At 39.0% G+C, this 269,981-nt stretch overlaps 2 protein-coding genes, 2 long non-coding RNA genes and 1 pseudogene across 15 annotated transcripts; 2 read left to right on the top strand and 3 right to left on the bottom strand.

Moving 5' to 3' along the window:
• Nucleotides 1-30,818: 30,818 nt before the first annotated feature.
• On the bottom strand, nt 30,819-83,285 carry Cdkl4 (cyclin dependent kinase like 4). 6 transcript variants are annotated; one of them, XM_090337089.1, is made up of 10 exons: nt 83,204-83,285; nt 72,728-72,947; nt 68,249-68,370; nt 61,442-61,514; nt 50,785-50,875; nt 47,000-47,197; nt 44,237-44,319; nt 40,723-40,779; nt 38,379-38,513; nt 30,819-34,747 (listed from the first exon to the last, which is right to left on the bottom strand). In XM_090337089.1, the coding sequence occupies exons 2-10, from the start codon at nt 72,893-72,895 to the stop codon at nt 34,646-34,648; spliced, it is 1,029 nt and encodes a 342-aa protein (XP_090193215.1). In that variant the 5' UTR covers nt 72,896-72,947; nt 83,204-83,285; the 3' UTR covers nt 30,819-34,645. The 6 variants fall into 6 exon arrangements, with proteins under 6 accessions (XP_090193215.1, XP_090193213.1, XP_090193216.1 ...); XM_090337087.1 differs by lacking the exon at nt 83,204-83,285 and adding an exon at nt 82,338-82,439; XM_090337090.1 differs by lacking the exon at nt 83,204-83,285 and adding an exon at nt 82,338-82,439 and having other exon boundaries at nt 38,379-38,432.
• LOC150060842 (uncharacterized) lies at nt 82,606-110,560 on the top strand. 2 transcript variants are annotated; one of them, XR_016536269.1, is made up of 4 exons: nt 82,606-82,671; nt 91,417-91,524; nt 94,860-94,938; nt 110,490-110,560. It is a non-coding gene; the product is annotated as an uncharacterized LOC150060842 (long non-coding RNA). The 2 variants fall into 2 exon arrangements; XR_016536270.1 differs by lacking the exon at nt 82,606-82,671 and adding an exon at nt 82,851-82,961.
• Map4k3 (mitogen-activated protein kinase kinase kinase kinase 3) lies at nt 84,540-217,087 on the bottom strand. Of its 6 annotated transcripts, none has more exons than XM_090337081.1 (35): nt 216,673-217,087; nt 183,628-183,685; nt 180,492-180,582; nt 165,644-165,708; nt 162,634-162,689; nt 161,454-161,501; nt 160,088-160,130; nt 158,054-158,126; nt 151,207-151,338; nt 150,949-151,011; nt 150,783-150,864; nt 150,586-150,696; nt 143,547-143,625; nt 139,884-139,942; nt 138,086-138,148; nt 129,651-129,709; nt 128,013-128,045; nt 123,476-123,514; nt 122,709-122,762; nt 118,836-118,878; nt 116,597-116,756; nt 114,805-114,917; nt 113,064-113,105; nt 110,583-110,667; nt 108,337-108,416; nt 106,214-106,274; nt 106,014-106,131; nt 102,871-102,929; nt 100,589-100,692; nt 95,906-96,077; nt 93,359-93,427; nt 93,189-93,281; nt 90,403-90,473; nt 86,756-86,811; nt 84,540-86,194 (listed from the first exon to the last, which is right to left on the bottom strand). In XM_090337081.1, exons 1-35 carry the CDS (start codon nt 216,766-216,768, stop codon nt 86,107-86,109), a joined length of 2,718 nt encoding a protein of 905 aa, XP_090193207.1. In that variant the 5' UTR covers nt 216,769-217,087; the 3' UTR covers nt 84,540-86,106. The 6 variants fall into 6 exon arrangements, 5 of the variants coding, with proteins under 5 accessions (XP_090193207.1, XP_090193212.1, XP_090193209.1 ...); XM_090337086.1 differs by lacking the exon at nt 216,673-217,087 and adding an exon at nt 200,344-200,822; XR_016536268.1 differs by having other exon boundaries at nt 86,163-86,194; nt 90,403-90,498.
• On the top strand, nt 168,324-172,285 carry LOC150060841 (mitochondrial import inner membrane translocase subunit Tim10 B pseudogene; annotated as a pseudogene).
• Nucleotides 217,088-249,855: 32,768 nt separating the features above from the next.
• LOC150060839 (uncharacterized) lies at nt 249,856-259,590 on the bottom strand. The gene is made up of 3 exons (XR_016536167.1): nt 259,316-259,590; nt 255,701-255,781; nt 249,856-254,637 (listed from the first exon to the last, which is right to left on the bottom strand). It is a non-coding gene; the product is annotated as an uncharacterized LOC150060839 (long non-coding RNA).
• Nucleotides 259,591-269,981: the final 10,391 nt, after the last annotated feature.

The following is a 269,981-nucleotide window of genomic DNA, read 5'->3' as shown; positions in this document are numbered from 1 at the left end:
TACTTTTCTTTCTAAATCTGGCACACCTCGTTTTTGCTTTTTGTTCAAAGGCGACATCCTGACAGTGCCAGGGACCACCTGGGGAATTCCCGGGCCTTGGGAAGTAAGAGTGAGGGAGCTGGATCCCGCAGGGAGAGAAGTGGCTCACTGCCTTTAGGGCTTTGCTTTTCCTTCACTTCCTGGCTTTACAACCATAGCCATGATGCAGAATGAAAAAGGTATTTTGCTGGGAAAGAAGGGAAAGTCTGGGAAGTGATTGGCGAGGCAATACTGAGACGTGGAATACAAATAAAAGAATGTTGAGCACTTCATAAATTGTCTTTATCAGCTTTGCTGAGAGTGATATTGTTCACTTGCAACATAAGGAAAATGAAAATAAGCTCTGTTTCTCTGGGTCATTATGTCTTTCCTCACCTGCCAGATATCTAGACCTTTCAGACTGTTCTGGCTCCCAGGAAGATTTATCTCCTGACTTCTGACTCCTCGCCCTCCAGTCCTGTTTCCCAAGTTCCCTCATCTCCCTTATTCATTTCCTTATATGGGTGCTGGGACTGGGACTTGAACTTAGGACCACTAGCTTGACTTTTCCATTTAAGGTTGGTGCTCTACCACTTAAGCCACATCTTCTCTCCTGGCTTTTTGCTAGTTAACTGAAGATTAAAAAAAAAAAAGTCTCATGAATTTGACTTCAGGGGTTGGCTTCAAACCCCAATTCACAGGTGTGAGCCACATAGGCCTGGCTTCTTCAAATATTTTTATGTCACTGAAGCAAACATCAGAATGTTACTTGTATTCTTGGCTGGACCATTTCCTTCGCCTTTCTTCCAGGGTGAACTTTCATTTGAGAGTTACCCATATTTGTCCATCAGGATGATCTGCTTTTCCCTGTTCACTGGGGGTGGGAATCGGGGAGGGGATCTTTCATAATGAGATTATAGAAAAGCTGCCAGTCTAGAGATTGAGTCTTTGAGGCACCCTTCAAATTGTGCCAGTGGAAAGTCCAATTCTACTTCCCAGAATGGCTTCTTGCAAAGGAGATTCCGAGAGCTGTCTGAACTATACTGAGTGAAAAATTAGATGCTTTTTACAGATAATATATAGAAATATTTTCTGATTCACCTCATCTTGAATCTACAAAGACTTATGCTGGGGGGATTTGTGGTTTTGCATCTAGCAAGAAAATAATACTCAATTTAAAACAAGTGAGTTAATTTATTTCTGCAAGGTATTCTAGACCTTCAGAAAGCAGAGTGGCTGCATCATCATCGATTTCTTTAAGTTGTCTTAAAACATTTATCTTTCACGTTATTTTAGAATCTATATTGCTAAGACAAGCATCTTTCTTAGAAAAAGAAATATCTGATGCAACACTATAAAAATAATTCTCACTAGAGATCATGTCTCCACATCACTATTTTGCTGACTTCAAAGCTGTAGGATGTAATCATTTCCAGCCTAATGTCTTCAGGTTTTGTAATCCTCTGCCATTAAGCCCAGGGAAAAATCTTAATTCAAGACTTTTATGTTTCATAAATAAAGGAATAAGCCTAAAGAAAGGCCAGGTTCTTGCCGAAGGTCAAACAAATCTGTTAGTGGTAAAAGCAAAACTAGAAGCCTTGGCTCTAAAGTATTCTTACAGTTTAGAGATGTTGTCTTGCCTGTCATTTTGGGGAAAGTTTGCCTACTTCAGATCATCTGATTGTAGAACCTGACAGCAATAAGGGCAATGTATCAACTTTAATAAGTGTGGTATGCTGGTTTCCAGTATCTCAGGCCATGGTTCTAGCTTACACCTGAGAATCATGGGTTATTTGTGCGTGTGCGTGTGCGTGCGTGTGTGTGTGTGTGTGTGTGCGCGTGCGTGCGTGTATGTATTCACCAGTCTTGGGGCTTGAAAACCTGAGCACTGTCCCTGAGCTTCTTTTGCTCAAAGCTAGCACTCTACCACTTGAGCCACGGTACCACTTGTACTTGTTGCTTTATTCTGTTTGTGTGATACTAAGGAATCGAATCCACCTCTAGCCATTTTTGCAGCCCTCTGAGAATCACTGTTTAAAGCCAGCCTGGACAAACAAATCCAAGAGACTTATATTGTTAATTAAGCAGCAAAAAAGCTGGAACTAGAAGTGAAGCTTAAGTGGTGAAAAAAACGGGCTAAGAGCAAATAAACTTATCAAAAAAGGTGAGCAAGAACTAAAGCCTCTGAGTTCAAGCCCCAGTATCACTCCCCCCCACACAGATGTGTAGTCATTTCTTTTTATTTTGAAAATCTCTTGCTGTGCAAAATCTTGTTCCTTAACCAGCCATCACCTGTGTGTTTAGGTCAGCACTTCTCCAAGTCATCTGGGAACTAGAATCTTTTGGGAACTTGATGGGAAGCAAATGCTCAGACCCTACCTAGATCTACTGGATTACAAACTGCAAAGATAGCATCCAGGAATCTGCGTTTGAACAGGCTTCCTGGTGATTCTGATTCTGGAGAGCCTCAGGTTTAGATAATCCCTGCTTGAATTACAGTAGGATTGCAGAATGGCATGTTCCCATCTCGCTGCAACGGTCCTTAAGGGCATTTGTCTATGTTGGAAAGCTCAGCCTTCCTTTTTATCTGCTCTCTCTCCCATGGATTCATAGACCGGAAATTCAGTGTACTGATTTTGGTGTGCTGGTACTTTTTGATGCTTAACTAGTTCTTCATGTGCTCTCTACGTCCTCAGCAAACTGTTTCTGTGTTCTTTCTGCCTGACTCTAGGAAGAGCTAAAGTAATATGACCCTTGCTATATAATACAAGAACAGGGTCATGTGGGACATCCTAAATTTTTTTTTTTTTGGTGCCAGTCGTGGGGCTTGAACTCAGGGCCTGGGCACTGTCAGGGGACATTTTCTGCTCAAAGCTAGTGCCCTGCCATTTGAGCCACAGCACCACTTCTGACTTTTTCTGTGTATGTGGTACCAAGGGCTTCATGCACTCAATCACTAGGCCAAACTCCGGGCCCTTCTAAAACTTTTGACTATGTATTTGCTTTTTGATTTATACTGAATCTGTGTGTGCGTGCGTGCGTGCGTGTGTGTGTGTGTGTGGCTTTTTGGTAGTTAATTGGAGATGAGAATCTCCAGGTTGAGTTGCCCAGGCTTTGAACTGTAGTCCTCAGATCTCAGCCTGCCAAGTGCTAGTATTACAGGCATGAGCTATCAGCACAGGGCTTTAAACTGAATTTTGAGGACAAGAAGGAAGCCTGGCTCTTCAGTATTTCTTTTAGGGGGAACTGGTATCTGTTTGTTCATGTTCAGACCAAATGTATTTGAGTGAGTGAGGTGTTTAACCACTATTTTGAAAAGGTTAAAAGGTGATTCGAAATGATTTTGAGGTCATTGTGATTCTTAAACTATGATGATTTAGTGTTGGTATAAGATACAGTGTTGGGGTTAGGAGTTTGGCCTAGTGGTAGAGTGCTTGCCTAGCATGCACAAAGACCTGGGTTCGATTCCTCGGTACCACATACATAGAAAAAGCCGGAAGTGGTGTTGTGGCCCAAGTGGTAGAGCTTTAGCCTTGAGAAAGCCCAAGGACAGTAGTCAGGCCCTGAGTTCAAGCCAGGACTGGCAAAAAAAAATAAAAAAAGAAAAGAAAAAAAGAGATACGATACAGTTTTGGATTATAACTTTAGGGCAATTAATCTGACTTTGAAATTGGATCCTTCATCAGATAAGAGTCATAATTGTCAAGAACAACTAGAGATGGTGAAACCAGTTTCAGTCATTAATTTTTATTGCTTTTGGTTTTATGTAATACAACAGATGTATAGGTACTTGAATATCTTAGACAGTCTTAAACATAGTATCTTAAATGTCAGTATCTTTAGAATAACTGTAACAAATAAATTATTCACAAAGATGACACCTTTTACCTTAAATAACTGGGAGCTACATACAGCACTAAACATTTATCATGTATTACTAATTCTTTTCATTTTCTAAATTATCTTCTTTTTTTTTTTTATTTGTCTGTCATGGGGCTTGAACTCTGCCTGGGCGCTGTCCATGAGCTCTTCAGCTCAAGGGTATCCCTTGAGCCACAACACCGCTTCCAGTTTTCTAGTGGTTAATTGGAGATAAAAGTCTCTTGATCTGGGACTGGGAGTTTGGCCTACTGGTAGAGTGCTTGCCTAGCATGCACGAAGACCCAGGTTCGATTCCTCAGTCCCACATACATAGAAAAAAGCCAGAAGTGGTGCTGTGGCTCAAGTGGTATAGCTCTGACTTTGAGAAAGCCCAAGGACAATGCACATGCCCTGAGCTGAAGCCCAGGACTGGCAAAAAAAAAAAAAGTCTCCTAATCTTTAGTGCCTTGACTGGCTTTGAACGTAGATTCTCAGATCTCAACCTCCTAAGTAGCTAGGATTATAGGTGTGAGCCACCTCGCCCAGCTCATTTTGTAAATTATATTAGTTACATAGATGGGGATTTTATTGTGACTTTTCCACATATTTCAATATATTTGGATCAATGTTAATCCCCTTATCACACTCCTTGTCCCTATTAATTCATTTAAGACTTTCAAAACCCCTAAATGCTTTTAGTATTCCTGCCTTCCATATAGGTAAACTGATGCACAGCCATGTTTTGCAGTTTAGTCAATGTCCCACCAAACTCCAATACCTTTCAAAAGCTGTACTAGTAAATACAATTAGCTAGGGAGTTGACACGATCGTTAGCTTGTTTAGTTTCATTATCTTTTCAGGAAGAGAACACAAGCAATGGGAATCCATAGAGAGAGCTCAAGAGTGTTGCTTGTCTGTTTGGACCAAAAGGTTTATTCAGAGGCCCAGCATTGGATACTTTACCATTTGAGTCACATCTCTAGTTCCTTTATCTCATTTTTTTTGTTATCACATCTTAATTGTACAACGGAATTTCTTTGTGATATTTCCACACAGGCATATAGGCGGTTTTGGTCATATTCACCCCCTGAGCCCAGGAATTTTGCACATGAAGACCTGCATGTGGATTTCAACTGAAGCTCAGGTATGACCCTAGGGTAAATGGTTCTAAGCTTCAGTTTCTTCATTTGTAAGTAAGGTCTAATAATAGCTGTGTTCATGGATCCACCCTAGGTGTCAGGGTAATAGGTATGACCAACATATAATAGTATATAATGTGGACTCGGGAGTTTGGCCTAGTGGTTAAAGTGCTTGCCTAGCATGCATGAAGACCCGGGTTCAATTCCTCGGTACCACATACATAGAAAAAAGCCGCAAATGGTGCTGAGGCTCAAGTGGTAGAGTTCTAGCCTTGAGAAAGTCCAAGGACAGTGCTCAGGCCCTGAGCTCAAGCCCAGGACTGGCAAATAAATAAATAAATAAATAAATAAATAAATAAATAAATAAAAATAATATATAATCTGCACAAACTTTAGGTCTTTCTATTTATAAAACAATGAGTTCACATCCAGCATTAAATGTTCTAAATTATTCCATTATTATAGTTTATTACTGTATCTTTCAAATTGGAAATTTTCCTTCCCCCCATAACAGTTTGATTTCCCATCCTGAATTTATTTATATCATTATGTAAATATACAAGTTTTGTCCCATGGGCAAATTTTAACTTGTCATATTTCAGTTTTATCTACAATATTCAGCCAGCAGAACCTGCCACTCGGATGACTTGTGTATTTGTTTTGCATATTTCATACTAGAAAATAGAGAAAAAAGAGAAGTCAGCCAGATGAAATTCTCTTTCCAGGCAGAGAATAGCTAGAAAAATTTGCATGGCCATGACCTCTTTTGCAGACAAAGGATTCTTGTCTTCGGTTTATTGGCAATTGGTCAGACAGCAACCCATCCTCACGTTTCTGAGGTAGTCCTAAGTTTCAACGAGGCCCCAAGATGTTACTCTTGTCAAATTTCATCAAACCTTAGAAAATAGCTAAAATGAAAAGAATCCTATGACACACCAGGCCCTTTGTCCACATGTAAACATGTTCTTTTACTGACTGTTTAGTTTGCCAAGTCTTGCAAAAGCTCAGCCACCTGTTGGGACAGCGAGGTGGAAAGGTGCTAGGGTTTCCAGGCGCTGACTTCTGGGCGGCCACCTCCACCCAGTCCTTCCTGGAATCTGGCCTCGTCAGTTCTGCTAAGATAGGGTAAAGGCAGGCAAGGAATTTTTGAACCTGGCTTCAAATCCCTTCTCTAAAGCCTGCTTGTAGTCTTCACGTGATAGAATCGCAGCGAAGTTCCTAAAACAGTACACGCTACTCTGAAGAGTACCACTGTCGGGAAGCTCCCCACAGCATCCCCCAACCCCCTACCTGCAGCCACCCCGCAGGCCAGAGTTCCACAGGCCCCGCCCCCGGGCCCCGCCCAGGCCACGCCCCCGGGCCACGCCCCCGGACCCGGGAAGTCGGCTGTGCTTCTCAGAAGAGATTTACATTTTCGTTTGCATTGTTGACCTCATTCATTGCCTGGGCCTTTTTTTTTTTTTTTTTTTTAACTAGAAAAACCAAGTGAGAGATATTTGGGTGACCAAAGGTTCTCAAAATTAGAACTTTCACGGAACCAAGTGGCAGAGAAAGAAGCGTTTTCTGAAACCAGGAAATTCTCCAGACTACACGGAGTGCAAAAGCAATGGTTTATGGGAGCCGAGGTTAAAGTTCTTTTCTGAGTCAGTTTCTTTTCCTGATGAATGTTAACTGGGAAAACAACAGACAGAACAATGGGGATTTTTTTTTCCTTTTTGTAACAGTACTGGCACAGAACTTCAATCTAGCAATCTACCATGCCTTCCTCCAGTTCTGGCATTTTGATTTTGTTAATTGGAGATAACTGGTCTGCCTTGCCTGATTTTGAACTTTCATCTTCAGATCTAACTCAGCCTCCTGAGTACCTAAGATTATATCTTGCGCCATCAGTGCCTGATTTGGTCTTTTTATATGTATATCATTTTTAAACATTTTATTTCATGTATTTATTGTCAGTTGAGACACAGCTCCACTTCGTTTTGATTGGTTAGAGATAAGTCTAAGGAGGACTTTTCTGCCCAGTTTGGATTCAAACGGTGAGCCTCAGATCTGGGCCTCCTGAGTAGCTAGAGCATTGCAGGTGTGCAACCAGCTCCGGCTTGAACTCCGGGCCTGGGCACTGTCCCTGAGCTGCTTCTTTTTTTTTTTTTTTTTTTGCCAGTCCTTGGCTTGAGCTCAGGGCCTGAGCGATGTCCTTGGACTTTCTCAACGTTAGAGCTCTACCACTTGAGCCTCAGCACCACTTCCTGCTTTTTTTTTTTTTTCTATGTAGGTGGTACCAAGGAATCGAACCCGGGTCTTCATGCATGCTAGGCAAGCACTTTAACCACTAGGCCAAACTCCCAGCCCTCCCTGAGCTTCTTTTGCTCAAGGCTAGGGTTCTACCACCTGAGACAGCATCACTTCTGACTTTTTTTATGTGGTACTGAGTAATTGAACCCCAGGGCTTCCTGCATCCTAGGCACACGCTCTACCACTAAGCCACATTCTTAGCCCTTTCTCTTTCTCTCTCTTTTTCTGTACTTAGGGATAGAACCAGAGCCTTCTACATGCTAAGCAGGAAGTTATACTGTAGGTCTCTTATCCCATTCTGAAAACATATTTTCAAGTTTTTGAGAGGACTTGTGTTTTTTTTTTTTTTTTTTTTCCTGAGCCTGGTTGCGGTCCCTGAGCTCTTCAGCTCAAGGCTACCACCCTATTCCTTGAGCCACAACTCCATTTCTGGTTTTCTAGTGGTTAATTGGAAATAAGAGTCTCATGGTCTTTAGTTCTGGGGCTGGTTTTGAACCACAGTCCTCAGATCTTAGCCTTTGAGTAGCTAGGATTACAGGTGTGAGCCGCCATGCCTGGCTTGTGGATTTTGTGTGTGTGTGTGTTATCATCCACTCACAGGAAGTGGAGATTTTGAATTATTTTTATGTGATAATGTAGCTTTTTTCTTTCTTTGCTTTTTTTTTTTTTTTAATATGCTGGCATGGGGCAGTGAGGCGGTGGGGGCTCCCTTGAGCTCAGGCCTTGGCACCTTCAGCATCGAGGCTGATGCTCTGTCACCTGAGCCACAGCTCTGCTTCTGTCTTTCTGGCGGTTAATTGGAGATCAGTCTTACATACTTCCTCTCTTAGTCTGGTTTTGAAACCATCTTCAGATCTTAGCCTTTTGTGTAGCTAGGATTACAGGCAGGCGACTTTGGCACTTGGCCATATGTGGTAATGTTTTCAGCATTGTTTAACACTTTTCAATAAAAATCACTTTTATGGAGAAAATAAGGTGGGCATACATTTCCATGAGGTTTGACTGTTGTATATCACAGTGTTTGTAATCACTACTCCAGTTGAGATGCAGAACATTTTCTTCACTTGAGAAACATTATGCTCACTTCCACTTAATCTGACCCCTATCACAACTCCAGGAAACTATCCTTCTGATTTCCACCAGGATAGGTTAGATAGTGTCAAAAGAAAACAGTTACAACTAATTTGAATGATTAAATAGCTTTTAGGTATGAGCCATGAATGGAGATTGGTGTTTCTTTGAAAAATTTAGAAAAGATGTTCTAGTGAGTTGAACAGAGAAGTTGTTAGAAGCAGCAAAGGGCTGAAGAAAATAGAAACAACAAAGAACAAACTTGTCATTTCAAAGTTAATTTCCACATAGGACCAAAACACTAGGGACTTCCTTATCAGGCTAAGACTGGCCTGATTGAGGATTTGGTGATTCGTTTTTCTCTCTGATTTCTGGGAAGTAAAATAAGGTGGTTTTTTTGTTTTGTTTTGTTTTTTTGTCAGTCATGGGGCTTGAACTATGGATCTGGGCACTGTCCTTGAGTTCTTCAGATCAAGGCTACTGCCCTACCCTTCAGCCACAGCACCACTTCTGGTTTTCTAGTGGTTAATTGGAGATAAGAGTTTCATGGTCTTTAGTGCCTGGGCTAGCTTTGAACTGTGATCCTCAGATCTCAGACTCCTGATCAATTTGGGTTTTGTAAGGGACTTTATATTTAACAACAGAATGGTCTATTTTGAATTTATGGATATGAAATTGTGTGTGTGTATTTGTGTGTATGTTTATATTCAACCTAAGTTTTTGTTTTTATTTTTAACCAGTCCTGGGGCTTGAACTCAGGGCCTGGACCCTGTCCTTGAGCTTTCTCAAGGCTAGTGCTCTACCAACTTGAGCCACCAGCACCATTTCTGGCTTTTTCTGTGTGTGTGGTATCCAAGAAATCAAACCCAGGGCTTTGTGCATGCTAAGCAAGCACTCTACCACTAGGCCACACTCCTGGCCCATCAACCTAATTTCTTATTTTTTTTTTTGTCAGTCCTGGGGCTTGAACTCAAGTCCTGGGCATTGTCCTTGGACAATTTGTACTTAAAGCTAGTGCTCTGCCACCACTTCCGGCTTTTTCTGTGTATAGTAGCAAGGAATTGAACCCAGGGCTTTGTGCATATTAGGTGAGCCCTCTACCACTTCTGGGCTATGCTCCTAGCCCTTAAAAATATTATAAAGGTGATGTACTGAGGGGTTATAGTTACATAAGTCAGGTAAAGAGTGCTTTTTTAATTTTCTGGTCCTGGGGCTTGAACATAGGACTTGAGCCTTGTCCCTGAGCAAGTAGACATACATTATTTGTCCTTTGCATCTGTCTTTCATTTAGCATGTTTTCAAAAGCTCATCCATGTTGTGGCATGTCAGACTACCCTTCCTGCTTAGTAATAGTCCATCACATTCTTTGGATAACCATTTGGGTTCTTGATTGAATAATGCTGCAATAAACATTAGTGAGCAATATGTTTGAAACCCTCTCCTGAGGTAGGTACATACCTACGAGTAAAGCTGCTAGATCCAATGACAGTTGTGTTTCACTTTTTGAAGAACCACCAGACTTGTCCATAGGGGTTCCATCATTTACATTCCTACCAGCAATGCCAGAGGGTTCCAATTGCTTCATATCCTAATTGACACTTCCTTCCTTTCTATCTTCCCCTCTAGGCAAGAGCTCTGCCACTGAGCAATTCTGAGTAGTATCCATTTTTTAAATAGTCATCCTTAAGTTGTTAAGTGACATCTCATTGCACTTTTTACTTGCATTTCCCTAATGGCTGGTGATGTTGAATATTTTTCCACACTATATTTTTCCTCCCTCCCTCCCTCCCTCCCTCCCTCTCTCCCTTCCTTCCTTCCTTCCTTCCTTCCTTCCTTCCTTCCTTCCTTCCTTCCTTCCTTCCCTCCTTCCCTCCTTCCTTCCTTCCTTCCTTCCCTCCTTCCCTCCTTCCTTCCTTCCTTCCTTGGGGTCTATGAACCCCAGTCAAGCTTTGACCTCAGAATCTTCTTGCCTCAGCCTCCCACATGCTGGGATTACAGGCATGCATAACTCTCCTTGGCATGGTAGAATATTTGCATATAGAGCTACCAGTAGTTCTAAAGAGATGGGGTGTGTGGGGACTGTCTTCTCCTTCAGGACTACCCAAACTCTTTAGAACACTAGCTCAACATTTTGAAAGTTGAGTAGGCTGGGATGTAGCTCATTGGCAAAGCACTTGCCTAGCAAGTGTCCTGGGTTTGATCCTTAGTATCCCAAACAAACAAATAAACACTATTTTGATAGTTTAACTGTAAATCCTATTTCTTAATAAAAAATACAGATTGAGTACATTTTCCAGCTTCTTCTGAGCCAGGAAAGACTTGATACTTATGAGTGAGGCTCACCTGGATTTGGGCCTGAGCGATATTGAGAAGTGGGGAGTGAGGTCCCCAAGTTGCTGTCACAGATTGTGGCAGAAGAATCTTGGTCCCAGACCCAGCAAAGTGAGGGGCAGCTCCCTGGAAGAGCTCAGGAAGAGCTCATTCTGGATCTTCTAGAAATCAACTCAACAATCTGTTTCTGTAGCCTTTCTCGTTACTTCTATCTTTTCCTCCCAAACTCGTTTGAATGGCATCTGCTGTTTTATTCCTAAGGAATCTGGCCAAGTTTAGACAGCTTACTAATTTAAGCCATTTGGAAGGCCTCAGTTGGGGTAATTTATAAATAACAGAAATTGGTTTCTGATGATTCTAGAGACTGCAAGTTTAAGGTCAGGGTGCCCACAGATTCAATGTTTGGTGAAGACTCAACCCTGTTCACTCACGGAGTCTTCCGCTGTCATCTTCACCAATGCCCCTCACAAAGGGGACCCAAGGGAGACCCCCATCACCTGATTCAGGCTAACACTACACCATTGGTTTTCCCATAGGATTATCCTGGGGGAAGGATGAAGGAGACATTCAGATGATAATATCACCCTGAAGACAAAGGTTTCCTGGTTATCTTGGAATAAAGTCCTTTAAGGAATTATCAAACTTAGTGAAGTTTACCAAGAGACAAATATTCTGAATATGCTGACCTTCAAGAGATGATGAGGCTTTTATTTTATTTATTTATTTATTTATTTTTCCAGTCCTGGGCTTGAGCTCAGGGCCTGAGCACTGTCCTTGGACTTTCTCAAGGCTAGAGCTCTACCACTTGAGCCTCAGCACCACTTCGGGCGTTTTTCTATGTATGTGGTGCATACTAGGCAAGCACTCTACCACTAGGCCAAACTCCCAGACTTAATGATGAGGCTTTTAAAGCCAGCTATCAGATATTTTTGTTTGGAAAACAAATCAAGACTCGTACGTTTTCAAGACACAAATGAAATTCTAACAATAGATGATACTGCTTTTTAATAGAAACCTGTACTTTGAGGAATTTTTGAAAAAAATATGCTCAGGAAGTATTTTCTTTATCATTATGTGATCTTTTACAAAACCCCAAACTGTATAATCATCTCTTAAAAATAAAAACAGCCAGGCATTGGTGGTTGTAGGACGTCAGAAGGCTAAGATCTGGAGGGTTTTAGTTGGAGGCTAGCGAAGGCAGAAAAGGTTGGGAGACTCCCTTTCCAAAATAACCAGCAAAACTCCAGGCTGTGGTTCAAGTAGAGCATTCACCCTGAAACTGCCCCCCAATTCAAAAATAAAAAAGTAAACTATTATGTTTTGCTGAGCACTGACACGTCCTGAGTAAGGAGTGCTTTAGTTCCTTTCTTGGGGCTGGGGTTTCATAAAGGTAAAGAGAAAAGACCTTAGGTTCCTGGTGCTGAGGCGTACGTGTGTGTGTGTGTGTGTGTGTGTGTGTGTGTGTGTGTGTGTGTGTGTGTAAAAGTCAAGGAAACAAACAAATGGCCTCTCTCACAGTTTTACTGATGATGAACTGGGATCATAATTGGAGTCTGTCTTGAGATGTTAGCATCACTTGAAGATAAACATCAGGAAAAAAAAAAACCAACAGAATCCATACAAGCCAGCACCTCATACATGCGAGGCAAGCACTCTGTCATTCGACTACTCCTTGAGCCTAAAAATTTTTTTTTTAATGATGTCAGAGTGTGACATTGTCACAGTGCTTGAGGGAGGTCTGGCTCACACAAATGCTTGAACAGCCACTCATCAGGATTGTAAACCAAAAGATCTTTTTCTTTTCTTCTTCTTCATAGGTTATCTGGGGGACATTCCTTCTGTCATTTGAATTGAATTTATAGACGGGTCCTGTTCCTTAAAGATGTATCTTGTTATGGTTTCAATGTCCCCATTAAAACATGGCCTATGCCATGTGGGAACACCTTGAAGGCTCGTTACAGCTCCAGACCCTCACCAGGTGCACTGGCTCCTCCCAACCTCCAGAATGAGCTGTGAATACATCTATCTTCTTTAAAAAAAAACACTAAGTCTATGGGACTTGGTGACAGTCAGAGCAAATGAAGACCCAGGTGCTGGTGGCTCACACCTGTAATTCCAACTATAAGGAAGCTGATATATGAGGATCATAGTTCAAAACCAGCCCTGTGCAGTAAAGTCTGTGAGACTTATGTCTTATTAACCACCAGAAAACTGGCAGTAGAGTTGTGGGTCAAAGTGGTAGAGCTTCATCCTTAGGCAAAAGAGTTCAGCCACAGTGGGGGTGGGGAGGGAGAGAGAGACAGAAAGATAGAGAGAGAGAGAGAGAGAGAGAGAGAGAGAGAGAGAGAGAGAGAGAGAGAGAGAGAGAGTGAGAGAGAGAGAGAGAGAGAGAGAGAGAGAGAGGAAGAGGGAGAGAGGGAGGGCACTAGCTAGGTGGCTCACACCTAGCTACTCAGGAGGCTCAGATCTAAGGATCGAAGTTCAAAGCTAGCCCAGGCAGGAAAGTCTGTGAAATTCTTATCTCCAATCAACCACCAGAAAACAAGTGGTAGAGCACTATAATTGAGCTAAAGAGCTCAGGGACAGTACCCAGGCCCAGATTTCATGCCCCACGACCTACCAAAAGAAAAAAAAGAGAAGACAACACTGGAGGTAAATGTTAGGTAGTCACTTCTAGAGCCCCCTCTTTACATATATGTAAACCAACAGGTTCTATTTTGCTTGTTTTCCTTTACTTTTGTGTCAGTACTAGAACTCAGAGTGTGGGTGCCATCCTTTTACCTTTTCACTCAAGGCTAGCACTCTACTACTTGAGTCACAGCTTCACTTCTGGCCTTTTGGTGGTTAATGGGAGATAAGAATCTCATGGATTTTCCTGCCCAATCTGCTTTGAACTGTAATCCTCACACTGGCTTACAGGAGTGAGCTACTAAAGCCAAGGCAGGCTCTTAGGGGTAAGCTGATGCTGGTAAATGTTGGTACCTTCTGTCCAATATCCAAGCAGACGAACATAGAAAGCAATGCAGCTCCTATCTCACTTCTTGCAGATTGACAATCCTTGCAGAATGCATTTATAAAAATTGTATCTCATTTCAAGATGGACCTGATGTAGCATGAGCTAAGTACTAGTTTAACCCAGGACTCACAGTGCAATGGAAGCACTGCCAAAGAGCCAGGGGTTTTTGTGCTTATGGTCTGCATTGTGTTATTTCAGAGTAAGTAAATCAACCACACTGTTACTAGTATGAGCAACTTCATAATTACATATTTTAACATTATAAAGATGAACTTTCATTATATTCCCCCCCCCCTTTTTTTTCCAAGGAAGGGCAAGTATCTTATTAGTTTACAGATGAGGGAACTGAAAATGAAAGCCCGCTTGGGTGTGTGTGTGTGTGTGTGTGTGTGTGTGTGTGTGTGTGTGTGTGTGTGTGTGTGTGTGCTGGTACTGGGGCTTGAATTCAGAGCCTGAGCACTGTCCCACCCTAGCATTCTACTATTTGAGCCACAGCTCTACTTCTTGGCTTTATTTTTTTGCTGGTTAATTGTCCAGTGCAGCTAGACATTACTTTCTCTTTCATTTCTTCTCTTTCTCCATCTGCAGGTCCTGCGGTTTGGGCGTGTGCTCCACTTACTTGCTGAGGTAGTGCTCTATTACTTGAGCCACTCCAGCTCTGCTTTTTGCTGGTCATTTTGGGGATGGAGTCTCATAAAGTTATGATTCTCTTACATCAACCTTCTGATGAACTAGGATTATAAGCATGAGCCACTGACACCCATCCCGTCAGTCCGTTTTGTTAGTTCTTAGGGTCTCATTTTTGGTCCAGGGCCAGCCTTGCACTATGATCCTCTAATTTAGGCCTTCTTAGTAGGTGTGATCACAGGTGCATGCAATCATTCCAAGCTTAGTTGCTGGGATGGGGTATTGACATGTTTTTGCCTAGGTTGGTTTTGTAACTGAGATTACATAGTTATATTCACATGTTTTGATTATCTGCTTTATTTTTATTCTTAGCACTTGCATTTGTTCACTTTTAGATTGTTCTTTTTCTTTTTTTTCCATCAGTGGTGAGGCTTGACTGGGCCTAGGCGCTATCCTTGAGCTCTTCAGCTCAAGGCTACCGCCCTACCCACTGAGTCACAGTACCACATACCACTTCCTGTTTTCTAGTAATTGATTGGAGATAAGAGTCTCAGGTCCTTTTGTGCCAGGCTGGCTTTGAACCTTGATCCTCAGATCTCAGCCTCCTGAGTAGCTAGGATTACAGGTGTGAGCCACTGCCCCCAATTAGATTGTCCTTTCTTCCACTGTACACTTTATAAAGGTGGAGTAGGGGAGTGCTTTGTTACAGCTGTAATACCCAGACTATATGTATCTCATTGTACATCCACAACAACATTGTTTAGATGAAAGTGATAATGCTCTAATTACTTTTGAACTTTAAAGGTGGATCTATACAGAAGCAAGAAGGATTAATCCAACTACAGAGCAACAGAAATGTTATAGCCTTTATGATATAAATTATAGCGGAAAAAGTAGGGAGGAAGAGGAGTCATGGGACAGTTAGATCAAGAGTATCTGTCTTGTGAACTAAAGCTGATTGGTTAAAAAAGTATAAGTGTAAAGGCATGCCACATAGAAACTAAACATGCATATTTGGGAGGGACCAAAGTTAGGATTGAGACACTTCAAAGTTTTTGGTTAACAAAATGGTAACAAGATTTAGTTTAAGATGGGAACTGGTAGCTCATGCCTGGCTACTGAGGAGCCTGAGATCTGAGGATCATTGTTTGAAGTAAGTCAAGGCAGACAAATATGACTCATATCCAATTAATCAACAAAATGCCAGAAGTGAAGCTGTTAAATACCAGCCTTGCTAGCACCTAGCCCCATGAGTTAAAGCCTCAGTACTAGGACATTAAAAAATTAGTAAGGGCTGGGAGCATGGCCTATAGTGGTAATGTGCTCATCTAGCATGCACAAAGTTCTGGGTTCAATTCCCTGGGACCACATACACAGTAAAAGCTGGAAGTTGCGCTGTGGCTCAAGTGGCAGAGTGCTAGTCTTGAGCCAAAGTGTCCAAGGTATAGACATAAAAACCTATGACTCTATAGACATAATGTTTTATTTCATAAATTAATATGTTTCTATGACATACAAATCCTTAGCCTAATTTTGATTAAGTTCTAAATACTATGTCCCAGTGATTGTAAATAGAGATTCCCTCCTTGAACACTTGTTTGTTAAACTTGTCATTGAAAATACGATGTAAAAATCAATGTTAATAAATTCTTTAATAAAAAAAGTGTCCAAGGACAGTGCCTAAGCCCTGAGTTCAAGCTTCAGGAATGGCAAAAAGAAATAAATAAAAATAAAAATAAAAAGTAGCTGGGTGCGGTGGCTCACGCCTGTAATCCTAGCTACTCAGGAGGCTGGGATCTGAGGATCAAGGTTCAAAGCCAGCCTGGGCACAAAAAAGACCTAAGACTCATTTCCAATTAACCTCTAGAAAATGGGAAGTGGAGCTTGGCTCAAGGATAGGGTGGTAGCCTTGAGCTAAAGAGCTTGGGGACAACACCCAGGTCCAGGGGTAGCATGGTAGCTTTGAGCTGAAGAGCTCAGAGACAGTTCCCAAGCCGAGTTCAAGCCCCATGACTCACACACACACAAAAAAAAGTAAATAGTAAATGAATTGTGAGAGATAAATAACATGGCTGTTGTTTTTAGCCACTAAGTTTTGGGGTGGCCTGTTATGTAGTCACAGATAACGGAAATAGGCACCTTTAATCTTCTTCTGTCAGATCACCCACTTCCTGCTCAAGTTCTGGAATATTGATCCCCAAATTCCAAGAACTAGAGAGTGAGGGGATGAGGAGAGAAGTGGGGGCAGGAAGGGGGGTGGAAAGGAAAGAAAAGATCAGAGTGACAGATAGATGATTATTACATGGGACCAAGTGAAAGTGGAAAGGACCCTCTGAGCTTGGGGAATCAAAGAAAATTATATTTAGAAATTCAAATTTGAAGTGTGTGTGTGTGTGTTTGCATGCATGCACATGCCCACTCCCTGCTATAAATACCCTGCCTCCTTTTTTTTTTTTTTTTTGCCAGTCCTGAGCTTGAGCTCAGGGCCTGAGCACTGTCCTTGGACTTTCTCAAGGCTAGAGCTCTACTACTTGAGCCTCAGCACCACTTCCGGCTTTTTTCTATGTATGTAGTACCAAGGAATTGAACCCTGGTCTTTATGCATGCTAGGCAAGCACTTTAACCACTAGGCCAAACTCCCGGCCCTGACCCTGCCTCCTTTTTAAAGACCTTAGTAAAGTTTACTGTCCATGATTGCTTTATGTAATTTTGGTAAAAAGAAACAATTCAGGGTTGGAGTCTTTGGGAAAAATGCAGAACTCAGCAGATGCCTGTGACTCACTTGTTACCCTGTCTACTCTGGAAGCTGAGATCTGAGGATCAGTGTTTGAAGCCAGCCTGGGCTGACGTATTTGAGAGACTCAATTCCAATTAATCAGGAAAAAAGCTGGGACAAGGATGTGGTTCAAGTAGTAAAGTGCTGCCTAGCAAGTGTGAAACCCTGCGTTTGAACCCTAGTATCAAAAAAAAAAAAGGGGGCCAGGAGTTTGGTCTAGTGGTAGAATGCTTGCCTAGCATGCATGGAGACTCAGGTTCAATTCCTCGGTACCACATATGTAGCAAAAAAGCCCGAAGTAGTGCTGTGGCTCATGTAGTAGAGTTCTAGCCTTGAAAAAGCCCAAGGAGAGTGCTCAGGCCCTGAGTTCTTGACTGGCAAGAAGAAAAAAAAAAAGCCTGGCTTGGTAATTCATGCAACTAATCCTAACTACTCCAGCAGTGGAAATTGAGAAGACCACAGTTCAAAGCCAGCCCTTGTAAAATAAGTTTGTGAAACCCCATCTCAACCAATAAAAGCTGGAGGCCATGGCATGTGCTTGTCATCCCAGCGATGCAAGAAGGGATCCAGGCCAGTGTGGGCGGAAAATGAGACCCTATTCAAAAAATAACCAAAGGAGAAGGAGCTGGAGCGTGGCTCCAGGAGTAGCTCACCTGCCTAGCAAGAACAAATAGGCCATCTACACCCCAGCTCTGCCAAAACAATAACAAGAGCAAAACCCTAAACCCCAAAACGTCTTTACTGTCAGGGATAGGATTAGGAAATTGATGGTGAAGGTGTAAGTTTATATATTTCTGGAGAATTTAGCAAAACATGTTATAAAAATCTTCCAAGTGTTCCTATCTTTTTTGCTGTTGTTGTTGGTTGTCCTGTCCCTGAGGGTTTTTTTGTTCAAGGCTACCACTTTTTTTCCATATATTTTTATTGTAATTAATAGAAAGGTTACATTATATTCACCAGATAGAAGGTGCATTACTTCACATACATTGATATCCTTTCTCATGTCATGGTCCCCATTTCCCTCCTCCCCTCAAGGCCAGTGTTCTACCACTTTGAGCCACAGCTCCACTTCAGTTTTCTGGTGGTTAATTGGAGATAAGACTCTTATGGGGCTAGGAGCATGGCCTGGTGGTAGAGTGCTTGTCTAGCATGTATAAAGCCCTGGCTTCAATTCCTTGGTACCACATACACAGAAAAAAACAGAAGTGGTGCTGTGGTTCAAGTGGTAGTGCCATAGCCTTGAGAAAGCTCAAGGACAGGCTCTGAGCTCAAGCCCCAGCACTGGCAAAAAAAAAAAAAAATCCTCAAATCCTCAGCCTCCTGAATAGCCAGGAGTACAGGAGTGAACTACAAGTGACCTGCTTGTTCCTATCATTTGATCTAACAATTCTATCTGCAGTAGTTCACTGGAAGGAAATTAGTATTGTAGTAGAAATTTAGCAACTAAGATGTATGAAATGGTGATAACTGGAAAGAATGTAAAGTACATAGTAGTATACATTGGTATATAAATAAAAAGTTATCCCATTAAAATAACTCATGGATATCTTACAAAATTAAAAAAAAAAAGACTAGTCTTTATAGTAGTATCAGAGGACAGCAGATCCCTGCTTGTCCTTCCAGAGACTTAAAAAAATCTACCCTTGGCCGGGAGTTTGGCCTAGTGGTTAAAGTGCTTGCCTAGGATGCATGAAGACCCGGGTTCGATTTCTCGATACCACATACATAGAAAAAAGCCAGAAGTGGTGCTGAGGCTCAAGTGGTAGAGCTCTAGCCTTGAGAAAGTCCAAGGACAGTGCTCAGGCCCTGAGCTCAAGCCCAGGACTGGCAAAAAAAAAAAAAAAAAAATCTACCCTTGTATGTGTAGCCTGTCCATGTCATTGTTTGTCTATATAATGTTTCTTTCCTATATGCGGCGCCCGGCACCCCTGACCAGCAGGGAAGAACGGACACCACCCGAGGATCCTTCTCGTATCACGGCTTTATTGAAGAGCAACTTGATTGAAGGGAGAGCTGAAGCAGAGGGGCTCTGGGAGGGGAACTACAACCGCTTATATAAGCCCAAGGAACACGGGGCTTCTTACCATTGGCTGCTCTGTTGCCAGGGTCATTTTAGAACTCTGGATTGGTCAGGCCTATAGCGTCATACGCGCAGACGCAGCGGGAGCGAGCAAAGGCCCCGCACTCACATACCAAATAAGGAGAACTAAGAGGTTGTTTACAAGGAGTGAGGCAGGAAACAGGCGCCATCTTGTAATGGCGGCCGCTCCGGCTCCCCACACCTATAATAGTATAATATTGCACACACTGCTCTGCCAACCCCCTTTTTGGTGCCAGTTCTGGGGCTTGAACTCAAGAGCCTGGGCTGTCCCTGAACTATTTTTTTTCCCCTCAGGGCTAGCACTCTACCACTTGAACCACAGTGTCACTTCTAGCTTTTGGGGTATTTAGTTGGAGATAAGAATCTCATGGACTTTCCTGTCTGGGCTGGCATTGAACTATGATCATCAGACCTCAAGCCTTCTAAGTAGCCAGGATTATAGGCGTGAACCACTGGTCTGGTTTGTTCTGCCCTTTTCCTGGTACTGGGGTTTGAACCCTGTGTTTGCCTGGCAAATACTCTACCATTTGGGCCACACTTAAGCCTGCACTTGCCTGCCTTTTTTTTTTTTTGCTGGTCCTGGGGCTTGAACTCAGAGCATTCATTTGACATATCCCTTATCCTCTCACCATCTGGAGAAGACCTTTCACATTTGTGGAAGATTTTCAGAGCATTTAGTAGCATAGCTAGATGTTCATGTTTAAGTGAAGAAAATAATGCAGTGGATTGACGAGTGTGTAAGCATATAGCACTTTCTGGCAAAAGTGCACCATGAATACACACAGTCAAAGGAAAGCCTGCCATATGCAGTGACAATTTCCTGGAATGACGCAACCATTGTGCTCTTTGTCCTAGTGACTTGGCCTTTGAAACCAGGGAAGCAGCCCTGGCTTATTCGCTAAGCAGATGTTGGGGAGATAGATCAGTGGCAGATAGCACACAGGGTTGAACTGTCCTCTAGGTACTTGGTGATCCTAGCACACCTTTTCCCCTCATGCTGGGGTCAAGCCAGGCATGGACCACATCACTTTTTCATTTGCTTGCCAGGAACTAGAAACCCATGAAAGGCATTGTTTAATCAAAACCACATGTCCTTTGAATCCTGCACAAAATGTAAAATCAGCTCTAGATGCATTGTACTAACTTACAGAATTAAAACCCTCTGTACATCTACATCATATAATCATCATCATCATCATCACCATCGTCATCACCATACCAGGTGGCTCATCCTGTACCCCTAGCTACTCAGATCCTCAGAATGAGATCTGAGGATCAAGGTTTGAAACCAACCTGGACAGAAAAGTATCTGAGACTTTTATCTCCAATTAACTCCCAAAAAAGCCAGAAGTGGAGCTGTGGTTCAAGTGGTAGACTGCTAGCTTTGAACAACAACAACAACAACAACAACAACAAAACTCAGGAACAGCAGCTAGGCCCTGAGTTCAAGCCCCAGGATAGATAGATACACACACACACACACACACACACACACACACACACACACACACACATACACACACACAGAGTCATAGTTTACCCATACTCAAAGGGAAGGGGGACTGAGCGCCCCCTCCTGGAAGTGGAAGAATATCTATAAAGTATCTGCAGTTCTCTAAGAAGGGTTTGTCCTCTCATCCAGTTTATTTATCTCATCACTTATGTACACAAGTGCCCTTTTCACTAAGTGTAATGAATGTTCTTGTTTCAGTATGAGGGGTGAGAACATTGCCTTTGAGTTTAGTAACGTTGCTCATTCCTGTGAGGAGGGCTTCTAATGTACATGGGGACAGGACTAAGAGTAGACAGGTTAACTCATCTCTGCCATGGATCTGCTATATTACCTAGGACAAGGTTCTCAATTTCTCTTCTTAAAAAAACCCTACAACAACAGAACATGGAGTTATGCTGAGCATGAGTAGCTCATGACTGCAGTCTCAGCTGCTCAGGAGGATGAGGTGTGAGGTGGTTTGGAACTGGCCAAAGCAAACAAATCTGAGAAATTCTTATTTTCAATTAATCAGCTATCAACACCTGGAAGTGAAGGTGTGGCTAATGTAGTAGAGTGCCAGCTTTGGGCAAAAGAGAAAAGCAAGAGCTAAGAAGCATTGAGTTCATATTTAAGTATAAGCGCAAAACTAAACAAAGGCCAAATTAATACTAAAAACTCTATTACACAGAATACAAAGACTCAAGAAAATAATTCACTTTAGGGCCGGGAGTTTGGCCTAGTGGTAGAGTGCTTGCCTAGCATGCACGAAGACCTGGGTTCGATTCATCTGTAACCACATACATAGAAAAAAAAAAAGCTGGAAGTGGTGCTGAGGCTCAAGTGGCAGAGCTCTAGCCTTGAGAAAGTCCAAGGACAGTGCTCAGGCCCTGAGCTCAAACTCAGAACTGGCCAAAAAAAAAAGAAAAGAAAAAAAGAAAAGAATTCACTTTAGCCAGGTGTGATGGTTCACGCCTGTAATCCTAGCTACTCAGGAGACTGAGATCTGAGGATCACAGTTTAAAGCCAGCCCAGGCACTAAAGACCTTGAGACTCTTATCTCTGATTAACCACTAGAAAACTGGAAGTTGCACACTGTGGTTCAAGGGATAGGGCAGTAGCCTTGAGCTAAAGAGCTCAGGGATAATGCCCAGGTTAGGGCAGTAACCTTGAGCTGAAGAGCTCAAGGACAGCACCCAGGCCCAGAGTCCAAGCCCCAGGACCAAAAAAAAAAAATCACTTTAAACTAATATTATAAGGTCTAGTAAAATAGTATTATTGTATAATATTAGGTGTTAATGGCCATACATTTAAAAATTTGGGTGAGTTAAAAAATATATGCAGGGGCCAGGAGTTTGGCCTAGTGGTAGAGCGTTTGCCTAGCATGCATGAAGACCCAGGTTCAATTCCTTGGTACCACATACATAGAAAAAAGCCAGAAGTGTTGCTGAGGCTCAAGTGGTAGAGCTCTAGCCTTGAGAACGTCCAAGGATAGAGTTCAGGCCCTGAGTTCAAGCCCAGGACTGGCAAAAAAACCAAAACAACAACATATATATATACACAAATATACATTCATATATATGTTACATATGTATATATATGCAGATATGAATATGACCATACGAGAGAAGGAAAGAGAAAATTAGCAGCTGATAATATCATTAGTGACTTCTCTTTTTTTCTACTTATACACTCTAAGTTTACTATAATAAAGCTTCATCTTTTCTTAAGAAATGACAGTTCCCGGATTAATACCATTTAGCCCTGCTGAAAGTGGAAAATGACTGGTCCCTCATACCACTGCTGGGAAGAAAACTTGCTAAGCCCTGCTGAATGGTGCCTTGGCAGTGAGTAGCACAGCAGTTAATATTTTGCAGGGCTTAGCAATTCCATTTTTAGCTATTTATCCAGATGTAAATCTTCTATAGTCCATATGCACAAGGATTTCTCCACACAAACGTTCAGTGCCTCAATTTTAAAAGTAAAAGCTGCTAACAATTGAATGGCTATGTTTGAATTGTGGACCTACAGAGCCAAAAGATCATCTTTTGAGGGAGTATTGAACAATTAAAAAGTATGTGCAGCGGGGCTGGGAGTTTGGCCTCGTAAGACCCGGGTTCGATTCCTTGGTACCACATACATAGGAAAAAGCCGGAAGTGGTGCTGAGGCTCAAGTGGTAGAGCTCTAGCCTTGAGAAAACCCAAGGACAGAGATCAGTCCCTGAGCTCAAGCCCAGGACTGGCAAAAAAAAAAAAAATATATATATATATATATGCACATTTTAGAGACCAAGGGTAGTTATAAAATGACAGCATTATTATATTTCTGTAAAATGCACACAGGTGTACATTCAGAAAAAATGTTAAGAAATATGCATGCAAAAATAATTTTAAAAAGAGAAATACCCATGCATCTAATCTAAACAGCAACTGTTACTGTCTTTAACATTGAGTTTGTACAAGCCTTCCTCTTTTCTTATTTGGAGTTATCTCTATTTTCCAGATTGCCTACAAAACAAGCCTACATTATTTTTGGAAGTAGAAAAGCCAATACTATTTTTAAAATGGTCATCATAGAGAATCTGGGAAACACAAAAGCATACTGCAAAGTACTATTATAGGATGATTATAGAAAATATTCATCAAGCACTTAATTTTGGTTATCTTGAGAGGCAGGAGACTGTGTGGGAAATTCATTTTTTAAACAATGTCATTATTATCTCTGTAATCTGAAAAAAATAATAAAAAGCTCTAAAAATAAAAGCCCTAGTTTTTAGAAGACTATCCAATATTTCATTATATTCACAAATGTTATTGTGGACACAGGTTTTTTTTCCATCTTTTCATTATAATGGAAAATGAGTATGTTCACAACCTTTTATTGTTTAAATTTTATTATTTTTAGTTCATTATAGTCTAGGATAAATTTGAGGAAGGAGAATTCCTGGATTAATTCATTAATAACTATCTCAAGGCATTTAGTTAGCAAGGTATGCTTGCATGCATAATGAACAACAGATTTCCCTTTCTGTTTAGTAGAAAGCAACATGACCTTTTCGTTTATGGTTTCCAATACAGTGGGGAAATTTTGTTCCAGTAGACCAGTTAGCTCATCAAGAACTTAAAGGTCATCAGAAAAGATCTACTGTTGGGGAGATGGTCATGGGATACACACAGGAGTCAGTCAAAAAATTTTTCCACACAACATGGTGACTACAGCAAATAACAATGTATCAAACTTAAAAAAAAAAATGCCAGTGGCGGTTTGAACTCATGACTGGCAGTGTCCCTGTGCTTTTTTTTGCTCAAAGCTAGTGCCTAAACACTTGAGTCACAGCTCCACTTTCTCCCTTTCTGGAGGTCAACTGGAGATAAAAAATCTAGACAAGCTAGGTCCGGTGGCTCACACCTGTAATCTTAGCTACTCAGGAGGTCTGAGGGTTGGGGTTCAAAGCCAGCCCTGGCACTAAAGACCGAGAGACTCTTATTTCCAATTAACCACAGAAAACAGAGACTTATCTCCAATTAACCACTAGAAACCAGGAAGTGGGGTTGTGGCTTGAGGTAGGACCGTAGCCTTGAGCTGAAGAGCTTGGGGACAGTGCCCAGGCACAGAGTTCAAGCCCAGTGACCCCACCCCCACACACAAAAAAAGAGTCTCATTGACAAGGCCCGGCAAATATATAATTCTTGCAAGATGAAATTCTTCAACTGGTGAAATGAAAATGAATTGAAAAGGCCATAATTTGCCTTCTAATATATTAGTGATTTGTATTTCAACATGTCAGCAGTTTTATATTTATAATATTTATTTATTTATTTTGGTCAGTCATGGGGCTTGGACTCTGGGCCTGAGCAGTGCCCCTGTTCTCTTCAGCTCAAGCCTACGCCCTACCCCAGGGCCTGGGCATTGCCCCTGAGCTCTTCAGCTCAAGGCTCCCTCCCTACCCTTGAGCCACAATGCCACTTCCGATTTTCTAGAGGTTAACTGGAGATAAGAGTCTGGTAGCCATGTCATGAGAAAGGGTATCAATGTTTGTTAAGTAAGCACCTTCTATCTGGTGAATATAATGTAACCCTTCTATTAATCACAATAAAAAAAAAAGAGTCTGGTAGAAGTTAGTGCCCAGGCTGCCCTGGCTGGCTTTGAACTACGATACTCAGATCTCCCCTTCTAAGCAGCAAAAATTATAGGCGTAATCCACCACACCTGGCTCTAGAATATTGATTTAAACTATTACTTTATAGTCAAGTATGATGGCACACCTATAATCCTGGCACTCAAGAGGCTGAGGTAGGACGATCTCACGTTCAAGGCCAGCTGGGGTTACACAATGAGACACCTCAAGAAATCAAGGGCTAGAGATTTCTTTTAATAGTCCAAGCTTGCCTAACACACACAAAACTCTGGGTTTGATTTCTAACACCACAAAGCAACCCTCACATTCACATTCTCCCTTTCTTTCTTTCTTTCTTTCTTTCTTTTTTTTTTTTGCCAGTCCTAGGGCTTGAATTCTGGGCCTGGGCACTGTTCTTGGGCTTTTTCAAGAATAGTGCTCTATCACTTGAGCCACAGCACCACTTCCTGCTGTGGTACTAAGGAATAGAACCCAGGGCTTCCATGCATGCTAGACAGGCACTCAATCACTAGGCCACAGCCCTGGTCCCTCTCACCCCCCTTCCCCATTTTTTTTTTTTTTTTACTGCCTAAGGCTTAAGATGTTTACAATTGTTTAATGCTTTCTCCTAGCCTCGATTCTGTCAGAATCTCTAAAATACTATACTTAATTGATCATTGCTGTTTCCGGATGGGTTGAGAAATGATGGGAAAAAAAAACCAGTATGTAAATTCATTGGTACCGTGTGGTCAGCAAGTTGAAATACAATCTTACATACTGTAAATAGTATTCTAGGATTTTCATACACCCAGAGAGTTCTGGAAAATCTCCTGGCAGTGTTGTTAGGTGATGACTTCTTGGGATCCTGCTCAAGGGTTTACTTTTATCCTAAGGAACTGTGCAATTTGAAAATTGAAGTTTCAATTTTGCTTGCATTTAAAAGCTACTTTCTCCACCGTCAATTTTATTGATCAGAGGGCCCTATTGTGCACTTATTAGGCAAGAATGGTATCCTTCCTCTCCAGAACACATCAGCTGGCCTGGATGCTGTTATCTGTGATAAAAAGGAGTTAAGAGTGCTTACTAAGGTAAAACAAAATATCATCATCACCATCATCACCATCATCATCATCACCATCATCAACCACAAAATGCAGTCCTGTACTGAATAACATCACCCTCCTTGTTGCAGAGCCCCCCCAGGCCCAGGATTCTGCAGCCTGAGGCTAGCTCTCTGGAGCAGACAGGAAGAAGAATGGGGATTTCAGAGCAGATGAGGATGGTGGAAGATGCAGGGCTAGATTCTTCCTTGTCACATAGACAAGCAGAGCCAGGGCCTCTCCCAGGCCTTTCCTCTCCATTCAATCTGCAACAGATCTGGTCCAAGGAAGGTGGAAAAAAACCCCACAGGTACAGGATAAGAGGGATGCCAGCTCTTCAGGTCACGCCATAAATCATCTCAGCTGTGAGGAAATTAAACTCATTTTGTTGGACTACTCCTTCTCATAGGCCGAGAACTGGCCCTCTGAAGTTGGTACCAAAGCTGCCTTTAGAATCTAGCCAAGGTCTCCCACTTCCCCACATGGCTTTGTTGGATTTCCCTGGTAATGTTTCAGAGGACAAACTTTCACTTGAGGCATATTTCCACCTTCCTTGTGCTGGCATCTTCTATTCCCTACATCAGGAACTTGAACTTAGGGCCTGGATTGTACCGGAGATTTTTTTGCTCAAGGCTAGTGTTCTACCACTTGAACTACAGCTCCATTTTTTGGTGGTTAATTGGAGATGAGTTTCATAAGCTAGGCACTGGTGGCTCATGCATTTGAGCTGAGACTGAGGACATGGTTCAAAGCTAGCCCAGGCAGGAAACACCATGAGATTTGGTTTTATTTATTTATTTTGGCTGGTCCCAGGGCATGAACTTAGGGCCTGAGCACTGTCCCTGAATCTCTCTAGGCTAGCACTCTATCATGAGCTCAGTGTGCCTTCTGGTTTTTCTGTTAATGTGGTACTAAGGAATTGAACCCAGAGCTTCATGCATGCTAGGCAACCAAAACCTCCCCCCCCAAAACCAAATAAAACACCCGCCAAAAAAGTCTCATAGACTTTTCCTGCCCAGGCTGGCTTTGAACTATTATCAGCAGATTTCAGTCTCTTGAGTGGTTAGGATTACAAACTTAAACCACTGGTGCCTAGATGATTGGATCTCTTTTGTTTGTTTTCTTTTCTTTGTCAGTTGTGGGGCTTGAGCTCTTGGCCTGGGCGCTGTCCCTGAGCTCTTCAGCTCAAGGCTACCACCTTACCCCTTGAGTCACAGCACCACTTCCAGTTTTCTGGTGGTTAATTGGAGATGCATCTCACATACTTTAGTGCCATGCCTTACAGGCACAAGGCCTTGGGTTCAATTCCTCAGGAGGCTCACACCTGTAATCCTAGCTACTCAGGAGGTTGAGATCTAAGGATTGCGGTTCAAAGCCATCCCAGGCACGAAAGTCTGTGAGACTCTTATCTCCAATTAACCACCAGAAAACCGAAAGTGGCACTCTGGCTCAAGTGATAGAGCAGTAGCCTTGAACTGAAGAGCCCAGGGACAGTGCCCAGGCCCAGAGTTCAAGCCCCATGACCGACAAAAAAAAAAAAAAAGTAGTATGAAAGTCATGGGGGAAAAACATGTCTTTGGAAGGGCCTTCGAGCCTCAGCCTAGTTCCTTCTACCTTCTGGCTATGAAAATTAGCAGTTCCTCTCCTCTTTGGCTTCCCTCACCATGCTTGACCTCACTTGCCACAGGCTCAGAGTAACAGGGTCTATCAATAACAGACTGAAATTTCCAAAGTCTGAGGGGTAAAATAAGCCTATTTATAACTTACCTTAGGTAACTGTCATAATGATGGAAAGCTCACCAATATACAATTTACCTCAAAATCTAGTGGGGTGACTGGAGTGGGCCAGCCATTTTCTATTCAGCTTGATGTTGACTTGGGGCACTTACTTGGCTGTCTTCTGCTGGCGGTTGCAGTGTGTTGGAAGGTTCACCCCTGCCCCTTGTGGTCTCCTCCCTATCACAAAGGTTCAGCCTAGGCTCTTCTGTAGCATGATGGCAGGCTCTCCAGGGACAGGACCCACATGCTGCCAGGCCTCTTAAGGGCTCAGTTCAGAAATGGCTCAGCATCACCTCTGCAGCTCTCTCACGCCCCAGTAAGTCATAATGTCAGCCTGGACACCTGGTGTGGGAGAAGATAGCCTCTTCTCCCTCCCCTTCTGTTGCAGGAGGAGGCATGGGGAGGGCACTGAAACTAGGCTATTAGTTCTTTCCAACACAGACACCATTACAAATAATGAAAGCAGAAAGAGGAGATAGATTAGCAGGAATATATTTAACTGGCACCCATCATTTTTTTTCCTCCTGTTTTTCTCTCTTTTAAATCACTATGCTGAGTTGGGCCTTGAGTCTTTTCATTTTTTTTAAAGGCTACAACAGATTCTAAGCAAGCTTGGGATTGAGGTACAAGAAAAAAAAAATCTACTCAGGAGATCTGAGGATCAGGGTTCAAAGCCAGCCCAGGTGAGACTATTATCCCTAATTTAGCACCAGAAAACAGGGAGTGGTGCTGTGGCTCAAGGGATAGGGTGGTAGCCTTGAACATAGGAACAACGCCCAGGCCCAGAGTTCAAGTACAACAACTGATAAAAAAAAATTCTTGTAGCTTAAACATTACAATGGATCAGAGGTTTTTCTGAAATCAGGGCCTCTCAATCTCATCTGGCTTTTTCTGCAGTTCCAGCCTAAAAAAAGATTACAATTTTGTTATTGTTAAAGGGTTGAGCATGGAGGGGGAGGAAGGGAAAATGGGAGAAAAACATACAATGCTCAAGGAGTAATGTACCCACTACCTGATGAATGTAACTATAACCCCTCTATATATTTCTCTCTTGGATAATTAAGAAAAAAAAGGGCAGGTAACGAGTGTACGTGCCCATCCCTACCTTCCCTTTTGTCCACTTTCTCCCTCCGGTCTCTGCCCAAAGTTGCAAAGTTCATTTTACACATAAGAGTTGAGTTCCAGGATTGGGTTTGTTATTTGTTCATCCTTTTGCCCTCCATTTTTGCACTCCCTTGCTACTTCCCCCCACAAGACAGCAAAACCACCACCACTATCACCACCAACAAACATCCATGTTTCTATTTCCTGGAATCCACTTCAATAAATAGTATTTTAAATGTTCGGAGATGTTAATGTCTTTGGGTTCAGTTCCAACTTCTTGCTGGTTAACTGGAGATAAGACTCTCTCGAACTTTTCTGCCCAGGATGGCTTTGAATTGGGATCCTCAGATCTCAGCTTCCTGAGTAGCTAGGCTTACAGGTGTGAGCCACTGGTGCCTGGCTTCAGAGAAATAGTTTGACAAATTCAAATAATAAGGAATATTTCAGGGCTAGGAGTTTGGCCTCATGGTAGAGTGCTTGCCTAGCATGCATTGGGACCCAGGTTCAATTCCTTGGTACCACATACATAGAAAAAGCCTGAAGTGGTGCTGTGGCTCATGTGGTAGAGCTCTAGCCCTGAGTTAAGACCCAGGACTGGGGGGGAAAAAAAAAAGAATAGTTACAGCCTCACGATAAATCTGGAGAAATTTTCTTAGAGGTAAACATGTGGCTGTGGCTATTCTGCCTGGAAGAATGCATTAGTTTTCCCATTTGTAAAAATTCTCAATCCAAGGAAAGCTATTACTAATAGTTTGCTATGATCATTACTCCGATACTCAACTTTTGGCTTTTTTTTTTTTCCCCTATGTATGTGGCACCGAGGAATTGAACCTGGGTCTTCGTGCATGCTAGGCAAGGACTCTGCCACTAGGCCAAACTCCCGGCTCCGATACTCCAATTAGAAAGAAATTGTCATATGAAGATGACAGTTTTCGTGCCAGTACAAAATAGAAGACAATAGATTCATAGATGGGCTGAAAAGAACTTAGGAGACAGAAATATTTTTGATTTTTATTAAAATGAGCTAATGAACATTCAGGTTATATTATATATCCAAATATTAAGTCACCAAAACTTTGATTCTATATGTGGATTTTTGAAATATCTAAGACTAATTTTTTTAAAGAGATCAATCTCGTATGTATATTTAACATAATTAAATTAAAACTGCTTTGAAGCAGTTTGAGGCAAGTTGTTTCTAATAGTTTAAATTAGCATTATGCTAGTTATCAAATGTTAGTTAACAAACAGCTATAATTGCAAGGGATTTGAAATAGATCTAAAATCTTAAGTAGATACACAGCATCTTCAATGTGATAATATTTAGAGACACTGTAAGTAGTGTTTATAATAAAAAACTTTTTGTTTATTGCTTTTTTGAGATAGGGTCTTAAAATGTATCACAGGCTTGCATTTAACTCCATATGTACCCCAGCTGGCCTTGAACCTGGGATCCTCCTGCTTTCTTCCTGAGTGTTGTGATTATTGCCATGTGCCACCACTCTGAACAGAAAACTTGAGATAGGGGAATGGGGACTGGGATAGATGGGAGGGTTGGGGAAAATGATGGAAGGGTGACATTGATCAAGATACCTGTGTACAAGACCAGATATGTTAAACTGAATTTCCTTTGGATAACTATTTGAAGATAGTAAAAAAAATACAAGCCCTCCCAGACCCCCCCACCCTCACTCACCCTAAACAAAGAAACAACAACCCCCCCCCAAACAACACCCCCTCTTCGGACACAAAACCAACCTCCTCACAAAAACAAAGCACAGCTGACAGCTGGGTGTGGTAGTTCATACCTATAATCCCATAATTGGGAAGCTGAGGCAGGAGGACAGCAAATTTAAATGCAGCTGAGGTGACATAGCAAGATATTACCTCTAAAAACAAAAACCAAGCAAAACAAAACAAGGACTAGGAGTTTGGCCTAGTGGTAGAGTGCTTGCTAAGCATGCACCAAGATCCGAGTTTGATTCCTCAGTATATATATATATAGAAAAAAGTTGGAAGTGGTGCTGTGGCAAGTGGTAGAGCTCTAGCTTTGAGAAAGCCCAAGGCCTGTGCTCAGGTCCTGAGTTCAAGCCAGGACTGGCAAAATAAAACAAAGCCCAAATTACTTGTATGTCTATTGGGTAGGAATACTAATTCTCATCTCTATTAGCTTATGGGTACAAATTAGAAGTTGACTAAGTCCACATCCCTCCTGCTGAAATATAAAATGTGTATAACTGAGATATATTTATAGAATTTGATTAAGTTGTCCTTTATTGAAATCTTTTGCTGAAAGTAGAAAGTTATTAAATGTTCTTTGCTTAAATGAATGTTAATATTTCACAGTCCATGTGTCATTTCTAAATAAACATCAAAGAATGATTCAACTAAAATGTCAAAGGTGATTACATATTAAAAGCATGTCTATTTCATTAACATTAAAACTGTGAAAATTAGCTTCAAAATCTATTTCATTTATAAAATTTACCCTGTTTTATGGATATCTATAAACAGCTGCTGACTAGATGGAACCAGTAGGGTGTAGTTGTGTGTGTGTGTGTGCGTTGACAGAAAGTGGTGTGGTAGGAACAGAGGGAGAGACAGAAAGGAAGACAAGACATAAGGAGAAAGAAAATGACAAAAAGACACAAAGTGATGAGGGGTGAGAGAGGGACAGAGACAAAGACATGAGGAAGAGAAAGAGAAACACAAGAGAGACAAATAGAGAAGGGTAAGATAGAGGGAGAAAAAGAGACAAAGACAAGACAGACAAGAATAGATAGACTTGGATCTATCTTCTGGCTCATGGCTAGATCATATACACAAAACTTTTATTTTGTAATTTATTAATGAAAACTCCCCTTAGAAAGCACTCTACCACTCTTTCCGCCGCCTCATGTTCACTTTTTTGTTGTTGTTTTTTTTTGGCTGGTCGTGGGGCTTGAACTCTGGGTCTGGGCACTGTCCCTCAGTGCTTTATCACTTGAGCCACAGTGCCACTTCCCATGTTCACAATTTCTAAATAAAATAACCTTCAAAAAGTGACTTGACTAAGAGGATTTGGTGGTTGGAGAAGTTGAACCAATTACAATCAAATCTTCCCTGGATTGAAACAAAGACTAAAGGCAGGCCAAACACCAGGCTTCCAAGGCTAAGAGAAGTCGAATTAAATGTCTTTCTCAGTGGAGCTCTAGTAACAAGTAATGTGCATTTGAATGGTCTGTAAGGTAAAACACAGTCAAGAACTTGAGTGGCCGGTGGATTCGCATGTTCTGGAAGGTTGGAAAACAGCAGAGCAGCAGAGGTGTGCAGAGGTGGGGTACACAGGAGTTTCAGGTGGCATTATTCTCCATGACAGCACAGTATTTAGACAGCAATTAATTAGAAGACTTAAAGTTGGCAGGATCAGATGAGACCCTAAAGGATATATGTAGTCCCCACACTGAATGGATTTCTATGATAAACCTGGAGATTAGAGTCATAAAAGCCTCACTGAGTCTAGTTATTAGATATGGAGGTGTGATACTTCCATGCCAGGAGATCTGTGTAGCCCTAAGGTGAGATTCACACTTGAACCAGGAAAAAGCTACAGCCTGAAGGCCTCCCCCATCTTATTAGACCCCCCCCACCATGATACAGGTGGCAGAACTGCTAGGTGATGAAGATCATTTTTCTTCATAGTAAAATGAAAACATGGCTGGTGTGTGTGAATAGTTGTCTAGGGCTACATGAATTTTTTCCTCTCACCAGTGAGATATAGGGTGGTAGTAGTGGTGGGGGTGAAAGAGAAATGATAGTTTGAATTAATTCTTTATTTTTACAGAAAAAAGAACACACACAGACACTTTGTTGCAGGCCTCATGCATGGAAATATTAGACACCGATTAATTATTATGAAAGTAAAAATAAGACACCAGTATACTCTAACTAATCAAGACTCTATGGTTGTTAGAAGCACAATTGCAAGCAAAATGGGTATTGGGGCCATGTGCTTGCCTTCTTACTTTCTGTATGTGTGTCTGATTAGATTATATAGTAGCATTCATGTGTAATATGTACATGTACATAGAATATATATATTTATGAGAGCTGAGACAGTTTGAGCAGTTTGGTAAAAAAAGAAGGCTTAAATAATGACCATGAATGCTAAAAATACATCTATCAGTAAGGCTGCCTTTCCTTTTCTTTCTTTCCCTTGCGCCTGTGGTGCTATCCTATTAAGCATGCAGGAGACATGTGTACCTGAAGAAGCATACTTGACAACAAGATGAAAATCTGACCCTCGCAGCTTGTACTTACACTAAGAATGTTAAGTGGCCAAATAAACCCACTTTTTAAAAGATCCTTGTATGAACAAAGAATTATTGCTTAGCTCCCCCAATTCACTAGTAAATAGATTCTCCAAATAACAGAATGAGATCCTCTGGAAGTTTACATAGCCATGTTTATAAATGTAATAGACTTTTAGAGACAGACATTGGGCGTTACTACATTGTTAATAACACTAGGTGGTTATAATGCCAAAGACTTTCTGGAATGTGGTTTTGCAAAATGTGGTAGCAGACAGGTGAGTATGCCAATCAGGGAGCAGAGAAGAGTTAACAAAACCCTCTTCACTGAGTAGACAGCTCTGAGCTGTTATTTTACATGGGTTCTTTGTTACATTGCAAGTATTTCAACCATTTTTATTCATTTTTAGATGCTCAAGATAAATAGCATCTATTATGATGTGCTAAAATTTACAAGTGTGTGTGTGTGTGTGTGTGTGTGTGTGTGTGTGTGTGTTAAACCTGACATCAGACAAATATTCCCACATAATTCCAAGTCCCCTATTGAAGCACTGGCCACATTCTTTCTGGTAATAGACATAAAATTAAGTGAAAGGTCATCTTAGTGCTCTTGTAAGCATTTACAAACTCAACCTGATTAGGATACACTGAATAGTTCAGGGCTACCCAGATTCTATCCTTAGACCCCATAGATCCTACACTGCACCTGCAGAGGTTACAGATGTCAGTGTTGGGGAGGAATTATTTGAAATGAACTATTCAGACAGCTCTTCTAGTAGGACCAGGTAAGGTATGGAGGTGATTTAGCTAGGAGAAAGAAGAAAGGAATCATGGACCAAGAACAATTAGAGCAGGCAGTCAATTATTCAAGGGTAATGCTGTTTCTTTTACTATTTGCTATACATGGATTTTGTATGGAATTTTCTCTAGCTGTCTTTAAAAACAGAATCACTAATGTCTCAGGAGACAGAAAGTAGAGTTTTGCTTTGGAATTAAGGGACAAACCTAGATGACCTTTAAGTTTCTCTTCCTCCATCATCCTAGCAACATGGAATACAATGCCAGCCATGCTCAACAGTCCAGGTACAATGAGAATGAGTTAACAATGTGGGAACATAATGTCATACCTTACACAAACAGCAGTTAGAGAGATTCAATACTGCTTTCAGGTATTATGTGGTCAGCTGAGGTAAGATATCCATGTAAATCTTTTTTTGAAGTCAAAGAAAGTATAAGCCCACCAATTCTTAATATAAATTGCCTAAGGGGGGCTGCTCTGATGAAATTGAAAATGTCTCCTCCATATGTGCAGTTTCAGGCCTGATAACATTTAAAGAAAATGTTCTAAAAGATAAAGTTGGCATGTAAAAAGCACAGGGAAAGGACTCAGCAATCATCAGAGCAAAACAATTCTAGAAGGCATCTTAATTTTCATATGGCTCATTTGCATTTGAAACACTGAGAATTCCTATCTCTCTTGTACAAAAATATGTACATATTAAATGACTTTGCACTTGAAAGAATGTTTTTTTTCCTAAATGTTTGGAAGATGATCAAATTTTATCGGGAGGACTTGTTTTCTTCCATCAGGTGTGGGGGAGATGTGGCTTCCTGGTATGAGAGGCAACAGTTGATTCTAATAGCAGAAGACAAAAATAAGAAAGTAAATTGAAGACAATTCCTATAGATACAGTTTGGGTTAAAGGGGGTAAAGCAAAAAGATACATATGATACAAAGATGTCAAAAGACATCAATTTTACAATTATGCTTTGTTACCTTTCAAAAAACTGTGATCCTCTGCTACTTGAAAACTTGGTTCTGTTGGTTATTCTAGGATTCTTGATATACTCAGCAAAATTCCTGAATATATAGTTAGCTAATGTTTAAAAGACAGACCTCTATCAGCTTTGAACAATACTTCTAGAAGGCAACATTATACCCTTATTCTCCTTACATTTTTTGGTACCAGTACTGGGTCTTGAACTTACAGTCTCACACTCTTGTTTAGCTTTTTGGTTCAAGGATAGCATTCTACCTTTTAAGCCACATCTCCACTTCCAGATTTTTTTTTTAGGGGGGGGTCGGTCATGGGACTTGAACCTTGGGCCTTGGTGCTGTTCCTGAGCTCTTTAGCTCAAGGCTACCCCTTGAGCCACAGCACCACTTCCAGTTTTCTAGAGGTTAACTGGAGATAAGAGTCTCTAGGTCTTTAGTGCCCAGGCTGGCTTTGAAGCATGACCCTCAGATCTCAGCCTCCTGAATAGCTAGAATTACAGGCATAAGCCACTGTGCCTAGCTCCACTTCCAGATTTTTGGTGGCTAATTGGACATAAAAATCTCACAAACTTTTTTTTTTTTTTTGTGGGTCATGGGGTGCTGTCCCTGAGCTCTTCAGCTCAAGGCTACCACCCTATCCCTGGGCGTTGTTTCAGAGCTCATTGGCTCAAGGCTACTGCCCTGCCCTTGAGCCAAGTCCCACTTTCCATTTTTCTAGAGGTTAATTGGAGATAAAGAGTCTCAGATCTCAGTCTCAGTCCTCAGATCTCAGTCCCAAGTCCTCAGATCTCAGCCTCCCAAGTAGCTAGGATTACAGGCATATGCTTGGCAAGAATCTCACAAACTTCTGCCTGCACTGACTCAATCTTCTGATCTCAGTTTCCTGAGTAACTAGGATTACAGGCATGATCCCCTAGCATCTAGCTTCCAACTTTTAAAAGCTAGTATACTGGCAGAACAGTAAAGGCTTCATAAATCTCCTATCACTGTAGATACGGGTTCTACATTGGTAGCCATCACTGGGAGACCTAGAAGTGGGACCTAGGAAGAAATCCTGAGTTACAAAGTGAGACCAGCCCGAGTAAGGTCTTTCTGTGATTTTCAGTTTCTTTTCTCATATGATGCAATTTCTAGGAATGTCCTCAGAAGATCGGGATTTGAAAGGCATCAATTGTCTTCCTCTTGGCTTTGTTCTTTGGGGATCTCATTGAGGGAGAGCTGGCTGAATGTGGTTTCATGGTGGTAGCTCTATGTGGCTCACGAAGTGCAGGTGAGAAGGATGCAGTTTACTAAGAACATGACCTAGTCATGATGTAATCTTGGTAAATGGGATTTCCAAGTTCTGCACACTGGGCTGTGGTACTGTTCCTTTCACTGTCACTGGGTCTATGTAAGGCATTCTGGGAAAATCCTTGATTGGTCCTCATGTGGGATGGGGTGCATTGGTGGGGTAGAGTGGTTCAGGCTATGGAGACAGTAGCACCACCACTGCCTTACCAAGTGAACAGCGCCCCAGCCTCCTCGAGGCCAGTGAGAGGACAGGTGTGATCCTGAGTATAAAGTAAATCAGGAGGACCTGGGAGCAGGACAGGGACACCATTGCCTCTTCTAGGCTATAGCAGGGCAGTGACTTTTTACAGCACCTCACACTAGGTTTCAGGTGCTATCTCAGTTTATATAAATAACCCTAATCTTTTGGTTACTTAAGTGTAACTTCACCGGGTTTGGTTTGAAAGAGATTAAAAGTGGAAGGTAATCAAAAGTTGGAAACTAAAATTGTAACATTTCATTTTGCTGATTAGTTTGATCTTTCCCTCTCAGCAAACTTCTATTTTAACTAACAGGTAAGAAAAAAGTCTTTGTTATGGAGAGCATGCTAATGATCTAATTTTTGGTTAGATAAGTGGTCAAAAAACTAGATTAAAAGTGGAGGATTAATCAAGCATAAGAAGTGAAAACTCAGCCTTTTGAGGAATTGAAAATAATCGTTTTTATTAATAATTAATATTCATCTTTTATTATTTGAGTAAAATTTGTTAAGTACTTTTTCTATGTCAGACATTTGTCTTAGGTGCTGGGTTTACAAGTGAGAAAAGAAAACAAAAATAAAATAAATCCAAATAAACCTACTTTCATGGAGTTTATATTTTAACCTCAAAGTAAACTAAGTAAAAGGACTGTCTTTAATATTATTATGATAGTCATTGTTTTGTTCTGCAATATTGGCTCATTTTAAGACAGAATTTGGTTTCCAGATGTCTGGCTTCATTTCTTTCTACATGGTAGAACTTGTTGGTTTCTAGGAAAAAACTAAATAAAGAAGCTTAGTTTCCCACATGGGTGAAAAAAATGGAAGAGCCGAGTTTCCTAGCATTCTTTTGCAATGGTAGCAAAACTCAGTCCTGTTGTAATTAGGGTTTTTTCTTTTTGTACAACATTACTGTATCTTAGGTCTATAATCTAGAGGGTTGTACACAGTCTGTGTATTTAAGGGCTGTACAACCATTTGATTCAAACACAAAGTAGGTGTGTGGTAAACTCCTTTAGTCTTAGTTGCAATGGAGGCTGAGGTAGGAGCATCAGTAGAGTCCAGGAGACCAGCCTGGGCTACACAGAGAAATCCCAATTCAAAAAAAAAAGTAGAACAGAGAGAGAACTGGTGCTGCATGCCTGTAATCTGAGCTAATTAGAGGACTGAGGTTCAAAACTAGGTGGGGCAGAAAAGCTTATAAGACTATCTCCAGCAAAATGCCAGACTGAAGACATGGCTCAAATAGTAGAGCACCAACCATGAGCACAGTGTGAGACCCTGAGTTCAAGCCTTGGTATCAACACCACAAAAAAAGAAAGTAAAATTGAGGGCTAGGAGTGTGGCCTAGTGGTAGAGTGCTCACCTAGCATGTATGAAGCCCTGGGTTTGATTCCTCGGAACTACAAAAATAGAAAAAGCTGCAGGGCGTGGTGGCTCACCCCTGTAATCCTACTCAGGAGGCTGAGATTTGAGGATCAAGGTTCAAAGCCAGCCCAGCCTAGTACAAAAGACCACGAGACTTATCTCCAATTAACCACAGAAAACCACAAATGGCTCTTTGGCTCAAATGGTAGGATGGTAGCCTTTAGCTGAAGAGCTCAGATACAGTGTCTAGGCCCAGAGTTCAAGGCCCATGACTGATCAAAAAAAAAATGGTATTGTGGCTCTGTGGCTCAAGTGGTAGGGCTCTAGCCTTGAGAAAGCTCAAGGACAGTGCCCAGGCTCTGAAATCAAGTCCCAGGACTGACTGGAAAAAAAAAAGTACAATTGAATAAGATTGTGCATCAATCTGGATATTTTCATAGTTCTAGGTTTTATTAAATCAATCATGAATATTTATTAAGATAAATACAACTCAACGAGGGAAAAAAGTGTTGGTGTCCACCTTATTTCACTTAGAAAGGTAGTAAAAGAAAAAAAATTGTTTTATATAGCACTTTAACTTTTGAACAGTGGTACCTGCTGACGCCTTCTGTTCCTTCCCTCATTACGTGCTTTTCTTTTCATTTGATCCTGTTGGAAGGAATCAAAGTAATTGCTTTCCAGGAGCTGCGCACAGGTCAGTCTATCATTTGGATTCATCTTCAGACATCCCTTCAGAATAGAAAGGAAGCAAAATAGACAGTAGTGTCTCTGGAATGACCTTTTAGTCATTGGCCGAAGTTAACCATTTCTGATTCTTCCACGTGGTAGACTGGGCTACAGACACCAGAATCACCCAGGAACTGGTTAGAAATGCACACTTCTCATTTTACCCCAAATCTACCCAAAGGGAAGCACTGGAAGGAGAGCCCAGACATTTGTGGTTCCCAAGCCCTCTGGGTGGTTCTGATGGTCACATGCTCAAGTCTAGGAACTACTGGTGTGTGGAGAAATGAGTTATTTTTTCATGTAAGAGTCACTAGAAGCTGAAAGGAAAAAGTGGCATTCTGACCCTTTGTCCTAGTCTGCCTCTGAGAGGAGGAGAACACTTTGTTAGCAGAGGGGGCACTGACTTGTCCTCCCACACAGGTTTTCTTCTTTCTGTACTCTCACTGTATGTAGAGTAAGGCTTTTCCTATCAGTAAAGACAGCTTATAAGCTATAAAGAACTGGAGCAGCTTTGCAGTAACTGGCACAGATGACTTGAAATTTCTTGTCTTTGTCCATAGGAGAGAACCAGGGCTCTGATCATGACCCACTTTTAAGGAGTCCACATGCCCAGATTGCCCTGCCCAGTGGCACCTGCTCTTACCTCCAGTGGAGTCCAGATCTGAGATGTGAAGATGCTGCCTGTTCCTAAGCAGCATCCTGCCCTGAGGGGGAGGGCGGGAACTGCTTAGTACTGTTCTGCCAGAAACAACCCAGCTAGCATCATCAGACTTATTTGCCCTTTGCAAACTCCAAGTTCACCCCTTAATTAATGATCCATGCCATCTATTAATTGCAGCTGCTACAGAGAGGCAGTGTCTTCAAATTCCAGCACTATCAGATTTCTCACTAGGACAGCAGGAGGGTTTTGAATACAAACTGTGGTGGACTCTCTCTCTCTCTCTTTTCGAGGAAAGGGGATATTATTATTATTTTTAATTTTTTTTTTGAGACAGGGTTTTGCCATGTAGTCAGAGCTGGCTTTGAACTCACTATGTAACCCAGGCTATCTCAAAATCTTGGTTCTCCTGTTTTAGTTTCCTGAGTGCTGGAATACAGGCATGCATCACACCGTGCCAGGTTGTCATGATCAGAACCTGGGTTCTCATGCCATCACTCCACTTAGATGGCTCTTGTTATTAACACTGGTGATTTCTACTTCTATTTATTTTTTGTTGTTGCTATTATTACTATCTTCTGGTACTAAGGCTTCAGCCTGGAACTTCATATGTTAGAATGGCATTAAGTACTGCTGAGTTATTCTTTTGTACTGGAAACCCAGTAGGTATTTTGAGTTCTTTCAATAAAACTAAGACAACTTGCTAGGTTCTCCTTGAAATTCTTTGCTTTCTTTGTGGCCTGACTTTCCTTCTTCCATTTCTGACCACCTTTATATTACACCAGCCTCTGATAGCTTACTTTCTCTATAATGGCTCAGTTCTCTTTTTCTGATCTGCTCTTAAGTTTCTATTGAGCTCACTGATGTCTAGTGAGCAAGGCTCACTAGAATTTTCAACATGTGTATGTCTGTTTCAGATCTTTCTACTTAAGAGATCCATTGTCTGGATCAGATTTGAAGATGGTCTCAAACTGACTTGTTTATTATCAATCATTAAGAGGATGTTTAAAGACATCAAGTCCAAGTTCATGCTCACAGGGGTTCTTCATTGTGATCCAACATGAGATACTGGGATATATACTTTTGAAAAGCTCCTAGGTCATTCTGATGATCTGGCCACTCTGGGAAACCACTGCTATCAAGAGGACTTACTTAGTTGTTAGTCACAGACATTGTCTCTGGTATCCTCATTCCTATACCCAAAGGGCTTTCTGTACCCATAATGGAGAGATTGTACCTTCTAGTCTGGCCTCTGTTGGTCAAGCATGAATGGCATACTAAAAATTTTCCTTTTGTGTGCTTCTGCCTTAATCCTCATGTATAGAATATGCCTGGTATCTACATGGCTCAGATTGTGTCTGGTCTTCTACTAATTATAGTGGATATGTTAAAATGGTTTCTTCTTAAACCACTGCTGTTCCTTAGCTACAGTTCTTTTATAGTTTATCATTTTTAATGATAACATCTGTTTTGGGCATTATTTGTCTCACTGTCCATATAGAACTACTACATTCAATCATTACTTTGTTGTCTACAGTTATATTTAAATCTTACCTTCATAAAATCCAAAACCACAGGACAAATATTTGAGAACTTTTCCTCAAGTGTTTCCTGAAAAATAGAATAAAGACTTTCGATGTTATAGCATACACCAAGTAATATATGTTGTGCACATACTGACACTCAGAACATTTTGGAGAAATATCCTTTAGTATGTTAGATAACTCCTTTTAAAGTTTAAAAAAAATCATGCCTTAACATAATTTATACTATAATGTAAAGGCTAGAAAGACATAAAATTGGAGTCTTTTTAAAAAAATTATCACAATGTAGATAATACTAGGAGGGAAGGGGATAAAGAAACTTCTAGTCTAACGCTGAAAAATATCTCCATCTGAAATTCTGTCACAGTGCCTGTTTAGAGATGTTTTGAGCATTATTTAAGCATATAAAATTAATTGAATTACATGAATAAGAGAACTACAGAAATCAATAGCATAACACATAAAATTTAGAATAGTGAACAAAGAGGGAGATGAGAAAACTTCAAGGATTAGTAGGCATATTCTAGACTGCACATTCACATGAGTTTGCTCATCATGACCTTTATTTTATTTTATTTTATTTTATTTTTGTGGGTCATGGGGCTTGAACTTGGCCAGGGCAATGTCCCTAAGCTCTTTAGCTCAAGGCAAACACCCTACCCTTGAGCAAGCTCCATTTCCCATTTTCTAGAGGTTAATTGGAGATAAGAGTCTCAGGTCCTTTTGTGCCTGGGCAGGCTTTGAACCTTGATCCTCAAATCTTAGATTACAGGCATGAGCTACTGTGCCCAGCTCACTTTATTTTTCTTAACATTATTATTATTATTTTTGTGGCCAGTCCTAGGGCTTGAACTCAGGGCCTGAGCACTGTTCCTGAGCTTTATTTGCTCAAGGCCAGTGCTCTATCACGCTGAGCCACAGCTCCATTTCTGGCTTTCTGGTAGCTAATTGGGCCTAAGAGTCTCATGGGTTTTCAAAGCCTGGTTGGCTCTGAACTCCAGATCTCAGCTTCCTGAGTGTGTACGCCACTGGTGCCTGGCTTATCTTGTTCTTTAAGTTAAGCATATTATATGAGTATTCTTTTGAAATATTCAGTTTTTCAGTTCAATCAAATGATATTTGCAAGAGGTTTAAAAAATAATTTAAAAAAATTCCTCAATTAAGCCAGGTGCGGTGGCTCACACTTGTAATCCTAGCTACTCAGGTTCAAAGCCAGCCAGGGCACAAAAGGACCTGAGATTGTTATCTCCAATTAACCTCTAGAAAACGGGAAGTGGGGCTTGGCTCTACAGTAGGGTGGTAGCCTTGAGCTGAAGAGCTCAGGATAAGCAACCAGGTCGAGTTTAAGCCCCATGAACCACAAAAAAAAAAAAAAAAATCCCTCAATTATGTAAGTCAAGGTATCATATGAAATAACTGACTTAAAATGAACAGGGTATCAAGAGATAGTTAGAACCTCTGATCTGAGACTGGACCCACAGACTGCTGATTCTTTTTTTTTTATCTTTATTTTTTTATTGTAATTAATAAAAGGGTTACATGCTATTTGCCATATAGAAGGGGCATTAATTCACATACATTAATACCCTTTCACATGTCTTGGTACCACAGACTACTGATTCTGAGTCCTATGCTGCTGTGGTTTCAACACAGCCTGAATGAGAAGACATGGATATGTGCTTCTCCTGACAGTCCTATCCTTCCTTCCCTCACAGATCTGAGACCATATGAAGTTGCAAAGGTCTTTCCCTGAGCTTAGGTTACTCATACGGGAAAATAATGTCTACAGAGGATTAGAGTCATGTGGCCTTTGATGCATTCCAGATAAAAGCAAAGACCACAGGAAGTGCTCAGATGGTCCCTGATTTGGAATCTCTAGAGTATACTGAGTGACCTTTTATGGTATGACCTTGATAGGGAAATAGAAGTTATGGAAAAAGAGGTTTTATTGATTTGAGCTTTGTTTCATGAACTGAAAAAAATTAGGAGAATGTAATCTTCCAAATAAAGGAAGAAATAATGATTTCAGGGTGAGTTAACTTTACTGCCTTGACTAAAAAAATCATCAAGGTATTATGTAAGGCATTAAACATACTTTTGAAGTTTAACATTATTCTTTGAATAGACAGAACAGGCAAAAAATTTTTTTTTTCTTTTTGGTCAGCTGTGGGCTTGACCTCAGGGCTGGAGCACTGTCGCAGAGTCTCTCTGTACTCAATGCTAATGCTCTATCACTTTACCTACAGTGCCACTTCCAGGTCCCGCCCCCCTCACGGTCATGGGGCTTGAACTCTGGGGTCTGGGTGCTGCTCCTGGACTCTTCAGCTCAAGGCTACCATCCAACCCCTTGAGCCACAGTGCCACTTCCAGTTTTCTGGTGATTAACTGGAGATAAGTGGCTCACGGACTTTCCTGCCTTGACTGGCTTTGAACCACCATCTTCAGCCTCCTGAGTAGTTAGGATTACAGGTGTGAGCCACAGTGCAGTGCACGTGTACGCTCACTAACAGTTTTTGAGTGGTTAATTGGAGTATCAAGGCAACTTTTCTACCTGGTCTGGCTTTAAACCTTGACCCTAAGATCTCAGCCTTCTGAGTAGCTAGGATTACAAGTGTGAGCCACCAGTGCCTGACAGAGCAGGCACTGTTTGTTTTTGTGGGTCATGGGGTTTGAACTTGCCTGGGCACTGTCCCTGAGCTCTTCAGCTCAAGGCTACCGTCCTACCCCTGGGCTTGGGGGTTGTCACTGAGCTCTTCAGCTCAAGGCTACCACCCTACCACTCTTGAGCCAAGCCCCACTTCCCATTTTCTAGAGGTTAACTTTAGATAAGATTCTTAGGTCCTTTTGTGCCCTGGCTGGCTTTGAACCTTGATCCTCAGATCTCAGCCTCCTGAGTAGCTAGGATTATAGGCATGAGCCAATGCCCGAACAGAATACGTAAACTTTTAAAACAACTTCTTGCTGGGTGCTGGTGGCTTATGCCGGAAATCCTAGCTACTCAAGAGGCTAAAATTTGAGAATCACATGGTTCAAAGCCAGCCCATGCAAGAAAATCCATGAGACTCTTTATCTCCAATAAAACGACAACAAAAAAAGCAAGGGGTGGAGCTGTGGTTGAAGTAGGGGGGGGGCACTAGCTGTGAGTACAAAAACTCATGGACAGCACTCAGGCCCAGAGTTCAAGCCTCAGGACCAGCAAACACACAAACAAACTCCCCCCAAATACCAAAAAAAACCCTAACACCCCTCTGCCCAATTTTCTGGGACAGGTTGTTTTTTTTTTTTTGAGGGCTTCTTTATGTTGCCCAAGCTAGCCTAGAATGCCTCAGTTTGTGTTCTTCCCAGTCTTCTGAGGAGATGGGACTACAAGCATGCCCCACTGCAACTGGCTGGTTTTCACTTTGAATATTTCTTTGATCTCTGTCAGTATTTCATGTTGAAAACATAGGGTAAGTACAAATATTGAAAAAGAAACAACTACCTCTAAAGAAAATAGCAAGGCAATAATCTCAAATAGAGTTTACCATGTCTTCTGGTTCAGGTATACTGATGCCATGGAAAAACTGGTTACTTTTAAAGATTGATTGATGCCGTGGGATTAGTTTTCCTACAAAACACAAACAACATAGCTTATGATAAATTTGGTTTAAAAAAATTACAATGTAAGCTGGGTACAGTGGCTCAGGGTGCAGTGGCTCACATCTGTAATCCTAGCTAATTGGGAGTCTGAGATCTGAGAATCAAGGTTCAAAGCCAGTCTGGGCACAAAAGGACCTGAGACTCTTATTTCCAATTAACTTCTAGAAAAGGGAAGTGGGGCTGGACTCAAGGGTAGGGTGGTAGCATTGGACTGAAGAGCTCAGGGACTCTGCCTAGGCAGAGTTCAAGCCCCATGACCCACAAAAAAACCAAACCAAACAAAAACCAAACAAACAAAAAAACCAATGCAGCAGGTTCGGTGGCTCACGCCTGTAATCCTAGCTACTCAAGAGGTGAAGATCTGAGGATCGCAGTTCAAAGCTTCAAAGCCAGCCCGGGCACTAAAGAACAATGAGAAACTCTTATCTCCAATTAATCACTAGAAAATGGGAAGTGCGGTTGTGGCTCAAGGGGGTAGCCTTGAACTTAAGAGCTCAGGGAAAATGCCCAGGCCCAGGGATAGGGCAATAGCCTTGAATTGAAGATCTCAGGGACAGAGCCCAGGCCCCAGCATTCAAGCCCCATGACCCCCTCCCTCCCCCCACAAATATCAATGTATATAAATGATTAGCTTCTACAACACAGGTATAAAGAAAACATGGTACTTGTTCCTTTGGGTAAGATAAAGACTAGCAATGGAGAGGCCTGTCTATTCAGGTAAGGCAATTCTCTTAGCTCTCTGTTATATATGTGGTTTGGTTTGCCATTCAATCTCAGTCCAAAGACAAAGTAAATCAATCTCACAATTGTATTGCCCTTTTTTTTTTTTTTTTTGCTGGTCCTGGGTTCTTGAACTCTGGGTGTGGGCTCTGTCTGTGCGCTTTTGTGCTCAAGGCTGGCATTCTACCACTTGAGCCACAGTTCCATTTCCAGCTTTTTTTGTGGTTAACTGCAGATAAGAATCTCATGAACTTTCCTGCCTGGGCTGGCGTTGAAATGGGATCCTCATATCTCTGCCTCCTGAGTAGCTAGGATTATAGATGTGAGCTAGCAGCACCTGGCTTATATGGCTATTTTTAATCTTCACTGGATCATTAAAGAGCATGAGGCTGGGAGAGATCTAATAGTCTGCCTGAGGCCACAGGTAAGATCCTTTTAGAAAATCAATAAAATAAGCAACAGACACAAGTACAGCCTGTAGTTGTACTCTAGCCCTTGATGTTGTCCTGAATTCCCCAGATGTTAGAGGCCCATAGAGAGCTGGCCCGCAGCCAGGTGGCCAGGAAAGTTTGTGGGGAGGAATTCAGATATGAGGTCACCTTTGCACCCAAGCTCCTAGAATGAAGCAGGGTTAACATTTGGGGTCTACACTCTTCAGATCAGGGAGATCACTGTGAGAGCTCACAAAACACATCTGCAAGTCATGATTTTAAGTCAGTCACGGAGGCTCTCTGAGTCTGTTTCCTCCTGTGGTATAAACTAGATACTACTAAACATAATATAATTTTTTACTTCCCTAACAAGGTTTTCATCAAACTTAAAGAGATCATGTGTGTACAAGTTATTTAGGAATTTTTTTTTTTTTTTTTGCCAGTCCTGGGCTTGAGCTTAGGGCCTGAGCACTGTCCTTGGACTTTCTCAAGGCTAGAGCTCTACCACTTGAGCCTCAGCACCACTTCTGGCTTTTATCTATGTATGTGGTACCGAGGAATTGAACCCAGGTCTTTGTGCATGCTAGGCAAGCACTTAACCACTAGGCCAAACTTCCGGCCCTTTTTTTTTTTGCCAGTCTTGAGGCTTGAACGCAGTGCCTGGGCACTGTCCTTGGGCTTTCTCAAGGCTAGTGCTCTACCACTTGAGTCACAGCACCACTTCTGGCTTTTTCTGTGTTGTGTGGTACTGAGGAATGGAACCCACGCCGCAGACAAGCATTCTACCACTAGGCCAAACTCCCAGGCCTAGGATTTTTTTTTTTTTTTTTTTTTTGCACTGAAGTTTGAACTCTGGGCCTTACATTTGCTAGGTAGGCACTTTACCACTTGATCCATGTTATTAGTAGTACTATATGAATGAAGAATGTTAATATTTTTAACGTTAATATTTTAAAAGTCTTCATTCTACATATTTTAACATTCTCAAGCTTAGAGCAGGAGTCTGAAAACTAAGGCCCCCAGGCCAAGTCTAGCTCAAGCCTACCACCCTACCCCCCAGGGCTTGGACACTGGCCTTGAGCTCTTCAGCTCAAGGCTACCACCCTACCTTCAAGCCTTGTTTTCTAGACGCAAACTAGAGATAAGAGTCTCAAGTCCTTTTGTGCCCGGACTGGCTTTGAACTTTGATACTCAGATCTTAGCCTCCTGAGTAGCTAGGATTACAAGTGTGAGCCAATGCACCTTTCTACCATATTTTTTTTTTTTGTAGAATAATATTAGTGATGTTTGCTCTATAGTAAAGTGGGGCCATCTTTTTTACAGAGAGCAGTAAGAAGCATGAGATCAAATGTTACCTAGACTAAATCCCAGGCATCTGACTCTGATCTATCTCTATTTTATCCCACTGTGGAAGCAAGCATAGCCTCTTGGAGAAGCATTGGTACTAATATTATTATTAAACTTTAGAGTGTGTCAGTCACAAATCATAACTCATACCCAATGTTCTGATTATCAGATAAAGTTGGTCCACATCTGATTTTCCAGGCCAGAGTGGTTGGCCTGTCAGGAGCTCTGCAAAAACACAACCGATAGCCCAGATGTCGACTGAGGAGCCATACTTCGTATCTCCCACGAGGAGCTCAGGGGCACGGTACCACCTGGTGGCAACGTAATCAGTGTAGGCATCTCCTGGAACTGTAAAGGGATACCCAGCATATTAGATGAGTCATATCTTCCTTCCACCTATTTCCCAGAGCAGGCCAGACATTTAGGTAGGTTTCTGAGGCTCGCAGAGGCCATGCTGTGCTAATTGGGTTAATTGTGTGAGGCACAAATTGAATGAGCAGTTACCCTGTGCACTGGACAGTAAATTCGACTCTCATAAACACTAGGGTTAGGTTTTTGCTGTGAATGTTTATACTGGAATTGCAAATTTAAACCAATTGCTGTATGTTTCCATATTTTTATCAGCATGGTGCTTCTTTGTTGTGTCCTCCACAGAAAGACAGGTTTGAAGTCCCAACTCAGGACACTATGAATGTGGCCTTGTCTAGAAACAGGGTCTTTGCAGATATCAATGAGTTATAATAAGGTTACACTAGATTAATGGACTCTAAATTCAATAAATTAAAAAAAAATTTGCAGTATTGGTATTTGAACTCAGAGTCTGCATTTGTTAGGCAAATGATTTATCTCACTTGAGCCACAACCCCCAACCCTTGAATGAATTTTTTAGGGTAAAGATCCAACTTCATTTTCTGATTTTTTTGGGGGGGGGGGTTGTTTTGTTTTGTTTTTTGGCCAGTCCTGGGGCTTGAACTCAGGGCCTGAGCACTGTTTTGGGGCTTTCTCAAGGCTAGAGCTCTACCACTTGAGCCACCACACCATTTCCGGCTTTTTCTATGTATGTGGTACCAAGGAATCCAACTCCTGCATGCTAGGCAAGCACTCTCAACTGGGCCAAACTTCTGCCCCCCTTTTTTTCCCCATTTTTTTGCCACTACTAGGGCTTGAACTGGGACCTGGGCACTGTCCTTGTGCTTTTTCAAGGCCAGGGCTCTATCCCTCGAGCCACTGCACCACTTCTAGCTTTCTCTGTATATGTGGTACCAAGGAATTGAACCCAAGGCTTCATGCATGCTAGGCAAGCACTCTACCCCTAAGCCATACTCGCAGCCCTCAACTTCATTTTCATGGGAATATAAGAAGTTTTCCTCCTCAGTACTAGAGTTTTCTTTCTTTTTTTTTCCCCCTGCCAGTCCTGGGGCTTGAACTCATGGCCTGCGTCCTATCCTTGAGCACTTTTCCTTAAGGCCAGTGCTCCGCCATCTGAGCCACAGCACCACTCCTGGCCTTTTCTGTATATATGGTACCAAGGAGTCAAACCTAGTCTTTGTGCACCCTAGGTAAGTACTCTACCACAATGCTACACTCCTGGCTCAGTACTAGAGTTTGAACTCAGGCCCTTGTGCCAACTTGGCTGGCTTGCCCAGCTAGTACTCTTATCATTGGAGCCATGCCTCTAGCCCTGCATTTTGCTTCTTATTTTGAAGAGAGAATCTTGAGGACTTTTCTGCCTAGGCTAGTTTCAAACCCTGATTCTGGGGAATTTCCTGAATAGCTAGATTACAGGTGTAAGCCTCTAGCATTCATCAAGAATTTAATTTATTTCTGCAGTTACATGCAGATAGAGTCAATGTTAGTATTTTTTAGCACATTGTATTAGACACAATTTGCTTTTCATCTTATAAATGATGAACAGTGATCCTGGCAATATCCCAAATCAGTAATTTTAATAGCTCAAGTTGAAACCAGTGACTGAGCTCACATCCTGTGGAGAGTTTGGCCAATGAGAATGAGTTGATTGTACTACTGCTTTGTGTATAACATATCAGAAGCTTATTAAAATATTGAATTTGCCACAGTGAGTTCATCTGTCAAAGACTTGGGGATGTATTCATGCTATCAGAATTTCTGTGAGGAGTGACCCTAAATTTGAACTAAGACTCTTTATTCAGAGAAGGACTAAGCTTTCCACAGGAAGGCTCAGCAGGCAGACATGCGCACTTATGAGCCCACAAAGGAAAATCCTCAGAAGGACTATTTATGAGACAACTTCCATGAAATTCTCTATATTCTTAATGTCTGCAATGACATCTTGGTGTTTTTTAAAAAAAATTGTTTCTGGGAACAAACTGGGTATTTTTATGGTTAAAAGTGGTCTTCCAGGGAAATCCCTTAAACCTGATCTTGCATTATAGGAAATATCAAATGACTATTATGAATTTAGTTTCCTAAGTTAAGGATCATATGAATTGCTGTCCTTTTTTTCTATGCATTTCTTGTAGAGCTCCGATCATACTATATGTATCAGTTTTGCTTTCTTGTTTAGTTATCAGGTCTTAAAAATGTTCTAGTGCCACTAGAATGCAGACATCATTTCTAATGGCATAGTAATATTCTAAGACAGTGATGTACAAGCACAAAATTCACAGCTCCATAGTTTTTCAGTTTGCCATTTCTCTTTTTCAGCCACACGAACAGGGACCAATTATCATTTAGGTCCTACTATTTTTACAGAACAAAGTATAGCAGCTTCTACAATGCATTGTCAGGTCCCCTGTAGTTGGGTCCTGTCCAGATTCAAATTATGTGCATGTTTGTATTACAAAATTTATATTGCTAACATGTTCTTGCTGCAAAATTGTAGATTCCAATATAAATAACTATTTGTTCTCCTTAGATATTTGTCCTCCTTTTTCTTTGTCTCCTCCCTGCCTGGGTTGATTTTCTTTTTCTTTTCTTGTTGTGCTGGTAAGAGGGCTGGAACTCAAGCTTCAAGCTCTTTTTTCTTTCTTTCCTTCTTTTTTTTTTTGTCAGTCCTGGGCTTGAACTTGGACATGGTGCTGTCCCTGAGTTCTTTTGCTCAAGACTAGAGTTCTACTACTTTAAGCCACAGCAACCACTTGACAGTTTTCTGTTGATTAATTGTAAATAAGAGTCTTATGGACTTTACTGCCTGGAGTGGCTTTGAACCACAATCCTCAGATCTCAGCATCCTGAGTAGTTAGGATTATGGGACTGAGCCAATAGTTCCTGGTTTGGCTTAAGCTCTTGCTTAGCATTTTGCTCTATCATTTGAGCCATATCTCTACTTCAGCTTTTTTGCTGGGAAATTGGCAATAAGAGTCTCATGGACTTTCCTGCTTTAGCTGGCTCTAAACCTTGGTTTTTCAGATTTCAGCTTTCTGAGTATCTACGATTACAGGCATGGCCTCAGTGTTCAGATTTACTTTTTCAGCATTGATTAACATTTTCTTAGCACTATTTCTAAATCCTTTCTCCTTTATTTTCAGTTGAGCCTGCTAGTCTTACCAGTTCCAAGAAGTTTGTTTTCAATCATTGTAGCCTACATTAATGTCTCCCTCCAGGGAGCCATCTGTACCTTCATTTCAGTACTTGATTGCCAACAATTTTGTGATTCTTTTATTTTGTTTGCTTTAGATTATAAGTGCACTAAGAGCAGAAGTGCATCTTATAATTCTTTCCCACTCCTGTGCTGCAGCACATGAAGATGTCATCCAATAAATTCTAGATGAATGGAGTAGAGACAAAGTGCCAGCTAATGTACTCACTAAAAGGCTAATGTGAAATTTTTCTTTTGTAATAACAACAATAAAACACTTGGCACATATTCAGTTTCTCAAGTAAGCATATAAACTGTAGCCATATAGTTTATAGTCATCTGAATCGGATAAAGTATGTAGGAAATGGTTACTTACTCAGAATCCGTGCAAACCCAAAGTCACAGATCTTGATTATTCCTTGCTTAGTTATTAGAATGTTTTCAGGTTTGACATCTCTGTGAATACACTGTAAGATAATATTTGATTATTTTTCTGAGCTATCAAAATAGCAAAGAGTAAGCATTAGCAATTAAAGAATGGGGTATATCATCTATATAGATGTTTACATCTATCTATATATGATAGAAAAATATAGATGCTTTTCATTTGCATAATAAGAACTTAAATGTGTCATGTTTCATGTATAAATTTTGTCATACAAAGGAAAAAATATCTAAATACATCTAAATTATACATTATTGAAGAAATTATAAGCTGGGCTTTGTGGCTCATGCCTGTAATCATTCCTGTAATCTCGGGAAGCTGAGATCTGATGATTGAAATTCAAGGTCGGCCAGGGCACAAAAGAACCAGAGACTCATCTCAATGAACCACTAGAAAATGGGAAGTGGGGCTGTGGCTTGTGGGTAGGGCGGTAGCCCGGGAGCTGACGAACTCAGCAACAACACCCAGGTCCAGGGGTAAGGCCATAGCCTTGAGCTGAAGAGCTCAGGGACAGTGCCCAGGCAGAGTTCAAGCCCCATGACCCACAAAAAAAAAAAAGAAAAAAAATTAAATTATAAAAGTTGCATATGAAAACTTACCTAATTTTTTTTCCAGTCCTGAGGCTTGAATTCAGGGCCTGAGCACTGTCCTTGGGCTTTCTCAAGGCTAGAGCTCTACCACTTGAACCACAGCACCAGTTCTGGCTTTTTCTATGTATGAGGAATCAAACCCTGGTCTTCATGCATGTTAGGCAAGCATTCTACCACTAGGCCAAACTCCCGGCTCCCAATTAAATCTTTCATAGATGTAGCAACCTCACAATTTGCTATATCATCACAGTGACCCTGAAGGAAGACAAAGCTTCTGCTAAACACCAGAAGGTTTGGCCAGAGAAAGGAAAGCAGGCTGACTGAGCTCATTCCAGTAGTTTTTCATACAGTGGAGATGCAGTGGGAAAACAGCTTGAATCTGCTTTCACAACTTTCTCACAACAAACTCTTTCAAGTTTATCCTCTCCCCAAAACAAAACAGATATTGATACTGATATTCCCCCACCTGGCTCTCATAGAGTACCCTGGACTCTATAAAGCATTTGCACATGAATTGTTTCATCCTAGCACTTAATCTCTGGGTTAAGTGTCAATGTAATCAGGTTAGTCCACCTCACTTGATTGCCATACTCTCAGTCTCTTTAGTTAATCCTGTCACATTGACAAATCAGAAAAAAATTGCTTTACTTCTAGAAAACCTATGAAGAAAAAGATAAACCCTAAATTCATTTTGGGTCACAAAAATGACACTGAAGCTAATTTTTACAAAGTCTCAATTACTGTCAACTGTTTTACAATTTGTATGGCTAGGAGTTATGCCTCTTAAAATTTTTTAGGAGTCTTAAAAGTTGTTAAGTCCTTATAGATATGTTAGGTAATACACTGATAATAATACTGATACATTATAGGGCCATTACGCAGATAGGTTTTGATATACCATTTGAGCAATATGTTCACAAAACTTAACACTAACTCAGTACTTGGTGATTTGATTAGAAAAGATCTTGTCACTCAAATGAGTTTGTATTTAATTCTAGATTTTCCAGTATATATGCCATTACAAAGCAAATGGACTTACATTGATATTGTCTTTTGGCCCATGTAAATATATTTTGACTCAAATGCAAATCATATGACATTTATAGTACTTATTTTTCAACTAGAAATACAAAGGCAAATGAAATATTGATAGGTTCCAAAGAAATAGAAAAAAATATTGGTATAGTTGTTGGTAACAAAAACCACTAATAAAGACAGAGAACTGGGCCTGGGAGTTTGGCTTAGTGGTAGAGTGCTTGCCTAGCGTGCATGAAGACCCAGGTTCAATTTCTTGATACCATATACATAGAAAAAAGCCAGAAGTGGTGCTGAGGCTCAAGTGGTAGAGTTCTAGCCTTGAGAAAGTCCAAGGACAGTGCTCAGGCCCTGAGCTCAAGCCCAGGACTGGCAAAAAAAAAAAAAAAAAAAAGAACTGAAGAAATAAAGTGGATAAAAATAATTGGGACAGGTCTAGGTTACTGTAGTTCATGTAGTTCAATGCCCTAAGTTAAACTTCCAGTATCACCACTGCCAACAACAACAACAAAAAAAAAAAGGAAAGAAAAAAAAATTGGACACAAGACAGCATATGAGCTGGGTGCTTATTGTTCATGTCTATAATCATAGATACTCAGGAGGCTGAGATCTTAAGATTACAGTTCAAAGCTACTCCAGGTAGAAATAGCTCATATTTACTATAAACTACTCAGAAAATGCCAGAAGAGGCACTGTGGCTCAAGTGGTAGAGTGCTTGCTTTGAGCACAAAGGCTCTGGGACAGCACCCAGACCCTGTGTTCAAGCCCCAGGACTGGCAAAAAAAAAAATCACATAGAAGACAGAGTTGTGGACATAGCATTCCTCTTCCCCACTGTCCCACTGTCAAGCCATTCAAGCTCTTCTGTCAGTTCTCGTACTATGCAATCTCCAAGCAGTCTATTTTTCACCAAAGAAGAAGAAACCCAAGTGTCTTTAACAGAAGAATGTAAATAAACTTGAGGTTTATGCACAGCTTTTAGTAAATATTACTCAGATTTGACTGTTGGTTCATAAGCTGTCAAGAAGAGATATATTGAGTTATTTTTAAAAATTAATTTATTGTTATTATAGAGGTGATGCACAGAGAGATTACATTACATGAGACAGGCATTGAGTATGTTTCCTTTCACACTCTCCCCTCTCCCTCTCACATCTCCCCCCACACAAGTTGTATAGGTCACTTTCATCGGTGTCCAGTGAATTTGACTGCTGCATTCTTTTACCCTTTTCCCTAGAGTTCTATATTTCCTTCCACCTGAAGATATACACTTGAATATACCCTATATAAGTCAGAATCATCAAAAAATAGAAATTAAAAAGACCTTTTTCCATATCTTGAAGTTCATTTCAATATTTTTCTATCTAATATCATATAACTATGAAGAGGCATGTGGGTATTGTGCCTTTGTGTTTCTCTCCACTTTGGGTCTCATTGTGTATATCTAGAATTCTGTATAACTGATTATATTCCAGTTCATTTTAGATCAAACATGTGCTGCTTGTCACTCTGAGCTCACTTCATTTAATATGATTTGTTCTAGTTCCCTCCATTTTCCTGCAAATGACACTTTATTCTTCCTAATGGAAGCATATATATAGATATATATAATATATATATATTTTTTTTCTTTTTGCCAGTCCTGGGGCTTGAACTAAGGTCCTGGGCACTGTCCTTGAATACTTTTTGCTCTAGACTAGCACTCTACCACTTGAGCCACAGCACCACTTCTGGCCTTTGCTGTATATGTGCGACCAAGGAATTGAACCCAGGGCTTTGTAAATGCTAGGAGAGCAGTCTACCACTAGGCTATACTCCTGGCCCCATAAGTACCATATTTTCCTGGCTGCACGCATCTATTGCAGGTTATCTGAGCTGTTTGTTTCTTTACTACGGCTATTGTCAACAGTGTGGCAATGAACATGGATGTACATGTCTTCATTGTATCCCAGCTCATGATGTTCAGTGTAGATGTAGTCCTATTTGGCAAGTCTCTCTCCTATGTGTTGTGCCCTTGAGATTTTTCTATGTATGTGGTACCGAGGAATCGAACCTGGGTCTTTGTGCATGCTAGGCAAGCACTCTACCACTAGGCCAAACTCCCGGCCCCGCCCTTGGGATTCTTTTCAAGAAGGTTCTACATATAAGTTAGTGCATGTTGATGAACAGAGATTCACTGTTAGTTTTCTGTCTATAGATGCCCAGTTTTCCCAACACCAATTATTGAAAAGGCCATGGTTTCCCCACTGCCTTTGGCTCCCTTATTAAATATCATGTAACTGTATGTTTATGGGTCTTCTAATTTGATTTCTGGGTCTTCTAATCTGTTCCAATGATCTTTGGGTCTGGTTTTTTTTTTTTTTTGCTAGTCATGGAGCTTGAACTCAGGGCCTGAGCACTGTCCTTGGACTTTTCTCAAGGCTAGAGCTCTACCACTTGAGCCATAGCACTGCTTTCAGCTTTTTTTCTATGTATGTGGTACCAAGGAATTGAACCCATGAATGCTAGGCAGCACTCTACCACTAGGCCAAACTCCCAGCCCTCCGTGGGTCTATTTTTATGCCAATACCAAGCTGTTTTTGATATTATAGCACCATAGTGTGGTGCTACGATACCTACCACCCATATTGCTTTTTTTTTTTTTTTTTGCCTATAATTGCTTTTGCTATCCTAAGTCTTTTGTTCTTCCATGTGAGTATTTGGATTGTTTTGTCTATCTTGGTAAAGAACATCATAAAATTAAAAAAAATTATTATAAGAGTGATGTTCAGAGGGGGTTACAGTTACCTAATTAAGGTAATGAGTAATTTCTTGTTGTACATTGTTATCCTCTTGTTTTAAAACTCCCACTTTCCTTCTCCCCCTTCATTGGGATTTTGATGGGGACTGCAATTATTCTGTATATCATTTTTGGCACTATGGCCATTTTCACAATATTGATTCTACCTATCCATGAACATGGAAGGTCTTTCCATTTCCTAGTGTCCTCTTTGATTTTTTTCTTCAGATTTTTATAGTTTTTGCTATAAAGATCTTTTATGTTTTCAGTTAGGTGAATTCCTAGTTTATTTTTATTTTTGAGGCTATTGCAAATGGAGTTGTTTTCCTGATTTCCCTTTCTGCTTGTACACTGTTGGCATACAGAAAAGCCACTGATATTTGTGGATTAATTTTATATTTTGAGGTTTTGGGGTCCTTTAGGTGTAAGAACAGGTCATTTGCAAATAGGGATAGTTTGATTTCTTTTCTCCTTATGTGAATCCCTTTAATGACCTTTCCTTACCTTATTGCTCTGGCTAGGGATTCCAGATCTATAATGAAGAGAGTGGACATCCTTGACTTATTCCTGATTTTTTAGGGGGAATGGTTTTAGTTTTTTCCCATTCAGTATGATGCTGGATGTTGGTCTGTCGTATATAGCCTTTATTATTTTAAGAAATGTTCCCCTTATTCCTAGCTTCTCCAGAGCTTTTAATATGAATGAGAGTGGTATTTTGCCAAAAGCCTTTTCGGCATCTATAGAGATGATCATGTGATTGTCTTTGGCTCTGTTGATGTGAATTACATTAATTGACTTGCATATGTTAAATCTGCCCTGCATCTGCAGGATGAATCCTACTTGGTCATAATGCATGCTTAAAAAATTATTTGTGGATTCTGTCAGCTAGTATTTTATTGAAGAGCTTTGCACTTGTGTTCATCGAAGAAATGGATTTGTACTTATCTTTTTTGTTGGATCCTTCCTTGGTTTGGGGATGAATGTGATATTGGCCTCACAGAATGAGTTTGGAATTGCTTCTGTTTCTATCTCATGGAAAATCTCGAGGGGTATTTAAGTTAGTTCATCTTTAAAAGTCTTTAGAATTCAGCAGGGAATCCATATGGGCTTGGGATTTTCCTTGTTGGAAGATTTTTGACTACTTCCTAATTCTCACTGTGTGTTAGTGGCCTATTTAACTGGTTTATATCTTCTGGGTTCACTTTAGGCAGTTTGTATGTCAAAAGAAATTTGTGGGGGATGGGAGCGTAGCCCAATGGTAGAGTGTTCGCCTAGCATGCACGAAGCCCTGGGTTTGATTTCTCGGTACTACGTACACAGAAAAGGCTGGAAGTGGCACTGTGGCTCAAGTGGCAGAACACTAGCTTAAGCAAAAATGTCCAAGGACAGTGCCCATACCCTGAGTTCAAGCCCCAGGACTGGAAAAAAAAAAGCAAAAGCAAAAAAATCAAGATTCAAAAAACAAAAAAAAATTTGTGGGCCGGGAGTGTGGCCTAGTGGAAACATTTACACCTGAAATTGCTTCTTATATGCCATGAATGAGCAAGAAATATTTTTTTTTGTCTGACCATGTGGTCCTCTTTTTTTTTTTTTTTTTTTTGCCAGTCCTGGGGCTTGAACTCAGGGCCTGAGCACACTGTCCTTGGGCTTTCCTCAAAGCTAGAGCTCTACCACTTGAGCCATAACACCACTTCCAGCTTTTCTATGTATGTGCTACTGAGGAATTGAACCTGGGTTTTCATGAATGCTAGGCAAGCACTCTATTACTAGGCCAAACTCCAGAACCCAGTCCTCTTAGAGCTTTAGGGGTGGATACTTACAAACAAGAAGAAAGAAAAGATACCTTCTTGCTAAATAAAATGAGTATCAGCAAGATGTTGATGCATGTTCCAGCCTGGTATATTCATGGCTTAGAAATCACTGTGGTTTTGCTTTTATGAAATTGTTTTTCCCTTATCACTGTATCAAATATAACATCTATGGAGTCATAATGACATGAAACTGAACACTTTAGCTATCTCACTATAACAGCGTTACAGGGTAAAACTGAACAAAATGAGTACTTGTTTTCTTAAACCCATTGCCTCTAAAAATTTAATGTGCCCACCAATCATCTGTAGCTCTTGTTAAAATGCAGATTCTACTTCAGCAGATGAACGAGTGGGCCTGAGATTCTGCATTCCTAATGAGTTCCCAATTGATGTCTATCAGCTACACTTAGAGCAGCCAGGCCTTAATCCTTTACTAGTTTAACCTTTTTGGTTTTCTTTAGGATCACAACCCTGGAGATAAAAGGTATACATAGTATCCTTAGCTTGAAAGCTAAGGATCATAGATAGGGTCAGATGGCCCTTTATATTCTTTGAGAGAATCATAAGAGCTTCTTTAAAAATAAGAAATATAAAGACTTCAGATCTATTATTGTAAGAGCTTATATATGACCTGATTTTTTTCTTCTGTATTCCTTTTAGCTAACAGATAAAAATATGGATGCATAAACACTTACCATAGCGTAAAAATAAAAAAGTAAGTTAAGAGCCGGGAGTTTGGCCAAGTGGTAGAGTGTTTGCCTAGCATGTATGAGGACCGGGGTTCAATCCCTCCGTACCACATACATAGAAAAGTCGGAAGTGGTGCTGTGGCTCAAGTGGCAGAGTGGCTAGCCTTGAGGAAAGCTGAAGGACAGTGTTTAGGCCTTGAGTTGAAGCCTCAGGACTAGTTAAAAAAAAGTTAAGGAGTGGATTTCTACTCATCATCTAAAAATTATTTTTATTAATTTCTGTGTGCTGGTACCCAGGCTCAGACTTAGTGCCTGGGAGATGTCCCTTTGCTTCTTCACTCAAGGCTGGTGCTCTACCATTTGAGCCAAAGCTCCACTTCCAGCTTTTTAGTGGCTAATTGGAGGTAATGGTTTCAGGGACCTTCTTGCCCCAGCTTTCTTTACACTGTGATCCTCAAATTTCAGCCTCCTGAGTTGCTGGGATTAGAGGCATGAGCCACTAGTGCTGGCTCTAAGCACCATGATTTTTGTTTTCTTGTTTTTTTTTTCAGTCCTGGGGCTTAAACTCAGGGCCTGAGCACTGTTCTTGAGCACTTTTACTCAAGGTTAGTGCTTAGCCACTTCAGCCACAGCATCATTCCTGGCCTTTTCTGTGTATGTAGTATAAAGGAATCAAACACAGGGCTTTGTTCATGCTAGGCAAGCACTCTACCACTAGTCCATACTCTTGGCTCTAAGCACCATTTTTGCAAAACTATTTTTATTATGCAGAACATTCCTATGTCAACCTTATGTCAACTTGTTATCTCCTAGAGTATGGTGGGGAGCAACCGAGATATGGATTTAACTCACCTCCATCTTTAATATAATTTGCACTAAAAAAGGCCCAATTTAGATAGGTTGTGAATAATATTCCTCTAACAGAAAATAAAGGCATTTGATTTATTCTAATGAAAATTTCACTTTCTTAAAGCTCAAGAAAACTTTCTCAATATTGACATTTAATTACATGTCTTGTATTTCCTTTTTTAGCAATCTTTGACCACCATGGCAAGGCATTCTACTGGCATCTAAACTGACCATATGGTAGCCTGAACCATTGCCTTGCATTTTCTCTGTTTAGGCACCAACTTAAAAGGTTCAGATACATTTTTTTTCCAAAGCTTTCAATATAGCAAAAGCAGCCAGGCCAACTTGAGTAAGTGCCACTGGCTTAAGATGGAAAATCTGGACTTGAAAGAACAATGACTACAAAAAATTGAAAATATCACATATATAAAATCTGTGTTTATAATGACACCTTCTGTCTTCATCATTGTTCACTGTTATAGATTGCTAAGAAACCTATTTATTTCTTTGAAGCAGCACATCAATGTTATCCTCTTACTGTATTTTATAGTAGTCAGAGTCCTTGAGGGCAAGTAATTTTCCATATAATTCTAATAATAGCACAGAAGAAACAATAGATTGGAAAGTTACCATTTCTTTTCTTTATTGGTTATAGGGCTTGAACTCAGTGCCTGGGCATTGCCCTGAGTTGTTTTTGCTCAAGACAATGAATGCTCTACCACTTTGAGCTACAGTGAGTGCCACTTCCAGATTTCTGGTGCCTGCCTGGGCTGGCTTCAAACCATAATCCTTAACATTTTAGCATACTGAGTTGCTGGGATTACAGGTGTGAGTCACCAGTGCCTGGAGGGCTTTTCTTTTTTGTGTTGGTACTAGGGCTTGAACTTAGTACCAAGGTGCTATCCCTAAGGTTTTTTGTTGTTGTTGTTGTTGTTTTCCCCCCTCAAGGACAGTAGTATACCATTTGAGCCACCATCAGTTTTGTGATGGTTAACTTGAGTTAAAAGTCTCATAGTCTCATGGATTTTCTTGCCTGGGCAGGCTTCAAATTGCAAAGCTCAGATCTCAGCCTCCTGAGTAGCTAGGATTACAGGCATGAGCCACTGCACCTGGCCTATTTTTTATTTATTTATTTTTAAATTAGTTTCTCTATGTTGACTTGGGCTCATGCTTGGGTTTGAGAACTGTGGCTCTCAAAAGATATTAATGACATAATATATTAACGACATAATATGTATATATTGTACATAATTTTTTTCTTCTATGGCTTGAGCTCAGGGCCTGGGTGTTGTCCCTGAGCTTTTCTTAAAAATAGTGCTCTACCACTTGAGATACAACTTCAGGTCCTGAGTTTTTGGATGTTTCTTTGAGGTAAGAAACTCATAAACTTTCCTGCCTATGTTGGCTTTGAAGTATGATCTGCATGTAAGCCTGAGCTGCTCGCACCTGGCAAAAAACTTTACTTTAAAACAAGATAAGGGGCTAGGTTCCTGTGGTTCATGCCTGTAACCCTAGCTACTCAGGAAGCTGAAATCTGAAGATTGTGGTTCAAAACCAGCTCGGGAAGGAAAAGACGGTGGGCCTCATTTCCAATTAACCTCCAGAAAATGGAAAAAGGATATGGGGCTCAAAAGGGCAGAGTGTTAGCCTTGAGTGAAAAAGCTCAGGAACAGTGCCTAGGCCCTGAGTTCAATCTCCATGTCTCAAGTCCATGAGACTCTTATCTCCAATTAACCACCATAAAGCCAGAAGTAGAGCTGTAGCTTCAAGTGGTAGAGCCTTTTCTTAAGCACAAAAGCTCAGAGATGCCTATGGCCCTGAGTTCAAGAGCTAGTACTAACACAAAATAAATAATCAATAAGGGGAAGGAGAATACTACAGTACCGAATGAAAGACTTAAAAAACATAATGAAAACCAAAGGCCATGTGGTAGATCACATTATGGATAAGCTGAAAAATTATTTTAACCCCTTTTTTGGGGGGGTGGGTCATGGGGCTTGAACTTGGTCTGGCCACTGTCCCTGAGCTCTTCAGCTCAAGGCTATTGCCCTATCCTTGAACCAAGCCCCATTGGAGATGAGTCTTAGGTTCTTTTGTGCCCAGGCTGGCTTTGAACCTTGATCCTCAGATCTCAGCCTCTTGAGTAAATAGGATTCCAGGCATCAGTCTTTAACTTAATTTAAGAATCATCATAGGAATCATTTATTTTGTGCATAAGGAAACATTAAACGTGTACAAATTTTTAATTAATAAAACATTAATAACTTACTTCTTACATAAACTACCAATTATAAATTGCTTTTCCTCGTATTTGTAGCTTTCTTTTGTTTGGTTCTTCTGGTTGTTTCTTTCCCTCTATCTTTTTTTTTGCCAGTCCTGGGCTTGAGCTCAGGGCCTGAGCACTGTCCTTGGACTTTCTCAAGGCTAGAGCTCTACCACTTGAGCCTCAGCACCACTTCTGGCTTTTTTCTATGTATGTGGTACCGAGGAATCGAACCCGGGTCTCTTCATGCATGCTAGGCAAGCACTTTAACCACTAGGCCAAACTCCCGGCCCAAAAGTTTGGAGATTTTTTTTTGCCAGTCCTGGGCTTGAGCTTAGGGCCTGAGCACTGTCCTTGGACTTTCTCAAGGCTAGAGCTCTACCACTTGAGCCTCAGCACCACTTCCAGCTTTTTCTATATATGTGGTACCAAGGAATTGAACCCGGGTCTTTGTGCATGCTAGGCAAGCACTTTAACCACTAGGCCAAACTCCCGGCCCCCTTTCCCTCTATCTTTAAGCTCTTCAACATATCATATGAAGAATTAATAAAAACATTAGAAAATGTTACTTACATTATGTTTATGACAGAAATTAAGAGCCTGAAGTGTTTGCCATAATACACTTTTGATCACGCCATCAGCAACTCTGGCAGGAAAAATAAAAAAGGAAATAAAAACTCCTGGAATAGGATTACAGGAGCAAAGGTGGGGAACAAAAGTATAGCACAAGGGGCTTGTCATGGTGTAAGAGCTCAGTGCAGAGGGACACCCAGATTCCTTTCTTTACATTATTTTGAGGCCAGGTGTGTTGGTGACCACCAGCTATGCCAACATACGGGAAGGTCAGGCAGAATTGTGAGCTGGTTAGATACTAAGACCTTGTCTCAAAACAACAATCAAGTTTTTATTACCTTGTTATTATAGCTATATAATTTTCTTTAGTTTGAAAATTTTAAATTGGTGAAGTGAAACATTTTCAGCAGGAAAATGTGTTTACTTTAATCTTGTTATCTCAAAATAACTGCTGTGATTTAGTAATGCTATCTTTTTTTTTTTTGGCAAGTCTGACGCTTGAACTCTGGAACTGGGTGTTGTCCCTGAGCTCCTTTTGCTCAAGGCTGGTGCTCTACCACTTGAACCACAGTATCACATCTGCTTTTTCTGTATTTAATGGGAGATAAGAGTCTCATGGAGGGCCTGGAGTTTGGCCTAGTGGTTAAAGTGCTTGCTTAGCATGCACGAAGACCCGGGTTCGATTCCTCGGTACCACATACATAGAAAAAAAGCCAGAAGTGGTGCTGAGGCTCAAGTGGTAGATCTCTAGCCTTGAGAAAGTCCAAGGACAGTGCTCAGGCCCTGAGCTCAAGCCCAAGACTGGCAAAAAAAAAAAAAAAAAAAAAAAAGAGTCTCATGGATTTTCCTGCCTGGGATGGCTTCTAATGTGATCCTCAGATCTCCTTTGGCATAGTTAGGATTACAGGCGTGAACCACTAATGCCCAGCCTAATGCTGTCTTTTTACCTACCTGCTTTTCTCTCTACTTGCCTGCTGCTCTCTCTGCATTTAATTTGTAACTAATTTCAAATAAATATACTTATTTTTAAAGTTATAAAAAATATATCCATGAAGTCTCTAACACCCACCCAGCCATCCATTTATCCTTTACAATTCTATACCTGCCTCTTTAAGGAACATTTTATGCATAAAGATACAAATATTAACAGGTACACGTGTCTTAGTGGTTGTAGAAGATCTCATTTTATGAATGTATTGTAATGTACTTAGGCCCCACAGTGAGCAGTCAAGATGAGCCCATTTTTATTTCAAGAAAAACTACTGAATATTTGTAATCACCTACTTACTGACATGATGTAACTATGTTCTGTAAATTCTAGAAATGGGGTTTCAGGAACTAAGGGTACACATGGTGCATTTTGATCCTGCAGGTGTGAATCTCAGCTACACCCTAGACATTGTTTTGAAAGAGGTAAGTGGATGATAAGTACTCAAGCATGTGCTAAACATATGTGCAATAGTACAACAGTACAGACATCTGATAAGTGGGTATATTTACTGCCAGAGAGAGGCCAGAGGAAATAAAGGTCCTGTAGGAAGCGGGGGTGGGGGACTATGAGCTTCTTGTGTCTAGCAGAATCATTATTCGGTGTAGAAAATGTTGCAAAAGTATAACTGGCAGGTGTGATTTCCATGGGGAACTGGGGATCTGGGAACGTCTGTCTGGGAGTATTCTACTTTATGTAATCGCCCCTGTAAATTACAGCAACTGCATCCCCTTGACCTTTTCTGTTGGTGTCTTTCCATTACATCACTGCTGCCATGATGCCTTCCCTGTTCCATCCTGCCAAACTCCCCTCTCCAGGGAAGGGTGGACTCCCCTTACACTCCCACCAAACATCTGTGTAGATGTCCCTATCCCCTTATCATCTTGTCAACCTTTGGTTTTGCCAATGTTATGTGTACCAATCTGTGGTTAAAATAAAAGATATCTCACTTCAGTTTTTATTTACCTTTCCTTAACATTAATGACTTCTTAATAGTTTCACATGATTAGTGGATACCTCGTTTCTTCTGTGTATTTTTATTCCATATACTCATGCTTAGAGTTGATTGGTTTACTCTTATATTCATTTAAAGACTCTATGCATATTAGTCTACTATATATGTTGCAAATATTTTTCTCAGAGTGTTTGTCCAGCTCCATTAATGTGGATGGGATTATTTGCATGTTTTCCAAAATTTGTGAGCATTCTTTAATTAAAAAATTTACAAATATGAATACTTCAACCATATCTACCACCGAGACTTAATGGGAATCAATCTACATCATCATTTAGAAGCTGCACTCTGGCAGGTATAGTTGGTTTTACTGAATCAGGGGATGTCAGTGCAAAACTCAGTTATGGTACTTCTATGTGAGGCTAAAGTATATTCACAGAAGCCAATGTAGTCTTCATCTTGGATGACAATTATTGTGTCATGCCCTTTGCACCAGGCATCTGGTAAAAACTTTTGGATTCTATTTCTCCTAATAATTAATATCATCAAAGTATCTAACTCTCAGTATTGAAGTCTTTCCCACTTGAAATGTCTATTTCTTCATTCAATTTGTATGTAACTTTACCCTTCTCCCCTTTGACCAAGTGCCAAACTTTAGAAAAGATCGCTGGGCAGGGTAGCTCACATCTGTAATCTTAGCTACTCAGGAGGCTGAGATCTGAGGATCTTGGTTCAAAGCCAGCCCAGGCACTAAAGAACGTGAGACTCTTATCTCCAATTAATCACTAAAAAAGGTGAAGTGGGCTATGAGCCAGTGATTGTATATAGTGATTCCCTGCTTGAATACTTGTTTGTAAAACATGACATTTGAAATATGATGTAAAAATCAATGTTAATAAAATCTTTAAAAAATTGGAAAAAAAAAAGGTGAAGTGGGGCTGTGGCTCAAGGGGTAAGGCAGTAGCCTTTAGCTGAAGAGCTCAGGGACAGCGCCCAGGCCTAGAGTTCAAGCCCCATGACCACCCCCCCAACCCCCCACTCTGCCAAAACAAACAAACAAACAAAAAAACCCAAAAACATTGCTTGGGCCAGGAGCATGACCTAGTGGTAGAGTGCTTTGCCTAGCATGCACAAAGACCCAGGATGGATACCTCAGTACCACATACATAGAAAAAGCCAGAAGTGGTGCTGTAGCTCAAGTGGAAGAGTTCTAGCCTTGAGAATGCCCAAGGACAGTTCCCAGGCCCTGAGTTCAAGGTCCAGGACTCGAAAAAAAATGCCTAAATTTTTTGTCGTGGGTCACGGAGCTTGAACTTGGCCTGGGCGCTGTCCCTGAGCTCTTCAGCTCAGGGCTACCACCCTACCATTGAGCCCCTCTTCCCATTTTTTAGAAGTTAATTGGAGATAAGAGTCTCAAGTCCTTTTGTGCCTGGGCTGGCACTGAACCTTGATCCTCAGATCATAGCCTCCTGAGTAGTTAGGATTACAGGCATGAGCCACAGAACCCAGCTTGCCTAATTTTATTTTTTTATAAGAAGCATAAAGAACATAGCCATTTTGAGCATTATGAAACAGACCACCTGAGTTCAAATCCTAAGTATTAATGTAGAAATAGGATGCTAGGTAGGAACGATGACATTGTAGGTGCAGAGAACTGGGCAGCAAGGCATGGCTGAGTCCAGAAATGGCCAAAACCCTGCCTTATAAAATTAATAACATGGAATCATGAAGTTTAATGTGACAGGAGAATCCACTTGGAAGAGAATATGTAAAGGCTTCTCACTAGACTGGACTCCTCTGTTTAGTTAGCTCTGATTATAAAGGCAGAGTCTGTCATCAGATACACAATATCTCTATAACATAATAACCGTGAACCAATATCAGTGATTATATTGCCAATGAACTTAAAAACAATGCTGCCAAATGGCTCATGCCTATAATCCTAGCTACTCAGGGAACTAAGATCTAAGGATGTCACTTCAGTGCCAGCCCAGAACATATTTCATATTAACCATCGAAAAGCTGGAATTGGAAGCATGGCTTAAGTAGTAGATAGAGCACTAGCTGTAAGCAAAAAAAAAAAAAGGCTGAGAGCTTGAAGCCCTATGTTAAAATATTAATGCTGGCACATACACAAAAGTTGAACTAGGGGTCGGAGTTTGGCCTAGTGGTAGAGTGCTTGCCTAGCATGCATGAAAACCCAAGTTCAATAACTCGGTACCACATACATCAAAAAAGCTGGAAGTGGTGAGTTCTAGCCTTGAGAAAGTCCAAGGACAGTGCTCAGGCCCTGAGTTCAAGCCCAAGGACTGGCAAAAAAAAAAAAAGTTGAACTGTAGATTGATTAACCGTGTGTGTGTGTGTGCGCGCGCGCGCGCTCGAGTGCATGCAAACACGTGCGTGCCAGTACTGGGACTTGAATTCAGGGCCTCATACTCTTCCTTACCTTTTTCAAGGTTGTCACTCGCTACCACTGAGCCACATCTTCACTTCTGGGTTTTTGGTAGTAAATTGGGAATTTGAGTATCTCAGATTTGTCTCCCAGGCTGGTTTCAAACCCTAATCCTCAGATCTCAGCCTCCTCGGTAGCTAGGATGAGCCACCAGCACCCAGCTGATTAATAATTTCGGTTATTTTTTTATATCTGACTTTAAAAAATTAAAAGCAATATCTTTATTTTCACGAGAAGATTGAGAGTATCCCAGGTAAATTTTCAATTGCATTTCATAGTCTATGGTTAGTTTATCCTTTTATCACATTTCCCCATTATCATTTCCCCAGGATATTATCTATACTTGTATAGCATGCATTATACTGGGCTATATGCAGTTTCTCATGTAACCAACATTTTGTTTTGCAGTGCTAAGGGCCAAGTTTAGGATCTCCTGCATGCTAGGCTACATTCCTGTAGATATGTGCCAGTCTTGGGCTTGAACTTGGGGTTTGATCTTGGTATGGTCCCTGAGGTTTTTGCTAGTGGTCTACCACCTGAACTACAGCTCTACTTTCAGTTTTTTTGGTGGGTAAATGGAGATAAGACTATCACTACCTTAGCAGGGTGCGGTGGTTCACACCTGTAATCCTAGCTACTCAGGAGGCTGAGAGCTGAGAGTCAGGGTTCAAAGCCTCCCTGGGCACTAAAGTACCTGAGACTCTTACCTCCAATCAACCACCAGAAAACCGGAAGTGGGGTTATGGCTCAAGGGTAGGTCAGTAGCCTTGAGCTGAAGAGCTCAGGGACAATGCCCAGGCCCAGAGTTCAAGCCCCATAACAGACAACAACAAAAAAGAGTATCACCACCTTTTCTACCGGGACTGACTTTGAACTACAATTCTCAGAGCTCAGCCTTCTGAGTACAAAGGATTACAAAGGATTAGAAGTGTGAGCTGCCCTGCCTGGCTACTTTCTTCTTTTTTGAGATAGGCTCTTATCATTTTCCCACCCCCACCTTCCAAGTACTTGGGTCAAACCTGGACCAACTCACGGATTTCTCACTATTGGAGAATTAGGTCAGTCCCACTTTTTCTCTGTTGTAACAATCTGCTGTATATATATAAAGTTTTGCTTCTATTTGGATATTTTCTTACTAGATATTCCTTTGAATAGATTTGTTAAAATATATATTTTAAAATACTCATATTCATGGCCATATTATCTACCTAACTATATTATTTCTAGCTGGAAATGAGACCTGATTCCCATATTGAGTATAGTAAGGTATGGTACTTCATTTAAATATTTTCAATTTCTTTGATAGATATTAGGTGCATCTGGAAGAAATGACTTCTTCCCTTGGCACTCTCCCCCTGCACCCTGGAAATCCCCGCCCAGCACCTGTAACCCTGGCAATGGCATGCCTGTGGGCAGTGGGTGGTCCCCAAGTCTGAGGTATTTCCCCATCCTCTGAGATCATATTCACTTCTGCTGTGGCTATACCCCTCCCCCATATAATCTCTCACTTTCCACCATAAGCTCTCTTGCTCGCCTGACTCCATCTTGGGCAGCAGGAGGTCTACTCTCTCCTCACACAACAAACCCTCTTCTGAACTGCGTGGAGTTTCCTTTTGGCAGACCTTACAATAGGGAGAATATATTAGTCATTTTTAATGGTCCAATTTTAAAATTAATTGCTTTCATATGTCTATTAGAATGTATGGTTTTAAAAAGGTTAGCAACTTTTCTTTTTTGTTTTTTTGTGGGGCTTGAATCCAGGGTCTGGGTACTGTCCCTGAGCTCTTTCGCACAAGGCTAGCATTCTACCATTTAGAGCCACAGTTCCACTTTTAGTTTCCACTTTTAGAGTCTCACAGGAACTTTTCTGCCCAGACTGGCTTCAAATCGCAACCTTTAGATCTCAGCCTTTTGAGTCGTTAGGATTACAGGCAAGGGCCACCAGTGCCCGGCCTTTTGTATGCTTTGTTCATAGCTACATCCTTACATCTAGCTGGGTACACTGTGTACCCACTAAATCCTTTTGAATGAGTATCTTTTCTAATTGGATGTTATTAGTTTCTAAAATTTTATTTATAGAATCGACATGAATAGACTTTGAATTTTATTAATTCTGGTAGTTTACCCATTTTGTTATGTTTGCTTGAGATATGGTCTTGTTATTCAGGCAAACCAAGACAAACCCCCTAGATAATCCACATATAACTGACCTTACAACATGCACAGTGGTTTGTGTTTACATTTGTCATCTTAGCTGTCTTCTCTCTAGGCACTTTCTATCTGGTGGAGAAGAGAGGCATGTGGGTTGAAGGGAGAACTATGGGTGGGGTTTGAAATTTGCCACAGTTCATTCCACAAAGAAGGAAAGAGAATTGGACATATACAACATATACAAGTTTCTGGATTACTTACCCATTTGGGTTTCTTTCCAGCTCATTTAACAGTGTGTGATCACAGTATTCAAAAACTAAATGCATTTTCCTTTTTCTCCTAAATACCTCAATGAGGTTCACAAGGTTTGGGTGTTTTAATTGCTGCAAAGGAATTGAAATCCCAAGTTTAGTAACACAGTATGGTTCTGTTAGCAATATTTCCCCAGACTCTTTCCAATTTGAAGAAAATATGGCCTTATCAATCTGTCTGCATGTCTGGGCTAGAATTTTTTTTTTTGGTCAGTAGTGGGGCTTGACTTCTGGGCCTGGGGAGCTGCCTCTGAGCTCTTCAGCTCAAGGCTACTGCCCTATACCTTGAGCCACACACAGCATCACTTCCGGTTTTCTAGTGGTTAATTGGAGATGAGTCTTAGGGACGTTAGTGCCTGTGCTTGGCTTTGAACCATGATCCTCAGATCTCAGCCTCCTGAGTAACTAGGATTATAGGCTGAGATTTGAGGATTGTGGTTTAAAGCCAGCTTGGGCAGGAAACTCCATGATACCCGTATTTCCAATTAATCACCAAGAAGCCAAAATGGAGCTGTGGCTTCAGTGATAAGAATGCCAGCCCTGAGCAAAAAAATGGAGGAACAGTTCCCAGGCCCTAAGTTCAAGCCATAGTACCAGCACACATGCATGCATGCATGCACACACACACACACACACACACACACACACGTACACCCCCCCAAAACCTTTGCACATAATAGGAAAAATAAATCTATAAGTCATACACTAAATAAAAAGTTGAAGAAATGGAATCATTAAGTAAAGGATTATAAAATAAATAATATAATTAGCTTATATAGAGACAGATTTAATGTAACTGCCAACTGGGCTTAAGCCCAGCTTTTTGGTTCTTAGCAATATTAGACCCCAGTACCAGTACTGGGGTTTGAACTCAGGGCTCATGCTCATGCTCAGCTTTCTCTGTTTAAGGATAGTGTTTTACAATTAAGCGATGCTGGTTAATTAGATATGTAAGCTCCTGGGCAGCCCAGGCTGGCTACAAATGGAGATGCTCAGATCTTGCCATCTAAGTAGCTTTTAAGTAGATTTATAGATGTAAGTCATAGGTGCCCAGCTAGACCCCATGCTTACATTTCATTTACTGCCCCTTTGGATGTGACAAGGATGCTATAATGGGATTGTAAAATGAGACTGTCCTGAACAAACCAGGATATATGATCTCTCCTATTTATAGCTCATTTTCTTTGTTGTTCTCCCAGCACAGTTGACAAAGCAGCTTTCTAATCCCATTTACACAGAAAGATATATGGGAAGAACAGGATTTTTATATAGTAGGAGCTCAATATATATTTGCTGGTCCTGTATCCAATAGAGTGTCTAGGTACATATAGGACCCCCACTCCATGTCTCTGTGTTAGTATCTATAAAAATGCTTTGACTGAAAAATGAAAAAAGAAACAAAACAAAAGTCATCCTACAACTATGAGCCTGCTGCTCACCAGTTCGGAAAATGAGAATAGATTGCATATTAAAAATGTTACCCTTGGGCCGGGAGTTTGGCCTAGTGGTAAGAATGCTTGCCTAGTATGCATGAAGACCTAGGTTTGATTCCTTGGTACCACATACATAGAAAAAAGCTGGAAGTGTTGATATGGCTCAAGTGGTATAGCTCTATCCTTGAGAAAAATGTCCAAGGACAGTGCTCAGGTCCTGAGTTCAAGCCCTACAACTAGCGGAAAGAAAAAAATGTTACCTAGCTGGGCTCTGGTGGTAAATTCCTGATCTTAGGAGGCTGAGATCTGAGGATCATGGTTTGAAGCCAGCCTTGGTAGGAAAGTCCATGAGACTCCTATCTTCAATTAACCGGGAGAAAACAGGAAGTGGAGCTGTGGCTTAAAGTGGTAGAGTGATAGTCGTGAGGAAAAAGCTCAGGGACAGTGCCTAGGCCCTGAGTTCAAGCCCCATAACAGACAAGAGACAAAAAACAAAAGAGTCCCCAACCAAGTTGCTTTCTAAGTACCCTAGTGTCTGAAAGAGCATAAAGGTCAAAGAATGAAAGATCTTATGGGTCACATAGGTGACTCAGCTGCTTTGTGTTTTGTCACAATCACAGCACAGAAAGGAAAGGATTCAGAGACACTACATAGTCCAATTAATGTCCGTGTTTAACCCGGTCAAATCTCTGGGTAGGTCAGATTTTTATACCTGCTTTGAAAATGGAGCTCACTTAGTCCAGAAACAATGACTGTCTAAAGTAAAACAGTGTAAGGAGACAAAAATCACTAAGTGGGAGCCATGATGAGGGGAAAGTCCATTTATCATAGAAACAATGTGTTCTGAGTTTGCACGGTGCAATGTGCCAAAAGCAGGATAGTACATATTGTGAGACCCATCTCCAGAGACCAAGCTGAGCTCATATTCAAATCTGGAAAGTTGTAACCCACAAGGGCCTGTTTGAGCAATCACATTACTTGAAGACTATGGAGGGAGAGAGGAAAAAGGTGAAAACATAACTTCATTAGAAAACAATACGGTGTGGCCTAGTGGTAGCGTGCTTGCCTAGTATACATAAAACTCTGGGTTCGATTCCCTGTTACCACATACACAGAAAAAGCCAAAAGTGGTGCTGTGGCTCAAGAGGCAGTGTGCTAGCCTTGAAAATGCCCAAGGAGAGTGTCCAGGCCCTGAGTTCAGGCCCCAGGACCGGCAACTCCCCCCCAAAACAAACAAACAAAACAAAAAACAATACTGCTTGATGCAGACACACCCTGTAGCTTAGCCCAGTGATAGAGTTGGGTAGCTCACTACAGCCCTCTGCTGACTGACATAAGAATTAACTTTTTATTATGAGGGATGTGCTGAGAACTAGTAAATTGTATTTTAAACAAAATGTTATAATGTATTGATGAGAAAACTTGCTTCAGATGATACTTGTAAAAGAGAAATAGCATACAATTATCCTCTTTCTAAACCACATTCCCAAGGTTTTCTAAGAAGGTTGAGCTAAGCATCAGTGGCTCATGCTTGTGATCACTAGCTACCCCTAAGGTAGCTGAGATCTGGAGAATCAGGTTTAAGGCTAGCCTACGTAGAGAAGTCTGTGAGTCTACTTCTAAAATAGCCAGCAAAAAGCTGTGATTGATGGGTGACTCAAGTGGTAGAGTGCCTGCCAAGCAAGCAAGTGGAGCAAGAGTGAGGCCCTGAGTTCAAAGCTCAGTACCAACCCCCCCCAAAAAACAATAAAAAGGGGAAGTTTGGTTATGCATTCTTGAAATCACATGGTCTTAATAGCCAATGTGTGGTCCACCCACCAGAACTAGTTAGAAATGCAGAGTCTCAGGGCCAACACCAGACCCAACCCACCTCCAAACTGCATTTCAACAAGATCCCCAACAGAATCCAATGCAAGCGGATGCTGGAGAAACAATGGTCTAGGCCTTATCATTCTAAAATGGTCAGAGTTTTAGGCTAGGAAAAAAAATTCACTGGTGGCTTATAAATCTTGTGAGTCTAATTCTATCAAGTAACAACAAAAACAAAAGACTTCATGTTAAAAACTATGTTTGTCCCTAAGCCACAGTAAATGTATCTAAGAACCATAAAAGAACCTAAGGGATGTTCAGGCTAGGACAAACCAATACCCATCCATGCATGGGGGCACTGCTGCTATGGCTCCTTTTGTGTTGGGTTGTCACTGTCTCCAGCCTGCCTGCCTGCTTTCCTTTCTCCTTCCCTCCTTCCCTTCCTTCCTCCCCTACCCCTTCCCTCCTTCTCCTCCTCGTCTTCTTTTGCCAGTCTTGGGCTTGAACTCTGAGCCTCTTTGTGTTCAAAGATAATGCTCTATCACATAAGCCACAGTGGCACTTCTGGCTTTTTCTGAGTAGTTAATTAGAGATGAGTCTCGTGGGAGGGGGAGAAGGAAGGACGTGGGAGTATGGGCTAATGGTAGAGTACTTGCCTCGCATGCCGAAAACCCTGGGTTTGATTCAATGGTGCCATATACATAGAAAAAGCCAGAAGTGCCAAGTGGCTTAAGTGGTAGAGCACTAGTCCTGAGGGAAAAAAAAGGCTCAAGACCCAAGACTGGGAAAAACAGACAAACAAAAGACTCTCATGGGCTTTTCTGCCCAGCCCGGTTTTGAACCTGAACCTCAGATCTCAGCTTCTTGGTTTATTGTGTGTGTACATTGCGGGGAAGGGGGCGGCAATAGTCACAGGTAAGAGGAAGAAATTATTAGGGTTAGGAGATTAGTAAAGTGTAAATATTTACCAACCAGAATGGAAGTACTTCAATATGTTAACCATCTACAGTTACACCCCAAATATCAGATTAACACACCAGAGTGGCCAAAGTCCAAAATGAAGTATGAACAACTTATTGCCAAAAATAACTTAAATGCAGTGGAATATGACTTTAAAATGTTCTGTAATTTTAGCATATGTCTTTCACTCAATGCCTTGGCCATCTACAGTTAGAAAATTAACCTACCTTCAACATACGTATCTCTCTTAGTGCTATTTTCTTAACAACAGGATCATCTTCGGACTCCACAAATTTTTTTATAGCTACTACTTGTCCAGAGGCTTTGTTTCGGCATTTGAATACAACTCCATAGGACCCTTCTCCAATCTTAGCTAGTTTTTCATACTTTTCCATTCTAGTTAAAGTAACTTAAATGATTATATTGACTTGCAGTATAAAGATATACCTGGAAAAGAAGAATGATTTACCTTAATCAAATTATAACAAACATTCTCCAATTTGTCTGGGGTGCTAAACTTTATTTCCACTGAGTAATTTTAAGTCCACTTAAAAATACTTGGGGCTAGGAACGTGGTTAAGTGGTAGAGTGCTTGCCTGGCATGCACAAAGCCCTGGGTTTGATTCCTCAGTACCACATAAACAGAAGAAGCCGGACGTGGTACTGTGGCTCAAGTGGTAGAGTGCTAGCTTTGAGCAAAAGAAGCCTCAGGGACAATACCCAGATCCTGAGTTCAAGCCTCAGGACTGGAAAAAACAAACAAACAAACAAACAAACAAACTTGGATGTGGGTTGGCAGCAGTGTTAGAGGGCTTACCTAGTAGAAAGTGTGAGGCCAAGTTTGAACCCCAGTACTTTAAAAAAAAATTATATTTTGCTGCTTAAGCAAGTACATGATTGTTACTTTTTTAGTTTTATGCAGTTCTTCATATATCACAAAGATTTGACATATTATTTTACTTTTTGTTTTGGTAGTATTGGATTTTAACTTATGGCCTCATACTAAGCAGGCATTTATTTGGGCCATTCCCCAGTTTTTTGTTTGTTTGTTTTGCTTTGATGATTTTCCTGATAGGATCTTCCACTTTTTGTGCAGGATCAGTTGCAGACCTCTTATCACTTCCTTCCCTCCTACCTGGGATTAAAAGCATGAACCACCACACCCCATTTCTCCCCCTCAAATTATTTCTCATAACAAGTCTATGTTTAGTGCTGTTAAATTAAAAAAATGTTATGGAAAGTTATTTAATCTATTGGTTTCATTATCTCAAGTAACTCATTCAAATAGAAGACTATAAAATGTAGGTGAAGGGACACTGCATTCTATTGAGTATGTTCTTTATCTTTTCCTTCCTAATTCATATAAACACCACAATGAATAAGACATGATACGAAGACCTATACTTCCACCTGGTGGAAAGAAGCAAGAGAAAAATGTGGGCTGATGGGACATTAAGAATCTTTTCAGAACCCCATTTGCTGCTCTTCGCTTTTATTTATGTTACTGACAGTGCACAGAAGAGGGGGGTAGATTTCTATTCTTCCAGAGTGCTCTCATATACATATGACCTTTAGGGGAGTGCTGACTGACTTCTCTGTTTTGCATCAACTGACCTTGATTATTTTTGTGATTAGGTTATATATCAAATGATGGATAAAGCCAATGTAATGAGTAGGTTAGGAATTAAAAATAAACATTTTTGTCTCAAAGATCCCACCTATTTATTTAGCAGACACTTGTGGGCACAATCTAATAGAAATACACTACCCGGCACTTAAAAGAATATTGCTCTGTTTAGATATCATCTGCACCAGTCAACTGGTTAGTTAACAAGCTTAGGGAACATCTACATTCATGGGCAGAATCATCTCAAGATTGGGACACTGTAAATCAAATGCCTTTTCTTCTTTCTTCTTTCTCTTCCTATCAAAGTTTATAAGCATGCTTTACATTCCACCTAAATGATCTGTCAATACACATGTAGAGGAGACTGAAAGACAGTCAAGGACAGTGGCTGTCATCTGCCTGATAGCTTCTTACAGCTTACACTAAGCTAGAGGAATCAACCAAAGAAATACAACCACAAATTTTATATATATCTTCACTCCAAGAGGAAAAGAGCGAACTCTACAAAGTTAAATCTCTATAGAGATTTCTCTAGAGATCCCAGAGGAAACCTCTGCACAAAGACAAGAGATGCTAGGTACCAGGCTCACCCTTGTAATCATAGCTATTCAGAGATCTGAGGATCATGGCTCAAAGCCAGCTAAGCAGGTTAGTCCAAAAGACTCCTCTTATCCCACACCTCCCCACCCCTTGCTCCCTGCCCCCCTCCCCCCTAAGAAAGCTTAAAATGGAGCTGTTGAATCAAGTGGTAGAGCATTAAACTTGAGCAAAAAAGCTGAGGGACACTACCCAGACCCTGAATTCAAGGCCCAGGACCAGCACATACTAACACATGTAGTACACAAGAGACCAGGAGATCTAGAAAGCAAGTAAGAGTAAAGAGGGGCCTAAGAAAACTTCCACATGCATGGCAGACAGAGGCCAGGCCATGGAGGTGACAGTCAAGTGTGGCATCACTCCTGAAAGGAAGAGAAGGAAGAGACTCCTATTAGAAATTCGAGGTGAAAGGAAAAAGAAGGGAGCCAGAAGAGAAACATCTCCCACCCCCTCACTATTATATTATCTAACTCAGTCTTCTGGGCTTTCAAATCACCACTATGAAAGATAGAGAAGGGAATGAAGATGAACAGTCTCAGAAATCTGTGGGAAAAAGTCATCCATGAGGATACAGACTAATCAGTCTCCTAAAAGAGGATAGGAACTTTTCTTTCTTTCCCCAACCCCCTCCCCGTTCTGGAACTTGAACCCTGGGTTTGGGCACTGTCCCTGGATTTTTTTAACCTCAAGGTTAGTGCTCTACATTTAAGTCACAGTAGTAGTAGTTGGAGACAAGAGTCTCATGGACTTATAGACTTTCCTGCCCTAACTGGCTCTGAATCAAAATCCTCAGATCTCAGCTTCCTGAGTAGCTAGGTTTATGACCAGGTGCCACTAGTGCCTGATGAGTCAAAATTTTTTGATGAAATAAGTGGTCCAATTTTCCCTCAAATTAATGAAAAACACTGTTATACATTTATAAAGCTCAAAAATTCCAAGCAGGAAAACAATGAGATTCATACTTTGACATATCAAGACAAATGACAGAAAACCAAAGACAAAAGAGGATGCCTTGAAAACAGCATAAGAAAACCAATCACATGCAAGAAAACAATATGCTTTGGGTGACACTTCATCAGAAAATCAATAGAAAGCCTTGGTGCAGTGGCTCAGGTCTATAATCCTAGCTACTTAGGAGGGTGAGATCTGAGGATAGAGGTTCAAAGCCAGCCTAGGCACTAAAGAACTTGAGACTCTTATCTCCAATTAATCATTAGAAAATGGCAAGTGGGGCTGTGGCTCAAGGGGTAGGGTGGTAGCCTTGAGCTGAAGAGTTCAAGAACTGTGCCCAGGCCCAGAGTTCAAGTCCCATGTCTCTCAAAAAAAAAAAAAAAGGTGAAGAAGAAGAAGAGGAGGAGGAGGAAAAAGAAGAAGAAGAAAAAGACATAAAATTATTCAAATTAGAACTACCCTCCAGAAATTTTTAAAAATTCAAAGAGAGGGGCCAGGAGTTTGGCCTAGAGGTAGAGTGCCTGCCTAGCATGCACGAAGACCCAGGTTCGATTCCTCGGTACCACATACATAGAAAAAGGCTGGAAGTGGTGCTGTGGCTCAAGTGGCAGAGTGCTAGCCTTGAGAAAAGCCCAAGAACAGTGCTCAGGCCCTGAGCTCAAGCCTTGGACTGGTAAAAAAAAAAAATTCAAAGAGAACATTTACTATAAACAACTTTTTACAAACAAACTGTTAAATTGCCTGGAACAATGCCTAGACATAAAAGACCAAAATGAACTCAACAAACAGAAAAATCTGACTATGCCTATTAACAAGTAAAAAATTGAATTGATTAAAAATCTACTCTTAAAGGGCTGGGAGTTTGACCTAGGGGTAGAGTGTCTGTCTAGCATGCACGAAGACCTGGGTTTGATTCCTTGGTACCACATATATAGAAAAAAGCCAGAAGTGGTGCTGTGGCTCAAGTGGTAGAGTTCCAGCCTTGTGAAAACCTAAGGACAGTGCTCAGGCCCTGAGCCCAAGCCCAGGACTGGCAAAAAAAAAAAAAAATCTACTCAAAGTAAAACCCAGGATTTGATGGCTTCACAGGTGAATACTACTAAATATCACACAAATACCAATGCTTTACAAACTTTTCCAAAAAACAGAAGAGGATGGAACATTTCTCATGTTTTTATATGAGGCACCCTGATAAGCCAAGCAAGTCTGGCATGGTGGCTCACGCCTGTACTCCTAGCTTCTCAGGAGGATCTCAGTTCAAAGACAGCCTGAGCACTAAAGTCCACGAGACACTTACCTCCAATTAAACTCAAGAAAACAGGAAGTGGGGCTTGGCTCAAGGGGTAGGGTGATAGCCTTGAGCTGAAGAGCTCAGAGACAGTGCCCAGGCTGAGTTCAAGCCCCATTACCCACCAAAAAAAAAAAAAAAAGAAAAAAAAGAATTACAGGTTCATGCCTACAATCCTAGCTAATCAGTAGGCTGAGATCTGAGAATCACAGGTCAAAGCCAGACTGGAAAGAAAGTCTATAAGACTCTTTATTTCCAATTAACCAGCCAAAAGCTGGAAGTGGAGCAGTGGCTCAAGTGGTAGAGTGCATTGAGTGACAAAGCTAACAAGTAGCACCTAGGTCCTGAGTTCAAGTACCAGTACTGGGACGGATGGACACATCCCAAAACACACACACACACACACACACTCACTCACAGCAAAAGAAGAGGTTATCTCAGCAGACATAGAAAGCGAAAGCATTTAAGAGAACTTATTCATGCTAAATACCTCAATAAACCTTGGATAGAAGGCAATTTCTTAAAGGCACTGTTAAGAAACCTTAGAGCTAACATCATGTTGAAATGTGAAAGACTGTTTCCCCTCATTTGGAGAAATATATCTTCTTTCATTCTTTTTTTTTGGGGGGGGGGTTGGGTGGGTACTGGGGTTTGAACTCAAGACTTGTGCTTGTTAAACCCTTTACCATTAAACTAGATCTGCATCTTTTTTTTTTTTTAAGACAGTAGTAGTCTATCTCATAAATAGCCAGTTTTCCTGCCTAGGTACAGTTTTGACCTATGAATTTGCCATTGTGGCTAGGGTCACAGACATGAACCAACATAGCTTTTTTTTTTTTTTTTTTTTTTTTTTTTGTGATGGAGTCTCATGGACTTTCTTCTGCCACTGGCATCTGGCTCCCCAATGGGCTTTTTAAAACAAGCAAGCAAGAAAACAAACAAACAGAACATGAGGCCAGGAGTGTGGTTTAGTGGTTAGTGTTACCTAGCATGCCTTGGGTTGGATTCTTTGGTACCACATACACAGAAAATGCTGAAGTGGTGCTGTGGCTCAAGTGTAGAGCACTAGCCTTGAGAAAGCTCAAGGACAGTGCCCAGACCCTGAGTTCAAGCCCTAGAACTGGAAAAAAATTAGAATACAAGATCGAGAAGAAAGTAGTTGACAGGATGAACTTCACATGTATATAGAAACACACAAAAAGATGAACAACCACAAAACTAGAGTTACCTTGAATTAGATTTTACTATTTATTATAGATAAGTGGAATGTGTGGTATTGGCATAAAGATGAATATATACATCAATGGAACATATCAGTAAATGAAAAAATAAAGCCCTGGGCTGGGATTGTGGCTTAGTGGTAGAGTGCTTGCCTAGCATGCATGAAGCCCTGGGTTCAATTCCTCAGTACCACATACACAGAAAAAGCCAGAAGTGATGCCCTGTGGCTCTAGTGGTACACAGCACTAGCCCTGAGCAAAAGAAATCCAGGGACAGCTGGGTGCAGTGGCTCACGCCTGTAATCCTAGCTAATTAGGAGGCTGAGATCTGAGAACTGAGGTTGAAGGCCAGCCACTATACACCCACCACAAGAAAATGAAAATCCAGATGACTACAAATGCAAGTGCTGGTAACTATGTGTGAAAATTAGAACTTTCCCCCTCCCCCCTATTGGTACTGGTGCTTGTATTCAGAGCCTGGGCACTGTCACTGAGCTTTTATGCTCAAGGCTTATGGCTCTACCACTTGAGCCATAAGCTCTACCTTCATTTTTTAAATTTTTGGTTGTTAATTGGAGGTAAGTCTCATGAACCTTCCCACATGGTCTGGCTTCAAACAGATATCCTCAGATCAGCCTCTTGAATGGCTATTGGGGCCTGGCTAGTTGTAAGAGTACAAAGGGACAATTATTCATCCTAGTGTTATTCACAGGTGCATCAAACTGAAAACAATCTAAATTTAATTAGCTGCTGAATGGATAAAGAAAAGGTAATCCAGGCAATTAAATATTATTGGGCAAAAAAAAGGAATAAATTACTGGTTTATGCTGTAAAGGTAGATGACTTTTGTGAAAAGAAGAAAAAGAGCTAGGCATGGTGGTACATATTTATCATGTACTTATCTCTTTCTCACCATGGAGGCTGGCTTGAGAGGACTATTAATTTTTAGCCTGGCTTAAATAGCAAGACTGTCGCAAAAGAATGAAAAAGGATAAACAAAGTACCTCAACAGGTAAGCAACACTCCAAATCAAATCCATAAAAAAAGGTCACAACCAAAAAACTCCAGTGAACGAAAGAAACGCAATGCCCATTCATACTGCAGGATTCTATACACATGAAGTTTCCAGAAAAAGCGTATATGCTCTGGGGACAAAACATGTCCTTTGTGTTCTGTGCAAAAATGCCAAAACAGAATCTAGTTATGAAGAAACAATGGACATAGACAAACAAGTTAATTTACAAAATAAATTGGCCTGTATTCTAGAAATGTCAAGGTCATAGAAGACAAAGATCAAAACACTGTCCTAGGCCAAAGGAAACTAAAACCCAAATGCAAAAAAAGATTCTGAACTGGACTGTGAAATGAAGAAAATTATCAAGTTTATTACTGGAAAATCTGGCAAAATTCAAACATTGTCTATTAAGTTCCTCAGTATTTTCAATTGTGGTGTTAAAAGTACTAGTTCTTAGGAAATACATGCCAAAATATTTAATGGTTAAAGGGATCATGATGCTGGCAACCAATTCTCAGATGGCATTTAAAATTAATATGTATATGCACATATACACACATCTGTATACACATAGGCACATGTATGTATAGATGCATATATTTATGTACATATGTATTTAGTTATTTACATGCGTACATATATTATACACATATATATGCATGTATATATACTACATATGTGTACATATATACATATGTATATATGGAAATATATAGAAATGATAACAAATGGATAATAATAACACTGAGCTGAGATATATGGCAATTCATTTGACTACTCTTACAAGTATTAATAAAAAAGCTCTAGCCTTGAGAAAAGTTCAAGGACAGTGCCCAGGCCCTGAGTTCAAGCCCTAACTGGCCAAAAAAAAAAAAGCTATCTTAACTGTCTTATTTAATTTCTTTCTTTATATTTTTTCCACTGTATACCCAAAGCATACTTTTTCAAAAATGTTTCATGAGGTGCAGGGAGTGTGGCTTAGTGGTAGAATGTCTGCCTACCATGCATGAAGCCCCGGGTTCGATTCCTTGGTACCATATACACAGAAAATCCTGGAAGTAGTGCTATGGCTCAAGTGGTAGAGTGCTACCCTTGAGAAAGCTCAAGGATAGCACCTATGCCCTGAGTTCAAGCCCCAGGACTGATCAAAACAAAACAAAACAAGTTTCATGACCTCTAAGGCAACAGAATAAAGTTCAAACTTTAGTGTGGTACGTACAGTCTTTCTGCCTGCCCCTAATTTACCTTTCCAGTTTCATCTCTCAGATTCTTCTCCAAGTTTGTTCAATCTCCAAGGATGTTTATACTATAGCCTGAAATGTCTGACCCTGAAATATCTTAATTTGTTACACTTCAACTCAAATGTCTTTTCTGCTTGTCCTTTCCTAATCCTCAAGATAGGCTTTTTCTTGATATTAACAACTTGCCCTTGTACTGTTTTTAAAACATCATCTGTCATACCATACTTGCATTGTTGGTCCACTGTCCAGCATACAGTAAGCTTCAAGTCCTAGCATAGGTTTATTTTCTAACTTTTCCACCTCCCTGGAAATTGTCCTTGAGCTTTCTGGTGGTTAATGGGTCATGGGGCTTGAACTCTGCGTAGGTGCTGTCCCTGAGCTCTTCAGCTCAAGGCTACTGGGCCTACCCTGGAGCCAAGCCCTCACTTCTTGTTTTGTAAAGGTTAATTGGGAATAAGAATCTCAGGTCCTTTTGTGCCAGGGTGGCTCTGAACCTTGATCCTCAGATCTTAGCCTCCTGAGTCGTTGGGATTACAGGCGCATCTATAATTCATTTTGTGTTTATTTCATTTTGTCTTTTATCCTATTCATATGCTTTATATTTCTGATGTTTCAGATATTAAACCACGAGCTGGCTGGCTGCACAGACTTTCTTGCCTCGACAGGCTTCAAACCAAGATCCTTAGATCTCAGTCTCCTGAGTAGATAGGATTACAGTTATCAGGTACTGTTCCACTTTTTCAAGTCACAGTAGTACATGGTATTTGAAGAATATTAAATGGTGATAGTGGTTGGTAGGGAACAGATGCAACTGGTTGAAAATGTTTTTCACAATTATCAAAGACCTTCAAATCTATGTACATGTACACAGATGACCTCAAAACTTCCAAAGTATTTGACTCTCAAGCCAATGAGTTCTGTGAACAAATGCAAAGGCAGATAGAGATTTGGATCTTTTGGTGATTATGAAGGGACAGAAAGACATACATACATGCAGGCTGAGAGGTAAGTAGATATCTGAAGGGATCTCAAGTCTCTGTATATTAAATTTATTTGTAGAGTTAAGAGTTTTTGAAATGATGCATATAAATAGCAAACACTTGATGGTGTGTATGTGTGAAAGGGGTGGAGAGGAGAGGGAGGAGAGAGGGATGGAGGGAGAGAGGTGGGGGGGGGGAAAGAAATATTCTATCCCAAATCCTGTGGAATTAAGACTAAGGTATACACAAAGAGAAGGAAAAGAAAATTAAGACAGAGGGAGCGAGTAGTAGAGAAAAGGAGTGCTTTTTTTCTTTTCTCCTAACTCAAAAGGTGTTAGGAAACTGGGCAGTGACTTTAGGAGTCATGGGGAGAAAGAAGAGATTTTCCAAGACCAGACCAGCACCCCAGGGACTCTGCGGGCTGAAGTCACCCTGCTCTGCTGTTCTTCCTGCGTACCACGAAACCAGAAGTGTATTTAGTAACACTTGGGAAAATGGGCGACGCAGAGTAAGCGCGGTGGAGAAGCACGCACACTGCTGCCAGCGAGGCCCGGCTGGGCGCTGCGGCCCTCGGAGGGCCAGAAGCCCGGAGCCCGCAGGGCCAGGGCGCACCGGGGCACCTCACCTGCGCACGCGCCCTCCGCGAGAGTGGACTAAACCCCCGCACTTCGGGACCCCGGGCCTCAGCCTGCCCTCGGCGACATGTCCTGTCCGTCCGGTCAGTCGGTGTCGGGCACCCGGTGCGACCCAGGTTCCCGACCCCTGACCCCCGCACGGGTGCCCGGCTGCGCCCCTCGGCTGGGGCGGCTGCTCCTCTCCCCTCAGGGTGTTCCTCTCGACCCACGCCCAGGGCTCTTCGCCCCGACCCTGCTCTCTCTGCGGACCCCAGCCCGCCCCCGCTGCCGAACCCGCACTCACGGCACGGCTGGGAAGGCGGTGACGCAGCGTGGAGCCTCCGGGACTCGAGGCCGCGCGGGTCACTGCGAGACAGCGACTCCTCGGAGGGCGGAACCGCGGAGGCGTTGCCCGGGCAACCGGGACGCTGACGCCAGGCAGCTCAGGGCCGCTTCCGGGCGGGGAGTCGGGCGCCGCCGGGGCGCACGAGGCGCGACCCCTGACCCCTGACCGCCGGCGTAAAGGGCCGACGTCAGCCCTCCCCGCGGACCTGCGGCTTGTCACTTGGCATTTTCGAGTCCCGGGGAGGCGCTGTACACGGGCGGGGGCGAGCCAGGGAGCGAGCCTGGGCTTCAAGGTTAGCACCCCGGGAGGAAACCGAAGAACCTGGTCCTCGGGAGGGGAGCGAGGCCCGCGCCCTCCCGTCTCCGGCTTGGAGAACCACCCCACCCTACCTCTAACTCAAGTCCACTCCCAAGCTCGCGGCCCGTGGCCCGGCTTCTGTTGGGCCCTGTCCGCTCTGTTGGGCTGCCGGGTTCCTGTGGACGCTCCGGTCCGTGTTCCTGCCGGATGCTTCACCAGTTTCCTCTTAAGGAGGTTGGCTTCAACTCGGGGCCTACTAAGCACTGTCCTCGGACTTTTTCCCATGTATGTGGTACCAAGGAATCGAACCCTGGTCTCCGTGAATGCTAGACAAGAACTCTACCACTAGGCCAAACTCCCGGCCCTGGCACTTTTGTAATTTAACCATTATTTTTTGACTCTGGGCTTGTTAGGTAGCCCTGGCTGGGCTTGAGCTTGACCCTGTAATCCTTGCCTCAGCCTCTGGAGTGCTGAGATGTGTCAGCAGGCCCGGTTTGTAGTTTGTTAATGTTACTTACAGCGTTTACCTTTATTCATCCAAGTGTACTTCTTGGACGCATTCTGGCTGTAAATGGTCTTCATCTTTTCTCCTGTGCCAGGAAGGTGCAGAGACCATGAAATTCCTTAACTGCAATTGAACTGCTATAGAAAGCCATTTTAGAAGAAAAGTAATAGAGTGTGATTTAGTGGACAGTAAGTATGCTATATGTACTTGGTCATCATTGCTTAGCTTCAAATAACGTTTGGAACCAAGTATCAAGGTTCAAATGTCAGCCAATACAGTCCTCCTTGGCAATTTTGATTCGTCTGTAAAATCAAACTAACAACACCTAGAGAGTTTGTTTACTCATTATTTTATACCCCTGCTACTTGTGCTACTAATGGTGAAAACTGATAACATCTATCCACTATATTTTCAGCTTTACTGAAGTCAGATATACACACTTGCAAACTTGAGTGAAGCAGAGGCCAGTATACTTTCTTTCAAATTAGCTGACAAGATAGGTGGCTTGAATCTGATATGAACTAGAGTGAACAGTTAAGTATATAGATACAAAATAATAAAAAAAAATCTTGAAGGCCGGCTTTGAACTGCAATCCTCAGCCTCTTGAGTAGCTAGGATTACAGGCATGAGCCACGGTGCCTGGCTTGATAGTTAACCTTTTTGAGATACAATGATGTATTTTTTTTTTTTTTTTTTTTGCCAATCCTGGCTTGAGCTCAGGACCTGAGCACTGTCTTGGACTTTCTCAAAGCTAGAGTTCTACCACTTGAGCCTCAGCACTACTGGCTTTTTTTCCCCCTACGTATGTGGTACCAAGGAACTGAACCCAGGTCTTCGTGCATGCTAGGCAAGTACCATACTACTAGGCCAAACTCCTGGCCCAGAACCTCAGGATTTTGAAAATCTATCCATGGCTCTTTTTTCAACAATTTGAAAATGTTATATTAACAATGATGTGTATTTAAACAGTCACTAGCTGTAAATGCTAAAATTATTCTTAGTGGCTTGAAAAGTAAGACACTATGCTATGGTTAGTAGTACCTGTACAATTTTAGACGTGGGAATTTACTTGACTTGAGTCAGTGGCAGGTCGTGGCACAGACTGTAGTAGAAATGGCACCCCCTGACTGCCCAGTCTGGTTCTTCTAAAGATAGTCTTTGTTCCTTACCTCCAGAGCTGCATTTCCAAACACTCCTCTTTCCTGTCTCTAATTCAGGAGATGGCCAATTATTATCTGTAAAGAATCTGTTAGTAAACATTTTAGGCTTTGCAGGTTATCCAGTTACACTGAAACCACTCAACTCTAACACTGTAGCACAAACAATGACAGACAGTAGGTAAACAAATAGGTGGCACTGTGTTCCAACGCGACTTTATTTACTGAACCAGGCAGATCCTGGTTCCCACCAGAACACTCTGCATGTTTAAGTGAGTTTCCTGATCAGAAGTTGAAGATTCTACAAAAGTTGCCCTTTTCTCAGATGTAGAAATATTTCTGCTTCAATCATGATGTGAAATACCATAATTCCATACTTAAAAAGATTTAAGTGCAAAACAAAAGTTTCTCCCTTAATATAATTTAGTCATTACGTACAGATTAAGCCAGATGACAATCTACTATACAACAGCATGTTAAAAAACATGTTTATTTTACACTATATACATTTGAAAACATATTTTAAGCCATTATCAATTAAAATAAATGAAGACCAGAAACCACAATTTAGCTTGTTCTTAGTGTATATACTCTCATTGAAATATAAAGAACATATATCCAAAGAGCCAAAAGTGTGCTAAAACTTTGTATACACATTATCTCATTGGAAAAAAAAACACACAAAAATGGCTTTAACTCAAACTAAGTTCCTGTGATGTGTAATGACCATTATATTGTTTATATGAGGTAGTAACTAAATTATTTTGGCCATGTGTTAATACTCTAAATCAAAAGAAATAAGAAAATGATCATAAGGCCAACAAAAGTAGAAATTCCACTAGAAATCTGAGCCACTTTGCTCTGGAATGTTACAGTTCTTCAATGTGATTATATGAAATGTGGACTCTTCAATAATGCTAATTTATTTTTGTGCATACTATAATTCAGACACAACAATTGTAGTATTACATCATGGTACCGCTATTCTGTGATTTAAAATTCTTTCAAGGGTATATTTGAAGCACAGTCAAGCAATCTTATAGGATTCTGCTTAAATATAAAAGATCATTTACTACAACTGGTGGTTAACTGGTTTGTTTCACATAGTAAACAATCCAAGAACATTTAAAAAAGATGTGAAGCCAAATGCATATTGACAATGTCACAGCTTACTTTTGTGACTTAATACATCACATATCAATACTCTGTGCAAATATAAACACCAGTGTACTTGCATTAAAATTAAAAACAAGATTACAAAATGATTACAGCCTCCATTACAGTTTTAAAAGTTACAAGATTTATATTCATATTACTAAATTACATACAATAAAAATACCATAGTGTTAAGTGTACTGCTTCATTGCCAGCATCCCATTTTGTAATATAACCACACCCAAGAATATACTAAAGAATCCTTAAAGTATTAACTGCAATTGCATTTTCATCAACATTTACATCTGTACAGATAAGACATTTACTTGTACATCTCATAAAAGTACATTATCTACATAAGTTTTTAGTGTATATCTTCTGCAATGTGAAGTTTCACAGAAAAATACTGCCTATATGTACAAAGATTACATAACAATGAATTAAGCACTTGTGTGGTTCAATACGCTAAATATATCCATACCACTTAAAACAAATATTTTCCCCATCTTGTCCCATGCCACAATAAATTACAAGGAACTGAAGCCAGGTTACTGCAGCTTTTGTACAGCTTCGAGCATCCACTAATGTTGCAGCAGCTGAGTTCATTCTTTCTCAGTAACTGTTTTCATGACCTGCCAGGATGTACAGATTGCTATTTGCTGTTGGGTTATCAGTAGGCCTACTCTCCAAAACCACGACTCTAAAAGTAATAACAAACAACAAAAAAAAGGTTATATTTGAAAAAGGTTAATGCCTCTGTAAATTCTGAAGAGATCATTTGCTGTCATTATTATTATAGGACCAGTTTTGACTCTAAGTAATTATCATGCCTATCTCCTTGTTACCTCCAAGGCAGTATTCTTGTAGAGTTATGGATGAGAGGTAGGGGACGGTAGAAACCGATAATGATTGGGGGAACTAAATTTTTGTCAAATACTAAAGCAATTTGTAGTTTTTGGCACTAAAATCAGAAAGTTCTGTTTGTTAGCTTATGGTATTTCTTCTGCAGTAAAATATTTACAGACAGTATGTTTAATACAAAATACTTAATACACAATAAAATACTTTGTAATACTTTATAGATGGTATGCTTAATACAAAACAATTTAACATACCCATGGATTTCTTATTTGCAAGGTTCACCCTCCAATGGTAAACTATTATTACAGAAATTAAGATTCTCTTGAATAAGAAAACTATATCATGCAGGATTTAGAAAACACATTTAGTCCCACATATTTAATACAATCCATTGTTATACCTGTCAGATCCAAGTAGCCTGAAAATTCGTGTGCTATCTGAAATTTCCTGTGTTACCTGTTTAATTAAAACATAAATTGCTTTTATGAAATTAAGGATAAAAATCTTTAAAGATGATAAAAATATAACATAAAACCATATATGGGCAGTCCATTATAACTATAAAGAAAATAAACATAATTCTAGTCAGGTGTTGGTGGCTCATGCCTATAATCGTAGCTGCTCAGGAGCCTAAGATCTCAGGATCAAGATTTAAAGCCAATTTGGGCAAAAAAGTCTGAGACTCTTAAATACAATTAAGCAGCAAGAGGCCAGAAGAACTGTGGCTCAAGTGGCAAGAGTGATAGCCTTCAGCACAGAATTCAAGGCCCTAAGTTCAAGCCCCTGTACTAGCACAAGAAAAAGAAACAATTCCTAGGATAGAAAAATATGCCTGCATTATTTTTTTACTAGGGAAGGAGAGGATAAATAGAACTCTTTTCCAATTTGCTTTCCACTGTGAACACACATACCACATGCATACACCAAAGATAATCCCCCCAAAGAAGAATCTAAAACCAAAACACCCACAAAATTGCAATATTACTTCATATTTTGACTAAAAGTATAGATCCTGGAAGCATAAAATACAAATGACCAAAAACTGCTGAATAAGCAACATTGTTAATATACAAAATACTTATATTAATGTGATGTTCTCCGTATCTGTGCAACTTTGGAACCACACAGCTATTTGTGAAATCTAGTCCACTCCAGCTTCTAAAAGCCAGAGAAAATTTTAGTTGGCTTCATTCTTTGATGCTTCAACAGAATTTTCTACAAGATCTAGAACATGCAGGGTATGGTGGCTCACACCTCTAATCCTAGCTACTAAGGAGGCTGAGATCTGAGGACTGTGGTTCAAAGCCAGCCCAGGCACTAAAGACTCTTATCTCCAGTTGACTACTGTAAAACCAGAAGTGGCTCTGTGGCTCCAGGGGTAGGGTAATAGCCTTAAGCTGAAGAGCTCAGGGATAGTGCCCAGGCCCAGAGTCTAAGGCCTACACCAAGAAAGATCTGGAACATCATTATCCCTTTGTTGATGTCTTCTGGCTTGGGTATTTATTATCTAACCTTTGCTGTGGGAACTATTTTGCCAACTTTCTAGGACTTGTTAAGCTGTCAAGCCCTGAGCTTAGTATTTCAGAAAGCATTTCTGTGATTGGCTGGCTATGGCATGGCCAGCAAAGGTGCTAGCAGAGGGAAGCCTTTGGGTTGTTGAAATGAATAAATGTTCCATCATCTTTAATCATGTTCACCTCTTTAAACCAGCTATATTATTCACAGCTAATTTATTTATTTTTGCCAACCCCAGAGCTTGAACTCAGGGTCTAAGCACTGTCCTTGGGCTTTCTCAAGGCTAGAGCTCTACACTTGAGCCACAGCACCATTTCTGGCTTTTTCTGTATATGTGGTACTGAGGAATCAAACTCCAGTCTTCACGCATGTGAGGCAAGCACTCTACCACTAGCCCCAACTCCTGGCCCTTGTATTTTTTTTTTTTAAAGGAAATGTATTCTCTAAGAAGTTGGTGTGACTAGTTAAGCAGTTGCAGAAAAAGAATCAGAGTACAAAATTAAAAAAAATCTACTATTCCCGGCTTATAGAACTCAAAATAATTTTTTTATTTGTGTGTGTGTATGAATATAAGAGATTGAACTCAGGGCCTGGGTGCTGTCCCTTAGCTTTTTTGGTCAAGGCTAGTGTTCTGCCACTTGAACTGCTCTACTTCTGGCTTTGTACTGGTTAACTGAAGATAAGTCTTACGGATTTTCCTGACCAGGTTGGCTTTGAACCACAATTCTCAGACCTCGGTCTCCTGAGTAGCTATGATTATCGGTGTGGGGTACCAGCAATTTTCAAAATTCTAATGGCAGTAAATGCTTCCTACAAACTGTAGGTTGAAAAAAATTGATTTTAAAGCTGAATTTATTGTATGAAAATCCCTACAATGTGTTACTCTAGAAACACCATTGATAGTTCTGGTGTAATTCCTATTCCAAGGAGGAAGGCACATGTTACTTTAGTCATAGTGGTTTGTCATGATTAATCTCCAGGACACTGAGCATTTATGTACAAGAAGAACAGGACATTTCTGGAGTATATTAAAGGGCTGGCTGTGTGGTATGAAACCCCTTTTCGGGTGTTTTCTTTGGACATCTCTACTTTTTTTTTTTTTTTTTTTTGCCAGTCCTGGGCTTGAGCTCAGGGCCTGAGCACTATCCTTGGACTTTGTCAAGGTTAGAGCTCTACAACTTGAGCCTCAAAATCACTTCTGGCCTTTTTTTTTTTTTTTTTTCCTATGTATGTGGCACCGAGGAATCGAACCTGGGCCTTCATGCATGCTAAGCAAGTACTCTACCACTAGGCAAAACTCCTGGCCCTTGACATCTCTACTTCTTTTTTAATCTGCTTTATCCTGCCTTTCTTTCTGTGACTAGTGTTTATCACCTGTTTATTATACTGTTTTATCTCCTGTTCCCTTCCCCTAGGGGGGTTCTGAAACTCCCTCTTGAGATGTTAAACCTGTTTATGGGAATTCCTGCCACTAAGTAGTAACAGAGATGTTTCTTTTGTTTTTACTACAGACTAGGCAAGCTCATATCACATTTCTCTTGCTCTTAAGGATTCTCAATTCACAAAAGTTAACTGACAACCATCATCACTCAGCTACTAACTAGCAGGGCTAAGATTTAAATATGGATGTTTCCAGAATGCACACTTATGATTATTAAGCCATATCCTTACTATGGTAGAAGAACTACTCTGACAGGAAGAAAATGAGTGATATTTACATGTTCAATGCATCTGAGGTTCTTTCTACAATGATCAATTAATATAACTTCAACAAATAATGACTGAGTGATATTATTGCAACTGGCTTTGGGGCAGGGTGGGATGTGATTTACTGAAAAAATTTGATGATTTTATTTGACAGGAATATTTTAAGGACAAATAGCATATCTTGTTCATGTTTATAATACTGGCATTTTCTGGCATAAATAATGAACTGGATAAAATGTTCCACATGGCTTGAAGTTAAATTACTTATTTATAAAGCATGAAGAACTCACAAGATGAAGAAGCTAAATACTGATCAGAAGGACAAAGAATCTTATCAGTGTCAACTGTGAATAGGGAAAATAGATACAGGGGGTATAGGTGACTTTAAGAACTCATAGAACTTATTGCCAGCATCAGTAAACACTACTAAAATACAAGGAAGATAAGGTGTCTGAGGACAGAGAGATCCAGTATCATCACTCTCAATCCAGGTCATGGTCTGAGAAAGTTGAAAAAGTCATAGTTAGATGATCATGTGCACATAAGATATATAAAGTTGTTTGAGAGGATGGAGTGAAGGGTAAGGTGGGAGAGAAGGAGAAGGCTCTAAAGTAAGTACTATTGTAAATACTAGATGCCCTTTAGAAATCTTGTAAAAGAGAACTTCAAGGAGTTCTCTTTAACTTCAGAAATGCTCAAGTGATCCTCCTGCTTTCACCTCCTGAGTAGCGAGGACCTAAATAGCTGGGACTATGATAGAGAAATGCTACCTTGCCAGTATCTTAAAAACTAATAGTAAATCAATAGACTTAAAAGATTACTTACCTCATTAGATCTAAAGCTTCTACCTTGCATGCCGTGTTTCCAGAAAGCTAGCACACTGTCTTGTAGACAAACTAGCAGGCAAGAACAGCTCAATTACTGTTAATAGTACAAAAGTTCAACTGATAAGCATCATTTCATTCCTCTAACTTATATAGCATTAATTAATAACAAATATCAGATACTGCAGATTATCTGACATCTTTACATTCAGAATTTTAAAATATTTTCATCTTTTTGGTAAAAAATTATGAAAAATATGTCATAGAATTTTGGGTAGATTTTTAAATAAAATATTATGAATATACAGAAACATAAGCAAAAAGCAGAAAATTACATACACCACCACTCTAGTACCATTTTATCACCTTTGTTATGTGTGTGTGTGTATTTTCCAGTCCTGGGATTTGAGCTGAGGGCCTGGGCACTGTCCCTGAGCTTCCATTGCTCAAGCTACAGCTCTACCCTTAACTTCTGGCTTTTTGTGTTGTTTATCTGAAGAAAAGAGTCTGATGTACATTCCTGCCTGGTTTGGCTTTGAAGCTTGATCCTCACATCCCAATTTCCCAAGCAGCTAGGTTTATAGGTGTAACCCAGTGGTGCCAGGTTTATGTTTTAAATAAAGACAAACAGACCTTGTATTCCCATCTACCTTGATTCTTTCTGGCCTTTTTTCATTTCAAACTACTATTTAAACTTGGTATTTATCCCCACCTGTAACTATGCTTCCAAATGTCATTTATTTTATGCTTCAATGTACCACAATGCCCAGGTAGATTCATTCTTTGCTGCCACCATGACTTTTTTTTTTAAGTAAAAATTTCAAATAAACTCACATATGAATTCTTACTAGTTCTGGTAATTGTTCATACTTGTATAGTCTATGCAGACCATATGCCAATAGGCAAAATGATTCATTTACCCTCTTGTTTTAATTTTCATATTTTCCTTTTTTGTCTTGTAGGACAATGTTGAGATGTGATGATAATAAACATTGTTTTTTTTTTTTGGTTATAGGACTTGAACTCTGGGCCTGGGCATTGTCCCTGAGCTCTTCAGCTCAAGGTTACTGCTCTATCTTTTGAGCCAAAGTGACACTTCCGGTTTTCTGGTGATTAATTGGAGGTAAGAGTCTCACAGACTTTTCAATGCCTGGGCTGGCTTGAACCGTGATCCTCAGATGGCAGCTTCCTGAGTAGCTAGGATTACAGGCATGAGCCACTGCACCCAGCTAACATTCTTATTTTTGACTTCAAAGGGAAATAGCTGAACCATTAAACATACTTTCAATAGGCTTTTCTAAGTAAAGCCCATTTCTATTTTGTGCTTGTGTTGAAGATTCACATGAGTTATTTTCTCTTCTAATCTCAGTGTGCAGGAGTAATTTATCACAGTGGTTCCAAGGATAAAGCCTACTATTTGATAATTATTTCCTAGTATTTATTAGTATTTTATTGAGATTTTCAAAAATTCATTCTTATAGATTACTAGTTTTGTTTTCTATGCTAATCTTGCTTGATTCTAGCAAAGTGCTACACATTGATTTACTCAGGATCCTCTTCCTATACAGGACAGGAATCACCTTTCCTTTAAGGATAGGAAAAAAAAAATCACCTATAAAACCATCATGATTGCTTTCCTGGCCTCTCAAGCAGTATGCTCACTATAATTTCTCTCTTGTGGGATACTTTTAGTCTTATCACTCAGCAGCCCAATTGTGGTCTCACATACCTGGAGTGTTGTATGCTACAGGCCTGTACACCTCTGAGTTTTTATTGTTGGGGCTGAAGTCAGGCAGGGCCTAGGTGTCCCTGAACTTCTTTTGCTCAAGGCTAGCACTCTTGAAACACCATGCCACTTCCATCTTTCTGGCAGTTAGTTGAAGATTAGAGTGTCACAGACTTTCTAGCCTAGGCTGGCTCTAACTGGGATCCTCAGATCTCAGCCTCCTGAGTAGCTACGAACGTAGCCATGAGCCACCGGTGCCCTGTTTTGTTGGTTGCATTTTCTGACCTTGGCTGTATATTTTAAAACAAATACTTTATTTTTAATCCTTTTAAACTGGTATGATTATTTATTTGTTGTGAAAAAGATAGGTAAAAGGGAAAAGCAGGAGTAAAATAAACTATTTTGCCCATGGCCTTACCCTCTAAAATTTCTTTCTTTCCTTTTTTTTTTGTGGGTCAAGGGGCTTGAACTAGGCCTGGACACTGTCCCTGAGCTCTTCAGCTCAAGGCTATCTCCCTACCCTTGAGCCAAGCCCCACTTCCCATTTTCTAGAGATTAGTTGGAGATAAGAGTCTCAGGTCCTTTTGTGCCCAGGCTGGCTTTGAACCTTGATCCTCAGATCTCAGCCTCCTGGGTAGCTAGAATTACAGTCGTGAGCTATAAAATTTATTTCTGCGCCATTATATTTATATTATTTGTAAGGCACACCAAAAAAATGTGTATAAATACTAATCATCACTCATTTTGCCAGTACTACTATATACTGAGTACCACATTTCAAAATATTCGTAGAGAATCCATAGGAGTCTGGAGAAAATAGTAATTCAAATTATGCTGTAAGAAATAATGTTTAGCCATTTCTTTCAAAAATCTGTAAGAAAGGCAACTCCATTTACATATAATTATCCAACTATTTCCTAGAATTTGCAAGTCAGTCTAACAGTGACCTGCATTCATTATATTCTATGTACTTAAAAAGAAGCATTTCTAGTTTCAGTAAATATTAGAAAAAATTCTTTTAAGCAGTTCACAATGCAAAGAAATACAAAACTTTTACTTACCTATTGATTCAATCTGGAAGTCAAAGGTGAGTTCTGATGACAATTTTCTGCTAGATTTTAATCTTCCTTGGAGATTTACTATTTTTATACAACCTAGAAAAAAAAAGTCACTCAGAAACTAAAATACAAGAAATCTTAATTAAATAAGATACTCATAAATAAAAACTTACAGTCCAGACATACGAGGATAGTATCTCTCTCCAGTTGGGTCACATGAGTAACGTTTGTCTGTGGAGTATCTATAACATAAACAAAGCTCAATAAAACTTACATTTACTGTAGTATCTACAACAAAATAGACATGGAAGGCTGTAAGTCCAGCCTAGTGGTGGAGTGCTCACCTACCATGCACAAAGACCCAGGTTTGATTCATTGGTACCACATGCATAGAAAAAGCCTATGGTGCTATAGCTCAAGTAGTAGAGCTCTAGCCTTGAGAAAGCTCAAGGACAGTGCTCATGAAAAGTTTAAGCCCCAGAACTGGCAGAGAGAGAGGGAGGGAGGAAGGGAGGGAAAGAGAGAGAGAGAGAGAGAGAGAGAGAGAGAGAGAGAGAGAGAGAGAGAGAGAGAGAGAGAGAGAGAGAGAGAGAGAGAGAGAGAGAAGGGCAGGGAGGGAGGGAGGGGCAGAGAGAGAGAGAGAGAAGCAGAGAGAGGCAGAGAGAGAGAGAGAGAGAGAGAGGAGTTCTGAGGACCCTGTATATATATATATATATATTTATTTCAGGTGTGCCAGCATGCTTAGCCTGAACGGCAATATTTTTATTTATATGTAGAACTCTAACCTTCTAAATTATGGTTATGACATGTAAATTTTTTTTTGGTTGGTCATGGGTGTTGTCTCTGAGCTCTTCAGCTCAAGGCTACCACCCTACCCCTTGAGGCACATCACCACTTCCCATTTTCTGGTGATTAATTGGAGATAAGAGTCTAACAGATTTAGTGCCAGGGCTGGCCCTGAACCATGATCCTCAGATCTTAGCCACCTGAGTAGCTAGGATTACAGGTGTAATCCTGGCCATTTGTAAAATTTTAAACTCAGAAGGACTATCAAAAGGGCTAGACTGGACTTTGTACAAAGTATACTCAGATGTCTAGCACACTCAATAAACACATACTGAATGAATCAGAGAATAAAATTAATTTCAACACAGTATGAAAGCAAAATGTAAAGAGGCATTAGGGTTGGGTTGTTTTTTTTTTTTTGCTAGTTCTGGGGCTTGAACTCAGGGCCTGGGCACTGTTCTTGACCTTCTTTTGCTTAAGTTGTAGCTCTATCACTTGAGCTACAACTATACATCCAGTTATTTTTTTTTTTTTTGTAATTTGTTCAAGATAAAAAGTTTCATGGACTTTCCTGCCCAGGTTAGCTTTCAGTTGTGATTCTTATATGTCAAATTCATGATATTACAGACATGAGCCACAGGTTCCTGGCTGAGGTATTACTTTTATTACAGTGATTTAGGAAGGTTTTCACAAATTGTTGAGTTATGGGTCTTTGTAAAATAAACGTTCTTTGAAGAGAGCTATCTACAGCTGTCCAAATTATTTTTGTTAGGAAAGGAAACATTTCAAACATTAGAAGGAAAGGATTTAAAATTAAAATGTATGAGAGAATAGACATTAACTTAAATTTACTGAAAACAATCCTAATAATCCTTTCTCATTAAACAGAGTGGAAGAAATTGAAAAGGAGAACATCAGCTACCTGCAAGGAAAGGGGTGGATAAAGCCAATAGAGCCATGACTTTGGGTAAGCAACAGAAGCCTTACAACATTACCAAGTCTCCAAGTCTTCCTTCAACCATGTGCCCTTGAAGGAAACCCACCATGACTAATGTCCTAGCTCTTGCATGTGTTACACCTCTAGGCTTTTGTGAATGCATTTGTGCTTTTTCCCCCCAAAGAGACCTTGTTTCTTATAGTAAAAGATTCAAGAGGAAATAAAAGCAAAAGGGATTATATAACAAGGCATTTTTTAAAAACTCACATTTTACCTGTATTTTGTCACAATATAATTACGAAGTCTCAAGCTACAGTCAAATTTTTGTTCAACTTTATTATTAGCAGTTGTATTTGCTAAGAGAACAATGGAAAGTGGTTATGGGCTTGTGGTATAACCTCAATATAGATCAATGTTAAAGAAAAAAGTTTCAAAATGACAGAAATGGAACTGTAGCTCAAAGTGCTAGCCTGGAGAATAAAAACTCCAGGACAGAGCCTGGAGCAGTGCCTGTAATCCTAGCTACTCAAGAGGGTAAGATTTGAGGATTGTGGTTCAAACCATCCTGGGCACTAAAGTCTGTGAGATTTTTATCTCCAATAAGATAGAAAAGGGAAAGTGGGGCTGTGGCTCTAGGGCTAGGGTAGTAGCCTTGAGCTGAAGAGCTCAGGGACTGCTCCCAGGCCCAGAGTTCAAGCTGTACGACCCACAAAGTAAAAAACAAAAAACAACTCAAGGATAGTGTCCAGGCTCTGAGTTGAAGCTCTAGGATCAAGTCTCTTTCAGTGTCTCTTTCTTAGTGTCTTTCTCTCTTGCCCATCAAATTCTTTTAAATGTGTCAAATGAATTAGTTCTTTAAAGAAGTCATCTGTTCTGTTCTTCTACTGCAGTGATTCGACTGGCTTTCTACATAGTTTCTGTATACTGAGAAGTACAATAAATTTGTTACAAAATCAGCATATGTACTAGCCTTAACAATTCCATAAAAATTACAAACCTGACTCTGTAAACCATGAAGAGGTAGAATTTGGGTTGACAGTCTCAAATCGGACCACCTGGTTGAAATCTTTCCCTCTACTGACCCCGACACAGACCAAAGGGTACTCCTGCTCCGGAACCACCAGCATCTCAAACATCCTGAGTGGACACGGTATAGGAAAATCTATGTGCTAGAGAAAGCAGAAATACATCAAACAAAATCCACTGCTCACATGAAAATAACCCCCCCCAAAATGTTTTAAGTTTTATAAGAGTGTATTAAATAGCTGTGCATTATAAATATCATTTCCTGTCACATAAGCTCAATGTATGCAGACAAATTTGAACTACAAAATATCTCCATAAAGATTTCAGGCTTATTACTGTAAAAATGTTTTACGTTAGAATTTCATAGTCTGAGTATACTGGAGTAGAGGGGAACACTGAAATCACTAGCCTCCAGTCTCCTATCTCCTAGTTAGGTGCTTCCTTAAATTACTCTCCTGCTTTTTCTTACAGGCAGAGCAAACATGGGGAAAGAGGTGAGAAATAATGAATAAGGAATAGTCTTAGAACTGACAAAAATTGCCATAGGTAAAATAAGTTTATGTTTGTATCTCTAATGGTTTCTATTCGATTAATAGTCATAACAAAATCAATTTAAATTTTACATAAGTTGGAAATAATTTTATTTCAGATTTAGAAAAATAAAAAACACTATCTCTACTGATCAAACAATAAAGGTACAATTCTTACAACATATTCTAGTCAGAAGGGCTAAAATGAAAAAGAATGATGAGAACATGCATCAGAGAGGAGTGAATGAATGCTGAGACACTGATGACAGTTTAAGTTGGTAAAACCAGGCTGATTATACTGATTGCACTGCTCATTAACAGTGAAGATATGCACTCCTGTGGCCCAACAACACTACTCCTAGGTTTATATTCTAGAGGACACAGATATATATTCATCAAAGACATATGCAAAAAATACCTTATAGCAGTGCTGTTTAGAATACATGAAACTGAAAATAACTTAAATGCTTATTAGCAGCAAATGGATACTCATACATGGGAAATTAACAAAAAAGAACTAGCTATACTGAATAACTACATAAAAAAAATGTTGCAAAAATACCCACTAGAAACAAATGTGTATATGCTTTCTGATTCTATTATGCTGTTGAAAATCAGGTAAAATCAATTTTTAATGTCTAGGGATATATGTGTATATAGTGAAAAAAATCAAGAAAAGCAATTTTTCGGTTTCCTTGGAGAAAAGATAGGAGCTGACTAGAAGCATATGATAAGGAAATATGAGAAGGTGATTTTGTTGTTGTTGTTGTTTTGGTCTTTTTTTCTTTTTAAAATGCATCTTGGCTAACTGAATGGCTCAAGTGATAAAGAGCTGAGCAAACCTGAGTGTCTGAGTTCAAACCCCAGTACTGAAAGAAAAAAAAATCAGTCTCAAATATTATATTAAGTGAAGTAAGTCAGACTCAAAGGAACATAGGCTCAATGGTTTCCCTCATTTGTCGTAACTAGTAGAAACCTTGGACTCTCCTAGCAGAGATTTACAATACAGCAAAACCTAGATACATAAGGCCATATAGACATCAAATGAAAGGACCTCCAGGATATAGAAACAAAAATCATATAATGAGTGATTGTTGTCCTTAATGTACTATGTTATCTCTCATGTCTTTTGCTGTCCCTTGGTTATCTCATATTGTTACAATACTTTACCTTGTTATCTGATATATTGTATATATGATTATTTAGTTATTTGAAATAGGACAGGGAAGGGGGGAAAAACAAAATGAGGGGCAGGGGTGGGGGTAGGGAAATGGGGACCAAGACATGAGAAAGGGTATCAATGTTTGTGAAGTAATGCATGCACCTTCTATCTGGTGAATATAATGTAACCCTTCTAATAATTACAATAAAAATATATGTTAAGAAAATTCTAACGTTTTATCACTTATAACTGGGTTGCATTTTTTTCTATTTACCAAATAGTACTCCTAAAACTAAACAAAGCTACTTAGTACACTTTACTTTTGTTCTGGTACCTTAATACATATTAAGGAAAACAGAAGGTGAGATGGGCTATTATAACTTGTTGAACTTGGGCCCTGTCGTTGTAAGGAACAGCTCTATAAGTACTTGCCATCTCAGACCCTGCCTTCTCCCAGGCTGCTACATGTCTTGTCCAGGGCAGGGCCCCACCAACATACTACCTGTGCCTTTAGGCATCTACCATGCTTCTATGTAGGTGAAACAATTTAAAGAATTCCCTTAAAAACATTCTGGCTCTTTCTCAGCATTTAGGCAAGCTACTCCTAGAATTCAGCCTCAAATAATAACTAAGCAGTGTTCAAGTCACTAACAGCCCGTTTTCCTCTTTCAGGGTTAAATGCAGTTCTCTTGGGTATCAAGATCAGTCTTTGCATTTTACTCCTTTTTCTCTCTCTAATAAATAGTACTTTATATAGTTTATAGTATACAGACTACTGGGAAAACCTTTCATTTGTATGTTACATTTAAGATAAAAATGTAGCATACTAAAAGCAAACTCTGTCAGAAATGTCATTAAGAGGAAGAATGCAGAAAGTCCAATAATGTTTTGACACTGAGTTCACAGCCCACTACTGCCCAAAAGAAAGTTTAATATGACCCAGTCATAGATCACAATGAAGATAAACCAAAAAAGTTTCAAATATAAAAACAAAGTATATACATATAGAAATCTTGAAGCAGGCTGGTCACTGGTGACTCATGCCTGTAATCCTAGTTACTGAGGAAGCTGGGATTTGAAGATTGTACACTGAAGCCAGCGAATTCAAGCCCCACAACAACAAAGCAATCCTAAAGCAGAGCCACAGAAAGGAAGATAAAAGTAAGCAGGCAAGGGCTTATAACTCAGGGAATGTAAGAAGAGGAAGTGTATCTAAGCCTTGCAGAAGACCCAGACCTATCCCTAATAAACTGTATGAGGCCATATACAAAAAATAACTGAAACAAAAGAGGGGATTGGGGCGTTCAAGTAGTATTACAACTGCTTTGAAAACATGAAGATCTAAGTTCAAACTCCAGTACCACCAAATAAATCAATAAATACAAGGTCATGGCTGGGTTAATTTTTAAGCTTTCTATATCAAAGTAGATACTTCCTTCTTCATGTTCATGGCATTTAAAATTCCTTTAATAGAGAAAAAGTCTTTCATTGTAGATGAGGAGAAATGACTGAACTTATCAGATGATATGCAGTCATTGTCACTAAAGTTTAATCAGTCCATCAGTATAACATGTTTAACATTTTATACAAGTTAGGAATGAAAGAAAGCAGGACTTAAAACTAAGGTAGACTATATATATACACACACATATATATGTATATAGACTTAAAACTAAGGTAGACTATATATACACACATATATGTATATACACACATATATATATGTCTGTGTGTGTGTGTATATATATATATATATATATATATATATATATATATATATATATATATATATATATGAAGAAAGAAGAGAGGGCAGGCAGGTAGAAAGACCAGACTACTCAGATTTTACCACTCCTCATTTAGGGTAAGGCATTGTTTCTCAAGTAAGAAAGAACCAAGAGGAACTGAGAAAAACACTTTGTCACACACGGGCTGCATTTATCAACTCTGCTACAGAAAATTCATAAAGCTATTTTCCTTTTACCTTTCAGTTTAAACAATTTCTGTCTCTGAATTTATCGGTGAAATTATTACCTCAATGTCTCAAGCTACTGAAACTTTTTATCTCTTTAGTTCCAGTTCAGTTTGAGGTTAACATTAATATGAAACTCAACTTTTAGTCGATTTGTGCGATTTTTAAGTAACAGGAAGTCAATACTTTAGACATCCTAGTTCAATGTTATAAAGTCTAGTGATATTTTGAGTTCAATTTCTACAAAAAGATCAATGCTCATATAATAAGAACTCTTAACCACGTATACAGCAAAGACAGACCTAAAATTCACTTGTTATTTCCTTGATGTACTTGAGCTGGTATTTCATACTTTTTTTTTGTCAGTCATGGGACTTAAACTCTGGGACTACGCATTGTCCCTGAGCTCTTCAGCTCAAGGCCATTGTGCCACTTCCAGTTTTCTGATGATTAATTGGAGATAAGAGTCTCATAGACTTTAGTGCCAGGGCTGGCTTAGAACCCAGATCCTCAGTAGCTAGGATGACAGGTGTGAGCCACCATGCCTGGTTTCATACATTTTAAAGGCTATCTTAAATATACTTTAAAGTTTATGCATAAAGTGCAGCAAAAAACATCAAACCCAGAAATACCCATAGGAAGAACTAGCCAAGTTAGAAGGTATATAAATATATATAACCCAAACAAGTCATTTCCTCCTCACCGTGGTTATCTTTATCCTTTTTGATAGAGCAGGTCAAAGCAGAGAAATTATTTCCAACACACTCTTTTTGGTATTAGAATCCTTGTTCCTTACTGATATGCCCTTGAAATATTTCTTTAGTCTCTCTACACTTTTACCAGGTGAACCGATTTTCTACCAGACTGCCACAGAATCTCAAATCATTAAATTATCTTAAGAATCAAGTGGAAACAGGGTTTTCTTCTAAAAAACAGAAAAGTTAATAAGTTCTTACATTAAGAATATCATAGGCTGATTTTCCTGCTTACCTTAATTAACATAAATTTCTGCATTGGTTCAACCCATTCTAACAGAACGATGCTCGTCTGAAGTGCCCCACACAGGTATTTATGGCCTGTATAAGGATTTCTCACTGTCAAGACAAAAAAGTAAACATGAGTTCTACTTTACAGTAACAATTTAATGTTCCAAAAAAAGAAAGCTGATTACGAGTCCAACTTTAGTTAGACAGAAGGGTGAAAAGAAGCACCATCATCACTTCAAACAATTCTATCTTCTCTGTGGCTAAAGATCAGGAAGGACTGGGTATATCATAGCAGGGCAATGAGCTGAGGATGTACCATTCTGAAGAAAGGGGTCAGAGTAAATTTTGAGAGCTGACAAATTGTCAGGACACACATATTCAGGTGTTTTATAAGAGGTAGGCAGGAACATTCAGAGACAATAATGCTCTGGTTCTAGGATATAAAGTATCTGTCTATGCCTCTCTCCTCCTTTATTAACCTCCTAAAATATTACAGACCTTAATCGAATCTTTTTTTTTTTTTGTCTGTCTTGGGACTTGAACCTGGCCTGGGTGCTGTCCCAGAGCTTTTCAGTTCAAGGCTACTGCCCTACCCCTTGAGCCACAGTGCTACTTCCAGTTTTCTGTGATCCTCAGATGGCAGTCTTCTGAGTAGCTAGGATTACAGGCATGAGCCACCATGCCCAGAGTTTTTTTTTTTGGTGGGTCATGAGGCTTGAACTTGGGCTGGGAGTTGTCCCTGAGCTGTTCAGTTCAAGGCTACTTCCCTACCCTCGATCAAAGCTCCACTTCCTGTTTTCTAGAGGTTAATTGGAGATAGTCTCAGGTACTTTTGTGCCTGGGCTGGCTTTGAACCTTGATCCTCAGATCTCAGCATCTTGAGTAGCTAGGATTACAGTCGTGAGCCACTGTGCCTGGCTTAATGGAATTTTATAATAAAAATATTTAAATAATAAAATTCTATCACTTTAGAGTTTAGATTTTTCTTCTGCTTAAGATGTAAATTAAATATAACTGAAATAAAAATGAAATTATGGAAAAGGGTAGCAACAGTAAATTTCACAAACTTCACACAGGTATGGAATAGTATAGGGAAGAGAGGCAGGGAACAGCAAAATCACCTAGCCAAAAAACACCCCCAAAACAAAAAAAACCCAGAAAAAGTCTACAAAGGAGATTAAAGTTCCTCTCTCTTCGTGCACAGCCATCTCAGATAGGTAGATGTTTTTTAGCTGTTTCCCAAATCACTACGTCTCAACTCAATCTGATCATCATCTGTGCCCCAAACCAGCAGTTCTTGCTTCCCATGAATGTCATTCAGCCATTCTGGGTTCAAGGCTTCAGTTGTTTTTCCATTTCCCCCTTCCTTTCTCTTCCTTTGCTACTACTAAAACTCTGGACCTTCCTGTACAGTGAATAAAGTACAGGTTCATACAAGGCTTCAGTCTAACAGGTTACAACCTGTCCCCAGTTCAGCTGTGATATTCAGCAGGTATTATGTACATTTTATGATTTTTAAAATTTCACATGCTTATGTCACTCCTTTGGTTTGAAATCCCCTCCATCCATTCATAAATTCTTTGGAGATCTAGTCCAAATGGCATCTTAAGCTATATTAAGAGTTCTTTGCATGTTCTATCTGGTGGTGTAGTGACAATATACTTGCTTCCTTGAATAATACTAGCTACTTAAAGGAAAGATACCCTTTTTTTTGTTTGTTACATGTAAACAGAACAACTAGAGGAAAGAAACTTAATCTAAGGGTATGTGTACAAGCAGACCATAACCAGTATATCACAATCATCAGGTTTCACACACTAAAGGAAAGGGGCTACATGCTGAATGAATGTAATCTCATAGCATTACAAAGTATAGTGAACAGTAAGAGTCACTTTTGAGAATACAATGTGATAAAACGTTAACATTTTTTAATAATTTTTTATTGTAATTAATAGAAGGGTTACATGATATTTGCCAGATAAATGGTGCATTAATTCCCATACATTGATACCCTTTCACATTTCCCTTCCCCCCTCCCCCACCCCTCATCTTGTTTTCCCCTGTTCCCTATCCAATTTCAGATAACCAAATAAAACGTTAACATTTTAAAATGTGTATTTCTCTGTTTAGCCAGGCAACAAATTATTTTCTAAATACCTGCTATGTGTAAGATTCTTTATCAGACTTAGTCTATACATGGATGCAGAAGTCAAGAAATGTGTTTTGGGGCATACTGTTTAAGCCACTCAGCAAGATAGAGTTACTTGGCATTGCAGGTTTACTTACCAACACAACACTTCTGACACCACTTGGTTTCAGGGATTTTTGCTGATACAGCAAATTTCCTAAATGTGAATGAAAATGAGTATTTAACAAATATAGGGAAACAATATATGACACAGGTGTTGTTTTAGATCAGTGTCAAAAGGATGAGCTAAAAACTGATGCTGGGCAGGCGCAGTGGCTCACACCTGTAATCCTAGCTACTTAGGAGGATGAGATCTGAGGATCAAGGTTCAATGCCAGCCCAGGCACAAAAGGACCTGAGACTCTTATCTCCAATTAACCTCTAGAAAATGGGAAGTGGGGCTTGGCTCAAGGGTAGGGTGGTAGCTTTGAGCTGAAGACCTCAGGGTCAGCGTCCAGGCCAAGTACAAGCCCCATGACCCATCAAAAATAAATGAATAAATAAAAATAAAAATTGATGCTGGCTGGACATTGGTGGCTCACGCCTGTAAATCCTAGCTACTCAGGACACTATGACCTGAAGATGATGGTTCAAAGCCATCCTGGGCACTAAAATCATGAGACTCTTATCTCCAATTAACCACTAGAAAACCAGAAGTGCTGCTGTGGCTCAAGTGGTAGAGCAGTAGCCTTGAGCTGCAGAGCTCAGGGACAAAGCCCAGGCCCAGAGTCCAAGCCCCATAAGCGCCACCACCACCAACAACAAAAAACTGATGCTGGGGCCGGGTGCAGTGGCTCACATTTGTAATCCTAGCTACTCAGAAAGTTGAGATCTGAAGATCAAGGTTCAAAGCCAGCTGGGGCACAAAAGGACCTGAGACTCTTGTCTCCAATTAATCTCTAGAAAACGGGAAATGAAGGCTTGGTTCAAGGGTAGGGTGGTAGTGTTGAGCTGAAGAGCTCAGGGACAGTGCCCAGGCCAGACCCACCAAAAAAAAAAAAAAAAAAAAAAAAAAAAGGTCTGGAAATAATGAGATTCTATTGATCATTTTCTTGCATTCTAATCAATTCCAAATAGATTAAGGATTTAAATATTTAAAAAACCTATACAGTGTTTAGAACACAGAACACCATGACCATAGGTCTTTCTTTTTTTTAGTTGGTCATGGGACTTGAACTCTGGGCCTGGGCACTGTCTCTGAGCTCTTCAGCTCAAGGCTACCACCCTATCCCTTGAGCCACTGAGCAGCACTTACGTTTGCTGGTGGTTAATTGGAGATAAGAATCCCACAGACTTTAGTGCCCTGGCTTTGAACCGCGATCCTCAGATCTCAGCCTCTTGTGTAGCTAGGATTACATGTAGGCATCAGCTGCAGGCGCCAGCCATAGGTCTTTCTTTTTTTTTTTTTTAAAACAAAAAATAAGCCAGAAAAAAATATACTAATTAGCTTTATCTCCCCCCTCTCCGCCCACTGGTACATCCCTAGTGAAATTCAATTAGTTCATTCACTCTGTAATTTTGGTTCACGAAAAGACACCACTGTATCTTATTAAGCTCTGTATTATCTGTATGCAGGACACTTCATATGCATATTGTATATTATGTAAACTTTGGAAGAACTAAAGACAACTACAAACAAGAACATATACGTGGCAAAAATGCTTTCTTAAACATAAAAAGAGCTCTATTTGCATTCAAGTTTATACGTCATATACTTCTTGAAGACATTCATATACGCTTGAAAGCTTGGTGTTTGTTTTTTGTGATCTAAGGATTTCAGATTATCAAATTAGAAAGTTAGATACAGAGGTTGGATAGAAAGTTTGTAATCACAACTTAGAGTACTCATAAAATGTCCAATTAAGTTTGATAAATTTTAAAATGGTATGCAAAACAGTTTTGAATGGTTTTCAATAAAAAGTTGCTTTTCAGGGTCGGGAGTTTGGCCTAGTGGTAGAGTGCTTGCCTAGCATGTACAAAGACCCGGGTTCAATTCCTCAGTACCACATACATAGAAAAAAGCCAGAAGTAAGGGCCGGGAGTTTGGCCTAGTGGTTAAAGTGCTTGCCTAGCATGCATGAAGACCCGGGTTCGATTCCTCGGTACCACATACATAGAAAAAAGCCAGAAGTGGTGCTGAGGCTCAAGTGGTAGAGCTCTAGCCTTGAGAAAGTCCAAGGACAGTGCTCAGGCCCTGAGCTCAAGCCCAGGACTGGCAAAAAAAAAAAAAAAAGCCAGAAGTGGTACTGAGGCTTAAGTGGTTGAGCTCTAGCTTTGAGAAAGTCCAAGGACAGTGCTCAGGCCCTGAGCTCAAGCCCAGGACTGGCCAAAAAAAAAAAAAGTTACTTTTCAAAAAGTTTTTAACAGTGGGACAGAGGGTGAAGGTGATCTAACACAGCAATGACACTACATTGGAAATGTATTATACAACTTGGAGGGAAGGAGGAGAGGGGAAAAACTGGGAGAAAATGAGGGAGGGGGAGCACTGCTCACAAAGAAATATACTTATGACCTGACTTACATAACTGTAATCTCTCTGTATATCACCTTTACAATAAGAATATTAAAACCCAAAAAGTGTGTACAAATAGTCAAATGTTAGCTACATTGCAAACTCAGTAACTGAGAACAACAGATTCTCATGGTACTTGAAGAAAAAGGTTTACAACATTTATGACTAATTTGTAAAGGAAGGAATGGTTGTATTGATGTTTTGTAAAATATAATTTATATTTTATGACTTATAAGACCTTTAGACAACAAATAATAATCAATATTATAATAAACAAAAGAGTACAGCATAATCAAAATGCCAAGAAAATACAAAGGCAAAACTCTTTTAATTTCTAAGTAATTATCTGCAAATGCAAAAACATTCATTCAATAAATCATTTAATTTTGTAGCCTTAGAAATTATACTTAAAAATTCATTTTATTCAAACTAACAAAAAATGCCAAGAGCAAGGGCATTATACGAAATGTGAAACTACAGGAAAAAATTAGCTCTATAAGGAAAAGATAATTAAAAATTCAGAGAGACAATGTTTAATGTAATTGGAAAGCAGAAAGCAGAATAATTTTAGAACAAGAATATAATAAGTCCTTGCTGAAATATATTACTTATGGTTTTCATTATACATGATTTCCATTAACTAAATCACATGCTCTTTCACTTTTCTTAGCCATAGGTATTAGAATAAGTTATCTCTAAGGATGAAAGCAGAACTAAATGCACAATTACCTTGGCAATATTCTGTCAGGGAGTTTGTGCGCTGGAATAGCAACAGGTAACTTTTGCATTTGTCTTGCATAATCAAACAGCCCAGGCAAATTATGCGAATAAAGCTGTGAAGCTTTGCCTGTAAGAAAAAAAAAAAACAATGTAAGAACTAATAACAAGCAATGCCAATTATTAATATAAAAGAATCCTAAAAGACTTACCAGATATTGATAGCAAGCAGTTGTTCATTACATACAACCATGTACATCTTCGAGGGAATAGCTAGTTAACAAAAAAACCACAAAGTTTACAAAGATTAATATATCACAGTGATGTAAATATGTACATAGCAATAATGTAAGCTGTCTTAACAATGAAACAATTCTTTAGAATAGAATTTATTCTAATAGAAATTCATTTTATGAAGTATTTCAACAAAGCTAATACACAAACATACATATTTATATGGGAGGAACAAATAGCAAAATAATTTCAGTCTAAAACATGGTAGGATTAGCTCAAGTCACTCTTTTATGGTGAAGACATATAACCCCAAACTCTGAAGAAAATTGCCAAAAATATGCCTTTGTTTTGGTTTTGGAGTTGATTCTTCTGTGTACTCCCTTTAAAATATATTTATCTAGGTACATATGCATTCATGAAAGGTAGAGAAAAAAGAATAGTGGTCTTGTGGAACACAGGATAGAAAAACCTAAGTATTGAGGTGAGAAAAAAGCTGAGAAAGTATGATAAAAACTCATTGACAATAAAGGATGTATACACATACACAGTCAGAATTCATTGATGAAATCAATGCATCAGAATTGAGATGTCTTTCTAGATGCCTGCAAATAGTATTCAGGGCAAAGAAAAGGGCATCAATATATTTTAAAGAAAGAAAATACAAAATCATATTAAGTGAAGTAAGCCAGACTCAAAGGAACATAGGCCCAATAGTCTCCCTTATTTGTCATAATCAGTAGAAACCTTGGGCTCTTCTAGCAGAGATTTACAATAGAACGAAATCTAGAGACATTAGGCCAAATGTAAGGACCACTAAATATAAGGAACTCCAAGATAAGGAAACAAAAGCCATATAATGAGTGACTGTGGTCCTTAATGTACTATGTTATCGCTCATCTCTTTTGCCATCCCTTGGTTATCTCATATTGTTACAATTTTTCACCTTGTTATCTGATATATTTTATATGTGCTTAATTGGTTATTTGAAATTGGATAGGGAAGGGGGGAAATCAAGACAAGCAGGGGGAGGGTGGGAGGGAAATGGGGACCATGTCATGAGAAAGGGTATCAATGTTTGTGAAGTTATGCACCTTCTATCTGGTGAATATAATGTAACCCTTCTATTAATAACACTAAAAATTATTAAAAAAAGAAAACAACTGTCTAGTTAATAGTAAGGTTTATATAGTTATTCATTAACATTTATTTATTTATTTAAATTTTTCCAGACCTGTGGCTTGAATTCAGGGCTTGGGCACTGTCCTTAGACACTTTTTGCTCAAGGTTAGTGCTCTTCCACTTGAGCCACAGTGCCACTTCAGACTTTTTCTGTGTATGTGGTACCGAGGAATCGAATCCAGGTCTTTGTGCATGCTAAGCAAGCACTCTACCACTGGGCCAAACTCCCAGCCATTCATTAACATTTTTGCAGATTGTACCCAGGGGTTTTTGGCTCCTGGGTACATAAATGTGAAAAGCTCCCTTTAGGATTCTGATGATCAAACACGTCTCCAACACAATTACTCCAAAACCTATGTTTCTTTCTATTTCTGACCAAATGCAAACTTCTTTACCCACTGACCACAGTCTCTAGTCTTATCTTCCACCTGACTATAGATCTTTCTAAAACAGAACTATGATCATTAACATGACACAGAGCTCTGGGAATGGCGTTTCCTGCCTCTTCAGCTCGATCTATTGTTATAGCGATACACTCCAGACAAATTGTCCAATCATTGCTCCCCACACTGGCCATGATATTTTGATATTTTATAAAACTCACTCATTCTGTTTTTTTTTTTCTGATCATCTCTTTTAAGATCCATCTCAAGCATCACTTTTTTATCTCCTCACAGAAGGGAGGTACTAGTGACATATAACTCATTCTTGGCATGACACCTAACTTTGAGCACTGTTGCGACAGCTTCATTTGTCTGCTTTCCCCAGAACATGAGCTTCTTACGGGCGAAAACTAATCCTGTGAATGTGGTAAACAGATCATACTCCAGGAAGGTTTTATGACTAAGAGGCCCAGATAGTACAAGTGAAACATAGTAATTTAAAAGGAATAAAGAAAATACAAAAATGCCAAATAACATACCTGTTCCATTGATGTTTCATGAAGTTCATTAAGATTAAGGGTATAAATCCCTTCCTCGGCACCAAATATCAAGTACTGATCTGAAGTAGCAAAAAGATTTCATTATCTGATTTCAATAAGATTATTTAAAAGGGTTTATATGCTTTAACATGACATAAAACGCATTGACTATTGAAAAACTACCACAAGCATTTCTAATGTAAAGAAGAGATTAAATATTTTAGATTCATAAGTTGAGTGCAAGTACTGGCATTAAAGAAGTGAAGAAAAGGTCCTTGTCAGGGGGTCTTCAACAGAGAGGCACGGCAGACTTTTCACTCACCAGAGGAAACTGGTGTCTGGCAATCACTGAAGAGAGTATGGTGTATAACTGACATACCCAACATAAATCAAGAAGAGCCAATACAGATTAAAAATATTTTTATATCTGAGTGCTGGTGGCTTGTACCTGCAATCCTAACTACTCAGGAGCCAAAGATCAAGAATTGAGGTTCGAAGCTAAGCCTTCATAAGAAAGTCCATTAGACTCTTATCTATAATTCACTACGAAAAAGCTGGTAGGGGAGCTGTGGCCTAAGTGGCAGAACACTAGCTGTGAGCAAAAAAGCTTAGGGTCAATGCCCAGGCCCTGAGTTCAAACCCCAGGAGCAGTATGCACACCAAAAGAAATTACAGAGTGTAATCTTTTCTAATTGTTATTATAAGCATTCACATAAAATCCCAGGATCTCATTATTATGTGTTAAAAAGTTAAATAAAGCATTGCTAGGCTGGTCATTATCATAGAAGGTCACAGAAGCCTGGAATAGTCCTGTCTATACTTTCCTTTTTCTTTTTTGCCAGTCCTTGGGCTTGACTTCAAGGCCTGGGCACTGTCCTTGAACTTTCTTAAGGCTAGCACTCTGGCATTTGAGCCACAATACCACTTCCAGCCCTCTTCTGTGTAGTGCTACCAAGGAATAGAATCCAGGGCTTCATGCATATTAGGGAAACACTCTACCATTAGGCCACACTCCTGGTCCCTGTCTATCCTTTTTTCAGTATGTTATAAAAGAACATTAGATCTTCTCCATATGAAACTGAAGTATGAGGAGAACAACTTAGAATGTCTAGAGAATTCTTAATCTGCCAAGCATTTTAGATGAGTACAGGTTTTTAATAGAATGAGAGACTTATGGTTAGACAGGACTGGACTTAAACCGAAGCTCTTTTCTGTTAACTGGCTGTGAAAAATGAATCTGAGAATCAATTTCTCTAACTGAAATAAAAGTCCCTATCTTGGAGTTTGGGCAGGAATACATATACATTCTTATTAACAAACAAGAAGTTTCTAGGTCTCTATGTGCTAAATAAGCACCCCCTTTCCGCCCCCCCTCCCAGCCCTGGGTGCTTGAACTCCAGGCCAGGGCGCTGTCCCTGAGCTCTTCAGTTCAAGGCTACCACCCTACCCTTGAGCCAAGCCCCACTTCCCATTTTCTGGAGGTTAATGGGAGATAGGAGTCTCAGGTCCTTTTGGGCCCAAGGCTGGCTTTGAACCTTGATCCTCAGATCTCAGCCTCCTGTGTAGCTAGGATTACAGGCTTTCTAAATGTGTTAATCTTATATAGACAGATAAATATTCAGTATAAAAACACATAGATTCCTGCTTAAGGGCCTGATTTTTGGCTTCTTTAAAAGTTAGAGACCATCTAAGACTCTTTGAAGTAGTCTATTTTTTTGGGGGGGGGGCAAGTCCTGGGGCTTGGGCTCAGGGCCTGAGTATTGCCCTTGGGCTTTCTCAAGGCTACAGCTCTACCACTTGAGGCACAACACCACTTCTGGCTTTTTTCTGTGTATGTGGTACTGAGGAATTGAACTTGGGTCTTTGTGCATGCCAGGCAAGCACTCTACCAGTCGGCCAAACTCACGGCTCTGAAGCCGTCTTTAAATACTTGACTTATTGCACCTTTATACCTGAGCTGCTACTGTACAGCATTACATCTGAAAGAACATGAGTGTTTAATGTGTAGTTTAATATGTTGACATGGGGACTACAGTGAAACTCTAATGCCATATACCTCTGCAAACACTAAAGAGAGTATGGAGAAACATACTTTTACTGTTATTTTTTGGATTTTACCAATTATTTAACAATATATTTTTTAAATCCCCCAGAAAGATATTCAGAACATGAGTCTGTTCAAATGCTCTCATAGTCACAGTTGAAGCAAAAAATTACAGAGGACAGGTAAGAACCTATGGTACTACCTCTTGTATCTGGGTTTATCCATGATGATGCACAGTGAATTTTCAAGGGACACCCATTAAAAACCTTTGAAAAACATGCACCCATCTAGGGAAACAAAGAATAAGCAATATGAAATTGTGTCAAGTAATGGTTCTCAGTATATAAAATATGGTTATTTTCTAGTTTATTACTGGAGATCACAGAAAGTATACAATTTAATTTTTAAATTTATAGAAATAAATGTACTAGTCACTGATTTGACTTTTTTCCCCACCCCTAGGCTATTATTAACTTTTTGGTGGCACAAAATTTACAGATACAACAATGAGCTTACTTGGAGAAAACAAATAATCAGCACTATTTTTTCCCCAGTCATTTCAACAAAGCAGTAGCAATAATCAAGTCTGCACAATATTTTGCTTATAGTAGTGTCACTTACATTTCTGCAATGAAAACCAATACAAATTTTTCTGGCAAGGTAAGTTAGAATCTCCACAGTTAGAAATGTTTCCTGCCAGGCGGCTCAGTGGCTCATGCCTGTAATCCTAGCTATTCAGGAGGCTGAGATCAGAGGATCAAGGTTCAAAGCCAGCCTAGGTACAAAAAGACCTGAGACTCTTATCTCCAATTAACCTCTAGAAAATGGGGAAGTGGGGTTTGGCTCAAGGGGTAGGTTGGTAGCCTGGAGCTGAAGAGCTCAAGGACAGTGTCCAGGTCGAGTACAAGCCCCATGACCCACCAAAAAAAAACCCAAAAAGGTTTCCTATTTGGTATTATGATAAAGATGGCATTAATCCTCGAGTTTCATACTATAAAGTGGAAGACGTATGCTTCTACCTCCAAATATGCAGACCTAGATTGTTTACATTACTCATTAAAAATCTTTATTTTCATGCTATTAATGAATAGCATGAATCCACTTAAAAAATCAGGTAACTAAAATGCAGTATCATTCATTTGAACTATATATTACATTAAACTTTAGCCAAAATGATATATTTTGGCTAAATACCCCATTTAATCCCATTTATTACTGACAACTTGAGACAAAAATATTGGGTCAGAGGAAGCCTCTGTATTTGTCATACTGTCCTAAAATAAAGGGACAGCAGCACTGGACATCATCTCAGCAGCTATGTTCTTTCACATTTACAGAGGCAATAGCCTGGAAGAACCCAGAACTGGTTGATGATGATGTAATGGGTTAAAATATTAACATAAAATATAAACAAGTCTAATACTAACAATTTTTCATCAGCATTACAAGTAAAAGATTAAGAATAGATAAGTTTACAGATATCACACACAATAGTGAGTAGTCAATAACACTACAGGGAATGGTGGTGGTACTCAGCAGAAGCCACTGTAGAATTGAAGGCAGTAAACGGAGAGGTAGAATTCTATGCCAGGTATTGTAGGACTCATACAATGCAATCACTGTGGTTACTCTGACCACCACAAAGGACACAAAATTTTAGCTGGGAAAGCAAATGTAGGAGCTCTACTGCATACTATGGTGACTTATGTACAATATATTATACTTGAAAACCTGGTTATGACAGCAGATTTTAAGTGTCATAGATACTAAAAAAAAAACAAACAAAAATAAAAAATAAGCCAGGCACTGATGGCTCATGCCCTTAATCTTGGCTACTTAGGAGACTGAGATCTGACAATTGTGGTTCAAAGCCATCCTGGGCAGGAAAGTTTGTCAAACTCTTATCTCAATGAAGTACTCAGAAAAAGTTGGAAGTGGTACTGTGGCTTAAGTGGTAGAACTCTACCCTTGAGTAAAATGAAGCTCTTGGCGCAGTTCCCATGCCCAGAGTTCAAGAAACAACAACAAAACCCACAAAAACTCCCCAAATAACTAGATGTGCTAAAGTATATGTAAAGCAGCATATATGTCAACTGGCATATATGTATCTCAAAATACATGTGTACCTCTTAAATAAAAAATAAGAATAAGATATCACAATGTAATTTAGAAACCAACAATACCATATTCGATTGTACCATAGCACATCTAAGTTTTGGCTAGAGTTGAGTGGAATTTTGTCATCTTAGTGACCCAGATCATTGGGTTTCAGTATTATTTATGGGCAAAATAAGGAACATGGGCCTGATATTCCTTTGATGTTTCTTGAGTTCAAAATTATAGGTCTTCAGTAACTGAAAACATGTTAGAAAGTATTATCTGTGTCTTGTACTTCCTAGAGTACTTTTGTGGCTTTTCTACATTTCTTACAAAATAGGAGCCAATAAAATATTAACAAAATTTTGAAACTAAGGAGCTTTAATTTAAAATGTATAATTTCTAGATGTATAATAGATTAGATATAATCAAATAACATTAAAATTAGCAATCTTACAGATTTTTTCAGTAATAATGCATATTATAATACTGCAAACTAAATGAGGTACAAAAAACCAAAGATACACATCAAAGCAATTATTTGTCATCCCACTTCATTAGCAAATATTTGCTGTTTAATACTTACATGCACTTTAGGTGTTGGAGGAAGACCATTACTAATAGGCTTCTAAAAAATAAACACATACATAATTGTATTTTTTGTCATGAGTACATTTTATTTCAAACAATATTTATTCAAATATATCACATGAATATATGCTTCTTACAAGAAAATGTAGACAAGTTATTGGTCTTTTATTTCCTATAATCCTTCCACAGTCAAGTTCCTACTTTCTAATACCTGCAAAATGCCTTCCTCCAAACCAGTTTGGTGTACATCCTTTCTTCAGGTTAATTACATAATTTTGAGTGTGTGTGTGTGTGTGTGTGTGTGGTGTTACTGGAGACTGAACTCAGCTTTTCAAGAGCTCTAACACAGAAGCCATGCTATCCAGCCATAGGCAATTATATATATGTATATATGTACACACATTTACAGACATATATACATACATATATATGTATATATTAATGCATACATACACACACACACCTGCATTTACATACTTTGCTAGGTTTTGTTTATTTTTTGTGGTGATAGGGATCCAACCTAGGGCCTCTTGAATGCTAGGCAGGAATACTACAATTGAGATATATCCGAGTAAGGGGACTTGTAAGAATTATTTCCCATTAGTAGGAATAATAATAATCTACTTTGTGAAGAGTAACAAGAATAATGTTAAATTGATTTAGTTTAAGCAAGAAAAAGCTATTAATCAAGTCTATCATAGCAAATACATCTTTTAAAGATTTAAGTAATTATAACATGAAACTAGTAGCAGTTATAGTTTTACTACTTAGAAATAAAAATAGCAGGGGACGGGAGTTTTGCCTAGTGGTAGAGTGCTTGCCTTGCATGCACAAAGGCCTGGGTTCGATTCCTTGGTACCACATATATAGAAAAACAGCCAGAAGTGGTGCTGAGGCTCAAGTGGTAGAGCTCTAGCCTCGAGAAAGTCCAAGGACAGTGCTTAGGCCCTGAGTTGAAGCTCCAGGACTGGCAAAAAAAAAAAAAAGAAATAAAAATAGCAGTTGAGCTAGGTGCCAGTGGCTCATGTCTGTAATCCTAGTTACTTGGGAGGCCGAGATCTGAGGACTGAGGTTTGAAGCCAGTCAGGCAGGAAAGTCCATTAGGCTCCTTTTTCCTAATAACCACCAAAAAGCTGGAAGTGGTGCTGTGGCTCAAGTGGAAGAGTGCTAGCCTTGAGCAAAAGGAGCTCAGAACAGTACCTGGGTTCAGAGTTCAAGCCTCAGGAATGGCAGAATAAAAATAGGGCTGGAAATGTGGCTTAGTGGTACAGTGCTTGCCTAGGATGCAGGAAGCCCTGGGTTTGATTTCTCAGTGTCACATAAACATAAAAAGCTGAAAGTGGTGTTCTGGCTCTAGTAGTAGATCACTAGTCTTGAGCAAAAGCAGCTCAGGGACAGTATCTAGGTCTGGAGTTCAAGCCCCAGAACTGGAAAATAGTATTAGAAAAGCAGAGCCAAGGATCAGTGCCTTATGCCTGTAATCCTAGCTACTCAAGAGGCTGATATCTGAGGATCATACTTCAAAGCCAGCCTGGGCGGAAAAGTCCCCAGAGACTCTTACCTCCAATTAACCACTCAAAACACAGGAAGTAGCACTGTGGCTCAAAGTGGTAGAGTACTAGCCTTGAGCAAAAAGAGCATCCATGACCTTAGTTCAAGACCCATGACTGACAACCTCTCCCCTACCCCCATCAAGACCACAAAAAAATGTTCAGTTTATAAATATCAATACCTACTGGTACATCTTTCTTCTCTTTTCTTGAAGAGTTTGTGCCTCTATGTTCATTCTGTTGCTGATACAATGACCCATCTCGTTCACCATTTAACTGGAAGGAGCTCATTCCATTTCCTTTAATAAGATACATTTAAATACATTGAGAAATCAATACGGTTATCAAACAGAAAATAAAAAATTAATGCTGAGACAGTATGTTCTTTGAGAAAACAACTAGCATTTTAATCCTGAAGAACTCATAATATGTGTTTTTCTATTTAAACCTTTATTTCTGACATATCAGGAAACTGTAAATACAGGTTGTTCTAAGTATATAATAATTTTCATTAAAGATAAAAAATTAAATACTGATCAAACTACTTTCAGGAAAGATACATTTCGTATTATATATAATACTTACCAAGAAATGTTAGTTGTTCTCTAATTCTTTTAGAAAAGACAAAGGAAACTTTATAGCGTTTAAATACCACCTTCTAGTATTAATTTGAATGAATACTCAACAATGACAATCCTTTTTTTGAAATGATAAGTGAAATAAAGAAGTTAAAGTAACCGCGTTCTTTCTTTCTATTTTTTTTTTTTTTTGCCAGTCCTGGGCTTGAGCTCTACCACTTGAGCCTCAGCACCACTTCCGGCTTTTTTCTATGTATGTGGTACCGAGGAATCGAACCCGGGTCTTCATGCATGCTAGGCAAGCACTTTAACCACTAGGCCAAACTCCCGGCCCCATCTTTCTATTTTTTTAGTGGGTCATGGGGCTTGAACTTGGCCTAGGTGCTGTCCCTGAGCTCTTCAGCTCAAGGTTACCACCTTACCTTTGAGCCAAGCCCCACTGCCCGTTTTCTAGAGGTTAATTGGAGATGAGTCTCAGGTCCTTTTGTGCCTCAGCTGGCTTTGAACTTTGATCCTCAGATCTCAGCTTCCTGAGTAGCTAGGATTATAGGCCCGAGCCACTGCACTCAGCTCCACTTTCTTTTATTAAACAGAAATAGAACCTACATTTATTTTTCTCATTTATTCATAGCTTAATTCCTATTGCTTTTACACTATTATAGCTAAATATGAGTAGGTACAAACTAGTCTCCACAAGAAAGAAGACTAATACAAATTAACAAAAACCAAGTAAAACAGCTTAGACTGCCTTGTGGGAAGTCTTGTCATTAAAACCATTTTTGAGCTGGACATCAGTGACGCATTCCTAGTTACTCAGGTGGAGATTGGAGATTGGAGATTGAGGATTGAGGTTTGAAGCCAACTTGGGCAGGAAAGTCTATGAGATTTTGCCAGTCCTGGGGCTTGAACTCAGGGCCTGAGCACTGTCCTTGGGCTTTCACAAGACTGGAGTTCTACCACTTGAGCCACAGCACCACTTTCAGCGTTTTCTATGTATATGGTACTGAGGAATCAAACTCAGATCTTTTGTGTATACTAGGAAAGCACTCTACCACTAGGCCAAACTCCTGGCCTTCCGTGAGATTTTTATCTCCAATTAACCACCAGAAAAATCAGAAGTGATGCTATGGCTCATAGTGGTAGAGTGCTACCCTTGAGCAAAAAAGTCTGGACAATGCCCAGGCCTTGAGTTCAATCACCATGACCAATGTAAAAAAAAAAAAAAAAAAAAAGCATTTTGAACTGTGAGACAAAAATCAGAAAACACCTCTATAACCATTGTTCCTGTTCTCTTCTTCCTCAAAGTAATTTCAAATCACCTCTAGACAGACTTCTGTGTCTTGTTCCCACATAGAGTGAACACTGGGCAGCATATCTGACTCTACCTTCCCCATCATTACCTAAAGCAACAGGCTTCTGTGGGGGTAATCTGGGAGGTGGGGGCCGAGGCGGGACTTGGGATGGTTTAGCGGGGCTCCCAGCTGAGGGACATCGCTTGATTGTTCCTTGATTTTCATCCTCAGTAGAATGAATTTCCTGTGGTATGAAGATGGACTTGGGCTGGAATAATACAGAAAGAGAACCAGTGATTAAATATGCAATTTTTAAATTTAAGTAAGTATTAAAACCAGAGGCTTTCTAATTGTATTTACCTAATAAGTTTCAAGTCTACTCAATTATCACATTCAGGCTATTTTAACCTATTTAAAAAATAATCCCCTCTCAAAAAAAAAAAGAAAGAAGAAAAGAAAAACATACCCAACAAAACGGGGTGGTAAAGGGAATTTCTAATTCTAACAGGACTTCCAATTTCTTTATTGGTTTCTCACAAGTCTTCCAAATAATATATCCAAGATCTTTTGATATCCTCCAATTTAAATAAATTTCTTTAATTATTCAAGTGAGTCAAAGATCAGCTCCCTTATAAGTGAGGCTAATCTAAGCTGTCCCTTGGAGAACTCAAGTCAGAGGACTCAAAGTCATTATGCTAATGCTTCCACACTGGCAAATTCCAGCACACCTGACAAAAGTTACTGTCAGAGAATGAAAAACTTGCTCAGCTGATGGTTTGCAGAATTGCTAAATTATAATAAATGTGTTCCTTTTTCAAAACTTCCCAACATTTGTTTCTTGGAAATTCAGATTTCTATACTACTCCTGTGAAGCTAAACAAACAAACACAGTTTTCATATGTGTGCATAAAGATTTCTGCAGTAGTTTAAATAAAAACCAAATATATAAAGATAAGTAAGATGCCAAGATGGGTAGGATTCCTATTCACAACTTAAAATTTATAAGGTTTAAAAATTTATTTTATAACTGAATTTACTTTGCTGATAAATTTATAAATTCACCACCTACCTATATGAACACATTTAATCTTAAAAAATACCATTAGCTGAAACTTTTTTTTGTTAGTCCTGGGACTTAAACTCAGGGCCTGGGTGTTATCCCCGAACTCTTTTTCTCCAGGCTAGTGCTACTTTTAGACATAGTGTTATTTTGAGAGTCAAATAGACTTTCCTGCCAGGGCAAGCTTTGACCTGTGATCCTCAGATCTCAGCTACCTGAGTAGCTAGGATTACAGCTACAATTATCAGCTCCCAGCTAATGTAACTATTTTATTATGACTGTAATAAATGATTTTGTTGTGTTCTAGGTCTTATTTATTTATTGCAGAGTGCTAGCCTTGAGATAAAAGTAAGGGATAGCACCCACGCATAGACATACACACGCACAAAACTCTAAAATATTTGTAAATACCCTCTGAAAATTAAATAATGGTAAATTACTGTTACTAATGTTTATGTATTCTTAGTAACCAGTTAATGGTAGATTGTAAGAAAATAATTTATTTGGTTGTGTAATGCTGATATGGAGACTTGAACCAAGGGCCCGCACACAGTTCTTTTACTTTTTGTTCAAGACTGGAGCTCTGCCACAAATGACTTGACTCACAAATCTACTTTCAGCATTTTTGGTGGTTAATTAGAGGTAAGAGTCTGAGGAACTTTCCAAGCTAGTTTCTAATCTCAATCCTCAGATCTCAACTTCTTGAGTAGCCAGAATCTAGTCATGAATCATCTATGTCTGGCTAAGTAAAAAATTTCTTGAAAAGAAGAGTCTTCAGTGTCGGGCTGGCTTTGATCTCAGCCTTCTGAGTAGCTAGGATTACAGGTATGAGCCACTGCACTTAGCTAATTTTAGAGGCTATGTTTCTAGAATTTATTACACAGAATTAATGGTGATGGCAAGTTGAATATATATATATATTTTTTGCCAGTCCTGGGCTTGAGTTCAGGGCCTGAGCACTGTCCTTGGACTTTCTTAAGGTTAGAGCTCTATCACTTGAGCCTCAGCAACACTTCTGGCTTTTTTCTATGTATGTGGTACTGAGGAATCGAACCTGGGTCTTCGTGCATGCTAGGCAAGCACTCTACCACTAGGCCAAACTCCCAGGTCCCAAGTTGAATAATTTTAAAAAGAAAAGTAATCAAAATGTTCTTATACTGAAGTTAACAACTTCATAATTTGTCTTTATAGATTATCAATGAAAATAAACTACAGTAACAGGTAATGGACTGTTAACAAGGAAGAAAAATAATTCACACAGAATTCAAATAGAAGAAATGTATCTACCTTTGGTGGTAAAGGTGGTGGAACTTTTGATTTCATGGTTGAACTAAAAACAGAAAAGGAAGTTTAGAATTAGAACTCTTCATTTTATAAATAAATCATTAGTAAAACATAGTTTTGCAAAGAGATTGAAAATAACCTGCAAATATAAATTCCATGTTCTAATTATGAGTTCTTTTTCCAAAATATTTGGTGAAATGTTCAAATTATATTTAACGAAACATTATTAAGAAATAATTGGATCAGACAATGCCTTCTTGGTTTCAAGTATTAAGATATAATTAGAGCTAGAAAAAATAACTACAATTCCAATTAAAAGGTAAATAAGAATTAAGCAGCAGTTGATTTGAGAGAAAATAATGTAGTGTAAAAATCAATCACATTGTACAGTTCCATTTTTGCTACTGTTAGATATGAAATATCTAATGAAGCTCATCAAAAATGATTTCTATATACCATGGTGAGTAATTATTTTGTTTTCTTATGGAGCTAGGCTATTTTGTTCATATAGGCAACAGTTGAATGAAGCCAAGATTCACTGCAATTCTCATATATATATCTGTATGTGTGTGTATGTATATACATGTATATATATATGTATACGTATATATATGTATATATATACACACACACACACACAAACACACACATTTAAAAAAATTTTTTGTCAGTCCTGGGGCTTGAACTCAGGACCTGAGCACTGTCCTCAGGCTTTCTAAAGGCCTTATACCACACTTGGGCTATGTATGTGGTACCAAGGAATCAAACCAGGGCCTTCATGCATGTTAGGAAAGTACTCTACCACTAGGCTACACTCCTGGTCAACAACTCCAAAATTTTTAAGGGTTTAAACTCAGGATCTCGAGTTTGACAAGCACACAATTTCTTTCTTTTTTTTTTTTTTGCCAGTCCTGACCTTCGGCTCAGGGCCTGAGCACTGTCCTTGGACTTTCTCAAGGCTAGAGCTCTACCACTTGAGCCTCAGCACCACTTCCGGCTTTTTTTCTAGTATGTGGTACCGAGGAATCGAACCCAGGTCTTCATGCATGCTAGGCAAGCACTTTAACCACTAGGCCAAATTCCCGGCCCCCAAGCACACAATTTCTGAGCCATGCCTCCAACCTTTTCTTCTTTTATGAGACAGGTTTCACTTCTTACTGATGTAAGCACCTGCAATGAGATCCTCCTCTTCTTCTTACACTAAGTGTATGTGGGGAGAGGAGTGTGTGTGTGTAATGAGGGGTTTCACAAAATTTTATTGTATGTTTTTGTCAAGGTGATGTATGGAGGGGTTACAGTTACATTCGTCAGGTAGTGGGTACATTATTTCTTGAACATTGATACCCTTTCCCATGTTTTTCTCTAACAGCTGGCCTCAAATTTCTTTTATTTTTATTTATTTTGCCAGTCCCGGGGCTTGGACTCTGTATATGTGGCACTGAAGAACAGAATCTGGGTCTTTGTGCAGGCTAGGCAAGCACTTTACCACTAGGCCACGCTCCCAGGCCCTGGACTTAGCATTCCAAGAAGCTAAGGACTCTAGGTAGGTGTCAGCCACTCCCACTCCTGGAATCTGTTTTGGAAATAAAAGTTAACTATAAAGGATGATTTAAGGACTAGAGGTGTGGTTTAAGTGGTAAAACACCTGCGTAGCACGTGCAAAGTCTAGAGTTCAAATTGAAGTGCTGGATACTTCCCCTTCCTCTCCATTTTCCAAAGATAATTAAGCACAAATTTTCCAAAAAAGGATATTGAGGTCTCAAGTAGGTTAAACGACATGAGTCAGTATCAAAGTAATGAGGTGGGCAGGAAAGACCTAAGCCCTAGCACTACTCAGGTGCACCTACCTAGAAATGCCAACTGTCAAAACTAAAACTATCTCCCCAAACTTCCAAAATATAAACTAATATAACACACACATAGTAAAAATGATACTTAAAAATATGCATTTATATTCAAAGCATTTATCTGAAGCACACAAAATGAAATTTAATCAAGCATTTACTAAGATTCTTTCTAGTTATAATTAGGGAAACTACCAATTACTAAATTACAATTTTTTTATTTTTCGTTCTTTCTTTTTTTTTTTTTTTGCCAGTCGTGGGCTTGAGCTCAGGGCCTGAGCACTGTCCTTGGACTTTCCTTAAGGCTAGCACTCTACCACTTGAGCCTCAGCACCATTTCTGGCTTTTTTCTATGTATGTGGTGCTGAGGAATCGAACCCAGGTCTTCGTGCATGCTAGGCAAGCACTCTACCACTAGGCCAAACTCCCGGCCCCACAATTTTTTTCTTAATGCCAGGTATGGGTAGTACATTCCTGTAATTCCAATATTGGGAAGGTTAAGGCAGGAGGCTCTTGAGTTTGAAGTCAGATTGAGCTGCAAAGCAAAACTTTATCTCAAAACCAACAACAAAATATCCAAGCTGTCATGATTCACACTTGTACTCTTATCTACTTAGGAGGCTGAGTTTAGGAGGATCATAGTTGGAGGCCAGCCGGGAGAAAAAAGTTCCTAAGACACAACCAATAAAAACTGGGTGTGGTGGCTATTAGATCCAAACAGTACAAGAGTGAGGACTCAATATTTGCATACCCAATGCTATGGACTTGGTATTGGAAATTTAAACATAACTACATAGACATAAAAACCTATGACTATAGACATAATGTTTTATTTCATAAATTAACATGTATCTATGATATACAAACCTTAATTCTGATTATGTTCTAAAAACTAAGTGCCAGTGATTGTATATAGATTCCCTTCTTGAACACTTGTTTGTTAAACATGTCATTTGAAATATGATGTAAAAATGAATGTTAATAATTCTTTAATTAAAAAAAAATACCCTGAAAAAAACCCAAAAAACTGGGTGTGTTGGCACGCACCTATCTTCCCAGCTATGTGGGAAGCATAAATAGGAAGATCTTAGTCCAGGAAAGCCCAGACAAAAAGTGAGATCCTATTCAAAATAAAAAGGGCTGAAAGTATGGCTCAAGTAATAAAGCGCCTGCCTAGCACACTCAAAATCCCTGAGTTCAAACTTCAATACTGCTAAAAATACATTTAAAAAAATTTAGTTGGGTACTGTGGCTCACACCTGTAATCCTAGCTACTCAGGAGGCTGAGATCTGAAGATGGCGATTCAAAGCTAGTCTGGGCACTAAAGTCCATGAGACTTCTATCTCCAATTAACCACCTGAAAACTGGATGTGGTGCTGTGGCTCCAGGGGTAGGGCAGTAGTCTTCAGCTGAAGAATTCAGGGACAGTGCCCATGCCCAGAGTTCAAGTTCCACAGCTGACAAAAAAAAACATATATATATATATATACATATTCTTCATCAAAATATTCTATGCTATTGGCTGTATTAGTAACTGAATTTTGCCTCCACAATATTTGCGTGTTAAAGCTCTAATCCCCAGGGCCTTTTAAGAGATAAGTAATGCTACATGAGATAATAATAGAGGGGCCACAACCCATAGGACTGATGGGCTTATGAGAAAAGGAAGAGATAGCCCTTGGTCCCCTGCTGCACACACACAAACATACTGCATAGCCATTAGGTTGCCATCACCAGGAATCAAATCAGCTGGCAATCTACAGTTTGAATTTCTCAATCTCTGGAACTGTAAAAACAAACTTTTGTTTGTTACCAGAGTATAATTTGATGAATACAACTAAAACAGAAAAAAGGTAAGAAAAGCTGGACTATTGGGTTAGTATATTAAAATCATCATCATTGCATACTCTGGTTTTCTCTTCAGATCGTATAAATCTTTCGCCTTCTAAAATCATCATCATTAACTTTCTGGACTTAGGAATGGGGATCAAATGACATCTCTTTTTGCCAAGAATAGAAAGTGGAACTTACTGTTTAGAATCATCATCATCCCCTTCATCATCATCTAAATGTGCCACATGTCCTCTAAAGAAAAAGGATAACATCATTGTTATTAAACGGACTTCACCCAAACAACTGAGCAATTCTAGAGATGCAGGAAGTTTACTACACGACAGAATTTTATGTCTCTCACTTTCAGGGATGGATTGAGAATTAGAACAAATGAAATAATCATGTTATGATTGAGAAAGGGGCAGATGATTTAACATCTGTGACATATAGAATCTTTTTTCTTTTTTTTTGGACGTGGGGGATGGTCATGAGGCTTGAACTCTCAGAGCCTGGGCTCTAGTCTTCAGACTTTTTTTTTTTTTTTTGCCAGTCCTGGGCTTGGGCTCAGAGCCTGAGCACTGTCCTTGGGTTTTCTCAAAGCTAGAGCTCTACCACTTGAGCCACAGCACCACTTCTGGCTTTTTTTCTATGTATGTGGTACCGAGGAATCAAACCTGGGTCTTCATGTATGCTAGGTAAGTACTTTACCACTAGGCCAAACTTCTGGTCCTAGTCTTTAGAATTTTTTGCTCAAGGGTAGCACACTCTACCACTTGAGCCACAACGCCATTTCTGGTTTTCTGGTGGTTAATTGGAGATAAGAGTCTCACAGATTTTTGTGCCTGGGCTGGGCACAAAACTGTGATCCTCAGATCTCAGCCTCCTGAGTAGCTAGGATTTATAGGCGTGAGTTGCTGGTGCCTGCCAACATACAGAATTTTAAGGTTAATTAAAACTAAAATTACCGCTGATGTAATTCTTCTTCAACAGACTTCAGAAGACTCCTTAAAAAAAAACCAAAACAGACAAATAGCAATATAAACAACAAAAATAAATATGCATATTTATCATTTTAACCTTAGTCATAATTTTTTGAATTATGTTTTCTTACTATTAATTGAAAAATTTTAACAGTAATCATGTCTGTACCACAAATATCAACTTATATTTAATAATTTAGTCTTTATATTTATATTTTAAATAAACAAAACATTCTACTTTTTCAACTGGAAAATATCAATTCAAACAAAAGACAACTCACCATGAAATGTCACAACAGTACCAACAAAACAATAATGGCAGAGTCACAGCCAGGGCTTTCTAGGATTCAAATTTATTTGGAATAGTATACCTAACATCTAAAATTCTATTTTCTTTCTCTTAAAATAAGAAAGGTAACAATATTGTGGGAAAAAAATCATGCTCTCAGGCAATCCTACAGAATGGAACTCAACATGTTGGATCTCTGCGGAAGCATGCATGCATGTGATGTGAATACATGAATGTAGTAGCACTTTGCTTTCACGGAGGACACTCGCTTACCTGAGGATTTGTTCTCCAGTGGTGCACTGGCAAACACATTTACACTTTTGGGAGACTAAGCCTGTATCAGACCAGGTGTGAGGATTGTACCATTAGGAACAGTCTATACAACTCCAGTTTTCAGGAATGTAAGAGAGTACTTAGGACATTCCTGAAGTTCTGCTATTTTTCACTGCACTCATGCAGACAACTCCTGTGTTATAAACTCAAACATAAAAATCTAGTAGCCACATAGGATACAGACAAATACAGTTATTGATAAATTACTTGGATAAAAGAGTCAGTAGGAAATTTACTCTCCCTCCAAGTTATAAAGGATTGCTTTCTAAACGTATTTTTTTTTTCCTTGCAGTATATATTGAGGGGAAAAAAAGTCCTTAGAATTAAACATTAAAACTAGAGAAACTAAAAGGTATGGTTATCTACTATGAATAATGAATAGAACAGCTTTTAGCTATCAAATATTTTAACTAGATCCTGCTTAATAATAATCAGTTAAAAGTAACAAAAGTTACAAATCTGGAATGGTAGATACTGTTGTACAGGCAAATAAACACAAATTTTCAAGTAAAGACTCTCTACCTTTGAAGGCCACAAGGCTTTAGATAATACTATGATTTGAACTGGTGAGTTTCAGTTTGCCAAAGAAGAATTATAATAGAACTTATATTAAAGGGTCTAATGAGATAATAAACTAAGTGCAAACTTGGCAATTGTCATTGATTACATATCATTTTTGGGGGGGGGGGCGAAGGCAGTCATTGGGCCTGAACTCAGATCCTGGGCACTGTCCTTGGACACTCTCTGCTCAAGGCTAGCACTCTGCTACTTGAGCCACCTCGCCACTTTTGGCTTTTTCTGAGTATGTGGTACTGAGGGATCGAACCCAGGGCTTTATGCATGCTAGGTGAGCATTCTACCACTAGGCTGCGCTCCTGGCCAAAATACCACTTTCTTTTTTTTTTAATTAGCAAATTGTGGTCCAGAAATTCTAGAGGTCTTAATGTTCCTACTGGGGTGGGTGGAAGTCTTCAAGGTCAAACTGTTTGCATAATACATAATATATGTTCTACTCTATTTCCTATGAGTACATACTGAAGTTTCTCAGAAACTAGAAGAAGCACATGAGAATTTAGTTGTCTTCTAGATAATCAGTGTGAAGGAGATTTACAAAAAACATAGAACACTGTCATTTTTATATTATTCTGTTTCATGAAGTAATAGCTGTATATTATAAAACATATTATTGGTAGAACTCAACAAAATGTGTTGTACTGCATTAGCATATATGAGATGTAAGAGGACATGGAAAGGAAGGTAGCCATGCCCTAGGAAATCGCATACAGTTTTTATTCATTTATTTGTAAATATTTTGCTATATGATAAAAATATTTTGTTAATGAAATTACATGACCCATAAAGTCTTTTTTCCTTTTAAAATATTTTTTATTGTAATTAATAAAAGAGTTACATGATATTTGCCATATAGAAGGTACATTAATTCACACACATTGATACCCTTTCACATGTCTTGGTACCCTTTACCCTCCCCCCTACCGACCCATAAAGTCTTAATGAGAAGTAAAATGCTTGACTTGCTTTTTGAATTTTATAAATAAAATCTGGCTAAATTTGCTAAGAGGTCTATAACACAGTTTCAGTGCTGTGCAAGAAAGAAAGAATGTGTTCTCTAGTATACCTGAATTCTTCCGTTAGGGAATTTTCACAATGTCAGTAGAAACCTTGGGCTCTCCTAGCAGAGATTTGCAATAGAGCAAAACCTTGATACAAAAGGCCATATAGTAGGATGATAAATGAAAGGATCTCTAGGATATAGAAACATAAGCCATATAATGAACGATTGTTGTTCTTAAGGTACTATGTTATCTCTCATCTCTTTTGCTGTCCCTTGGTTATCTCATATTGTTACAGTATCTCACTTTGTTACCTGATATATCTGATATATTTGTATTTGGTTATTTGAAATTGGATAGGGAACGGGGGAAAACAAGATGAGGGGCGGGAGTGGGGGGGAGGGAAATGGGGACCAAGACATGTGAAAGGGTATCAACGTATGGGAATTAATGCACCATCTATCTGGCAAATATCATGTAACCCTTCTATTAATTACAATAAAAATACATGAAAAAAAAAAAACCCTCAATTATCACACCTGAAATCAATTGTGATGAAAAGTAAACAATGGAACAATTTTGAACAGAGATTTAACTGATGTAGTAGAAAACTGTTAAAAGTCTAAAGCCAGTATTAAGACATTCAGTATTTTAAATCAGCTAATGAATCAAATTAACTATAGGCTTCTAAAACCTTACTAAATTGTCTGATGGACTCAAAACTATCTATCTATCTATCTATCTATCTATCTATCTATCCATCTATCATTATATTTAAAAACAACAGCGGGCGTGGTGGCTCATGCCTGTAAACTTAGCTACTCAGGAGGCTAAGATCTGAGGATCGCAGTTCAAAGTCAATCTGCGAATTAAAGACTCTTGAGACTCATCTCCAATTTAACACTAGAAAACCGGGCAGGGCCTGATGGCTTATGCCTGTCATCCTAGCTACTCAGGATGCTGAGATCTGAGGATCAAGGGTCACAGCCAGCTCGGGCACAAAAGGACCTGAGACTCTAATCTCCAATTAACCTCTAGAAAATGGGGAAGTGAGGCTTGGCTCAAGAGGAGGGAGTAGCCTTGAGCTGAAGAGTTCAGGGACAATGCCCAGGCCCAGGGGTAGGGTGGTAGCCTTGAGCTAAAGAGCTAAGGGACAGCACCCAGGCCAAGTTCAAGCCCCATGACCCACCAAAAAAACTAAAACAAACCAAACCAAACCGGAAGTGACACTGTGGCTCAAGGGGTAGGGTGGTAGCTTTGAGCTGAGGAGCTCAGAGACAGCACCAAGTCCCAGAGTTCAAGCCCCATGACCAACAAAAACAAAAAAAAAAACCCCAAACCCCCAAACAAGAAACTATTTCTCTAAAACTGAAAAGCAGTTTTCTAATATTCACTTCTAATGTGGTCAGTAATTATTTACAGAGTAAAAGCCATAAATAAGAGTAGCTAGTATTTCCTAAGGCTTAAATGTTTTACAATTAATTTTACCCTTATTACCTTGAGGCAGCCACTACTACAATCACCATAGCACAAAAGACAATGAAAATAAATTTCTCAGTTAAGTGGGTCACACTAAGAGCCAATTCTGACTGGATATGGTCCTTATTATACTTCATTCTTTTTCACTACTGAGGTTGTCAGAACTATCTTTTAGAACCATTCTCCATATTAAAAACATTACACAAGTTTTCTTTAAAAATAACTTTAAAAATAATTTTGTTGCTTTTTATATAAATGGCCAAGAGTTGATCCCAGTAAAATTAGAATTCAAAGGAAAAGATGGCAACCTAATATAGTTAAAACACATGCCTCTGTGTGTGTGTGTGTGTGTGTTGGTGTGTGTTGGTCCTTGGCACTGTCCCTCAGTTGTTTTTGTTCAAGATTTGTTCATTATCACTTAAGCCACAACTCTACTTCCAGCTTTTTGGTTGTTAATTGGAAGTAAGAGTCTCGTGGGCTTTCCTGCCCGGCTTGGCTTCAAATAGCAGTCCTCAGATTTCAGCATTTTGAGTACCTAGGATTACAGGCATGAGCTACAGTCTCTCAGCAAAAATACATGCTTTCTATTTTAAAAAAGTTCCTATGCAACAATTATAGTTTGATAGTTTGACCTGGAATAGGTAGTAACCCATCAATGGAAATCTGTCTGCCTGATCACCTATGGAGAAAGCAGGAAATCCTGTGAGTTTTGAAACACTGCCTAGTCACAAGAATAAAGCAGACATATCAATACAGTAAGAGAAGTGCTACATCCATGCTCATGTCACATGTATGTATACACCTATACATGAAACACAGCCAAAGGGCAGACTTTTGGTCAACCTACCTTGCCAATGATTCGTTATATAGAATACAGTTCCTTAAGCAGGGATCCAATTAATTGAAAAATGAAGGTTGGGCAAATTATTAATATTTTACCTAGCCAAAATAACTACATACTACTATATCTAACAATAAAAACCAGACAATGAGAACTGTATATATATATATATATATATATATATATATAGTGATAGGCCATTTTATCTTGTATTGTTAAGTATATAGCTAAAAATAATTTCTAATGAACCAAAAGTAAAAGAAAATAGCTTTCAAATTATTCTGTCTCTTCTAATATACCAAAATTTGGTGGCAAAAAACTAGTGGCCTCCTGTCAGAGAAAATAATATAAAAACTCCACTAGAATTACTAGGAAATAGTAATATAAAAGACACAATGAAGCTCTTTATTTGCTAGCCTACAATGACGTAAACTATTCCTTGGTATCTACCTAGACAAGTAATAAACAAGAAATAGTTACAATTTTGTAAAATTACACTTAATACCAAGAAAATTTTACAAATATTTTCTATTTTTAAGACAGAGACCAAAAAGATCAAGGCTTAATTTTATGATTAAGACTAATAGTAATAAAACATGAAATTTTACATGGAATTCAGATTAGATACAAAGCTAATAACTTCTTTAGGTTATTTAAAGCTCTTTCTTTAGGGAAAAGAAAATTTAAATTCTTTTAAAGAAAATCATAATTTGAGGTCGGGAGTTTGGCCTAGTGGTAGAGTGCTTGCTTGCCTAGCATGCATGAAGACCTAGGTTCAATTCCTCGGTACCACATACATAGAAAAAAGCTGGAAATGGTGCTGAGGCTCAAGTAGTAGAGCTCTAGCCTTGAGAAAGTCTAAGGACAGTGCTCAGGCCCTGAGCTCAAGCCCAGGACTGGCAAAAAAAAACAAACAAAAAAACCCAAAACAAAAAACCCCCCAAAACTTCATAATTTTGTATCTTTAAAACTCCGGTTGTTGTCACTGTCAACTGTGTAACTTAAACAGGCAAATATGTTATGTCTCAACTTCATGATGGAACTTCCCTAGGTGATGCCTGGTATGGAATAGGTATTGATTAGCTGCTCAACTTCTTTCTTTCTTCCTTTTTCTTTTCTTTCTTTCTTTGTGCAAACTAGGCAAGCACTGTACCACTAGGCCAAACTCCCAGCCCTCAATTTATTTCCTTCATGAGTTGACAAGTTTTAAGACTTCAAATATATTTTAACTATTATTCACTTTTTAAAAGACTAACAGATAAAAATAAAAATTCTAAATAGTTTATATAACTCCAGATGATTTTACTGGCCAACATATTTGACAAAGGTTGGTATAGAAAAAACAGGTCAGTTTTAGGAAGAAAAAACCAACTGTTGAAATATCCACATTTATCTTCAGTTGCATTATATTTGTTATTCTATAACAAGTAAGATCAGCAAAATGGTATTGTGATATAAAAAATTAAATTCTCTCCATTATGATAATTAGAAGTGCTATAAATGACAACAAGAGAATCAGAAGAAAAAGTTATGGCATATTATAAAATGTATTTACCAGCCCAATACAACTTAGAATCTTAAATATAAAAATACTATACTAATTAGTGTTGAATTGAAATTAAAATTTAAAAGACCTTTACTTACTTGTTTCCACCTAAAAAGTAATTACTTTGGTGTCCTTGTCCATATTCTAGTTGTAGGTCCTAGTAGTAGAAAATGAAACATTCAGAATAATAATGTTATAGCACATATTACAGCACATACACACATTAATACATATTACTTTTAAAAGAGAAATCCCAAGTCTCAAATAAATCTGTATTGCTATATGCTCTTTAAAAAAGAAAGGCATGGCAGGTCTTATAATAATAAAAGATATATTTGTAGTCCTGATTTTTAAAATTATTTGAATATTTTCCTAGGAAGCTTTCCAAATGGCATGCATGTTTCAGCTGTTACTGTATGCATATGCGTATGCGTGCGTGTGTGTGTGTGTGTGTGTGTGTGTGTGTGTGTGTGTGTGTATGTGTGTGTGTGGGCATGCATGTATATATATGTGTGTGTTTTAAGAAAGAAAAAGACTATAATGAAGTAAAAATGATCAGAGAATAAACAACAAAAATACTGGTTTGCGGGCCGGGAGTTTGGCCTAGTGGTAGAGTGCTTGCCTAGCACGCACGAAGACCTGGGTTCGATTCCTCAGTACCCCACACACATAGCAAAAAGCCGGAAGTGGTGCTGAGGCTCAAATGGTAGAGTGCTAGCCTTGATAAAGTCCAAGGACAGTGTTCAAGCACTGAGCTCAAGCCCAGGACTGGCAAAAAAAAAAAAAAATACTGGTTTGACTCTGAACATAGCATCTAAAAACTATGTATATATACACATTCATATATCTTCCTCTATAGTCTCATACAGGTAATTTTTTGAAGACAGAAAACTGGGTGCTATCTTTCATGTAAATTATACACATGAATCTTTACCTATACAAGATTATAAATTGCATAAAAGGGAATTTTAAAGAATATTTTAAGAAACAAAACTTCAAAGGAATACTAAGGGAGTTCAATTATTTAAATATTTCAACTGAATGCTACTGCATGTTAGAGTGTTAAGAACTATATATGTTCAGTCAAATACCTTCTTAACAAAAACAAAGGTACTTTCCAACATTCATAGAAAGAATAAAGCTTCCTTTTCTCTCCTTTTAAAGAAGCACTGTATTCAAGCAATATTTTTATTTATAAGCTGGATTACTTAAAAGATTAAGTATTACTTTCAATAAAACAGCAAAAAGTTGCTTTTATCAACTAGTGTCAGGTGCATGATAAAGATGCAAAAGCTAAGAGACAGATGTCTACTTTGTACCCACAGAGCTCTTCTAGTATTCATACTATGTTTTAATTACTTTCAAGCCTGTTATAGCCAGGCTGCCACTACTTAATGAAAGAGTACAAGGTCAAATCTACCTCCTTTCCCCACACCATGTCCTGAAAATGTTTAGATGCCATTTATTTTCCTATAAATAAATAGCACTTTACCCATGTTAAGATACCCATAAATAATTAGATCGCTAAAAATACTAAGCTTAGCTGGACACTGGTGGCTCATGTCTACACTCAGAAGGCTAACATCTGAGGATTGTGGTGGTTTGAAGCCAGGAGGGAAAGCAAAGTCTGTGAGATTCTTATCTCCAAAAAAATTACTCTAAAAAGACAGAAGTGGTACTGTGGCTGAAGTGGTAGGATATTAGCCCCGAGCCAAAGAAATTCAGGGACAGACCCAGGCCCTGAGGTCAAGCTCCAGGAATGGCTAAAAAAACCTTCAAATGCCAAAAAAAAGAAAAAAAGAAAGAAAAGAAAAAGAAAAATCAACCAACTAAAAAAAAAAACTAAGCCTAAGAATAAGAGCACTCTAAGCATATTTAGGAAAAAAGCACTTTAGTAGACAGAAAAGAACACATCATTAAAAAGATTAGTCAACTGTAATAGTGGCACTAACATGAAATTCTAATGAAAATACTAATCTCAATAAGTATACTTCTAAGTTTAGGTTTATTTTCTTTCTTTTCTTTTTTCTCTTTTTTTTTTTTTTTGCCTGTCCTGGGGTTGGGCTCAGGGCCTGGACACCATCCTTGGGTTTTCTCAAGGCTAGCACTCTACCACTTGAGCCACAGCACCACTTCTGGCTTTTTTCTAGGTATGTGGTACCAAGCAATCGAACTGGGGTCTTCATGCATGCTAGGCAAGCACTCTACCACTAGGCCAAACTCCTAACCTCAGGCTTATTTTCTACAAGTATAGGCAACTGAGACCTCCAAACAGACCAGAAACACCTTTAATAATTAATATAATCTCTTAAATCTTTAAATGAGAGCTTTCAAAGGTACACATTTATTCTGAGTAAAATCAGATGGTTTCCAGTTTAGCTGGACTCTAGTGGATCATGCCTGTCTCCTACCTACTCTACTCAAACTGAAAACTGCAGTTTGAAGCTAGCCTGCCTGGGCAGACAAATTATATTCTTATCTTGAAGTAGCAAAAAGCTAGAAGCGGAGGTGTGGCTGAGAGTGGGAGAGCAATAGCCTTGAGAAGAAAAGTTGAGTGACAAGAGGTCTTAAGTTCAATCCCCAGTAACATCATTTATTCATCTATGACATACATCATTTGATGCATGACAATTAGCAGGCTAATATTACTTATTAAAAATAGGAAATAAACTGAGATCAGCAGTGTACTCAAGGAGGTAAAGTAGGTAAAATAGCTAAAGCAATATTTTAATAGAGAATTGGACATTTACATTCTATATTATTCTAGAGCATATTTTTATAGAATATGTAGAATATATATTATAGTCTATTCTACAGTTTGTATAGAATAACATTCAAACCAAAGGAGGAATTGTAGATACATTTAAGTTTGATGATTAAATATGTACATATAAAGCTAAGAGGTGTACTTTTTTGGGGGTGGGGGAAGAAATGCCAGTCCCAAGGTTTGAACTAAGGGCCTGGGAACCTGTCCCTAAGTATTTGTGCTCAAGACTAGAAACAGTTCCACTTTGGCTTTTTGGTGGTTAACTGGAGATAAGAGTCTCACAAACTTTCTTGACCAGGCTGGCTTTGAATTACCTAGCCTCCAGGGTACCAACAATAACAGGTGTGAGTCACCAATATCCAGCAAGAGGCATGTTCTTTATTAATAATTTCTATTCCTTAAATTAAGTTGTGCTATAGCAGTCATGGAGAAAAAACCCCAACATGGTAATTATAATCATCAAGTGCAGTAGAACAACAAAGTTTTCTAGTATATACCTAATTTCTGTAATATAACTATTATTTATTTTTCACTTCATTCAGCCAGGAATTCATTCAGCCAGCAAATTAGACAAGGAAAAAGAGAATAAAAAAACCCCACAGATCAAGTCAATAATTATTATCTTCAGGGTAGTCTAAGACTAATTTAAAATATTTTTCAAAAAAGATTTGGAAGAAATTCCGTATTTAAAAAATGATACCAAAATTATGGTAACCAAGTGCACAAAATAATTCAAGATGATGGTATCATTCAATTACCCTCTATAATTTTTTTTTTTTTTGCTAGTCCTGGGGCTTGTACTAAGGGCAAGAGTGCTGTTCATGTATGCTCTCTATCACTAGTCAAACTCCTGGCCCCAACCCTCTGTAATTTTATAAACTAAATTAAAATATACTAGAGAAAACAAATATAAAAACATCAGCAGCATTCATTAGGCATCAATGACTAATGACAAATGACAAGTAGCAACATGGGGTTGAAAACATGCAGTGAATATTATAGTTTTAACCTGAAGGTGTAAATAAAAGTTCAAGATGATTATCCTAGCACACTTAAAATAACTTTTGAAGCAAGAAAGTCCTCATCTCATGGTTCCTTTGAATGGAATAGGACACTTTCTACACTTAGGATGGAAATTCAAATAAACATAAAATGTACAAAAGAACACAGGAGGTAGTATGAAACACCAGAAAGGGAAAATAAATATTATCAACCAAGTCTTATTCCAGTCAATACCCTTGGGAGATAACAAAATTTATACCTGATTAAAAAAACAAACAGCGGAAGTCAACAGAGTTGATGAAATTGACTACAAAAACACAAAACAAAGAAAACTTGAGCAACATATCTAAAAGGAGAGAAAAGAGAAGCTTTTATAGTTAGCAAAGTAAAGAGACAATTGTGGCATGAATAAGGTCATTCATTAGTGAGAAAATTTCAACATAGTAGACAATTTATAGAAAGAGGGAGTAAACCCAAGAGTTTTTTTTGTTGTTGTTGTTGGTCTTGGGGCATGGGCGTTGTCCCTGAGCTCTTCAGCTCAAGGCTACTGCCCTACTCCTTGAGCCACAGCACCAGTTCTGGTTTTTCTAGTCGTTAGCTGGAGATAAGTGTTTCACAGTCTTTAGTGTCCTGGCTAGCTTTGAAGATCTTCAGATCTTCAGCCTCCTGAGTAGCTTGGATTACAGGCATGAGCCACTGTGCCTGGCTTGAACTCAAGAGTTTTACACAGAGTTTCACCAAAAAAAGGGGGGAGGGGACACTTAATAATCACACAGAATTCTGACAAAAGCAGACTGAGGGCCCTCAAACTGAAGATTATGATTTTTGTGCTATAGGCTTAAAAACAATAAAATAGGTAGACCTATTTTCTAGTGCAATGATTCTGATGCTAATTCAAAGCAATCATCATATTTTATGTATACCTTAAACAGCAAGTTTTTTTAGGGGGGGGAGTAAATGTTCCTTTGGGGCCTCAAAGATTCAGTTGTGTCAACTCAGTAGAGAGCCAAAAATTTTGGACTGAGCAGGTTTTTAGTGGCTAGCAACATGCATTTTTAAGAATGAAAATAGTGGCTGGGAGTTTGGCTTAGTGGTAGAGTGCCTGCCTAGCATGCATGAAGACCCAGGTTCAATTCCTCGGTACTACATATACACAGAAAAAGCCGGAAATGGTGCTGAGGCTCAAGTGGTAGAGCCCTGAGTTCAAGCCCAGGACCGGCAAAAAAAAAAAAAAAGAATGAAAATAGTTATGAACACTTTACCTATTAGTACAACTATTTTCAAAATCAAACCAAACAAAAAATATGAAGTGTTAAGGATGTTCAAAAGTTGGAACCCTTGTACACTGTTGGCGGGAATATAGTAGCTAGGGAAAAATGTAGTAAAGTTTGGGCCAGAAGCCTGGCATAGTAGTAGAGTGACTGCAGAGCATGAACAAAGCCCTGAATTCAAATCATTGGTATCACATACACAGAAAAAAAAGCTGGGAGTGGTGCTGTGGCTCAAAGGGGGTAAAGTTCTATCCTTGAGAAAGCCCAAGGACAGTTCCCAGGTCCTGAGTTCAAGCCCCAGGACTGAAAAAAAAAAAAAAAACAACCCAAACCAAAACCAACAACAAAAAACCCCCCCAAAAGTAGGGAAGCTTCTATCTTTTTCATATATTTTTTTATTGTAATCAATAGAAGGGTTACATTACATTTTCCAGATAGAAGGTGCATTACTTCACAAACACTGATACCCTTTCTCATGTTTTGGTCTCCATTTCCGTCCCCCAAACAAGTAGGGAAGTTTCCTAAAGAAAACTAAATGCAGAATCATATGACCCGATAATAATATGTAATAATATAAAAGCATGTCCATGGCCATATCATTCACAGTAGCCCCAAACCAGAAGCAGCCTATGTGTCGGTCAATGGATGAACAAACAAAATGTGTTTTTTTTTTCAAGAAGTGGAACATTTTTGAATATCCAAATAGAAATTATAGCCCTAGCACTACTGGAGACTGAGACCTGAGAATTTATAGTTCAGAGTCAGTCCAGGCAGGAAAGTCTGTGTGACTCTTATCTCCAAAAGAGCAAAAAAGCCTGAAGTGGAGCTGTGGCTCAAGAACTAGCCTTGAGTGAAAAAGCTAAGGGATAGCACTTAGGGCCTGAGTTCAAGCCTCAGCACCCTCACAAAGCAAGAAACAAGTAAATTCTGACACATGCTACAAAATGGAGGAACCTTAAACATATTACGACCTTATGCTAAATGAAGCTAGCTAATTACAAACAGAGTTTCAAACAGTATGAGATTCCAGAATAAAATTAGTAAAACCAGACAGAATAGTGGCTGCTGAGGGGCAGTGTGGCATAGGGAATAAATAGGGAGTTTTTAAATGGGAATACAAGTTCAGTTAGGAGAGAAGAAAATATTGGTTAAATGATGATAGTTACATAATGTGAAGGTACTTAATGACTATATCATTAGAAAAGTTAAAATGTAAATTTTATGATATGTTTAATAGTAAAGCAACCAATCAGGGAATTGTGGTACCACTAGCTGACAGCAAGATAAGCTGATAAAATCAAAACCTACCAGGGGGTGCTAAACAAGGAGAAAGTAAAGAGAACAAAAGAATGAGGAAATAAAGACTTTGATCCACCAATCAGAAAGCTGTTTAACTCTCACTTTTTGACCCAAGGCCAGCTTCTGATGGAGACAGGCTTACTTCTCTTCTAATAATTTTTTTTACTTACGTTTACATCACTTATCTTTACTTATGTTTGCATTTTGACTGAATTCTCTTGCCAATGCAAGGTTACCTTAAAAATTCCTAACATATTTGGTGTATTGGTCCAGAAATTTGGGATTAGGTATGTCTTCTTCTATGTATATTTTATTGGGGGAGGGAAGGCAGAGATAGGTGCAAAGGTAGAAGGTAGGGGGTGGATTATACTATAGGACATATATGGAGAGAGGGAAGAAAGGGATAAAATAGAGAGGGAGAATATGAATAAACATATCTAACATTAAAAAGCATAACCTATCAAACAACTGCTCCCTCCCACGATGTTGGATGGCAGAAACAGTAGTACAAGGATTTAGGTTTGAGCCTGAAGCAGAATGCTAAGGAGGATCAATTCTGTTATTCTTATCCAAAGAATGACAAATTTCAAATTCTTTGTATCTTACATCTCAATTGCAGAACAAAAATAAGGGAACAGGGGCTGGGAATTTGGCCTAGTGGTAGAGTGCTTGCCTAGCATGCACGAAAACCCATGTTTGATTCCTTGGTACCACAGACATAGAAAAAAGCTGGAAATGGGCTGAGGCTCAAGTGGTAGAGTGCTACGCCTTGAGAAAGTCCAAGGACAGTGCTCAGGTCCTGAGCCCAACCCCAGGACTGGCAAAAAGAAAAAAAAAAATAAGGCAACAGTCATGTGCCACTTAAGGATTGAGACACACATTACAAAGGAGTCTTGAGATAATTTCCAGCATGCATCACAGTGTAAGGCAATGATGTCCATAGGTAATAATTAAATGGGCCCATCATATACAATACATTCTCTAGGGTAGACTGAAATGTCATTAGTCAGCACACGACTATATATTTCAAATGCTTAGCATACACCCGTTCCATCCTGAAGAACCCACCATGGTTCATGTACAATCAATCTCACAGAAACCAGATAAACCATACTAGCCCAAAAGTGCCTCTCCTTTGGTGAACTCTCTAGTATACATCACAAGTCAATTTCTTACCAGTAGGTGCCAAATGACCACCATTTTGCCAGGGTACCATGTATGTTGTTTCACGATTAGAATTTACATGTGCATTTTTATCCAACAAGATAGCAACTCTCCACTAAAAAAAAGTATGTCTAAAATATCATATAATCTACAAATGTCAAAAGGCAAGGATTTAAAGACGTATGTACTAGCCCTGAATCAGAGATATGTAATAAAGATGCAGAGGGAAAAAAAGAAAAAGACAATTGCATTTAATGAGCAGAAAATAGAATCTAGGCATAAACTGGGCCAACTGGGGGCTCTGGCCAGCCAGAGATAAAACTAACTATTTAACAACAACTGTTAAAGTTACTATGTACTTATTATCTACCAGAATCTCCCAGTTGTCTCATGTAATCATAAGACAGTCTTAATATTTCTAACTTTAGAGATGCTATGTAATCCATTTTGTTTCTGACTGGATAATGCCACAAAACTAAAATTTTATCTGAGAATGATTCCACAGTTAAGTTAGAAATAAATTATTTAAAAAACTGATGTATAATGTAATGTAGAAATGATATGTACATAAAATGTAATATCTAAAGTTTTATATATGAATGTATATATATGCATATTTATGAGGCTATTAAAACAGTATCAACATTAAAACTAGACATTTTTGCAGGGAAATGCCCATATATTTTTTCTTTCATCTCAAAAGATAATTAAAAATTTTGAAAATGAAAAATTAAAACCTGTACAACTAAAAATTTAATTTATAAAAATTTAAATTATAAAAAAACTTTCATGAGTGAAAATTTAAGTATTAATACTTTTCATAAAAAGTGAATACAACCTTATATTTTATTACAGCTTTATACTTGGGTAGATTTATTGATTTGTTAATGGAAAAACTGCTGGACTTGTTAATATACAGAAGCTTGCTAAATGCCAAGCTTTAGTATTTAAAACTAAATAAAATATTTGATCCTAGAAAAAATAAAAACTAAGACAATGCTGACAAAGAAAATCAGAAGTTGAGAAATACCAGATTAGATCTTGCAGTGTAGTATATTTCTTCTGAACTGTCGAAAAAACCTTCACTGTCGGGCTGTTTAGCAGAGAAACCCAAGAAACCCAGGTTATTTACACTTAGACTAAAAGCCACAAATTCACAAAGGGAAACTCACAAATGATGTTACATCCTGATAACATAATTTTATTAAGGCTAATGCAAAGTCTTTAAATTAAATTAAGCAGCTGCTACTTTATAATGCAGTTACTAAATTAGTACAGAATGCAAATACATGCAATGCCAACTTAAAAAAGAAACAGAAAATAAATGCAAACTGCCTTAACAAAATATAATTAGCATTTACTTAATCTTCTCTATCTCTCTATACAAATGTCAGACTTTAGTGTTAAAATAGGATAATTTGAAGACTTTTCCTCTTTTTTTCTTTTTTTTTTATTGTAATTAGTAAAAGGGTTACATGATATTTGCCAGATAGAAGGTGCATTAATTCACGTACATTGATACCCTTTCACATGTCTTGGTACCCATTTCCCCCCCCCCCCCCGGACTTTTCCTCTTTTAAGACTTTTTTTCTTCAGGCTGATGCACTGAATTACTAGCAACTCTTAAGATAAAGGCTGAGGACTCTCTGCATACCTTTCAGTCAATTAAGTTAAATTAAGAATTCCATTAAGAGGAAAGTTCCTACTTGTGTCTTTATTAACCTTTAATTTTTTTCTGTCAGTTGTGGGGCTTGAACTCTTAGCCTGGGTGATATCCCTGAGCCTCTGTGCTCAAGGATAGCACTCTATTCTGTTTTTTTACTAGCTAATTGGAGGTAAGAGTCTTATGGGGACTTTTCTGCCTGGGCTGGCTTCAAATTCCAATCCTCAAATCTCAGCCTCCTGAGTAGCTAAGAGTACAGGTTTGAGACAACCAGCCTTTGTTTTTATTTATTAAATAAGAAAGGAAGAATTTATTTTTATTTATTAAAGAAAGGGAGAAGTGTAACATGTAATCTTAACTCTGGCAAAGCAATTTCATTAGGGCTAATCTTGCCTGATTTTTAAAAATCTCATTCGGCCAGAAGTGTAGCCTAGTGGTAGAGTGCCTGCCTAGTATGTGTGAAGCCCTGGGTTCAATTCCTCAGTACCACATACCAGAAAAAGCCAGAAGTGGTGCTGTGGCTCAAGTGGCAGAGCACTAGCCTTGAGCAAAAAGTTTTCAAGAATAGTGCCCAGGCCCTGAGTTCAAGTCCCAGGACTGGCAAAAAAATAAACAAACAATCTCATTTTTACTTTTTAACGGAGTGATAAAGTTTCAAATATTTACAAAGCAAGGTTGTATAAAAAAATCACTCCCTATGTGGAAAGGATATTAAAACATCCAAAGAACCATGAGAAGAATATTAGTACAGTTGGTAAGTCTTATTCACGTAAAGAGGAAGCTTGTTTATTAGGCATGTCTTACTCTCCTAAGTTTTTGTACTCTACAGAGATTTGACTATACTGTCATATTTAGAAATCATAGCACTTATCCTCAAAAACTGAAAAACATAAGGGAAAAATTATTAAAGGGCCAGGATTACGAACATCTAATTGGAGGGTGGTAAAACTACATTTTTTTTCTTTCAAAAACAATTTTGAAAATGTTCAATATCAGCAACACAGATTTATTTATTCAGGATTTTGAAATTACTTACCATTTCATTTCCCCAAATAGTGATGACTAGTTTTTTTAGTTTGTACCAGTACATTACAGTACCAGTACATTACAAGACAAACTGAAACATTTATTTTCATTGTTAACATTGTAAGACTATGCTACTTACAAGTTCATGATGTGGTTCTGTCTCCTTCCTTAAGGGTGGGTCAAATTTCACTTGACCAACTGAAAAAGAAGAAAGGTTAAGCCAGGATCCATTTCTATATCTTTAATGATATATAATTTTAGGTCCCTTTAATGCGAGCCATGCACTGGTGGCTCATGCCTGTAATCCTAGCAACTAAGGAGGCTCAAGCGCAGAGAGCAATAGTTCCAAGCCAGACTTGGCAAAAAAATTTCCATCTCCAAAAGAACCAGCAAAAAACTGGCTGGCTGAGCACTGGTGACTCTCGCCTACAGTTCTACTTACTCAGGAGGCTGAGATCTAGGGATGGTGGTTCAAAGCCAGCCTGGACATGAACGTCCATGAGACTCTTATCTCCAATTATACCACCAGAAAACTGGAAGTGGTGCTGTGGCTCAAGTGTAGAGCACTAGCTTTAAGCTGAAGCACTCAGGGACAATGCCTAGGCTCAGAGTTCAAGCCCCACGACCAACCCCCCTCCCCCCCAAAAAAAGCAGGGGTGTAGGTCACGTGGAAGAGTGCCTATCAGCATGCATTAAATCCAATACATGCCCCCAGTATGTATACAAGCAGAAGTTTTTCCAAGTCAAAGAACATTTAATTTTATCATCTACCATATACTAGTATAAACCAAAGACTTTTTTTTGGGGGGGGGAAGTCTTGGGGCTTGAACTCATGGCCTCAGCACTGTCCTTGGGCTTTTTCCTCAAGGCTAGCGCTCTACCCCTTGAGCCACAGCACCACTTTGGCTTTTCTATGTATATGGTACCAAGGAATTGAACCTAGGTCTTTGTGTATGCTAGGCAAGCCCTCTGAGTCCTAGGCTGGCCCTCTTCCCCTTTCTGCCCCCTCTCTATTTTGGATTAAACAGAACCTAGGCAAATATTCCACTAGAAAGAAAGCATGTTCTTTACTGCCACATGAGTCATGAGTCATGCTTGTAGCCTAGGCCTAGGGATTTCCTATAGTTAAAAAAAAAAAAAAAGCAATATTGTATGTATGCTCCAATCAGGATATAACTTGCTTCTGTGTTGTGATCCAGCATAGGAAACAGTTTAGCTTGCTGTTGGAGTGAACAGACAGCAGTTGGCCCAGTACTTGTGCAAGCTAGCCTGAAGATGATCCCAGTGGCTTTGGTCTTATGGTATTCATGAGTTTGTGTAGTCCTCTTCCACCATGGATTAGAGCTGGTGGGTATGGCGAAAAGAACACAGCAGAATGAATGGCTCATTTTCCAAGATAAGGTTTTGGTCTCTGTTCAATCATTTGTTGTGGAGAAAGCCCCTTTGTGAGCAGCCCTTAGGAGAGGTTGTGTTGTAGGAAGTGAAGCTTCTGGTTATCAGGTATGTGCATAAGCTTGAAAGCAACCTTAGAGCACAGCAAAACCTTCAGGTGACATTATGATTACAGTGTTAGAGGCTCTGAGCCAGAACCACTTTGATATGTTGTCCCTAGATTCCTGACCCTCAAAATTTGTGTAAGATAATATGTGTACTGTTTCAAGCTATTTTTACTGTTTCAAGCTATTTTGTGTGTGTAAAGTTGCTACAGAAAAGTAAGTATGCGGCTAAAGTATAAATTAGCTATAATAAACTCAACTGCATTGCAGCCATCTTTTCCTTTGGTATTCTAATATATTAAAGTTTCACTACCAGCCCCTCTATATATTATCATGACAATAAAATAAAGTTTCACTACCTTTACCTTTCATTTCTCAATATTATCTGTTTTTACATTCTAGGTCAACATTCATGTCCAATGAGATGAGTCAGAGACACAAATACAAATATTAAAAAGCAGAATAAAGGTACATGCCTATATTTCCAGCACTTGAGAAGCTGAAGCAGGATGATCACAAGTTTAATGACAGTATATGTAAGTCAACGAGTAGGAGCTTCAGCAAAAAAACCCAGAAATTGTCAATCAAATTGAGGAAGCATGATAATTAATATTAAAGGATAATTGTGAGATTTGAAAAGAAGTAGGAAACATTCATCTGAAAAGGTTTAGAGCTAGATGACTTATGCCTGTAATCTGAACTACTCAGGAGACTGAGATCTGAGGATTGTGGTTCAAATCCAGCCTGGGCACATAGAAGTCCGTGAGACTCTTTTCTCCAATTAACCACCAGAAAACCAGAAGTGGTGCTGTGGTTCAATGTGGTAGAGTAGTAGCCTAGTAAAGGGCGCAGAGTCAGCGTGCAGGCTCAGAGTTCAAGCTCCATGAACTATTACCCACCCCGCCCTCTGCAAAAAAAAAAAAAAAAAGGTTGAGAAATACTGCCATATAATACCTTGTTATGTGTGAGTGTATCCACCATATGGTTTTTTAGTTGTTACTAGTTCAAATATGTCAAATTATGGTTTGGGAAGTAAGGTACTCAAGAAAGATCTTTCTTATATGTTCACATATGATGACACACCAAAATTGCAAAATAACTTTTAGTAAAGTATTAAAACTAACAAAGTCCTCATCTTGATAAAGGCCCATTTAACAGTTCTTTAAACTTGTCTTAGAATTCTAAAACACAGTGGTAAGTTACAAAGGAAACTCTTATGCATCTGTTACCTGTGAGCATGCCTGTTTCTCCCACTTGCACTAATAATCCCTGAATGGGGTGCTGCTGTCTCACCAAGAGCTACAGTATAGCACATATTCAAAATCTCTACTGATCCTCTGTGGATGGAAATGCAGTTCCAGAAAAGGAACCAAAGTCCTTATATTCATTAATCAGGCCTTATACTTGACTAGTTTTTGTATCCCCCAAATTTCCTAACATTACATTTTTGCCACAGAATCTTCCAGCATTGTCCCTGATCTGGTACTCAAGCACTTGAGCAACAGTTTTACTTTCAGCATTTTTTTCCCCCACTTAATTGGAGATTAGTCTTATAGATTTTTCTGTCTGGGCTAGTTCTGAATTGTGATCCTCATATCTCAGCCTCCTGACCAGGTAGGATTACAGGTTTGAACCACTAGCACCCAGCTTCTTGCAACTGTTTAAACAGTCAATTATACCAGTCTGTAACACTTTATGCTTTAATAATCTCAAAAATTCCTATCTGGAACTGTCCATTGGGAAGTGTTATTTTTCCTTTCTCCTTGGACATTATTCAAGATCTACTGAATCACAAGCTGCTAAATTTTAGAGTTCTCCAAGTGAGTTACTATACACAAATAGATATTCATATAGGTTTAAGATGTACTGCCGAGATTATTTCTAGTATCTTTGTTATAGAACTTTTGCTTTCATGTATTTCTGCAATCAAAAAATTTAAAGGAATATGACCGGGAGTTTGGCCTAGAGTGCTTGCTTGCACAAAGACCCAGGTTTGATTCCTCAGTACCACATACATAGAAAAAGCTGGAAGTGCTGTTGGTTCCAGTGGTAGAGCTCTAGCTTTGAGAAAGCCCAAGTAGAGTGCTTAAGCCGAGTTCAAGCCCCAGTACTGGTAAAAATAAATAAACGTGTTAGCTGTCATCATTATGAAAAGAAAAAAAAGGAATAAACAAAATAAAATTCTTACTGTGTTCACTCATCTTTACAGTTAAAATGTTTACTAAGAAAATCATTTGGAAGAAAATAACTAAATTTGGTATCTTGTTTTCCATTGTAAATTATGAATATGTATAATATATACTTACAGTTTATCTCTGAGCGTGTTTTTTCTTCTCTTACATTTCTACTTGTAGAGTGAATTCTATGTGGGACAGCAACAAGGGGCTAGAAAAAAATACCAATGATATTCATAAAGTCATAGTTTTATCTAAAAACCACCCACATATGAAAAACACTTCATTTGATAGCAAGTTGCAATATTTTGTCCTTACTGTTATCTTTTTGTGGAGGGGGAGGTGTGGGATGATGAATACTGAGGTTTGAACTCAGAGTCTTATGCTTGCTAGGCAGGCACTCTTATCACTCCTCAACTCTGTTTTTGCACTGGTTACTTTTGAGGTACAGTTCCAATCCTGTCTGGGTGTGCACTTTAGCTGCAAGTCACTTTTTTGGGGTTTCCCATTGTAGCTGGGATGACAGGCATGTACCACTACACTCAGTTTCTTCTGGTAAGATGAAATCTCACTTTGTGTGCAGGCTGGACTGAAAGTCTAAGTCTGATTTCAGTCTCTTGGCAACTACGTTGAAATATCGGCACATGCCATTGTATACAACGATTGGTGGAGAAGAGGCCTTAGAACTTTTCTGCTTGACTGGCCTTAAACCATGACTCTCAGGATCGCAACCTCCTAACTACCTAGAATTACAGTGGTACCTGGCAAAGGTTTGGCATTTTGCTTGGCCTGTGATCCTCTTTTACTCTTCCTGTGCAGCTGGGATGACAGGCATATTCTGTTCTGTCCAGCACTCTACTGGCTGTGGTAAGGTCTTAAAATCTTTTTTTTTCCATATATTTTTTATTGTAATTAATAGAAGGGTTACATTATATTTGCCAGATAGAAGGTACATTAATTCATGTACATTGATACCCTTTCTCATGTCTTGGTCCCCATTTCCCTCCCTCCATCCCCACCCCTCATCTTGTTTTCCCCCCTTCCCTATCCAATTTCAAATAACCAAATACAAATATATCCAATATATCAGGTAACAAAGTGAGATACTGTAACAATATGAGATAATCAAGGGATAGCAAAAGAAATGAGAGATAACATAGTACATTAAGGACAACAATCATTCATTATATGGCTTTTGTTTCTATATTCTAGAGGTCTTTTCATTTAGCGTCATACTATATGGCCTTATGTATCTAGGTTTTGCTCTATTGCAAATCTCTGCTAGGAGAGACCAAGGTTTCTACTGATTATGACAAATGAGGGAAACCATTGAGCCTATGTTCCTTTGAGTCTGGCTTACTTCACTTAATATGATTTTTTCTAAGTCTTTCCATTTCCTAACAAATGGGGCCCTGTCATTCTTTCTGACAGCAGCATAGAATTCCATTGTATACAAATACCACATCTTGTTGATCCACTCATCAACTGAGGGACAACTGGGTTGGTTCCATATCTTTGCTATGGTAAACAGTGCTTCAATGAACATCGTTGTGCTAGTGGATTTAGTCTATCTTATTTCTGGACAATTGGGTAAATGCCTAGTAGTGGAATTGCTGGGTCATAGGGGCGCTTTATGTTTAAGTCTTTTGAGGAACTGCCATACTAGGCTGGCCTTATTCTGTAATCTTTTTCAATCTCTTTAGTAGCTGGGTTCCAATTAATATCTATCTCTCTCTGTCTCTCTCTCTCTCTTTCTCTGTCTCTTTCCAGCCTCCCCCCCTTCTTTCTTTTTCAGTTGTGGGTATTGAACTCTGGGCCTGGGCACTATCCCTGAGCTCTTTAGCTCAAGGCTAGCTCTCTATCACTTGAGTCACAGCATACTTCTGGCTTTCTGGTAGTTAATTGGACATGAGTCTCATGGACTTCAGTGCTTGGGCTGGCTTTGAACAGCAATCCTCAGATCTCAGCCTCCTGAGTAGCTAGGATTACAGGCATGAGACTGGGGACCAGTGGTAATTATAATAGTAATTTCAATGATGAAGGAATAAGTATTTTTAAATACTCAAAACAAATGATGCTTATATTAAGAGTAGTTCTGCTATTACCTTGATTACTTATGAAATTAACTACAATTAATATTGTAGTATTCATTTGTATATGTAATGTAGTCCATTTTTACAAGAATGAATTTACAGTAAGAAAGTTAAATCTTCTCTGACATTGAGAGATTTTGAAAGGGAAGCTTGGAGTCTCTGTTACTCAGGAGGCTGTGCAGGAAGACTACATGAGCCCATGAGTTTGAGGCTAGCTGGGGCAATATAGCAAGACTCCATCTCCAAATGAAACAAAAGGAAGAAAAGGAGGAACGGAAGGTTCTGAAGGGAACGAGAAAACATTGTATAGAGTGTATTTGTATCTCTAACTACAGACGTCAATTACACATTTTTTTGAAATGTTAAGGTCACACTTACTTGAGTAGGAAATAATAGGCTTCAATTTTCCTCCTAATTTGAATGCTGATGTAAGATGTTGAAAAACTATGACTTGTAATTATATTTGTAGTAACTTACAGCTTTTGTTTTTTTTTTTTCCCATTAAAATCTTGCTCCTTATCCAATCAGTTTCTCTGGGGTTTAGATGTGCTTGCATTTTTATAAGCAGAAAACAAGCCAGTATTGACTCCTTTTCTTTTAATCTGTACAGGAGCTTCATACCTTGCAATTATTGTAGAATCTAACTAGCCAAAGTGATAGCAAAGGATGATATTCTGGGTAGGTTATGTGTTAATGTTAAGGGCACAAATACCAGAAAAACGAATGAATTAAGTACAGCTTAAGGAAAGCTTCTGAATCTATAGAATTTTAGGAACCAACACTCCAAGTGAAATGACTTTCAGAAAAAAAGGCTGTGGCAGCATTATTTCCCTATTAGAACAGAGAGGAACTAAAGACAAACTTTCCTTTCACATGTATTATTTCAGATGGTTGTAACAGAAAGTAGGTTTTGTTCCCACCCCTTTTCAAAAAAGAATCCATGTTTAAAATGGTTTCTTTCATGCATTTGAAAAAGGATGGGACAAGATTCTATTAAATATGATCAAGATGATCAAGATAATGAAAGATGCCCACTTGAAATTAAAGTAGGTAATAGTACATTAGAAAAAGTGTACAATAATGCTAAAGAATGTTTTTTCCAATGATGAAAGATTTAACTTCTCTAAAATGGTATTTCATCATATAATCAGAATCACTTCTAAAATTGCTCATCTGAACCTGAAAAGACAGACTTCTAGAAGGACATCCTTTACTATCACTAATAATTTGACAAAGTCTATATAGACACATTCTCAAAAATTTAAGCTTTCATTTCTAAACATGAGCAACATCAATAAATGTTATATATGTATATATGTTATATATTATAAAAATCTGCTTTGATGAGTTTACAATTATACTAATAAATAGCACTTAGAAAAGTGATGATAATCATTCCAGTAAATGGTATTTAAAGAAACAAACTATTCAGTGATGAATGGTTTCCATGATTTTCAAAAAATGTCTTAAGACTGAGATTAATTACTTCTTGAAAAAATCTAAAATCTGCCCTTATAAATGCCTTCGTTTATTCAAATGATTTTACTTCAAAACTTTTATGATTGCTTTACTGTCAAATAACACAAATATCAGCATAATGCTTTTGTTGGGGGGAAAAGAGTAATAAGGAGTGAATGTGATCAAAGCACATTATACGTATGTATGGGAATATGACAATGAAAACGCTTTGTAAATTTACACAGTATGGCCCAAGCTATGGCACTAACATACACCTTTACAATGGGAACTAGATGAGAATGCAAAAGGTCGTTCCAAATGAAGGAAAGATACCAACTATGATAAAACACTAGTTAACACAATGGTTTTCCCCAGGGGAATTTTAGCTGAGGAGACAAGTAGGTATAGCGGGGGATACTTGTGCTTGACTTAAGAAGAGATTAAAAAAGGCTTCTACAACTAATTGGACCAGGTCAGAGATATAGGGTGGTTCCATACAACAAAGGGTTGTCTGGATTAAATGTCAACCATGCTCAAGCTAAGAAATTCTGATAGAAGGAACAAAAAACAGTAGGCTTTCCTTTAAGAGCTGACAAACTGGAAGCGGCCCTGTGGCTGAAAGTGGTAGCCTAGAGCTGAAGAGCTTAGGGGCATTGCCCAGGTCCAGAGTTCAAGCTCACAACTGACAAAAAAAAAAAAAAAAAAAAAATGATTGGCAGGGGGTGGAGGAAGGGAAACAGGGACAAAAACATGAGAAGGGGTATCAATGTAACTATAACCCTCTATACATTATCCTGACAATAAAATAAAATAAAAAAGAATTTAGGCCTGGAGTGTGGCCTAGTGGTAGTGCTTGCTTAAGCATGCATGAAGACCTGGGTTTGCTTCCTGGGTACCACATTCACAGAAAAAGCCAGAACTGGTGCTGTGGCTCAAGTGGTAGAACGGTTAGCCCTGAGAAAGCTCAAGGACAGTTCAAGTTCAAGGCTTGAGTTCAAGCCCCAGGACTGGCTGAAAAAACAACAATAACAACAAAACAAGGGGGGGAGGGAAACGGGTACCAAGACATGTGAAAGGGTATCAATGTATGTGAATTAATGCACCTTCTGTCTGGCAAATATCATGTAACCCTTTTACTAATTACAATACAAAAAAATAAAGCAAAAAAAAAAACAACAAAACAAAACAAAAATGGAATGACAAACTATGACCTATCACCAATTTCTACTGCAATTGTTTTTATAAACGAAGTTTTATTGAATACTACTAACCTATCATGTACCACTCATGGTTACTTCCTCTACAAAAACAGAGTGCATAACTGTGTGGTCTAAAATATCAACCAAGGTTTTGTACGGCATTTTAAGAAAAAAGTCTGCCAACTTCAATTCTGGGTAACAATTGCAAGGAATGCGAAAAAATATGAAAAATTTAAAAATTGTACTTCAGATATTTTGAATTAAAAAAACTATCTGTTGATAGTTTTAAAAAATCAAAGAAAAATATTTCTAACAATTCATAAGTCCTAATAAAAGTCGGTGCAGTGCCCATACCTGTATTCCCAGCTACTTGCAAGGTAGAAACCCCACTGGTGTGTTTTAAAATGTTTTTTCTAACAGGGTCTCATGTTTACACCCAAGCAGAATTAGACAAACATCCTCCTACTAGTCTATGCTTCCCATAGCTACATGTGCCTAGTATTTTAGTGGTTAAGATGACGTCTGATAAACTGTTGAGGTTGGCCTGACACCATGGTTCTCCTGATTTTGGTATCTCAAGTAGCTAGGATTATAGGAATATAGGTAATTGGCTAATAACTTTTTTTTAAGAAATGAAACATGTTAATTCTCACTGACTCTAATATTTATGAACTGTAACTATTCTGTTTTTTCCAACTCTATACTTATATATAATAATTATGGAATTTATTTTTTTGTTTGCTGGTCCTGGAGCTTGGGGCTTGAACTCAAGGCACCATGCAATTTTTTTTTGGTGATCGTGAAGCTTGAACTCTGGGCCTGAGTACTGTCCCTGACCTCTTCGGCGCAAGGATACCACCCTACCACTTGAGCCACAGCCCCACTTCCTGTTTTCTAGTGGTTAACTGGAATGAGTCTCACGGATTCTAGTGCCTGGGCAGGCTTTGAACTGCAATCCTTAGATCTCAGCCTCCTGAGTACCTAGGTTACAGGCATGAGCCACTGAGCCTGGCATCACCAGGCCATTTTTATAGCAGTTTTCAACTGGATGCATCAAAGTTTTTAGAACCAGATTTTTAAAAATAAAATTAAGCAAAGTAACAAAACACAAAATTCCACCTAGTGTAAGATTATTCTTGTCCACTGTTTTGAACTCACTGCTTGGGCACTACCCTGAGCCTTTGTGCTCAAAGCTAGCACTCTATCACTTGAGCCACAGCTCCACCTCTGTGTTTTTTGAATGTTAATTGGAGATAAGAGCCTTACAGGCTTTCCTGTACCTGCTGGCTTCAATTTATGATCCACAGATCTGAGTTTTCTGAGTAGTTAGCATTATTGGCCTGAGTTACCAATGCCTAGCTTCCAAACTTATTTCTAAGTCTTCCCCATAAGATTTATATAAAGCTATCTAGCTGGAAAATGGTGACTTGACAAGACATTCCTCTTTGACAAAGGACAATCTGAACATCCTCTTAGCCACTGACTTCATTTCTTCACATTTTCTGAAATTCATACCATTTCCAGTACCTTCCATTAGAGACCAAGGCCATCTATCCCCTTGTGCTAGGAATGTTAAAGATGCTGACAAAGATTTTTTTTTTTGGTGGGTTGTGGGGCTTGAACTCTGGGCTGGGTGCTATACCGGAGCTCTTCAGCTCAAGGCTACCACCCTACTCCTGGGCCTGGGTGTTGTCCCTAAGCTCTTCAACTCAAGGCTACAGCCCTGACCCTGGAACCTCAGACTCACTTCCTGTTCTCGAGAGAGTCTCATGTTCTTTAGTGCCCTGGCTGGCTTTGAACTGTGATCCTCAGATCTCAGCCTCCTGAGTAGCTAGGATTACAGGCGTGACCCACCACACCCAGTGAAGCTTTTTTAATACCAGTGTGCTTTTGTCATATTAGGGTTATTTTATTCAAAGAAACCAATTAGCTTGTTTTTATTTCCATACAAGACCATTAGGGTTTTAGTCACCAACAAGGTTAATCATACCCTTACTAAGCAGTATGAAGCATGCTGTAAAGAATATTTCAGGGAAAAAAAATGAAGTAGAAATTCTGAGTGTAGTCTAACATCTTGTTTAAGGTCTTTCTCTTTATTTTCTTTTTCATCCCATATAACTATTTTGAAACAATTGTGCTAATTGCAAAAGTGGACTAAAATGACTCTGCCTTTTTCACATCAGGCAATGGTTATCTATAATTAGTCAAAAAGAAAAAAAATCTAGCAGATGAAATCACAGGACAAAGAGTTAATTGTTTACCCAATGGTTTTTATTATTATTTATTACTTAAGAATCCAGAAATTAAAAAATCATTTCATTCTGTGTGTATTTCTCTCACATGTACACAGACATAGACACAGACACAAACACATGCACATACACATAAATAAATATGCTAGTTGGTAAAAACAATTCCTACCTCAGGATCATCATCATCAAAATCATGGTAAGTGGAATGATCTGGATTATTTACTTTATCCAGTAGCTCTATTGCCAAAGAACGTGTCAAAGGCTGTGTGACAAAAGGGTGCTATAAAAAAAATATACAACACTTATTTAAAATTTGATTAGACATTATCTTTTGAAAACATATATATTTCAGGGCAAAAATAATACCTGTAGTAACTTCTCAGCAGTAGGTCTTTTTTTTGGATTTTTGGTAAGTGCCATTTTCACAAAATGATGAAAACTATTTGACCTAAAAAATTTTGGGAGTCAGACTTTTACATTTTTCTTTTTTTGTTCATCTTGTTATGAAGGTTAGTAACACAAAAATACTTACCATTTAATTTTATCTTTTAGTTTAGGAGGCTGAAAATTGCTTTTTGTCATTAGAAATAATGCTCTGAAAAAAATCAATGAAACAGTACATCAGAAAAATTTAGTATTTATTTTCTAATAATGATATGAACCATATTATAATTCCCAACCCAGGCAAAGTAAGAATAAGTAAATTATTTGAGTATGACATAATAAATAACACTAAGAGGAAAAGAAGCCATAGCTTTAGCAGAGTATCCTTCAATCTGGATAGACTGACCTCATTGGGTGTAGGTCAAACATAGGAGGCTGAAGCTCGGCAAGTTCTATGGCTGTGATGCCTACTGCCCAGAGGTCACAGAGCTGATTGTATCCCCCTTTTCGCTCTACAGCTGCGACTTCTGGAGCCATCCTGAGGAAGCAGTTCAGAAATTAGCTTCTATTTAGTGTCCTTTCCTTCCTACTCTCACTGAGGCAAATGGAACTGCTGCTATCAAAAATTAAGGTCTATTTAGGTCTTGGTTTCTGAAGAATAAATATGTAGGATTTAAAAGGTCTACTTTTTCCAAGTTCTTGAAGTCTTAGACAACAACCCTCCCACTCTCTCTCAAGTCTCCACTAGTAACTCTTATGTTACTTCACTATAATACTAAAAAGGTTCAAAAAACTATACAATTATGAGAGCAACACATCCAAATCTGTTCGATTCTCAGTCCCTCTTAATGAGAAATTATACAAAGAAATAATTTATAATAATCTAATGTATACATACATACATACATAAGCACACATCTCTATATATCTGCTCTATATCTCCTTATATTAAGAAACTAGATTCTGGTCTCTGTTCTATCTTCACCAAAACTATTCCTTGGACATTCAATAATTTTCACAATTAGTATTTTTATTTATTATAAACTTTTTGTTGTTTTTCTGGTTTATTATAATAATGAAAAAAGAAACAAAATGAGGGTCCAATTTATAATAATGTGTTTTTTTCAGAGGAAAGTTACCTAAATTCAATCATTTTTTACTGCTTATAAACTTTGCTGTAGTCTTACTCGACTGATTTTTATGCTACTGTTCAATGATATAAATATACTTGCAAATCCTAAACTATAAATTTGGCAGTAACTACCTGAGATTAATACTACAACTCTTCTAGTTTGAAAGAACAATTTATATGAGTGTTCTTTTAAATATTCCTTCATCTTCCTAGTATGTCTTCAGCAAAGTCAGCTCAGGCAAGCTGAAAATACAACTTAAATAAAACCTCTCTCAAAACATTTGGTATTAAAAACCTTTTTAATCTTCCATAAAAATTCAAATTATGAGTCAGGACACTGGCCTACTGGTAGAGTGCTTGCCAAGACTGGCAAAAAAAAAAAAATCAAACTATGGTAAGAAAAGTGAAATTAAGTATGTTGGTTATTCTGTTACTGAGAGTTAAGATTCCACTGAACTGGTAAAAATGCTCCAGCAGAGGGAAATGGTAGTTCTGAATGAGCCTGTCCTTCCAATAACACCACATTTGCTGATGCTCTCCATCAGAGAGATAGTTTGGCTGGTGTACTTTTACTGTCACCCTTTGTGTTGTGTCATTAGGCTCAGAGTCACTGAGCCTTTCTTAGCATATATTTATTTAAAGAATAATTGCTATTGTAAATACATAATCTAAATATTATAAAACTGATTTATTATAAAGATAAATAAGTTAAAGTCCTAGCAAATTAGAAAAAGATGTAACAACTAAAAAACACCGTGGAAGGCTAGACTATGTGATTTTCTTTGGGTGACATTTGAGAAACAGGCAAAACTGTAGAAAGCAGGATCATATCAGCAATATTACATGTAAAGATGGAATTTACTAATGGCAATTTACTAATATAAGATAAAATATAATGTTTTGGGGTGATAAAAATCTGTTTTATTATGTGTATCTAATAAATTCTTAATTTGTGCCTCATTAAACTTTACTTTATAAAACACTACTGGGAATTGAACTTAGGACCTTGATCTTGCCATGTTAACATGCTTCCAGTCCTTAAAATCATTTCTGGTAAGAAACTGTGTACTTCTAACAGGGATAAAAAGTATGAATGTTTCCACAGCTAACTTTACCTAACTTAAAATTTCATGTATTCTCAAGATATCTCCCATACTACTGTAAGACAGGTAAAATTTTAATCTCTGGAGCTCGAGGTAGAATCCTATCAACAAACATTTATTTAGCATGTGCAGAGAATCAAGTTAAGCTCTAGAGATTCACTGATGGAGTTCCTTCAGAGGTTCACAGTCAAACTATGGAGATAAGAGGTCATCAAAACAACAACAGCTTTTCAGACCCTTACTCTTCTCACTCAGATACCAAAATGACACAAAAAGGCTAATCCAAAGGTAGAGAAGAAAAACAACAACAACAACAACAAAAACGCCAACAACTAATAAGCCAGTTAGCCTCAAAGAGGAATCTCTAAAAGGGGGCCGGGAGTTTGGCCTAGTGGTAAAGTGCTCACCTAGCATGCACAAAGACCCAGGTTTGATTCCTCAGTACCACATACATAGAAAAAAGCCAGAAGTGGTCCTGAGGCTCAAGTGGTAGAGTGTTAGCCTTGAGAAAGTCCAAGGACAGTGCTCAGGCCCTGAGCCCAAGTCCAGGACTGGCAAAAAAAAAAAAAAAAAAAAAAAAAGAATCTAAAAGGTTGGCCAGTTAGTCTTAAAAAGGAATAAAAGCTAAACTAAGGATAAGTGCAAAAAGAAATAAGTGTTTGAAAGTATGAAAGTGTCAACAGTTCTCGACTGAGGCCCAAGAATTATTCCTTACCCATTCCCACAAGGTAACCCTCCCCTGAAAGGTTTTGGATTCAAGAATACCAATAAGAAAGGAGAAGAGTGGGTGGAGGAAGAAGACATATGTGTGTAACAGACCATATTCCTTCATCTGCCTACTTCTTGAACACTAACCATTAAGTTTATGCTCCATCCCTCATAGACACAGAGCTATGAATCAGTTGTGGGTTTGTTTGGTGGTAGGGGGTTTGCTTGAGATAATTTTACGATGTTGCCCCAACCTTGCTTAATCTCTGACACTCACATGATCCTTCTCCCTTAGCCTCCGAAGCCACTGGGGTCAGGCTCTTAAGTCAACTTACAATGCTTTGTTCTCAAAGTAAACTAAAATATGAGGATTACTAAGTCTCTGAGAGAAACCACCCTCATGAGAGTATAAAAAGCCAAGGAACTCATTACAAAAAGTAAAAAACAAAAAGCATCTTAAACAATGAGTGAGGGCTAGGAGTGTGGTCTAATGGTAGAATGCTCACTTAGCACGCATGAAGCCTGGGGTTCAATTCCTTGGTACCACAAACACTGAAAAAGCTGGAAGTGATGCTGTGGTTCAAGTGGCAGAGCACCAACCTTGAGCAAAAAGTGTCCAATGACAGTGCCCAGGCCCTGAGTTCAAGCCCCAGGACTGACACAAAAAAAAAAAAAAAAGAAAAAAGAAAAGAAAAAAAAGTGAGATTGAGCATTGGCGAACTAGATATAACATCAATGGAACACCTAGAAATAAAACCATATACTAATAGTTATGATATTTGATAAAGGTGCCAAATACCTATAGTGGCAAAAAGATAACCTCTTCAATAACTGGTGTTGGGAAAGCTGGACATCAGTATGCAGAAAACTAAAACTGGATATTTATCACCATGAACTAATAATTAACTCTAAGTGAATCAGAAACCTCAACATCAGACCTGAAACACTGAAATTACTCCAAGGGGTAGTAGGACCAACACTAGAACTCATAAGCACAGGCAGAAACTTTTTGAGAAGAGTCCCAAGGGCACAACAGGTAGGAGAGAGACTTGACAGATGGGATTATATCAAACTAAAAAGGACAATTACTAAACTAGCTAACAGACTGTGATAAGATCCTTACCACCAATACATCTGACAAAGACCTAAAATCCAAAACATACAAGGAGCTTAAGAAACTAATCCCTTCCAAATTTTATAAACCAATCACTACACAGCAAAGGAACTAAGGAGAGAATTCTAAAGAAGTATGAATGGCAAAGAAATACATTCCTCAAAAAACTAAACATAGACCTTCCTTAGGGCCCAGGATACCACTCCTGGGTATCTACGCAGAGCATCATGAACTGGGATATGATAAAGACACCTGCACATCCATCTTCACTGCTCACTGTTCACAATAGCCAAGATATGGAAATGGCCCAGATGCCTTGCAATAGTTAAGTGGATCCAATAAATGTGCCGATGAAATTTTATACAACTGTTACAAAGAATAATGCCATCTGCAGGGAAATGGATGGACCTACAAAAAATCATGTTAAATGAGCTAAGCCAAACTCAGAGAGACAAATGGCGCATGGTTTCTCTCATATGGGAAATCTAGATCTAAAACTCACTGGAACATAATTAATTATGATACATGACATCACACACAGTGACATCAAAGAAGGATATTCCTAGGAGAGGAACATAAAGGAACATATGATCCTATAAAATAATGTTTATTTAAAATGAACTCCAGGAAATGGAAATGAGGTTTTTTTTCTTTGTTGTTCTTTTTGTTTTATTTTTGTCTTGTTTGTTTCTGTCTTTGGGAGGGAAGAGTGGTACAGAAGTGGAGGGACAAAGGGTGAAGAAAAGCGGCAGTGATAAGCACTGGATACTATGTTGAAAATGACCTATACAACTTGTGGGTGGAAACAGGCAGGAAAAACAGGGAGAGAGCAAGGTAAGGAGTAAATGTACTCTTTACCTGACTTTTGTAATTGTAACCCCGCTGTATATCATCTTTATAATAACAAAAAAGATACATATCAAATTAATTCAAGTGGTCAAAGATAGAATTAGTGAGATCCAGGGGGAAAAAAAAGTACAAACAAAAAAGAAAAGTAAGACCAAATAAGCAATACAAGAGTATGTCAGAGATGAAAGACATAAATCCTTGGATTAAAAACTACAAATGCTAGTCAGGTGTGGTGGCGCCTATCTATATATAAATGGTGGTTGTGTACACATGACAGAGGAGGATGGTTCAAGCTACCCTGAGCATGAACTCAAGGTTCTATTCCAAAAACAATAAAGGCAAAAAGAGTCATGGACATGGTTTATATAGCAGAATATCTGCAGAGTATTTCAATTTTTTTTGAAGTGCGTCATTATGCTACACTGGCACAATGCTGGAGGAAGGCCACAGTCAAAGGACTGAATCACGATGCCATCTAGTTCTCACTAGTACTGAAGAAATGGACTCACTAGCAAAATACATCAAAAATTCTAACCTAGAATTCTATACCTATTCAAATGATTAATCAAGTATGAAGTCAGAAATGTAAAGTCTCAAAAAATTTACTGTCATACACCCTTTACCATAAAGGTATTAAAATATGTTTCATCTACAAGAAAAGATGAAGACTTACAATCCAAGAAATCCTAAAGGTGAAGCTCTCTAGGGCAAAACTAGAAACAAAACAGCTAGAAAAGGACTGACCGTGAAAACAACAACAACAAAACAAAAACAACAACAACAAAACCCAACCAACAACAGTGAAACCAACCAATCTACCAATCACTCAAAACTCAGGACTGACAGTTTGACAGCCAACAACAGTGAAACCAACCAATCTACCAATCACTCAAAACTCAGGACTGACAGTTTGACAGGCTCCATGGTACAGCATATTTTATAGAGGTACTTTACAGAATTAGAAAATGTGGAAAAGTATGGAAAGTTGTCATTTTGGTATAAAAAACTAAGCTAATTAAAAAGAAAAGTATTAAATGAGGAAATATTTCAAGAGATAGCTTAATTACATATTAATATATTGCTATTATTGGTAGCATATCAATCAACTAATATATAAATAAATTCAGCATGTACATGGTAATGACGAGAAGATGGATGAAGAAAGTGAAACTCTTTACCTAGCATACATAAATCTACTTAATGGATAATGCTAAAGATGGCAGAAGACAAAACTGTAAATTTTCCTCATAAGACTTTTTAGTAAGAGTGACAAAAGAGAGACAATACATAAGCTCAAGCATAGCAGGACCTTACAATCAAGTCATAGTATGAACAGAAACAGCTAGGAACCTGTCCACCATTATAGTCATGGTGTTTAATATCATAACTGGCATGACTGAGTTAAACAATGAACAGAAGAGGGATTTTTTTTTTTTGCTAGTCCTAGGCTTGAGCCCTGGGTCTGTGCACTGTCCTTGAACTTTCTCAAGGCTAGAGCTCCACCACTTCTGACTTTTTTCTACGTATGTGGTACCGAGGAATCAAACTCTGGTCTTCGTGCATGCTAAGCAAGCACTCTACCATTAGGCCAAACTCCCGGCCCTCAGAAGAGTTTTTATAAGATGGTCAAAGAATCCCTAGAAGACAAATTCCTTGGCAAGAAAAAAGGTCTGTGAATAAGCTACTAGAAACAAGGGTAAGCGGACAGAGGTCTCACTACAGAAGACTCCAAATGCCAAGAAATCCACATTTCATCTTATATTGTAGTCAATCTTATTATAAAAAACAGACAAAATTCTTTGAGCAAAGGGGTACTGTCAATAAAGTAATGTTGAAAAATTAGCATGCAGAAGTAGAAAAAATACACATAAAATATCTTGGAAAATATATATAAGTATGTCAGAATTATCCAGCAAAACCAGAAGGTTCCTGAAAACCACTTCAATTTCTAGAGATTTTTCTATCTGATAAAAAATTATGACAGGGGGGCCCGGAGTTTGGCCTAGTGGTATAGTGCTTGCCTAGCATGCACGAAGACCCGGGTTCGATTCCTCGGTACCACATAGATATAGAAAAAAGCCAGAAATGGTGTTGAGGCTCAAGTGGTAGAGCCTTGAGAAAGTCCAAGGACAGTGCTCAGGCCCTGAGCTCAAGCCCATGACTGGCAAAAAAAAAAAAAAAAAAAAAAAAAAAAAAAAAACAATTATGACAGGATAGTTTTTGATCAAGTAATCCCATATATAATTATATATGCCTAAATTACTTGATAACCTTCTTTTTAGTCTACTGTTTTAGAAAAGCTATATCCAATAACAATGGAACAATTAAATATTTAAAATATAATTACCAATATGGTGTACCAATGAAAGACTTCCGTTTGGCAATTGTAGCTGTTATCTGTGCAGATACTCCAAAATCAGCTATTTAAAAAAAAAAAAGTAAACCATTTAGAAATATAAAATGAGAAAATGTTTATTGAAAATAACACGAAAATCTTTTAAGTTAATTTTACAGATATAAGATATTTCCAAGCACCACATTAAATTTTTTAACTTTAATGAGAAAGATTTGAGAAAATCTAAATTGCCAGACTATTAACATCATAATATCTAATTTCTAGGGTTTGTACTTTAAAGAATATCATTGCAAGTGACCTTTAAGTGGAAGCATGTTCCCTTCAATTCCTCCCAGATCTATAACTGACATTATATAGAATAAAACAAACACTACAGTCATAAAATCTTAGCAATACATGCTAATAACCACAATCAATCATTGTCAAGCATCTGTTACTATTCCTTAAGATAAACACATTGAGTTCTAATATTTTCTGCTGTATTTAATATTTCTTTTTAAAAGACAAATACACATACAAAAAGTATCTTTTAAGTGAAGCACTAATATCACAAAATATTAAACTGCTGAGAGAAACTGTTCACTAAGTCCTCAAAAACTGGACTAAATGGGGACCAGGAGTGTGGCCTAGTGGTAGAGTGTTTGCCCCGCATGCACGAAGCCCTGGGTTCAACATACATTCATAGAAAAAGCCACAAGTAGTGCTGTGGCTCAAGTGATAGAGCTCTAGCCTTGAGAAAAGCCCAAGGACAGTACCCAGTCCCTGAATTCAAGCCCCAGGACTGGCAAAAAAAAAAAAAAAAAAAAAAAAAAAAACCTGGATTAAACAAAAAGAACTTATTTTCTCTATTTTCCACATCATTTACAAAGACTATTATATGTTAATTACGTTATATAAAATATGATAAAGTTTTTTAAAATTAAATTAACCTTATAGTTTTATTTTTGGCCGAGTTCGGGATTAAATTCAGAGACTTGAATATGCTAATCAAGGGTTCTAACTACAGAGCCAATATCTCCAGACTTATTGACAGTCATAAAACTACAAATACTGAGATTTCACTTGTAAGTTCAGTATTATTATTTCATATTTTCCTTATGTATCTGTTACCAGTTAATATTGACATGATAAAATGACTATACTGAGTCAGGACTGGCTATAATCCTAGATACTAGGGAGGCTGAGATCTGAGGACTGAGGTTTGGAACCAGTACAGGCATACAAATCTTCAAGACTATTAGCTTTAAATAACCAGCAAAATGATGACTAGAGGGGTGGCTCAAGGAGAGCACCAGCCTTGAGGGGGAAAAGCCTAGTGAAAATGCAAGCCTTAGCACTGCACCCAAAATAATAATAATATAAACAAATAAAATTATTATATTGAATTGTTTTTATATTTTCCCACTGTAAGCTTTCAAATTGAGTAATAATTTCAGTTGTGAACTAATTCCTAACTTGAACCAAAAAGTTATGTTATTGTTGCAAATAAAGTAACATTCAGTATTTAAATTACAATATATTATAAATAATATTGTATTTATTTTTAAAGCTTAGGCAAACAATGTAAGATTGGGCTTTCTCAAGGCTAGAGCTCTACCACTTGGTCCACAGTACCCTTTCTGGCTTTTTTCTGTATGTGTGGTACTGAGAAATCAAACCCAGGTCTTTGTGAATGCTAGCAAACACTCTACTACTAGGACAAAGTCCCGGCCCAGATTTTTCCTTATTGGTTACCAACTTGTACATATCTCTAACTAGAAGTCCTATTCTTGAAATTAAAAATGAATGATACTATGTCAAATGATATTCACAGTATTTACAGAACAAATCTATCTCATGTGAAGGACAGGTTTTATTCTTGTCGAGAGGCAAAATGTACTAGACATCGAAAAGCTAAACACCCTGGTACTATCCCAGGAGTGCAAATCTATTCCTATAAAGTAAAGCAAAAAAGCCCAAAACAGTAAATATGAACAGTATTTAAGAATTACATTAGTGCATGTGATAGGATTCAAATTTACTTACCCAATTTTACATGGCCATTATCCGTTAATAGAATGTTAGCTCCCTTCAAAGTTAAAGAGAAACAAAGTTAAAGTTCTATCTGGGATAATGTAACCAGATAGAACATATAATATCAAACACACATATTTAAAATAATCACAGCCTTAGACATAGAAATATTCAAAAAATTTAAAGTGTACAATTGAAATGTCTATTATATTCACAGGAAAACTTAATGTCAACATTTTTAGCCAATTTAACTACTCTTATATTCTGCTTTAGAAAAGATGCTATTAGGGCCAGGAGTTTGGCCAAGTGGTAGAGTGCTTGCATAGCATGCACAAAGGCCCAGGTTCGATTCCTCAGTACCACATACATAGAAAAAGCTGGAAGTGGTGCTGAGGCTCAAGTGGCAGAGCTCTAGCCTTGAGAAAGCCCAAGGACAGTGCTCAGGCCCTGAGTTCAAGCCCTAGGACTTGCCCTCCCCCCAAAAAAAAGATGCTATTAACATAGCATGAATGCTAACATAAAGTGACATATTTAGCCTTTCAACGGTCATACATCATCACAAGACTAAAATGCTACTTTATGGGTTGGGAATGTGGCTTAGTGGCAGTTGCTTACATTACACTTTAAACTTGGTTGCAAAATCCCTCTCTTTCTAGGAATTCACTATCACTGAACCTGTGCTGGGATGATTATGGAAGGTATCTATCTTAACGACCTTCCTTGGAGTTTAGTTTAATCGAGTACTAGCTATGGAGTTTTCTTAGTTTATTAAGTTGTCACATAATCTCTAAGTCCACTGAAATTTCAAAAACCTGAGAACATAGGTAAAAGGAATTTTCTGTGAAGAAAGTCTATGACATTGTTCAGATATTTAAGAGTGACATGACTTGTCCCAACTCCAAAAATGGTTAAGAAACTTCATACTAAAGAAAGCTTGAGGAACACAAGAAAAAAGGATGAACAAAAGAAAGAAGGGGTTAAAAAATGAAACGAAGAAATATTTAGATTGGAGAAATTGCAATACCTCTAGAAGCACACAGTTTACCACTGAGCTAACTCCAGCATAATCAGGGCACTTGACCCTTCTACCAATTTAAAGACCACAGAAAAGGCCCAAGTTTTGCTGCCAATAATTTAAGACTGCCAAAGCTTATTATCTGAAGCTTAACTACTGGAAGGAAGCTATTGGCTTAATGTGTATTTGCCAAGTACTGTAACATGAACTCACTGAAAATTATGCATTTTATAAGTGTAACTCACAACAAAGCTACTATATAAACTACTTGAATGTTTGATAGTCAAAACAAATTTGTTAAATATAACTTGACAATACTTAAAAGTGAAGGGTGGGTTATTAGGTAAGAAATATAATGTATACCTTTATATCTCTGTGCATTTTTCCTTTACTGTGAAGATAATATAAACCCTAGAGATTAAAAAAAAAGCAGAAAAATAAGATTTGTATCACAGAACACAATTTAGGATCTAAATAATTAACTGAATAGTTTATACATTATTCCCTACAGAAAGTCTAGAAATAATAACATTTAAATAAAATATTCTAGAAGATAACAGAATCTTGAAAGTAAGGAGCTGGTGGTACAGCTCTAATCCTGGAGCATTTGGCTATATCAATCACAAGGTTCTTGGTCCAATCTCTACTTCTCCTCTCCAAAAAGAGGGGGGGCGGGGTAAGGTGAAAATTAAAGGTCAGATAGTGTTTTTCTGGTTTGTTTGCTTTGTTTTGTACAAGTACTGGTGCATAAACCCGGGGCCTCAAGCTCCTGCTTGGTTTTTTGGTTCAAGGTTAGCACTTGAGCTAAGACTCCACTTCTAGTTTTTTGCTAACTGGAAATAAAGGGTGTCACAGATTTTTATGCCCCATTTACCTCTGAATTGTGCCTCAGATGTCAGCCTAAATAGTTTAGAATGTAAGTGGGAGTCATCATCAGTGCTCAGCTTAAAGTTCAATTAGAACCATTAATTTTTTTAGGACAATTTCAGTAAACTCTGAAAATAATTGTAAATAACTTCTTATATGTGCCTGTAAATAGCTTTTTAAAGGTATATATTCAGTTGGGCACTGGTGGCTCATGCCTGCAATACTAGCTGAGATCTAAGGATAGTGATTTGAAGCCAGCTTGGCCAGTTAAGTTTCTGAGATTCCTATCTTTAATTATCTCCATCAAAAAGCTAGAGGTGGAGCTGTCAAGTGTTTGTAAAAAGCTCCAGGCCCTAAGTTTAGCCCTAGGGGATGGACACACACACACACACACACACACACACACACACACACACACACACACACACACACAGTGTGTATAGCCAACCAGTACCAAGATGGACTTCAAATCTCACCATGTGCCTGATTTTCAAACCTTTTTTGGTATTAAGGGAAATATGTACAACTATAATGCTTGAATTTTAGACTATCAAATTTATGAAAAAAGTGTTTATACATTTTTATTTATCATACAAGGAAAATGTACTGAAAGTCTTCAAGAAAAGTCTGTCCTTTTTTAAGAGGTAATATTCTTTTTAATTGGCATTTGACTTACCTGCAATGTTTCTCTGCTAACGTAAGCAATCTGCAGTTCTGAGAGTGGCCCAGTTACTATAAAGTAAGTGTAAATAAGATTAATCAATACACATTTTTCATAAGTGATAAATTTTACAGCAGACTTAGTATACCTTAACAATTATATGAAAATGTAAGCTCCCCAACTGTGAGCTCTCTTGTATTTTCTTTTGTTTAGTCTGATTGGTTCATTGCTGTTTTCTTCAGGATCTACAACAGTGACTGCCACAAGGCTGTTCAATATTTACAAAATAAATAAGACTAAAATGTCATTACCATCAATTACATTTTCATTTAATATTTCACTGATCCAATATGACCTCTTAAATGTTAAGGAATGTCCCAAAGGTTGCGTTTTCATTTTTTAAAATTATTACTATGTAACATTATAGCTACTTTTAAATCATTATTTTTTCCAAAAGGTATTTAGTTTTCTACTTAAATTTCAATTACAAACCTGAGAGTAAAGATCTCTTTGTTATCTAAAATATTACTCAATAATAAGTCATTACTAGATGACTTTATGCAAAGATTGTGTGTGTGTGTGTGTGTGTGTGTGTGTGTGTGTGTGTGTGTGTGTGTGTGTGCGCGCTGGTCCTGAGGCTTGAAATTTGCTATCCCTTAGCTTTCTTGCTCAAGGACAGTAATCTATCACTTAAGCCATAATTCCACTTTAGGTCTTTTCTTTTTATTTTGGCAGTTCTAGGGCTTGAATTCAGGGATGGGGCACTGTCCTTGGGCTTTCTCAAGGCTAGACATCTACTACTTGAGCCACAGCACCACTTCCGGCTTTTTCTATGTATGTGGTACCAAGGAATCAAACCCAGGTCTTCATGCATGCTAGGCAAGCACTCTATCACTAGGCTAAGCACCTGGCCACTTCAGGCTTTTTAAAGTAGTTTATTCAAAGTAAGAATCTCATAGACATTCTTGCATGGGCTGGCTTTGAACCATGATCCTCAGGTATCAGCCTCCCTAGTAGCTAGGATTAGAGGTTAGAATTACTGGTGCTACTAGAGCTACATTTAGCCACATTTAATAGCTTTGTAAACAAAGCCCTAGAACTGGCACAAAAATTTCCTTAGCAAAAAAGAAATATAGTCAGTGACGGGAAGGGAAACACTAGTAGAGAAATTAATCTGAAAATTAGACCATAGTTTTTCGAATTTTATAGAAATTATAATCCCATGATTATGTCACTCTTTTTTTCCTGGTGCTGGGGCCTGAACTCAAGACCTGGGTGGTGCTCTTAAGCATTTCTGCTCAAGGCTAGAGCTGTAGCTTTAATTCTGGCTTCTTCATGGTTAATTTTAGATAAAAGTCTTACAAGACTTTCCTGGTTGGGCTGGCTAGGTCCTCAGATCTCAGCTTCCTGATTAGCAAGTATATTATAGATGTGAGCCATCAGCTCTTGGCTGGTTATGTCAGTCTTTATGTTATCTGAACTCTCACCACCATCTACTACTTTATTACAAAGGATTCGTGCAAAGAGCCTCAATATGACAAAATGAGAACAAATTTCCAAAGTAACTTTCTTAAAAAACTGACTTTTTCCCCCTGTCTTGGAGATAGATAGGTTTTTTTTGCCAGTCCTGGGCTTGAGCTCAGCCCTGTCCTTGAACTAGACTAGAGCTTTACCACTTTAGCCTCAGCACCACTTCTGGCTTTTTTCTATGTATGTAGTGCCAAGGAATAGAACCTGGGTCTTCGTGCATGCTAGGCAAGCACTCTACCATTAGGCCAAACTCCTGGCCCCGAGATAGGGTCTTTCAATATAACCTAGGCATCCCTGAATTTGAGAAGTTCTTGCTTCAGTTTCCTGAATGCTAGGCTCACATGCCTGAGTAACTAGGGTTACAGGCATGAGACACTAATTTTTTTTCCCTTGTGATGGGGGACTGAACTCAAGATGTCATGTTTGACAGACAAACACTCAGCCACTTGAGTCATGCCTTCACCCCGTTTTGCCTTAGTTATTTTGGTGATAGGGTCTTGTTTTTATGCTTCAGATGTTTTGGATCACAATTTGTCTTTCTGTATACAGCAGAGATGGCAGACACTTAACACCATGCTCACTATTCTACTGGTTGACATGGAATCTCAACAACTTCTTGCTTAGGCTGGCCTCAAATTAGTCCTCCTGTTCTCCATTTTTCCAAGTAGCTAAGAGTACAGACATGAGCCCCTACACCAGCTTACTTCTTGAACTATTAAGGCATTATCTTATTTTATAATCAAAAAGTATACAACAAAAAGAAAAAGAATTAAGCTTAATTCTGTGGTCTATGATAATTAAAGAACTAGGGAAAAAGGACAGTAAACATTTGTTTACTTCACCTTATAAATCTTCCTTATGTGACTGAATTCCTATAAAAATATTTTAATTGTTTTTTTGTTTTTTGTGGGTCATGGGGCTTGAACTCAGCCTGGGCACTGTCCCTGAGCTCTTCAGCTCAGTGCTACTGCCCTACCCTTGAGCCAAGACCCACTTCCCATTTTCTAGAGGTTAATTGGAGATAAAGAGTCTCAGGTCCTTTTGTGTTTGGTTTGGCTTTGAACCTTGATCCTCAGATCTCAGCCTCCTGATTAGCTTGGATTACAAGACTGAGCCACCACGCTCGGCTTTAATTTTAAGTTTTTGAATTCCCCAGATCTTAGCAATAAAAGAATAAATGTTTAGTTGATGTTACTTGGATATATGAAATCAAAATCAATCTGAAAAGTCTGCCTCAAGGCTTTTGCACTTCTACAAGGTCTGAATTTGAAATTCTGAAACCTATAGTGTGCCTTGTTCAGAATTAGCAAATGGATCAATTGCATATAACTTTTCAACTTATAAAGCCAATGGTCCATGCATCCATACATATTCTGAACACTTTTATGTATTTAAACATAAACAGTTCTCTTTCCTCAAAACAATGTTAGAATGTAGTAAAAATAATTATATTTTAAGAAATTCTGCATCTGTAGAGAAATGTAACTTGTCTTACCATGATAAATATCTTGCAAAGAACCTCCTCCACAAAACTCCATGCAAATCCAAAGTTTATCTCGCCTACAAAGAGAACACAGGCATGTATTATATCTTCACAATTAAAACTGCCTGTTTGAGATAGTATCTTAAAGTTAGTTGTAAGCTATAATCTTGAGAGCCACATAAATGTAAAGGTATTATTTAACCAGCTAATTAGTCTCTATGAATAACTGACTTTATCTAGTATGTTAATATAATTCAACTAAAACATTTAATAGTTAAAATACATCCTTTGTGGGTAGTAAGCTATCATCAAATATATACAAATACACAGATTTCTCTTTTGCTAAGATGATACTGTTCCTCATTGTATCTCAGATATGCCGAAGCAAACAGCAATACCACTTAAAGGACTATCATCTTACTATCAAACATTACCCTCACATCTACCATCAACAATGTTCTTCTCCAAACAATCAGTTAAAATTATGTTGTCTTCTGACTGCATTTCTCTTAGGTTCACAATCTAACATATCATACCACAGACACAGAAGAAATAATTAGTAAGGATTTATTTAGCTTATTCCTTTATACAGCTATTCATTATTCTCTTAAAATGAACCAGTGAATATCCCATTGTCAGATGGAATAGGAAGTCTGTGAACTCAGTAAACTCTGACTAATGCAAAAAAGAACATCTGTGTTGTCATTCATGGTGCCTAGAAGAATAACCAGCTAAAGCTGTGGTTTAAGCCTACAATTCCAGCTTCCTGGGAAGCAGAGACTGTGTTTCATGATTTTCCCAAGCAAATAGTTTGTTAAGACTCCATTTTAACCAATAAAGTGTTTGGCAGAGTGGAATTGTCATCTCAGCCACAAGGGAAGTATACACAGGAGAATCTAGGTCTAGGCCTACTAGAGCACAAACATAGAACTCTATCTTAAGAATAACTAAAGTAAGCTGGGAGCATGGCCTAGAGGTAGAGTGCTTGCTTAGCATGCACAAAGCCCTGGGTTCGATTCCTTGGTACCACATACACAGGAAATGCTGAAAGTTGTGCTGTGGCTCACAAGATAGAGCACTAACCTTGAGAAAGCCCAAGGACAGTGCCCAGCCCAGTCCCTGAGTTCAAGCTCCAGGACTGGAAAAAGAAAGAAAAGAAAGAAAATAACTAAAGTAAAAAGGCCTAAGAGTATGGCCTAGGTTGTAGAATAGCTGTCTAGCAGTAGAATAGCTGTCTAGCAATCGAAAGCTTTAAGTTCAAACCCCTAGAACTGTAAAAAGTAAAAGACCAGCTAATAAATAATTGTTCTATAATTGAATTCATACATAATGACAAAGAATAAATCAATTAGATCATGGATCAGCAATGGATAGCCATTGGACTAAATATGACACCTAATTTTGTTCAATCCTGAAACAATGATTTTTCATATAAAGACCTGGGTTTGATTCCTTGGTACCACATACATAGAAAAAGCTGGAAGTGGTGCTGAGGCTCAAGTGGCAGAGCTCTAGCCTTGAGAAAGCCCAAGGATAGTGAATAGGCTCTGAGTTCAAGCTCCATGACTGGCAAAATATATATGTGGATACACACACACGCACACACACACATACAGACATTCACACAGTGAGAAGATATTCACACAAAGGAGGATATTCTTAGGAGGACACCACAAAGGCCCAATAGCTATGTGCATATGATCATATAAAATGATATTTATCAAAATGAACTCCAAGAAATGGAAACAAGAGGATTTGTTCCTTTCCTCTTTTTTTTCCTCATTTGTCACTGTTTTTTCTATACCTTTTGACTTATAAGTAAGTTTATCTGTTCTGGAGAGGGTAAGGGGGAAACAGAAATGGGACAAGGGTGGACTAACACCAACAGTGATGTGCACTAGACACTTGGTTGAAAATTAACTATACAACTTGTGTGGGGGGGGTCAGGAGAAAGCAAGGGAAGAGCGACACTGTACACCTCTGTACATCACCTTTACAAAAGCAATAAGAAAAAAGATATTCACTTTTTAGTGCCCAATAGTTTTAATCAAACACAGTTATGTTCATTCACTAAGTACTGTCTTGGCTGCTTTCATACCCAAATAGCAGAGATTGGTAGTTGTGACACATTATGTTGCTTGCAGTCTAAATATTATGTGTCTCTGGATAGATGAAGTATCACATGTTTTCTGTCATATGCAGAAACTAAGAATGAAATAAAAATGCAGAAAATGGACTCAGGGATGGGAAAGGGCCAAGGGATGGAAGAAAGAGGGAAAGAGAGTAGAAGAGAGGGTGGACAAGATGTATTCATGTATGGAAATATCACAATGAATTTATACAATTAGTGTACATTAGTAATCAATTTTAAAAGTTAGAAGCATCCTATAATAAAAAGGTTTGCTGAATTTTGGATTCGATTAAAATTCTGATTTATGTGTAACCCAAGTATGTAAAAAGTGCTCTGAGAACTCGGATGAAGTACCTAAGAAAATCTTTAGGGACGTTTTTCAGAGAAAATAATATCTTGATGTTAGGAAATAGAAAGAAGACCAGGAAAAAGGGAAACCTGAAACAGATACCACAGTTGAAATACATACATTTTGAGGTGGACCACAGCTATCTGAAGGAAACTAGTGTTTGTGGACTCCTCAATACAGTTACTTTCATCTGAATGGTCTAAAGTTCAACCATGTCTCTCAATGTGGTTAAAGAATCAAGTACTGCATGAACAGTGCATTAAAAAGTAGAATTGCTGTGGGTTGGATACGGTGGTGGTTGGATTAGCCAGTCTTAAGAGATGACTCAACTTGGCTGAGTGTGGGGGATCACGTTGCATACAGCAAAAGCATACAATCTACCAACAGGTAAGGTAAGCTAACTTAAGAGTATGGGGTAGAGCTGGAGTTTGGCCTAGGGGTAGAGTGCTTGCCTAGCATGCACAAAGACCTGGGTTCAATTCCTCAGTACCACATATACATAGAAAAAGCCAGAAATGGTGCTGTGGTTCAAGTGATAGAGCTCTAGCCTTGAGAAAGCTTAAGGACAGTGATCAGGCCCTGAGTTCAAGGCCCAGGACTGGCCAAAAAAAAAAAAAAAAAAAGAGTATGGGGTAGCAAAGCTTGAAGAGTAGAAAGCCAAAAATAAGTAATCTGAAACTCTTCAGAGCAACAGTTTATATATCAGTGAGACTGAGATATAACAGCGGATTAAAGTTTTGTGTTGTGCTTTCTACTATAATAAATATCAACCAGTACAACCAATGTAAATGTAAGGCAGTTTCCCAGTTTTAAGAGCTCACAAAATGTACCAAAATGAAGAAAGTACTTCTTGACTAGTGATTTAAAGAAAGTTAAATGCTCCACTTGCTTATCTGGAGATAGGAGTCCTATCTGGAGATGAGTTTCAGGGACTTTTCTGCCCAGGCTGGCAGTGAACTACAATCCTCAGATCTCAGCCTTCTGAGTAGCTAGGATTACAGGTAGGTACGAGCCACTGGTACCCAGTTCACATCGGGGTGTGTGTGTGCATACCACTGGTACCCAGTTCACATCGTGTGTGTGTGTGTGTGCATGCGCGCGCGCGCGTACCAGCCATGGGGCTTGAATTCAGGGCCTGGGTGCTGCACCTTGACTTTTTTTATTCAAGGCTAGAGCTCTACCACTTGAACTATAGCTCTACTTTATTAATAATCTCTAAGAGCAAAAAGTAAAAAGAAACCACAATACCAAAATGTTTGAAAACCATTGACTAAAATATTTTCACAGCTGCTACAAGTCAATCTTCATATAAAATAGATGTCTCAAGTGCTTAAGAAACAGAAAGCAGGACTTCACATCTTAGTATAGTGATTATTTTGGGTTCTCTTTAGAGCTAAAGAGATTATCATGTAAACTGCTTTGTAAAAGTCTTAGAATATAACATGTAAACTGTTTTGTACTCCTTTTGCTGTGATTTATTTTCATTATCATATATTATTTGTACAAAACAGTGTTTCTGTGTGAATCTTCATACATGTATATAATGTACTTAGGTCATATTACTTTCTTATTGATCTTTTTCCCTACTCCTTTTTACTCTGCCCCAACAGTTCTCCTTGTACTTTTTTTTTGTGTGTGGGTCATGGGCTTGAACTCTGGGCCTGGGTGCTGTCCCTGAGCTCTTCTGCTCAGGGCTACTACCCTACCCCTGAAGCCACAGCCCTACATCCCCTTTTCTAGAGATTAATTGGAGAAAAGAGTCTCATGTTCTTTAGTGCCCTGGCAGGCCCTGCCAGGCTTTGAATGGCTATCCTCCGATCTCAGCCTCCTAAGTAGCTAGGATTACAGGCGTGAGTCATGTGCCTGGCTCCAGATCACATTTTCTTATCCATTCATTTGTAGGCAGGTACCTAGGCAAATACTATGATATTGTTATGTTCCTAGTGCCTTGATAAATATAGGTATGCAGATATTTCTATTATATGCTAACTTTGATTCCTTCCAAATTATTTTCAGTAGAACAGCTTGGTAGACATGGTACTTTTATTTTTTAAAATTTCAAGGAACCTAGTCTTCCCAGCATTTTTTATTCTTGATAGTAGCCGTTCTGATTGGATGAGATTATATGTCACTCTAGCTATGATTTACATTTCTCTGATGGCTAAATATGTTGAACATGTTTTAAAACTGCTTAAAAAATTTAAGAAGTATTTATTGGTCATATTGTTTTCAGTTCATTTTCCCATTTACTGAGTTTTTTTATTAAGGAGTTTATTAACATTGATTTTTACATCATATTTCAAATGATGTGTTTAACAAACAAGTATTCAAGAAGGGAATCTCTATATACAATCATGGGCACTTAGATTTTTAGAACATAATTAAAATTAGGTTGAGGGTTTGTATGTCATAGATACATATTAATCTGTGTAATAAAACATTATGTCTATACTCATAAATTTTTATGTAGTTGTGTTTATATTTCCAATGCCATGTCTATAGCATTTTTTTTTTTTTGCCAGTCCTGGGCTTGAGCTCAGGGCCTGAGCACTGTCCTTGGACTTTCTCAAGGCTAGAACTCTGTCACTTGAGCCTCAGCACTTCTAGCTTTTTTCTATGTATGTGAGGAATCGAACCTGGTCTTCATGCATCCTACACAAGCACTCTACTACTAGGCCAAACTCCTGGCCCCATCTTTTCCTTTCTTAAGAAAAAAAAAAGGCAGGATTGTTTATGCTCTTCATACTTGGGCCCTTTGTGTTTAAGTTGTATACTTAGATCAATTAAAACTACAAATAAGCATAGATACAAAACTAAACACTGAGGAACTGAGGACTGGCATCACTAGAGTGGCTGAAAAGACCTTCGGTTTCTAAGTCTCCTCTGGCAGCTGTCATGCCCCACCCCATCCCTTCATCACCCTTATTCAGCGGGATGTAACCAAAATAGAGCTTGATGCCCCCCTATATTCCAATAGCAGTCAGGGAAGACTCAGTTCAGGCCAGCTTGGCTCTCCCAATTGATGGCCATCACCTAGGAGAGGGCCTAGCTTGTTGCCAACAAACCCATCACCATCTGACAAACTGGCAAAAGGGGGAGAAAAAGGTGGGGAGAGAGAACGCGAAACAGTCCCTGATGGATGGACAGTCAGTTTCCAGGTCCTGCTACTTACTTTCCTGAGTGGTTTTTACTTTCTCTTTGCTAAATAAACTCTACAATGGGGTGGGGGAGGGAGGTGGAGGAGACAAAAACAACAATAAAACAAATGAGGAGTGAGATAGGATTCATTTTGGTGAATCCTTTTCAGTAAGCCACACTTATGACTTACTTTCTCATAGGTGCTCGCTAATTATCTTATTAATAATATACCCTTGATGTTTGTTAGGAATAGATGACTGACATCAAGTTTGGTAGACTACATATTCTAGAAATCATTTTTTCTTTTTCTTTGCCAACTAGTAACTGATGACTTGTAATCTTTGATGCCAATTCTATTTGTCAAATCACTCACTACTCATTTGTTTTAAAGAAAGGAAACTTTTAACTTTGAAATGAAATAACTGAGGTTTACAGATAAAGGTACAATGCTGGTAGAGATCTCTGTATAGAACTCTCACTCACCTTTCCCTGATGCTAACTTATTATACAACATTGGTACATTGCCAAGCTGAGAAATTAGTAGCAACACAATATTATCCACTAAACTGAGACATTTCCCTTGAATTCCAGCAGTGTTTTGCTAATGTGTCCATATTTTGAGAGCTAGTAGGATTTTAGAAAATACTAGGCTAGAAGATGTCCTTGGTACTGTGGATCAGCAGCAACAGCAACTGAGAAACTTCTGAGACTTCCTGTCGGTGTGCAATCTGATGACTGAGCTCTGCTTCCAGTGCTGTGTATTCAGCTTGAATCGCTGAGCCCTGGGTGCCAAGGAGGAGGCCTGTCTACACAGCTGTGCCAGGAGGCTGCTCCATTCCGACCACCGCCTCATGGTCACTTATGCCTGTCCTGCTACAGTGCCACAGTGCAGTCTATGAGGCTGCCTCAAGCTGTGCCAAGCATTACTGAACAGTCCAATGTCTCACCATAGGGTAGCTTGCCATCCAGTCTCATGAGAGAGGGTACAAGATGGATCCTCAAATTGAAGGACCCAGTGGACATTGGGCTTGGTTGAAGATTGAAGCTGTTGCCTGAAGAAAGCTGTTGTTTCTCCTTAACCTAAAGCCAGTAAACCCGCCTTTACGTTATTGTTTATATTCTGGGCATGAAACCTTTGTCAATTTTATTGGTGCAAGCTTTGTTCTGTCATTGAGTGCACACTGGCAGGCTTCAAGACATAAGTTCCTGTTCACATGATGGACTGCCCATGAGACTGTCTAAATATGCATTGGTTCCTATTTTTCCCCCCAGATCATAGAAGATCTGGGTGGGGGCAGGAGGAATCCCCAGGGCATTTAGGAAGTCACTGACCACAGAGATGAAACTTGTAAAATTTCAAGGTTTTGTTCAATAATTTCAAACTTTTCTCCCAATATGTACTTAGTACTTCTCTTTCCTCCCATTTCCTCCCCCCCCCACCGCCCCCATGACCCTCTCCTTTTTTGCCAGTCTAGGGCTTGAACTCAGGGCCTGGGAACCATTCTTGAGCTTTCTCAAGGCTAGTGTTCTACCACTTGAGCCACAGCAGCACTTTTGGATTTTTCTGTGAATGTGGTACCAAGGAACTGAACCCTGGGCTTCATGAATGCTAGGCAGGCACTCTACCGCTAGGCCACCCTCCTGGCCCAGCAATCATAATCTTTTATTATTATTATTATTATTACTACTACTATTATTATTATTTTTTGTCGGCCGTGGGGCTTGGACTCTGGGCCTAGGCACTGTCCCTGAGCTCTTCATCTCAAGGCTACTGCCCTACCCCTTGAGCAACAATGCCACTTCTGGTTTTCTAGTGGTTAATCGAAGATAAGAATCTCAGTCTTTTAGAAAAAATCATATTAAGTGAAGTAAGCCAGACTCAAGGGAACTTAGGCTCAATGGTTTCCCTCATTCGTCATAATCAGTAGAAACCTTGGGCTCTACTAGCAGAGATCTGCAATAGAGCAAAATCTTGATACATAAGGCCATATAATGTGAAGCTAATTGAAAGGACCTCCAGGATATTGAAACAAAAGCCATATAATGAATGATTGTTGTCCTTAATGTAATATGTTGTCTCTCATCTCCTTTGGTGTCCCTTGGTTATCTCATATTGGTATAGTATCTCACTTTGTTATCTGATATATTAAATTTATTTGTATTTGGATATTTGAAATTTGATAGGGAACTGGGGAAAACCAAGACGGGTGGGCGGTGTGGGGGGGGGGAGGGAAATGGGTACCAAGACATGTGAAAGGGTATCAATGTATGTGAATTAATGCACCTTCTATCTGGCAAATATCATGTAACCCTTTTACTAATTACAATAAAAAAAAAAAAAAGAATCTCAGTCTTTAGTGCCTGGACTAACTCTGAACCACAATCCTCAGATCTCAGCCTTCTGAGTAGCTAAGATTACAGACATGAGCCATTGAGCCCACCTTGTAATCATAATCTTTTTTCTTTCTTTTTTTTAAAGAATTTATTAACGCAGGGGCTGGGAGTTTGGACTAGTGGTACAGTACTTGCCTAGCATGCACGAAGACCCGGGTTCGATTCCTCAGTACCACATACATAGAAAAAAGCTGGAAGTGGTGCTGAGGCTCAAGTGGTAGAGCTCTAGCCTTGAGAAAGTCCAAAGACAGTGCTCAGGCCCTGAGCTCAAGCCCAGGACTGGCAAAAAAAAAAAAAAAAAAAAAGAATTAATTATTAACGTTGATTTTTACATCATATTTTAAATGATAAGTTTAATATACAAGTGTTCAAGGAGGGAATCTCTACAATCACTGGGACTTAGTATTTAGAACTTAATCACAATTAGGCTAAGGGTTTGCATGTCATAGAAACATATTAATTTATGAAATAAAACATTATGTCTATAGTCTTAGGCAATCATAATCTTTTATGCTCAGTCTAAAAATTTAAAAAGGCAACATGTCAGTTGGGATTTTTTAGCTCTATCTCTAGATAACCAAAATTTTCTGTTTTATTATCTCCAGAGGCTCCCAGCCTTTTCCAGGATTATTGTATCATACAGTAGGTGAATATAACTAAATCCCCGACTCCTCAAATCCATTCTTCACAGAATATACTATTTCTCTGCCAAAAATCTTTCAACAATTATACTTAATCCCTATATCCTGAGGAAGTTATGCTGTTCTATTTGTATGATTCTGTCAATATCCTTATTTACTGCAACTATAACCATCTAAATAGTTATAATTTTTCATGCATGCCTGTCAAAAAGCTTATTTTCTTTCTTTATATGATACTAGGATTTGAACTCAGCGTCTTAGACTTACTGCAAGTACTGCTTAGCTACACTTCTAGTTCTTTTACATTGGTTACTTTGAGATTTGGTCTCACTTTTTGCCTAGATTACCTGGACTATTATCTACCTATTTTTCATTTCCCATCACAGCTGGTATGGTAGGTATGCACCACCATTCCCAACTTCACTGGTTGAGGTGGAGCTGATCAATTTTTCTGTCTGGCTGGCCTGGAACTGCAATTTTCCACAAACAGAAGCACAAAGGTTTAAATTACTTTCCATTTGCCATAAATTATACCAGCAGTTTAAGTGACAAAGCCAGGTTTCTAAGATCTTAACTCAAAACCCTCAACTGTGGTATAGACTTCTGCCTTTCTGGTACAAAGACAGCTAACCACATCAAAGATGCCACCTAAATAGACAGTACAATTTGAGATTTAGGCTATTCAGACAAAGTGTGTCCAGAACACTCTTTAAAAGTCCAGCTTGGATAGGTGCTGATACCTCATGCCTATAATACTAACTGCTCAGCAGTTTTGAGATCTGGGGATCATGGTTTGAAGCCAGCCAAGGCAGGAAAATCTGTGAGACTCTTATCACCAATTAAGCAGCAAAAAAGCCCAAAGGAGAGCGGTAGCAAGTGGTAGAAGACTTGTCTTGAGCAAAAAAGCTCAGAGACAGCATCCAGGCCCTGAGTTGTTGTTTCTTCTTCCTTCCTCCTTCCCTTTCCCCTTCCTCTTCTTCCTCCTTTATTCTCTTTCCTCTTCCTACTTTTTTTTTTAAAACATCAGTTAGTTGCCAAGGGGGTTTCATTTTAACGTGTCCATTTATGTACGCAATGTATCTTTTTTGTTGTTGCTGTTTTTGCATTTTTTATTGTAATTAGTAAAAGGGTTACATGATATTTGCCAGATAGAAGGTGCATTAATTCACGTACATTGATACCCTTTCACATGTCTTGGTACCCATTTCCCTCCCCCTACGCAATGTATCTTATCAACATCACCTCATCCATCCTATTCCCTTCTGCACCCTTCTTCTCAAACCAGTCTCAAATTTCCTGTTCCATCTTCTTATGTGTAGATACTGTATTTTGATTACTTTTATCCTTCTTTCCCCTCTCCATTCTTCTCAGTACCACCTACACCTCTCACATAAGACATGTTTCAATTTCTAATATTCATTTTTATCAAAATACAATTTTTCCAGAAGGCTTGAACATACTATTTCATACATGCATAAAACATACTTCAGTTACCTGCATTTTAAGTATTTGTATTTATGTATACACAATATTATAAATATAGTATTATATATTATTATATAAACACAGACAGACAGACAGACAGACAGACACACACAGTATTGTGTGAGCCTGGAATTCTATTTTTACTCTCAGGCTCCTTTGACTGATTAGCCTAGTTCAGATGGCCAGCCTGCATCCTCTCACTTCTGGTAATCTCCCCCTTTGAATCTACCTGCTCATTAATCTGATCAGGGACCTTTAGTCTGATCCTATAAAAGCAGTTATTTCTGTCAGGTGGTAGCAAAAGTAAACAGATATAGAGAAAAAAGCCAGGACCATCTGAATGTTCACATATTCGTTATACAGGCCTCTTTCCCCTCTCTACAGATTCTTAACAGGAAATTATACATGGCAGGTTAGGACATTTTTATGTGCCATACCTGGATATAGAATTATCTCCTCCCCCAACCCCCGAGGGTTTAACTCAGGGCCTGGTGCTATTTCTCAGCTTTTGTGCTGAAGGCTAGTGCCCTACCATATAAGCCCCAGCTCTATTTCCCATTTTTTTATTTTAAATTTTTATCATTATAAAAGTGATATACAGATAGGTTACTGTTTCATAAACCAGGTAATGAATACATTTCTTTTTGAACAATGTCACCCCTTCCATTGTTGTTCTTTGTCCTTGCCATCCCTACTCTCAAATTGTAGTGTTAATTTAACATAGTGCCTACTGAGTATGCCTGCTGCATTTGTTCACTGCATTTCTGATTTTTTGATTCTTAGAGATCAGAGTCTTATAGACTTCCCTCTCTGGGCTGGCTTTGAATCATGATTCTCAGCTCTCAGCTTACTGAGTAGCTAAAATATAGGTGTGAGCCACTGGCACCTGACTTTTAAAAAATTCTTTTAATCTCAGCCTCCTGGGTAGCTAGGTAATATAATCAGAAGAGTCAAATATATGTGTTAATAGGTTTTAGACAATTCAGATGTCAACGAAGTTCACAGTATATTCAGTCAAGACCTAAGGAACAAAAGGCACATGGTATCCTTAATATGCGGCTATTAAATCCAAAGAGAACAAGAGTGAGGACTCAATATCTGCATACCCAATGCTATGGACATGGTAATGGAAATATAAACATAACTATATAGATATAAAAACCTATGGCTCTATAGACATAATGTTTTATTTCACAAATTAATATGTTTCTATGACATACAAACCCTTAGCCTAATTTTGATTAAGTTCTAAATACTAAGTCCCAGTGATTGTAAATAAAGATTCCCTTCTTGAACACTTGTTTGTTAAACCTGTCATTTAAAATATGATGTAAAAATCAACGTTAATAAATTTTAAAAAAAATCAAAAAAAATTCTTTTAATGTAGGGTATATTACATTTCCCTAAGAAATAGCAATAAGAAATATCTTCACAGAATCCTAATGATTAAACCAAATGTTTCAAGATGTATTGTATATATAAACAAGTATACTAAATTAAAACCCCTTTGTACTACTATTTAAAGATATTAGTTTAAAAAAAATAGGGGGTAGGGAGGTGAGACGAGCCTGCCTTGGGAACAACAGCTTTGTAGAGTCTAGGAAGGCCATTTGGATAGGACCCACGATAGTAAAACAAGTGTTAGGGTTTTGTTTTTTGTTTTGTTTTCCTTTTGTTTTTTGTATGTTTTTGCCAGTCATGGTGCTTGAACTCAGGGCCTGAGCACTGTCCTTAGACTTTTCTCAAGGCTAGTGCTCTACCACTTGAGCCACAGCACCACTTCCAGCTTTTTTCTATGTATGTGGTATGGAGGAATGGAACATGAGTCTTCATGCATGCTAGGCAAGCACTCTACCATTAGGCCAAACTCCCGGCCCTCAAATGTTAGTTTTTTGTTGTTATTTTTTGTGGTTAAGTGACTTAAGTCATACTTTTATTTAGTAGAACCCAGTGTTAGTTTTAACAGAACTAATGGGAATAAATTATCTGTTTCTTTGAGCTGATGTTGGGTCTGCACCCTAAAATAGAAATTGATGCAGAAACTTGTTAGGTTGCTGTTTGAACTATTAAAGTATGAAACTGACCATTAAAGAACCCATTCAAAATGCATAACACCAGGCACTGGCTGACGCCTGTAATCCTAGGTATTCAGGAGACTGAGATATGAGGATAGCTGTTTAAAGCCTGCTGAAGCAGGAAAAGTCCTTGAGATGCTAATCTCTAATGAACTAATAAAAAAGTTGAAAGTGGAATTGCAGTTTAAGTGGTAGAGCACTTGCCTTAAGCAAAAGAAACTCAGGGATAATGCCTAAGCCTCAGGATCCAAAAAAGAAAAGAAAAGAAAAGAAAAACTGTTATCCTATCCATATATCTCTATATGACCAGGGTTAATTAATTCCTTAAAATCTCTATTAAATGTAGGCTGATCTACATTAAATGTAGCTTTCCAATAACTGGCAAACAAGCAGGTATAATTTCCTATCTTCTATGCTCCCAAAAAGGGGAAAGTATTTTGTACCAGTGCCACAATGAGAATGGGAGATGCAATGTTATATTTTTTTATGGTGCTACAATATATGAGATAAAAATTGAAGAGCTTTATTATTAATTTCTGTAACAGAGAGAAACATTATCCAATCTTCCTTTGGAGGAACTTTAAAAACAACTAGGTCAGTGTTATTCAGAATTACATATAGAAGGTAATGGAGACCAGAGGAACTTGGTGTGGACCTGCCAAAACAATGAAGTGACAATACTAGTTATTTAAGAGGCTGAACCCCAGAGGACTGAAATTCAAGTCAGTCTGGACAGAACAGTTGGAGAAACATCTCTAATTAACAGCAAAAAGCAAGGCTTTTTGGTGGGTGCTGGTGGCTCACACCTGTAATCCTAGCAACTCAGGAGGCTGAGATCTGGGGATCACTGTTCAAAGCCAGCCCAGGCAGGAAAGTCTGTGACACAAATTTCCAATAAACTATATAAAAACTAGAAGTGGAGCTGTGACTCAAGTGGTAGAGTGCTATATTTGAGCAACCTAGCTCAGGTACAGCACCAGGCCTTGAGTTCAAGCCTCTGGAGTGGCACACGACAGAAGCAAGACTAGAGACCCAGCTCAAGTGGTAGAGCACCAATATAGCAAGCACAAATATCTAATTCAAACAGTACTGCCAAATAATAATAATAATAATAATAATAATAATAATAATAACTGAGCAAGCTCATAGTCCTAAATTCACATTAAAATCTAGTAAAACTATGTTACTGAAATAATTACAGTTCTCAGTCTTTTAAACAAAATTAAGGAAATATTCTGGGGCCAGGAGCATAAAACAAATGAAAAGAATTACTGATAAAAACTTAACAGGAGCCGGTCGCAGTGGCTCACGCCTGTAATCCCAGCTATTCAGGAAGCTGAGATCTGAGGATCACAGTTCAAAGCCAGCCTGGGCACTAAAGTCCATGAAACTCTTACCTCCAATTAACCACCAGAAAACGGGAAATGGTGCTGTGGCTCAAGGGGTAGTGTGGTAGCCTTGAGCTTTAAAAAGCTCAGGGACAGCACCCAGGCCCAGAGTTCAAGACCCACAAGACAGAAAACAACAACAAATAAAAACCTAACAGTACCAGAAGCCAGTGTCTCAAGCCTATAATCCTAATTAGTCAGGAGGCTAAGATCTGAGGATCACTGTTCAAAGCCAGACCAGACACTAACATCTGTGAAATTTTTTTTTTACCCTTTATTTTCTCTTTTGTTTGTTTGTTTTTCTGCCAGTCCTGGGGCTTGAACCCTGGGCCTGAGCACTGTCCTTGGGCTTTCTCAAAGAGTTCTACCACTTGAGCCAAAGCACCATTTCTAGCTTTTTCTATGTATGTGGTACTGAGGAAACAAACTCCGGTCTTTATGCATGCTAGTTAAGCACTCTACCACTAGGCCAAACTCCCAGTCCAGGTAAGTGGGATTCTTCTCTCCAATTAACCACCAGAAAACCAGAAGTGGTGCTGTAGTTCAAGTGGTAGAACAATAGCCTTGAGCTGAAGAGCTTAGGGACAGGGCCCAGGCCCAGAGTTCAAGCCCCACAACCAATTTAAAAACAAAAACAAAATAAAAAACAAAAAACCTAACAGAGCCAGGTGCTGGTGACTTATACCTTTATAACCTTAGCTACTCTGGAGGCTGAGATTTGAGGATCAAGGTTTGAAGTCAGGCCAGGCAGAAAGTACATGAGATGGTTATCTTCAACTAACTACCAAAAAGCCAGAAGTGGAGCTGGGCTCAAGTGTGAAGTGCTAGCCTTGAGCTATGAAGCTAAAGGATAGCAGCCAGACCCTGAAGGTTCAAACCCCAGTACTGGCACAAAAACTAACAAACAACAACACAAATAACTCAAACTTAATAGGACGAGGGAGAAAGTACTGATGGACTCAGATAGACCTAGAAGGAATGGGACATTGATAGTAGTCCCAAACCTGTACTCTCCCAAACAAACAAAAAGCAGAAAAGTTAGTTTTTACTTAACAGCTTCACTACTGAAACCACAATCCACAAGACTAATTAGTTACAGAATTAACATTAAGAGGTTATAAGCAAAAATTCCATTCATTTCAAAATATCTTGTCTTCAAAGTATGAAAATTACAAATCACGGTAGTAGAGTTAAAGTGTGTTCATTAGATGGGGTGATGCAATCATTGTCACTTTTCAGAAGTGAAGCAAGCATTGTACCTGAGATAGCTTCCAAAATAAGCAACAATATTTGGGTGTTTACAGTCTTTCATCATGATAATTTCTTGCTGCACAACTGCAAAATCTTCTCCTAGAAAAAAAAAAACACAAATGTTGAATGTTTAGTAGGTAAGTTTCAAAATGCTCATTTATTTTAAAATAAAGGAGGAAAGTAATTGCACTTATAAATACTGTAACAATACATTATAAATAAATACAACTGTTAAGTTAGTAATAATAATACTGCTTTTTTGGTTAATAACAAATCTGCTTTTTTTTTTTTAAATGCCAATACTAGAGCTTAATCTCAGAGCCTGGGCACTCCCTTGAGCTTTTCTGCTCAAGCAAGTGCTCCAGCAGCTTTTTGGTTGTAAATTGGACACAAGAGTTTCAGACATTCCTGCATGAATGTGGCTTTACACTGAGATTCTCAGGGGTCAGCCTCCTGAGTAGCTAGGATTTCAGGTGTGAGCCACCAGCACTCAGCTCTAAGTTTTTACTCTCTAACCGGAGTAAACTGTTAGATAGCTATTCAATGACCAACAAATATCATCTTTCTAGTTACAGTCACTACCATTCCATACTGCCAACACAGTACGTGAGCATACACAGACACACACAATTCTCATTTTACATTGAATAAAAAGCTCTTCAAATTCTAAATCAAGTACTAAATAAACATTCTTGAGGTTAAATCACTAATCAAAGTTGGAAATAAAGAATGGAACACAGAATAAAAAGCTTTTTATCATTTACTTTTCTATTTTTGAACATTTTTACCTTTCAGTGGGTAAATTTATAATCTGTCTAGTGTAATCAGTCTCAAGTTCATAATATGATCTAGTATCACAGAGAATACATCAAAGAGTGGCCAATCCTGTGCCAACAATCTCTGATTATTGTAGCTTATAAGTGATTTAACAATCACTCTATTTATAATGACAATAAACACCATGCAGCACAGAATCAACAACTGCTGGAAAGGGATCTCTTCAAGCCTACTCAAACACCCAAGAGAAACAGGACGTGTCCCTACTGACTTGCAGCTCTATGATGAAAAAAAAGGAGAAATAAAGTGCCTCTCTTACCTATTAGGGTAGAAAGTTAATGCAAGAAGCTGACATGACACAAACAAGGCCACACTAAAGCTATCAGGACAACCATGTACATTGCATTGCAGCATTATTTACCATAGCAAAGACAGACTCATGAAATAATCACAAAATGGTGTCATTTATAAACAATGGAATTCTACTCATCCATCAGAAGAATGATATTATATCGTTTGTAAAGAAACAGAAAAGAGCCAGGCGGTGGTGGCTCACACCTGTAATCCTAGCTACTCAGGAGGCTGAGATCTGAGGATCAAGCTTTGAAGCCAGCCAGCCTGGGCACAAAAGGACTTGAGACTCTTATCTCCAATTAACCTCTAGAAAGCCAAGTACGGCTTGGCTCCAGGGTACAGTAGCCTTGAGATGAAGAGCTCAAACGACAGGACTCTAGACATTCATCCAGTGTGACCGAAGGAGGATACTCTTAGAAGAGGACCACAGAAGTCCAATAACTATGTGCATATGACCGTATAAAGGATATTTACTGAAATAAACTCTAAGAAATGGAAACAATAATATTTCAAGTTTCTAATAGAATTTCAAGATATACTGAGTTCTATGTTCCAGGCCTAAGCTCAGTGCTTAGCAACCTGAAAACAAGGAACAGCCATGTCTAGAATGACAAAACAGCTGCTATAAAGGCTTCAACACAACTATTCCTTCAGGCATCATCTTAATTATCTTAGGGCTCAGGGGAAGCTTCCTGAAAGAGTAGACACTTCGCTGATTTGAAAGAATGATGCGTGTTAGAATCAACAAGTAACATATCCACTTAATTGCCACATCTTTCTTTTGCCCCTAATATTTCACCAACATCAAATGCCTTGCTTAGATTCCTTATAAATTTAGGAGTAGGAGATTCAGGGAAAACAAATCTTGCTCCCGTGATATTAGAATACTATTAAGACTGTTCAAAATTTGTAAATACATTAACTGAAAAACAGTTTTTATTCATTATAATTCAGTTTGGAATAGTCATAACACATCTTAATGGTGCTTCTAAAATTTTTACTGATAATCTAAAGGATAGGCAAACTAGAAAAATAGATGGTCTGGAATTCTAGGAATGGTATTCCAGCTAAGAATGTTTTTTATATTTTGGGAGGAAAAGGAAAACTACAGTGGGAGATCATATGGCCTACAATGGTACTACAATATGTACAATATACAACTATACTATGTACTATACTACCTGGACTTTTATAGAAAGTTTTCCACTCCTGAAAAATCTCTGGATGTATTTCTCTTTATATTGATAATGGCAGAAGAATTCACCTAGACACTAATCATCCCCATTACTTGCTGTTATAGGAGGAGGGAAAACATGGGAGACATTTCTGGGAGATGATGGGTAAGAAGGAGTAGTTTTCACACAAAGATGTTGGTTTCCAGGAGAGTAGAAAAATCCAAAGGGAGATTAAGTTAAAAGTTAACTAAATATACTGAGCAGCTCTAAAGGACTTTACACTAAGCCACTTAAACTGGGAGGCAATATTGTTAATAACACAGTGGTATGTGGGTTGAGTCTGCTGAGAAATCTGAGATTCAAGAGTATGTGGTCTGGAGGCAAAGAATTTGGCTACAACTTCCCAAACCTCAGTTTGTTTTTTTTTTTCCCCACTTCATCATACCACCTTTTCAATACAGGACAACGTTAACCTAGAAACACCCCTATCAAGTTAGTCTCTTCAGAAGAAACCTTCCCTCTTTCAATTATCTATTATTTTGGGGAAAGGTATATGCTAGTCTCAAAGAAGTAGAGGGAAAATAAGATAACTAGTTCTATTCCCAGATGATGCTGGAAAAAGTTAGAGAATGTTAACTTAATTAAACCCTAGACTTTTTTTTCATGGTGGTCCACTTCTGTAATCAGGAGATGGAGGCAGGGAAGATTGCAAATTCCAGACCAGAGCAGTCTAGGCTGCCTTGTAAGACCCTGTCTCACTAAACCAAGAATCAAAGTAAGCCTTAAGTTATTCAATGACTTTTGAGCAACAGAAAACATTACAATTCAAATAAGTTACCTGGTTCCAATTTAATTACTTTAATTGCTGCTAATTCACCAGTGTTAACATTCCGGGCCTAAAAGGAAAAAAAAAGAAAAAGAAAAAAGAATTATGAAAAAGAACTTTATAAAATGACAGTTTAGCTTATTGTTTACTTTCATTTATATGAAATATTCTTAAAGCAAAAACTAAAGAAGTGATTTATATTTATAAAACAAACTACTATATCCTCCACAATGAACTTCAGCATTAATTCATGTATTAACCTAAGATTGCAGCAGCAATAGCTAATACATGGACCTACGTATTTATGTACTAGATACTACTGAAGTATACTAGTTGATTAAAGCTATTCAATCCTCACAACACTCTTATGAAGAAGTAGAACAAACTATTCCATGTTGGAAAGGAGGAAATGGAAGCACAGAGAATTTAAAGAATCATGGTCTTTTCCCCTAGTAAAGGACAGTGCTAAGGTCCAACCCAAGCAGTTTGACTCCACTCAAAATAAATGCATTTAATATGACCAAGTGTATATGTTTGCAATTAAAAATTTTAAAAATCACTTTAAAAATTAACACATAATATTGGATTGCTGATATTTACTGTATAATTGTTTTAAATAAGTACAAACTCACTTTCAATTTGTACAAAAATGACAGTCATTCTTTACCAACTTTAAATACTTCAACTATTTCATATTTTAAAGTGTTAACTGAAATGTAAATTAGTTTTCCTATCAACTAGTGGGAAGCACTATAAATACTTCCTTGATCCTTGGAAGATCAAGTCACCTGACCAGGATTATTCTAATTTGAAGCACTTCAGAACTAGAAACTCTTTATTAGCTAAGGAATACTTCTAAGAATACCAGGACATTAAAAACATCAGCTGAAGGGGCCAGGAGTTTGGCCTAGTGGTAGAGTGCTTGCTTAGCATACACTAAGAACTGGGTTCAATTCCTTGGTACCACATGCATAGAAAAGCTGGAAGTGGTGTTGTGGCTCAAGTGGTAGAGTGCTAGCTTTGAGGAAAGCCCAAGGACAGTGCTCAGGCCCTGGGTTCAAGTCGCAGGACTGGAAAAAAATACACACACACACACACACACACACACACACACACACACACACACACACACGTACGTATGCTGAAGATCTAGAAAGGTAGATTAAAAGCATAGCCATCACTAAAAATACAAAACGTATACTTTCATTTATTAAAAATTTTTTTTCAGTCCTGGAGCTTGAATTCAGGGACTGAGCACTATCCCTGAACGTTTTTTGCTCCAGGCTAATGCTCTATCACGTTGAAACACAGCTCCACTTCTGGTGTAGAGGTGGTTAATTGGAGAAAGGAGTCTCATAGACTTTCTTGTCCTGACTGGCTTTGAACCTCAATACTCAGATCTCAGTCTCTTGAGTAACTAGGATTACAGGTGTGAGCTACCAGTGGCTGGCTTAAATGCATTCTTTTTAACTTGAAGAATTTTTTTTAATCTCCCATACAAAATAAAAAAATAAAATATGCAGGAGAAAAATTTAAAATTATTATTTTTTTGCCGGTCCTGGGGCTTGAACTCAGGGCCTGGGCTCTGTCCTTGGACACTTTTTGTTCAAGGCTAGTGCTGAGCTACCTGAGCCATAGTGCCATTTCCAGCTTTTTCTTTGTATGTGGTACCAAAGAATTGAACCCAGTGCTTCATGCAGCTAGGTAAGCACTCTACCATTAGGCTATGTTCCCAGTCTTAAAAATTATTTCTTCAACTGGGGTGGCATGGTGGCTCACGCCTATAATCCTAACTACTCAGGAGGCTGAAATCTAAGGATCAAGTTTCAAAGCCAGCCCAGGCACAAAAGGACCTGAAATTCTAATCTCCAATTAACCTCTAGAAAACTGGGAAGTGGGGCTTGGCTCAAGAGTAGGGTGGCAGCCTTGAGCTGAAGAGCTCAGGGACAGCACCCAGGCCCAGAGTTCAAGCCCTATGACCACCACCACCACCACCACCACCAATAAATTATTTCTTCAAACAAAATTCTCACAATTGTTTAACACTTTAGATAAACTTATTTCAGCCTCAAATTCCCTCATAATAAATGAGGTAGATGTTTCAGACAGCACTGGGTGAATATTTGTTCATTTAAACAGGATGAAATAGCATAGGGATGGACCAGAACAGTACATAGGAAGCATCTGCAAAGGAGAGCAGGGTGTATCTGGAAAACAGAGGTCTGTCCCTGCAACTTCAGTCACGAAGCCTCTCAACACTACAACTACTGCCCTGTCCTCACATTAGACATTTTTCTTCCTTATACTCTATCCTTCAAGCTAGACCATTTTCAGCAACTGTATAAATAGACAAGATGCTACTCTCCAGCTCACCATTTTAAAATCAGATTGTAGTTTGGTATGTTTGTTTATTCAAAAGAAATTCAGAATATAGGTATTTTTATTAAGGAACAGTAGAGAAAGGTGATTCATATAAGGGTGAACTTGCTTATAGCAGAAATTTTATTCTCAATGACCACATGGGGGCAATCTTTCTACTGACAAATGACAGTGTCCAAAATGGTTGCTGTACACAATGTACTCTGCTAAAAAAATGAAAATAGTTAATACCACATAGTTAATAGAAAATATTGTGAAGGGAAACTATAGGCCAATAGTTTACCAAGGTACTACAGGCTTGACTTAGGAATGTAACATTTTATATGGTGCATTGGTTCCAAACTTCCTAGAGAGTTAACAGTTTCAAAATTATGGCTGTTCATAACAAATTTCAAAAAACAGACAGATATGAAGCATTCCATTCTGTCTGAAATAATTTCCAATATGTAGCTATTTGTCAGTATTGAGACAATTCACAATAAGTGGGATTTAAAGAAAAACACTTCAGGAAACTTAAATTTCTGGATCTTATCAGAATCCATGTTTACCAATGTAAGTTTTAAAAGAAATACCATACATGATAAAGTGACACAATCTGAGCATTTGGGAGACTTAAAGCCAGAAGATTTGTTTGAAGTAAATCTGGGGTACATATTATTCTTACTTGCAATATCCAACATTGGTGAAAACCTGACAAAAGCTGATAACACTATTAATGAAGGAATTTTAAGGATATCATGGAAGGACATAATTTTTTTTGAAGAATTGAGGCCTTGATTATTTAAGGCGAATGCTCTAATACTGAGCTCTATTCTAGAACTTGACTTTGGAAGAGTCTTGTATACTTTAGACTGGCCTTAACCTCTCTATGTAATCCAGGCTGGTCTCAAACTCAAGATCCTTTTGCCTCTATCAGTAGGTGGAATCACATACTTGAACCACTGTACCCGGCACACCCATATTTGTGTTATTTGTCTACTGTTGTTTTCTAAGAATTTTCTGGATATATTCTGGATGCAAAGCCCTTAAATGTCATACAAATGTTCTTTAATTTTCTTTTTCAAAGAACTGACTGATGGATTGAGCTTGAGATCGAGACTCCAAAGAACGTACAACTACTAGCAAACATTCTACCTCAGAGCTATATCTCAACTCTAAATCCCTCCAATAGTGTATCCCCCAGACCATCACTTCCCACATATATACACATACATGTCGTACATGTACATGTAGGCATGTTCCCCCAAATGCCCTGGGTAATCTTCATCAAACTCGAGTGGGCTTGATGAAGGAGATCTAAATCTAATCTGTTTATAGGAGCACTTGGAAATTACTAAACTTCAGAGCTGTTATGGATTTTGATTTGGGTCAGGTTCCTTCTAATTCTATAACAATGTTTACATCAAATAACTTCACTCTAAACTAATAGATTCAAAATACTAAACCAGATGGCAAGTTATATAAAAATCATAAGGCGTTTACAAAACAAAACAAAACAAACTCTGGCACTTACTTTGAATTAGTGTATTTAGGATCTGTAATTAAGCTACTGTGGTAGTCTGATAGGCACACTTAAAGATCTGGCCTAAGGCATGGAGTCACTTAAGTTTCATAAAATATAACTGCTCACTTCTCATGCTCAAAAGGGCATCACATGGAGTAAGATGGGGAAAACAATGAAAGAGGTGACATTGATCAAGATGTGTTGTACTTACTTATAACTCAATGTCTGGAATTGAAACTACCTGTACAACTACTTAAAATAAATAGAAAAAAAAGAGCATCATAGATGGCTTCAGGAAGTGATACCATTTACATAGATTCAAGAGCAGGTAATTTACAATTAGGCAATGAATTAAAAGGACACAGAAAAAGAAAGCTTGACTTATGGACGGAAAACAGATTTGAGTACACAGGCAGGATAAAAGACAGGGTACCTTCCACATAATCGTTCCCTTTGCAGAGGGCAATACTTAATCTATCCTCACGACTTGAAGGATTATGTTTTCTTTTCAATATGTGTCTGCCCCAAAGAAAACCAGTTCAGATGAAGGGTGACTTCCATCCCTGGAATGTCCAGGACACTCCTAATTTAGGCTGTGCCATTATTATTATTGTTGTTGTTGTTGTTGTTGTTATTTATGTATGTGTGTGAGTGTGTGTGGCCAAATGTGCACACATAGTATCTCTTAGCTTTTTCTGCTCAAGGTGCTCTACCACTTCAGCCACACCTCTACTTCTGGTTTTTTACAGTAGTTAATTGTAGACCAAGTTTCACAGACTTCACTGTCTGGGCTGGCTTAGAACTACAATCTTCATATCTCAGTGTTCTTAGTAACTAGGATTAGATGCATGAGCCACTGGCACATTGTATAATAAACTGAACTCATATGAAGAAGTATATAACTCTAGTACAGAGAAATTCAAGACCACATATAAAACACTAGAATTAGCCTGGAACTGATGGCTCACCCCTACAATCCTGGCTACTAAGGCGTTTGAGATTTAACAATCAAAGCTAGACGTGCAGGAAAGACTATGAGACACTTTTCATCACAAAACCAGAATTGGAGCTGTGGCTAAATTGGTAGAATGTTAGCCTTGAACAAAAAAGCTTAGGGACAGCGCCAAGTCCCAGAGTTCAAGCCAGGATAGGTACAAACATCAACAACAAATCACCTAGTATTACTGTGGTTTTAGATTGCAACTCTATATTTACTACATAAAGAGACAAAAAATATGAAACATAATTTTAAACCTATTTTAGGGAGCTTATTACCACTAGATAGGCTCTTCCAGAAAAGTCTCTGGGAATCTTTCAAGGTAAAAAGAAAGGCTGCTTGACAATTATTTGAGTCTGTATGAAGAAATGTTTATCTTTCATATAAAAATCAGGGTTATTTTAATTTTGGATTCTAGGTTTTTTTTTAACAATAATTAAGTCATGTTATATATAAAGATCTGGGATATCAACGACTAAAGGTAAAGGCAGAGCAATATAGAATAGTTTTTCTATGCTACTGAAATGAAGCTACGGGAATGAGGTACTTTACCTGGCTAGATCATGGTTTTCTAAATTGAGGCCCAAGAATCCTGTAATACTGAATATAAATGAACACATTCAGACATCTTTCTAATAAGAAAGTATACAGCTTCGATCAGATTCCTCACAGGTGACTATAGAAAGAAAGTTAAGAACCATTACTCTAAATAAATCTGAATGTGAGAATTACCCCAGAATCTAGATACCACCCCTGGGCATCTAACCCAGAGCATTTTAAGTCAAGATTCAGTAAAGCCACTTGCATATCCATGTTCACTGCTGCTGCACTATTATGAGAGCCAAGTTATAGAAATAGCCCAGATGCCTTGCAAAGGATGGGTGGATCAAGAAAATGTGGATATTGTGAACACTAAAGTGCAAACACACATGGTAACATATATAGGGCTTTATGCACATATATACAAACAGATTAAAGAATAGCATACTTTGGTGAGGAAGTTGAACAGTTCAACTCCTCTATGTAACTAATGAGCTGTTTATGAAAATAAACACCAGGAAGTATAAACATGTTTTATGGGGGAGGCTGAAGAAGGGGGTGGCACACAAATGGAGGGAAGAAGGATAAGCAAAATGTCATTATATTGAATGTACATTATGTAAGAAATGAAATTACATATGTTGTTCTTAATGTACTATGCTATTTCTCTCTTTTTTTGCCCTTATGGTTAATCTCATATTGTTACTGTATTTGAGTTTGTTACGTGGCATACTGTATATCCGTTTATTTGAAATAGGAAAGGGAAATGGGGAAAACAAGATGACTGGGAAGGGGTGAGGGTAGGGAAATGGGGACAAAAACATGAGAAGGGGTATCAATGTGTGAGAAGTAATGCACCTACTTATTACCTGACAAATGTAACTGTAACCCTTCTCTACATTATACTGACAATAAAAAAAAAGAAATGAAATTATATAACTTGAGGGTAGGGATGGGAGGGGGAAATGGGAGTTAGAAAACAAACTTAATTGGATCATGAAGAGTTTCTACTATGAATAAAGTGAATAAAAATAAAACTGTGAATATTTATTTATAGAGACAACTGTTAGTTCAAATTAAGCGTATCATTTTTATTGTGTTACTGTTTTATTCTCATAGCATGTAAGAGCAAAGTCCTGTGATTCCCATTTTGGTTTTGTTTTGTTTATTGCTTTTTGTTTTTGTAGGTCATGGGGCTTGAACTCTGCCTGGGCACTGTCCTTGAGTGCTTCAGCTCAAGGCTACCAGTCTACCTTTGAGCCATGCCCCACTTCTGTGATTCCCATTTTAAGGATGAGGATATTGAGGCTCAATGGGTTGAGATTGCAGAAGCAGAATATGATCCTAATTTTTTTTTTGCTAGTCCTAGGGCTTGAACTCAGGGCCCATACACTGTGCCTGGACCTAGGCACTATCCCTAAGCTTTTACTGAAAGCTAGCACTCCTACCTGAGCCACAGGGCCACTTCTGGCTTTTTCTGTTTACGTGGTACTGAGGAATCGAACCCAGGGCTTCAGGCATGGTAGGCAAGCACTCTATTAGTAAGCCACATTCCAGGCCCAGTTATTAAACTTTTGCTGTGTCTATCTAATTTATAAGTTAAACTCTGTAACATGTACATATGTCTACAAAAAAGAACATAGATACAGGGTGTGGTAAAAGCTGAAGTTTCGCCTGAAACTAGGGTTCTTGGAACTTATCCCTCAAATAAGAGGGACTCCTGTATCTTCAAATATACACTACAAAATACAACACCTCAATTTTTACAAAGCCATTTTTGAAGCAATAATTTTAAAAAAATCCATCAAAATAGAAAAGCTACATAACAGCAATCTTCTGTTTTAAGTTTAAAATCACTTACATGCAGATCTGGACTAAGTGAAAAAATTATCAGAACATGTATCTGGAGTTGAGGTCTGAATATTTACACTTTATCATTAAAAGGAAAATAAAGACATATATATGTTTTTCCATGACACAAATTCCAAAGGCAATATACTTGTAAGAGTAATGGACTCATTCAGCTTCAGGGAGTCTTTCAATGTTAATCATTCCAAGTACTACTAGCAATGATATTTGAAACATTTTTGCTACTATACTATGTAAATTTTTTCTATCACTCTCTAAAACTTCACTTATTAGAACTGAATAATTGATATGAACATTACTACTCTCTTGTCACATTTCTCCTATTTCCAACATCCTTAAGGCTTTTAGTTTAGTAGTGTAGAGGTGCATGGAAAGAAAGGAAGGACAACTTCTAAGGACATACTGCTCCACAGTAGACCTCAAAATAAGGGCAGCTTGAGCTATGTTAATTTAATGAGTATAGAGAAAAATGGCTAAACTTCTACCTTATCCCAAGCCATGGTTCTCCAGAGCTATTTACTTTTAGTAAATAGCTATTCTTGTGTGTCCTTTCAATCTAGAAGAGTCCAGAGCAGTCTTCAAATGAAGGACCGAAGCAGAGAAGAGCCACTCATCTCCAACAACACTGGATTCAATCCCACACAGATAAGTTATGAAAAAAGCTCCATAAATTTGGAATACAGGATGGAAGGAGGAGGAAGTTAGATAAGAAAAGATAGGGAGAATATGGTTTAGAAGGCGAAAGATAAGACTAAATAGGTAGTCCTTGACAATAACTTGAATTAATCTCACTGGTGATAACTAATATTTACTTTGAGTTTCTGATGAGAATTCTGTATACATCTTCAAGGGCTACAGTAAGGAAATGAGCTGACCTATTGCCCTAGGTCAGTGCTACAACACCTTACCAAAAGATGAGTCAGTTGGTCAGGCCTGGAAAGGGAATTTCCTGTGGGTCCCATATAGAGTTCAATGACTACATTTAATTACCTACTCTGCTAGAAAACAGGGCACGTAACACAAAAGTGTCTATGAAACCACATTTCTCATCTTTTAAAAAATATCTGCTTTTAAAACATCATAGGAGTGGACATCTCACAGAAACATAAAAAACACAACTGGATCTCTATATCTGAAGATTCCACAAACAATATTTGTGGGGCCTGGCACTGGTGGCTCAAGCTTCCTACTTAGGAAGTTGAGATTTGAATTGTGGTTCAAAGCCACCCCAGGCAGAAAAGTCCCCGTGAGACTCTTATCTCCAATTAACCACTTAAAAACTAGAAGTGGACCTGTGGCTCAACGTGGTAGAGCACTAACCTTGAGCAAAAGAGCTCAGCAACAGTGCCCAGGCCCTGAGTTCAAGCCCCACAACCAACAAAAATAATTATATCTGTCTGTCTGTGGGAACAAGTACTAGTTGCTCTTCCTTTTCTGTAATCCTAACTCCTTAGGAGGCTGGGACCTGGAAGATGTAGGTTCAAAGCAAGCTCAAGCAGAAAAGTCCATTTCTAAAACAGCCAGTAAACAGCAGGCTGGAGGTTCAAACAGGAGAGCAACAACCATAGGCAAGCAAACTGAGTAAGGGCAAAGCCTTGAGTTCAAAACCCTGTAAAATAATACAACAAAACTAATTATAAAATTACATTAAAAAATCTTAAACCAATGGAGATATATTAACTGTCTTATATTTTGTTAATTTTTTCAAAGAACCAACTCCTTGTTTTGTTGATTCTTTCTATAGTTTTTTTGGACTCCAATTCATTTAATTCTGCTTTGATTTTAATAATTTGCTTCCTTCTACTGGGATTAGGGTTGGTTTGTTGCTCTTTTTCCAGGAGCTTAAGGTGACACATTAAATTGTTGGTTTGCAATTTTTCCAATTTGTTATTGTAGGCACTCAGAGCTATACATTTTCCTCTGAGTACTGCCTTTGCCGTGTCCCAAAGGAGTTGGTATTTTGTGTGCTCCTTTTTGTTAAGTTTCATAAACTGTTGGATTTCTGTTCTGATCTGTTAATGTGACAAAATGAAGAAAGACATTTATGAATAAGATAAAGACATCAACTTATAACTGATAACTATTCTGTTAAAAGATATATAAATATAAGATGTACAAATGTTTTCTGTAATAATATTTACAGTAAAACTAAAAATGTTGTAACTGCTCATTATTAGGAAAAGTCTTAAAATAAAACTACAGCAAATCCATACAATGAAATATCTTCACGTAGTAGTTTTAAGTATGGACACAGTGGAATTTCTATAGTGTGGTTACTAACTTTGAAGAACAAGTTCCATAATGACTGAAAATAACAATGTTATACTGTGAGCAAGCCATCATCCACACACATTCATGCCCATAGAGAGCTCACAAGTTTATTAGCAAAGCCCTTAAAAGGTATGTATCGGCAGTAATAGGAGAAAAATGAGGTAGAAGAAAGAAATTCTCACCTTTTTCTTAAGCATTTTGATTTTGAAATTATGTGTTATTAGGGACAAAAAGAGCAAAAGTGTAAAAAATATAGGGTAAAATCTTTTTATGATAACCAGAACAATCTACAGGCAATAATAAGAGCAAGAGAAAATGATGTAGTATATGTACAACTTACATTCTTGAAAGTGTTAGCAGATTCTGAATCTTTGAAAGCTTTAAGCAGTGCCATAATAGGCAGAGCCAAATAAAACAAAACTGGGTTTTTCATTAAAACATAAGAGAATGCCCTTAAAGAGTAAGATTCATATGGGTAAATGCAGCTTTGTTGAAACACATATTTTTCCAGATAGTAGCCATGATTTTCAAAGCAAGCATGTATAAAGATTAAACATTTTGAGGCAAACAACTCCTGAGATGGTGAAAGGATAAAATGGCTTTGCCAGACTCCTCATTTCAGATCATCATCTATACATCCCTCCAACAATTCTGCTGTGCTGACAGGAGGATCTTTGCATGTGGGGTTTGCGTACCTGCTCTCCAGTAAAAACTGGTGGAAAGCACACAAAAATTAGCAATTTTTTAAAAATTTAAAATTTTAGTGCCAGGATTTAGTGCTAGGATTACAAGCATGAGACAACAGTGTCAGCTTCAAAAAAGACTTTTGAAAGTCATGTCTTATGTGTAAGACACCATATACATTTTCAATGTCTTATACAAAATTAAAATGTAATTTTAAGACTAACTTATGCTTACGTTTTATTTTTGGAGAAAACATTAGAGACCTTAAAGACTGATCAATTATCTCAATCAACAAATATTTAGTGCCCTTTATATTGAGATCTTGGGGAGAATAGCTTAAAGTAGAAGAAAAACAAGTATATGACTTGATAGGGTACTGTAGAATAACTGGTCGAAGGTCTAACTTATATACAAAGTCAAGAAAAGATTCTCTAGGGATACAATTTGATTTGTCATTACACATAAAGCATAGTAACTTTTAATCAAGATTTTGTGCCTCTGAAGTAAAAGCATATAAAATAAAATATTTTATTTCTTTACAGTCTTCATACAAAAACAGGTTGATTCCAATGTGACAAGAATTAGAATTCATCGTCTGAATTAGTGCTAAGAGTAGAAACAATACTTCCTAGTTCAGATAGTCACTACTGACATTAAATAACTTTCTTTCATTCTAATATTCAGTTTAATGAAACAATTAAAAAGACTTACATCAATGCTTCCACTCAAATTATATCAATATCTTCATCAGGTGCATGGATAAAACAAGCTGTGTTATAAAATGCAACGCTCCTTGATAGAAATAATCATATTAATGATACAATATGTATATATCTCAAATTCTCAATCAATGAAATCAAACTGGATTATTTTCTAGGATATGGAAAAGGATTTCAAAGGCCCTGATGTTAAAGGCTTCATCCCTAGTCTGTGGCACTTTTGGGAGAGGATGGGTGGGATCTTTAATTGGTGGAGCCCATAGAAGTATGTCTTTGAAGGAGATATTGGACTCTATTCCTTTCTCTTTCTCTCTTGCTTCTCAGATGACATGAAGTGAGTTTTCTCAACCATATATGCTAGCATAGGCCTAAAACAATAGGGCCAAGTGACTAAAACTTAGTAGTATATACATTTCCTCCCAATAAACTACTTCAGGTATTTTGGCACAGTGATGGAAAGCTCACAAAGTAAAACTGTATAACTGACAATACAGAATTCTGATAAATAGAAACAAATCCACAGTGATAGAAAGAGTTCAATGTATGTTATATAAATATACCATGCCATTGTACACAAAGTGTTGGGAGCCAGAGTGGAATCAAACTGTACCTTGATTTGCATCAGACAATTGCTTTATTGTCTTATTGTTTTCTGGCCTTATTCTGTTTAAATGACCTGAGATTTACCATATGAATGTAACACCTGGAAGTTCCCTGGTTTCAAGAAGGGATATAAGCCTGGAGTTGAGAATAAACGGGGCTGCAGTTTTTACCTGGGCTGCACACCTCCCGGACCCCATGTGTTTGTCTCTCTTCTATTTTTTCCAGTCCCTGCCCCGTATTTCAGGAATCCCAATTTGCTGCCGGTAGGCCCCAGCAACAAAGAACTTGAAAGTACCAATAGATTTTTGTATCCAGAGGGGTCCTATAAAATTATTAATAGATAATGAAAGATGACTTCAAGTCTTCAAAATAAAGGCACTCATATTATCCTATATATTCACTGTCATTTCACTACTGTGACAGAACAAAACTGTTATTTACTCTCATTATTTTCTTATTCATATACAAACAACAGTCCAAACATGTTGTTACAAAAGGCTTTGCAAAATATTTTTTATCAAATAACTTTCTATGTGTTTAGTTAAGGAAGAAAAGGAGGATAAAGGCATGGAGAGGAAGGGATAAAAGATGTAGTCAGATCTTAACCACTCTTCAAATATTTCTTTACATGCTTTGCTTATAACCTGAAAATTTTAGCACCCCCCCCACACTCTAACTGAAAAGGCTCAAAATAAAACACGTATAAATATTGAATTATCAGAAATAGACAACTACAAGAATTTCTTTAAAAACAGTTCAATATTCTAGAATTCCTTTGAGTAACATAAATGTCAGGTCAACTTACACATCTGAATTTTTATAAATACTTTTACTGAAGACAAGGGCTAAGTATTTCAAGGGCTAAATATTTAATATAGCAGGGCAAAGGATTTTAATGAAAATTTCAGTAAAAGTACTAGTCTAGAAATAACATCTCACTTCACTTCTGTAGCAGACCAGAAAAATCATTCTTATTATTCTGGATAAGTACACCTCTGTTTCTAAATGTAAAAGACCAAAAAGATTCAAGAAGTCTTACTGATGAAAAGTACCAATTGGTTAGTCACCACGTTACCCTTCCTGGAAACCAGTGAAGCTTTATAAATCCCCTTTACTCGCTAGTTGTATAGAGGAAAAAAGTCACAAGAATGTTTTATACATGTCTATACTTGCTGAAGCTTTTATGAGATGTTATGCATTATTAAATAATTTAAAAATTAATGTCCTGATTTCATTAACTGATTTAATTAAATCAAAATCATATCAATAAATGTTTGGATTTAACATCTCCCTCCATAACACAAAAGACCATTTTTCTAACAAGTAAAAGCTTGGTATTTCCAGTTAATTTTTTTAAAAGGTTACTTATCAATTTTCGATCTGATTCTTTTTTTTTTTTTTTTGCCAGTCCTGTGCTTGAGCTCAGGGCCTGAGCACTGTCCTTGGACTTTCTCAAGGCTAGAGCTCTACCACTTGAGCCTCAGCACCACTTCCGGCTTTATTCTATATGTGGTACCAAGGAATCGAACCTGGGTCTTCATGCATGCTAGGCAAGCACTTTAACCACTAGGCCAAACTCCAGGCCCTTTTCGATCTGATTCTAAAGAACATATCAAAAATAAGCAGTAATTATCAGGGAAACACTGATCAGTAAGAAAACAAAAAAAATAGTGAGGCATAGTTTAGAAAGACACAAGAATATATGTGTGGAAGTAGCAGAAAGTCCAGAAATTAAATCCATATAAAGATGAGACAACAGAAACACAGATTAATAAGTATATGAAAATACTGACCCTTAAACATATGAGGAACTGCCTAATCTAACTCATTAAAACAAAAGTGTGTATTTAAAAAATACATTGAGAATTAATTCTATTAGCTAAATGTAATCTTAAGACTAAAGCACTCATCAAGTTTTGGATAACTAGAGCTGCTGCAAATACCTCATTATATTGGTAGAGAATGAAAAATGTTATTGCATATGAGAATACAGTAATATTTTGTCAGAATCACATATGCATTTACTCTTTTGCCCAACAAACACATTTCTCAGGATAAGAAACAATCCAGAGGAGCTCTATGTTCCTCCCTACAGGAACCTCCACACTGCTTTCAAGAGTGGTTGAACAAGTTTACATTTCCACCAACAATGTAGTAACTTTCCCTTTTGGTCACATCCCTGCCAGCAACTATCATCAGTTTCCTTAATAATGGTCAATAGAACTGGGGAGAGTAGAATCTCAATCTTGTTTTGATTTGCATTTCTTTTATGGCCAGATATGTAGGACATTTCTTCATGTGTCTATTAGCCATTCTTATTTCAACCATGTAACTGCAGCATTATTTACCACAGCTAAGATATGGAACAAACCACAATGTCCCTCACTAGATGAGTGGATCAAGAAAATGTAGTGGAAACAAGAATGTCTCTTTATTTTGGGGGTTCCCCACCTCCTTTTTTTTTTTTTCTCCATTTCTAGGGCTTGAACTCAGGGCCTGGGCACCATCCTTGGGTTTTCACAAGGCTATCGCTCTACCGACTGAGCCACAGCACCAATTCTGGTTTGTTCTGTGTATGAGGTATCAAAGAATCGAATCCCCAGCGTCCTGCATGGTAGGCAAGCAATCTATCACTAGGCCACAGTTCCTGGCCCTTTAGGGTACAGTTTGCAGTCCCTCCCCCCTTTAATTCCCTATTGTCACTGTTTTTTTTTTTTTATTTCAGTACCCTTTGTCTTGTATATAAGTTTATGTGATTTGGGGAAGGCAAAGGGAATCACAGAAATGGTGAGACAAAGGGTGAACCAATTCAACAGATACTCGCTAGACATAACAAAAAGCCACACCACTGTTCACTTTGCTCAAGTTAGAGTTGTGTTTCATATGTCAAAAAGAAGCATAACCACCTTTGACAAGCAGTATACTTTCTTGACAAGAAGATTTTAATAACAGTTCAATGCAGGTCAGAGTGGGATTATCTCAGCACTAGAGATGGCTTAGGAAGGAAGGCAGCAGCCTTAAATCCAGTCAAGAATAAAACCCTTGGAGGAAAAACTGCTTCCCATGTATGCCACATTGTTTTCTAAAAACAACAAGAAAACATTGGAACCATCTTGCTTCCATCTTTAGGAAGGTTTGCTTAGGCCAAGGAGAAAGAAAAGAAAAGCCTACATTTAGGATCTTACTAAAAACACAAGTGAGAACAGCTCATTTTTAAGTAGGAACATACTTGAATGAGAGCTATTTGGGATCGCATTCTAGAAAAGACTACCCCAGCTGCCTAGGAGCAGGAACAGCCAAGCCTGGTAATGACTTCTAGAACACCTAACTCAAAACAAACCTGACTATTTTCGTAAAAAATGTGTTCAAGCCAGGTGCCGTGGCTCAGGCCTGTAATCCTAGCTACTCAGAAGGCTGAGATCTGAGGATCAAGGTTCAAAGCCAGCCCAGGCACAAAAGTCCATGAGACACTTATCTCCAATTAACCACTAGAAAACCAGAAGTGACGCTATGTCTCAAGGGGTAGGGTGGTAGCCTTGAGCTGAAGAGCTCAGGGCCAGCATGAGACAGAAAACATCAACAACAAACCAACAATAAATGTTGAAATGTCTGCTTATAACAGGAGTTCTTAACTTAGTCATAGGTTTTTTATGTTGTTGCTGTTGTTGTTCTCAGTTGTGGGGCTTAGACTCTGGGCCTGGCACTGTCCCTGAGGTCTTCAGCTCAAGGCTACTGCCTTACCCCTTGAGTCACAGCACCACTTCCTGTGTCCTGGTGGTTTTTTTGGAGGTAAGTGTCTCAGACTTTAGTGCTCGTGCTGGCTTTGAACTGGGATCCTCAGATCTTAGCCTCCTGAGTAGCTAGGATTACAGGCGTGAGCCGCTGGCGCCTGGCAGGCTTTTGTTTTTATTAGTATATAAACTGTTGGTAATATTCCCTTGTGAGATTTTAAGTATGTGCTATTTTTTGTTCCCAATAATTAACCAATAAAATTATGACTTCTTGTCGGGCATGGTGGCTCACACCTGTAATTCTAGCTATTCAGGAGGATGAGATCTGAGGATCAAAGTTCAAAGGCAGCCGGGCACTAAATGTCAGACTCATCTCCAATTATCGACTAAAAACTGGAAATGGTGCTGAGGCTCAAGGGGTAGAATGGTAGTCTTGAGCTAAAGAGCTCAGGGACAGCATCCAAGCCCAGAGTTCAAGCCTCATGACCGAGATACAGATAGACACACACACACCTTGTAGATTACTTAGCCAAAAAAATAGTGTCGGTCAAGGGGTAGAATGGTAGTCTTGAGCTAAGGAGCTCAGGGACAGCGTCCAGGCTCAGAGTTCAAGCCTCATGACCGAGATACAGACACACAGACACACAGACACACACACACACACAGACACACACACACACAGACACACACACACACACACACACACACACACACACACACACACACACACACACACACACACACACACACACACCTTGTAGATTACTTAGCCAAAAAAATAGAGTGCCGGTATCCAGCTTCACTTTTTCATATAAAAATATTTAAAATGAACAAATTATACTAACAACAGTCCTAGGCAAAGGCTCTATAGTGTTTCCTGAAAACAGGAAAGCAAAATCGAGAATTCTACAACTGCCCCAATTTACAACCTAGTTACCAGGCCTCAGTGAAAAGTTGAGAAACTCAGACAAAGCCTGGTGGTCTCAAGTTGAAGAGACGAAGCTGGGAACATGGAAAAACCAAAGCAGCTGGAATTCAGAGGGCAGAGTACTACAGAAAGATTAGAGCTATGCAGTCAGAAAGCTTTAGAAATCAGCAGAAAGTGGTGGGTCTGTTACTACCTCATGGCTGCAGATGGATACTGCCACTGGCTTGTAAGGAACAGAACCACCAAGGAGAATTCCCAGAGCTCATAAGGGCTGAGAATAGCTCATGTTCCACCAGCTAGAGTGGAAAACCATAATGTAAAAGGTAGGATACTCAAGAAAAATAGTATCTTAGTATTATAGAAAATTAGAACTAAGTTACAGGCTGCTCTGTTCCAATCTAAGCTTCAAAATAATCCTAAAAGGGATTTGTTTCCAAAGTAACTTCAGTGCATCATAGAACAAAGCTCTAGAATACTAATAAGAAAAATGAGATAAAACTTACAATGTCTATGATCCAATAAAATTACTTTTTCTTTCATTTTTCTTGTTCTGGTCCTTGGGCTTGAACTCATTGTCTCGGTGCTGTCCTGAGGTTTTTTTTTTTAATACAAGGCTAGTGCTTCACCTCTTGAGCCACAGCTCTTCTTCTGGCTTTTTAGGTAATTAAATGGAGAGAAGAGTCTCTCATGAACTTTCCTGCCAAGGCTGGCTTCAAACCACAATCCTGAGATTACAGCCTTCTGAGTAGTTGGAATTATAGCTGATAAGCCAGTGCCCAGTTATCTGTAATTTTTAAGAGAGTACATGCAAAAGATGTAGAGAAGCACAATCTTATTAAGCCATAGGTTTACACATTTTAGTAGTCAGTAGTTGGACAAACGGGTTATACTTCTGTGAACTTAGGAGCACAATGCTTCTTGGTTAATGTCACCCTTTCTTTTGTTTGCCCTATTTTCCTCCTTCTGTCCTTATCAATTACATAGTTTTAAAAATAGGCAAAACTTGTCAGGGGCTAGGCTTGTATGTGTATCATTTCATTAAGAACCACAGTTTAACAAATTCGTGTGTATCTGTGGTTTTTGTATGCTTTGTGCTGAGGATTACATATAATAGGCAAAAGACCATCCCCAGATGTAATTTCTCTGGCTTGTATGTCCTTCTAATCCTTATAAATATATGGTAAGCAGTAATGGTCAGTTTGGTGCCCATGAATTGCAATTAATGTAAAAATAGAATTATAAAACAACATTATTTAGAAAAGTAGATTGTATCATTCTCTTGTCTTTACAATTCAAGTAAATCATACTAAAACTGATCACTGAATCATACAGAACTTGCAATTTCTGAGTTATATATTAATAAATTGTTAATAAAATTTAAGCAAGATGCTAGGAGAGATGAAAGTGGAGGAATGCACAGTTTTTGAAAACAAAACTCCAGAATAACTAAGCTTTTTTTTATACAACCTGACCAAACTGGCTCTGGTAGGATAGATAAGATGTTTCTGGCATCTTAATAAAGAAATCCTTTCAAGTAATTTGGTTCTTGACTTCATCAGCAGCCAACAAAATGCCTTTGCTTCCTCCAATTCTGACCCACTCCTTTCCCTTCCATGAAAGAAACATATGTGAGGAGGGTGAGGGCCACATGTTTCACAGAAGGAGAAAGCAATCTCCTGGCAATGGTCATGGAATGGTTTGGTGGGGAGGAGGACAAGTTGTCCATGTTATTATTATTCCAGAATACTTTCAAAAGCATAAATCACTTTTCTCACAAATGCAATTTACTCAATCATGAGAAACAACAACAACAAACACCTCATTTTTCACTAGAGAGTAGTTTTATTTATTTATTTTTTGAAAAAAACACATTTTCTTTGAAGGAACTTTAGTCTTTTTGAACTACTCTACAAAACACCTGGCTAGCAGGGCCGAAGCATGGCTTTGGGGGTAGAATGCCCCTTCTTTAGTGAGAATTAAGGCCCAAATTCAAACCCCAGCTCTTGGGGTGGTGGGAGGGAGGAATATGACTAGCATAATGTACCGTAGGTCAAAAACAAAGGGAAGTCTGCAAACCCAATAAAGTGGACAATTCTGCTGAAGGTGACATGGCTATATTTAATGTACAATCCTGGCTAGGACTCTAGAATAAAAACAGAGGTTAGAGGAAAACTATTATAACCTAAATGACTATGGAGTCCAGCTGATAATAATGTAACTATGTTGGTACTTAGTTATACAAATACACCATGATAACATAATAAGCTAGGGTCATAGCTCAGTGTAGAATGCTACCTAATAAGTATGAAGCAGGCTCAGGATTCAAGGCTAGTAGGAAATGACTTTTTAAAGATATTCTAAAATAAAAATTATAAAGTATAAACAATTTCATAATAAACGATATAAATATTTTTAACTGCTTTGCATTTTAGAAGCTTTAATCTCAGGCAGATAAACAGAAGGCATTTCTCTTTCAAAATAATTTATCATAGGAAGAGACAATTTCTGGAATGGTGCTGGGGGAGGGGTACTGCTTGGTATAGTGGTAGCCTAACAAGGGTGAAGTGTTGCCCTCAGGCAATTCCAGCACACAAAATCTTTTTTTCCTGCAAACAATGCTGCTTAAAAAACAAGAACACAGGTAGATACTTTCACTGTTATCTTTTTACTTTTGCACTGGGTACTAAAGACTGTGAAGCTCTTATCTCTAATTAATCATTAGAAAACAGGAAGCGGGGCTATGGCTCAAGGAGTAGGGCAGTAGCCTTGAGCTGAAGAGCTCAGGGATAGTGCCCAGGCCCAGAGTTCAAGCCCCATAACCAACAAAAATAATAAATAAATAAATGTTCTGAAGGTTTTTTTTTCCCCCTACAGTCTATTAAATAAATTCTATTTTAAAAATGTACTGCCAAGGGGCTAGGAACAAGGCCTAGTGTTAGAGTGCTTGCCTAGCATGCACAAAGCCCTGGGTTCGATTCCTCAGTACCCAGATACTCAGAAAAAGCGGTAAGTGGTGCTGTGGCTCAAGCGGTAGAGCACTAGCCTTGAGAGAGCCTAAGGATAGTGTCCAGACCCTGAGTTCAAGCCACAGGACTGGCAAAAAACAAAGTGCATTGCCTAAAATACTACAAAATAGGCTACCTTTTATTTCTTATAAAAGCTATGTCATGCTAAACAAACATTCTAAATTTTAAGTACTGCATAATGAAATGAGAAAACAGCTAAAGAAACTCTATAAGCAATACAAACTTCCTGTAAAAATAGTAACTCTGCCCAATAATTTAAAGAACCCTCCAATTTTGGTTTTTGAAAGAAAAAAGAGATTGTCAACTCTCATATAACCACAGTTTACTGGAAAGGAACAGAAAAAACCCACAAAGCCCAACATTCCAAATCCAAAACTTCTTATACGATCAGCAGATTCCAGGAGTGTTAGTGAATAAACATCACAAAACTAAGAGACATGAGACCTCTAAATAAAAATATCAACACTGTGTCAGTGACTGACCATTCGAAGCAAAAGACATCCAATAGACGAACCTGTGTGTGGCCTGTTCTAGCAAAAGGTTTTCCATATCTGCAAGATGCAAATAAACAACTACCCTCAAGGCCAAGAGGGAGGATTACAAAAAGCTATGCCTGAAACATAGATAAGTATTCTATATATGGCACCTGCAGTGATTATAATTATGGTTTTTATTAGTACTTATTGCCTCAATTATCCTCCCATACACCATTTGACATAGCTGAATCTGTTCTCTACATAAGTCCTCCTCGATTACCACTTCCTCTACCAGGTAGTCATTACTTCACTTGTTTATACCTAAATCCCTTCCATTCTATCTCTTTTATTTTATTTTTTGCATTTTTTATTGTAATTAGTAAAAGGGTTACATGATATTTGCCAGATAGAAGGTGCATTAATTCACGTACATTGATACCCTTTCACATGTCTTGGTACCCATTTCCCTCCCCTCCCCACACCCCCCACCCGTCTTGGTTTCCCCCCCCATTCTATCTCTTTTAAAAGAATCTGTTCATGCTGGGGCACAAGTGGCTTGTGCCTGTAATCACATATGACTCAGGAGGCTGAGATCTGAGGATTGTGGTTCACAGCCAGCCAGGGCAGAAAAGTCAGTGAGACATCTCTAATTAACTACCAGAAAATGGTAAGTGGCGCTATGGCTCAATGTAGAGTGCTAGCGTTGTGCTGAAGAGCTTAGGGACAGCACCTAGGCTCAGGGTTCAAGCCTTACAACCGACCCCACCCTCCGGAAAAAAAAAAAAAAGTCTGCTCAATGTTGGGTGAAAGGCTGTTTCCACTTATCCAAGCCATGCACCCCACTCTTGCTGGTAAAATCACTGGCATGTTGTTGGAGATAGATAATTCAGAACTACTTCATATGCTGAGTCTCCAGAGTCTCTGCGTTCCAAGGTTGATGAAACTGTAGCTGTATTATAAGCCCACCAAGCTAAAGAGGCTGCCCAAAAAGCAGTTAACAGTGCCACTGGGGTCCCAACTGTTTAAAAATTGATCAGGGACCATGAAAAGAAACTTGTGCTTCACCAAAGAAAAATATCTAAACACCGAAAAACTTAAATATTATGAAAAAAAGTTGCAAAATATAAAATAAATTAAAAAAGGAAAGGAAACTTGAACCATATGTACCGAGCAAATGCCAGGTCTATCAAGCAGGGCTAGTCCTAGATTACTTGATATAAAAACAACAACAACAAAAACCTACAAAAAATAGTAAAATATAAAAACAAATTAATGTTTTATAGACCCTGGGAAAAAGAATTTTCAGCAAAGTACAAAAATTTAAAGCATTTCTTTCTTTAATTTTGTAATTCTTTACTGTGGAATAGCTCAGGATGTCAGTTCTAAGTAACAGAATTGATAACTGTGTGAGGAAACGTAATTTGGATTATAAAATTCTTGCTTTAATAAAATTCCTTAAAGAGTGAAAAAAAAAAGTCTGCTCTACTTGGTCATCATTGTTACATTTTACTAGCAATTACCTAATTCAATTCTTAATCACAAAATGTTCTCTATTACATAATGCTGTGAGTAAATGTGTAGTATCTGAATATTCAGCCTCTAAAGATGCCAGAGATCACAGCCTGCTTGTCCGGTCTCAGGCACTACACCTATCTCAGCATGGTATTTCAATAGGCCCAAGTTGAAAGATCAACAAAAGTCAGGAACAACATGGTGCTGGAAGGAAGCAGCAGGACCAAACACCTTTGGCAATCAACTGCAGAAAGATGTTACTACCTTCTCTTTACCATCTAAGCAACTTGTAATTAATCTTTGACAATTACTCTAAGGAAATGACTATATAATATAGGCTCAGTGGTCTTTTAGACTTTAGCTCCCATAATTCCCTGCTATGCCTGGCACCAATTACTAATCCTTGAAACCTAAAACTCTATATCTGGGAAGCATACAGTTATAGAGGGAAGAGTGTATGAAAAGACAAAGACATCTACAAGACTAGGAAAGAGACCTCAGAAGAAACTAGTCCTGCTGAGACTTCAGTTTTACACTTCAAACCTCTAAGAATATAATGAAATACATTTCAGTTAATCCACAAAACTGTGATGGAATCTACAATGCTTATGCTGAGAGATTAAAAACCAACTCTGAAAAAGCTACATGCTGCATAATTCCAACTATGTAACATTTTGTGTGTGTGTGTGTGTGTGTGTGTGTGTGGTACTAAGGATTGAACTCAAGAGTCTACTTGCTAGGCAGGTATTCTACAGACCTGAGTAATACCTCCAGCCTCTTTTGCCATTGGGTATTTTCTGGGTAGGGTCTTGCTTTATGCCTTAGTTGGCCTGGACTGTGTAATCCTTCTACTTATGCTTCTCTGTGTTACTAGACATGACAAGTGCATACCAGAACACAGTCACTGTGCTTCCCCTGTAGTTGGGCTAAGAGATGCATCTACTATTTCTGGTCACTGGTTGAAATGGACTCTCACAAACTTTTGGCCTCAGTTGGACTTGAATCACAATCCCCTGGTAGCTGCCTCCCTAGCTGACAGGACACCAGCAGCTACTAGTTGCTACAGTAGCTAGTATGTGTGTATATACACACATATATAAACACACAATATATACTATGTATATATGCTATATACATACACACGTTTTAGATATTTTAGATACTAATGTATAGTAGTGTATATATATATTATAAATACTAACGTTTATTACATATATACACACATTGAAATATATACATATTGCATCACTGCAATTATATGACATATGGAAAAAACAAACTACAGCAAGATAGCTGTTCCTGTGGCTCACACTTGTAATCTTACTCAGGAGGTTGAGACCTATAGGATCAGGTATACAGCCAGACACAGCAAAAAAGCTCTCGAAACCCATTCTCAACCCATAGCTGGTGCAGTGGCATGTGCCTGTCACTCTGGTCTACTTGAAAGGCTGAGACTGGAAGGAGGGCAGAACTGTGGCAGCCCAGGCAGAAAGCTCTATGAAGCTCCATATTCATGGAGGGAAGCGAGATGTGGCAATGCATGCTATGATCCCAGCAAGGATGACAGGAAGCCTAAAGTAGGCAGACTGAAGTTCAGGCTTATGCCCAAGTAGAAAGTGAGACCCAATCCTAAAAACAATCGGTACAATAAGACTGGAGGTGGGGCTAGTGATAAGAGGGAGGCTCACGCCTGTAATCCTAACTACTCAGGAGGCTGAGATCTGAGGATTGAGGTTCAAAGCCAGCCTGGGCACAAAAGAACCTGGGACTCTTCCCTCCAAATAACCTCTAGAAAATGGAAGTGGGGCTTGGCTGAAGGGTAGGGTGGTAGTCCTGAGCTGAAGAGCTCAGGGACAACACCCAGACCTGGGGGTAGGGTGGTAGCCTTGAGCTGAAGAGCTCAGGGACAGAACCCAGGCAGAGTTCAAGCCCCATGACCAAAAAACCAAAACAGTACCTGCCTAGCAAGTGTGAGGAGTTGAGTTCAAACCCCAGAACTGCCAAAAAAGTTTATATAGATATACAAATATACATATACAAATATAAAGCAATGAACTATAAACTGTATCCTTCTAAAATCCATTATTGAAACTTTACTTTCCAATCCCAAATTGCCTGGAAATTGAGCTTTAGGGAAGCAGTTGAGTTTCTTTTTTTCTTTATATTCTTAACTTTTTGGCATGACTGGGGACTAAACCCCGGGCCTTGAGCATCGGTAACTGGTTCCCATATGCTCTTTCTCAGCAAAGTTGTCTGTTGTTTCTTTGCTCACTTGAGCCCCACAGCCATGCTGGTATCTACATTTTTCTTGACTGGAATGAATTCATAGGTCTTTACAATGAAGACTATTTTTAAGTAGCAGGTTATTATTTGCTCTTCCAGAAAAACAATATTTCTAATAACACTATAGGTTTTTTTTTTGGGGGGGGGTTCATTTTTTTCAATCCTGGGGCTTGAACTCAGGACATGGGCACTGTCTTTGGGCTTTCTCAAGGCTAGAACTCTACCACTTGAGCCATGGCACTACTTCTGACTTTTTCTGTGTATGTGGTATTGAAGAATTGAACTCAGCTTCATACATGCTAGACAAGCACTCTACCAGTAGTCCATGCTCCTGACCCATTCTATAGTCTTGGGTTTTTTTCCTGTTTTCTTTTTCTTTTCTTTCTTTCTTTTTTTTTTTTGTCATGGGCTTGAACTCTGGGCCTGGGTGCTGTCCCTGAGCTCTTCAGCTCAAGCCTACCCTTGAGCCACAGCCCCACTTCCTGTTTTCTAGTGGTTAATTGGAAATAAGAGTCTCTCATTCTTTAGTCCCAGCCTCCTGGGTGGCTAGGATTATATAGGATTATAGGCGTGAGCCACCGCACCCAGCTCTCAAATTATGTTTTTCTATAAATGCTTCAAGATTAGAAACTTTTTTAGGATCTCCTAAACAATTTAGCAGTGTTGTTTATTTTTTACTTATGGGCAGAACAATTTTTCTTTTTCTTTGTAAAATGTACATATATAAATACATCCAATAATCCCAAATTTATAACATTGTTTTTATCTTTGGATACACAACGAAAGTGGGTGTCTTTTGAATTAGTCATTTTCCCTCTTTTCATTTCTGCCAGTTTTAAAAAGAGTCCATATGCTCAAGGCTAAAAATGAACAAGGTTAAACTAAAGGGAGTCAGACTTCATTAGCTCAGCAAGGATTCTAAATACAAACTGAAATGTGGCTTACATTACTATTGTTCTACACCTGGAAGCACTCCTTAATTATCATTTACAATATTACTAGAAAAAGTTAGGGATAATGTTTTTAAATTAAAAATAAAAAAAGGAAAAACATAGATGAGATTAAAAAAGTAAGATCTAAAGAGGGATTTCCTGTGCTCTTAGTAGACTCAATGCTGTGAAGATTTCAATTCTCCACAAAAGCTAAGCTGCAAAATCCAACATAATCCAATGAAAAGCCCAGCATGATTTAAGTTATAAAATATAACAAAATAGTACAAAATAATGAACCCATGCAAAAACTGGCAAAATCTTACTAAAATTTAGATAACTGTGCCAACCAATTCCCTAGTTCTATGAATATGTCACCACTGGAGTAAACTGGATCTTGAGTAAATGAGACCTCTTTGTATTCTTTTTGTACTCCCATGAATTTAACATTTATTTGTTTGTTTTGTGGGGCTTGAACTAAAAGCATGGACACTGTTCCTGGCTTTTTTTTTTTTGTCAGTTGTGGGGCTTGAACTCTGGACCCAGGTCTTCGTGCATGCTAGGCAAGCATTCTACCACTAGGCCAAACTCCCAGCCCTGAACAGCCAAGATTTTAACAATAAGAAAGTTCACTAATAAACTCTCTGATGCCACATTGCAACTAACCCTTAAGCTACCACTTGTTAAGTTCAAGAAAAGTATCAGAGGAGATTGTATTAGGTGTTCATCATTGTGACCAAGATATCTGACCCAAACTACTTAAGTGGAGGAATTATTTATTTCAGTTCACGATTTCAGAGGTGTCAGGCTTCATGTCATGGCAGGGAAGACACGATGGTATTAGAGCAGCTCATATTATGGCAACCAGGAAGCACAGAAACACTTACCAGGAAAGGCAATACTCCTCCCTGTTTTCCTCACCTCTTTTCCCCTTCTCTAAACTATTTAATTCTTCCTTAGAAACCTCCTGGCAAAAGGAGCAATGTCCTGAATATTAGAGTTAAAAATTGTCCATTAGTCCACAGGCAGTGAAGAGTCTTTACACAAAGAAATGCAGATGATTTACACAGAAAAAATTGTCCTAAAATTTTAAATTTCTAAGAGTTTAAATGACAATGACCTCCTCTCAAAAAGTCTTATTTGAACATATCTATGTTCAAATCTAAACTTTTTCTCTAGAGCTTAAAGACTAAACTAGTTAGTACACTGTTACATTAGGAATCCAAACCTGTAATCTCAGGTTCAGACAATGATGCATGGCATATAATTTTAGATGGCCCTTGAATAATGCTATAAATATCAAAATTGTCTTGGCAAGAAAAAACACAATTCCCACTCCCGACCAAAAGCCTTTTTGTATGAGTGAACAAAGAACCCAATTTAATCACATTTTGAAAAAGCAACATGTAAGAGCCTACTGGTATACTCACTACAATTTGAGCGTCTCTTATCCAAAGAGCTTAGGACCAGAAACATTACAGATTTTTTCAGACTCAGAGCATATGCATAAATGTAATGTGAGATATCTTGGGGACAGGACTTAATGTGAAACATGAAATTAATGTATGTTTCAATATAATTTTTACCCATAGCCAAAAGATGATTTTAGGTTGTCTTTCTATTATGCCTGCATTCTAACTGCAACCCATCATATGACAATTTTCCAACTGTAGATTCTGGGACATTCTGGATTTCAGATTGTTGGATTAAGACTGTTCAACCTGTACTCGGTCACTATTGACTTAGTTGCAAATGAATGACTTCTTAAGCATATAGTACTATGGACACATTAAGTGTGTTGATTTAATTTAAACTGAATAATCGGTATGTACTAATGCCAGAGATCTAGCATCTATCCCAATTCTACTTCCTCTTCTTAAAAGCCTACTAGAATTTCTTTTTTTTTTTAATTGTCAGGATAATGTATAGAGGGGTTACAGTTACATTTGTCAGGTAAAGCATACTATAATTTCTGTCAAACAAAAGCAATGGTCTTCCTCCACATACATGTAGATGTGGTTTACTCCCCTCATTTCCAGTTGTTTGTTTATTCCACAAATATTTATTGTCTCTAAAGGTGTCTGGAACTCTTGTACTATTCTCAGTGAACAAAATAAAATAGTCCTAGATTTTTCTCCAGTGGGAAGAGACAGGTAATAAACAGTGGGAAGAACTGGGTAATAAACAAGTATACGGGGATACCTGTCATAACGAAAAAAGTTAGCTCAAGAGTAGAACTGAACTATGAAGCTAACAGAAAAAGTCCCTGGCACTTGCAAAGGCCTCAACAAATGCTGAAAATTGCTATAACATGCAGATTGTTTTGGTAGAAAGGAGAAGCCAAGATGCTTATCAGAAAGCATTTTATGGCCAGCTGCTGGTGGCTCACGCCCATCATCCTAGCTACTCAGGAGGCTGAGATCTGAGCATCACTGTTCAAAGCCAGCCTGGGCTCTTATATCTCCAATTAACTGCCAGAAAACCGAAAGTGACACTATGAGACAACGCCCAGGCCATGACTGAGTCCTAACCCCTACCCCCTAAAAAGAAAGCATTTTGTGTGAGCAGTCTTGATTAGATGTTGGGAATGATGATATATTTTCTCATCCTAATGGAAACATTCACTGTTGTGTTAAAAACTTAGTCCTAATTCGTTTTCCTAATTAAGACTCAAAAATGTACAAACGCCAATCTCTAGAAACACAGAAAATGGGGAAAAGAATGCTCCTTTTTTATAGAGTGATTTAAAAAAAACAGGTGAGCCGGGAGTTTGGTCTAGTGATAGAATGCTTGCCTAGCATGCACAAAGACCCAGTTTCGATTCCTCGGTACCCCATGCATAGAAAAAACTCGGAAATGGTACTGAGGCTCAAGTGGTAGAGCTCTAGCCTTGAGAAAGTCTAAGGACAGTGCTCAGGCCCCAAGCTCAAGCCCAGGATTGGCAAAATAAATAAATATTTAAAGATTTTGAACTCAGACAATGACAGTTGCTGGCAGGGTTGTGGAGAAAAGGAACCCTTCTACACTGCTGGTGGGATTGTAAACTAGTTCAGCCACTCTGGAAAGCAATGTGGAGGTTTCTTAAAGAACTGAAAATAGACCTTCCCTACGATTCCGCCATACCACTTCTGGGCATCTATCCTGAACATCATGACCCAAGATATGATAAGGACACGTGCTCAGCTATGTTCATCTCTGCACTATTCACAATAGCCAGGCGATGGAAACAATCCAGATGCCCTACTGCAGATGAATGGATACAGAAAATGTGGTATATATACACAATGAATTCTACATAGCCAACAGACAAGATAAAATAACGACATTCGCAGGGAAGTGGATGAATCTAGAGCAAATCATGTTGAGTGAGACAAGTCAAGACCTAAGGAACAGAAGACGCATGATATCCTTAACATGTGGCTATTAAATCCAAAGAGTACAAGAGCGAGGATTCAATAACTGCATGCCCAAAACTATGGACATGGTAATGGAAATATAAACATAACTATATAGACATAAAAACCTATGACTCTATAGACATATTTTATTCCATAAATTAATGTTTCTATGACATACAAACCCTTAGCTTAATTTTGATTAAGTTCTAATTACTAAGTCCCAGTGATTGTAAATAGAGATTCCCTCCTTGAACACTTGTTTGTGAAACTTGTCATTTAAAATATGATGTAAAAATCAACGTTGATAAATTCTTTAATAAAAAAATTTATTTTTCTAATCTCCCACTTCTATCCAGTTCAGGTTTCCCTCTCTTTGGGTATTACTCTCCCCTTACCAGTAGATGATAGTGTATGCACATTTGTGTTTTTTTTTTTAACATACAAGCACGTACACATATACATTAAAAAAATTTAAAAAACAGGCATATTAAAAGGTGATATCTCAAATGCTGAATATTAATTAGGACACCTAGGCATCTGAAGAAAATAGAGAAACAAACCATATAAATATTGGGAAAGAGGAAATGGGATTTCTACTCCGAGTATTAAAAACCTGAGGCAAAGACTGGGGAGCAGAGCAGGTTAGAAATATTCAATAATAAATAATTATTTATCATTGTGCATCAAGCACTGTCCTAAATGCTTTTCTAAGCATCACTATTTTACACCTGAAGGAACTAAGGCACAGAGAGAAAAAAAACAAGTGGTCCAGGTTCCTGGAGCTGGTTAGTGATGAAAGCAGGACCTGGCTCTAGAACCATTCTTTTATAAGAGTAACTGTGATGCTACTGAGTTAGGCTGTACAGATTGTGAAATATCTATGGAATCATTCATCTAGTAAGAGATTTACTAGCTGGGTCCTGGCAGCTCATGTCTATAATCCGACCTGCTCACTAGGAGGTTGAGATCTGAGGATCATCATTTAATGCCAGCCCAGGCAGGACAGTCTGTGAGTCTTATCTCCAATTGGCCACCAGAAAAACAGAAATGGCATTGTGGCTTAAAGTGGTAGAAAGCTAGCCTTAGGTTAAGTTCAAAAGAGGAGGAGGGATGGAGAGAGGGAGAGAGATGGATAGGGAGAGGGATGGATAGGGGGAATGATGGAGGGGGGAGAGAGAGGGAGAGGGAAAAGGAGAGAGAGAGAAAAAGAGAGGGGGGAGGGAGAGAGGGAGGGAGGGAGGCTGATTTACTAAGATAGAGAAATGAAACAAACCGTTTTGTCTCAAAATCATGATTATGTTAAGCTCAGACGTTGCAAGTTTCTCTACCAGTCTCTTTACCAGTTTCTTTGGAGTCTTTAACACATTTGTGGGCTGTGGAAAATGCTCAAGTATAGAATGGCCAATGTCTGCCAGTCTAGAAGTAAAGATAATTCCAAGGACTCTGGCCTTAGCAAATTGTCAATATTCGGGCTTTGGTTGACAAAAGTTGGCTATACATTTTTAGAAAAGTAGCTGTAGTCTGTGATGAGATAAGTGGTAGACAATGGGCTGGAACAAAGAACTGGGAAAACCCATAAGCCTATATAATAGGTTTCTAACAATAAAGCTAAAACAGATGTCAAGACAGGAAGACTTAAGGGTCAGACTAATAGAAATTAAATTGGAACCATGCCTGAGAAAATATGGCAAGATGCACACACATTTCATATTAGATATTGACAATATAGGACTAAACCGTTTCAAATGGACAAATCTACAGGTTCTCTTTTTGGATCAAGGACTTCTTTGAGAACATAGTAAGTGCTATACACCATTCTCCAGAAAAACACAAATACATGTAACATAAAACCTATTAATTTCAGAGTGCTTTAAGGGTCTTCCGTGGCCTAACAGTAGAACACTAAATGTCAACCTCCTAGTCTCTAGGTAAACCCCAACAGAAGCTACTTCATGACAGACAACATGCAGTTATGGCACTTTATTAACTTTTTGTTTCATCACTGTAACTTCAATTACTTTAAGTCATTGCAAATGGCATTAGCTTGGACCAAAAAAAAAATAAAGGTAACTTATTTGCTGGATAAAACTCAAGTCATTTTCTTAAAGCCAAAAACAAAATTTTCACAATAAAACAGTCCTGAGTAGCTAAGTGATTTTACAAAGTTGCCTGTCTAAAAGATTCCAGACCATCCACATAGTTTGTAACTAAACTATGCTTTGTAACTTTAACTATGCCACTCCAATTATAGTAACTATGTTAGGACTGGAGGCAAGGCTCAAAGTAGAAAGATCTTGATTGGATTCAAACCCCAGTACCAGGAAAACTTTAAAATAACTACAATATTATTACAGTGAGTAAAACAGTGTTCAAAATAAACATTACTTAAAACATTAACCTTCCAATAATTACTATGAATACCTAAGTCTAACTAATTCACTTAATCCAATGATTCAATTTTTAGCACCTAAACACTGACAAATGAAGGTGCAAATCATGTACACTGGTTTTTGAAAACAAAACACACCCCTTTCTAATCAACATAACTTTTTCAAATAGGAAAAACCTAAAGCAAAAAAATGTGAGAAATATGTACCTTTATGACATGATCATGAGTACAGGCTAAAAAAATAGTTTAAGCTTTGGACTATTTATCAGGCAAGGAATATGATGCCAAAAACCACACAGAATTTCTCTGCTCTGGGCAGAATTGGAATTCTGGCAGACTGGGATCAACCATGTATTATCTGATGTTCACTTGGGGGACTACAAAGCAGCCTGGCTGCAGAGGAGTTAGGAATTTAAGATACTACTTAAAGATCCATACTCAGAACGGCCCCAGTTCTGAGTGTAAGGCATTAAAGATATGCCTTATAGTCTCTCCACTGGAAATTCAGTAACACATATATAGAAAAAGCTGGAAGTGGTGCTGAGGCTCAAGTGGTAAGAGCTCTAGCCTTAAGAAAGTCCAAGGACAGCGCTCAAGCCCTGAGCTCAAGCCCAAGACTGGCAAAAAAAAAAAAAAAAAGGACAAATCTTAGAAAAGTGCCTAAAAAAATAAACACTCCATAAATGTTAATAGTATTATCATTATTTTAAATAGGTGATGATATTAATCCATTTATTGTACTTAAACTGTATTGCACTTAGATATATTTAGGAAATTACAGGTTCTAAATGTTTTACTTCTTAATTATACAATTTACCCACCAGCTAGGTTGTTTTTTTTTCCCCCATATAGTAAGTGCCTGGCCAATTATTCTTGTAAAGAAGAACCTACTGTATACATGCCAGCTAAGACTTACATATTCATGAAGTTTTGGCTAAGTTTCCATCTGACATTAACATAGATCTATCCTCAGTTTTCACCAAATTCCAAAATACTCTTTATTCTTCCCAGGACTATCTCAATGGTTTAAGTGTCTTTCCCCACCAATCCACTCTTTATACTGTAGTAGGGATAGTTTTCAAAATCTCAAACCTAATTTTACTACCTTTACAACAATGGCTCCCCTCCCTTCTTACAAGTTCAATCTTCTCACAAAAATTAAAAGGCCTGAAAACTGCCCTGCCATTGCCTCTCTGGTTACTGAGGTCATACACAGGCCTTCCTACAAATCCTCACAGGTTCTTGAGCCTCGGTTATCACTCATGCTCCCTCTCTCCCCAGTGCCCTGAGCAATCCTTCCCACCTTCCCATCTCAACTAAAACCGGATGGGCTCTGGCCCTGCACCCTAACCCTCGACTCCTGCAGCACAAAACTGCAATGAAGAGATGATTTAAAGAGTCATTTAACATGTTCTAGTCCAAAAAGAAATAGAGAACTGCCAAGTAAGATTAGGAATGAGATCTTTTATTGCTAGAACCCAACTGTTGGGATGCCTCCTTAGCTTTTAGCTGTACTCTACACACCAGTAGGATCAGTAGGATCTATGGGTAAACTGATAATGTGGGGGTGAAAAGCAAATCCTTCACAGGATGAGTGTACAACACTGGTTACACAGTATTAAATCTCATTTCCTTCATGCACATCACTGAAGTAAGAGAAATAAACAAAAACAAAACAAACCTCTTACTTCAACGCGGCAAAGTTCAGTCTAAACTTGTCAATGTAAAAATTAAGTTCCTTCCTGCATCCTCAGGTGTTCCATGAAACCAAGGGAGTTCAACTTCAGTTACCAGTAAGAAGATCCCCAACTAAATCAAGGCTGCTGCCACACTTGGCACCACCTTTCTCGCTTGGCAGTCTCGGTAAGGCCAGGAGTTGAGCTGGCCAGGGAAGAGTGATTTAGCCTCCCACATTTAGAAGTGGTCCTTAGCTCTAGGACAGGCGAGCTGTCCTCTTAATGGACTCTGAATTCTAACCTTGTCAAAGCAGTATCTTTCCCAAGTATTTGACTGCCTTAAAAGGAAAAAAAAAATATGGAAAAAGCTGATTTCTATATATCACTGACCAAAAGAAGGAAAAAAAAAAAACCCAAACAACCCTACACATGAACAACGAATAACAACGACAACAAAAACAAGCATCGCCATCCGATTTCACTTGGAGGAAACAAAGTCGTTCGAGTTTCCAAAAAGAGTAATAATAATAATAATAATTACAGAAACTAGCCATGTCTTTCACAGCAGGAAGTCATTACTTCGAAAATTAAAAGGACCTGACCGATGGAGATACTAAGAGGCTGAAAGACCTAGCAAGGAGGTCAGAAACAGCTTGCCCAGTGACAGGATCCTAATAATTATAATGGTCAGTGGACCTTGGTGGGCAGCAGACAGCTCCCAGCCCACGTCGGTGACGCTCCCGGGTGGGTCGGAGGACAGCCACGCAGGGTTGACAGTCGCCGAAGCCCGCTGCCCTGCGCCCGGAGCGTCCCTGCCGAAGCGACGACCCCGGGCCCGGCTGTCCGGGCGGCCCTCGCCCGCCGGCTCGCACCGGAGGGGGAGTGTCGGAGCCCGCGTCCACCGAGGGCCCAGGTGAGGAGCGGGAGGTCCCGGGTCAAACATTTGGCCCTTTGTTCGGTCACCGGCGGCGAAGCCTCCGCGCCGGCTCCTCCTCCTCTTCCTCCTCCTCCCCCGCGGCCCCGGCGCCCGGCACTGGGACGCCGGAGCCCGCAGCCGCCCCCCCCTCCCCGCGGCGCGGCGGCGCCCCCCGCCCGGCCCGACCCGGCTCCCGCGGCCCTGGGCGCGCGGCCCCGGCTCCGTACCTTGTAGACGTCGCCGTAGGTGCCGCTGCCGATGCGCTGAATCAGCTCGAAGTCCTCCTGCGGGTTCCGGCGGGACAGGTCGAAGCCGGGGTTCATGGCGGGCCCCGGGTGCCCCCCGCCTCCCTCCCGGGCCGGGGAGGGGGGGCGCTCAGGGGGCCACACGGAGGGTGGGCGCCGCGGCCGGGCCCCCCGGCTCCCCCGCGGTCACAATCGCTCGACTCCCCGCCGCGGCCGCCGCCGCCGCTCCCCCCCTTCGCGCCGCCGCGGACGACGACGACGACGACGAGCGGCCTAACGTCCCCGCCCCCTCCCCTGCGGCCGCGCCGAACCCCGGGTCACACCCACACGGAGCGGGGAGCGTTCGCGGCCCCTCGCTCCGGGTGGAACTCCAACATGGCTTCCGCCTCCGCCGCTCCTCCCCCGCCCCTCACTCGGCTCTTCCACCCTCCTCCCCCTTCCCGGCTCCCTCCCGACTGCGCAGCCGCGATCCCGGAGGGAGCCCCGCTCCCAGGCTCTCCGCGCGCGCGCGCGCGCGCTCCTGCCCCGCGCGCGGACCGGGACCCGGGCGGCGGGGACGCGCGGGCGGCGGGGACGCGCAGGACCGGACCTGCAGCCTGGAGACGCCCGCCGGGAGCTGCCAGTCCCCCTGGGACTTGGGAAAGGGGGCGGGGACTGTCACCAAGTGGCTCCTTTCAGCTTTGCATTCCTCGAACAGCTAAGTGGTATGCACTGCATCTGGTCCCTGCCCTGTGCAGGTAGAGTGAAGAAGTGGTTCCAATTTGTATAGAAAAGTCCCCACTTTTTCCTTTTGTAGGAGCAGCCTAGAAAGGAGTCACAATCCTTTTTTTTGGGGGGGGGTGCACTACAGAAGGTGAGGAAAGCCTCCCTTACCCCCCACCCCCTCTCAAAGGCAGGTCGGGAAGGCAAATGAGGAGGCACTTAGAACAGACAGATAGATCCTGGGAAGCCGCGGAAGGGGAGTTTGGGGAAGCTGCTGCCCACCATCCTTCGTGGGAGGCTTGAGAGTCAGGCAGGGCAGAACCCAAAGCAGCAGCTGCCCCTGCCTCCAGAGATTGTGGGAACTGCCTGCCAGCCTGGGGGGAGGGGGGAGGGGAAGGTTGTGGTGGGTGGAGCGTAGACTAAGTCCATCCCTCCATCAGAGGTGTAAACACTGGATCGTGTACAGCTCCACTGGTGAGAACTTACCCACCAGAAGCTCCACCCGGTGTAAGACCCAGAGTCAGCATTACATCCAGACTTTATGGATACCAATTCCGCTGTTCCGTGTTCAAGAAGGCCATGTGAGTTTTGGACGGTTAATTTCCTTTCTGGATAAACTGCCCACTAGGCATTTCAGCTCCGTGATAGCCTCTGGCAATACCACACTGCAGTGTTGCTTCAGAACAATGCTTTCCTAATCTCTTTAGGCCCTGTGCTTCCTAACTACCAATATCATCCTAGTGGCTCCTGAGAAACTGGCTCACATCACACCTGTTGAGAACAATACAAGCAAATAATAGTCAAACTATTTAGATTTCACTTCTTTGCATGTTCATTCTTCCAATCATTTTGATTGTCGTTTGTCTGTTTATAATCATTTTGCTTATTATTGTATATTTACCAAATCCTCTAAGAAAGTACCAACTAAAAGATGTTGGAAAATGTTATCTTTACACCCGACACGAATAGCCTTACCTGTGTCCAATTTCTAGTTATTTTAAAGCATTTGTATGACAGAGTTCATACTTGTAACCCTCGCTACTTGAGGGGTGGGTGAGATCTGAGGATGAAGGTTCAAAGTTAGCTGGGGCAAAACACTCCTGTAGGCCCAAGTGGTTGAGCACCAGGAGTCTTGAGCATTCAGGCCCTGAACTGGAGACAGAGACGGGGGAAGGGAAAAGAAAAAGGGAGGGAGAGGTAGGGGGAAAAGAATCACTTAAATTATTACCCTAGGAGTATTGAAGTACTCATTGAATTTCTCTGGCATCTTGAGAATTAAAATTCTGACTATAAATATTCCAAATTACATATCCTGATTCCTCCCCCCACACAGAAGGCACTAGCAGGAAACCTAGCTATGCAAGCCTGCCCTCAGATTGTATTTAGAGAATTGTCCTATTCAGACCAAACATCCAGGATTCCAATAAGTAGACCTAAGAAACTATCCCGAACAGGATAGAGCTCTGCTCTCTTTCTCTGCCTTTTGAAAGTCTAAAAGCCAAATTTTCAGGTTGGAACTTTACACCAGAAAGTTCTAATGGTTTCACTGTTTCGTTTGCTGGGACAATCAGCTGTGCAGATAGTTTGCATTTGCATCACTAATAGACTTCTTTCAAAAAAGAAAAGACATTTCTGCAGGGCTGAAACAAGTCTTTAAAAGTTTTGTTTGTTCCATTTTTGGCAGGACCTAACTGCTCCTTTTTGAAAAGAGACACATTTTCTTGTAAAGGCTTGATTTGCCATATGGGTTACACCATAAATAAAAGAGCTTTTGCAATTAACCGCTCACAAGAAATAAAATACAATACTTTTATCCCTTGTGAGATAATCTTTATAGCCAAATAGAATGCTTCTCTTTCCAACAGTCCTCTAGTTTGCTAGAACACTAGAACACCAATTATGCTTTCTGTGAGTCAGAGAAATAAACTAATCTTTTCAATTCAGGAATTGCTTCTATAGCATCTCTCCTTGACTTACTGTTGCTTGAATATCTTCACTAAAAGTGAATTTGCTGTGCAATTTATCTCATGTGAGAGAGTGTTAGTAAGTGCTCATAATGCTAATAGAAAAAATACTCATGTCTAAGATCACTAAGTCTTACAGGGTATTAGGAAATAAGCCAAGGGCTTTCCATGTGTTGTCTCATTTAGTCAACACAACCATCTCATGGCATATTATCTTGTTTTTATGGAGACTTGGTCAAATTAAGTTACTCACAATAAAGGCTTGAAAGTGTTTTAGGAAGGAGAAAGGGAGAATAATATTTATAATGAAGGTCATATAGAGTTATTAATACAGGCTGGTGGCAGCCTATAAGAAACAAAATATGATTTTGAGAGCCTTAGGCAGACAGTCCTCACTCCTGAAAGACTGAATGATCAGCCCAGTGAGGTAGCTCACATCTGTAATCCTAGCTACTCATGAGGCTGAGATCTGAGGATCAAGGTTCAAAGCCAGCCCGGCATAAAAGGACTCTTACCTCCAATTAACCTTTAGAAAATGGGAAGTGGAGCTTGGCTCAAGGGTAGGATGGTAGCCTTGAGCTGAAAAGCTCAGGGACAGCGTCCAGGCCAAGTTCAAGCCCCATGACCCACAAAAATAAATAAAGAAAGAAAAAAAGAAAGAAAGAAAGAAAAAAGAAAGAAAAAAGAAAGAAAGACTGATCAGAAGAGAAAGAACCTAGGAGATAATTAGAAGATGGAATTCACTGGCTTAGGGAGATGATGGGACAGGCAGAGACACAGTGATATGCAGGCTTCTGGCTTGGGAAATTTGGAAGATGGTGATGGCGTTTTCCATAACAGTGGGAACTGAAGTTATTGGTCTGTGGTAACACTGGATCAAAATGGATGCTTTGTTCCTGGTGTAGTTGAAATGCCCAACGAGATATGTCTGATTAGAGGGAAATCTGTTAGCTTGAAACTTAGATCACAGGGCTGATTTTTAGATTTAGAGAATCGTTATTCAGAGAAAAAACTTTTTTAGTATCCTATGCCAAACACAATACTAGATTCTAGCACTCTTAACAGGACACAGAGCCTGCATTAGAGATAGGAATAGGGACTAGCTTTTACCTTATAGTAAAGTAGATAAATGCGAGCAGAGCCAGAAGAAAAAATCAGATGCTCAGTGAGCATTTCTCAAACCAATGGATAGTTTTAAACCGATATTTTTCAAAGCATGGACTCATCATTTGTATTTAAAGTTTGGAGGTGTTACCAGTAGAAGAGCACTTTCCTAGCATGCATGAGGCCCTTGGTTCTATCTCTTGCACTGAACAAATAAAATTATCAAGCATTTATTTACAGGTGAGGCAGAGCTCTATCTCAGAAGGGGTGCAGCTGAGAATCCTTAGGTATGAGCTCTTAGCATTGTTATTCTAAGCCACTCAACTCAGCTCCCAGATTTACCTATCTCCTAACTCAGTGTTTCTCAGTGAAGGTCTTACTAGCATTTGGGGTGGAACAATTTTTCCTTGTGTGGGACAGTTTCCATGCATTATAATATCCCTGCCTCTCCTCCACACAGTAGTTCTATTCCCAAGTCTGCTGGCATCAACCATTTTTGATACATGTATTTCCAAATGTCTAGGATTTGGCTGAAGAGTTTGTGTCTGCATTGAATATGGTTGCCTCCTGTGTCTTTTGGGAGAATTATCACCCACACCCAACTGTTCATCAGTTTTCCTTCTATCTCATATTCCTTGAGACTAGTTCTTATATGTAAAATATTATCTTTTGTTCATTATCATCTATAGGAGATCATTGAATCTAGTATTTGCAAGTCTGCACTGAGGGAGAAACAATGAGAGAATTAGCTTGGCAAGAAGGTAGGAAGAAAGTTGATTGCTGTGGTTTGGATATATTAGAAGATTGGTCCCCAGAGAAGCAATGTTATGGAACTTTAAAAGGATGGGGCCTACTGAGAGATCCTAAGAAAGAAATTGTGGGATCTAGCCCCTCTGGCTTCCTCTTTGGAGATGAGATTGCTTCCTCATCTGCCATTAGGCCCACATTAGAAGTAGGGTTACACTGTTGGGACGTCAAACCCCCAACTTCCATGAGATAAACAAACATTTTTTCCTTCCTTCTTTTCCTTCTTTCTTACCTTTTCTTTTTTCTTTCTCGTTTTTCTTTTATTTTGGTTGTGGGGCTTGAACTCTGGGCCTGGACACTGTCCCTGAGCTCTTTAGCTCAAGACTATCACTCTACCATTTGAGCCACAGTGCCACTGGTGCTTTTCTGATGATAAACTGGAGATAAGAGTTCCATAGACTTTCATGCCTGGCCGAGCTGGCTTTCTCAGATCTCAGCCTCCTAAGTATCTTAGCATTACAGGTATGAGCTACTAGTACCCAGCAATAAACCTCTTTTCTTATAAAATTAGCCTGTCTCAGGTTTTGTTATAACAATGGAAGCTAACCTATACACATAGTACAGAAAGATGTCAGTGAGTCAAAAGTAGTTCTTGGGGTGATGAACAGATTAGGCTGAAATGATAGGCAGTAACGTCTATCTGGGTGCACTTAAATCATGCAAAACAATTTGAATATTTTTTTGCAAACAAAAGGGAAGTATTGATGGGTTTTTAGTACAGGGAGTGAATTATCTTATTTGTGGCTTAGAAAGATCCTCGTACTTGCAGTGTGGAAAATGAATTAGAGGCAGATGGCATGACTAGAGATGTGATAGGAAAACAGATAGGACATCATTGTAGTTTTCTGGGTGAAAGGAGTAAAGTATGGAGTATCAATATACAGGGATAGGAAGGAATCTGTCTGCAGTCAACATGTCTGCCTCTCATGTCTCTTAGGAGAATTATCATCCACATCCAACAACCTTTCTATTTCATACATCATATTCTCTGAGAGAAGGTCCATATGTGAAATAACATCTCTCATTATGTTTCCAATATTTGCATCAAAGTAATGTCTCAGTGCTTTCTATAAAATCAAAGCCAAGATTCCCTCTGCCCCTTTATCACAGGGTTCCTGAGATACTTAGAGCACTGAAGCTGGGTACCAGTGGCTCACACCTGTAATCCTAGCTACTCAGGAGGCCCAGATCTGAGGATCATGGTTTAAAGCCAGCCCAGTACAAAAGTCTGTGACTCTTATCTCCAATTAAGCCCAGATAAAGCCAGAAGTAAAGCTGTGGCTCTGGTGGTAAAATGCTAGCCTTGAGCAAAAGGAACTTAGGGTCATTGTCCAGGCTCAGAGTTCAAGCCCCAAGACCAGAAAAAAAAAAAAAAAGCACTGAATCTAGTCTTTTTTTTTTTTTTTTTTTTTTGGTGGGTCAGGGGGCTTGCACTCAGCCTGTGTGCTGTCCCTGAGCTCTTCAGCTCAAGGCTACTGCCCTATCCTTGATCCAAGCCCCACTTCCCATTTTCTAGAGGTTAATTGGAAATAAGAATCTCAGATCCTTTTGTGCCCTGGCTGGCTTTGAAGCTTGATCCTCAGATTTCAACCTCCTGAGTAGATAGGATTACAGGCGTGAGCCACCTCGCCTATCTTGAATCTAGTCTTTTGCTAGTTATTGATGTCTTTATAGAACAAAGAACATTGAAGCAGAGTGATAAAGACAATTAGAGAATTAACAAGGCAGTTAAGAGCCCCTACCAAGCTACTCATAGATCTAGAAATAATCCACTAATTCAGTTTAGACTTGGACTGGAGTTTTCTTGATGAAAACAGACAAAAAGTAGACATAAATGCTCAAGCCTGCTGGGCATACCATGGCAGGCAGTTTTCATGATTGCATATCCCCACTTACTGAGCAAGATGGATGAGAAGGTAACCCATTTCTCATTGTGACCCAAATTCTTGCTTCAGAAAACCAATCCATTTTCTTAGTTCCAGCTCAAAGCAGAGCCCATCTGATTAAGACATGTTTCTTGGTATTAAAGCCAGAACTTCCAGCCTAGAATTGAATCCCTTGATTTCTTCAAGATACTTTTTGTGTTAAATTAAGACTCATCTGGTAGCATGAATATTCCCAGTTGCACATTTGGTATCATCAAAATAGTTTTAATGTGTTGCAATGGAATAATTATTCATGATAGAAGGGATAAAAGGAAGGAAGCTTGTGAAAATTTCTCTACTTTGTATTGTATTTATAAATGAGTAAATTCCTATATGAAATTTGTAACTAAGCATGTAAGCATAAGCATGGAGCTGTGTACAATCTATGTTTATGTACAATCTATGTCTGTCAATGCCTAGAAATGGTTTTCTGAACTTGTAATGCCAAAAGAATAATTACATTCCTGAGGCAATATATTTAGCTTTCATGAATCCTCTCACCTAAGGAGAATATTTTCTTGAGTAGCTAAGATTACAGCTATGAGCTACTAGCACCTGTCTGTCTGTCTTTACTTTTTTTTTTTTTGCCAGTCCTGGGCAAGAATATTTTCTTATTATTACACATAAATCCAAAGCAGCACATGTGCAAATCTGAAAACATTCTAATTTCTGCTACATGTGTGAGCCTCTTAATTAATCTCTCTGGGCCCATTCTCTTCCTCTCGTAATAATACCATACCTGACCAATGAACATACATCAAAATGACAATAAAAAATTGATGTTCCGGGGAAGCTAAATAAAGAATAAATCCAAGTTCACATGTAAGTTCACATTTGAATTTGAATTGGTGAGAGAATCTTCTAGGAGGGACTCTTGCAAGGATAGTAACAGATTATGATGCACAGTGCATTTGGGTCACACAAGGACAGAAGCTGAAGTAGTGACCTTTGTGTGAAGTCTTAAGTGTTTAGAGCAAAGGTGAGCAAAAGTTTGGGTTTTCTTTTCTTTTCCTTTTTTTTGTAGGAGGGGATGGTGATGGTGGTATATTTTTGGCTTGATCTTAGGGCTTATGTGTTGTTCCTTAGCATTTTCCGCTCAAGGCTAGTACTCTACCACTTGCGTCACACCTCCACTCAAACTTATTTTTTTTTAACATAAAGGCAGTTGAAGTATAGTGAGACCCTGAGATCAGTGCCCAGCATCCTCAAAAAAGACAGCAAAATATTACACCAAGGAAAAATAATGTCATTTTTGTCCATGACAAGAATATGTGTGCCTCAGCAGGATGATTTTTTTTTTTAAGGCATGAATGTTCATTGTTTTTCCAGGCAAGTGTCTTCCAGATTTGTTATGTGGAATTTAAGGAATGAATATTGACCACCTAAACTAAGAAGAGAGATAGAGAAAGGAATAATTAAGCCAGAGAAAGAAACTAAGTTAACCCAATGTTGGGACAAAAGCATAAGGGGGAAAAGAAACAAAAGTCATAAGCTGGATACCAGAGAAAGGTCTGTGAGTTTATGTTAGGAACTAGAGAGGATAAAATGGACTTCAAGTATGGCTCTGTGCCATAAATGAGCTTTTATTTGATGCTTTCTGGGAATTGCAAGTAAAGATTTAATTATCTATTCTCAATTACATATGTATCTTTATATATGACCCTGAACAGACTTTGAAGTAGATAGGACTCTATTTTTGTTTCATGTATTAGAGTTTGGAACTCAGAGCCTTATCTTTATATGGCATGTTTGCTTGGTTGGTACTCTACCACTTACGTTAGGCCTCCATCTTGATTTTTTTTTTTTGCTGGATATTATGGAGCCTCATGGACATTTTTGCTCAGGCTGGCTTTAAATTGCCATCCTCTGGATCTCAGCTTCCTAAGTAGCTGATATCACAGGCTTGAACTACCAGTGCTCAGAGGATTACAGAATTTATTAGAAGAGTGCAAGTGAGAACCCTTTGGTTTTCTTCCTTTCTTTTCTTTTTCTTTTTCCTTTTTATTTTATTTTTTTTTCCATTCTGGGGCGTGAACTCAGGGCCTAAGCACTGTTCTTGGACATGTTTTCCTCAAGTCTAGTGCTCTGCCACTTGAGCCACAGTGCCACTTCTGGCTTTTTCTGTGTATGTAGTACCGAGGAATCAAATCCAGGGCTTCAGGCATGTGAGGCAAGCATTCTACCACTAGGCCACACTCCCAGCTCTCCTCTCTTTCTTTCTTTCTTTCTTTCTTTCTTTCTTTCTTTCTTTCTTTCTTTCTTTCTTTCTTTCCTTCTTTCTTTCTCTCCCCCTCTCTCTTTTGGTGATCCTCTTCCCCTTTCCCCACTGCCAGTGATGCCAGTGACTGCCATTTTCTCTTCTTACCTATGTAAGATCTTTTTAGTTAATTGTTGAATCTGGCTTGCAAGGGTTTCACTGAGAATTTTTGTGTTTATACCTACATGACAGAATGATTTCTATTGTTGTGTATCCTTTTTCTAGTTTTGGAATGAATGTAATACTAGCTTTGGAGAATAAATTTGTTTGGTGTGTGTGTTTGTGTGTGTGTGTGTGTGTGTGTGTGTGTGTGTGTGTGTGTGTGTGTGTGTGCCAGTCCTGGGGATTGAACTCAGGGCCTGAGCACTGTCCCTGAACTTATGTTGCTCAAGGCTGGCACTCTACCACTTGAACCATAGCACCACTTCCATTTTTTTTCTGTTTAGGTGATATTGAGGAATTGAACCCGGGCAAACTACCACTAAGCCACATTTCCAATTTGTTTTTAAGTACTGAAAATTGAACTCAGGGCCTTGCACAGTTAATCTACCTCTTAAGACATGCCCCCCCCCCTTTTTGCCAGTCCCAAGGCTTACACACAGGACCTGAGTGCAAACCCTGAGCTTGTTAGCTTTTCCACCACTTGAGCTACAGCTCCATTTCTGGCTTTTGCTGGTTAATTGGCGATAAGAGTCTTATAGACTTCCCTGACTGGGCTAGCTTTGAACTGCGATCCTCAGATCTCAGCCTCCTGAATAGCTGGGATTATAAGCATGAACCACCAGCACCTGGTTGTATTTTGTTTCTGAGCATATTTCTAACTTCATTCTGGCTGTGCTTGCACTATGATTCAACTGGTTCTTGTGATCCAATTTGCCTTAACCTCAGAAGTAGATAGGATTTACAAGTGTTTATTGTACCTGTAAGCATGACTCTTGGAACGTGTGTGTGTGTGTGTGTGTGTGTGTGTGTGTGTGTGTGTGTACTAAATTTCTATCATCCTGAGAATGATAAGTCAATTGTTGTATGATTATAAAATAAGATACTGGCTGGATACCAGTGGTTTATGCTTATGTTCTAGGGCATGTACGAATCAGGATACAACAGAAACAGTTGCACACTCATGTTTATTCTAGCACTGTTCACAATAGCCAAAGTGTACAAGCAGTCTAGCTGATGAATGGATAAAGAAAATGTGGCATATATACACAACAGAGTATTTCCCAGCTATAAAGAAGGAAATGACATCATTGGCAGGAATATAGAGGCAACTGGAGATAATCATGTAAAGTGAAGTAAGGTCAAAGGAGGGCAAAGGACACATGTTTTCTCTCATGTGAGGCATCTCCCTAAAAGAGGTTTATATACATACATACATCTGCAGAATGTAGTTACAACTGGAACTATTTGGGAGTGGCAAGTGGAATTGGGGAGATTAAGAGAACAATAGAACGTGAATAGTATTGAAATGCATCATGTGTATGGATAAAGATGGTATAAGAAAACTCACTGAAAGCTATTGAATAATACAGAGGTTAAGGGAGATAGGGAAAGTGCAGTAGAGAGGGTTGGTTAATCTAGCTGAAGTATAGTATACATACATGTGTGAAAAGCATAGTGAAATAGTGTACTATTATATAACTAGTATACACTAAGAAATGAAGGACAGGGATATATAACAGGTTTTGTTAGGGAGCAGATACCAGAAGGTTGGGGGGGTGAATGGATACTGAAGGAGGATGCAGGTATGAAAACTGAACAATGAAACCCATTGAAATTACGAAGAAAGGGAAGAAGAGTAAGAAACAGTGTTCAGTGATGGGGTAAATTTGACTAAGGAACATTGTCTGCATGTATGGAAGTATCACATTAATATATATGCTCAAATATGCTCATAAAGTTTTTTAAAAGTTGGTTGTATTAGTAACTATGAAGTATTTAATGTAAAGGTATAGATGGGTCCTATACTCTGAAATTCTAGGGTTTTATTTAGGCTTTTTTCCTTTGTGCAGAATTTTCTTTTCCTTTCTTTCCCCCTCTCTTTCCATGTTAAATTCCATTCATTCTTTGGTAACTAGCTCAAGTCTCACTACTTCCTGGGAATTTTCCCCATGACTTTGTCAATCTACACTGTGTTCTTCCTTTTCGAAACTGCTGTATGTCCATCAAGTACAGTAGAGTTGTGTGACCAGACATTTTTCATGATGCTCTTTAAATATATTAGTACATGTTTTTGGCTTTGTTTTCCCTTCTGTTATAATGGTCTTAGATACAGGAACACATTTTTAACTTCTTTAAGTCTTCCTCAGTGCTCAGCAGAGCCTAGCCAAATACTTAGTAGTGTTACTGATGTGTTACTCAACAATTATAACTTCCTGTGGGGGGAAGGAAATGGGGATAAAACCATGAGAAGGGGTATCAATGTGTGAGAAGTAATGCACCTTCTATCTGGCAACTATAACTGTGACCCCTCTATATATTAAAATAAAATTAGAAAAAGCAATTATAATTTTTCCTGCAAAATCCTTATATAGAAAGTTGAAGACATTAGTTTGAGCTATTTGCACTTTTATTTTGCCAAGGAAAGAAGGTCAATGAACTGTGAAATGACCAAAACTGTAGGAGCAGAAGGAAAAAAATGGTGGATTTATGTATTGTATATTCTGGATAATCAGCTCTTAGATGATTAAGTGCAAAAGATGCCTTATGGGGAAAAGCAGATTTTAAAAAATCATTTTATAGGCTGGAGGTATAGCTCAGGGGTAGAGCACCTGCCTAAGCAAGTGTGACACCCTGGGTTCAATCCCATTACCACAAAAGGATTCATTTTGATGACTATGGAAAGACTTTATTCATCATTACCAGTTTTTTTTCCTTTTTTAATTTTTCTTTGTTCACAGACTGAACACAGGGCTTTGTGCATACTAGGCTGGAGCTCAATACCCAGTATTTAGATGAGTATTCCTATAAATTATTTTAGAACAACAAAATGCTCTTCTGATATTTCCAAATAATAACTACAAACACACCTTGGTATTTGTTGTGGCTTCTCTTTTGTAGTTTTTAGACTAGACATGGAAATGTGTAATCCAAAGAAATTCGGAAAAAGAAATTTGTTCCACCTATGGAAATCAAGAGAGGTTCTAGGAAAAAATTACTTTTAGTTCCATTTCCTTTTAGTTCATCATATAAAAATTGCCTGATACTTAGGACAACTACTTAAGATTAAGGTTTATCTACAACCTCAGAGTTCAAGATCATATCACCAGGAACACAGGAATAGTAGGAAGTCTTGACTATGTCCTTGGAATTGAAGGTTGGGTATTAAAGAAAATTAATTGCAGAATCAGAACACATTTTTAGCAAGAATTTTGATACTACATTTTGACACTAAATTATCACCATTTAGCCCTGGAGATATTCTCAGTGACCCCTTGTAAATTTTATTAGACTAAACTTGCTTTCTGTAACATCCAGAATATAATTCCTAAATTAAAAATGACATCTGGGGCCAGGAATGTGGCCTAGTGCTAGCTTGCTTGACTAGCATGCACAAAGACCTGGGTTTGATTCCTTGGTACCACATACATAGAAAAAAGCCAGAAGTGGTACTCAGGCTCAAGTAGTAGAGCTCTAGCCTTGAGAAAGTCCAAGACAGTGCTCCAGGCACTGAGCTCAAGCCCAGGACTGGCCAAAAAATGACATCTGTATTTACATTTGCAGTTTTAACTTTGCAGTGTATTTGGGGATGATAAATCTGAAAATTGTTACTTCTCTCTGTTGGTATTTGTGTCCTGGCAAACAAAACAAAAGGTACCAAAAAAAATCCTGTCATGTGATGAGAAGTTGTATATTTCTTCATCTTTACCTCTTTTGCAGGTGTTAATGTTGAAGCAAAGCTCTAAGAAAAGTGACCTGTGACCTGAGGGTTTTGTTGTTGTTTGGGGCTTTTTTTTTCTTTTTTTTTTTGTACTAGAGACTGAACTTAGGGCCTCATGTTAGACAAGTGTTTTACCATTTGAGACACATACAGAGATGGACCCCCTCCCCCCCACACACAGATGACCCCTATCACCACCACTGGCATCACCACTGCCCAGTAGATTTGCTTTTAGTTTACTTTTCAGATGGGGTCTTGCAGTTTGCCCATGTTGGCCTTAAACTCTGATCTTCCTCTGTCTGTCTCTTAATAGCTGCAATTACAAATATGTGCCACCACATCTGAACTATGGCCCGAGTATTCCTAAAGTCATAATGAGTCTTGTCATCTATTTCTGCAGGGTTTTTTTTGAGCCTTGTCATTTATTTCTGCAGTCCTTTTCTTTTCTCAAATTAATCATGAAAATGATAAGTAATATATATATATATTATAAATACATTGGGTTCTCAAAGTTCCTACATTGTGTTCACTAAACTTAGCATTAACTTCCCACAGAAATAGAATAATTAATTATGGTTAGGCTCCCAGGGCAAGGCTATCAAAAATAGTATAATATTAGTAGGTGTGGCAGGATAAGTAGATTGAGAGATTGTAACCTGTTGTCTATTGGCTCAGCATGGAAAAACAAGAAGTTTTTTCTCTTCTTCCCTCTGGAGGGAGCGTTAATATCTGGGGATTTTTCTGCCTTCTGACAGAAGACTCACCTATCTAGAATGGTGAGGAAATACAAGGTAAGTGCCATGCCCTGATGTCAGGAAAATTTGGATCTTTTTAGCTCAGAAGGAGGAGAGAAGCAAACTGAAGGCAATTTCTACTATGAAGATCTATGCAAACCACTGAACAGACCAGAATAGTGTAAACTTCTAACAGGAGCATTTTCAAGGACTTTGATTCAGGCATAGATAAAATAGGAATTCATATTAGGCTGTAATAATTCAAAAATGCATGTCGTAAAGTCCAAAATTGCTCTGAAGAAAATAGTGAAAAAATAGGCTAGTATAATACATAAATCGTAAAAGAGAGAACTATAACAATAAATTGAACTCTTAAGCCAGGGGAAAGTGAGAAAGAAAAATAAAAAGCAATAAGTGGGGGGATAGAGAAATAGAAAGATAGCAGCTGAAAAGCCAAACATATCATTAATTTTATTAAATAAAAATGGCATAATAATCTAATTCTAAAAAGTTGTCATACTGGCCTAGAAGTATATGTGATGTCTACAAAAATATACAAGACTCGTAATATTGATATATTATGAGAGCAACTCAGTTGTAGAAGGTTGTGCGTACAGTCCCTGACTAGCATAAGGAAAGTCCTGGGTTCAAACACAACACAGAGATAAAAGAATCAAAAAAGATGTGTATGTATGCAAACACTAACTCTCCAAAAACTGTATAGTTATGCAATAACATATAGTTATACAATAACGTACAAAGTAGACTTTTAAGAATAGCATTATTAGAAACAAAGTGAATTGTTTCACAATAATAAAAATATCCAATTGTCATAATCTTAGTTCCATAGACAATTATATCTCAATAAAGACAACCAAAAAATAAATAGGGGATGGCAAACTTAACCCTGTGATTTTATAAATGAGAATATTTAAATAACAGTAAACACATGAAAAAGTCTAGGTCAAAAGAAAAAGGGAGTAATACTGTACCCCAGCATTATCTTTAAAATAGGAAATATTTCTGGGGGCATGGATCAGCAATAGAGCTGCCAAACACAAAGAATTCAAAGGTCCTTAACACTGACCAAAAAAAAATTGAAGTAAAAAGTATTGAAAATACCATACATTGCCAAGGTCACAAAACAACTCTCTGGTGGTAGAGAGGATGGAAGGGCTTCCTCACTGTGGAAGACAGATCTAGGAAAGCTGAGCACAGGCATGACCTATAACTCAATTATTCAAATTCTACTTGTAGAAGCTGAAATTTGGGAATAACTCAATGGGTCCATCCGTAATACAATGGATAAAGATATAAATCTGTATACATATGATGGAAGGAGTTTGTAAGCATGAATCGATCAAAGAAACCATACACAAAGAGGTACATTTGTTTAAGGATTTAAAATGGGGAACATTTTTCTACCTGGTGAATATAATGTAACCCTTCTATTAATTACAATACAAATATTTTAATTTAATGATGGCAATAGATGCCAAGATGGGGGTTACCTGACAAAATGCCATACTTGGGCAGAAGCTTAGGGGATGTGCAAAGCATCAGTGTTTCCCCTGAGCTTCACATGGAGAAAATCCGTTGAGATTCTACCCTGTGACTTGTGCCACTTTGCCTTGTCACTTGCAACTAAATTTTTATTTAAAAAGTTGTAATCACATCAGTTCCTTTACCATAGTTCACAACACGGAGAAACCATTTATAGCCTAGTAAATTTTATTTATCTGAATTTGCCTGATCTACTAATATATCATAAATGGAAACCCAAACATACAAAACAGAAAATTACTTCCAGCATAAAAGCACCTTTCACTTTATAATGCAACATATCAAATGCATGAAAGGAACGAGGCTAACACTATAGCAGATCCATTTTTCAATTCTGTAAAACTGTCCTAAGGAAAGAAATAATTCAACAAAAGCACACCACCTGCTGTGAATATGTTCATTTGAAACATGTCTACTAGCAAAACACTGGAATCAGTCTAAATATCCAACCACTGGATCAAGATTTAAGAAATTATGATATACCAATTCAAGGTAATAGCATTCATTAACATGATGGATAGAAGACTTATTGAAACTCTGAATATTTTTGCAGATATAGTGCAAAGTAGAAAAACCTAAATGTAAGAGGATATGAAAACAATGATTCTAACTGCAAAAATGCACAACAGGTAGTTTGAACAAATGAAAAAAAACCTGTTGTAGCAGAATGATTAATTTATGAATTGGAGGGTGGGGAGATAGAGGATGCTGAGTAAATCCTTATATCCCCACAAACATTCTTATAACTCTTTGGATCAGTTAATGTGCTTCATTGTTACAGCACAATGAAAGTGTTTATGAAGCCATATAAGAATGGCTTACAGAAATTACTAAATTACTGAATGAAAATACGCTTATTAAAGAAAATGTACAAAATTCAGGAAAGCATAAAAGGCATTTAGCCAAAAGTGGTGGTATATGCCTATAATCCCAGCTACTCAGCAGGTACAGATAGGAGGATTGAGGTTTGAGACTGGTCTAGGCAAAAGCTGGTCTGGGCAAACATGAGACTCTCTCTGAGAAACAAATTTAAAGAATAATGAGGATAGGATAGCTGTCTGGATGTACAATTATTAGTGCACATGGCTTAAGCATTATAGGCCTTCAATTGCCAAATATTTTTTTTTCTGATCTGTGTAGTTTATTGGATGTCCATTTCACCATGCCCCTGGCTAGGTCCAGGTATCATGAATAATAACTCTACCAATTTCTAAGTTAAAAAAATAGAACCCAGACTGTACTGCTTAATAAGAGTTCCTCTTACTATTGAAATTAAATGCCTGCCCTCCCATGTTTTGCAGTCACTACAAATAGCATATAACATGTCATGAGTCATTCATAGAAATAGTCATCATCATTTAATACTAAGTGTAAGAATGAAGGAAGGAAGTGTCCTTGCTACCAAAATGCTCAGTCAATTGACCAAGACAGACATAGCCACAGTCCATGCTAATCTGCTGAAACCAGAATCAGGTAAGTTCAAATAGTTCTCTCTTGCTCCATCATCCAGCAGATGATGCCTTTGAAGGACATTTCTCTGTCCCTGGTTCCTCCTCTGGCCCTCTCTGTTTCCCAGCCATCAAGAGGTACTCCCAGCCATGATGTTTCAGCCTCACTACAGCCTTAAAAGCAATGGAGCCAGTCAAGCATAGGCTAATGCTTCTGAACCCATGAACCCGAACTCAATCTTTCTCCTTTTCTAATGGAGCTAATCCCAGCCAGGTGGATACAGTAGCAACAGTTCAGGAAAGGGACAAGAATGGCCTGCTCCAGTAGAGTGGTGGGAAAGACTTGGAGAAATGATTTAGATTTCTAGAGCTTAGATCTCTAGAAAAATTCTATGAAACAAAGGGTTGGCAGGTGGACACTGATATACAGTCTTTGCTGCTGAAAAAAAGTTGAGATGGGTGTGTTCATGTGAGGGATTGGTGGGCTGTGATAAAAGGCATCTTTCAAGCTACCTGACTCCTTTAGCAGAAGCACCTCACTCCCCGAGCTGCTAGGAGTATGCCAGCGTTCACTCTCAACTGTCGCCCTTGATTAGAGCTGGGGTTAAAAGTCCTTGTCCACTAATGTGAGGTAACTTGGAATGGTCATTCCTGCTGTGACTGGTCATTTCACTGAGACCGAACCTCAGCTCAATATCTTTCTTTGCCCTGTATTACCTACTTCCCTGTTTTTCCCCCTGTATCTTCCCTTCTCCTTCCGCTCTCTCCCTCCCTCCCTCCCTCCCTCTCTCTCTCCCTCTCTCTCTTTCTCTCCCTCTCTCCTCTCCCTCTCTCCCTCTCTTTCTCTCCCTCTCTCCCTCTTTCCCTCTCCCTCTCCCCCTCCCTCCCTCCCTCCCTCCCTCCCTCCCTCCCTCCCTCCCTCCCTCCCTCCCTCCCTCCCTCCCTCCCTCTCTCTCTCTCTCTCTCTCTCTCTCTCTCTCTCTCTCTCTCTCTCTCTCTCTCTCTCTCTCTCTCTCTCTCTCTCTCCTCCTCTCCCTCTCTCCCTCTCTCCCTGTCCTTCTCCAGTAAGACTTAGCATACACCAGTATCTGTATCAGAATACTTCCCAGCCACCCAGACTTGAGCCACCTTTTGGGGAAGACCACACCTAAAGGAGTAGAATGTGTGCCCCTGTGGCTAGCAACCAAAAGCAGAAAGGGTGGTGTGCAACTGGCATGCTGAGCTTGTCCTTTCCAAAGTTACAAATGATGAGTTGCCCAGCCCTCTCTAAGATGGTGTGGTGGACTTGTGCAGGGATGCCACTGTTGACACAACTTTGTTCAGCAAAGGCAGAAACAGTGGGCTAATATGCAGTGAGATTTGTCAAGTATGATTGTGTAAAGATACAGGTAAGGAAAAACAAACTCCTATGTCTCTTAATTTGAGTTATTTAAGTTGGTGGTAGTACCCTTTACCAAGATAAAAATGAAAACAAGTGTTGAGGAAAGTGAGTTTGGCTGCCTTAGGATGTCAAAGCAAGGTCAGTCATTAGGCAATTAAAGATATAAATCTGAAGTTGAGTGTGACCTGGGGTATAGATATAAGTTATATATTTATCAACACACCACATATTTACTAGGAGCCCATGAAGCTGACAGAGAAGTAACTTAAGGAATAGCTAGCTGTTCATTTATTGACAAAAACAATGTGGGATGCTGGTGGCTCACATCTGTAATTTTAGTTCTCTGGAGGATTGATGTTTGAGGCTGGCCTGAGCAGAAAAGTCCTTGAGACTCTCTCTCTAAAATAATCAACATAAAGCCAAGTTGGAGGCCATGACTCAAGAGATAGAGGGCTACCCAGACAGACAAAGTTAATGAATGGGACATCTTGAGTTCAAGTCCTCGTACTGGCAGCAACAACAAAACTCAAATCAGCATTTCTGGAGATTTGAGAAGACATGACCTGCCTAATACAAGAGCAAAGCTATCATAAACAGAACAATAAAAAATATGAGGAAATCTTGGGAATGAAAAGTATGATTGGCGACATAATCATCTCACAGGAAGGACTGAGTTGAGAAGCTGTTCCAGAAAATAGATCTGAGGAAAAGATGACAAACGTAAGGATCTATTGATCCTGTCCTCATTCCTTTATTAATCATTCATTCTTGGATGAGTTTTGTGTCTAATCTTAGAAGAAAGTTTAGATGAGAAGAGACCAGGGGTCTAGCATTAAACTGACAAAGAATCCTGGATCCAAGGTGTGTGTGGTGGAGAGGAAGTGGGGTGAGGGAGAATCAGGAAAGGATCCTAATAGACAGCCCTGGGCAGAAGACAAGAGGAGGGAGAGCAGAAGCTCTTTTGCAGAGGCTCTCCTTAAGTGGAATCATGCCCTTTCTTTGTATACAGTGAAAGAAGGAAACAAGGGAATTCTTTTCTGATGACTTTTGAATTTCCCTGTTAAGTATGGACACTCGCTGGTGGAGACCTCATGAGTAACTTGGTGATAGGATGGGATGTGGTAGGGAATTTTGAGGAGCATGAATATTAAGAATGGGATGTATGTATGTATGTATGTATGTATGTATGTATGTATGTATATATTGTGCCAGTTCTGGGGCTTGAACTCATGGTCTGGGTACTGTCCCAGAGCTTTTTTGCTCAAAGCTAGCATTCTACTACTTGAGCCACAGCTCCATTTCTGGCTTTTTGGTAGTTAATTGGTGATGAGTCTCATGGGCTTTCTTGCCCATACTGGCTTCAAGCCAAGATCCTCAGATCTCAGCCTCCTGAGTAGCTAGAATTACAGGTATGAACCATCAGCACCCAGCTTTTGTTTGAAATAGAGTTACAGTATGTAGTTCAGACTGGCCTTGAACTTGAACTTGCAATGTAGTCCAGGCTGGATTCAAACTTAATCCCTTTGCCTCGTCCTTCTGAGTGCTGGGAGTATATGCATGTGACACCACTCTTTGCTTATGAAAATTGGTTTTGAAGCACTTCAAATGAAGAATAAAAGATAACCTAAAACCAAAGCAAAACCACAATATAAGCTATTTAGGAAAATAAGAATGTTTGCTAGGTGAGGGCTTAGACAAGCTGGAAGTCTACCCCAGAGGCAGACTGGGAGTAAAAATTGATCATTAACACGAGAGTAAAGATTCAGTCACTAGCTGAAGGAAATGACACTGAGTTCTGAGGAGAGAGCTGTATAATGAAAAGTAGGAAAAACATCCTTTCATGAGTCACGGATCTAATTTTCTCCAGCTCCTTCATCCTGCTTATTTTTCCTTTGATGTTTACAGAGAGACATGTGATTACAAGGGGAAAGGTGAAGGGTATAATAAGCCAGGGCTGCAGGAGAGGGAAGGACAAAGGCACAGCCTGGAAGCCCAAACAAGGGCAGGAACAGCATGAACTGAGCTGTGAGCCAACAGTCCAGGTAAAGGGCTTTCTCCAGGTCTTTTCATGTGGGGCTCCAGGGCACAGAAGCTGGGTGGAGGGGAACACACACACACACACACACACACACACACACACACACACACACGCGCGCGCGTCTTTGCTGCTCTCTTTGGCATCTGCACTAGGGCCTGGCACAGTGTAGGTGCAAAACAAATATTTGGTGAAAGAATAAAGTCCATAGTGACTGGCTGATTTAGATGGTTAGCAAACCAACTTTTTTTCCCCTTCTCCTCCCTCTCCTTCATTTAAAACAAAGTTTCCAGGGAGTATTGGGGGCCTGCTGGGGCTTTTTCAAAAGACAAACAGTCCTACTACTGCTCCAAAAGACCCACCACCCACCTCCTAATCACCACCAGGCTCCTTGTTCTTGCTGCAAACGGAGGCACAGCTTGCTTTGCAAGAACCTCACAGAGGAAATGGTGCAATCTGGTCTGGGTTTTTTTTTCCAGCCTCTTTCAACCTCATTTTTCTAAGTGAAGGAGAGACATTTGAGGAATCTAAGGAATATGAAACATCTCCAGAATGATCTTTACTGAGCTGTGTTTGGAACCAGCTGAAATCCTGAAGGGCTGTCAAGCCAGCCAAGAAGAAAAATGAAAAATATCTTACACAATCGTAGCCAAAGTCTGAAAAAAATTTCTAGAGTAGCTACTATTTTTTTCTTTCATTCCCAGAAGGGTTTTCCTTCTTCATCCAGTTGAAATGGTTATATAGGATTGCTCTAGATTATTTTGGAGGTAGAAAAGGAGAGAGGAGGAGGGAATGCATTATTTTGGAAGTGGTATGATGTGCTTAATTGTATCGTTTAAGTTTTACAATTTGCACAGTTGCACACATCCCACTGACTGAGTAAGTGGAACTCTTAGGTAGTCAAGGATTAAAAAGATGGCAGACACCGCATGTGTCCCATCCTGGCTCTCCTTGTTCCCATAATGCTCAACCAATGAAAAAAGCCAGGCCACTCATGCCCAAGCCATCCAGCAATCAGCACTAAATCCAGGGAAAGAGATGTGGGAGTAACTGTAATGTACAAACCACCCTCTGATAGGACTCCATTGGACTCCTCCTTTTGGTCTCTCTTAGAATGGAGAGTTTTGCTACTTTCATGACTTTCTTTTACTGTCAAAATGAACTTGCTCTGTTTGAATACATTCCTGTCTTTTAATTCTTTAATGGGTGGATAAAATGTTTTGCTAGACTGCATCATGACTGGTCAGTAATTCAAATTTTTATGTATGACATTCTCTTTAGGAGTCTGTTTGTGGCATTTGGGCCTCCTCCCCAACTGCTCTCCCAATATTTTTTATGGTCTATGGATCATCTCTCCTGACCTTCATCTAGGCAGTGAAGGGCCATTTCATCTACCCTCCATTTACCCAAACAAAGTGCAAGTAAAACTGTCTCCTGTCAGATGAGCAGGGAACACTTTGCTGCACTAATTTTTTTTTTGCAGGTTGCCCCCTCCCTGTGGGCAGCACACGAAGTCCACCTACATTTCTCCTGAAATCTCCACCTCCCTGCTGCCAAGACTGGCTTGGCTGGTTACCAAAAGCGCTGGGAGCCAAAGAAGGAGGCAGTCTACAGAGAGACAACTTCACACGCACACACCCTCATTGTGAGGTAACCAGCCCACAACTGCAATGTGTGAGGAAGGTACTGAAACTATTTGCCCATGGTCAATCTGGGCAGGCGGATACTGAGCCTTCAGTGAAGCACTCATCCATCACTGCTCCTGGTGTGGCTCAGGGCAAGCTCAGCTGAGTCACAGTGTCACCAGGAATGTAGCTCTTCTGGAATGCAAAGCAGAGAGAGGCCCAGAGGCCTGCTACAGACCAGAAACTTGGAAAGGGAAAGGTCCTCTGTTTAAACTGCAGTGGGGACTTGTGTTCATTAAAGTCTCAAGAGAGCTTTAAAACAAAATCACAGAGTACAGATCAATAAAAATGTTTTCTTCCTATCCCTCTTTCACTCCCATTGGAGATTCCTCCTCGGGGACCAACACCAATTTCAACTAGATGTGTGCTTATGCTTTTCAGCTATACATATCTGTAGTATTTATCTGTATTCATCTACTGGTGTTTGCATAAATATGGATATATCTACTTGTGTGAGCTATGTAAGTATATGTCTATGTATCTAGAGAGAATTTTGCTTTGTTTTTCTTTTATCTAAATTATCTGATTTTGTGGATTTTCAACATGCTTTTTAAAAATCTCAGTAATTTTTTTTCTCTTAATGACTCTAATTCTTTCCAGAGAGTGCATATTTTTATGTAACTTCGATGCCTTACTATGCAATTGACTCCATCTTTCTAGGGTCAGTCAAGTTGCTAGCTTATTAACTTTTACTACTACAAAGAGTAGTAAAGTGAATAACCTTGTATATATTTTTCTCACTTCAGTTTTCCTTGCCAATTATTATTATTTTTTCTTTCTCCTCATACCCACCAGAACTGGAGCTTGAACTCAGGGCCTTTCATCATGGCTGGCACTTTACCACTTCAATCACTCCCCTAGGGTTTTTTTTTTTTTTTAATGTTTTCAATGTCTGGTGGACTCAGGCTGGCTCTCAATGGAGAGTCTCAGATCTCTGCCTCTTGAGTAGCTAGAATTATAGACATGTGCCACTAGTGCCCGGCTCTATTCTTTTTTTTTTTTTTTTGCCAGTCCTGGGCTTGAGCTCAGGGCCTGAGCACTGTCCTTGGACTTTCTCAAGGCTAGAGGTCTACCACTTGAGCCTCAGCACCACTTCCGGCTTTTTTCTATGTATGTGGTACCGAGGAATCGAACCCGGGTCTTCATGCATGCTAGGCAAGCACTTTAACCACCAGGCCAAACTCCCGGCCCCCCGGCTCTATTCTTTTCTTTAAATTTTTTTAATTGTTATGTTTTTAATTCCCAGGTGTTTAACTGATTCTTTTGCATCATCATCATCCATAGTTGTTTCATTTCTGACTGCTTCATCCGGGCTGCTTGTGAGTCTCAGAGCCAAATTGGGGGAATCTCCAAGGGCCAGACGTGGAGGGGCAGCCTTCAGAAAAAGCACTCATGGGTTTGTCAAATGAGAAAACAGGTGATGGCTTAGGCTTAGGTTATATATGAAAGATGTTTCAAAGATGCAAATGGTGGCTAGATGAAGTGGTACAGGACTGTAATCCCAGCTTCTTATGAGACAGAGGTAGGATTATGGTGTAGGGTAGGCTGACATGAGAACCTATCAGTTTAAAACAAAAGGACTAGTTGTGGCTAATGTGTGAAATCCTGTGTTCAAGCCCTTAGTTCTGTGGAGAGAGTAGAAGGAGGACAAACAGGAGCAGGAAATACATTGAGATCTCAACCCCTTATTCTACTATTTCCTTACATGTGAAGTTTCTTGTGACACTGGGGGCCCATATGAGATGCCAGCTTTTCTCAAGTTTTTCTTTCCAGGCACGAGGAACCTTACTTTTGCCAAAGGCCATTTGGATATTTATCACATCATTTGTAGGCCATAGCAAATGATCAATACAGGCAGATGGCAGAGAGCAACCACTGAGAAGCATATGAGAAGCACAGGTGTCTGTCCTGCCATCCATCAAATGATTTTGAGAGCCTTATGTGGCCAGAGGGCTGGCTAGTCCCCATTCCTGCTGGGATCTGGCTGGAAGGTGACTCTTTCTTTGGGAATTATGTAAGTTGGAGTTTCCAAGTGTCTTATGGCCCTGTATTCCTGCTTAGGCATAAAAATCTCAGATTGTTTTTGCTCATTTGGGTGTCTGTCCATCACCTGGGATTCTGCTTTGCATCAAATGAAATAATAATTGAATTGAATCCGGGGGAAAGTACAACCTACAGGATTTAATAAATATGAATATTAAATAATGAAATAGTTCAAGGAATTTGAATATTTCAAAGCTCCATCCACATAAAGGCTGAATAATTCATGCAAATATTTGAGGAAAAGAACAAAAGCTGATCTCATAATTTAGTACCCTATTCTTCGTTTGGGTCCAGAAATGAAGACCCCCATGCTTTGCCTTAGTGGTAAGTTCAGCTTCTAGAAGCTTTGAAATGTAGATTAGATCAATTACATCATATTTACATTTGAGAAATTAAAAAGAATCATTATCCAGACAAATCCCAAATCTATGTCTTTTCAAAGGAAGTGTCATTTGGAAAGAAATGGATTCACACTATGAAATATGTGGTATTTCTTTCTGCTTCTACTGTGTTGTGTAGTAGTGGTAGGCTCATGTGATGTTTGCTGCTTTCAAATTTGGTTTGACATCTCAAGTTTAGAAGATGTAGATGGAGTGATTCTGAGCTATGCAGAGGCACACTGATTTATTTTTTATTTTTGCACATGTAACACATGGACTGCTGCTTCTGTTCTAGTCTCTTCTTTGAAAATTTGGCTTTGTGTAGAAAATCTTCCAAGTCCTATTTACTTAGAACAAGACTAGAATAGTGCATGCCCTTGGGGAGTTGAACTGTATTTGAGAATGTTGATCTGATCTTAGCTGTCCTTCAGAGAAGAAGAACACAAGCCATGATCTATCCTTGTTTGTCTTACACGCCAGGGTTACTCCCCTGGGAGTGGGACTCAAATGGGGGGGGGGCAAGTATTTCTACTGAGGTGGATGAGATTGAGTACGTCCAGCTGTGTGGTAAAATGAGGGAGACCCACTGTCTCCATCTGTGACTTAGGTATGTAATCCTAATGTTTAGGTATGTAAACTGAATGTTTAATATTTGAAAATGGATTCCTTTCTCTTACGAAATCCATTGGGAATGCTTGATGTGTACAAAAGTACTCTGAGCTGTATTTTTGAAATTATATAAAACAGGGGCTGGAAGTGTGGCCTCGTGGTAAAGTATTTGCCTACCAAGCACGAGGCCCTGGGTTTGATTCCTCAGTACCACATACACAGAAAAAGCCAGAAGTGGAAGTCGTGCTGTGGCTCAATGAGTAGAATGCTAGCCTTGGAAAAGCTCAAGGACAGTGCCTAGGTCCTCTTGAGTTCAAGCCCAGGACTGGTCAAAAAAAAAAGCAAAAGAAAAGAAGAAAGGAAGAAGGAAAGAAGTAATATAAGACAAAACTTGAGGGCTTTCTTTCTATGTTTGAGATAGAATTTATAGTCTAAGAGACTACATGCTTTGGGGAGGCTAGGTCTTAAGATATGACCAGAATTAGAAGATGGAGAAAAGCTTAACATAATATTTTTCCCCACCCCCCAGAATATTCTTTTCTTTTTTGCATTTTTTTATTGTAATTAGTAAAAGGGTTACATGATATTTGCCAAATAGAAGGTACATTAATTCACATACATTGATACCCTTTCACATGTCTTGGTACCCATTTCCCTCCCCCCCCACCCCCCACCTGTCTTGGTTTTCCCCCCTTCCCTATCAAATTTCAAATATCCAATACAAATAAATTCAATATATCAGATAACAAAGTGAGATACTATACCAATATGAGATAACCAAGGGCCCCCAGAATATTCTTAACTTGGAAAATTAAAGCAGAAATGAATTTATTTGTTGCAAATAACCTGAAGAATTGAAAATGATTGGATTCTCATACATTCTTACATAAAGCATTATATAAAAAGATGTAATTTATGCAAATTAACCTCATCTTTCAAAAGCTCTTTTGAAGGGTGTGGATCTTAAAAACTAATTTGTTGATTGTTTCTTGGTCTTTCTTTTGATCTGAGATTTAGGGATATAGGAAGCAAATATATTGATTACCTTTGTAATGTGGGAAAATGCAAAGAAAAGTGCTAGATGCAGAGAAAAATGTTCAGAACTACAGGAAAGAGGGCATCTAAGATATTAAGAGTATTATTATTTTCTTGTACATGTATGCCAATATTAGGGCTTGAACTCAGAGTCTCATGCTCATCCTTGAATTTTGACTTAAGGATGGCTTTCTTTTTTTGCTCAAGGCAGGTGCTCTACCACTTGAGCCATGCCTTCTCTTCTGGCTTTTTGGTTATTAATTGGAATTAAAATTGTCTTGGGCTTTTCTAGACTAAAGAGCTTTATATAATGATTTTTTAAGTTCAGATTTTAAGGTATAGATTTAAAATTTTTATCACATTTTAATTAGAAAGTGTACATATTTATGGGATACAATATGATTTAATGCATGTATACAAGTTAAAATGATCAAATCAACATGTATACAACAAGTTAAAATGATCAAATTAAGCTACCATATCTATCACATGGCATACTTCATTGCATCTTCTGATAAGAACATTAAATGTCAAGGTATAGATTTTTAAAATTGTAACTGAAACAAGATTGTAGAATTTTTTTTTTTCCGGTGGGTCATGGGGCTTGTACTCGGCCTGGACGATATCCCTGAGCTTGTCAGCTCAAGGCTACCACCCTACCCTTGAGCCAAGCTCCACTTCCTGTTTTCTAGAGGTCCTTTTGTGCTGGGGCTGGCTTTGAACCTTGATCCTCAGATCTCAGCCTCCTGAGTATCTAGGATTACAGGCATGAGCCAACACCACACCTGGCCAAGATTGTAGAATTTTTGTGTGTGTGCTGGTTCTGGGGGTTGAACTCCGGGCCTGGACTCTGTCACTGAGCCTCTTTGTGCCCAAGGCTAGAGCTCTACCACTTGAGCCACAGTACCACTTCGGGCTTTTTCTGTTTATTTGGCACTGAGGAATCAAACCCAGGGCTTCATGCATGCTAGAAAAGCACTCTACCACTAAGCCACATTCCCAGCCCAAAACAGTAGAATTTAAAGGTAGAATGTAAAGAATTTAAAGGTGTATATTTAGGTATGTATATCTAGATGGAAATGTTAACTATGCATGTATAATACTCATATGTTTATACGTTGGAATTCTTATCTTTACTATAAAAAAGAATGTATTAAAATATCCAGCATTCAGTTGGTTCTGAGTAAAATAGCACATTGTTTCTTTGTTTTATTCTTATTTCTGGCTGGCTTATCAGCAGTGATTTATTATAATGTAATATTATTCCTGTAGTTCTAGCATCACATGACAAATTTCAATGACTATAAAATTTTGAAATAGTATTCTTGCTTTCAAAAATGTCAAAAGAAGCCTCTTCATCAGAGAATTTGGTCTTATTAAATAGCAAATATTTTGATTGCAATAATACTAAGGCCCTGATCAGATTTTCTGTGAAGAAATGTAAAATGCAACTGAATTTTACTTGCAGTTAATATGTAATTGTTAAGTGTTCTTTTTATTGCAGCTCATTTCCTTTTTCTGGAAATAGGTCCCTCTGAAAATATTCTGACATGTGTAGAAATACATTTTCTTTAAGTTGAGGGTTATTTGATAATAGTTACTCTTTGAAATTGAAAAACCAAAACTCCCAATGATTAAGTTTAGGAAGGAAAAAAGAAATGAGGATATAAAATCAGAGAACAGATATTTTGAGTTAACGTGAGCTAATAAGGGTAGCAGAATCAGATAAAAAGAAATTATCACAAAAGGTCTTTCCCTGGGCCGGGAGTTTGGCCTAGGGGTTGAGTGCTTGCCTAGCATGCACAAAGACCCAGGTTCGAGTCTTTGGTACCACATACATAGAAAGAAGCCGGAAGTGGTGCTGAGGCTCAAGTGACAGAGTGCTAGCCTTGAGCAAAAAGTGTCCAAAGACAGTGCCCAAGCCCTGAACTCAAGCTCAGGACTGGCAAAATAATAATAATAATAATAATAATAATAATAATAATAATAATAATAATTTAAAAAGGTCTTTCCCTGCTATAAGTTGAACTCCAGGACGTTACATTTGCTAGGAAGTCTACTCTTTTTTAAGTCCCACTCTGAGCCTCAAAGTCTTCATTAATTGATTTAATGATAATAGAATTTAGGGGCTAGGATGGAGCTTAATGAACGAGTATTTACCTAGCATATTTGAGGAGGCTTTGAAATCCATGCCCAGAATAACAACAAAGGAAAGTAAAAGAGGGCTGGGAATGTGGCCTATTGGTAATGTGCTTGCCTAGCACGCACAAAGCTCTGGATTCAATTCCCTGGAACCACATACAAAAAAAAAGCCAGACGTGGTGCTGTGGCTCAAGTGACAGAGTGCTAGCTTTGAGCAAAAAGTGTCCAAGGACAATACCAAGGCCCTGAGTTCAAGCCCTAGTACTGGCAAAAAAAAAAAAAAATGAAAGAAAGAACACTGAATTTGAAGAGTCAAGAAGCCATCTCAAGAACTCCTCCTAACAGATTCAGTTTTATCATTGGGCTTTACTTTGGTTATTCAAGTAATGTTCCTGAGGCAAATAAACTCTATTTGGGACTGCAAGTGTTTGAATTAGAAATGTCTATCGATAAATTTTGTGTGTTCAATTTGCAGGGGTTTTGTCTTGCTCTCAAAAATTTTTTTTTGATTGCAAGTTGATGCTTCCATTATACAGTTAAAAATTATAGCATGATCCTGTAATTCTGTCTGAATTTTACCAAGTTTCAGCACTGTAAATGGCAGACCAAGAAAGATACAGGTTCGTAGGGATTAAGGACTCTTGATGTTTCCTTCCTTCCTTCCTTCCTTCCTTCCTTCCTTCCTTCCTTCCTTCCTTCCTTCCTTCCTCCCCTCCACCTTTTCTTTATTCTTTCCCTCCCTTCCGCCTTCCTCCTCCTTCCTCCTTTCCTTCCTTTCTTTTTGTGATACTGGGGTTGTGTGGGGAGCTCTGATTTCACAGATTTACTTCAGTGGTATTTGAGGGATTCTTTTGCTGTTGCTTGGCTTCTTTCCTTCTTGATAAGATTCTATTTTTCTTTCTCTTCCTCTTCACTCTGTTACTTAATATAGCCCCAAAATATGTTGTAGCTTTCCCCAAACCACTGCTTCCATGAATATACTCATTATGACATAACCAAAGATTGTCAGGCCACATGTTATTTATGTTTCTGGCTTTGCTTCTGTTTTAACAGGTTTTATATTTGGCATCAGGGTTTCTTGTTACCATTCTGACACTGAAATTTCAGGCTTTCTCCTCTTTGAACCAAGACTAAGCCACAGGCAATCTTTAAAACAATAAGCAACCTATTTGCCCCACATTTTTAAACTTTGACTTAGTATTGAGAAGCCTTAGAAACAACGCCAAGGTAACCTTGTTTCTCACCTCAAGATTGTAAGGCATGAGGACAATTCTGTTTTCCTTCTTTTTCCCTGTTACTTCATAGGTGGCGAGAGGTCTTTGATGCTTTAATGTTGTTTGGGGATGACTAGCAGTAGCTATTGATTCATCCTTTTTTTCTTCATCTGAAGGACAAAAGTTGACCCTTTTATCCAATGCCACTGATATTTTAAATAAATCTATCTGTATTAAAATGCTGAAAGGAAGTCGGTGTGGTGAGGTGGCTGAGGCCTGTAATCCTAGCTACTCAGGAGGCTAAGATCTGAGGATCAAGGTTCAAAGCCAGCCCAGGCACAAAAGGACCTGAGACTCTTATCTCCAATTAACCTCTAGAAAATGGGAAGTGGAGCTTGTCTCAAGGATAGGGTGGTAGCCTTGAGCTGAAGAGCTCAGGGACTGTGCCCAGGCCCAGGGGTAGGGTGGTAGCCTTGAGCTGAAGAGTTCAGGGACAGTGCCCAGGCTGAGTTCAGTTCCCATCACACACACACACACACACACACACACACACACACACACACACACACACACACACACACACACTGCTGAAAGGAGTTAGAGGGAAGTGTGATTTGATCCTGAATTTTCATGGATTTAGATTCTTTCCTAAACAATACTTAATTAGGCCTTTGATGACCTTTGCTTCCTTCACTTTTCAAGTGGAAGAAATACAGCAGCTAGTTGAGAATGCACCTTTGTGAAGTTATCTTGAATGCTTGCTAGTATCCAGCCTGTAATAGCTTCAGAAATGTTTATGAGGGAGCTGTGTTTGTACTTATCACTTTCTGACTTTAGTTCTCCATAGTTTCTGGCGGATTATAAAAGCCCAAGTTAATTTTGGGATCATATATATTCTTTACCTTTATTTCTTTTCTTTATTTTCCCTAGGGAATAGGAGAAAGACATTTGTTCTCACTTAAGCTGGGACATTTATACCTCATATATCAGAACTGTGAGATCTCTAATGAGATACCTTTAATCACAGAAGGCTTAATCTAAGGACTCATAACTTGTTATGATTTAGGACACCAAGTTAAAAGACTTTAAGGCCTAGAAACGACTCTGGAACTTTCAAACTTCATACTTTAATGTGCCAACGAGGACAATAAGTTTCCGAGGGAGGCGAAATGAGATCCTAAAGATATTCTTGCTGGGTTCTCCTCCCTGTGATACTGATGCCATTCACATTCTCACCTTAGGATTTTTGCTTGGCCCTTTCATTTTTCCCCCCTTTTCCTAAGGAATGGAGCTCATTATGTTGCCTAGGCTGGCTTCTGGACTCCAGAGCCTCCCAAGCAGCTGGAGCTCCAGGTAACTGCCTTTGTGTTCGGCTCCTTATTTGGTGTTAGAGACAAAACTAAGTCTTGGTTGCTTTCTTTACCAACATGAGGCTTTCATTTTGCATACGAAACTAATAATTTAGTTATTACCCAATGAGTTCACAGTACTATTATTATTTCTAGCATACGCTAGATTGTTCATTATGTTTGCTATGGCTTGTTTACATGTATCTTCTAATAGGATGGATGGTTTTTGAGGTTCAAGTTCATGTCTTACTTATGGCTTCAACATGTGACACATAGTATGTGGGTTAAGACAAAGGGATGAATGCATGACTCTCATCATAGAAGATCTTCTAGAGGTGATAGTACATTTCTGGGATACATTATAAAAGTAAAGCTCTAAAAAAGGGGATTTTTTTTTTCAACTAGAACTGCAAAAACCCAAATCTTCACATGAAAGCTGATATGGATGGCTAATAAACAGATAACATCACCTAAAAGTTGACTGTATACATTTAAAATGTATGATTACTATACATCTGCCTATAGTTAACTTAGGAAAACTTGAATTTTGCTAATGCCCCAGAAATCACCTGAGAAAAATCTATTTCCATTTAGGAATTTAATTCTTTACCAACCATTAGGATTTTCAGATCCATTAATTTTTAGAATCAGGTTTACGGAGATTTTTATCCCTTTGGGATTGACAATTAAATGACATAAGGAGCCTAAAGCACTGAGGATAATAGTTGGCAAATATTAAGTACTGAAGAAACAGTAGTTTTACCATTACCAGCTAATTCCATCTGTTAGATTCTTCCAGTCTATGGTGGAGATAGACTCCTACCACATGCTTCTTGATAAGTAGTTAAGGGTCCAGTTATATCTTTGGAATAATGCATCAGTCAAGCTGCCAACGAAGAAAAGGAAGACATCTAACATGTAGACCTTGAAGTTAAGCATATGAGTTCAGAATATCTGGTGAGCTAGGCATAAAAATTAGAGAGATGACTCATGATTTCCAGAATATAGAAAGCCCATTAGAATATTTTAAGAATGCTTTCTTCCATCACAAGGGTTTGATTATTATGAATAATATAACACATTAATGAAAGGTGGCTACTTTTATTTCCCCAAAATATCTTTTCACAAATAGCTCTGAAGCAGCTAGGGCTTGATGCTAAAGCATCAACTCAATGAGGCCCATCACAACTTGTATATATCTACAGTTTCCCTCAAGAGGAACAAGGAATGTTACCCAGACTTTATTTTTTTTCTTTCTTCTAGGTACTGGGGCTTGAACTCAGGACTTCACATTCTCACTTGGCTTTTTTTTTTTTTGTCAAGGCTGGCACTCTACCACTTGAGACATATCTCTACTTCTGCTGCTTAATTTGAGATAGAGTCTTGTGGACTTTTCTGCCCAGGTTAGTGTCAATCTGTGATCCTCAGATCTCAGCATCCTAAGTAGCTGGGATTACAAGTATGAGCTACCAGCACTCCTGCCTTCTTGTTTAGTCTTCATTCGTTCAGTTGTTTCTCATGTTTGTTTCAGTCTGTGGGAAGGTTCTTTTTAGATTTCAACATTCTGTCCTAATATATGCATTTCTGCACTTTTTATTTCTTCATTTGTTATTTTGTGGTGACTGAAAAAAATCTTATGAAAAGCTCCTTATTTCCCAAATCTATGCAATAAAAATTATATCAGCACTTTCAGATTAGCGAGTTACTTCTTAATAAATTACTGTCTTAATGTAAGGTGCTATTTTAAAATCACAAAAGAAAGCTGTTTCCAAATATATGTAACTACCACCTGGGAAGAGTAAACTGGAGTGTTTACTTAAATGAAGGCACTAAATTTTTATTATGCTGTCATTGGATATTTGAATAACTGGCCATAAATGAGTTCTATTTGTACAACAGTGACTTTCTAAATCCAATTGTTCTAATTTCAAAATATAGTTCCAGTTCCTGGGCAAAACTGAACCATGGTTTTGTTTTTTCTTTTTTCTTTCCCTGAACAATTTACTCAACTACCTTTGTCTAGTCCTTATGCTATAGTTTAAAGCTGGAATTGAATTACCCATCTGCCATAATGAAGAGGCAGGGCTATGAGAGGTAGTCATTCCACTGACATAACACATGGAATTTGGAAATAAAATATCCTTTGATGCTTAGAAATGTCTGGGTATATGCTTCGAGGAAGTAGGTAGCTCACTGATACTTATTGCAAGAGAAACCAAAGATGACACCAGCAAACCTGCCACTTTACTGGGCACCTTTTCTATGACAAAGCATTCTTTTCCCTATACTAAGGGACAATCCAGAGACAAAACTGTATGAATTGAATGGATGCAGTCAGGTTGATGGTTTGATGTACTGATTTATTGTGAAATAATTACCACAATCAAGTGGATTAACATACCCATTTTTTTCACAAGTTTCATTTTTATCCCATCCTCTCCCCTCTTCTGCCCCTACCCCACTCCCCTCCCTTCTTTCTCTTATGCTGAGAACTTTCAAAAATCTATGACTTTATTGTTATGATTACGGTGCTCATAAAGGGATTATCATTTCACAAGTAAGATTATGGGTACATTTCTTTTTGGACAGCGTCATCTCTTTTTTCCCTTTCTCCCAGTGTCCCCTTGCGGTTCTTGCTCAAGGCGGTTCCTGCTCAAGTTGTCCTACAGTTCATTGTCCACATAGTGTCTGTTGAGTACCATATGTGCATTTGTTCATTCTTCCTCCTTCCATTTCTGTACCCCTCCACAAGGTAGAAAATAGAACAAACAAAACAAACAAGCAAACAAACCAAGAAGCAAAAACAAACCACATATGGTGAGAATTCTTAGCGAATGTCAGGACTTGAGAGTGTGTGGAATTACTTCTGTAGTCCTAGCTACTCAGGAAAAGAAGGTTGAAGAGATCAGCCACAGTGGGGTGGAGGAATTGAAGACGGGGTGAAGGCCTATATGAATATGTATGACCTCTACCTCAGTTAATGCCTAGGTATAGAGGGATGAGTCTGTAATCTCATGGTCTAGGCTGGTTTCCAGGCAAAAACATGAGACCCTATTAAAAAATAAGTAAAAAGGGCTGGAGGCATGACTCAAGTAGTAGAGTACCTTTCTAGCAAGCAAGTTGAGTTCAATTCCTAGTACTGCTTAAAAAAAATCAGAACTCTACATGACTGAATCTTTGTATTTCATTTACCAACATCCCCCAATTTTCTTTTTTTTCCTTTTTTCTTTTTTGTCATGAATTCAGGGCCCAGGTGCTATCCCTAAGTTTTTGTGCTCAAGGCTAGTGCTCTACCACTTTGAGCCACAGCTCCACTTCCAGTTTTGGGGGTGGTTAATTGCAGCCTGGGCTGGATTCAAACCATGATCCTCAGATCTCAGCCTCTGAGTAGCTAGGATCACAGGTGTGAACGCCCCAATTTCTTCTTACTTCTAGTTCTTGACAATGAGCATTCAACGATTTGCTTCTATGTCTGCTTTAGATTCCATGTATAAGGGTGATCACACAGTATTTGTTTTTCTGTGTCTGGCTTATTGTACATAGTATAATTTCTTCCAGATTCATTCATATTGTCATAAGTGGCAAGATTTCATTCTTTTTAAAGGCTCAATAATATTCCATCACATATACTCACCATTTTCCTTTGTTCATTTGTTGATGGACATTTTAGTTGTTTCCTTATTTTGGCTATTGTCAAAATAATGCTACAATAAACCTAAGATTAAAGATATCTCTTTGAAGAGACTGACTTTATTTCCTTTGCATATATACCCAAAAGGGAGAATGCTGGATCATAAAACAGTTTTATATTTAACTTTTAAAGAAACTTTGGTACTGTTTTCCATTAATGCCTGCATCAATTTACATTTGCACTAACAGCTTACAGCATATACTAGTCTCAAAATCCTTCTTATCCTTTATCTTTTGCTCTGTAACAAAACTTGAACACATTTGAATCCTTATAGCAAATTTCTTGGCTGAGGCTACCCTTTTGATTTTAGATATGAGAAAATTTCTGCTCAGATTGGTTAAGCAATGTGCCATCTTACACAGCTGGTAAGTATTAAGGCTGATATTAAAATCCTGGCCCATCTGGTGGTACTGTCACCAGATGAACTCTTGTTCTTTACAAAATGCAGAGTGGAGTCATTTTATTATCCTGTTGATAGTCTTGTCTTTTCAGAAAAGCTACAAGATACAGAGTAAATGAAGATAAAAATTCACCTAATAAGAATGCAATTGTATTTTCCTTAAGAGTTCCTTTTTTCTGTTGCCCAATTTTTTTCCATTTAATATATTTACAGAATTTTTCCTGCTAGTTTTCTAATATTGCCTTTGTTATTCCTCTCCTGCTCTCATACACTGTTAATATACATTAAAAAAATTCTTTTAGACTGAGTGAGGTAGCTCATCCCTAACTACTTGGGAAATAGAAATCTGGAGAACTGAAGTTCAAGACCAGCCTGGTCAAAAAGTTATTGAGACCTCCATCTCCAATAAGGAATGATGGTGTTTGCCTTGTGATTCTGGCTACTCAGGATGAGGCGGAAGAGGGAGGTAGGGAGGAGGATTGGGATCTGAATAGTACCTACATGGAGATAGCATTCAATATATATTGGTCATTTATTCTCCTAAGAACCTTTTGAGGTAGGTGTGTGATTAGGATCATCTTTTACAGTATAGGACATCCGGTGTAGAGGAGACACATGGCAGAAGCAGGTTTTGCAAATGGGCCTGATTGACTTCTACCCTTCTCTGCCAAATAGGTAGACTTGGTTAACACCTGTGGCCTCTTGACAGTAGAAATGCCTACACACAACATGGCTTCCTGATAGAAGAGGCAGATGGGCTCTGGCTGAGGGAAGAGTGAAGAACTTCCAGGCTTCATCTGTGTGTCTTTTTAAAACATCTCATGAATTAATATAATTATCCTACATAGGAAATGAAGAGGCAGGCTGGGCATGGTGGTACACTCTTACAATCCCAGCAGTCACGAGGCAGAGGCAGGCGAATAGGCTAATGTGATTGAAAAAAAGAAGAAAGAAAAAAAGAAAGGAAATTAAGATCAAAAGGAAGAAATTAAGATCAAGAGGAGTTAGGCAAATTATCTAGTTTATTATATAATTTGTCACGTGTTCTGCTTGTTATCCAGGGCTCTGCTGGCATGGGAATGTTACAAAATTATCACTTCTGATTTTTAAAAATTCTGTCTTTACTCATGTCTTGGCTTGTAGTTGATTTAAGAACCTGAACTACTGATTATCTCAGATTGCTATTCTCCATGTGATCTCTTCCTCTTGTTTCTTCACAGATTTGACATCTGATTGCGGGTAGTCGAACACACTCCCTGGTGGGAAAAGTGCTAGTTAAAATTGCCAAGGAGGACATTAGGGTCTTGAAGCCTGTGATAAAGGGAAGGTAGTACCTTCGGGTTCATGGGGAGGTGTTGTTAAAGATTTTGCAGGAATTCTCTGCTTGGTGTACGTCAAGTCAGTAGAGAATACAGTAGCAACATTAGGAAGCATTGTTCTGCTATTGCAGGTCGGAACAACGGTCCATTTTTATACAAGAAAGCCAAAGGGACAGAGATCTGAATTGCCTCCTTTGCCTCTCCTCAGAGACTGAAGCAACTGTCACAAATATAGCCTCTCAATCCTAGCGCTGACACTAGCCCTGATGCTCCTGACCTCTGATATTGGCCCAATATCTTTTATAGTATACATAGTATATAATAGTACCAATGAATTTTATGTATTATATATCACATGTTATATATATTTCTTTTTAAATTCATTTTGAAAATTGAAGGCATTAATTCTCATAACCAATCCATTTCAGGAATAAATCAGATAACTATTGATTTCTATCAACCCCATCTCCACTTTCATGTAAATAGCAAATACTACAAAATGTATAGGGAATACTATTACTGAGTTGCCAAAGCCATAACCATATTTTTTTGTTGTTGTTTGAGAAGCCTTTTAAAATGTTTTTTCAATGCTTTAAAAAATCAAAAAATTGAGCCAGGTGCTTAGTAATCCTTGCTAGACAGGCAGGAGACTGAGATCTGAAGGTTGTTGTTCAAAGCCAGGCTGGACAGAAAATCCCAGAGACTCTTATCTCTGATTACCAGCAAAAATCTGGAGGTGGAGCTGGGGCTCAACTGGTCAAATAAGCTGGTCTTGAGTGGAAAAGGCTAAGGAACATAGTCTAGGCTTTGAATTCAAGCACTAGTACTGGGCTGTGTGCACACCCACCCACGCACACCCCCCCATATATATTTTTTTTAATCTTGAAGGATTTTTGCCTGTCGTGATACCATCATTGAGAAAAGCAATTTTCAGATATCTCCCAAGAAACAGAGGATGCAGGGCTTGGCACTCAGCTTTGAGTTTCACTCAACAGAATTGCCATCAGAGACCCAAGCTTTCCCTGGAGGCAGTGATTCCTCCAGAGGAAATGATTTGCAAAGTTTTTGCAAGAAAGTTTTTCTGTGAAATTGTGGCTCCTGCCAGAGATGTCATATGGTTTAGTTAACTTTCTTCCCAGGAACTAGGAAAATTTCCCAAGCACCAGATAAATACAGCTGGAATGTGATTCAGAAGTCAGTAGCGTGGGGGCTGTTTTACATACTCCATTTGTTTCTGGGTGAGATTAAAGTCTCCATTCTAGTTTCCTTTAAGGTGAAAGTCCAATTCACTTTGGAAATCATTAAGCCTTATTCCAGTGGGAAAAATGATTAAGATTTCTGTCACTGCTATTATCATTTATACTATAATGAAGTTACACGAGGAATAGAATGTCCTCTACTGAATTTCTTCCAGAGCTGGGGGTGGGGAGGGGAGGAGAAGGAAAGCATACAACGCACAGCTTATGGGACATTCTGCTTCTGCCTGTTCTCATCACCACCGTTGCTGTTGATTAGCAAGTGTGCATGTTGCCAGCCCTCAGTAATTATTCTCCCCCACACTGACTCAGGAGCGACAATATCATGAAGTACCCTTCAAAATTATCAAGGAGAACTTAAGTTAGGTTCAATAGAGCCATAGTGCAGCCATATTATTCAGGATTCAAACCACTGTACAGGGAAGATTCTATGACTTGTGTGAACAGTTGGAAAAATGGTGAGGAATTTGGGGAGCTAGATATTAACTTTGGAACTGGTGGGAATATTTGTAGCACAGCAATCAACAGCAATCATGGGGGCTTCCCAGCAGGGAACAACTGGTTTCATTGTCTCTACTCTTGAAATCACATAATTCAATGAATATTCATTAGCTAATATCCCCTTCACTCTGGACAGTAGATTATCAGTCTAATTAGGTTGGAAGGTTGGGTAGCATTCCTTTACTGTGACTGCTGTAACTAATCACCACACATGTGGTGACTTCAAACAGTGTCTCAGAGATCTGGAGGCCAGAAGTTGAAATCGCTGGGCTGAAATCCAGGTGTCCTCAGGGATGAGCTGGCTCCAGAGACTCCAAGAGAGATGTATGAATTGCCTTTCCCAGCTCCTCATGGCTGCTGGCTTTGCGTGGTTTATGCTGCATCACTTCAGTTATGAAGGTCTGATCTTTCAATCGTTCTACACTGCTGTCCTTTCTCATTGTCTCATGTGTGGGTGCACATGTACACACACAATAAGAGTATGCAATCTTCCTCTGTCCTTACCCTTTTACTTTCGGTGGTCCTGGGGATAGAATCCACATGGTAAATAAATGTTTATGTTTCACCACTTAAAGACATCACCACCCCTTAAAAATCTTTTTGTTTTGACACAAGATCTTGCTAAGGTGCAGATTAGCTTGGAACATATGGTTCTTTGCCCTAGACCTGGAAAATATCTAGAATTTAAAGTGTACACTACCATCCTTGGACTTTCTAAAGATATTCCATCTTTTCTTTTCCTAAGGATCCTTATGATTATATTTAGAGTCTACACAGATAATCCAGATAATCTCTCCCATCTCAAGATCTTTCACTAATCTCAACTGTAAAGAACTTGAAAAAAAATGTTTCCTTTTTCTAATAAGATAACCATAGTTATAGCTTTTGGGGGTTCAGACCCTCCAGTGATTTTCCAATCTGTTGTCACAGTGATGAAAAACTCACAAACCCAGGCCTAGTGTAGCTGGGAGGGCTTTTTTCAACCTACCTCAATTATCTACTCCAGCAGCTCTTCCAAAGTACAAACACTTCATTTGCATAGTAGCTTAGTAAACAACAAAGTGAAAAATGAAGAGCAAATTCATCCTGACAATGATAGTTGTGGCTCTTCTGTGTGGAGTCCTTTCTACATACCAGGCAAAGTGTATAACAATCACCTCAACTCATCCTTTATCCTCTCCCAACCAAATGCCATAAATATTTTTTGGAATACCAGAATTGAAATTGTTATGCTACAAAATATCTCTGCTCTGCTTTTATCCTACATTTCAGAGTCATTTTCTGGGCTATTCATAACATGGTCTAGGTGATCTTATTTTATGTAGCCTACTTTTCTATCCCAGTCTAATCCTATGCCTTGATTATACATAGTGAGCTTATATGTAATGCCAATACAGAGCTTCATTAAGGGGACTATGAAAAGTATATCTGAGTAGAATGATGACCTCTCAGTAGGCAGTCCTTGGCTAAGAAAATGGGGATCAAGATCAATATCTGGGCAAAATTGTACCTCAATAGCATTTCTGAAGGTGGGTAAAAAGAGCCAGGGAGTTTGCCTAAGGATGATGAGTTTGTCATTCTTTAACCTGCTGTCTTTGAGAAGCTTGCTCTCTAGTACTTTCCTGATCAGTCTGTACAAGCTCATGGTTTTATTTCTCTGATTGTCTCTGAAAGGAGAAAAGAAGTGAATGTTTGCTGGCTGCCATTCTGTGTCAGGCTCTGTGCTAGCAGTTTTGCCTAGTGGGTAAAGGATGGTCCAAAACCAGAGTCCATTTTTTTTCCTGGTGTTATTCCTCAAGGTTGTAGTCTTAACCTGGTAGAATACTTCTGGAGATGTAATTTAGGAAGTTTACTTTTGGTGGCACATCTATCTTTCTGTTGAAATACAATTTTCCATTGTGAATAAATCTGGTTTTATGTGGTGGCTGATGTTTTATGAAATAATGCAGATCAAGTTTGTTCACTTTTTAGAAATATTATTTGGGCCCTGTGTGATATTTTGGGGTTCAAGTAAAAAATGAATAACAAAAATTAAACTCAACAACTGTAGGCCAAGGGCAGAACTGGGAACAGTGTTCTTGGCTCTAGTTCTGTGCCTGAAATTTACTTAATCTCTCACAACTCCAGTTTCCTTAACTATAACATGATGATAACAATTCTGACGGTTCAGGGTTCTGAGAATGATCAAAGAAGTATATAAAATACCAAGCATATGCCATGGATCCACTATGTGATAACTATCATTGTCAAGACTACCTCTGCTCTGGTTTGAATGTTTGTATCTCCTTCTCTCAAGCTGAGATATTGAAATCTTCACCTCCATGTTGATGCTCTTGTGAGGTAGTGGCATTGGTGACAATGAGGTCACCTCACAAGACAAGCCCACCATTGGGAGAAGTTTCCTTACATAAAGGACTCCAGTGAGCTAGCTCACCCCTGGGAGTAGAGGTCAGCAACTTGGGTCCTCCATCAGAACTTGACCATGGATGCCCTGATCATGGACCTAGGGTTTCCAGAACTGTGAGAAATCAATTTCCGTTGTTTCCACACTACCCAGTTTATGGTGTTTTGTTATAGCAGCCCACATGGACTGAGACAAGCTCAAAAGAAACTAATATACTAACAATGAATTTCAGACAAAATGTCTTGCTGTGATTACTTTAGTACTCTAAGTTGTGCCTTTTGTTTGTCTCTTTCTACGTAAGTTTTCCAGTTGAAAGGAATCTCAGCCTATCCAGATCCCTGCTTCTTTCCACTCATGGAGTCTGTAGGCGCCACCTCCGATGGACCAACCTTCACTCAGAACAGCCTTTGTCCTGCTTCTGTGCTTATCTCCACACCTCAAGACCTTCAGCTACTTTTGAGCAAGAGGGAAGGCTATCTTATTTCTGAAACTTTGCCACCTAGCATAATTTCTGCAACATGGAAGGAACACTAAGCATTCTCATTGAATTGAATTCAGTAAAATTTCAGTTTTTGAAGTGATGAAAAAAAGAGCCAAATTGAATATTTGAATCCAGTCTTCACTCCTTGAAGGTTTTTTTATATTCCTTCTCAAACCTATAAAACTGTTCAAATAGTTTCTACTTCTTGGGCATCTATCATTTATTTTTGCTTTCAGTCAGCTCTTAGGACAGACAGAGGCAATGCTTGTGACTTTAGACTAACTGCTAACATAATAGATTTTTTTTTAAATTTCCAGGATAATGTATAGAGGGGGTTACAGTTACATTCATCAGGTAGTAGGTGCATTATTTCTCACACATTGATACCCTTTTTCATGTTTTTGTCCCCATTTCCTTCCCTCCACTCCCTCCCAATCATCTTGGTTTCCCCTCTTCCCTTTCCTATTTCAAATAAACAAATAAACATATATAACAAAGTCAGATCCAGTAACAATATGAGATTAACCATAAGGGCAAAAAAAGAAGAGAAATAACATAGAGCATTAAGAAAAACAATCACACAAGATAAAGCTCTTCTTTCCATATCCTAGAGATCCTTTCATTTAGTCTCATCCCATATGACCTTATTAGATTTTTGGTTTTTATTTCATCCTCTGTGCCTCAGCCCAGGGGGGGCTTTGGGGCTAACAGATAGGGGTGACTTTAGCTCCCTTGCATTAACATAATAAACTGATGTTTTAGGACATAGAGCTAAACCTTTTAAATGCATAATTTTAATCACTTTTACAACCCTGCTAAGTAAATACTATTATTTACAAGACACTAAAATGAGTGTAATTTGACCAGAATCATAATAAGATTAGGATTGAAGTTTGGCTTCTTTTTGTTTTTGTTTATTGAGTAATAGTGAGAATTGAACTTGAGTCTCAAGTTTGTTAGGTAATCACTAAACCACACCAGTAGTCTGTGTGTGTGTGTGTGTGTGTGTGTGTGTGTGTGTGTGTGTATGCACGCATACGCGCACACGCACGCACATGTGTATGCAGGTACTGGGGCTTGAACTCATGGCCTTGAGCTCTCACTTTTTGCTCACAGCTGTGAACTCTACCATTTGAGACAAACTTTTATTTTTTTTTTCTTTCTGATTAGCTGGAGAAAGAGTATCATGGATTTCTCAGTCCAGGCTGGCTTTGAACCACAATCCTCAGATCTTAGCCTCTTGATTAGGTTTATAGAAATGAGCCACTAATACCAGCAGCTGGTTGCTTTGAGATAGGGGCTCCCTGCCCTAATGTACATCTGGAAGACAATCTGCCTCTTTTGGACTTCATGCTATGACTGGGATAGCAGGCATGCACCACCACCCTTGGCTTCTTCCCACCAAAACAGAGTTTCACAGCCTTTTGCCCATACTGTATTAGAAAGCAGTATTTCTGATCTCAACCTCCCCTGTGGTTGGTAGGACGGGTATGTATAACCTTTCCCAGTTTATTGGTTAAGAGAGGGTCTTGCTTGTATGCCTGGACTGATCTTGAACTGTCATCCAACTGATGTTAGCCTTCCAAGGATGTAGGATTACAGTGAGAGTCACCTGTGACTAGCTTTGGAAGTCTAGTCTTTGAACACACTCTACTGTGCCTAGAGGCAAATGGCTCTTCTCTCTCACTTCCTGTCCCTCCCTTCTTCCTTCCTTCCCTCCCTCTCTTCCTCTCTTTCTCTTTCCTTTCTTTGGAGGATCAAAGCCAAGATCTTGCACATACTAAGCACGTGTATTACCAAGCAGCTACATTCCCATACTCTCAAATGTTTCTTAAATGTTATTAAGAGAATGACTCTGGCCAGGTGCCAGTGGCTCATATCTGTCATCTTAGCTACTCAGGAGGCTGAGCTCTGAGGCTGAGTTCAAAGCCAGCCCTGGCAGAAAAGTACTCATGAGACTATCTCCAATTAACCGCTCAAAAACTGGAAGCTGTGCTGTGGCTCAAAGTGGTAGAATGGTAGCCTGGAAAAAAGAGCTCAGGGACAGTATACAGGCCCTGAGTTCAAGCCCCATGACCAACCTTCTCCCCACTCTAAAAAAAAAACCCAAAAAACAAAAACAAACAAAAAAACAGGAAAAGAAAAGAAAATGAGCCTAACAAAAATGACAATTAAATTTTTGACTAAAATCCTAATTGAGCACCTACTACTAGTATTATGTAAGGTGTTAGATTCAGGGTGTGTGTGTGTGAGGGTGTTAGGACAAGGGTAAGGCAAGTGAGAGATCTAGCACACAATACAGAAAGAGCCACTCACCATCAGGCTGACCTTGCACATGACCTACAGCTCCAAAGTCTGCGTGGCTGGCTTGCCATGTTTGGGTCCCAGTCTTGCACACCAGCGTTTGTTCTTGAGGAGTTCAGTGCCTGGCAAATGTCCTTTATCAGTCTGGATAGGACCGGGAGAGAGAAATTGCACAGTGATTTAAACAGGGAAAGCTTACTATAAGGAATAATTAACTAGGAGTCTATTGTTTAGAAATTTGTGAGGACTCAGAGGGAGATTTGACCTTCAGGACAAGAGTGTGGGCTTTGTTTTTCCCTTTGAGCTGTGCCTGAGTGAGCATGACTTGTCTGTCCTATTTATTAGGCTACATTAGCCTCTGCAGCATTTCTTTGCATATCACCCTAGGCATTTAGGCTATTTAAAAAATCTAAATAACATCTCAGTCAACCAACATTCCAAGAGAGAAATGTTTTCATCTGTTTTTTTTTTTTTTTTTTTTTTTTTTCTCAGAACAGCCTGTAGGGCTTTGGAGGGACTGCAAACAGGCTGGGTGATGGTTGATAGACTGCATCCAGAGACTTCTGGGAACCCAGAGGTTTGGCAAACATGCCCATAAATCTCAAGGAAAAATTAAATACAATCTGGTATCATATAAACCACATAGTAGAATCTGAATGCAGGTCAAATCACAACAGCTGTTTCCTATCACCCATTTATACTACAGTATCAGGATTGCTTATACAAATTCCCTTCCTTTCTAGAACTTTCAAAGCATTTAATATTTGCGTACAGATTAATCTCTAGCCCCAGAGGAAATTCCCAAAGAAAGACACAACACAGAAGCATATTTCTAAATCACAATAACATAGAAGAGAGAAAAGGAGGATGCCAAGTCCTTGGTTTTGGGGCCCACTCTCTGGAGAATTCTAAATAATGGCAACCATCCTGTTGAATGTTCAAGCGAGGACAGAATGGCCAAGAAAACAGAGTCCCAAACATTTGGACAGTATACACTAACTAGGCCAAAGGTACAGTAGCAATTAAGGAAATACACTACACCCCATATTTATGGACTGGTGGATCTTAGCTATTTCAAGGAAGTCTTATTAAGAACTAATTCCTTATTCTCAGAATTGTTGTAACTCTGGAAATTCTTAGTTCCTCATTCAACAACTTTCTGAATATTTTCTTTTTCACAGAGGGGCCTTTACTAGTTTTTTATTTACTGGGTCTGGGCTGGGGGCAGAGAGGAAGTTTTCTTTAATTGCCCAGTACAGTTAAGGCCTCCTTAGCTGGATATATTTTAGAATAATTTAGGAAATTTAAAATAATATCTAAAGCCTAGACTCCCACTCTAGGCTAATTAAATCAAAATCTTTAGCAGGTGGGCTCACAGGGGTACCAACCTTCACTGAGCCAAGCCTCACTTCCTGTTTTCTAGAGGTTAATTGGAGTCTCAGATCCTTTTGTGCCCAGGCTGGCTTTGAACCTTGGTCCTCAGATCTCAGCCTCCTGAGTAGCTAGGATTACAGGCATGAGCCACCACGTGTGGCTTCATGTGTTTTATTTTTAAGTGCTTGGTGGGCTGGCATTGTAGCTCAAGGCAAAGTGCTTGCCTAGCAAGAATAACATCCTGGGTTTGAGCCCTAGTACCAAAAGCAAACAAACAAGCAACAAAACCAAAAAAAAAAAAAAACACACAAACACAAAACCAAAACAGATTAAAAAAATAATCCAAACCAAAAAATAAAGTCCTCGATTTGGATGTGGCTTCAGATTGTCCCGCAGTGGTTCATGTTGGGGGCTTCATCCTCAATGCTGTGACCTTTGCAGGTGATGGTAGCTAATGAGAGGTTCTTAGGTCACTGGGAAGTGTGCTGCCCCTGGCAGGGATTTAAGTAGCTCTTATGAGGTCTAGAGAGCATATGGAGAGAATTTGAGAGGTGGCCAGATGGATGGAATCTCGCTTTGGTTTCCTGTTTGGAAGAATGTGATCAGTTCCTCCCACAGACTCCTATTATAGTAACACCAATCCTTCACCAGAGGCCAAATCAATCTCCCCTCCTCCAGAATTAGGTGTTAAACTGCCTCTTCTTCCTCCCGTACTCCTCCTTCTCTTCCTCCATCTCCTCTTCTTTTTTCCTCTCTCTCTCTCTCTCTCTCTCTCTCTCTCTCTCTCTCTCTCTCTCTCTCTCTCTCTCTCTTTCTCTCTCTCTCTCTCTTTTAAAGAATAAAGTTAGCCTTTCTCAAATAGTTCTTTCTTTTTGTTTTGTTCTGTTGCTGATCCTAGGGCTTGAATTCAGGACCCAGATGCTGTTCCTGAATGTTTTTGATCAAGGTTAGCACTCCACCAGTTGAGTTACAGCTTCATTTTTGGCATTTTTTGTTTTTTGATAGGTAATTGGAGATGAGTCTCATGGACTTTTTTTTTTTTTAAATTTTGGTCGTGGGACTTGAACTCTGAGCCTGGGCATTGTCCCTGAGCTCTTTAGCACAAGGCTACTACCCTATCACGGACTTGCTCAGATCTCAATGTCCTAAGTAGCTAGAATTACAGATGTGAGCCACTGGTGCCCAAGAGTCTCTCAATTGTTCTTCATAGCAATAACAACAACAACCCCAGACAAATACCAAGAGATACAAATGTAGAGTCAAGGCTGAAAACTACTTCTCCATCTAATGCTGAATGCATTGATAGCTCTGTGACAAACATCCTTATGCTCAAATTTTTATTCACTTTGAAATAATTGTTCCTGATAGAATACCCTTACTGAGAGTCTACTTGTATGTGAACTTCTTTTTTTCCCATCAGTCCTGGGGCTTGAACTCAGAGCCTGGACATTATCCTTAGACATTGATTGCTCAAGGCTAGCACTCTGCCACTTGAGCAGCTCCACTTCTGGCTTTTTCTGTGTATGTGGTTCTGAAGAATCAAACCCAGAGCTTCATGTATGCTAGGCGAGCACTCTACCACTACTCTAAGCGCCCGGCCTGAACATTTTTTTTTTTAAGTAATTGTACCAAAGTGCTGCAATTTTGTAGGTCAGGTTATGAGTATGATGCATCTTGGTCAATTTCACCCCTTCTTGCGTTCATGAGAACATTTAAATGTATTTGTATATAAAAATGGGAATGGGGCTAAAAGGAATATTTCTTTAGAATTTCTAGAATATTCTATTGCGTTCACAATAAAAATATTCAGTAAAAATTCTCTCTTTTTTCTCCCCTTTTGCCTTTTCTGGGTGTGGTGCTGTTTTCCAGAAGGCTGTTGAAACTTGACCTCTGAATATAGGGGAAAAAGTATCTCTATCATTTTATTAGTCCTTGGTTTCTCAAGTAACTTTCTGTCTCTTTTCTTTGAAAGGGTTTTTCATAAAAGAAATTGAAAGTTCTGTGTAAGAATCCACATTCTCATCGTATAAAGTGGTCATTCAGAGTGTGTTCAAATTAATGACTAAACATATCTCATGACTCAGTGGGGAAACTAGAACTAAATGCATAGGTCATAGATAATATTCACCAACTCTGCCTTCATAAATATTCATTTGATGTCTGTCTTCATTAGGGAGATATTAATCTGTCAAAGATAGTTGTGGAGAAAGTGCAAGTGATACACTCTATTTAAAGCTATTCCTACTTAAAGGCTAATGTATTTTTAGAGTACTCTTGGATAGAATCTTTTAATAAAGGAAAATTTCTATGTAGGAAGCCTTCTGTTTTCTATCTAGTATTAATGTTTTGTCTGTTCAGCAATTGAGAAAGCTCATAACAGGTTAAATTGATGTCCTACTAAGCTAACTTTGGAGTTGTTCAGATAATGGAGGAGATGGCAGTGGTTCCTTCCTGCACTTATCTAGTTTCCTATATCCTAAAGAGCATCTAATAGGGTTAGTACATAGAATGAAATGAAATCAGTAAGACTTTTCTTTAGGGGGAGAAGAATAAATCATTGAGGCTTTACTTCTCCACTCTTATATTGTACCATCAAAGCAGCCACAGATGACACATACTGAATGGATAGGACTGTTCCAAATCACAGTCTGCAGAATATATTTGGTTTGTGGGCCGTGGTTTGTGGTCTTCTAGATTGGAGTAAGCCAACAGGGTGTTTAGCTGGCTCTCAGGTTGCAGCCAGGAGTGGATAATTTCACTCACTACGTGGGTGTTCGGGTTCTAGATGAGCAAGTGGAAAAGTCATGAGTATACACTAATATGGAATGGTAATAGCAATCTTTACAGAGGAATGTTTAAGGAAGATTAAATGTTTTATATGATTTATCTCACATAATCTGTACTTTAACCTTGAGGTAAGTATAATCTGAGTTTGTAGATGAGGAAATTGAGGCACAGACAGCTTATATACCTCCTTCAGAGATAGATAAGTAATAAATGTTATACCTGAGATACGAGTATGAATGCAGATAGTCTGACATTGGAAAGTTCTCTTAGCAATGATGCCTTGCAACCCCCCACATCTCCACCCCAGAGGCCAGAGCCAAGTCCAAAGGCATCATGGCTGGGAGGGAATAGTGGGGCCTCTAAATGGATAATATGGTGTCTATTCAGATTGTAGGAGTTTATCATACTGTGGACAGATCAAGATTAGTGCTCTGGAGAGGAAACTGTGAGGAGACAAAACTTGATGAGTCTTTCATAGTTCCACACACCTTTGAGGAGAAGCATGTTTGGCCTTATGTTTGAAAGTTGAGCCCCCTCTGAGAGCTTGTTGGCTGTAGAGTATAATAAAAACAATGTCTCCATTGTGGGCAAGTTTGCAGCCCATTATAAAAGATTGGTGTCCCCAGCTGTTACAGAGCACACTGAGGGTGTGTGTGTGTGTGTGTGTGTGTGTGTGTGTGTGTGTGTGTGTGTCTGTGTATCTGTGTGTGTGTGCATGTTCTCTTTTGTATGAGTGTATGGGTGTATGTTATCTATTTGTACTCTATGGTACTCTTGTGGGAGTTGTAGTATTATAAGTTTGGCAAGTGAAGTAGGTATTAGCATGAATCTCATGTTGCTTCCTATGCTGACAGTAACAAGTCTCTTGTCTTTAGCTCAAGAAACTCATGTCTTCTGTCAGCAACCATGGATCTGTGGCAAGCTAACTTATTATCATGCAAGCTGGGTAAAATCTCAGTTCTTGCCATACACAGAAAGCACAATGGGTCATGAAGGCTGAACAGTCTTAGTTGGCTGGGTGCCCTTTTTAATTATGGATGAGTGAGGGCCAGAAGCTTGAATTCAAGCTGTAGAGAGGCAAGTCTCTGTAAAAACAACAGCAACAACATAGTTTTGATTACATAACTAGCACAGGGGTATGATCTTCTGAGAAGTTCTAAAATTGTCCACATGTAAAGATACACTGTTGATCCTTTGGAATGAGTTTCAGTGAACCATACCTGCAGCACAAATGCTACATTCCAGAAATCTAATCCATGGCAGTGGTTCCAAAACTTTGGTGCTTATTAGAATCATACCACAATGTTTAAACAATGGAAAGAAAACAGATTTCTCAGCATCAGATCATATACTATGAGCCAGAATAATCAGGGAGAAGCTTAGAAATTGAACCCAGGGCCTTGTACTTGCTAAGTGAGTGCACTACCACTTTTTGGGTTTTGTTCTGGGTTTGAGACAGGGTATTGCTAATTTTGCTTACTGATATGTCCTTGAACTCAAGTTCCTCTTCACCATCTCCAGAGTAGCTGGGATTATAGGCATGAACCTCCGTGTTGGCATTTATTTCCAGTACTGAAGTTGGCTAATGGTTATGTTAGCATCTGGAGCAGATCTGGAGCATCCTCATCATCATAGAGAATTCTATTGTACAGAATTGCACTAGCATATTTGTTCATATCAGAAAGGAAGACTGAAACAAAGACCACTGGAATTTCACCTAAAAAGGCTCAGGAGTCAACACCAGTATGCTTCCATTAGTTAAAGAGGGAATAGTTTGAACACTCATTGAAATAATAACTTCAGTGAACTAAAATACATGAAAGATACATCAACCTAAGAGTTTTTAGTCATCATAAATAGAACGTTATTGACTTTTGATATATAGTAGGGCACCTGGTCACTATTTGAAACTTAGGAAAATAAAGTGTTGTGTTATATTTACCCAATACTGTTTATAAAGCAAAGACTGGAGAAATGCTCGAGACAGAACTGAGATGCAGTATAGAAGGCTCATTCGCAGGTCTCAGCACTGAGCACCTGTTGCCTTTTGCTGTGCCCAATTCAATAACCCATCCTCACATTGACTTTTTTTTCCCGCCTTTCATTCTCTGTATGCTGTACTCTTATTCTCTATGGTGCCTGCAAGCAAATGACTGCATATGAATGTCTATTTGAGGCTCTGCTTTGGAAGCAGAAAGGAACGCCTAGGAGGATATACCATTGTGTTCAAAAAGCATTAAACCCTACCTGGCATCTAGGTTTGGTTTCTTGGTCCAGATTGTACTCTAGTCTCCTGTGAGGTTCTGCTTCTTCTTACAGTTGAATAGGCTGAAGGGAGAGATGGTCGTAGGAGGCAAAGTTGAATACACACTCGCATTCTAGCAGGATTCCTCAGGTAATTTATAAGTGTTTTAAAATTCAACAACTCTATTTCATAAGTAGTAATAAGGATCTGGCTTAGGAATAATTTTCAAGAGCAAGGTGTCAAGTGTAAAGGTCATGGAAAGCATATCTGGGATAAGGGAAACATGCTTGGAGGGTTGGAAGAGGAAAAGGAAGATGGAATGCATGTGTAAACGCTTGAACACATAATAGGAGCAATGGACAATCTGCCTCATATGGTGTAGGGTACAAAAGGCATAATATAGTTCAGGGGATAATTACCTAGTAGGTAGAGTACACAGGGCGTATCTGGGTTATTATACTTCGCACCCGCATGCTCAAACAATATTGGAGTAGGAAGATGCCCTCCCCACCCCACCCCCAAATCCACAGAAAAACCACCTCCATATCATTGTAAACCCAGAGCTGGGTCTACAAAAAATGTTAAATATTGGCTCCAAGGCTTGACTTAGGGGTGGTAGGGGTGTGTCTGTGAAGGCAACAGAATGAATCTTTCAATCTATCACTTCCCTTTGTAAATTCTGGGTTTCTCTATTTCTCTCCCCAAGCTTCTTGCTTTACTGCCTGTCAACTCACCACCCCCTTTCCTGTGTAAAAAAAATCTCTCTGTTGTAGGCATGGCATAACTCATTTCATAACTGGCTCTCCAGAAAAAAAATAATAAAGCTCTGATTTGCAGTGTTTGCCAATTTCCATCATAGGTGTCCTCCCACCAGATCTGATTGAAGCTGTCAGTGTGCTATAACTGAACACAGGGTTGGGAGAGGGTACAAGCTTGATCTTGTAGTGTGACTAGAAATAAATGGAAGAAAGGGCAAGAATGAAAAAAAAAAGAGGGGGGTGGGAAGGATGTTGCAGGATGGTTTATAGTCTTGCCGGAAGTGAGATGATGTTAACAGGGGCCTGGAGTGCTTCCTTTTACTTCACTGGTGATGATTTAGAAACACAGCTGCCTCCTCAGATCCTCCAAACCACTCTCCATGGGCTGGCCTGGTCTTCTTGGCTATGTGTGGAAGCCTCGGCTATCTCACCCAGTCTCTTCCCATCAGGATTATTGAGAATTTGATACTAGAGTTTTAAAAGAATCAGAAACTCAGCTGGTAGAAAAGGATTTAGGACAGCAAGTATGACTTGTATTTTATGTTTATTGAAGCTTCTTTTATAAATGTTTATCTAGGCTCTGGAATGTTCACATACACCCTTATAACACACCACACCCCTTCCCCCCCCCCCTACCTGAAGTGCTACACACCCTGCTTCTCTGGCTTCAGTTCAAGTCTTCATCTGATTTCATTGGACATCATCCAAGAGTGTCATACCTGTCTTTCCTGAGAGATCTCTAGATGGCACATAACTCCTTTCCTTTGGGGGGATTAGCAAATAATGTATATCTAACTTGTTACATAGGTAACAGCAGGTGACACAGACTTGTTGTCCTGTCCACAAGCCCTGTCTTGGAAGCTCATAGTATTTCTTGTAGCATCTGATCCAAGAGCCAATCCCTGCTGGGCACCCATCCAAGTAGTGCATGTCATTGGTTTTGTTTGATGCAGCCCCTAGTCAACCTAAACCTACCGAAGCCTACAAACACACACCTGAATTTCTTGTGGCCGCTCTGGTCATTCTTCTTTTGCATTTTCTTGGCTAACAATTCAGTGCTCCAAATCCAGTTTAACAGGCCAGAATCATGCTTCTTAGCTTGTGTGAAAGAGATGCATGGGCTGGGAATTTGGCCTAGTGGTAGAGTGCTTGCCTAGCATACACAAAGACCTGGGTTCGATTCCTCAGTACCACATATACATTGAAAAAGCCAGAAATGGTGCTGAGGCTCAGATGGTAGAGCTCTAGCCTTGAGAAAGTCCAAGGACAGTGCTCAGGCCCTGAGTTCAAGGCCCAGGACTGGCAAAAAAAGATGTGTGTCATCTTCTCTTTGAGAGTCTCATTTCACCTAATCCATCATGGCTTGCAGGAAAGCCATACTTCCTCTAACAGGGTCAAAGTATTTCCTTTTGCAGTCCTCAGATCTCTTAAAATATTATGTCTTTAGTTTTCTTTCTCTTTCTCTTCCCAAATGAATGGATGCTCAACTTTCGATTTATGATTACGTTTTTATTTCTCCGGAAGTGGGGAAGAAGTAGGGAAGTTGGGAAATTCCTCTGTCATAATTAGGGCCTGTTCTCTGGGGATTGTCTCTCTTCTAGAAACCCAAAGTAGTCACTAGTTAGGTTTATTCCTTTCCAGTGATCATTTCATTTCTGTGTATTTTCTCTTCTAAACATACAAACCCACGATCACTTTTTTAAATATATTTTTATTGTAATTAATAGAAGAGTTACATGATATTTGCCAGATAGAAGGTGCATTAATTCACATACCCTTTCACATGTCTTGGTCCCCATTTCCCTCCCCACCACCCCCACCCCTCATCTTGTTTCCCCCCCTTCCCTATCCAATTTCAAATAACCAGATACAAATATATCTGATATATCAGGTAACAAAGTGAGATACTGTAACAATATGAGATAACCAAGGGACAGCAAAAGAGATGAGAGCCACAATCACTTTTTTTTTTTTTTTACAAAATCAGGACCAGTTTACAATTTTAGAACATTCTGTGCATTAACAGAACACTCAGGTAGCATGGCTAGCTCATAATAAAACTGATGTCTCCCAAGGTTAGGGAAGGCAGTAGGCTGAAGGTCAGTGTGTCCTTCTGCCAGTGGACAGCCTTTCTCTTCTCACTGACTGTTCTATTCAGAGTGAGGCTAAAAGGTGTTAGGACAGAAAAAAAAGTCATTTGAACCCAAATTATACAAGAAGGAATTCCATCTTTTGCTGTCTGAGCCTGATAAGGCTGGAGTATCCTTAGCCTTTCTTCTTTCTCTCAGTTGGCCAATGAACTGCAGAGTCTAAGTTGGCCCTCCACAGAGAGTGCCCAGTCCACTATGCCTCTGAGTGAGTTTGGAGTGATGCCAATCTGGACACAAAAATGAGAGTGCCTGAGGAGAGAGATTCTTCCAGAGTTCTTGGTTGTCAGAAAGATGAGTATCATCAAATGGCTCTGAAAGAAAAGATGAAAGGGATCAACATTGTAAACAGTTGTGAGATTAGATTGTCCAAGCCACTAAGCTCAAAATGAGACAGGAGTCCTAGCAGAGAAAGGAGAACAAGGTTTCATAGAATTTATCAGAGAAGACCGAGTTGAATGGGCACTAATGAGCAGATGACCTAATCTGAGGAGCCAGTAAAAACCTAGCAACCAAAGTTGTCCATGGAAGGGGGGTACTATATAATTACAATGTCTTTGGGGGACATTGGGCTGTGGGATCAAATTGGCTGACACTTGCCCAATCAACAAGTTATCAAACATATTATTATAATAAGGACTAAGAATAGGGCCAGAGGATGCACTCAAACATGGCATGTCTCCCAGTTTCGTTTCTTTTCTTTTTCTGGTTTGGGGATCAAACCCAGGGTTTGTACACTGTGGGCAAAAGCTCTACCACTGAGCTAACCCTTCAGTCATCATTTATTAAGGTGTTTTGTTTTTTTTTTGCCAGTCCTGGGCTTGAGCTCAGGGCCTGAGCACTGTTGTTGGATTTTCTCAAGCCTAGAGCTCTACCACTTGAGCTTCAGCACCACTTCCAGCTTTTTTCTATGTATGTGGTACCGAGGAATCGAACCCGGGTCTTCATGCATGCTAGGCAAGCACTTTAACCACTAGGCCAAACTCCTGGCGCCTATTAAGGTGTTTTTTTTTGAACAAGATCCCCCAGCCTAATATTTTACAGGTATTCATAAAATGCTTTCTAGGTTACCACATAATAGGACTGTTATTCCACATAAGCTCCTGTCATGGACACTATAGCAGAATTCTTTAAATGAATGAATGGCAGTATACAAATATTCAGAATATCCTACAGTTCTATATGGTGCCTGGTCCATGATGGGCTGACCTCTGCTGGTCCAGGGCTTCATATTTACTCCAACATGGATAAACGGTGGGTGGTTCCTTGACCTTAGGAGAGGTACCATGTGGCATATGATATTCATGTGAATCTCGTGCACATTCACATAGGAAATCTAGGAGGTAGCCAGTCCTCGTCCTCCTCAC

Source organism: Megascapheus bottae, chromosome 7 (assembly GCF_031878675.1).
Source record: "Megascapheus bottae isolate mThoBot1 chromosome 7, mThoBot2.hap1, whole genome shotgun sequence".
Lineage (NCBI taxonomy): Eukaryota > Metazoa > Chordata > Mammalia > Rodentia > Geomyidae > Megascapheus > Megascapheus bottae.
Note: the sequence above shows the minus strand (reverse complement) of the source record. Positions and strands in the feature narration are given on the sequence as shown.

Excerpts from the sequence above, each read along its gene's own strand:
- Map4k3 (XM_090337081.1), bottom strand. The coding sequence starts at position 216,768 with ATGAACCCCGGCTTCGACCTGTCCCGCCGGAACCCGCAGGAGGACTTC. Across the intron at positions 106,275-108,336 it reads ATGAAACATCAATGGAACAG|CTATTCCCTCGAAGATGTAC; the intron begins GTATGTTATTTG and ends TTTGTTAACTAG. Across the intron at positions 96,078-100,588 it reads AGAAATTTATGTTAATTAAG|CACATAGATTTTCCTATACC; the intron begins GTAAGCAGGAAA and ends TGCTTTCTCTAG.
- Cdkl4 (XM_090337089.1), bottom strand. The coding sequence starts at position 72,895 with ATGGAAAAGTATGAAAAACTAGCTAAGATTGGAGAAGGGTCCTATGGA. Across the intron at positions 44,320-46,999 it reads TCTGATAATCAGAACATTGG|GAAAACTAATCCCACGGCAT; the intron begins GTATGAGTTATG and ends TGTGTTTTGTAG. Across the intron at positions 34,748-38,378 it reads GGAACAGAAGGCGTCAGCAG|AATCAACTGTTGCCTCTCAT; the intron begins GTACCACTGTTC and ends TTCTGCTATTAG.